This window comes from Rhyacophila brunnea, unplaced genomic scaffold (genome assembly GCF_057557595.1).
Source record: "Rhyacophila brunnea isolate RB1 unplaced genomic scaffold, BYU_Rbru_1.0 scaffold_12, whole genome shotgun sequence".
NCBI classification, from domain to species: domain Eukaryota; kingdom Metazoa; phylum Arthropoda; class Insecta; order Trichoptera; family Rhyacophilidae; genus Rhyacophila; species Rhyacophila brunnea.
In genome coordinates, this window is record NW_028232774.1 from 6,106,782 (window position 1) to 6,369,902 (window position 263,121).

The window sequence follows — 263,121 nt, forward strand, 5'->3', positions numbered from 1 at the left end:
CAATTCGGGCTGCAGAGTAAGTGTGACGTCGGGACAAACAGGATAAATTATAACACCGATTCTAGATTTAAAATCCTGCGCAGGACAACAATTTATTTAAGTTAAAACATGGGCAAACATCGATAATTTTACAATATAGGCTAAAACGAGGGTCTTACATTAACACAACACTAGCGTTACATTTGGGATCGATTTATTATTGTCATCCCGCACACGAACACTGGTTTGCTTTGATGGCAACTATATGGATTATTATTCACACGACAACGATAAGGGGTGTCGATTTTTCTAAGATATGATAACTTTTGATCGATTATTTTTAACGCGAGGATCCTAACTGAAACACGTGTTAAAGGTATCCGCCCCTCCGAGGACGGCGGGGGAATGTTTTTTGCCAGCTTCACTGCCAGATTGGAACTGACCCTGACTTTCAAAAAATATCGAAAAAAAATTAACGGCGAGGGGTACTCGATATCCCAGGGGTGCGGGCGGGTTGTTTGTCACAGCTTACTGTAAATTTTTGGGCGCGCATCGGCCGGAGAGGCTTTTCTTAGAAGTTATCGGTCGAGCCGGGACACTATCCCGCACGGCAGAAGAACCAAACTTTCGGTCGGGGTCCTCCTGACTTTGATTAAATTGCGGATTTGGAATTTGAAACTGTCGTGCTGGGTTATTTTCTTTTTTGTCTGGTAACACTATTCATACCAATATGATAATACGATGCATTATTACGGTCTAATTAATTGTGTGACTTAAACTGACGGAAGTTTAATTTTATTCATTTTAAAATTCTGCCATTTGGGGACAAAACTACCTAGTAAAAATATCAGCCGATATGTAAGTATGAATAGCACACTAACTGTGCTATCCAACGTCAATCCCTACAACAAACTATTCTCAATAGTTAACACGGTAAAACGTTTCCATTATTTTTATTTCTCCAAAATAACACGGATATCACTAAGAGCAATCCCATTAACGAAGCGGTTATCGACAATAAATGGTAACACGGCACTACGTCTTACTTAATTATAATTTGATGCATTTCCAGCACTGACCGACGATATTAAATTTGACAGCTAACGTTTAACGCGGTCATGAGTGGCTGTGTTAAAAAACGTCACATCTGACAGTTAACTTCCCGGGATAATTAACTGCCGGAATACGACAAATCACATTTAACACGTTTTTATTGATTTTGGAGTTATGTTATATGTTTGAATAGTCCGGTTGAAGTCTTTAATTTACATTTCCTACGTACTCACAACTTCATGAGCCAATAATAAATAAAGGCCAAAAAATATTGTTATAGTAACATACCATTTATTGCAGGAGCACAAATCGTCTCAGGCGACAGGATATTCACATAATCTATACTTGCAGTTTTTCTGCATTTTGACAGATGTTTTGTTCGCAACGTTAGTGCTTTTAGCCGTGGTACAACCAGACCTTTTGGAGTCTCATAGCCAAATCCAGCCACCTGCGGAAGAGAGACAGTATTACGATATACGGGAAAAAAACTTTCCATAAACAATATTTAATAATTTCCGTGTGATTCCATTGATTTCCAGTTAAGATATTATGCAGTTTGTGGTATTGAATACTAAATGGAATATAAACTTGATATATTTCAATTGAAAGCCCATGCGATCTCAAGATAGCGGCATTAATACGTAGATACCACAGGGCTCAAAATGGACTGGAGCGCCGTTCCGGTTCGTGGAATCCCCAAAATTATCGATCAGTCTCGTGGACATATTACTTTGACAGCGAGCTAGATTTTCCATTTAATGTAAAAATCTAAAAGTTTGTACACACTGGTAACCTCATTAAATTTCACGATAATTATCAAAATTTGTTTGACCAAAAGTTATTTTATTCGAAAGTTAATGAGGTTGCCAGCAGCTTGTTGCCAATGTGGGCACGGCATAACACACTTATTTTTATAAAATACACAAGCGATTAGATAACTATGTTAACATTTTCATAAAATATTAAGCGCTCCGGTTCGTAAAATATTCCATTTCGAGCGCTGAGGTACCACATTGTTACTCTTGACAAAATTGATTTGTTTTAGTATCATACAATAATGTGCTACAAAAATGACAATAGATTGAACCTATTGTAGTTGTGAGATAAATGACTGATAAACTATTTCAGTTTCTAAAATATGTCTACAATATTTTAGATCTTAATACTATGAAGTATTCAACTAAAAAAAAAGATTTTTTTTTGGAAATCATTGGAAGAATCCAAAAAATATTCATGAATCTAACTAGGAGTCGGTCCAAAAATATCTAGAATTTTTCAAATACTTACATTATTAATATGGTTTTGATGATTTTGATACCAACTACTAAGTGTAAATTACTATTTAAAAAAAAAGGTTTCCATTCTTTTAATTATTACAAATTTTATACATACCCTTGCTAGAGTTCCAACTATGGATTGGAAGAAATCATTTACTGAATCTTGAAGATTTAAACATATCGGCATTACATATTCAGAAAAGATTATTGGCGTTTCTAATATCTATATATTCTACTAGCTGACCCGGCAAACTTCGTACCGCCTCAGAATCAATAATCTTGTGTAAACTTATTAGCTGAATTAAATTAAGTTTTTTCTTAAGTTAAAATGAATACTCAAAATGAATAAGTTCAATAAATATGCAAAAATGTAATCAAAATGAAAAGTATTTTAATTACATTGAACTGTACACACTGTAGACCCACGCTGACCGCGTGGATTAAGCGCCGGTCTATAGTGTCGAGGGTCCCAGGTTTGAATCCTGGGTCTGGCAAGTTCACATATTGTTTTTCAATTTGTGCATGAGCCAGAGTATGGTCCTAATAGGTTGAGCAAGTGGCTGGCATCCATTTCTCGTAAAAATAAAATCTGTTAATACAAACCTCCACTCTGCGGAGGCCCATATGATCCTATTAGTATCGGACATAGTCAAAAGAAAAAAAAATGTAATTCACGTGGCAGCAAGGCATTTTCTTTATTGAAGTGAATCGTAATGATTCGCGTAGCATTGTTGCACTACTTTCTGTTAAACTATTTGCTGGATGGGTTGCACTTGGGTCGATTCCCTTCATTGAAGCACCTTGTGATATACGAATTTTTTTGTTTTGTTGTCAGGTACGAAAACGAATAAAGCAGATGGTTTGCCGACACATGACCATGCTACGTATAACCTTCAGTTGTAAATTGTGCGGTGGCAAACCAGGCAGATCCAATGAGTTTAAAAATTCAGTTGGATAGTTGGTTGATTCGTCTTCGTTTGTAACACAGTCGATAGATTTGAAGGAATGCAGTGGACCAACGATTTGATTTTGAATTGTGAAGTTTAAGTGATCCACATCTTTGTTCTTTGCCGCAAGACTGCTCGTTCACTCAACCAATTGTGATTTTTGTGGTTAACAATGATGTTCGGTAACACTTTTTTGATGAGTTCGTCCTTAGTTGAGACGAAATTGCAAAAATTCAGCGGAAACAAAATCAATCCGTTCGATTCATCGGCCGTTACCGATAGTCAGCAATTGCTTCGAGAAATTTTCGGCAGATGGATCGTTTAGCAATGCAACTCACATGTTTGTCGTCAGCTGAAGTTTCTTCACATAGCGCCACAGAGTCGATGATTTGAGGCAAGCATTTATTTCATCGGCAGCGGTCGATCTTGGAATGACTGGTAGTGTTTGGCGGAAATCGCCAGATAGTAGAATCATTACGCTTCCAAAACTTCTTGAGTCATTACGCAGATCTTTCATAGTTCGATTGAGTGCTTTCAATGCATGTTTGTGTGCCGTTGTGCATTCATCCCAGGTAATGATTTTACTTGCTAACAAAACTTTAGCCATTACTGAGTGTTTTGCAATGTTGCATGTCGGTTTTTCAGTCGTTTGCAGGTTTAAAGGCAATTTCAACTTTGAATGAGGCGTTCGGCATCCTTCTAGCAACGTGGCCACTATCCCAGAAGAAGCAACTGCTACAGCATTTTTGGATCTCACACGAACAGTAGCCAAAATCAATGACATGAGGAATGTCTTCCCAGTTCCACCGGGCGCGTCGAGGAAAAATAAGCCACCATTTCCATCATTAATTGCCTTCATTAATGTATCGTACACTTCTTTCTGTTGGGGGTTCAACAGTGGTACATTCGTTCGAACTGATTGGTTCAATGCATTTCGATCATATTCACGTTCACGTTCCAATTCTCGATTGAAAGCGTCGTTCATTCCACGATGTGGCGTTGGCATTCCTAACTTGACTAAAAAACTGCCACACATGAGGTAACACATGTATTTGATCTTTAAAAGCAAAGCCTGGTTATGTATCTCCTCATTCACCTTGAGATCGGGATTCCCTGAACTGACACGAATTCGATGTAAAATGTCTTCTGACATGTCATCCTTGTACTTGTTATACAGTTCAGGTGGATTCGATGGGAAGCATGTCGAAATAATGATAGCAAATAATGTGCGTATCTGATTTGGAGATGTAAAAACAATTGCTTCAGCGATTGTCATATCCCAGTGAGTATCGTTTTCAAGCAAATTGAGCTGTTGACATGAAGCACGAAATGTTGGGCACACTACACACATTGACAGTAAATTTCGACTATCATTCTTTCTTTTGTTTGTTTGTTTATTGTTTATTGTTTCCGTCATGTATCAGAGATGGCGTTGTATACGGATTAATTTTTTTTGTGATTTTCTTTTATTTTCGAATGCGCGGTTCATTGTTCAAAATGTCAAAATGTATGAGAAAATGAATTTTCTTCATAATTTATTTTTTCCGTGATTTATCCAATGTTTTAATAGTTATTCTGCTATTTGGGGCGGAGACAAATCCAACAAATCAAAGATTATAAAAATCGGTTTAGCCGTTCTTGAGTTATAAATGGTGTAACTAACCCGACTTTGTTTTATATATATATATATATATATGATTTTATGTAACTTTTAAAAAGATAAAAGCATACAATCTATGAAATTATGGTGTTTTAGCAGTCCAGGCTGTTTTGTGGAAAACCGTTTTTTTAGAATGTTCATTCTGGAATGGAGCTAACTCTTATTTTATTATACGTAAGAAAAATCTTTATTTTTGCAACTATTTTCTTTCAAAAAAACCTTCCAAGTTACTCAAGTATTATGGGAATTTCAAAGTTCTGAAAGTAATTCGATAAACTTTTAAATTATAAATTAATATTTAGCTGCCTGGCACTAATTTTTACATGCAAAATATATATATTTAATTATATTATATATAATAAAATGAAAACGTATAATGTAATTGAGAAAATAATATTTATTAATTGAATGTAGAAAAATACACAACAGTCAGAATTTCAATAATTAGGTATACATAATATTATCATGTTGTTGCTTTATGCAGATTGAAAATGGAATATTTTTAAAACGCGTTTATATGACAGCAGCTTGGTTGATTTATGCAAATCGAAAACGTCATATTCTGCGATTTGTAAAATCTTTAAAATGCATTTATATGAGATTTTTGTTTGATAGCAGCTTGGCTGATTTGTGCAGAACGTAAAACAAACCTGTGAGATTATGGAATTCACAATTACTATTTTTTTTTCAAAATTGTGGCCTGGGCGCACCCAGAATTTAATATTGGGGGGGGGGGGCAAAGGAGGAGAATGTAAATTAGTCCCATAGGCTCTTTTTCTTCTTCACAGCCTAATTTATCGTTTATCGGTCTTTTGTCTATTGCACTCGGTGTACCTAGACCATGGTCCCCACATCCTGAAACGGGCCTTCAGGCTAGGATATTTGGCGGCCCCCCTACCTACCGCTAAGATTAAAGGCAGTGTGAAACACTACATTAACGTTTTTCAAATTATGTTTTAGTTCAAATTAAGGGTACTTATACAGTGAATTATTGACGATTTTTAATACATCTACTTTAATAATAGAGCTGTCGAGTATCGACACGTAATAATCAAAAAATATATTGCACAATTATATAAGTAATTGAAAATGTTCATGGCCATGAAGTGTAACAGCGCCGCAGGCGACTTTTTCTACTATTAAAGCTACTTCATGATGTGTGTTTATCTCACTTATCTGGTCAACCCGACACGCCGGGCCCCCCACAACCCGGGCCCCCAGACTAGAGCCCTGTCAGCCCTCCCCAGCCATGACCAACACCACTCCTGAATTCAGTTGGACACCGAGAATTTTTTGACAGTTCATTAGGGATTGGGTTTCTAAAATTTTGTTTGTTTTTTTTCGTTTTTTATTTGTCTAAGCCCAAAGGTATAGTTTATTGGCTTTCAATTTCAATGTTTAAAATCATTCTGATAATTTTCATGTTTGGGGGATGCCAGGGCCCCTCGATCCAGGGCATATCGACTTGGACACTAAAGACGTACCTAGTGCGTAACGATTAGGTGGCCAATCGACATAATTAGCATACTATTTAAAAGTGGTAATTAAAAAGCAATTATCTAATCAGCAGTCAATGTGTTAAGTAATTAACATACCTACTTAATATATATTCATCGAAAATAAAATTGATACAATGTTTGTAAGTAGCTACATAAAAAAAAACATTACTTATAAAATATCTGCAAACTAAATAATGTCAAAATTAATTATAAAATTAATTTGGGATATACCTATTCAGATTCAAATAATTAGATCAGTCCTTATTTGGTTTCACTTAACCAGTTTCCAATATTTGTATCAGTAATCAGAAGTATTTACCTACCAAAAATAATCTCGACTGGCATATTTATACCTAGTCACAAATCAAAACTGGCGCAACATTGCTTTTTTGCGATGGTCCGAGACCACAGAAAAGAAAAAAAAATATTTCTGAGTTCCCTGTCCAGCCAATTCAGCCAGCATTGATGGCAGCTAGCATTGATATATTACTAGGTAGGTACCTGCACGACTGACAGATGCTTTCAAAATAAACCCTGCAGTGTGCCTGCCTACATTTATTATTATTACCTACGTTTTGTGAATGCCAAAAAAAATAAATTATCAACACATTCGACGTACTGTTTTGAGTCCCTATGGGTCTATTCTATTCAGATGTTAGGTATATTTTCTTATGATGAGAATAAATTATTATTGTCAATGTTTTGGGTATATTTAATTATTTTCAAATCACCAAACCGGCTGTCATCTTCGGATTGTTCTAATAATGTATTGATAATATTTATATTTTTACTTAGGTAACCTAATCATTATTTTCGAAAAATGTGTTGTAAAATAATAGTCTATGACGCCATTTTTATGGAGATCGTGTGTATGGTCTAATGATTCCATACCTAATTAATTATCTTCATTACTATGAGAATGTCAATAATTCACAGATTGTTATCACATATAAATATCATTACACAATATTATTATATGTATATATTTTTTTAATATTACTATAAAATCCAAATTCTAATCCAATCCAATCCATTCCAATTAAACTCACATAAGTAATTATTATAAGGTACTACCACGTCGATGGTCCACGTATATTTTTATAATAATCTGACAAAATATAAAAAAATCCGATTGAAATAAAATGCTAAAAATATATATACCATTGTTTAAATAATAACTGTAATTATATCACCTGTTTTTAGATTTTTTATTAATATATAATTACAGTGACATCTAGATAAGATGCCTCGAAGATTCATTCAAATTGGATTGTAATTGGAATTAGATTCTGATATAATTTTGACCTATATGCTTTGTAATTCGGGGAATAGATGGCTCTATAAAAACGAAACTTTTGATGACATCCCCCTTAAAACACTTAAAAAATATCATGAAAACAGACAACAATGCAATTCATAAGCTTCGTAAAGATCAGTGTGATATTTGTGTTGGTTTTGGCAAATCAAATGTTCCCAAGGATATCTACGATGCCCGCCAAGAGAAGAAAAAAACTGGGAGAATTGCCAAAAAAGCATTCATAGATAGTGTTAGTGATTAGTGACGTTAATAAATAGTAATGAGTTTAGTTCATGACTGGTAGACTACTTGACAAATATTTCAAAGAATTTTAGAATAGTTGTATTAATTTCGGATGGATGCAACTATCAGAATAGAAACAAAACCTTGACCTGTGCTCTAAATGACTTTGCAAAAGAAAATAATATAATGAGGAATTTAAAGGAATTTAAATTTTTAAAGGATTTAGAAAAAAGGACAAACCATGGTTATCCACCTATTAACTCACCTTCCGACTATATTGCAAGAATGCGAATGGCACATCAGAAAAATCCATATTGCATACAAAATTTAGATAATACTTTCTTCGAGAAAATATATGACATCTCATCAAATTTCTTCTCAATTAGACCAGGCAATAAAGCAGAGGATCCAGTAGTTGTTGACATTAGGCAGATAAAATATTTGCCTAATGGTAGCGTATATTTCACATTAGATTTCTCTGAAAATTGTGAAATATTACTGAGTCCTGCGAAAATCAAAATATGACGGCTTACAGTGAAAGTCTACATAAGTTCCAGCACCCAATCTCTGACGAAAAATTCAAGCACCTACAGGAAATGAAATCAGTTATTGAAAAAGACCATACTTCTTTTATGTTGCCTTACCCAACCAAGATAAAAGAAAATAATTACCTAATTATTTATTAATAGTTATGTTTTTTTTTTTGCTTAGATTGATTAAATTGATTTCAATTTAAAATTAACAGGTGAAATTCTTTTTTTAAATACGTACTTTAAATTTAAATACTTTTACTTTTGAAAATTTACATATAATCATAAAAATAACAACAAATTTAATAAAATATTTAACAGATTATTCAATAAATTACCCTTTTCTATGTAAATACCTCCAATGTGTTATTTTTAAGAACAAACAATATCTCCAATGTAACAACTTTAATTTTATTACCAAATATATACATTAAAACATCAATGACTATTGTTATTTAGATAAATGAAGCTAATCAGAGACTCACAAAAAAAATGGAAGTCTATCTTCATTTTTGTGCTTATAAAGTAGTTTTTTCATCCGCAGTGAATTGAATGCAGGCGTTCATTTTTTGTTTACGCGTGTCACTGAAAGTGAAATGCAAAATTCTTCCAAAATGGCGTCAAGTGAAATTACGCTGTAGGTTGGAATTCAAACAATTTGTGATTGTTTGCAATATGAATGCAGAAATTTCACAGAGAGAAAGAGGAATGGGAAATAAGTCGTTGGTGGATATAACCATAGACTATTATACATGGGTAATGTGACGTATATCGTGGGGAATATGATGATAGTACTCAGGGGTGCAGTGGGCATGCGTGGCGTGGGAAGGGCGTGGTGCGCAGCGCTTTTGGAATAATCCGCAGTGAACACAAAATGATCAAAAAATCACTTCCGATGATTCGTTGGTGAACGTTTACACTGGTCACTGGAGATGATCCTCCGCGATGATCGTCAAAAGTGAATCATGTAATCGGGGCTTTATGTTTGTTTTTTTCATGTCAAGTTATGAACTCGTGACTTATTTATGACATGCAATGCTCGCAATTAATTGCGAATTTATAAATTGTAATATTGCATAGTGCCCGCGATAGATGAGTGATGAATTAGTGTAAGATGATAATATATATCTAGCTTGCCGGCAATGCCGAGTTGAGTCTCGTTTAATTGAGTCTTTCCAGCGATTAGGAATGCAGAAACTGTATAATTATATAAAACTATCTATATAACATAAATAGAGATATGTACGACAATTTCAATATCAATTATTATATTTTTCCTAAAAGGTCATAGTCATATTTATCGCTGTTCTGTTTTGTCACTATTCTGTTTATCCATGGAACCGTAAATTCCGATATGGCATATATGTTAATTTTATTGGAAACCACAATATGTCATTTAATTTTGTTTTGTGCTTCGACTTAATTGGTATGATTAACTTACCTTTATCTTCAATATTTAAAAAAAAATCAACAAAAGGAGCCGGTTTTAAGTTTGTAATAATTAAAAACAATATTTTGTGGAAATTTAGGTAGGTACTAAGCAATTTATTTTATTTATGACAGAACTTTTCTATAATAATTTTATTAATATACCTACTTATTACTATTTACAAGGATTAAACTTTCAGGTTTCGTTTACACATCGTAATATCTATAATAATATAGTTATTGTATTTTATCTTAATCGTTCATCGCTTCGATCCAGTAACCGTAGCTTAAGAGGTCCGTCTGGTGTATACATTGGATGAATATGATAGTCCAATTCCTTGTAATGGTATTCTATTTTAAATGCCTGTACCATCTGAAAGAAAAAAGATCAACCCTTTATAATATAACATTAATGTGGCGTCAGGTGTTAGGTGGAATTTTATAAAAATGTCCTCACACTTGCTAATGATTATTAATTCAATTATTATTTTAATACCAAACATGCAGAAGATTAAAGAGTATTATTCTTCAGTACTAAAAATTATTTTTTTTTCTAATAGGTAATTCTTCTATTGACATGTTCAATACCTCAATTCAGACAATTAAACATTGCAGTAAATGATTGTTTCTTTTGTCTACTTACTCCACTTCCTTTCGTAATACGACATACTGCTTATATGTTTTTGTAATTTTTCTGGTACAAGTCGGTTATGGGGAAGCCAGGCGGGAACCGCGTTAATTCATAGGTCATAGCCGATTTTGGAAAAATTCATTAATTTAAGAATGAAAACCTAACCTTACCTAACCTAACCTAACCGAACCTAACAAATAATCCAGTATCGGCTATTTTCAAAATATGTTTGCAGCTGGCTTCCCCATAACCGACTGTACCATTTTTCTTTTTCTATTTTCTATTTTATATTAGATTCATATGAATGGATTTTTTTTGTTTTAAAGTTGTATAATAACATTTCTTTTTAAATATTATAATTATTACACATTCCCAACCTTCTTCGAGTCGTGACCACATTTTATAGAAACCAAGTGACCCGTGACCCCGATAAATAATAGGGTACCTATAGAAAACAGTATAATACAATCCAATTTAATTTTGACTTAAAAGTGTGAAAAATTGTACCTAATCGTAAAATTAAATAAGGTAAAACATGTAAGGTCAACGCAACGCATGGAATTCTTTTTTTTAATAATTATTATTAACCATGTTCTTGCTTTTTCGTACAAGGTGGTTGTTAGTAATTTTGAACAATCACAAACTTCTTTTCTTCACCGGGATCAAACCCAGAACTCGCATGTGGAAGGCCAGTGCCTTACGTACTGCACCATGAGAGCCGCTCAGTTTAATTCTTATGCCGAATACCCCGTTCACCCCTGCATGGAGTTACTGTTGATAGTAAGTATTATCGCGGCCATAAAAAGAAAATGTATGGGTAAATAATATGTATTATCCTGCAGTTGGTAAGATTGCACGCATGATCCAAAAAAGTTTGGAAGCTTCTGAATTGTCATGCGATAACAGGGATTTTTTCGATCTGCGCCTGCGCAGTAGAACGACAGTGGCAAACCTGCCGGCAAAAAAAACGAATTTTGAGGTTAACCGATTTTCATTACCTATCAAATAGTAGTAATAGTACCATAAAATGACAACGTCTCGTCTCACTCACTCGTGAAGAATGAGATTGGAGAGACAGTGGACTTTTACGTGTAAACAGTTATTGTCACGATAGTTTAAAATACACACTATTGCCCCCAGTAAATGCATGCACGTATACAAACGCTATTATTCTAGCAGTAAATTCATCCAGGCTTATGATATAAAGAGGTATTTTTACCTTGCAAATAACTGTTTGTATTTCAAGATCTGCAAAGCGTTTTCCTAAACACATTCTTTTTCCATAGCCAAAGGGTAAAGATGCAAACGCGTGATAGTGAGACGTCATTTTGTTGGACGATTCTGGATCTTTCAGCCAACGCTCGGGGCAGAATTTTGAACTGTTTGGGAAGTACTTATCCATGTTACTAATCACGTAATGTTGGAAGATCACTTGAGTCTGTAAAAAATATATTAAAATCATTACCGTTTGATATCCATAAACATGGGTTCATTTCTAATGATTGTACTTCATCCCACAGTCGAGAAAAGTACAGCTTCAAAAATGTGTTATTTAAGGACTTTTCTTTATATTTATGTCTTTATAATAAATTAAGGACACTTTTCGAAATACTCCAGATGGTACCTATCTATCAGTGGCGAAGGCTCCATAGTAGCAGATTATTTGAAGCCTACCTTCTAAGAAATATTCTTTCTTTTTTCTTTCAACCATGCCCGATCTTAATAGGACCATATGGGCCTCCACAGAGTGGAGGTTTGTATTAACAGATTTTATTTTTACGAGAAATGGGTGCCAGCCACTTACTCAACCTATTAGGTCCATACCCTGAATCATACTCAAATTGAAAAACAATGTCTACTTGCCAGACCCAGGATTCAAACCTGGGACCCTCGATACTATAGACCGGCGCTTAAGCCACGCGGCATATAGATATTAAGTATTTAAATTTAAATAAATAAAAAAAATGTTCGGGAACCAACATTGAATATATCGTCAGAATAATTAATTAATATTTAAAAAATATATAAATAAGAGCCATCTATCGTCATAATAATGCAGAATAAATAAATAATAAGTGAAAAAGCAGCGCCTCTAGCGACTATTGAAATATCGATTCACTCGAGATGAATTTGGCTAGTTTATTGTATGAACTGCGTCTCAAGGGCATCGGGCAGCCTGGTTTTTTTTCATACAAATCTATAAGCTTATAAGGCAAATCTTATCTCCGGATATATTTAGTGTCGAGGACTGTCACTTTGGCGCTTTATTCAAATAATAATTAATAATGCGATACCTAAATAAAAAAAAATTATGGGTTCAATCACGTCATATAAAGATAGAATAATTTTTTAAATAATTAATAATTTTATCTCGTGATTATTATTTATCAGTTAATTCAGTCATAGACTACATATACTATTTTTTGTTTAGTTCTTTGTCATATGGGGCTGTTGATACCGCTACCCATAATTACCGATAATTACCCATAATATATTTTTAGGCATATGTTACATAGAAAAATACATAATTAATAATCATTGCTCAATTCTATATCGTCAGTGAGCTATTGAAATTTAATCTATTTAGTGTGACATTGACATTAGTGTGTACCTATTCATCAGTAGTAATATCGCATATTTCCTGACAAGTGTGCTCTTTTTCTTTGATCCAAAAGTCACCTTTCGCCACTGTTATCTATATACTATGTGATGACCAAATCAAAAAAACAAGTCCAAAATAGAGTGAGTAAATCAGTATAAGTTTGCATCATAGCTATAAGTTGCTAAGTACCAAAATAAATTGATTTATTTTTTTAACGTGAACCGTTTTTTGGTAATAATAGAGACCAAGAACTAATTACCTGCAAGATATCGTTTACCTACATCGACATAATATGAATCAGGAGGTCCTACGTCACTCGGATCAGTGTGAACTTTATACAATATGACATATTATTGTATTCTACATTCCTGCAAATATTAACTCCCTATCTTGGACGGCGGTTATTTCCATACATTCGATAATTCAAGCTCGACTAGTTTTGAACATCAAATTTGTTAAACTACCAATGAAAAACGGTTTCATTCATGTTTATCCAAGGCGATTAACTATTGGCAATCTTGTGTGTCAATTAGATACAATTAAATAAAAAATAATCGATTTTTGGTATTCTAAATCAGCAACAAATTTTCGAACGGAATAATTTTATAGTTTGAATTTTTTTAAATGTATCTATACATACCCCTTTCGGTATTTGATATCCATGAACTACTGTATCCCTTGTGAGGCAGCGACCGTTCCCAATTACCGTAGGATATAACCTGAAATTATAAATTTATAACAACGTTTTATTTTTTATATGAAAATACTTAATAATATGGCAACAAATTGTTTTCTTTTCAGATTTTTTTTCCTATCTGGAAATTATTTTTATTTAATAGTAGGTAGATTCTTATAGATAATACAATTAATACAAATATATACACAATAATAACAATAAAAAGAGTAAAACATAATAAAAATGAGACCTAATGTATACATATACAGTCGAGCTCGGTTATTACAATCATGGATATTGCGAGATCTCAGATGTAACGAGGAAACATTCGTTGACATTTTAGTTTATGATTTTCTCCATACATTATTTATTCACTTTTATAACGAGCTCCTTATCGGATATAATAAAGTAAATAACATTGTCAAATTTTTTCTTAAAACTGTTAATGTGTCGATCATTTAAAAACATTTCGACCCTAAGCAATAAAATCCGACCGGACAGGATGCCGCCGGGTTCGGATTTCGTTTATGTCACTAGTTAAGTGTCTTAGTACCTAATTGGTGTTTTCGCCGACAAGATTGAAAAAGTATCCACGCATATGGTTGAAAAAAAATCCAAAGTTTGTGAAGTAAGTAGGTACTTACCAGCGTTCATTACAATAAACAACTTCTTTTGTAGTTTATGAATGAATGCCATGCTTGTTTCGGAGAAAAATTCTAAATGTGTATTTTTGTTTGAATTGAATTTGAACCGCTCATTTAAAAATACATATTCTCTGATATAACGAGTAACGCTTATAACGAGCACATTCAGTCAGTCCCATCTTCCTCGTAATAAATAACCAAGTTCGACTGTAGTAATTATGTAAATATATAGGTATTATAATATATAAAAAAAAAATTATAATTTGAGCAAGGTGTACAAAATTTAACCAAATTCATTGCTATTTGAAAGGAACATAAATATATATGTAGGTTTATTTAAAGTTATCAAATTTTATGTATATTTTATAAAAATAAATGTGTTAGATTTTTTGTTATATGACCTATCTAGCTAAGATGGTCAATTACTTTTTCCACCGGACAGAGCGATAAATTAACGATTTCATGAACCGAAACGGCGCTCTGGTCATTTTGAGCCCTGGTAAGAACCACACCCCATCCAAGAATGTAATACAAAAATATCTAAATTTAGGAACTTTATGGTGGCATCTATAATTATTTAGGAACATGCTTCATATAAAATAACAGAAAATCTCTGCCTATAAGGTTGACACCGAATCCTTACATCATTTTTACCACTGCCAAGGAAAATGTCTTGCGTACCTATAAATATTATTTCGACAATTAATAATAAATTAATGAAATTATCCAAATGACCATAGTGTCTTCTAAAACATTCCAATAAATCTTTTTTTAATTTTTTCATAAGTAGATACGGAAGTAGGTAAGTAATAAAACGTTGAAACTTGTCATTTTGAATATACATACACAATCATAACGTCCGCTTTTGTCTTGTAAATGACGAAAAAGATACCTACTCAACATTAACAGTTTGTTTGCTTTTACCTACCGAAGTGTTTCTTTGACGCATGCCTTCAAGTACTGCATACTGTCAAGATTCGATGCAGTCAAAGGAGTATCCGCTGTTGGTAAGACGCTCAAGATTTCCTGATAAAGCTTCTCCTGTTCCTCTTGATGTATTGACAGCTGGTACAAGATCGATGCAACAGCATTTGAAGTCTAAAACATACGACCATCTTATTATTTCACACCGGATATATGATTCATGTGTCCAATTATAATTATACTCACAAAACAGGATAATAAATAGAATATCGATAGGCTATATTCAATACGCCGCATCCTTGAAGCAGGGTTTTGAATGTGTGAGTGTCCTACGAAAATGAAGCACGCATTATGCACGTGTAATAGTGTGTGTAATACACCAACATTAAATGAGCGTAAATGCATAAACCGAGGGCAGTTTTTAGTATTCGACGAAAAACGTGTTCTTAACACGTGTGTAAGTTTAACCCGGATTCTTCCTTACTCGAGTCGGTTACCTGCTATCGCCTTACACGTTATGTATTTCAGTTCCTATTATTTCTGAGTTCCCTGATTATACTCGTACAACAAGAGGATAGTAAGTATCTAAAATTTTATTTATTCGAACACTCCACTATTCTCTCTTCCAGTAGCAACATTATGTTGAATCAAAAAACAAATAATATTATTGTACCGACACCTATCGAACAATATATAAATCAATATGATGTAATTTTGTATACTTATAGTTTGAATTTGACTCACCAGATGACAGTATAATATTAAATTAAAACAAAACTATTATTATTTTATACAGTAAAATTTACTTCATACCGTAGCATGATAATATTTCACTTACTTACCCTCAAAATTCGCAAGCCCTATTAAAAGTAACTAGAACTTATATATTATTACGTATATATATTTTGTTCAACTCCATATTATATAATAAAATAACACAAGCGGGATGCTTGGTTGCAGAGATGGTTTTTGCTTGTGATTTTATGGACTGTTAATAATTACTTATATATTAAAACACTTTATATATCGACGGCCCCAGGAAAAACCGGTGTAAGTCTAAAATCACAAATGTTCAGGAGAGCGAAAAAACTAAAATATTTACGCTATTAAATTCATCATATAAAATGAGTTAGTTTTTTCTTATCTTATTTAAGTAAATCAGATAAACCAATTTATGGTCTATATTCCTATCAAAATTTAATGTTGATTAATTAATAAACAGCTGAGATAATGTCAAAAAATCGTTTTTATTTGGAATAATATTACGCGCTTGGTGCTTTGACTTGATTCAACATGCTTTTGCGCGGACGAAATAGATTACAGACTCCGCGTAACAGACTCATACTCTGAGATGTAACCTTGTTTTACGTCACGTTTTTCTTTCTCTATACGATTTTATTTAGTACACCTATATTTATAATGCTCTTTTACGGAAGAACCATCATTGCGCAATGTTTAACTCGAAATAATACAGCGTGTCTATAAAGTTTTAACAAAGAGTATGAGGATATATTGACATATATATATTTTTATACGGAGTTTTTATAATTTAAAAGTATTTAAGTATGATTTTTTTATTTTTTTTGTAAATTATTATTGATATTTTTATAAATAATGAGAATATGTACATTACGAAACAATAAACATTCAGGAAAAATGTTAATAATGGAATAATAAAGAAGTTGTATAAGAAATTAGTACATAACATTGGTAACTATTAGATTTAAAAAATAGCTAAAAGAAATGTTTTTTTATTCTTTACAACACAATTTTCATTAAAACTGTTGAAAAAACATAATGTCAATCGTCATGTAAATCACTAAGCCAATTTTAATTTATTGATAGTAATTGACTTAATTATGAAAACTAGGGAAATAATTACTTATATACTTTATTAACTGCATAATTGTATTTCTGAGGGAATGAATTTTATTTAAATAAGTAATTACCATTTTAGAAAAAACATATGTACGGTTTAATACAATAATATAAATTACGAACCGCTTTGCTTATTTGAACATAAGAATGTAGGTAGTAAACAACTACTGAAATATATTCTTGAACATTTGGCACAGATATACCTATCTAAACATCATACTATTTGCAAAAATATAGATTTTCTAGTTTGAAAATTATAACTACGTATTAACAAAATAACTAATGTTATGTTTACCTAACAATTATTAATGAAAGAGAGGTTTATTACTTTCGTTCTCAGATGAGACCGCAGTCAACTGTGCATCATCAGAAATCTTTATATAAAAATATATACTTAATATAATTATTAGGCTTGTATTACAAGTCCATTCGATAATTATGATTATGTACCTATCTAAAATGATATTCATACAGTATCTGTATAAACAAGAGAAATTGCTTTGTCAGTACCTACCTTCTATTTTTTTAAGAGTATCCTTATTTGTGCATATAATTTTATAATACCTTTCTATAATTAAGATTATAAAATTTCATATAAATTATGACCATATTAATTATCGTTTGTATTTTTTAATCTCAATCGTTAATATGAATGTTATTGCCAATTATAATTAAATATAGATTGATTATATTATATTGTCAATATAAACTTCAGTAAGTATATTTCTTAATTGAGCTCTGTTACGTTAATTAATACGATGTTTTATGATTTTTATTATTTATTTAAAAGGTTGAAATAAATGTGTACTAATGCTCTCAAATTTAAATAATCAAATTTATTTTGTTGGTGTGGATTTGCATTTTTTTTATAAACTGAAAAAAAAAATAATTTGCATTCAAGTAGGTAGTATGTTCTTGAAATGTTATATTGTTATTTAATCGATTGCGTAGAGTTTTAATACGAATTTTCTCAAAGAAACACAGTTTACTATATCATTTGTCCATTCATAACTATTTATTTTGATAGTTTTACAAAATGTATAATTCAGACCGATTTAAATTGGATGAAATAATAATTAGGTAGTTACTATTTAAAGTGGTTTTTATAATTTATAAAAATCATAGTCAATAGGTGAATAGGAGGTAAGTATATGGATTTAAGTACATACTTACCATTACAGACTTTTCAAATCCAATTGATATTTTAATTAAAATCTACGAGATACCGTGTACGATATCACCATTTGACATGGTTTATTTGAGTTTTTCACAAACTATAGATACATAATATTTATGTACTTATCTATAGTGTTAAAAATCAAATAAGCTATGTCAAATTGTGATGAAAATATTATAGAAATGTTATTGTTTGTTAAAAGCAACACTGTATATTTATTTTGAACAAATTTAACTAACATCGAAAATTATGTCACCACTCACCAATGCTAAGATTATAATATATGTCTTTAATTAGTAGGTAATATTAAAAATTCCCAATCACCAGCGATGGGTTTGTTTTCAGAATACCTACACATCATTTTGTTTACTTTACTTCATCCTTTTTCCAAAATATATCTACTTAGATAAGCATAAAATGCTTTAACAATTATTGACCATTAAAATTTTATTGTTACTTTCAAATTGTATTGTAAACAATGTCACGTCAAAACACGTTTTCAAAAATCCCAGCCGCTTAATCCCTTTCGGCGAATGGCATGTAATAAAATAATATAATCCTTTGGGTAATTTCTATCTTTGAGGAATATTCAAAATCAGGGAACTCAGAAACTTTTCTGTGTTCAAAATACAAAATTATGCATTATTTACTTAATGTGTACCCTTTTATATTTTCAAAAATACTAAGAACTGACGCACGTGTTAATGATATTTAGACGAAGTTCATTACTATTATACTATTTCCAAAGCAAGCCATTCATAAATAATTCCATTTCAAAATGCAATGAAAAGGATTATTTAACTTGGTTGGATCATAAAAAATTAGTCAACAATTAGTAATGTTTTCAAACTGAACCATGATAATAGTGATTTTTTATTATCTTTGTGCAAGATTAATTTAACCAAAATAATATGTAATGTCATTTTCTACTAATGATAAAATAACATTTTGAAGTTAAAACATAATATTTTAGGTAGTTACCTTTTTAGGTCCAAAATATTTGATTTTATAGTGATAGTAATATTTAATTAAAATATGTATTTTTCTACTGGGTATTTATGTAAATTAAATGTATATATTAGAATATTACAAACTCATTTTAAGTTAAGTAGGTAACTGCAAAGTAATTAAATATAATTATATATAAATAACGTTTTATATATGATATTATTTTTCTATTAAATAATATAACATTTTCAAATTGAAACTTTACTTCATTGTTTTGTTGAGTATCTATATGGGAGAGTAATCAACCGAAAAGAGTAAGAGAGAGATTGAAGAGGTCTTTATCAGGCAGTGAATTAATTTAAATAAGCGAATCAAAATTAATATAATTACTTCAAATTTTAAGATAATATTAATAACTGAGAAGTTTTTTAAAGTAGCTATGCAAGTGAAAATTAATTCCGTTTCTTTTCGGTATTTGTTTTATATTAAATAATATAATAACTTAACTTTCTGACACAATAATATTGACTAACTTTTAAACTAATAATGCAAATACTCACTGCAAATACCAATATTTTTCGGAGATAAACCAATATGTTTTTTTAAATTATTGTGATACGTCAATATAAATCATGCTGTTTCTTTAGATCTCCGTAAAAGAATGTTATAACAAGTATAACAACCTTCTTATTTGTAAAATAAAGCGCAGTGCACTTTTGTTATCGAGGTATGACTATACTCCTCGGATATTTCTGTGAACACAAATTTGGTCGATGCGATATGTAGATATAGAGCACCATTGTCAAAAACCTAACTTCGTCAATTTTTATGCTAGAGACCTGATTTTTTTACAGGACATGCATAAAAAATTAAATATTATAAAAAGCTAATAAAACCGGAAACGCTATTTTCAGACTTACAATGGTTTTTCCTGGGGTCGTCGATATGTATATCATATTCTCAGTAATATCCCTAGGTAAAGTGCCAGCCTTAGACAAACTGAACATTCCGCACCTCCCGTTATCAGTGGCGCGTTTCTTTAACGCAAATGTCGCAATCGATTCGTCATAATATTTGAAAGGGGGCCTCTTTCAAATTAATAAATTGTTTAAATGCATGATTCATTTGGAAAATATAATTAATATTTTTAAGGGGGCCTCAAAATCAGTCAGTGCGTCGGGCCTCTAATAAGTTTTTCAATACAAGCTCATTGATGGGCTATATAGATATTTTTGAGTCTTTTCCATAGCAGTATGCTTTTATTATATTCATTCATTTCCCGGAGTAGTATTTGTGTCTCAATATATTATGCGTTTTCTAAGGCGTTGGGAATATCTCCTAACATTTAGTTGGCACTGATCTAAGCTGAATTTATTAACTCAAAAAAAAATATTCAGCAATTTATTTTGTCTTCAATTTGCCGCTCTTTGGATAACTGCCGCCCCTATACGGTGCATAGTCTACCTGCGCGCACGGGACGCCACTGCCTACGCCGAATATTCTAATTTTAAAATATTCAGTTCCATAAATTGGTAGAGTAGGTATTTTATATTCATATATTTTGAGTTTTTAGATAGGTATATGTAGTTCTTCTTCTTCTTCCTGGCGCTACAGCCCTGTGTGAGCTTTAACCACCTCTCACATCAGTTAGAAAAGCATCACTCTAAATGAAAGACGTTTACACTGAGGGCTTGCGCAGACAGAGAGCGGTCGGAGTTCTGCGTTCAACCGACCGTTGACCGCTAGCGTTCAGGGACAGCAGACAGGTGGCGGTCAACAATAAGCGATCCATTTGTGTACAAACGTTGTAGTGACACAGGCGCTGCATAATGCGAGACCGCTATATTCCGACTGTGAGTGGAAGTGAGAAAGCACCGCTGTTGCGTACTCACTCCCCCGTGTGGTTTCGCTCTATGTTGTTTGACTGCTCAAATTCCCATGACGGGACTGGACGGGAGGTACGGCGTTCTTTGTAATTCCGGGAATAGAACTCTAGAACGCTAGCGTTCCAATTGACCGGCGCGGTCTGACCGTCGGCCGTGTACCCATACAGTATGAAGTCCATACAGTACAAAGAACGCCGAACTCCGAACGCGGAACGCAGACCGCCTGACCGCTCTCTGTCTGCGCAAGCCCTGAAGAGTAGCGGTAGAAAAATGTCTACCTATTACTCTTATCTTATCTATTAATTTTAGTTTAAGAAAGATTACAATTAAAATATCTTACCGTATCAACTCCAACAAGAAACATATCTAGAGCCATGACCGCTGCAATTCGAGGGTCGCTGTTGGAAGCCAGGAGTCTTTGCAGGAGTGACAGTTCTTTATTATTGTTACCGTCAACTCCTCTGTCCATCGCTGCTTCTATATGCTTCATTGTTATTCTGAATACAAAATACAAAATCAATTAATAAACATAATGCGAATTACCTAATAATATATTTCCGTAGAATTTAAAATGATATATTTCATTTTTGCAGTTTATTTTTAGTAAGTAAGTATCTACCTAATAATATTATTTCGTCGGAAGGTTTTTTAGCTTAACCATGCGTTGATATCTTTTTTGGATTGCATTGAAAAGCATATTATTGGAGACACGTGTGGCTAGTTTTTCACGATGTAAATAATTATTAATGTATTTTAATACAAAAGACACTTAATACAGAAGTTGGTTTAAGTCATAAAGATGTGAGCTTTACTGTTACTTTTATCACGTATGTATCTAACGCATATAAATTTAAAATATATTTAAACGTATCGACATTCTTTTCATTTATTACATCCTTACTACCCCCACCAAACTCAAATATGTGTTATTTAATTTTAAATGTTTTGGATTCCTTATTTTTCTATTCGTTTTTATGCATGCCAACTTGCCTCTTGCCAAGTGATGCCCATATCGTAAAAATAGCAATAATTGTAGCATCGCTGCACGTGCGGTTCGAACTCTCGGATAACATTCGAAACACATGTCCCAACCACGCGAAGCCCTTCATCGTGGGCACTACTTTGAGTGTTTGTTACTTGGTCGTACCAGTATAACACTAATCATGGTCCCCCTACCTATCGCTGAAGATAAAGGCAGTGTGACGCTCTACAGTAGCGTTTACCAAATGGTGTACGCGGTAAAATTAATGTGTATATTTAGTGATTTTTTGTATATTTTAATACGTCCATTTGAATTATAGGGTTGTCGAATATTGATACACAATTAGAAATCAGATCATAGAAACACATAATTTTAAATAAAAATATTATTGAAAGAAAATCGCACGTTTTTTTACTATTCAAGCAAATTTGTGTTCTCACTTATCTGGTCGACTCGCCTCGCCGGGCCTCCAGGCTAGAGCCCTATCAGCCCCCCTTGTGGGGGCCATGCTCCTAATATTTGCCGGATACGACGATTCTCAAATCTCAAAGTTCGTGACCTTTGTTACCTACTTGATAAGTCCTCATGTCTCACATAATACGCATGCCAGACATTATTATATATGTACTGCAGGGTTAATTTATTCAATTATATCAGTGTTTTGTTCCAACCTTTTCATGGTGTCGAGAGCAGATATATATTTTCTCCAAGTAGGTGTGCTTATTAATCTCCAGAACGGTATCTTGAGTTCCAACTCTCCTACGTTCAAGAAGAAAGTGTTAATCGCGTCTATCAACTCTTGACTTTCCTGCGGAGCTTCGGGATCCAGACACCCGAGACGCGTGTCCAAAGCGACACTCGCGATTGCTGGCAAATCAAACACCAAAAATGAGACATTAATTGTACACTTCGAACATGACAGAGTGAGTATTGATTTATCTACTGTCACCAAAACACGAGAACAGTGCGCCGCCACTGTACAATTTCAGTGTTTCCCTAAACATGTTTCAAGTAGGTACCTCTATACGTAATAATAGTAGGTATGTCATGTATTAATTCATACAACTCTTTTAATTCCTTTAGGGTGATGCTTCTACCTACCAGAGGCACCTAGTGGAAAAATACGAAGCTTGCAATTTGAGACATTTTTTTGATACAATTTCAACTGCATAATATAAATATTTTATTTATATTTATAAAAATAATTGATTTGATATAAATAAAAAGGATTTCAAGTTATACACATTTATATTTTTTCTAAAAATCGATGTTTTTTAAAATAGATATAAAAAATATTAAAACTATGAATTAGTCAAAAATCGCTTAGGTGATGCTTAGAAAACTTAATAAACTAAATTTTAATAATAAATATGACCATAAAATATATGTATTAATAGGGTGCGGTCCGATACAACAAATTCACATTTTATTACATTTTTTACAATTGTACGTTTGTCTTTGACTTAAAATAAAAAATATTTTTATTTTTAATGTTTTCAGATACATATTTATTCATTCATACAGTTGAAATTGTAAATTATCAAAAAAATGTCTCAAATTGCAAGCTTCGTATTTTTCCGCTAGGTGCCTCTTTAAAAAAGGCTCAGTGAAGACTTCGCCTTAATTAATAAATATGTATCTGAAAACTTAAAAAAATATTTCTTGTTTTAAGTCAAAGATAAACTTACAATAATTGTAAAAAAATGTTATAAAATGTGAATTTGTCACAGGACCGCAACTTCTTATTACATTATATTTTATAGTCATATTTATTATTAAAATTTAGTTTATTAAGTTTTCAATTTTTCCTCGTAAAGATTTTTGACTAATTCATAGTATTAATGTATCTAATCGAGCTTAAATATTGGCACCATACCTAAATAAGATTTCATATAAATGAAAAAAGCATTTCAAGTTATACACATTCATATTTTTATAAAAATTGATGTTTTTTAAAATAAATATAAAAATATCAATTAGTCAAAAATCTCCAAAAGTATTTAGTAACCAACAGTACTTTATTTACCAATAATAGTACAGTTCGGTTATGAGGAATATAGCGGAAAACACATTTTGAAAATAGCCGATATACTGGATTATTTGTTAGTTTGGGTTAGTTTAGGTTAGGTTAGGTTAACCTAACAAATAATCCAGTATATCAGCTATTTTCAAAATGTGTTTACCGCTGTATTCCTCATAACCGAACTGTACCCCAATAATTATTATTTTAGGTACATTTTTATTAAAAATAATTCACTTAAAGCACAAATTAAAAAAAAATTAACTTAAAATTTATTCCAGCTACACAGCCTACAACCACAATTTAATGAGAGGAGAATGATTGCATATTTTTAAATAATAAATCAATATCCGGTAGAATGTTTGAAATGATAATTCGCAGGGTTTGCTCCAAATTCACCATTGAAAGAGACAACCTGTGTTTATTTTGTATTACCAGTAATATGAAAATGTTGTTTCGCATAAATATGTTGTCTCAATATAAATTGTGCATAATATTATTTTGTTTAACTAAAAAATCTAAATTATTTATAAATATTAGTAGATTATTTATCCATATCGGATAAAGTACCTATTGTGATCCCACGAAAATTCGACCTCGAGATTTTGACTGATTTGTATCAGGTATCGTCCAGTGATCACATTTTTATGACTTTTTTTTCAAATACTGAAATATTTCGTGGCTACCTGGCAGGAGCTCCACGCCCCCCTCGGAGGCCGCGCCTGCCAGTTTGAGAAGTAGTGCTCTACATTACCAAACGCGCCACTGGAACATATTATGAGCATTCCCAATGAAAAGGTATGTTCATACTCTTTTCATTTAATAATACAATTCCATCTAACCATTTTAAATTATAATGAAAACATTCGCATACTTACGTACATAGATTTTAACTTACATTCTAACGACCATTTGTGTAGCTCATTGAGGAAATCGGGAGGCATTTCTTGATTTGCATCTTTGATACTACGTGCTCTGTAATTAAATGACAACATTATAATATCTTTTAGTTCAATTTATTGATAGAATTCGTACAAAATGGTAAGTAAATTATTTCAAATACCAGTGTAATTTCGTGGAAACAATTTTTTCCAAGTGATTTTTTTAAATGAAAATTCAAATTCAATTTAAGACTGCTTAAGTCAGACTGCCATACATATTATTATGCTCGTAAATACATATTGTATAATATACATCGTATAAAAACTGGCAAGTATTTTTGTATTCTTTCGTAGATGGAAAACATGTAGAACTGTACTGGATAAAAAGCAAATATGGCCATAAACAGGGATCCAATTATATCCTTTTACAATAGGTATCTAGACAGTATATTATTCCTAATTAGTTGTGTGTAAAAGTAAAAATTAAATATGTATGCTAATTTTAAAAACGTGTTAAAACACCAATATTAGTAATATTTAAATGTTTCGTATGAAATCTTTCTAATGAAAAGTAGACATCAATAATGCGGCTCTGTATTTGTTAGAACAGTATATTTTTTCACTTCTAAAATCTGGCATCAAATTTTAGCATTTGGCTTATTGGGGACGAGAATTCTATTTATTATATCCGTGACCCAGTATTGAACGGTAAAAGTCAAAAAAATTGCGATACTGGTATCAACATACTCGTAAAAATTAAGTCTCGTCGGTTTTGTAGAGAAACAATTCGAAAAAAATAATTTAGATACGATAGTCAAAAAAACCCATATAAAATTTTACAAACTTTCAAATTAAGCCAGTTTTGTACAGATCCATGTTGACCATACGTTTCAATTTAGAATAGATAAATTCTGACAAATGTATCCTTTTAAAACTTGTCAAATCTTGTGTAAAAATTAAATATTAAATTAAATTAAATAAAATATTAAAAATACTAAAACATGATTATCTGAAAACTACGTTTTTTTAGTTGTTACTGTTTAATACTGGGTCATCGATATGTTCTGTGGCCATTAACCATTTCTTTTATTCAACGTCGGGTGTCGTATTTTTTACAAAAAGAGATTTTTTCCAGTAGCTATATATCTGAGATGGTTTCAAGAAAAAATTGAAATACCGGTATTTAAAAACCGGTATTTTATCAATACCAAAATACCGGTTTTAAAAATACAAAATACCGAAATTTTTGATATTAAGAATGCAGACTCGTTTGCGTTTTTTGGAAATGTTACGCATTGCCTAGTATACTTTATGTGCTGCTAAAACGCAAATATACTGACTGAATCCAGCAGAAGTGAAATAATAATAAAACAAAATTCCAAAAAATATTTAAAAAATGAAATAGAAAACATCTGTTGACAAGTGTTTTCAATTATTCTATAATTATTTATCACTCGAAAAGCGTTGAATTTATGAAAACTTTTCCTGGGTTTATTTGAATTTGATTAACTCACCTTTTTTAAGTTAACGTTATCAATATATTCAAATTATTTGTAAAAATCACCAATTCTACAATACTATGATCAATGCGTATTTTTAAAGGTCAACATAAATGTAGATAGGTTTTATGCTATAAAATAATGTTTAAAAGAGATTTAAATAGATATATCTTCTGTTTTTTTTATGTTTTATCGAATAATAAATACCGAAAAACCGGTATTGATATTTACATTCAATATTTCAATCCCTAGTTTCAAGTTATATGTGTTAAATATGGCCATGTTTGCAATTTTTTAAGTGTTATATTGCATACATATTCCTTCGATAAAGAAATATAGGTTTACGGCCTAATATGTCTAATTGTTACGGTAATATTTATACATTTTTTTATCCTGGCATTCAGGCGCACACACAAAGGTCTGGGGGTTCTGTTCCGCACCCCACCCCAGGGACGAAAAAAAACGAATTATTTAGGTGAATCAAATATTACTTCTGCTTTTCCGTCACTCGAATCGTGACCCAGATGATTTGGCTGTGGAATAGCCTTCTTAATGGCTTGATCCTTTTTATCTTGCTCATTATTCCACGATACGCAGTGGAACGCATGAATTAGTGAAACAATCTAAGGCAGCGATTTCCAAACTGGATGGCGCGCCTCCCTGGGGAGGCGCGGATTGTTGCAAAGGGAGGCGCGAAAAGTTTAACACAATAATGTAGCCACAGTATACGTATATAGCCACGGCAGCTAGTTATAAACTACATAAAAAACAGTCCTATAAAAGTTAGGTTGTTTGCAAACCTGTATGAAGATATGGAGACTAATTTTATATACCTCATTTCTATACTATTGTGCACGGCCCCCACAAGAGGGGGACTGACAGAGCTCTAGCCTGGGGGCCCGGCGTTGCGGATCGATCAGTTAAGTGAGATAAACACACACCACAATTTCGTTCTATTAGTAAAAAACTGCGCTGTTTCAGTAACAGCATATTAACTTTTATAATATATGTGTATGTGTGATACAATTTGATGTGATTGTGAGGTGTGTGTGATTGATGATAAGTCACATGTAGAATTTTATTTTATAAATACATATTTGTAGTGTACCTACCTATTTCCTGACTAATAAAAATGGCTAGGTATATGCAGTGGCGCACCCAGGGGGGGGGCCAAGGGGCCTTGGCCCCCCCAAAAACATTGAAATTGAAAACCAGTAGATTAGACAAATAAAAACACGGCAAAAATGATTTGAAATTCTCCAGCAACCTCTAGAAAAATTTCTTAGATTTTAATTTCTAATACAAAAATTTCGAAACACTAATGTCGGGTTTTTTTAGAAACCTAATCTCTAATGGAAATGTCAAAAAATTCTCGGTGTCCACCCGAATTCCGGAGTGGTGTACACCGAGTGCAATAGACAAAAGTCCGATAAACGAGAAATTAGTCTGTGTTCTGTTGGGTAGGTTTGTGTACCTATAAGTTAAATGCAATAATATTTTTTTTTTGTATTTTCAATTAATATTTTGGAATTTCACTATTAAAAAACCCAAAATCGACGATAAAAATTCGGCGAAAAGTACGACTACACCCACCACCATGGGCTGACAGGGCTACAGCCTGGGGGCCCGGGCTTAAGAGTGCCCGGCGTGGCGGCTCGTCTAATTGTGAGATAAACACACACCAGAAATTTGTTATATTATAAATAAAATCGCATGTGGCGCTATACTACTTCATCAAAATTAACATAAAAATATGAAGTATGATGAAAATATGATATACGTAACTACATGGTAATAATTCACGTGTATCATTTTATATTACAATTATTTTTAGTGTTTCTAGAAAAATAAAAATGGTTATTTATCCAATATCGAAGGGTCGAATGCTACTTGGCTACCACAAGAGGGGGTCGCGACCAGTGGTTCATAGTATGATAACGATCGATAATATGATATGAGGTCCGACAAATCAAGAATTCAAGGGAATTATTTAACAATATAGATAAATCCACGGAATACCATTTGGGAACACTACTGTAGAACATCACATTCCCCTTAACCCTGGTGATAGGTAAGGGGGCCCGCCAAACATTCATGATGTGGGGGCCATGCCCACCACAGTCGGTGGTGGTGTAAATTAAAAAAAAAACATTTTTATCGGTGGAATTCAGCATAAATATTGTGGCTCTAGACCAGTGGTTCTTAACCGGTGCACCGCTGGCTTGTTGCAAGTGCACCGCGAAAATAATGATAAAAGCAGAAAAATCCGCGAAATAGCGAAAACCGAAAAAGTCCTTCGTGAAATTATGAAAGCCGATGAAAGATCTAATGTGATTTCGATGTTGCCGAATCGATCGCACGCGTCTACCGTTGGGCTCAATGAAAATTATCAGAATGATTTTAACCATTGAAATTGAAAGCCAATATACCTTTGGGCTTAAGACAAATAAAAACACTGGCAAAAAATAATTTGTAATTCTCCAGCACCCTTTTTAGAACAATTTCTTAGATTTTAATTTCTAACACAAAAATTTCGAAACAATTAAGTTTTTTTAGAAACCCACTCCCTAATGGAACTATCAAAAAATTTTCGGTGTCCACCCGAATTCCGGAGTGGTGTAGGTCATGGCTGGGAGCGCTGACAGGGCTCTAGTCTGGGGGTCCGGCATGTCGGGTTGACGAGATAAGTGAGATAAACACACATCATAAATTAGCTTTAATAGTAAAAAAAAGTCGCCTGCGGCGCTATTATACTTCATAGCCATGAACATTTTCAATTGCTTATATAATTGTGCAATATATTTTTTGATTATTATTCCATTATTAAAGCTCCATTATTAAAGTGGATGTATTGAAAATCGCCAATAATTCACTGTATAAGTACCTTTAATTTGAACTAAAACACAATTTGAAAAACGTTAATGCAGTGTTTCACACTGCCTTTAATCTTAGGGGTAGGTAGGGGGCCCGCCAAATATCTTAGCCTGAGGGCCCGTTTCAGGATGTGGGGACCATGGTGTAGATACACCGAGTGCAATAGAAAACGAAATTAGGCTGTGAAGAAGAAAAAGAGCCTATGGGACTAAATTACATTCTCCTCCTTGGGTCCCCCCCAATATTAAATCCTGGGTGCGCCACTGGGTATATGGAAACAAAAACCTTTGTTCAATTTTGGTTGAACTGAAGAATAATATAATACGTTGTCAATAAAAACAATGCAAGTAAGTACTACTACCATTCGTAAGATCATATTTATGGGAAAGGGAATTTTCTGCATTAGATGCAATGAAATTATTGTGTCGAGCCCTTTTGTTTAGTAGAAAAAAAGCACTTTGTGTAAAAATGTATTTAATGAAATTAAGGGGGGGGAGTCGCCAAGATTAGTTTGTTTTAAAAGGGAGGCGTAGTAACGTAAAGTTTGGAAACCACTGATCTAAGGCATCCATTGTTTGCTTTAACATTCTAAAGCGACATGTCTAAAAGACAAGACAGTGTGGACTATACAAACATTATGTATACTAATAATTATGACGGTTAGGCTACAGGCACTCGATAAGCACTTGTAGAAACCAGTAGCGAAGGGTGGAGGTAGGCTGTTAAAATCCGATATAAATAGTGCATACTATACTTTGTCAATTATACGTTACACATATTTGTTTTCATTTAACTCCGGCGACAATTTACAGCTGGTGTTGGTTAGTTTTTAAAATTCATTTAAGCCCTGCGAAATAAAACCAAGCCATAATAGATAATAGTCAAAAATACTCGTCTATCTATAAAATATCTATAATCTTATGACATTAAATCATACATAATTTTGGATATTTTATCCGTAGAATAGTATTTTTATATCTTGTGGCTTGTGGCTTGGTATAAGAAAAGCTTAATGAATTTCAAAAAACTGACCAACAACATATTGTGTAATATAATATGTACTTATTCTTAATTCAACGAAAACAAGTAAGTATGAATGAAAATGTGTGCGCAATTTTGTCGGATCGCCCAAAGTATACCAAATATATTATAGTTTGGTTTAGGAAGCGTTTAATTGTTTGTTTTTTTTTTTAATTAACCAACTCCATCCGTAAATTGTAGTCTTATTTCAATAAAAACAAATACATATGAATAACAAAGTTTAATGTGCACTATTTATGGCGGATCTTAACAGCCTACCTCCACCCTTCGCTACTGGTATATTATGGTATGAGGAATGCACCAGGAAAAGTGCGGGGGACAAGAGCGACAAGAAACTATAAGTAGTAAGCGGGGTAAATTCTGAATTCAATGGTATTTTTAGTAGATTTTTTTTTAATTAGACCCCCCCCCCCCCAACCACTTTTCTATGTGCGCGCCTGCTGGCGTTAATATATATATAAATTAATGAAACCTTTCAAGTGTTAAATTAACATTTTCTTACCTATTTACCAAAGCAATCGACGCTGTCTCTATAGGACCAACATATAATTTCGCCGTCCTGGGTTGTAACATTGCCTGTTGGACCTTACATCGAAAGGAGTTCCAATTTTCCCCGTGTCTAAAAATTCAAATGTATAAATTAATTTAACTAATCATCGAAAATTGATGCAATCATGATAACAATATTATAACTATGAACCCTGATGATGGTGTTGGCGTAATTGATAATATAGACTTCGACTTCTATATCGAGACGTACACGTCACTGTGGTCGTTTTTGGAACTAAAACCGTTGCAATACCGCCAGCATGTAAAAAGCGAGTGACGTAATAGTGTCATCGCATACAGCGCCACGACGTAGATGTCAATTTATAGAAAACGAACAGTAGCAACCGTCTTATCGGAAGTGAGATGGTATAAGGAACAGGCAGGGTAGGTTTGTTTGACTCCAATAATAAGAAGATTGATGCGTGAATGAAATGAACCCTGGTTTTATTATCTCCTTCCAAATAAATATTAATTTAATTATTACAGGTAAGTTTACAGATTATAATTTAGCAGAATTAAAGCACGTGTGTGCGTTATGAGAAATTGCTAAGTCGATCGGGCGAAGTGAACGATAACCTTACGGTTAAGTCTTTGATAACTGACTGACATATTGATGTCATGTAATTGAGTGTTTTATACAGATTCGATACAATAGAAAATGCTGTTGTCACTATTTGCATATTGTGATATCTTGCTTACTAGGTTTATTTTGCAATGCATGGCTTGTTTGTAAATTGTCAATTAAGCAGTTTTAATAATTAGCAAGATTGATTTTCATGTAAACAATTTTGTGCATATCATGTGTTTTGTAAATTATAAATAATTATTTAAAATAATTATTTTGCTAAATTAGCTTTCTGTTAAAAATTGATTGATTCACATAAATCGCTTGTTCTACTATTTCAACATTGTTATGTTGCAAGGTACATTGTAATTATAAATTAATTTCCTGCCGAGTCATGTGGATGGTAGGGTATTGACCCCTACAGGACCCCCTTTCCAGTAATCCGAGTGGAGGATTGCGATACAGGAAGATGTTGAAGTTGGTGTTGACTGGCTGCTGGTGATGGATTGATGTGAAGATCTGGTCGTGTGTTGTCTTTATTCGGTACAGCACTCGCGTTTCGTGGATCAGACTGTACTGACGATGTAGAGTAGTATTTTGGCTGTGAGTGCGTTTTTTCATATTACTTGGCACATTGCTATTGCTTGTATGTTGAATTGTGCTTACAATCATAATGTCGAAAATAATATTTGTCATTTGAGATGCTTGATGTAGGTCAGGTTTGACTGTTGTGAAACATGATGCTTGCAGTGTTTTAATTCGGTTGTTTCGTAACTGTATTTCTTTGCAGGTGTCGAATTGCTTCGTTTTCATGTTTTGAAATTGTAACTCATCAGGCTAGCTTAGATTTTCCTTGATATTTGTGATACCGATGTATGTACTTTTATTGAGATTTGTAAAAGTGATTGACATAACGTAGGTAGTATGAAAATAGCATTAAGTTATAATGCAGAAGCTGGGGTTGTGACTTGAATTATTTGATAGAGTGTCCAATGTAGTTAGACTTGTAAGTTCAACCAAGGTTTTTTGTTTGCTGGCGATCAGAAAACATTAAGTACGAGGGAATATGTCATTCGGCTGCTCGTAAGATGAATTCTTCTGGCGTTTTCGACTTGCAATGTGTGCAGAAGTGTGGAAATGGTAACTTAGCTTGTGAGTGGGTCCACAGGGCTTAAGAGAGATATAAGCTGTCGAGGGCATTTCGCGTGTGCCTTCGGACGAGCTTAGAAGCTGCCCTGTTAGTACATATAGTCTGTATGTACGTAACAGGGTACAGTGGGTAGTTCAAAAGTGCGTTATTGAAACTACGAAGGGATGTGAAAAATAGTTGGCTGAGTTTTGAGTAGTCTAAAGTTGGAGTATCAAAGGTTGCCTAAGACAATTACACATAGTCAGGAATCTATCTAGTGTTAAGAATAGATCCATCGAGTAAGAATGTCTTAGTGACAGAAGTCAAGGGTTGCTGCTTCTAAGTTCAGATCACGTCGGGGTCACCACTATCGGAAGTGAGATGGTATAAGGAACAGGCAGGGTAGGTTTGTTTGACTCCAATAATAAGAAGATTGATGCGTGAATGAAATGAACCCTGGTTTTATTATCTCCTTCCAAATAAATATTAATTTAATTATTACAGGTAAGTTTACAGATTATAATTTAGCAGAATTAAAGCACGTGTGTGCGTTATGAGAAATTGCTAAGTCGATCGGGCGAAGTGAACGATAACCTTACGGTTAAGTCTTTGATAACTGACTGACATATTGATGTCATGTAATTGAGTGTTTTATACAGATTCGATACAATAGAAAATGCTGTTGTCACTATTTGCATATTGTGATATCTTGCTTACTAGGTTTATTTTGCAATGCATGGCTTGTTTGTAAATTGTCAATTAAGCAGTTTTAATAATTAGCAAGATTGATTTTCATGTAAACAATTTTGTGCATATCATGTGTTTTGTAAATTATAAATAATTATTTAAAATAATTATTTTGCTAAATTAGCTTTCTGTTAAAAATTGATTGATTCACATAAATCGCTTGTTCTACTATTTCAACATTGTTATGTTGCAAGGTACATTGTAATTATAAATTAATTTCCTGCCGAGTCATGTGGATGGTAGGGTATTGACCCCTACAGTCTTTAAAAATATGGATCACTCTGGCATCTGCCAGAAATAATACTTTTTTTTCAATGGATGTTTGACCCATAGCAAAAACCCAGTTGGCTGGGAGAAAGGCTACATACCTTTCCCCGTGTTGACGTATAATATACTCTGTGTAACTGTAAATTATATCATTTATATAATATATCACATATTATTATGTATAGTAAATCAATAGAATCCCGTGGGGGTAGGCAAGTCATGCGTTGCTTAGAGGCGGCAAATAAAGTAACGACTACGATCATTACATTTTTTGGAAGCACACCACGATCTTACTTGTCAGAACCTCAGAATTCCACGTATCTAAAACCACCGCTGTTTGCGAATGGGTTTCGTCAAAATTCTATGATCCTGAGTATATTGTGTATTATTTTCAATATTTTTGTTGCATTTTCTATGGCCGCGCGGCTTAAGCGTCGGTATATAGCGTCGTGGGTCTCAGGTTCGAATCCTGGGTCTGGAAAAAGTACACATATTGTTTTTTAATTTGTGTACGAGTCAGAGTATGGACCTAATAGGTTGAGCAAGTAGCTGACATCCATTTCTCGTAAAAAAAAAACAAATTCTGTTAATACAAACATCCACTCTGTGGAGGCCCATATGATCATATTAGGATCGGACATGGTCGAAGAAGAAGATTTAGTTTAAGATGATACTTAAACAGGTAGGCGGCTCTCTTGGTGCAGTGCGTGAGGCGCTGGCCTTCCATCCGGGAGCACTGGGTTTGATTTCCTGTGAGGACACAATATTTATGTGATTTTCTCAAAGCCTGGATGTTTGTGATTGTTCAATTTTACTAACAACCACCTTGTACGAAAAAGCAGGGACATCATCATCATCATCAGGGGCGCAACAACTCGGTGTGGGTCCTGGCCTCCTCCAACAGCTCCCTCCACCTGTCCTTATCCAGTGTGGCCGCATTCCAATTTGGTACCCCTAGAATACGGCAGTTACTGGCAGCTCCATCCAACCAGCGAATATCTGGCCTCCCTTTTCTTCTACGTCCTATTGGATTGCTGGATATCACTCTCTTTGCTGGTTCATTGTCATTCATACGGTGCACATGACCTAGCCATCGCAGTCTCCCAATCTTAATTGATTGAAATACGCTGCAATCTTCGTACAGCCCGTAGAGCTCAGCATTATATCTTCTCCTCCAATTGGTGTCATCCCTGATCGGTCCATATATACGGCGGAGAATTTTTCTTTCATAGATGTTCAGGGCTCGTTCATTTTGCAGAGTTAATGTCCAGGTTTCCGATGCGTAAGTGAGCACTGGCCTTGTAAAGAATGCTTTTAGTTCGGCGAAATAGTATGCGGGACTTAAAATGTCTTAACAGGCCAAAGTAGCATTTATTCGCAGACATGATTCTCTTGTTGATTTCTTCTGTAATATCATTATGCCGAGTTACAAGAGATCCAAGGTATATGAAACTGTCGACCGTATCAAACTTGTATGCACCAATATCTAACTTTGGTGCGACTTCTCGTGGTGTGACATAGACAGGCATGTTTTTAGTTTTTTCCTCATTTATTTGTAAACCCATTCTTTCGGCAGAGGCTTCTAGTGCTGTGAATGCCTTTTTCAGTGCCAATTCTGATATGGCAATGATGTCAAAGCAGGGACATAGTTATTAATAATTAAAAAAAAAAAAAAAAAAGCTTAGGTGAGTATGCACCATGAAAGGGGGCGGCATTTTAATTCTGCCTAATATTTTGCCTAGGGACGTCGCTGGAGTGAATGAATTGGATTACTTACACAGCAATCACACCAGCATTTTCTCCGAAGAAATCTTTTCTCAAAACATGCTTGTAATAGTTCAAAGATGGCATAGATGGTCTGAAATGGAATAAAAATACAAATAGGTCATAAATACAATTGAATTATTTCTATCGATTATATATTTTTAAATGCATGTATGCATTCTACAAAAGAAAATTAATTAACATCTAAAATTTAAAATACATAAGATTACCGATTGGCTTATTAGGCGATAGGTAGTTCAATTGTCAAACCACTTTCGAGATTAGAAAGATAAACTATGTGGTTGCGCCAAATTGCGGTGGCCGTAATCTTCACCTCCCCCTCCCTCAAATCCCAGTATTATTGTCACAAGTCCAGACAATTAATAATTATGGGTCATAATATACCGGAACTGCAATGAACAGTGAGTCAGCTCAAGGATACGATCGAGTGCATGTTGCCGCGCTGCGTTAACTATCGAGTGATTCAAAACATTCTGTTAGACCTTCATTGCACTAAGTCTGTTACGACCTGAGTGAACGTCGCATCCTCATCATCATTCATCCACCCTCACATATCATCCAGAAAGCTTTGTACCAAGTGCCGCGCACCGGGTAACCTAAAACAAACAATACCGTGCGAGTTACAGTGCAACCAGACCACGGAGCCATCATAAAGTCAGTGTCTGGCATTTTGTAAAATCACCCCTAACCCTAGATCCGGACTCCACATCAATCTTCAAAAATATACAGTCCACTGCGAAAAGCGCCACCACTATGTTTCAAGGCTTCAGTACATTACTCACATAACATGTACTGATGATTTACATAAATAGGTACTATCATACCAACGTAGAATGAAAAAACACATAAAATGGTTTTCAATATAATCGTTTTCGATATTAAAAAAATGTAGTTTTATCCGAGTACAGCAGGTGTGTTATTAATGTATAAATCATCTTTTCGATATACCTGTGTGGCAGCAAGTCCTCTCCTCGGAAAACTTTCTCAATATCATCCGGATCAAACACGAACAGCATGTCAGGTCTTCCAATTAAGCCTCCGATCTTCACACAAGGTCCATATGTCGATAAAAGTTCTTTACACAATTTGTCCACGTGTTGAATCTCGTAGCCTCCTAAAATAATAATTTTAAAAAACTTTTAAGAAAATAAATTAATCATAGGCTCATAGTATTTATAAAGAGTTTGACTATTGCTCGGCAAAATAAAGTGTGCTTTTGCGCACAGTAGAACATCAATTTTATTATTATTAACTTAGCTATGGAACGTTATACCACCATGTTACTTCTCAGTACGGCTACCAAATTTAAACACAACATAGTTCACCATATTTTCTATTAAATTAACTAAAAATAATTACCACTAACTTAATATTTAACACAAAAACAATTAATTTCGGCAACACGTATCGCAGTTTTTAAATGAATGTAGTCATTTTGCGACGTTTACAAAAAACATTTAATTCAGCCATAGAAATTCTGGTTACATTGTAAATTGTAGGTAAAACATTTCACCGTGGCACAAACATTTCGTCGTGAGCTTTCTTATCGGAAAGAGATGACCGTATACTATACCTACGGTCTCAAATTTTATTAGTTTCAATATGAACATTAATTCAATTCTCACAGCTGTGGGTCTATTCTATACCTATCGACCGCTAAAGTGATAAAGTGATAAATATTATCAAACTTAGGGTAGGTTTGTATCAAAATATTAGCACTTATTATAACACCTATCTTACTGCTGTTAAAATAAAGCACTTATTGCAACAATAAAAACCAACTTCGTGTAATTGTTACAATAAGTGCTAATATTTTGATACAAACCTACCATAACTTTGATACTATTTATCGCTTTAGCGTTCGATAAGTATAGAATAGACCCACTGATTTTGGCAAAATTCATGAATTCAAGAATGAAAACCTAACATAACCTAACCTAACAAATAATCCAGTACCTACCTATACCGGCTATTGTCAAAATTTGTTTGCTGCTGGCTTCCTGTAAAGTGTAAGCCGACAAGAACCGTGTTTTATTTAGACATGAATTTTATGTCAGTACTATACGACCCAAAGAGGTTGGACGGTCTTTAATATAAGTAGCTCTTTACAGAGTAACTCTTTAAACTCAGTCAAAGCTCACTTAAAGCGTGGCAACCTCAGTCTTGGGTATCTGCTCCCGGGACATTACCAGGTGAAAAGACTGTACAGATGCCTCACATCGCTAACATAATGTGACTCGTGATACGCTCGACTAAGCCCGAGTGTGGTGCGGGGCGGGTTGGTTGGAGGGTCATTCATATTTATTTTTTTGTCTTTAATATACGGCCATATGTTTCCGATACAACATTTCACGGTGAAATGTGATACGGCGAACTGCATCTGTACAAGTTTTCGGACACAAGTATTCAAATTTTGGAGAATTGACTCTGGAAAACTCACTTTGGAAAAAATCAGTTTCATTCTGTACATTTTTGTACACTTTATTTTCGTATTTCACGAGGACGGGTTCGTGGCTTTTTGACGTCCCTACCATCAACTAGTAACGATGTTTCAACAAGTGAATTACCAATGCCTAAATCAAGTAAATAACGATTTATTTTTTAAATGGCGTGGTTGAATTTCACTGTGCCTATTTTACACACACAACATTTTTTGTATAGGTACATATTCATTGTTAGTTCTATTCTACTCAGCGATGTTCCGTGGGGGTAGGTAAATATAGCGTCGCTTGGAGGCGGCAGTTACTCGAAGGGCGGCAAATCGAGGAGAATCATTAGGTATATTATATAGAAATAGGAACCTAAACTTAGTACCTAAGAGCGAAAATATCTTTTCATTAAAAATTCAGCTCACTGGTTGGAAACAAAATGTATTAATTAACATAAAAGGTTTAACAGTATTTTTTGTCGGGTTCGCGATGTCTAGTTTACTTCCGTTGTCCTTGAACGTGACGTCCTTGATGATCAGCAATGACACATGCAGATTTGCGAATTATAGGTATGCACATAGGTACATATCTAATAATTATTTTTTGTCAGTCACTCGCGAGTTTTTAAAGTTGTCAGGTGTATTTTTAAATGTATCTGAAACCGTGGACTCGCAATATTGTTATTGAAGTAGAGATGGCATTTAAATCGGATTTAGTGGTATATAATTAATTTGTTAGTAATGTATCCATACAACACATTTCTTAAATATTGGAGTCATGAAAGGATGATAAAAAATACTGTAAGGTGCATTGGGGTAATTCCGAATATGGGTATATTCCGAAAGTTCAAAAATTCTACCAATCGAAGCGATATTTTCCTATTGGCAACATTTAGTCTAGAAGCCATGTTCATTGTGATCGCCTCGTAAGTCGTCGCTAGTCGCTAGTGTCAACAATGCGTGCATACCATCAAGTTTTTTCGGAGAAGTGTTTTTCGCGCCATTTTTGCTGATTCGTAATTACCCCAACTTACATATCTCGGAATTATTTGAATAAGTGATTGCTTTTACGATAGATTATTATAAAAAAAATGGTGCGGCATTTTGGCGCTGTCTAGGGGTGAAATTTTGTCTAGGGACGTCACTAATTCTACCTGCTATATTACACTAGTATTACCAATATTATATGTATCACGGTAACGGATATGACACAAAAGAAGAGATGGGCATATCAAGGTGTAACACTTAGTTCAATTACCGCATAGCAAGTTTGAATAAATTGCCGCCAATGTCAGTTTGCGGCCAAACGAGTGTTACGATGTCAATCAGTATAGGTACACACAATGTATTTTATGTGTATGTAGACCACACTCTCACTTTTGTTACGTTTTACGATGTTTAGTATTCAAGAGAGGACCGTGAAAAGTGAACCGGTTCAATAAAAAATTACGTTTAATATTATTACACAACGATATCTTTAGATAGACTCGGCATTTATTTTGTAGTAATCCGTGGCCTGTTTACAAATATTAATATGACCTAAAACAAATTGACTATTAATATTACAAGGATGGCCAGAGAATTCAATTGGCACAAGATTGAAAAAAAAATATTCTTTATATTATTTTCATGTGGTTTCTCACGATATGGGGTCATGTGCATGTGAGATCAAGATAACCAGCGCTCGAAATGGAAAATTTTACGAACTGGAGCGCTCGTAATTTTTTTGATAATATCAACATATGTATGTAATTATGTTATGTGTTGTATAAAAATAAGTGTATCAGATTTTTTTGTTATATATTATACCTGCCAAACTCAGGCGATCAAATGGAATAACAGTCTTTAAACTTACGGCATGCAAGGTTAGTGGATTACAGTCGAACTTGGTTATTACGATCACGGAAATAGCGAGGTCTCGGATGTAATGAGGAAACGTTCGTTGACATTTTAGTTTATGATTTTCTCCATACATTTATTCACTTTTATTTTGAGCTACTTCTCGGGTATACCGAGCAAACTGTTAATTTGTCGATCGTTTAAAAACAACATTTTCGACTCTAAGCAATAAAATCCGACCGGGCAGTTAACTAGGCCGATGCCGCCGGGATCGGATTGCGTTTATGACACTAGTTAAGTGTCTAAGTACCTATTTGGTGCTTTCACCGACAACATTGAAAAAGTATCCACGTATACGGTTGAAATTGTATGTAAAAAACCAAGTTTTGTGAAGTCAGTAGTAACCCACCAGCGCCGGCGGCTCAATACTTCATTACAATTAACAACTTTTTTTGTAGTTTATGAATGCCATACCTTGTTTCGTGGATTTTTACGATGGTTTTCAAGTTTCGTATACAATTAAAATATATATATGAAGTAATATAATTTCATTACTTTTCAATAATTCACGAAATGGAAAGCAATAATCTCGGACGGGCGATAATCTCGAGGATTTCACGAACAGGAACTGCGCTCCTGTGCATTTCGGTCCATTTCGAGCGCTGAAGGTAACGTAGTACAATTGGTGTATCTAGATCACTTTAGAATGTGTTGTTGCAACAGTGAAACAGATTAACTATATGTAAATTATATGCACAGATGCATTTTCTTTCCATGCACATGTAATAAGCAGGGCTGACTTTGCTCAGTGCCTCCACCCACTCGTTCTTGTTTCTTATCCAATCTATTAAACCTTACAGTAATGCGGTTAGTTTATGATGTAGAATTCTTCTGTTTCTTGGACGAAGTACATCATTAAAAAGTGCACAAGACAATCTAAAGAGACTTGTGATATTGGGTAATATTTATTGACTTAAACATCGGCCTATATCGTCGTAAGTTCCGGGTTCGAATCCTGGGTCTGAAAAATACACATATTATTATTCTATTTGTGTATGAGTCAAAGTATGGACCTAATAGGTTGAGCAAGCGGCTGACATCCATTTCTCGTAAAAACAAAATCTGTTAATACAAACTTCCACTCTGTGGAGGCCCATATGATCCTATTAGGATCGGATATGGTCGAAGAAATAATGACCAAGTGATGGATCTGACTAAAAACACCCAGTTTTGTTAGAGCTGTGAAGGTAAAAATTTTTCATCGCAGAATAGATGACTGCATTTCAGAATGACCACTATGCCCAACCATGTGGATCCGACTACAAAGAGGATGAATAAAATTAACATAAGTTTACTGTTTCTCCGGCAAACCACTCCGCAATAAATTTATGATATATATCTTTTAATTAACTATTTCTTTTATTCAACGAATAATTCACAAGATTTAAGAATGTACCATTCTAATTGTTGAACATACATAATCCTGAAAACACTCATCAGAAAATAATATAGCAAATAGAAAAAATCTTTTTCGAAAAAAGTAAGACACCCGGCAGGATCGAACCTGCGTCTCTTTGGTATCGCGCCCTGTGCATTACCACTATGCTACGACTGGCATGCTTAATTGCGACAACCTTTAACTATTGCCCTTTTTAATACCTGCTCATAAGCGCTCTCCAAATTGAGTTACGATAGGCGATCGGTTTTTGAATTCTAAATTAAAATATTTATTACTTTTATTACTAACCGACGTCATGGATCACTCCAATATTTTCTGTTGTAACTTACTTGAACTTACTAATAATTTTAATTAAGTATTTCTTTTATTCAACGAATAATTCACGAGATTTAAGAATGTACCATTCTAATTATTGAACATACATAATTCTGAAAATACCCTGCGATTCCTTCTTAAAAGATTTTTTCTATTAGCTATATTTTCTCATGAATGTTTTCAGAATTATGTATGTTCAACAATATCTTTTAGATATGATTGTAGTTTATGGAGTAGATATAAAAGCAGCTGTATTGTCCATTCAGCGGAAAATTGCAAAGAAATAAAATATTAATCGAATGGACTCGATGGAGTCAAGAATAAGCATTTTGATAATAATATTTTTGACGTGACCTTCTAAAGTATTTTTTTGCGGCCTGATTAATTGTACTTCTGATAACGAATAACTTTTTATATATTTTTTTTAAATATTGACAATAGCTTAAAATTTGTTTAGCAATAGTACGCGATCCATTTTCAATAGATATTGATAGTGTACCGACAGAGCTACAACTTGAGATTATTGATCTGCAGTGTGACACTGATTTAAGAGAATTGCATCGTCGTGAAGAAATCTCCAAATTTTACAATTCCCTTAATTCAGACAAATTCGACCAACGTAAAGATTATGCAAGAAAAATGTTCGTTATTTTTGGATCAACCTATATAATATGTGAACAAAGATTTTCGATCATGAACCACAATAAAAATTCTTTACGATCAAATATCTTCGATGTTCATTTACAAGCGGGTTTGAGAATATCAACTACAAAATAACACCTGATTTAAAAAAAAATGTTTAAAAATGTACAACAGTTTCATTCTGCTCGTCAGTTTTTTGTAATGTTTATTTTTCGTGATAATAAATAGTGTATATGTAAAAATGGTATTTCACTTGCGGCCCGCCGCTCATTTTGAATTCTTGAATTTGGCCCTTCAATTTGCCCCCCCCCCCCCCTGTTCTAAAGATACAAATATAATTGTATACATACAGTCGTGATAATTAATCTATTGCTAGAAACTTTTGCGGTTATTCGTTATTATACTTTTTTATTGGGTTGTGACCGGGTATGTTTCCTTCTTGTTCTTTCGAGAAATGGAAGTTCTCGAGAAAAGCCCGAAATATTGAGGAAAAGAGCAGAAGAAAAATACACGATGACAGCCCAAAAACCAAATAAAGAGATCGCGACAATAATGGTATCTTTTTTTAATGCTTTAAAATACAAGCTAAAGGGGGGTATAGTACGTAGGTATTAGTTACAAATAGTCACGGAACTAGGGATCGCAATACCGGTATTTTAAAACCGGTATTTAATTATTCATCGATACCGAAACACCGGTATTTTACTACATATCGTACATTAAATTTAACGAATAAGATTAATCCTGCCAAAACGCAAATATATTGACTGAAACCAACAAAAGTTAAACAATAATAAAACAAAATCCCTCAAATATACTTATAGAATTGTCGCGATGAAGTAAAATATTTCGAAAAAGAAAACAATCGTGGCAAATATTTCCAATTATTCTATAACTATTGATCCAACATTGATAGTACATCCAACAAACGATGAATTTGAGAGAAATTTTTGTTTACCTGAACTTTTTCTGTTTTTGTAAAAATTAGCAGTTCTAAAATATTATGATCTATACATATTTATAAAGGTCAACATAATAAATGTCAGTAGGTTCTTTGGGTTGCTATAAAATAGTGTTTTCAATAGATTTTAATTGCTATATGTTTTGATAGATACTTCCTTTTTACTATAATATGTTTTGACGAATACCGGCATTCAATAAGAAATACCGGTATTGATATATTTATTTGGTATTGCAATCCCTAGACGGAACGAATTGAACAATTAAATATAATATTATACTAATTAGTAATTATCATTAAAAGTAAATTAATCAATACGTTATCTTAATACAATAACAAAACTAAAATAATTTATTAAAATTAATTTAAACATTCAAACATCAAAACATTTATTTTTATCTATAAAATTTAGTTTAATAAGACTTTAACACTATTTATAACAAAGATTTTTTTAATTAACTATTATTTTATTCAACGAATAATTCACAAGATTTAAGAATGTTGGTTCTATTCCAGCCGGGTGACTTACTTTTTTCAAAAAGATTTTTTCTATTGGTTATAATATATTATCTCAGAAGTGTTTTTCAAAATTATGTATGTTCAAAGATTTTTTTGTTAATCACAATATTTTTATTTAATAATATCGATATTTTACTTTAAATCATTTATATTATATATATCGATATCAGCTTTGATATATTGTCATCGCTCTTTTTTGTAATTTTTATTTTTAAGTGCTAATTTATTATTATTCATAGCAATTCCAATTAAAAATCGCTTCTCTAATAGAAAGCAAATTATAATCATTCCTTTATAAAGCATTTTTTCTCTAGTTATGTTGTGCCAAATGTAAATATTTTTCCTATGAATTGCATTCCGCGAAAATCTGACACAAGCTGTCTCTAATATAATAAATATATATTATGTATATATATATACCCACGATAGCCGCGCGGCGCGTCGTGGGTCCCAGGTTTGAATCTTGGGTCTGGAAAGTACACATATTGCTTTTCAATTTGTCTATGAGTCAGTGTATTGACCTAATAGGTTGAGCAAGTGGCTGACATCCATTTCTCGTAAAAACAAAACCTCCACGCTGGGAGGCCCATAATGATCTTATTAGGATCGGACAGTCGAAAAAAAATTAAGTATAACACCATGCTTATAAATACGATCAACTAAGAGTTGAATAGTCGAATCTGACTAATCTATTACGATTTCGATGTGTAGATTACTTCACAAACAAATCAACTATGAATGAAGTTATGTTATTTATTAGATGCGACCAGCTGTTTCAAGCCTACTCAATCGTATTTATCGGCCTAGTATTTTAGTGTTTATTATTTGTATAGGCACTCAACCTCAACCGCTAAAAATCATTACCATGGTTTTCCATTTCAATAATGACGGTCATTTAGTCTTTTCTTCAACAAAACAACTTGTTTAATTTCCGAAAACACGCTTTCTAAACAACAACTGATTTGCAAAAATATTTTTTATACTTGCGATTCGATGACAAAAAGAAAAAGGAAATTTTTGCTACACTAGGGCATCAGAATAATTTTACTCAGGTATCCGCAACTTAAATTTAACATATTATTGCTTTTTCTTATTATTAATCGTGACCTCAAGCAAAAAACCCATGACACTCTTTTTTTAGTATTCAATTCAATTCATTTATTCAATTCATTTATTTTACATATTGTGGACATTACAAATTATAAGTTTAAGAAGTTCACAACATGACATTTAGAAACAACGAAATATTATTAAAACAATATTAGGTACATAACAAAAGAGATAGATCAGTATTAAGTTATTCTACAGTATAAATGTGTAAATACAAAAAAAATATATAGGTACAAGGAAGTACACCGGGTGAGTTAAGCAGACCCTATTTTAAGAATTTATAAAATTTTACCTATACTCATTCTCACGTAGATGGAATATATCAACATCCGAAGCGATTTGGTTGAACAGAGCCATTTCCCTACCAATTGGCATCACCAATGGCAGGTTAGTTCTGCTCCTCGGGAGAACAAACAACTGATGCTCCCGATTTATAAGATAGTTATCAGGGACATACAAGTCAATACTACCAAGAATGGCAGAGTTCTCATTCACACCACGTATAAGTCGAAAAAAATACGTGGCCAAATATTGATACCTTCTAGCACTTAAACTACAGTAATATGTAAGCATACCTAAGAGAAAGTCAGTTGGACAAAGCCATATTACATATAGCGTATGTTCACCTGCCCATCTATTCTATACACAACTGACTGCTATCGGTCGCTATCGATCGCTATCGGCGGCTATAGAGGGTGGTTTTTCATATTTCTATATTGAGGTATTAAAATTATCGTGGTGCAGTGCATAAGGCGCTGGTCTTCCATCCCGGAGTTCTGGGTTCGATACCCGGTGGGGTCAAAATATATTTACATAATCTAATATATAAATTCTCCAAGCCTGGGAGTTTTACCACTATTATTGGGCTTCACGGCCTGTTTTGGTGTTTAATAAAAGAAACAAATAATAATAAATAAATTACAATAAGTGCTATGTATTGACAGCACTTCTTTTGGCTGTGCGAACTTTTAGAGCAAGATTAGAGAGTTTTGACTGTTTAGACGGCGAACTTATTGTAACAATTATAATACCTCAATACAAAAATATGATAAACTACACTCGATAGCGGCTGAAAGCAGTCTAGTATAGAGAATAGATACGCTGGAGTGAGATTTTCCTTACCCTCTCTGACCACGCCCGGTCTTCATCCGGCGTGTCACGGGACCCTACGTTTGATGTAAAACATCTTTTTTTATTATGTCTGGGAATATCTCAAAAGTAGTTATGCAAGACTGAGGATGGCATCCTAGTGGCAAAATTAAAAATCGTAGTACGTAACAAAAGCTAACACAAAACTACCGAACAACTTAAGTGAAGTGATCTTCCCGTTGGTAGTAAGTAAAATCGACGAGAATCATGTGCCAGTGACATTTCCAGATACATTCCTCGTAGCCAGACACTCCGTACTCGAGTGAGTATAACTATAATTTCGGGTCCGAACCACCCCCCCCCATAAACTGAAAAAAATACGAATTATTTACTTAAATGGAATATTACCTCTTTTTCGTCTTCGTCGACTGAGAATCGTGACCCAGATGAGCGGCAATCATAAATTACTATTAAATACTTATAACTATTTTACTAATTTTATTTATTACTAATATTTATTACTAATAAAACTAAATTATTTATTACTAATAAACTACCTGAGCCACTCAATATTGTTTTCAATATTCTGATGCAGCATGACATCATGGACGACACAAATGGACATACTAACGATTCTAATAATTATTACCGTTAAGCTACGTGTATTCGATAATCATTTGTGGGTGTGACATTTCGTAATAACCATTAGTTACATCTGCAGACCAAGTGTTTATTGTTTGAATTTAAGTGCGGAATGTCTGAGTATTTGTAATGTAGCTGAAAAGTGCGGTATTCCGCGGTTGAAGCCGCGTTGACACGATCCAAGTACGATCCTAGTTGACTTGGACCGAGTGCCATCCAAGCGCACTCGTATGAGACAGCTTCATACAAATTACTCCTATCCAAGGTACTCGAACCGCGTCCTACTCATCCAAGCCAGCTTGGATAGGAGTAATTGGTATGAAGATCTCTCGTACGAGTGCGCTCGGTCCAAGTCAATTTGGATCGTGTCAACGCGGCCTTAAGCGACTAGAAAATAAGGGTAAATATTGAAGTCAGTGGCACTTGTTAATTTTTTAATCCCGCCCCGTCCAGCTGCTTTAAAATTTATTTAAAAAATATATTGATATTTTTTCAAGCTAGACCCCCCCCCCTTATAACAATTTTTCTGTGTCTGTGCCTGAACCAACGACAAATAGGTACCTGTCAAATAACAAAATTGTGCTGGTTATTACCTATATACGGTAGAAATCTCCAGCTATTTCCGAGTAGCGGTGAGGGCGTGGGTCCTGGAACATGACTGTATGGAATGGCCCTGCTCCACTCGACATCGTAGACTGTGGCCCTTTCTCCAATGATGTCCGCAGACTCAGCGATGTTTCTCTTGCACACATGCCACACGGCATTAATACCAGTTTTTACTCTTAAATTCATGACACTTTTAACCAACGCCATAGTTTTAATGACAGAAAATTATCTATAGGAATTAGTCAAGCATATTAATAATTTTACAAATTTAAATATGCTTAGAAAAAACAAACTTCATTATCTTCCAGTTAAAATCAATTTTGTTACCATTTCTTTGTTATGTTTATAGCAGTAGCGAAGGGTGAAGGTGGGCTGTTAAGATCCGCCATAAATAGTGCACATTAAACTTTGTTAGTCATACGTATTTGTTTTTATTGAACTAAAACTACAATTTACAGATGGTGCTCGTTAGTTTTTAAAAATCAATTAAACCCTGCCTAAACAAAACCATAATAGTTTTGGTATATTATGGGCGATATGACAAAATCGTGCACACTTTTTCATTCATACTTATTTGTGTTCTATTACACAATATAGGTATTGTTGGTTCATTTTTTTAAATTCATTAAGGCAGGGCTAACCCAAACTATAATAGATAAGAATATTATTTTATCTATAAAATATTCAAAGTTATGTATGATTTCATTGCATGATTTTAGATATTTTATATATAGACGAGTATTTTTGACCATTACCAATTATTTGGCTTGGTTTCGTAGGGTTTAATTGAATTTTAAAAACTAACCAACACCATCTGTAAATTGTAGTCATTTCAATGAAAACAAATACGTGTGACTAAAGTTTAGTGTGCACTATTTATTGCGGATCTTAACAGCATACCTCCCCTCCACCCTTCGCCACTGGTTTATAGTATCTAAAATAAAAAATCGACTGGTGTAACTCATTTATTTGTAATCTCAAATTGTTCAAAATTTCATTAAAGACATTCTAATACGTAACATCAAGTATTATTTGCCATGAAACACAAGGTTGTTTTATAATGTCATGGTAATAGTTATTATTTATTTTTAAAATCGCTGTAATGAGCTATTGAGTGTTTTTAGAAAGTAAGTTAATATGTATTTACGTGCAATTGTACATGTATGTAAGGCAACTCTTGAATAAAACCAGATTTCACGACTCGACACAAGTTAAACTACTCACAAACAGAATGTCTAATTACATGTTGGTTTATAGGTTATGAAAATGCTATTCTGTATTACAATTATTAAAAGTTTGATGTTATAAAAAAAATCGGTGTCTGTACTTATGTACGCGCGTTAGAAGTTATACTTCTTTGGCGTAAGAAAACAAAAACAAAACTTGTGATAAACTAAATTCTTTGACTAGCTCTTAATTATCTTGTTAAATTATACACTCAAGAAAAAGGACCGCATATTGGAACGCCGTTGGTTTATTTCTTTACACTTTAACTTATATTACTAAATTATATAATTTTATTATTTCTCGTTGTTTTTATTTTTGAAGTACCAACTTCTGACGTTTAATCGTTTGTTTACGTAAGTAATTGCAAATGGCCGACAATAATAAATTCACTGCCTAGGCAACGGAACAATTCTAAACTATAATATTATACTGTATAATCGTCACGATTGCAGTATCATACTGTGGCGTAAAGGTAGTGCGTTCGGCTGATAACCGAACAACCGGTGGCTCGAATCCAATCGAGTGCGTTTTTTTTCGTGAGAAAAAATAAATTATGTGTTACATGTTACACGCCAAAAATACACTCTGATCTGATTTCCCAAACGCACCAAAAGAAGTATAACTTCAAAATATATGTTATTGTACAACTGCCAATTAATTAATTTACTGACTTCTTGCACATACATGTGACAGACCTCATGTGAATATGAGAGGGACAGGTATCGGTGATCCAGTGTCTTTATATGTATTATATTAATAAGTTAACAAAATAATAAAAATCTAATAGCGCCTGTACACGTGCATGGAATTACTGCCGGAAATAGTGCTTATTTTAAACTATCGTGACAATAACTGTTTACACATAAAAGTGCTGACTGTCTCTCCAATATCATTCTCCAAGAGTAAGCAAGACGCGATGTTGTCATTTTATATTACTATTTTGACAGGACGTATTGAAAATCGGTTAAACTTTAAATGTTTTCTACTAGATCTTTTACCGGCATTTTTGCCATCATCGTTGTACTGCGCAGGCGCAGATCTTACTTGCGCTTAAAAAATCAGAACAATTCAGAAACTTCCAAACTTGTTTGATTCATGCACGCAATCTTGCCAATAAATGGTTTCCCATAAATTTTCTTATTGTGCACAGTAAATCTATGCACGTGTAAACGGGGTATAACTACAATATACATTACATAGTAGTTGTCAATGATAATGAGCATATGTAAATATTGAATGCAATCTAACTTGCCCGTTTTTCCAATGGGAAATTCATTTAGCTCCAATTTTATAATTGTATTATTATATTAAACAAAATACTTCTCATTTTTATAAGTCAGATGAATCATAAAAAGGTCCGCGTTCGTCACTTTAAGATAAATAAAGGTGTGAATTTTTGATTGCTTCAAAAGATACTACACATTCCGATCTGGCATTTGAAGATTTCTCCTCATGAATAGTATTAATTTTTGATAATGACAGTGTTTACTATGACGAAACCAATATCCACATGAGTTTCGTGTTTTTCAGAAGTATTTTAAATTCTCACATTCACGATAGGTACCAATTTGATACGACTAATAATTGAAGTTATGAATAATAATTTGGATATGTGCAGCGGCGATTTTCTTTAACGCAATCGATTTGTCAGAACATTTAAAAAGGAGTCACGAAGCAATTCAAAACAATCATACAATTATTAAATTCATCAAAATCTTAAATGTTATTTTAATCACGTGTCAGTCAGTACGTCGGGTCTCTTCGTCACTAAACGCACCCGACGTGACATTGGTGAAAAAACGGTAGACACCAGAACTTTGGATGCACTTTGAATTAAGTTTCTAGAAAATTAGTGATCGTCAGCGATGTTTCAGGTTGAAAAACAGCGAAAAATGTAACTACAACATAGAAACGGAAATCAAATTTAAAAGGGTGTTGGAAACCGACATTTACACTTCACTGCAATAATATAAGGAACAGAATAGAATAAACCAATCAATAATTTAAAACATCTAAAAGTAGTCAGATAGTATAATATATATTTTTGTTATTTAATACTGAATATTCTAGATTAAATTTAGGAGTCTTAAATTCTTTATTATCGAAAATATAATGTAATTTTATAAAGGTACGGAAACTTACATATTAGAAAAAATCCTCGTAAAAAACTGAATTGGACTTGAACTCACATTTTTACCTGTTCGGGTAAGCGCTCTTATCCGTTGGGCTATCGATCCGTCTGGGTATCCTCTAATAACTGCTTACGACTGATCGCTAGCTCAAATGATAAGTGCACTCACTCTGACAGTTAAAGACGTGAGCTAACTTTTTTCTAATATGCATGTTTATGAGATAATTAGTCTTTATTCTAATGAATAACACACAACATTTAAGAATTTAAGATTCGTCATTAGATATAAGTACAAAAATTTTCGTAACTCAAAAAAATCGGTGTATGTACTTATATACGCGCGTTAGAAGTTATACTTCTTTGGCGTAACAAGCCAAAACAAAACTTGTGATAACCTAGATTCTTCGACTAGCTTTTAATTATCTTGTTAAATTCCACACTCAAGAAAAGGGGCCGCTTATTGGAGCACCGTTGATTTATTTCTATACACTTTAACTTGTATTACTAAATTATATAATTTTATTATTTCTCGTTGTTTTTATTTTTAAAGTAACAACTGTCACTATGACGTTTAATTGTTTGTTTACGTAAGGAATTGCAAATGGCCGACAATAATAAACTCGTTGCCTAGGCAACGGAACAATTCTACTATCAAACTTTCGTTTGTATACAGCTGGCTGATTCGCAGCCAACTTCATAATGTCGCGCACTTTCGTAACGGTGTGCGCGCGCAGCTCTCAATTTCACTCTCTACCAAACGCCCCAAAAGAAGTAGGTAGGTATAACTTCAAAAAATGTATATTTGACAAGATTTCTTTTTTTTTACACAATATATTATTACAATATCGATATCACATTCCGTGCCCGATTGCATTAAAGGAAAATGCATCGCGGTTTTCGGTTATTATTTTATTTTTTTCAATGTTTAAGATGCGTATTTTTTTTTTAGAATCATTATATTATTATCGTGTGTAACTAATCTTTAATCCGGTTTGATATTTACATAATACTGTTGTAAGCCCGGCGTTTACAGCGTATTTTTTTCGTTGCAAACTCGTCCGATTGACGCTGACCGAATACTGGGGCAGGTTACTCATTATATGGCGTGAGAGATTCAACAAGAAGTTGCTCATACGGCAAGAATCTCATGTGGAGGGAGAGGAGACAGTATAAACGATTAAAGTAAGAGGCGGATTAGAAAGGAGCTCACTACAGATTATAATGTTAAGCCAGAGAGGCTAAAACATGTAATATCACAAAAAAATATTAACAATCCGTTTATTTAGATATCATGTAATCAGTGAGTAGTTATTTAATGTTATTATGCGCGATTACAAAAACCATTTTTGTAACCCAGCAATGATGATTATTCAAAATTAAATATTTGAGGCGCCCAGTGTCAAAGTGGGCCAAAGGTAGAATGATGCTTTTTACAGGAAGGGCGAAAAACTGTAGTTATACTTTTGACAATGTATATTTAATTATTATATTTTTCTTAATGTACTATAACCTTTCCTGAATACTTTTAAATAGTTAATTTAAGTGTTACTTTATTAACAAAGCTCAATTTGACATCTAAAATATGCTCTAATAAGATAATATGATCTTTTGGCCGAGTTTTAAACTAATTATGCAGATGGTCGTATTTTTTTCCGAAACTTATTGGAGTATTAATATTTTTTTAATAAAAACTTGAATGAAACACGATAAAAAATAAATTTCATTTTCAATTATTGAAACATGACAGGTCTTGCAGAGGAAAGATGTATTATGACGGCCATATTCGATTTTGCATATTTTTAGGGCTGTGATTGGCTCGTCAATCCTTTGGCCGTTTTTGATATTTATGCACATTTTAAAAGTCGATTTAGCATAGGTTCTGGCCGTTTTTCATGCTTGAAAATTATAAGAGTGGTAGATATTGATATAAAGAATTTTTTAGCATTAAAATGTAAAAAACGCCGAAAAGTGCCTTTGGCCCACTTTGATACTGGGCGCCTCATTTATTCCCGTTACCTTTACAATATTATGTGTCTCTTACCCGTAGCCGCTTTACGAAGACGTTTCACATGAGAGTTTTTTACGAGAAATGGACGTTAGCCACTTGCTCAAACTCTGAGTCTGAACATGCATGTAATTTTTTTAGGCTTGGTATTTAAGCCCGAGACCTACCCCATGACGTAGGTGTGTTGTAATAAAACATTAGTAAGTAAATGAATATGTACGTATATACGTGGTGTATTTTTATTTTTATCTCTAAACGATTCAATTTATATACTTTTGAAGCTCAGCGTATGGTTACTCTGAATTTTTATAAGATGCCATGACGGGCTACCAAAAAGCAGCACCATCAAAATGCAAGCACTGAAAAGGCTGCATTTAAGTATCTATAACAGTGAGTTTCACTCCATTAATTATGGTAAAAATCATGTTAATATGTGATTTATATTGTTCTTCGAGTGTATTAAGTAAATCTATCACCCATGATAGTCTACTAAGTGTAGTGTCCGTCTCAGTGATATCCCGTGGGGGTAGGCAGATTGAGCATCGCTTGGGGGCGGTAGTTTCTCAAAGGGCGGCAAATCGAGGTGAATCATTAGGTATACATATATAGAAATAGATTCAATTTCAATTTCAATTTCTTTATTTTACATATTGTGGACATTACAAATTATAAGTTTAAGACGTTCACAACATGACATTTAGAAACAAAGAAATATTATTAAAACAGTTTTATGTACATAACAAAAGAGATAGATCAGTATTAAGTTATTCTACAGTATAAATGTGTAAATACAAAAAATATTAAGTATATAGGTACATGGAAGTACACCGGATGAGTTAAGCAGACCCTAGTTTAAGAATTTAAAAAACAACGTCCACCTAAATTCACCCTCACGTAAGTGGAATATATCAATATCCGAAGCGATTTCATTAAACATGGTTATTGCCCTCCCAATTGGCATTACTAATGGCAGGTTAGTTCTGCACCGTGTGAGAACAAACAACGGATGCCCTCGATTCCTAAGGTAATTATCAGAGACACACAAGCCAACAGCACCAAGAATGGCAGAGATAAGTACATAAACTTAGTATAGCGGAAATATCTTTCCATTAAAAAAAATCTGCTCACTGGTTGGAAACAAAATGTATTAATTAACATACTTAAAAGGTTTGACAGGGCTGTAATTTTTTAATGTTGGTATCGCGATGTCTAGTTTACTTCCGCTGTCCTTGGACGTCACGTCCTTGATAACCAGCAATGACACGTGCAGATCTGCGAATTATATTTTGAATTATAAGTAGGTACATATCCAAATCTTTTTGCCAGTCACTCACGAGTTTTGAAAGTTGTCAAGTGTATTTTTAAATATATGTATTTGAAACCTTGGACTCACAATATATTAAATTAGATTTAGTGGTATATATTTTGTTAGTACCTAATTCATCCATTCAACACATTTCTTAGATATTGGAGTGATGAAAGGATGAAACAAAATACTGTATAAAAAATGGGGCGGCATTTTGGCGATGCATAGGGGCGGAATTTTGTCTAGGGACGTCACTGGTCCGTCTACAAAACCATTTGAATATTGAGTATTATTTTCACTTTACAAAGTGTTTGATTTTTTATAATAACATGGCTTGAACCATGGAGTCAAAAAATTAAGTAGGTACCTACATGGTAGTATGTTGATTAGTTACAAAAGTAACATCATTAATTAATACCCATCTAAGCATTCGTATTGCATTCTGTTCAATGCGTTGACAAATATAAATATTTGTATGCATATTATTTAATCTAACTTTGGACCAAAATATGGAAATAAGACGTCGAATTGAACAGATGGTAAATGCGTTCAATTATAAGTAACTTGTGCAACCGTGATTTAAACCTGGACACGGATAACTAAACGCTGTCTCTTCTATTCTCTCGTATAGTCATAGACTCTCAGTCAAGTAGTCAAATGTCAAAGAATCCTTAGGATATCATGTGAAACAAAGAATTCGGAATAACACAATGGGTAGATACTCCAAAAACTGTGTTTTAAGAAATCCCAGAAATCTTATTCACAATGAGTAAATGAAAAACTCTTTGACGCCATATCATGCGAAATTACAAATATGCACTGTTTCAATAAATTGTTCATCCAGGAGACGATAGAGGTCAAGAGTAGTTGAGAAAGAAGACGCATTTGTTAGCTGCTGCGCCAGTGGTTCGACTTAAGCACAGAATAAAATTTAGAGCAGAAATGAATACAAAGGAAATAAACAAAATCGCACTTATAGAAAAAAAAGATGAAGATTAAATTAATTATGTGTATACGTTCATATTTTTATCGCTTTATTACAGTGATATTTATTTCACCATCATCAGGCCGGAGTCAATCCATGCTAGATGAAGACATTCCCTAGTTCTTTTCATTTTTTACGGTTCATAGGTGTTAGCTGTCACGTACATCTGCCGACTGCATTTTTCCAGCAGTTGTCCACTGACCGGGCGACATGTCCGGCCTATTGCCATTTCATCAGCTTAACTACCTCTATAACACACGTAGGTAGTCACTCTTGCCTGTTTCCTTAACCAACGGCCACTATTGTGGTCTTTCCTAGTTATTCCGAATATGCACCTCTTCATGCCACAATGCGAAGCTTGTAATTTTTTGATTTCTCTTACACCAATAGTTCATGCTTCAGATTATGTGAATTCAGGTTGTGTGTCTATAATATATAAATATATATGCTAGAAAAACAATTCAAGGTCATCCGATATAATATAGAACATTGAACCTGATTTTAGAGGGCATATCAAACTTTCTCAATATTTATCATATCAAAACTCCCTAACATGTACTGCACATTTGTTGATATCTAATTATATACCTACGTATAAAGAAAATCTAAATAAAACCACCGTTTAGTTAAAGTTTTTTTTTCTACTCATACTTATAATATTTGTTACTTACTTACTACATAATTGTGTTTACTAATTAAATAGTTGCTTGTCTACATAATATTTACTTATCGTAATTCAAAACCAGAAGACCTACCTTATAGTTTTGCTATCATCAGACTGTTTAAATCCACTGCTGGATGAAGACGTCCGCTAACTCTCTTCGATTTTCTCGGTTCCATATTTTTGGCTGGCACGTATTTCGGTTTATATGTAAATTGTACCTGTTACATTTCACCGTAGCACAATTAATTCAATGTGAGCTAACTAACCGGGAAGAGGTGACCGTATAGCATTGAGATCAAACCTATAGATATATTCCAATTTTATTAGATTCAATAAGAACAATAATTTGATATTGATTGTTATGGTGTCCTAATGAATTTGAATTTCCATGCGCCTGTCAATTACCTACGTGGTCGCAGCCATGATTTATTCTGGATTGGAACCGTTTCCTCGTGTCAAGCGTATCAGGCACCATTAGCGAGGGGTGCAAGATTATTAAATGCGTTCCCTAAAGACATAGACATTTTCAATGATGTACTTTGCATTTTGTTTTTGAAACTGTATTTTTCTGTATTAAATTGTACTTAAGTATGTTTTGATTATTTTTTTTGTTATTATCATTGTTATTATCTATATATTTTTTCAATATTCTCTTCTTCTCTCTTGTGAGGATAATGTTTGACTTATAATATAAATCTCATGTTGTGTACGTCTTGAATTTAGATTTGTTATGTCCACAATGTTTTGTATTCTTAAATAAATAAATCTGATAATGACGCCGTCATTATTATAACATATCTAATCAATACGACTTGATAAATACGAGCACCTTCCAGAATTGTATGTAAATTGTATGATATATTTTATTCCGACGGTTTTTATTATGCACTTTTAATAAGTGTTTTATTTTAACAATAATATACGGTCATCTATTTTCGATACGACACATCACGGTGAACTGTGATACGGCCAACTGCATAGTATAAATTTCCGGTCACGAATATTTCGTCAATCGTAGAATGGTGTCAAATTCTTCTGGTGGTGCAGGCGACTCATTTAGGTGTTGGTAGTGCTACTATCAAATGACACTAATAGCGCCTGTAAACATGCATGGATTTATTTGCACCAATAGTGTGTATTTTAAACTATCGGGTAATAACTGTTTACCAACACGTAAAAGTGCTGACTGTCTCGCCAATCTCATTCCTCAAGAGCAAGCGAGACGCAATGTTGTCATTTTATGGTACTATTTGACAGTCATGAAAATTGGTTAACCTCAAAATGAGTCTCTGCGCGGTGTGGTTAATTTGTACCGCCAGGCTCGCTACTATCGTTTTACTGCGCAGGTGTAGATATTGCATGGTCCAATTATCCCGTGAAAATTCAGAATCTTCTAAACTTTTATGATTCATGCATACAATATTGCAACTTGCACGATAATACGTGTTTACACGTGCATCTTTTTGTTATGGCCGCGATAATACGTAGGTACTATCAGCTGTAAAATACATGCACGTGTAAACGGAGTTGCAACACCGTTGCAAGGTGATTTTGTCGTGACCTCAATGCCAGAAGAAGTTGTCCTTCAAAAACCTTTTCGTTACCTTTCGGTCGTCGCATAGGCATGTAATAATCATTAACATATTAATGTTTCTTTTATTATTATAATAAGTTAACACTGGAAATCCCTCTTCGATATTAGTTGTTCAGTATGCTGCATAATCAATTTCCAGTCCGCCACTGAATACTAAGAGAAAGTTTTAAAAAAAATATATTATACTCTCTGCTCACCTACAAACACATCGGCATTAAAAATTTCATAAGTCAAGATTACATTCTTAGTGCCGTCACTACTTGGCTAAGATTGAGTAAGTTTTATTGTCTCATCAAATTTTACATCTGCAGTTGGAAGTAAATAAGCTCTTCTACGCTTTTGACACAAAATCAAGTGCCTGTAATCAGTGCCGGGTTTAGGGACGTGGAGGCCCGATGCACTGACTGATTTTGAGGTCCCCACGATACAAATAAAATCAAAACGTACTACTTAACTATATCAATGTATCTATTTTTTTTATTTTACTGTCAATTATTCATGGTGGAAATGTATTGTATTGCGTTAAATAAAACACAATATTTTGTAGTTACTACACTTTCTGGACAATAATACAGATATGTATACTTACTAACCATTTTTTTAATACAAAAATATTAATTATTGAAATATGAATAATAATTAAATAAACTTCTAAGAAATGCACTGTTCAAAATTAATGAAATAGGCACATTTTTTAGATGTTTATTAAATTATTATTATTATTTATCTTTTCAATAAATATTTTTGTCTTTTTTTAATTATTTAGTATTTGTGCCTCGAAAACGGACGAAATCAGTACAGAATGATATTAAAATGGTGGAATTAGTACTAAATATTGTGTTTTATTTTAATTGATTAATGTATGTCTGTAATCACAGCATGTAGTAAAAAATAAATATTATTGAAGATGAAATGTAATAATATCTTTGTACGAATATCTTTTTTAGGTGGTTTTGTTAGTTGCACTGATTCTGTTATTATTTATGGAACTATCTGTAGGCACTTTTTTAATATTGTGGTATAATTTTATAATCGTGTGACTAATTCGAACTGTCTCAAGACCGTCTTTTAGATCTTCTGACGAATCGATTGCGTTATATGCGTCAAAAAAAAAAACGGCGCAGGCTATAACCAAAGAATAATCTGAATCATCGCTCATACGTCATAACAAGTAGAAAGTCGATACATTCACAACGACTGGTCCTACCTTTTCCGCCCCTCCCGTTGTTGTCTTGGATGACCTGTCATTGCCTATCATTGTTCTATAGAGTGCTCATACTGACGCGTCGTGTTCACACAGGGAATGGTTTGATTTTGATAGATGAGTTACATGATAAATAATACACTAGCATTAACACACCTTATACAACTAATGTAATGCACAGATCAATGCTACATATTTTTTGGAAATCGATATTACCACCGGTTTTTGTGTGAAGGACTAATCTGACTTTGACAGCTGATGAATAACAGGAATGTATATTATTTATAAATAACACTGATAGTTATATTTGATTGGAGATTTTTTTTTATAATTCAATTTGAAACGAGAAAGGGCCAATCAATATGTCAAGCAATCTGGGATCTGATTTTGACAGCTGAACAGTGGACCACTCATTGCTTGTGCAAAAAGATATGCTCAGGCTTTATTAATCTAAAGATGGCACTGGTCATAATCATTGTAATTCAACGATGAATCACAATAACTATCCTAGTTAAATACTAAAAACCTATTAAGTAGCTAATATTTATATAAAATAAACTTTTATGTTAAGTATTTATTATTATAAATCTACATCGGTGTTACTTTAGTTCTAGTAGATGCTTTTACTGCCCTAAAACCATCTGCGTGGCCGTAAAACATGGGTTTGAAGACCAATGAAATAAAAACCAAGTATGTGTGTATATTCCCGTTCTAATCATCCAAGCACTTAATTTCCTGGGCCCCAGATCTCCAAGTGCTTTGTGTACCTCGGTTCTCTGGTAACCAACAAAAAGTCACCAATGAAGAAATAAAAGGTAGAGTCATAACACTCATAACAGTCATAACACAGCAAACGGGCGCTACTTTGCTCTACAAAATAAACTAAAGTCTAGTATCCTCTTTCGTCTTACAAAAACTGATGTAGGTACAAGATGTTGAACCGACCAAAACTGACCTACGTGTCAGGGTGTTGGACCCTCGCCAAGGCTGATGAGCTTGTTTTTGAAAATAAATATTAAAAAAAAAAAAACCTTAAATAATGAATGACAGGAATCTTTTCTAAACATTAGAGACAACTTAATAAACTAAATTTTAATAATAAAGATGGTCATCGAACAATATAAATAAATCAATTCAATGAATAGGCATACTAAGCCGACGATATTGATGTCGCCCGATCCCCAGAAGCCCTCAAACGGGCATTTATTACGGTAAAGTCAGCTGCTGAAAACACGTGACTCCGGATAAACGATAGTAAAACCAAACAGATATACCTGCGTGCCAGTTCTCCACAATGTAACAGATGATAATAACACATATATCTTTGGCGGCGATGCTTTTGAAACTGTGGATTCATTTGTTTATCTAGGGTCCCTTGTCACAAGCGACGAAATAAATCGCCGGGTCACCCTCCCAAACAGGTGCTAAGTATTTTGGTCTCCAAAGTCTTCTAAAGAACTCTCTCTCAAGGAAAACCATAACAACCTTATATAAAACTCTCCTGCGCCCAGTATTAACGTATGGATCATAATGCTGGACACTCAGCAAACAGGATGAGAGAAATATGGATACCCTTTGAGAGTTTTGAGAAGAATCTTTGTGGTTGCTCAAGAAAGTGGCATTGTACACGGCACACTTTATAGCAGCGAAAACATCACGTGGCATATAAAAATGCAGAGACTGCCCTGAATCGGTCAGGTGCATAAAATTCCGTAGGATATACCAGCAAGGCCAGCTATGTACGCAATACCCGAAGGTAATAGAAGATCTGGACGGCCGAAATTGAAATGGCTGGACTGCGCCACAGGAGATTTAAGAATGCTCGGTCAAAGTAACTGGAGAGTGTCGGCGCTGGATCGTCCAGGATGGAGGAAGTTTTTGAAGGGAGCCAAGACCCGCCAATGGTTGTAGTGTCATAAATAAATGAATAAATAGAACAATATGTAATAATAAGATGGTTTCCTAGAATTAAAAGGATTTCAAGTTATACACATTTATATTTTTATAAAAATCGATAGTTTTTAAAATAAATATAAAAAATATTAATACTGTGAATTAGTCAAAAATCTGTACGAGAAAAAATATAAAACTTAATAAACTAAATTTTAATAATAAATATGACCATAAAATATAATGTAATAATAAGAATTATGTGGTCCTGTGTCAAATTCACATTTTATAAAAAAAAAATAGAATCGTTTAAGTTTATTTTTGACTTAAAAAAAATATTTTTCTTTTTAATGTTTTCAGATATATTTTATTTATTAATTAATACAGTTGACATTGTAAATTATCAAAAAAATGTCTCAAATTGCAAGCTTCGTATTTTTCCGCTAGGTGCCTATTTAAAAAGGCCTCAGTAAAGGTTTCACCTTAAATAAAAATATTTTTCGTTTTAATGATGTAAACTATCAAAAAAATGTCTCAAATTGCAAGCTTCGTATTTTTCCGCTAGGTGCCTCTTTAAAAAGGGTTCAGTAAAGGCTTCACCTTAAATAAAAATATTTTTCGTTTTAATGTTGTAAACTATCAAAAAAATGTCTCAAATTGCAAGCTTCGTATTTTTCCGCTAGGTGCCTATTTAAAAAGGCCTCAGTAAAGGTTTCACCTTAAATAAAAATATTTTTCGTTTTAATGATGTAAACTATCAAAAAAATGTCTCAAATTGCAAGCATCGTATTTTTCCGCTAGGTGCCTCTTTAAAAAGGGTTCAGTAAAGGCTTCACCTTAAATAAAAATATTTTTCGTTTTAATGTTGTAAACTATCAAAAAAATGTCTGAAATTGCAAGCTTCGTATTTTTCCGCTAGGTGCCTCTTTAAAAAGGGTTCAGTAAAGGCTTCACCTTAAATAAAAATATTTTTCGTTTTAATGTTGTAAACTATCAAAAAAATGTCTCAAATTGCAAGCTTCGTATTTTTCCGTTAGGTGCCTCTTTAAAAAGGGTTCAGTAAAGGCTTCACCTTAAACAAAAATATTTTTCGTTTTAATGTTGTAAACTATCAAAAAATGTCTCAAATTGCAAGCATCGTATTTTTCCGCTAGGTGCCTCTTTAAAAAGGGTTCAGTAAAGGCTTCACCTTAAATAAAAATATTTTTCGTTTTAATGTTGAAACTATCAAAAAAATGTCTCAAATTGCAAGCATCGTATTTTTCCGCTAGGTGCCTCTTTAAAAAGGGTCAGTAAAGGCTTCACCTTAAATAAAAATATTTTTCGTTTTAATGTTGTAAACTATCAAAAAAATGTCTCAAATTGCAAGCTTCGTATTTTTCCGCTAGGTGCCCAATTAAAAAGGCCTCAGTAAAGGTTTCACTTTAAATAAAAATATTTTTCGTTTTAATATTGTAAACTATCAAAAAATGTCTCAAATTGCAAGCTTCGTATTTTTCCGCTAGGTGCCTATTTAAAAAGGCCTCAGTAAAGGTTTCACCTTAAATAAAAATATTTTTCGTTTTAATGTTGTAAACTATCAAAAAAATGTCTCAAATTGCAAGCTTCGTATTTTTCCGCTAGGTGCCTATTTAAAAAGGCCTCAGTAAAGGTTTCATCTTAAATAAAAATATTTTTCGTTTTAATGTTGTAAACTATCAAAAAAATGTCTCAAATTGCAAGCTTCGTATTTTTCCGCTAGGTGCCTATTTAAAAGGGTCACAGTAAAGGTTTCACCTTAAATAAAAATATTTTTCGTTTTAATGATGTAAACTATCAAAAAAATGTCTCAAATTGCAAGCATCGTATTTTTCCGCTAGGTGCCTCTTTAAAAAGGGTTCAGTAAAGGCGTCACCTTAAATAAAAATATTTTTCGTTTTAATGTTGTAAACTATCAAAAAAATGTCTGAAATTGCAAGCTTCGTATTTTTCCGCTAGGTGCCTCTTTAAAAATGGTTCAGTAAAGGCTTCACCTTAAATAAAAATATTTTTCGTTTTAATGTTGTAAACTATCAAAAAAATGTCTCAAATTGCAAGCTTCGTATTTTTCCGTTAGGTGCCTCTTTAAAAAGGGTTCAGTAAAGGCTTCACCTTAAACAAAAATATTTTTCGTTTTAATGTTGTAAACTATCAAAAAAATGTCTCAAATTGCAAGCATCGTATTTTTCCGCTAGGTGCCTCTTTAAAAAGGGTTCAGTAAAGGCTTCACCTTAAATAAAAATATTTTTCGTTTTAATGTTGAAACTATCAAAAAAATGTCTCAAATTGCAAGCATCGTATTTTTCCGCTAGGTGCCTCTTTAAAAATGGTTCAGTAAAGGCTTCACCTTAAATAAAAATATTTTTCGTTTTAATGTTGTAAACTATCAAAAAAATGTCTCAAATTGCAAGCTTCGTATTTTTCCGCTAGGTGCCCAATTAAAAAGGCCTCAGTAAAGGTTTCACTTTAAATAAAAATATTTTTCGTTTTAATGTTGTAAACTATCAAAAAATGTCTCAAATTGCAAGCTTCGTATTTTTCCGCTAGGTGCCTATTTAAAAAGGCCTCAGTAAAGGTTTCACCTTAAATAAAAATATTTTTCGTTTTAATGTTGTAAACTATCAAAAAAATGTCTCAAATTGCAAGCTTCGTATTTTTCCGCCAGGTGCCTATTTAAAAGGGCCTCAGTAAAGGTTTCACCTTAAATAAAAATATTTTTCGTTTTAATGTTGTAAACTATCAAAAAAATGTCTCAAATTGCAAGCTTCGTATTTTTCCGCTAGGTGCCTATTTAAAAATGCCTCAGTAAAGGCTTCACCTTAAATAAAAATATTTTTCGTTTTAATGTTGTAAACTATCAAAAAATGTCTCAAATTGCTTTCTTGCAAACAATAATTTTGATGAGCCACATGTTAAAAGCTTTGGAAGAAGACATGGATGACACACAATTTTGGCTTCAGAAGTGGTTTGAGCACTTGCGAAGCAATTTTCAGCTTGAATGTTCTAGTGCAAAGATGCCTAGATGTTATTGTTGATGTTTATATGTGTTTCGTCGATTACGAGCAAGCATTCGATACTGTTAGGCATCCTAAACTTCTCGAACTCTTACAGGAGAACGGCATCAATGCAAGAGACATTCAACTGATAGCTAACTTATATTGGAATCAAACAGCGAATATTAAGATCGAAAACAAAATCAGTGGAGAGGTAAAAATTCGTCGCGGTGTAAGACAGGGGTGTATATTGTCACCTCTGCTATTTAAGATGTACTCAGAAGCTATTTTCAAGAAAGCCTTACAAGGTGAATCGGTGGGTATTATGGTTAATGGCAAACATAATATTAGCAATATACGATATGCCGATGATACTGTGCTGATTGCTGATAGTTTAAAAAGTTTACATCAACTGGTTGAAAAGGTTAATAAGGTCAGTAATTCTTATGTTTTAAAAATAAACCTCAAGAAAACCAAACTATTACTAGTATCAAAAATAGCGACACCAGACACCAACACAATATTTTAATGTTGTCATTAACAGCGAACCAATCGAACGTGTGACCCATTATAAATATTTAGGTACATGGGTCAATGAGAAATGGGACCAGTTTCAGGAAATAAAAACTAGAATTGAGATCGCAAGGAGCGCCTTTCTCAAAAGCAGACGCTTCCTTAGCAATCGAGATCTTAACCTTAGGTCCTAACCTAAAAAGGTCTGAGACTGCGTATGGTACGTTGTTATGTCCTCTCAATTCTTTTCTATGGTATGGAAGTATGGACGCTAAACCAAGAGATGTCACGGAGACTTGAAGCTTTCGAGATGTGGCTGTATAGACGCATCCTCAAAATTCCTTGGGCTGACCGGGTGACAAATGTTGAAGTTCTCAATCGAATGGGGAAGAACCGAGAAGCTCTACATCAACAAAACCAGGAAACTACAGTACCTCGGCTATATTATGAGAGGACAAAAATACAGCATTCCCCAACGTGTCATTCAAGTAAAGATCAATGGAAAGCGTAGCAGAGGACGGCGCCGCATTTCGTGGCTTAAGAACCTCCGTGATTGGTACGAGTGCAGCTCCACTGAACTGTTCCTGGTAGCAGACGACAAAGATAAGATCGCCTTGATGGTGGCCGACCTCCGCTAGAGGATGGCACAATAAGAAGAAGAAGATTATTTCTTTGTTTTTTGTTCATCCTCAACATCACCTCGACATTTTTGTAATTGTGTCTTTCCAGCTGATGCTGCATGCGTCTACACCAGTCTACACCCACATTTTTTCAAGATCTTCAAGGTTTCTGAGCGTTACTTTTGTGAGTGTCCACGCCCCCACTCCATAATATTATAAAAAAACGCTACATAGACAAATAATACAATTATGAGAAAATATTATGAAATAATACATTTTTAATATAATTTTTTCGTAAAATATTTTTTTGATCTTATCTATAGAGACTTTTTGGTACAACTGAAAATAACTGATATGGCAACTCCGGTACGTTATCAAGTGTCACTACTCACTGTCACTTTCAAAGTAAATGTTATTAACCCTAAATAATTCGGGATCCACACAAAAGATATTTTTTTAATTACATCCAATTAGAAACATATCTCATAATGCCCAATTGGAAAACCACTTGCAAGTGGATTGTAGTGATCTCCTTGATGTTTTTCGCAGTTCCCGTAAAAGTTCCGAAACCGGCCCAACCAGGGGAAGAAGTAAACAGGAAACTTTTCGAAAATTATGTGAAAAAGTTCAACAAAACATATTTAAGCGAATCGGAAGAGTACAATAAAAGATATGGTGCTTTCAAGGTATGTGACATTACAAAATCTGATAATATTGTCACAACTAATCTATGGTGAATGGTCACTATGTTTATTACCCAAATTCTATTTGACATAATATTTTTTCGTTGCACAATTTGAATACCTAGATAAAACATTGGTTATAGTAACGCAGATGATCGCATGACCATGTATCATTTTGGTAATTGTGCCGCAGATGCCCGCATGAGCTTTTATATATTTTTTTAACGAAAACAGTTTATTCCATATAGACAATTATTAAAAATATCTTTTTCTGTCGGCGCATAGGTTTTTCGATCCAATAATTGTTAATTTTAAATTTGAAATTTTCATACATTCTGATGCATCATTATCACAAACTAAGATTGGGGTTGGGGTAGGTTACGTTAGGTTTGGTTTGGTTTGGTCTAAAAAGAAAGTTATAAAACCTCATGCGGGCATCTGCGGCATATTTACCATCATTTTTTTGGTGGATACAGTTTGTCCCATGTAGACAATTATAATAAATACCTTTTTCTGTCGGCGCATAGCCTTTTCGATCCAATAATTGTTGATTTAAAGTTTGATGTTTTGATACATTTCGATAATTACATCATTATCACACAGGTTAGATTAGGTTTGGTTGTGTTTTAGTCTAAAAAAAGGTTATAAAAGGTCATGCGGTCAACTACATCACCATTACCATAACATTTACTAACGTAAGTAATTATCAAACATATTATTATAATGTGGATAAATATAATGTGCTCACTAAGTTCTTAAGACTAGGTATCAAGAAGCATCTGCTCATAAATAAATAGGTATTGTTTAAAACAGTTTAAAAGTTGTACACAAACGTTTCAAATGTTTTATATGAATTCCCATGTTTTGTTGTATTCCGGATGGAAAACATCTGCAAATGCATCAACAAACTTTTTAATCGGAAATAGTGATGTGTGGTCTTGTAGAATGTTGTTTTGATTAAAGTACACAATTATACACGATGTGGACTGTCCAAATTACATTTTATTTGATAGCAATGTTAGCAGGTCTGAAAATGTATTTAGTTTCAACAGAGAAGTCCCTAAGCAAAGTGCCTCACCCTAGAGCAGACTTAGCATGCAAAACCCCTCTCATTCTTAGTCTGAAATTGTCTAAAAATTTGTAAGGTACCTACCTCTACCTATTTATTTTCGGCTATCTTAAACAGACAAGTGCAACAAAAACTTTAAAAAAAATTATATTGGTACAAATCATATTATCTACTGATGATTAGAACATTCCACGAAACCTACTATCAAACATCAATGTATTTAGGTACAAATGTGTATGTATAACTGACCGTTTGTTATTGCCATCGCAATAAATGCGATTAGCTCAAACATTTTTAATAACGAAGCCTTTTTTTAATTTCCAGACAACTTTATCTCAGATTGAGACATTAAACTCGGCCAGATTACACAGCCAGGCAGCTAGATATGGCCTGACACGCTACTCTGATCTAACTAAAGAAGAATTCCTCTTGAAACATCTTGATAAAGCGAAGAGACTCACCTTCAAAAGGCAGCAACATAACAAGCGAATATGGCTCCAGAATACTCCAAATGTACAGCTAATGGGTGGGAGTGTGAGCGGCTTAAACCAGTGGCAAGTTGTGCCGCTTGATCAAATGAAAAGACTCGCTATAGCTGATGGACTGCCCTTAAAAGTGGATTGGTAATTCAATATTATACCTCAGTTGAGGAAGTCGATGAGTACTTTGAAATTAACACTTTGTTTTATTAATTTAAATAAAACGCCATGTTATCGTACTAATTCCACTTTTATTAAAATATAACTGGATTAGTTTCGTCCGCCTCAGAGGGACACCTTCAACCAGTATATAAATTGAAAATATGGCAATTGAAAAATACATCACAGATATTAAATATAAGACCTAACATTGTTCTTATGAACATTTATTTCAATGGCAATGTATGCATCTTAATGTCTTTTTACAGGAGAGAGCGGGGTGTCATCAGTTCTGTGAAAGACCAAGGACTTTGTGGAGCTTGCTGGGCATACACCACGATTGAAACTGCTGAGGCCATGGCTGCTATCAAGACCAACCATATTATCGATTACAGCGTACAGGTATCGAATCTTAACAATTAACACTTGCCTTTTCTATATTTTAACGCCACATCAATTTTATTTTCCTTCATCGCGACCTCGTGACTAACTATCGTGATCCAGATTATTAATTGTGTATTATTTATTTGAATGAAATATAGTTTAAATAACAATTAATAATCATTCTTTCACCAATAGCAAATGATTGACTGCGCGAAGGGCGGCAATTTCGGATGCTTGGGCGGAGATATCTGCACGCTTCTCCAGTGGCTCGTCAGAAACAATGTCACCATTGAAACGGAGAAAGACTACCCCACCGTCGGCAGAACTAGTGTCTGCAAAATGAAAAATGTCACAAATGGCATCCGAATCAACAATTTTAATTGCCTTAGGTAAGAGTTTTCTTTTAATATTAGTCGTATCCTCCCAAGGTTACATGCTCTGTTTTGAATTATCTCTGTATTAGGCACAATCCAAAAAAGACAGTCACCTAAGACCGAAAGCTATACCTACAATTATGGTGTCGATAAGCATTACTAAACTAAAGTCGACTTGATATTTACACTTACTTAGACCACATATTATGAAATTTTTTTAAATCACATTCCTTTAATTATTGTTCATACAGTGAAATGTGTCTATTCACATACTTAGTAATTCATGTTAAAATTAAATAAAGTTTCAATTACCAAACGTGCATAAATTCAGATAGTTAAGATTACAGTAAGTCCTTGACTTACATGATTAATTCGTAAGCCAAAAAATCGCATAAGTAGAAGAAAACTTAAAATCATGCGATTTTTTAAATAATATGTGTGAGTTTCAAATACAAACTTGTCAAGTGTTGTTTGCCTTGTAGCCCTTTTCTTGTTTTTCAGATTTAGTTTGTTAGTAATTTCGACTAGTTCGCTAATAACACCGTCAACTTTTTCAGTTTGCATACTATAGTCGATCAATTGGGGGGATGAGCTTATTCCATATGTTAATCATCATAGATATTGAAATTTCAATCCAGGCGTCACAAATGTTTTTAACAGCTTTATAAATGTTATACTCTTTACAGAATTGGTTACGATTTGCCATTCTGTCCATCAATTGCTCTAACTAGAGTCCGTATTCTTTATGCTGTCGTGCGGTTTTCCCCCCGCTTCAGAATCTTAACACTGCATTCCCTCTCGATCCCTCGCATTGAAAACTTGCAACATTCAAACGCGATGACCATGGCCCCCACATCCTGAAGCGGGCCCCAAGGCTAGGATCTTTTTCGGGCCCCCCTACATATCGCAAAGGTTAAAGGCAATGTGACGCTCTATAGTACCGTTTTCCAAATGTCGTTCACGGTAAATTAACGGTGTTTAGTGTATTTTTAATACACACATCCACTTGAAATATGGAATTATCAAGTAATGACACAATTAAAAATTACATCACACAAACACATATTCTAAAATATAACCATTATGAAAGGAAAATACCGCAGGTGACTTTTTTTACTATTAGAGCAAATTTGTTGTGTGTGTGTTTATCTCACTTATTTGGTCGACTCGCCATGCCGGGCCCCTAGGCTAGAGCCCTGTCAGCCCCCCGTTGTGGGGGCCATGGCGATGACACAATGCTTTCTGTCCGCGAGCGACGTGACGTGCATGCCAGCACAAAGAATACGGACTCTACCTGCCTTTAATGTGTTCCATAGGTGTCATAGGTTCCATAAATGTATGAATCCATTCCATAGGTTCCATAGGTTCCATAAATGTATGAATCGCAGAGAAACAAAATGCAGCCAATTAAAAGAAATACATATTTTTTTAATCGCTAAAGTATGAATTCATGTAAGTCGAGGACTTACTGTATTCAGTACGGTCAAATTATCACTAACTTAACTCACAGACCATCTGACCCGATGGAGAAATATTATTTCGAATCTATTTGTAGTGTCATGAGCGAAATAGAAACATTTCTGTTATAGCCCAATTAGTTCTATAACATTCCCTCAATGTTTTGATCGCCCATTAAACGCTGGGAGGTTTTAGAATGGCAGCACCCGGCGGGCCGCGAATATCTGTGTGAAAATAAAACTTTAGAAACATATCTTTTTTGCTATAATCATAAAGACTTATTTATTTATATGTTTCGGTTAAGTATTTCACTATGATTCCAAGAGATGGCAGTGTGTGTACAAGATATTAAATTATTTAAAACATTCGACCGTAGCGTAGTACATTGTGCATGAACATTCATTTTCTATAGCCGGCCTTGCGTGCACAGAATTGTAGACCGCGTAAATGCGCTTGTCTCTAGTGATAACCGATTCTGTGGCCAGAGTATATGGAATTACCATATCATTTTGACTAATAACAATACTAATACTAAATTGATATATGTATTTTTTCAGTCTGAAAGGAACTGAGCAGGATATAATTAGATGGATTGCACTCGATGGTCCTGTAGCAGTCGCTGTAAACGCTCTCTCCTGGCAAAACTATCTGGGCGGAGTCATTCAGCATCACTGCCCCGGCGACTTGGCGAGCCTCAACCATGCTGTACAGATAGTCGGCTATGATCTAACAGCCGAAATTCCGTATTACATTGCTAAAAACTCTTGGGGGACCACTTTCGGATTGAAGGGCTATCTCCACATGGCGATCGGTGAAAACATCTGCGGTGTGGCAAATGAAGTCGCCATTTTAAATGTCGTCTGATGTTTGGGAAGTTTGTGTGTTATTTATTTTATTTTGGAGTCAAGTCTGTTCTATCAAATATTGTGCCAATTGAATTAGATTCATGCTTTCGTGACTTTTTGAGTATTGCAATACTCAAATGTTCCAAGGGACCTTTTAGGGAAAAAATTCTGAATTATGTCCGCAATATAAAATTGTTTGTTATATGTAATAAGTGCTTTTATTGGGTAACACAGGATAATTGAGATTCTAAGTATTGAACAATTACAAGTGCACCGGTGACCAAGTAAATAGACTGCAAGGTTAAATATAGGATTGCAAATTTTATATAATAATTTTCAACATTCTGTAAATGAGGTCTTGTTCTCAAATGATCCAATGTAATAGAATAGTAATAAGAAAATAAAATTTCTTCATCTATGTAAGTCAAAGAATACGTCTTGTAACAACATTTTATACAGTGTCTATAGCAGTAGCGTAGGGTGGAGGTAGGCTGTTAAGATGCGCCATAAATAATGCACTTTAAACTTTGTTAGTCATACGTATTTGTTTTTATTGAACTAATACTACAATTTACAGATGGTGTTGGTTAGTTTTTTAAAATCAATTAACCCCTACCTCAACCAAACCATAATAGTTTTGGTATCCTTTGGGCGATACGACAAAATTGTGCACACTTTTTCATTCATAATTTGTTGTTTTCGTTGGATTATGAATACATATTACACACATTGTTTGTTCATTTTTTTTAATTCACTGAGCCTTGCCTAAACCAAACTATAATAGATAAAATATATTATTCTATCTATAAAATATCCAAAGTTATGTATGATTTAATTGCATAATTTTATATATTTTATAGGTAGACGAGTATTTTTTGACTATTATCGATTATGGTTTGGTTTCGCGGGGCTTAATTGAATTTTAAAAAGTATCCTGCACCATCTGTAAATTGAAGTCTTAAAACAAATACGTGTAACTAACAAAGTTTAATGTGCACTGTTTATGGCAGATCTTAACAGCCTACCTCCACTCTTCGCCGCTGGTTTATAGAATATAATCCAATATTAAGAATAAAATGCTTATAACATTTAATACAACGCAGTTACATGTTTGAATTCTATCTCACGCTTAAATGTAGCATGATCTGAAAACTGCTCCTGACTCCTTTATTAATTAGATCTATCACTTGTACTCGTTTAATACTCAGTACTTCAATTATTCCTTTTTATTTATGAGATTAAGACTAGTTCTTACAATCTATCCTCACAAACTGTGCTCAGTGATAATGAAATTATTTTTTAATATGTAATTAGATGGCTAACCTTTCAAATTCTTTTTTCTTTTGTTTTACCGTGTCCGACCCTAATAGGACCAAATGGGCTTAACAGATTTTTGTTTTTACGAGAAATGGATGTTGTCCACTTGCTCAACCTATTAGGTCAATACTCTGAGTCCAAACAGAAATTGAAAAACAACATGTTAATTTTTCACCAGGCCTGGGATTCAAAGCCGCGCTCGGCACATTGTGCATAATCGAGGTCTTACTGTTTATATAATATTTTAATACTTTTTTAATAAGTTGTCAATAATTGTATTACTAGACGATGAGTATAGTAAATTAGACAGCATTACAACATGATTTGACGTGTATTTTTTTTATTAGCATGACAATATACGTATTGCTATATTGTTTTTATTATTTAACTTGCAATATAAATCCGTGCTATCATCACACTGTTCCATAAACACACTCCTGCCAACTAACATAGTGAAATATTTAACTATCAATATTATTTTAAGATTTTACGTCACATTTTGATTGTGAATTTATTTTAAGTAATTTAAATAATTTTAAATGACCTGTTTGCCTATATACTTTTTGATAAATCCAAACACAAGAATTTAAATATATGCATGTAGTATATGTAGGCCTTCCGCTCACGAGAATACTCATAAAAGATGAGACTGAAACTAAAATTCTAGCCAGTATCTAGCTAATGTATTTCAATGACGGCTCGCTCACAGCAAGACTGGAATCTCTCAATTTCAAAACGTTCGCTACTAAACTGAAGAGACACGACACGCTAGTCTCCCAGTCTCTCATAAATCAGTGGTGCCAATATCAGTAGATTCGATGAAAAATCATATTTGCTTACCAAAATTGGTAGCAGTGAACTGAACTGAACAAGCAATAACAAGTTAAAGATGAGCGAACCGATTTTTAATTTAAAATTTGTGGCAGAAGTTGAGAAATACTCCTGCGTGTATAACTACAGGATGCCAGAATATTCCGTAAAGATTTTACGAGAAAAGCTTTTAGGAAAGACAATGGGTTTGACAGTTTGAGGTTATGAGATTATTATGCGGGTTTCAGTAGCGCCGTATGCGAAGCATCAGTCATTGGCCAGTTTATAAGTTCCATCAGCAACCAGTTCGTCGGATTTTAGTTTTTCCATGAGCGAAAAGCCTGTCATTTATCAGGGTAATTTTTGCATAATTATTGTACCATATAGGTATCAAGTGTATATAAATATTATAAACTACTATAATCATGTACCTATGTATTTGTTTGCCATCATTTGCCATAAGAAATTAATCATCCTTCATAATAAAAACTCATAAAAAAAGACAATTCCAGCCAGATTTTTAAATAGGCAATCTTAACATCAATTTTTTTGTTTTTTATTCTTATTTTTTATACTTTTTTACAGTAAAGAGACTGCTCGTAGGACTGAGAAAAACTCTTATTCGTAAATAAAAGAATATCAATACACACTTAGACAGTGATGAATGTTTTATAATACGTCATATTATACCTATTATTAATAATGTGCGGAAATTTGTTCTACAATCCGGTGTGGATTCTTAGCCGCTGTACTGTACGGTTTCAGAACAGATTTTTTACAAGAAATAGATGTTAGCCACAATCGGTTTATGTAAATCGTTTGTATGATTTTGGCGCATTTTAAACTTATAGATCTTACATATTTCGGAAATACCTCAGAAACATACCTATTGGAAAAAATCTCGAACCCACATCCATCGGATTCCAGCTTGCTTATTGAAAAAAAAAAATTTATTGAAATTATTAGCAAGTGTACATCGTTAACCAACAATTTGACGTCGCTGTTGACCAAGTGATTATCGACAATTTATTATTTTGCACCTTAGTTATAGAAAAAAAATGTTTTTTTTGTTTATAAGTATTTCTAACCAAAAAAAATTTCCATGATATTTGGAAAGACAATTTTAACTGAAATATTAAAATTAAGCATTTAATAAAAAAAGTTGTAGCAGTTTTAGTAAACTCTTGTTAAATTTACTACAAAATTAAATTTGGCTATCAGTCCATCTTTCTTGTTTTTTTTACTCAAATGGGTTAAGATCTTGTCCCCATGGCGCGAGTCCCACCGCTCGAGAACCAAAAATGTTTTCCGTCCAGAAACGGCGTTGTTTGCGCGTTTGAACCAGCTAGATGACTTAATTTATTTTTTAATCACAAACGCGGACGTTGAAAAAAGCACGACAACCCAATTGTGTTAGTTGGTTTCTATGAGATTTTGTATTTCGCGATTACTAGCAATACGTAATCTCGGCACTTTACAAGCTAGGTGATGTAATTTATTTTGGAGTAGTAATAAAAAGTGTCGCGTTCGAGCGCCAGGCGGTCGTAATTCATTTTGGAATGGCTGTAAACGCGCGATCGTCCAGAATCTCGTGGTCGCGGGCGATTGTCACGCGGCTGTCGTCACGGCGCAAGCGCCTGTGGGCGGCTCAATGAGATCACATGTACCTGGAAAACGCGCATCTTATTATTCGCACACCAAAACGTGCCATGTGGGCAGGCTCTAAGACTAAAATTAGGGAGATTCTGTCACTGGTTAGAAATCAATGTAATACCTATTATTGGTACTGAGTTGATGGCAATACTAACGAAATTAAAGAAATGCTTCAGTTTCATTACTAGTAAATTTCATCATAATTAGGCAGGATGCAGTTTAATAAATTTGTAAAGTACATTCCCCGGAATCTGATGGTTGCATCTTGAAATCCCGCCCGGCACCATATTTTTTTTCTAATAGGTACATAATAACATATTATGTTTCTGTACTGTTTCCGAATTATGTACATTCTTAAATCTTGTGAAGTATTCATTGAATATAAAAAATTGTTTATTATATTATGTTATGTATTCTTATATTATATTGTGTGAAATTACACTTTTTTGTTAGATTTCGACCACAATATGTGTGGGTCATTGGTTGTTGTTATTGGAAGCCTCAATTGAGACACTTTCTTGAATGTATTCATAGCGATACAATATTACTTGTTTTGTGATAAAAAGGATATAAGTAATATTTTAAGAGTAAGAACAAAAAAAAAAACCTATATTATGCTCAATGGATATTCAGTCATAAATAAAAAGAACTATTTGGTACTTAGAAATCAATTATTGTTTTGTAGGGCGAGTTATAATTATATTTGATAAATATATATTATATGTGTGGATAGTAATATTAGTTATACATAATATTGTTTTTTTTACTGTAGAATTAAATTATGAATTTTGTGCACTGTTTAGGTACTCCATAGCAGTAGCGAATGGTGGAAGTAGGCTGTTAAGATCCACCATAAATTGTGCACATTAAACTTTGTTAGTCGTACGTATTTGTTTTTATTGAACTAAGACTAAAATTTACAGATGGTGTTGGTTAGTTTTTAAAAATTAATTGAGCCCTGCCTAAGCCTTTTTTCATTCATACTTATTTGTTTTCGTTATTTTTTAGGTTAAGTCCTACCTAAACGAAATCTATCTATAAAATATCCAAAATTATCTATGATTCAATGGCCTAATTTTAGATATTTTTTTTCGCAAGGTTTAAACTAACCAACACCATCTGTAAATTGTAGTCTTGTTTCAATGAAAACAAATACGTATGACTGACAAAGTTTAATGTGCACTATTTATGGCGCATCTTAACACCCTACCTCCACCATTCGCCACTGCTTCATAGAATATTAGGGAGCGTATTACGCAGTGGGATATAGGGGCGTGTTTAACAAAGTGAAGTGTTGACAGGTTGTTGGCTACCTAATCAATCTTTTCTCATAAATATTCTAACTTCAAAGGTTACCGCAAATTATTGATTGTATTTACAACAAGCATATTATTTTTATTTCATATATATACAGTCGAACTCGGTTATTACGATCACGGACATAGCGAGATCTCGGATGTAAAGAGGAAACGGTCGTTGACATTTTAGTTTATTATTTCCTCCATACATTTATTCATTTTTATAACGCGCTACTTCTCGGGTATACCGAGCAAAACTGTTAATGTGTCAATCGTTTAAAAACTACATTTTCGACCCTAGAGCAATAAAATCCGACCGGGCAGTTCACTAGACCGATGCCGCCAGGATCAGATTACGTTTATGACACTATTTAAGTGTCTAAATACCTAATTGGTGTTTTCGCCAGTGATGCCAACCGTACTATAATTTTGATTTCGCGGAAAATGTTAAATACTATAATTTTACGCCAAATATACCAAAATACTATAATTTTAAAGGATTCAAGACGAAAAATGTTCCTGTACTATGTATTTTTCAGAAATACTATAATTTTTACTACACTATAATAAGTACTATAATCAGCATAGAAAAATATGGCAACACTGGTTTTCGCCGACAACATTGAAAAAGTATCCACGCATAATATGGTTGAAATTGCATGAAAAAAATCCAAGCTTTGTGAAGTCAGTAGGTACCTACCAGCGCCGGAGGCTCATACAATAAACAACTTATTTTGTAGTTTATGAATGCCATGTTTCTTTCGGGGATTTTTTACGAGGGTTTTCAGATTTTTTATGTTCTATACTTAAATAGAACGTGGTGCGAAAAATGTTATATAACAATATAATGAGTAATGCTTATAACGAGCAAATTCAGTCGGTCCCATCTTCCTCGTAATAACCAAGTTCGACTGTATATGAATAAATTCCAGCAACAATTGATATGAAGGCAAACATCAACATGTCAAAATGTCTCACCCGCAGCTGTAAACGGAGCTTAATGCATTCTTCTGCGGCAATCGTCAAATCAGAACAGCTCAAACTATAGCAAATTGAAAAAAACTCAACAAAAAGACTCATTGTGACATTTTTCGATCAAGTCAGTGGGAATCGGCAACTCTACTCGTGTAATTTAGCCATTAGAAAGAGGGGCAAATTCTCTCTTCTTCACTGTACTGCATACGCTCCCTAGCCATAAACAATCATCATTATTATGTAATGTTGACAGTATAAATTTATATTTTTATTGAATAATACAAAATTATAAATAAACAAATTTCCAGGATCAGTTTCTATGTAATACTAAAATAGTGATACATATAATAATAATATAAAGATAATGATGCTATTCATATTAATCAACCAGTTAATATTTTCAAGAATATTATTCTCCAATACTTATGTAAGAACAAAAAAATTAAACTCTTATAAGTAATAATATCCTATTGTGTGATCAAATAATATATTCTATTTTAAGACTATTACAATGATGATTTTATCGATTTTATTAAAGAATGAACATGTGTATTGCATTTGGAGTTTTATTTCTATTAAGTATTCTTTCGACCACGCAAGCCACGCACACGATGGGGTGATAATGTTACAAAAGATGCCAACCAGATACTAAAAATCAGGAACTGGAAAAGACGTGCGGAGGACCGTTCCGGCTGGAGGACAGCGGTGGAGGAGGCCAGGGCTCGACTTGAGCTGTAGCGCCATCGAAGAAGAAGATTCTTTCGACCATGTCCGATCCTAATAGGATCATATGGGCCTCCCCACAGAGTAAAGGTTTGTATTGACAGATTTTGTTTTTACGAGAAATGGATGTCAGCCACTTGCTCAACCTATTAGGTCCATACCCTGACTCACGCACAAATTGAAAAACAATGTGTGTACGTGCCAGACCCAGGATTCGAACTTGAGACCCACGGCGTGATAGTCCAACGCTTAAGCCTCGTGGGTGGGATGGTTTTATATCATGTCCGCTTTAGATGGACATGATATGGCCCTACAATGTGAACTATACGCAGGGACGCGGGAAGGGTGGCTGCCGCACGGGTGCCAGCTCAAAATTGTCGTCCAATATAACATTCTCAATTATAATTCAAAGCGACATGGAACGATCGATATGTTCCTATCGATCATAAATTTATAAAATAATCTTTAATTATACTGAAGAAAGTTGTTCCACAGGCGACTTTTTTTACTATCCATGAAACAAGCTCGTGAGATAAATTGTTTTTTCTTGAAATATTGTACCTTTATTACTCAGTTCATTTTCTGGTGGTTGGTTCTTCCCATTGATTCCGCCACCCGCGTGGCGTGGACCTGACTATGTATCACAAAACTAATGGTATTGCCTCCTGAATGCTGAAAATTGAACTACTTCAGGTTAAACATAGATTTAAAAAATAATTGGCATGAATCATAGATGGATCGCTAACTTAGAGGCGAAAATACTCACCCGGAAAGTGAAGGACATGAGTTTTAGTCCTATTCTGTCCAACTTTTTTTCTAATATTATGAATGTTTCTGAGGTTTTTCAAAATTGTGTTTTTTCTATAATAAAGAACCTAACGTTCTTTAACCTTACGTATATTTATTATTGATTTTTAAGACAGCTAGAAAAATCTATCAGATGCCAATGACTTCCATATACTACCACTTATAGCTTCAACCATGGACCTCCGGATTTTTCCGAGCACATTCTGCATACCCAGGTACTTCGCATTTTGAGTCTAGTGATGAATACCTGGCATGCAGCTATCGCCTGTCACATCCACAAATGGTTATCTTAATTATTAGAATCATTACTATCCATTTGTCATCTTGTCTTTCAGTCATGCCGCATCACCATATTAAAACAAATGTTAGGATGCCCCAGATGGTTGCGCCGATTCATGAATGCCAAGAGTCTTCCACTGACATACGCCTTGCGTGTCCTAGAGTGCCATGAGAGTTGGGGCCAACTCGTTGAGAAGGCTGTTCAGGTCTTTGCTTACCCTAATGGGGTACATAGCCTACCATGTTGGTGACTCCTCTGATATTCTAAAATCTTCTATAACATAAAATAGGTACTTACCTGTCTAAAAATCTATGTGTAAATCATCAATGATAACTTCCTATTTTACCACGTTTTTATTAGCTCGTATTCTTGTTTGTCCAATATAAATCTTGCAATCGATTTTTACTAACTTCCTGACTAGCTAGACATTTGAAATTTTTAGAATATATCAGAACACGATGACAATGCATACTTTTAGCCATCTTTAAGCAGAATTGAATTCATTTTCAGTTAATTCTGTTTTGTATGGAAAGCTATTTCGGAAAAAAACCGTAAAAAGTAAAACACTATTATTGGTTGCTAAGGGGGTCCTAGCAACTAAATTATTAATATATACGTGCGTTACTATGTAAATCAATATGAAATGTCAAAATGACATTTCAGTATTCTATATTTATTCAGTATTTCTATCAAGTACAAAAAAAAAGTATTTATTAATACATAGAATTGTCAAGTTTATAATATGATTCAACAGAAAATTTAAAAACGTCGTATATAAAAAGTTCTTTTATTACTATTTATTGTAACTTAGTCACATAATCTCAAAATCAAAAACCTGGGTACTTCATTATAAAATTAACACAAAAATAATGCAGGCTTGTCGTAATGTCATTACTCAAAAACAATATAATATTATTTTTTGCGTTGCGTCTCTTATTAAAATTATAAGAGAATAATTTTAATGCTTCAGAATGGCCCAAGTAAAGCGAGTATACATGTCACATGGTGGTCACCATTGTGACGGGGCAACATACATGTTGTGTGGCCAAGACCGGCAAATCTTTTCTGTCTATCGACACAGTATCAGTGTTTCAACACGGATCAAAGAGTGTCAACATCCACCTTGCTCGGACCATTATGAAGGGGAACATTATAAGAATATTATCTAAATATTAGTTTGATATAAAATATATCGAATTTGTTTCTGTATTTTCTGGCATGTTAAAAAACCATCCTTCCACTTCTAATATTGACTAAATTAAATATGCCGTGTTGTTTCTAGAGGTTTTTGTTTTATTCTATGACAAATATTCATTATTTATACACTTAGCTCACTGTGTGATGACGCCTTAATATACTTGTACATACCAAGTGAATAAAAATAATTATGTAAGTATTTTTCTTTTGTAAATCTTGTACAATAAAATATATACAATCGGAATGTTAAACAAATCGTCGTCGATTCTACAATACCTGCAGCCATTTTTAGCGTGTCCGGAAACTTGTACATATGCAGTTCTCCGTATCACACATCGCCGTGAAATGTTGTATCGGAAATATATGGCCGTATATTAAAGACGGTCCAACCTCTTTGGGTCGTATAGTACCTACTTGAAAAATTCATGTCTAACAGACTTACAGGAAGCCAGCAGCAAACAAATTTTGAAAATAGTCGATATACTGGATTATTTGTTAGGTTAGGTTAGGTTTTCATTGTTGAATTTATGAATTTTGCCATACTCAGCTATGAAAATTGAATTAACGTTCAGATTGAATCTAATAAAATTGGAGACCGTATGGTATACGGTCATCTCTTTCCGATAAGAAAGCTCAACGCAAACTGTGCTACGGTGAAATGTTTTATGTACAATTTACATGTATCCATTTTTTAGCGGTACTTTCTTCTTCAACTGTTTATAACACCTTGCTTCGTACATGTTTGAATTATAACGCAAAATATTGTAAGAAAACAAAATACAGAATCTGTCAGTAACAATCAATATTAAAAGTGCTTATAAAGATTACAAATCATGATTAACTGTTTATTTTAATTCTTTCTATTGAAAATCAGCTCAGTTATTAATGTTACATTTTTCTTTCTAACCAGTCTCTCTACTCATTTTCTGAGCGACAAATCTTTTACATCTGACAGTGCAAGATGGTACTGTTTAACTTTTGCTGGTTGTGTCAAAGGAATTCTAAGCATTCGTCGCTAACACCACATATCAAAGACATTCCCTTGCTTTCTCTTGCATTTGCAAACAAATATGGAGAACATAAAGGTTGTATTAATGTATTTCACAGATGTTCATCATGATTTGATTACTTTACAGAATTATGTGTCTCCTGAACAATACGGTTTTATACACATGCAAATATTGTAGAATCAAAGACAATGTAAAAGTAAATTTTATTCACTTGCCACAATATTATAATAATTGATAATCATTCATTTGTATCATACTTCTCTGATGCGATGGTAAATCATAGATTCTTTACATAGATTTTTCTAACGAACTTTCCAATTCTTCGCTGGTTCCGTTCCGTTTGTTATTATTACTATTTTGGGAGGAGTGTCCATTCTCGGTACTTCTGATTCCCCACGACAGGTTAAGGCAACTTCTCATACTGGCGTCCAGTGGAGGGATCAACTGACGCGGGATCAAGAACGTCGACAGGTTGAATAGATCTATGAACACCTTGTAGCGATCCCTGAAAACAAAAACAAAAAGCATCAAAACGATTAAAAAGATTGACTTACTTATGGATGCAACATGTAAATAATAAAACGGCCATCTTTAACTAACGCTTTAACGCTTGAGCTCGGCGACAGCAACAGGTGACACTACTGCATGGAGATGTAATGTCGCACTCAAATAACTGTCATAATGTGACACGCGATACTATATTATAATGGCTAACATTCAAGGACATTCTGGTCTGCTCATATAAATGCATCGCTCGGAATGGAGCAGAACGCCCTGGAGCGCCGTTCCGGTTCGTGAATTCCTCGAGAATACCGTTCCGTCTCGTAGAATCCTCGAATATACCGTTCCTTCTCGTGGAATCCTAGAAGATAGCAAGATGTCTCGTACAATTCTCGAGCCTCATATATTTCATATGGCGTTCCAGTTCAAAATATTTTGAATAAATAATAAAATAATTATCTTTCTATTCCCTTATTATTGTTCCTACATAATATGTCGATACAAAAAATGGGTGCCACAATTAGCCAAGTTAAAATTTTGTTCTTAGAAATGCATCGAGCTAGGTATATTTTTTCCCAACAATGCATTTCTAGATAACCCATGTGTCTAATAATAAAAAATCAAAGTTTTTATTGAAGAAAGCACCTTAGATTTATTGCTCTCTTCCATTTTCTTTATAAGACAATATGAGATAATAGTATATTATTATAACAATTTTTTTTTGCGTGCAGACAAAATCACAAAATACATCATTTTTATTTATGGTACCTGGTATTATGGGAATAGATTATAGAAGGACGTAAGGTAGATGGTTTGTGAAATACAAAAGTATCATGATGCAATCAATCCACTTAATTATATACAATTGAAAATGTATTAGGCACTCATAAAACCATTGCAGGTAAGTGTATATTGGTATATTATATTATTATAATCAATTAATGAAAAGAGTTTTTTATTATTATTTAAAAATTATCATGGTAATGGCAATGCCTTCTAAAATTTTTACGTTTTTAATACTAAGCTTAAAATAATATTGATACTTATTGCATATTTAAAAAAAATGTATTAGGCTCTCATAGACCACTGCAGGTAGATTGTTTATGAAAAATGGCAATGCCTACTAGAATTTTCACCTATTTATTACTAAGCTTAATATAATATTGATATTGCATATTTTAAAAAAATGTATTAGGCTCTCATAAGACCCTGCAGGTAGATTGTTTATGAAAAAATGGCAATGCCTTCTACAATTTTCACTTATTTATTACTAAGCTTAAAATAATATTGATTTGCATATTTGTTTTTAAATGTATTAGGCTCTCATAAGACCCTGCGGGTAGATTGTTTATAAAAAATGGCAATGCCCTCTAGAATTTTCACCTATTTATTACTAAGCTTAAAATAATGTTCATATTGCATATTTTGAAAAAAATGTATCAGGCTCTCATAGACCCCTGCAGGTGGATTGTTCATGAAAAAATGGCAATGCCTTCTACAATTTTCACCTATTTATTACTACGATTAAAATAATATTGATATTCCATATTTGAAAAAAATGTATTAGGCTCACACAATGACATTATTAATGGACGACGCACTCAGTACAGTAGCTAGCAAGTAAATTCGCGCATTCGCATGCATAGGTAGACGTCACGCAATTTCCATTATGCGATATCACGCATCAGAAATTTATAGCAATATGACCTTTATTGTAATGGCGTTAGAGCAGTGTTCCTAATGTCAATGTTCATTTGAGCGAACCCGTTCGAACCGAACCATTCGGCAGACCCAACAAAAAGCATCAGGAATTTATAGCAATATCACCTTTATTGTAATGGCGTTAGAACAGATTATGCCATTCGGCAGACCCGACAATAACGTGAGTGTAATTTTCTTTTCCAGATGATTCGTCCATATTAATGTCATTGGGCTCACATAATATAAAGCTCATAGATAAGGTAGATTGTTCTTCTTTTCAAATATTCATTACATTCTTATCGATGCACTGGAATAGGCACTCATAAGCTTATGTAGGTATATTGCTATATAATCGATTAAAGAAAATTGTTTTTGACTATTTTTTAATAGTACCTACATGGTAATGGCAATTTCTTTTAGAATTTTCACATTCTTACTAAGTTTAAATAATGAATAATGATATTTTCATACTAGGCGAATGTATTAGGTTCTCATAAAATCCCTATAGAGTGTAGGTAGTAGATGGCTATACCTGCGACATCAAACTTATATTATTATATATTTTGATGTCGCAAATAACTGATTCGGGCGAATGTGGTGATGAAAATGTTTTGTAAAGTACATTTTGTAAAACTGAGATATTTTTTGTATTACAGTTATTATATCGAATATTGCACATATTTTTTGAAAAAATATTGAGCGTTCCGGTAAGTAAAATTTTCTATTTCGAGCACTGTATAAATGTCATTCTTTTGACAACATATAATATATACATATTGTAAATAAACACTACCTACATTTCAATAAGGGTTGTTAGGTAAACCAAATCTGCATTATTTGTCTTATTCTACCGACCAATCAGCGAGTGTCCGTATATTATATATTGTATGGTACAATATAATATATATTTAAATATGTGGTTGAAAAGTGATTTCTACCTACATTGAAACATGGCCCCCACAAGGGGGTGGCTCTAGTCTGGGGGCCCGGCGTGGCAGGTCGACCAGTTAAGTGAGATGAACACACCATAAATTTGCTCAAATAGTAAAAAAAATTCACTTGCGGTGCTATTTCACGAATGGTATTTTACCTATTTTATAATTACTTTTAGTGTGTTTCCTGACTAATAAAAATGACTATTATAATATCACAAAAGAGAGTCGTGATCAGTACTTCATAATATGATGCTGTGTGCCGACAATTCAAGCAAATTCATTTAAAAATACGCGGAATACCCTTTATTTTACAAGGAACCCTGGAGTTCTGCCAGAAGGAAAGGAAGTTCTGGAGAATACCGTTTGGGAAACACTACTGTAGAACATTACACTGCCCTTTACCTCAGCGATAGGTTGGGGGGGGGTGTTGGGCCAAACACCGTGGCATGGGGGCCCGCTTCAGGATGTGGGGGACATGCATTGAAATATGAGTGATTATTGCTATTTTGCGTTAATGAATTTGACCTGTCATAGACGGTTCTAGTATAATATTTCAATAGTTCTGAATGAGTCCAGTGCTTTTTATTTATTCTGTTTACCAACACATTTATCGACTATCTACAATCATTATTTTACATCAGAATTTCTACTTTTCTATATACATTAAGAATGACAAAGAATTGATATTAGATATTATAAAGAAATTTGTGCAAATCACCCCATTACCAGAATTCTTTTGTCATTTCACTTTCCTTTCTCGTAAATATATTTTCAACCAATGAAAAACTTCATGAAGAATATTATGTAAATGTTATGTAATATTACCCTAGAGTAGAGCGTAGATACTGGTAGCCTGATGATCCACCCGTTCCCAGCTGTTGAGACCCAATCATTCTTTGCACCATTATAACATGATTGTCTGGAAGGAGAAATTGGGAGATACTTGATGAATATACATAAGAATGGTACTGAGATAGCAAACTACAATTAGGATGATCAGTGTCATGATTTTGAAACAAATAGTGAATGTGGAGAAATTACCATATATTATTACAGTCGAACTTGGTTATTACGAGGAAGATGGGACCGATTGAATTTGCTCGTTATAAGCATTACTATCAGAGAATATGTATTTTTAAATGAGCGGTCACATAACACAAGTCACAATTCAAATAAAAATACACATTTAGAATTTTTCCCCGAAACAAGGATGGCATTCATAAACTACAAAAGAAGTTGTTTATTGTAATGAACGCTGGTAGGTACCTATTGACTTCAGCTTATATTTTTTACATGAAATTTCAACCATATGCGTGGATACTTTTTCAATGATGTCGGCGAAAACGCCAATTAGGTACCCAGACACTTGACTAGTGTCATAAACGTAATCCGATCCCGGCGGCATCGGTCTACGGTCGGATTTTATTGCTTAGGGTCGAAAATGTTTTTACACGATCGACAAATTAACAGTTTTAACAAAAATTTTGACGATATTTTTGCTCGGAATATCCGATAAGTAGCTCGTTATAAAAATGAATAAATGTATGGAGAAAATCATAAACCAAAATGTCAACGATTTTTTTCTCATTACATCCGAGATCTCGCTATGTACGTGATCGTAATACCCGAGTTCGACTGTACATTCATTTTAAATTCATAGCCTGCCCAGTTTTGAGAAGGCAGTAGGAAGTAGTGGGCAATATGCCGGGATCGACTAAAACGTTCTAAAAACCAAGGCCTGAAGAAAAACGAACCATAAGTGCGAATGAGAAAGCATTCGGCACGCTTATATCTCCGCACTATACGTTAGAGTAAGATAGAATTTCTACGGCTGACTTAAATATTTTTTGTGAACGTCGCCGGTAAATATGGATTTTACTGATTACATTTATTTAAAAAATGCGAGCACGTGTTGCTGAAATTTATTGTTTTTGTATTGTACTAAATATATTGAAGCTCTATAACTCTACAATTATAATCGACGAATTCCACTTACATCGCCACTTTGTTATGAGGGAGTCAATATCCATGAGTAGCATCAGCATTTGATGCGGCTGAGAGAACCGAGGCTCGTCTCTGTAAAACGTTATCATGATGGCCCCCTGAAGTGCTCGATGGGTAAATCTGAATAACAAGAAGACATAATTTGTATATTAATAATATTGATGTTTACTACCACCAGCTATTAAATATTTTTTTTAAATCCCAGTAACCAGTCAATTACCTTCGTTCTCCTCGTGATACAAGAGCATCATGAGCATCTGATTCGAAGATGGATTTGTAGACTTCTTTCCTTTTTTCAATGTCCATAAGACGATAACTGGCCTTTTCTTCGCTTTCGTTCTGCAAGTGAACATCAAAATATAAAATTCATCAAATAAACCACTATCTCTAAAAGTAGATCGACGACACCAATTTTATTACATTTCAGTCTAGTAACCGTCCACGAGGAATCTATAACTGAAGGTTTCAAATCGATTACATTGTAGTTACTCCAAACACCATGTTTGGAGTACCGGACCTCCCCCAATTTGTAATGGAATGTTAGGAGTTTTTAGTCTCGGGAAGGTATCGAAAAAAACCTGACGATGGAAAAACTTTGCAGATTTTAACTTTTTGGTATTATATGGTACTGTCCGACAAGAAGATCTAGGCAATAACCGGAAGTCGCTAGTGCGGTTAAAAGTAGGAGGAGCTTGTTAGTTCACTGTTTTAACACGTGGACAACTCGTCGCTAATGCGCGAAGGCGCTTCAAACGACGTGCGGTTAAAAATGGGAGGACCTTGTTAGTTCACAGTTTTAACATGTAACCAAGAAGATCTTGTTGGACAGTAGGTAAAAGATTATAATAAGGTCAATGTAAATTGTATAGGTTTCTCAAAAGTTTAGCAACTGACTTCAATGCGTGTTCTCCATTCGCCCATTTGTGGTCCACTTATCCCCCTTTTACCTTACCCCAATTTCTTGAATGCAACAATAGGAAATGAGCATTGACAACCCGTGGGAGTAGGCAGATTGAGCGTCGCTTGGGGGCGGCAGTTATTCGAAGGGTGGCAAATCGAGAAGAATCATTAGGTAAATGTAGAAAATAGGTAACTACAGTTAGTAATAACGGAAATATCTTTCCATTAAAAAATCTGCCCACTCCTTGGAAAAAATGTATTAATTAAGATAAACGGTTTAACGTAACTGTATTTTTTTTTGTCTCACACTCGTGAGTTTTGGAAGTTGTCAGGTGTATTTTGAAATGTATCTGAAACCATGGACTCGAAATATTGTCTATTGAAGCAGAGATGGCATTTAAATAAAATTAGATTTAGTGGTATATATCTTGTTAGTAATGTATCCATACAATACATTTCTTAGACATTGGAGTCATGAAAGGATAATACAAAAATACTGTATAAAATGGGACGGCATTTTGGCCCTGCCTAGGGGTGGCATTTTGTCGAGGGACGTCACTGGAAATGAGCGAATGGCTAACAATCAAGTCTCATAAAAGGATTCGCACACATTTGGTAATTTGGACAAAGTCAGATAGTGGTTGAAGATGAAAGCGAAGAGATGTGACGATTCGAGAGTGATACGTAATTCCCAGTGAATTCATAAATATTGGGAACGGGTGTGGAGAAGAAAGCAACCGATCTCGAGTGTGGAAGAATACGCGATAAACTTAAACACGTGTCAAGAATACGTCATATGTCGAATACTGACAACTGCTCTCGGTTTATGTACTGACGCTCATTTAACATTGGTGTATTGAAGGTTGCAACACAAACTATTGCACGTCCATAATGAATGCGTGGTTCCCCCACCGGGGGGCAATTTGAATGTTTTGGGGGGCAAAAAGGTTATCTTGAAAATCATTTGAAGACGAAGCATAGCACAAGAATCGCACTAATTTTCTTCGAAGGTGTACATGTAACGTAATATATCTACATATTTACTTACGAAAGTTAAATTAAAAATAGTATTGCCCATGTGCATTTTTTATTTGAAGCAATTCATTTTTTTCAGAATTAATTAGTAACTATAAAATTTTGATATGGGGGGGGCATGGAGATTTTTGAAGAGTTGAAGTGGGGCTTGGCAGAAATAAGGTTGGGAAACACTGCATTAGCACAGCCCTGCGTCAAAATGTACTATATTGGGATATAGCCTATCGGAATTCTATTAACTATTAGTCTGTTCTGTGATAATTTCTTATCCGAATGTGATGAATGCAGAGATGGGCAACTAGTTTCAAAAGGTTAACAAAATGAAAAAATAATAATAAATTAAGGCAAAATAAACAAGCTTGTAAAGTTTGTACCTCTGCGGCTTTATGCTGTTCATGGATCATCTCGCTGACAGCGTTCCGGAACTTCCCCCAGAAGTCGAATCCCTCGTGCTCCAGACCAGGAGTGCGCTCCAGCCACCTCTGCAGTAGGTCAACCAACGCAGGCTCTTTCTCAGACCGCTCAATCGCCTCCATGGCGGCAGGATCTCCCCCGAACACAGTTGAGTAACGCTGGTTGTACTTCACGCGATGCTCGTTTTTCACCCCCAACTAATAAACATTACAAAACCATCAACAAAAAAAAAATTATGAAGATGGTAGAGTATCCTCCACGTAACTTTGCAATTGTACACAGTGACAAGATTTGTATTTAATACGCATATACGTGTATTAGTAAGCCAGGCGCCTGATTTCATCAAATAATTCAAAAAGTCTATTCCAAATTGCAAGGTTACGTGGAGGTAGGAATTGCAATACCGGTATTTCAAAACCGGTATTCAATTTTTTATCGATACCGAAATACCGGTTTCAAAAATTCAAAATACCGGTATTTTCGGTATGAAGAAAGCATACACGTTTGTGTTTTTTGAAAATGAATTTATTGTGGTTTTTTTCTACTTACTATATTGTATATTGTATACTATGTTGATATATTCCACCTACGTGAGAATGAGTTTAGGTGGATGTTGTTTTATAAATTCTTAAAATAGGGTCTGCTTAACTCATCCGGTGTACTTCCTTGTACCTATCTAATTTATCTACTGATATATCTCTTTTTTTTATATAATACTGTTATATTTATATATCTTTGTTTCTAAATGTCATGTTGTGAACGTCTTAAACTTATAATTTGTAATGTCCACAATATGTCAAAAAAAAAATAAATTGAAATTAAAATTTACTGGAAAGATTAATGCTGCAAAAACGCAAATATATTGACAGGAACCAACAAAAATTACATACCTAATAATAAAAAATCTCGCAAATATTTATAGAATTGTCGCGATGAATTAACATATTTCGAAAAAGAAAACATTCGTTTCAAATAATTCCAATTATTCTATAACTATTGATCCAATGTTGATAGAACATCCAAAAAATGTTGAATTTGAGAGAGATTTTCCTGTACCTGGACCACATTACTGTACTTTATACATATTTATAAAGGTCAACATAATAAATGCGTGTATGTTCCTTAGCTTGCTATAAAATAGTATTTTAAATACATTTTAATAGCTATATTTATTGATAGGTACTTTCTTTTTTATACTACAATATGTTTTGACGAATACCGGTATTCAATAAGAAAAACCGAAATACCGGTATTGATATATTCATTCGGTATTGCAATCCCTACGTGTAGGGTAGTGTATTAGAGAATCTGTAATCGATTAATTCAATTTTATCTACATTTTATTTTTTCCTACTTTATTCTCCATGAGCCGGAATTGAACGCTTTGGAATCCTGACGCAGGGCAGAGATACTCTCGGAAATCCATGAAGTCCAGAGGAGTCATCGTCTCCAGAATCATCACCTGGTCCACCAAAAGCTGAAAGATAAACAAAATAAAAATTTATCAAGAACGATTTTTTTCCCGTCATCATATTCACTCACGTTTTCACTACTAATCCAACAATTTAAGAAAAGACTTTAGGTTGCCTTACTACACCCGTCAATTAGTAATGTAAAGCCGTGTACACACAGGGACAGACGTTGTAGTGTGCGCACAGCCTTAACAGGCTATTTACGGTGAGTAAATGAGTAGCCATAGTCAAGTAGAAAGCGTGAAATACTAATAATATAATCATAGCCCCCGCATCCTGAAGCGGGCCCCCTTACCTATCCCTAAGGATAAAAGCTGTGTGATGCTCTACAGTAGCGTTTTCCAAATGGTGTACGCGGTAAAATTAATGTGTATATATAGTATTTTTTGTATATTTTAATACACCCATTCGAATTATGGAGTTGTCGAGTATTGATACACAATTAAAAATTGTATCGTACAACCATGTAATTAAAAATAATATTATTGAAGGAAAATAGCGCCTTGTTACTAGTGAACCAAATTTGTGATGTTTGTTTATTTCACTTATCTGGTCGACACGCCTCGCCGGGCCCCTTCTGAGCCCGGACCCCCAGACTAGGGCCCTGTCAGCCCTGAACCCTGACCCCAGGGCCGTGAATGTAATAGTGGAATAATTCAGATATTATTTTCTAATTTTAAGATTATTCGACTTTTTATTGAACATACATAATAATTCTGAAAACAATTCTGAGAAAATATTATATAACCAATAGAAAAAAAAATGTAAAAAATACGACACCCAGCAGGAATCGAACTTGCGTCTCTCGGGTTTCGCGCCCATGCACATAAAATCAACAAAAAGAATGTTACATTCTTAAATCTTGTGAATTATTCGTTGAATAAAAAACAGTTAATTTAAGTATTAATTAGCAAGTGCAAGCAAACAAAACATCTTGAAGTGATCCGTGACGTCGGTTAGTGATTAAAGTAATACTACCTACTTTGATTAAAAATACAATAGCCGATCGCCAATAGTAACTCAATTTGGAAAGCGCTTCAGAGAGTATTGTAAAAGCCATTAGTTAAAACTTGTCGCAATTAGATAGGATACATATAGCATTGCGCACAATGTGCATGTGTGCAAAACCCGAGAGACGCAGGATCGAATCATCCTGGGTGTCGTATTTTTTTCAAAAAAAGATTTTTTCTACTGGTTGTATATTGTCTCAGAAGTGTTTTCAGAATAAAATTATGCATGTTCAATAAAAATAATGTTACATTATTAAATCTTGTGAATTAGTTAGTTGGACTTTTGTTAAAATTAATTAAAAAATATATTATACATATTTATGTTGTTGTCCAACACGTTACTATTGTTCCCAGAATGGACGATTTTACACCTCTGGAGTGTAGTATTTTTATGGTTTATATTTACTAATGATTACACATTACACTTATCGAGTGTATTATTCTTGATAAGGTAGGGGGTTTTTTACAAACACTTCAACTATTCATAATTTAATTTGTTTATTATATTTGGTGACTTAATATTATGTAGGTGATAAAGTTTTTACCTACTTTATTGTATTGATTTGTTATGTAAGTTAGATTTAATAGTATTCATTTTCAGTGTGTTACCTTTTGGTGAGTGTGCCTGAAGATGCCGAAAGGCGAAATCCGGGTCACAAAAAACGACTCAAAAGGAACAGTAGAAAACTTAAATCCATTAGAATTTTAATTCAAATTCCATCAAGTACCTATATACCAGTAGCGAAGGGTGGAGGTAGGTTGTTAAGATCCGCCATAAATAGTGCACATTAAACTTTGTTAGTCATACGTATTTGTTTTTATTTAACTAAGACTACAATTATTTACATATGGTGTAGTTTTTAAAAATCAATTATACCCTGCCTAACCAAACCATAATAGTTTTGGTATACTTTGAGCGATACCACAAAATTGTTCACACTTTTTCATTCAAACGAATACAACATATTGTATTGTTACACATCTTGTTGGTTCATTTTTTTTAATTCATTAAGCCTTGCCTAATCCAAACTATATAATAGATAGGTACAAAATATTATTCTATTTATAAAATATCCAAAGTTATGTATGATTCAATTGCATAATTTCAGATATTTGATAGATATACGAGTATTTTTTGACTATTATCTATTACGGCATGGTTTTGCAGGGTTTAATTGAATATTAAAATGTAACCAACACCATCTGTGAATTGTAGTCTTATTTCAATGAAAACAAATACGTATGACTGACCAAGTTTAGTGTGCACTATTTATGTTGGATCTTAACAACCTACCTCCACCCTTCGCCACTGCTATATACCTATATTAGTTAGTCCTACAGCTTCGTCACAACGAAAAAAATCGATAGGATAATGAACCTTGTCTACTTTACTAATAAGACGTATAGTAAGTGAATTCCGCTTACACTGCTAAAATTACTTTACAAGGCTGTAGGTAGAAGAACTTGGAGAATGTAATTTTTAATCCGTTTCATTCAAAACAATTGAAGCGAATTGTCATTACATTACCTACGGACGCCCAAAACGTCGCCTACGAAAGTATGGCCTCCCTAACAGCATTGACGTAGAGAATTATTTAATAACTAAGTGTAATTGTTTAACTAAGTAGTAATGGTACTGCGTATGATACGTTATTAAGTTCTCTCAATTCTTTTCTATGGTATGAAAGTATGGACGCTAAACCAAGAGATGTCACGGAGACTTGAAGCTTTCGAGATGTGGATGTATAGACGCATCCTCAAAATTTCTTGGACTGACCGGGTGACGAAAATGTTGAAGTTCTCAATCGAATGGAATCAAAATGACCGAGAAGTTCTGCGTAGTATCAAAACCAGAAAGTTAGGTTAGTTTTTAAAAATCAATTAAGCCCAGCCTAAACCAAACCATAATAGTTTTAGTATACTTTGGACGATCCGACAAAATTGTGCATACTTTTTCATTCATACTTATTTGTTCATCTAATTCAACTAGAGTAACATACATAGTATGGCACATGTTGTTTGTTAATTTGTTTGAATTCATTAACCCCTCCCTAAACCAAATCATAAAAGATTAAACATATTATTCTATCTATAAAATATCCAAAATTATATGTAATCTAATGGCATAATTTTTTATATTTTATAGATAGACGAGTATTTTTTGACCATTTTATCCATTATGGCTTTGTTACGCAGGGTTTAATTAAATTTAAAAAAAACTAACCAACACCATCTGTAAATTGTAGTATTATTTTAATGAAAATAAATACGTATGAATGACAAAGTTTAGTGTGCACTATTTATGGTGGATCTTAACAGCCTAACTCCACCCTCCGCCACTTGTACTTACCTACTTACACAATATAATAATAGGTATATTCAATTTTAAATTGTAATACATGCCTCTTTATAAGTCGTCATGTTAGTCACTATTATTTTGAATCAGTTTACTTTATAAGTCTATATTATTACACAGGTCCCTACGCCACTGTTGTAAAAGTCTGACTACGTAATACGGGAAATATTTGGATATTTTAAAAAGGCTCGTAAATTCCAACTGTAAAAATAAGTCGTGTAGTTTTTTGGTAACTAACACGAGGAATACTAATTTTAAGTTTTAAGTCTCTATAAAATACTTTCTTTCTTTTCTTTCGACCATGTCCAATCCTAATATGATCATATGGACCTCCACAAAGTAGAGGTTTGTATTGACAGATTTTTGTTTTACGAGAAATGGATGTCAGCCACTTGCTCAACCTATTAGGTCCATACCCTGACTCACACGCTAATTGAAAAACAATATGTGTACTTGCCAGACCCAGGATTCGAACCTGAGACCCACGGCGTGGTAGTCCAACGCTTAAGCCGAGCGGCCACCGTGGGTGTATAAAATACTACAACAATTTAATTTGATTGATAGAACAATGAGAATAATTATTGTCATCATGGCCCCCACATCCTGAAGCGGGCCCCAGGCTAGGATCTTTGGCGCCCCCCCCTACCTATCACGAAGGTTAAAGGCAGTCTGACGCTCTATAGTGGCGTTTTCTAAATGGTGTTCGAGGTCAATAAAAATTCAGTGTATTTTTAGCGATTTTTAACACATCTAATTATGGAGTTGTCAAATATCAACACACAATAACCAAAAATTGCAAAACCATAATTATATTTTAAAATGGTAATAACTCCGAAGTAAAATAGCGCCGTAGGCGATTTTTTTTACTATTAGGGCATATTTAAGATGTGTGTTTATCTCTATTATGTGGTCGATCCGCCACTCCGGGCCCCTAGGCTAGAGCCCTGTCAGCCCCATGATTGGCATTGTTTAATTTCAATAAGTCAATGTATCTAACTTAGATACACATAATATAGGGATGGCGAACCTATGACACGTCTAGTTTGTGTGAAAAATAGATCAGTTTAAATTTTAAAAATAGGTGATTAATATTATTGTAGAATATACTTTTAAAATAACGGAACGCGTTACCCGATTCGTTTTATTATAAAAAAAAATAACAAATCACTATTTTGACCGTCTTTGCGAACACTTCGACACAGCTAACAACTATTTCCATCGATGAATTATTATTTCAAATTAAAAGTAAAATATCGCTTTGGTAATAAGAACTTAAGGGGAATCCTCTATGCCAACGGGAATGGGACGACTGGCCTCCGGACAATTGGACGTCGCACTGTCGTAGACACGTATACAGAACGTAGACGAGTTATTTTAATCAGTTTCTATCTACTACTTAGTAGTTTGAATTCATTTTACTCTTAACATAATGTATTCTTTATCGCGGATTGAGAATTACCATGCCTAAGGCTTTATATGTAATAAAAAACTCTTTTTTCTTTAGAACTTAAACATATGCACGATTAAATCATTGTTTACGTCTGCACATTTACATTCTCAACAACTCTATTAAATCATAATATAATCATTTAAATATAAATAATAATATTGAATATTTTATATAAGTACCTAACGTCTATTTATATTCGAATTCCGTGGCGTCCAGTTGTCCGGTGCCAAGTCGTCCTAGACCCATGCCAACAGAGAACCTAGCGTAAAATACGAAGCTTGCAATTTGGGATTTTTTTTTTGATAATTTACAATTTTAACCGTATTAATCAATAAATATGTACCTATCTGAAAACATTAAAAACAAAATATTTTTTTATGATTGATAAACTTACAATTGTAAAAAAAATGTGAATTTGTTACATATTTATGTCATAAGACTTATAAGTTACGTTATTATTAAAAACCTACATTTTTTATGGTCATATTTATTATTAAAATTTTGTTTATTAAGTTTTCTATTTTTTCTCATGTAGATTTTTGACTAATCGTTTTAATATTTTTTATATTTATTTTAAAAAACATCGATTTTTATAAAAATATAAATGTGTATAACTTGAAATCCTTTTTATTACCGCTATCTAGGGTAGGAAAGTATCCAAGTATTAGCATTTATTGTAACAATTACAATAAATTAGTTGTAATTGTTAAAATAGGTGCTATATGTTAACAGCACCTCTCTTGGCTGTGATAAAATTTAGAGCCAGATAGACAGTTTTGACAGTTCAGACGGCTAACTTATTGTAATTGTTACAATAAGTGTTAATATTTCGATACTCTCCTACCCTAGTTAGCTGTTGTAGCAGTTGAAAACAGTCTTGTGTATAGAATAGGTTTTTAAGTAAGTTTAGGTGCTTCTTTTGGAGCTAGACTGTTTTATATCGAAAGCGTTTTGAAAATTACCTATTATTGAGCCTATTATGTATCATCGTAAACTTTGTCTGATCAATACTATCGACCGAGGGTACTTGATGGAGTTAATTGATTTATGTTTTGTACTATTATTATTTATTAATACAATAAAAAAAAGATTAAAAGTCAATACACGAAGAAAGGGTAAAAACCTTATTACCTAGATACCTACTAAGTAAAGGATGAAGTATAAAAACATAATATTTTGAATAATTTGATGATTTGATTTCATGATAAATTGTTTGCAACCAGAGAGATTCACTTGAATGCTTAAAGTTTATTTGGACTATGTCTGCATTTGCGTATAGCTAACCAAGATCCGCATAAAAGTCATTTAAAATAATTTCTACACTATGAAAATATCATCAAATTTAAAAACGCTTTTGATATAATACGAGTATAACAGAATTCTCTTCCAAATCAAGCAATAGTGGAAAAATTAAATTGAGGTAAAATGGTAAAAAAGAAATACTTAATAATATGTAGGTAATGTTTACATATCAATTTCTTGCCTTGATTTTGCATTACTACAGCGAATGTTATTTCTGTCTGCAACACTGATAATTAACAGTAAAGTTACCTACGTTATGCTTCAAATACACTCTACGACGATCGGTCATATATATGTCGAAAAACTCGTTTCTTATGTTGGCGTCCTGTGTCGCAGGGTGTTACAGAGTGTAAATACGATGTCATAGCTGTCATACAATATGTATGTATAAATGTCGGAATGGCATAGATTTGATCATAGACACTAAAACGCTCTTAGCATATATGTGCCCGATCGTTATATAGTCTATTTGAACCTTAAGTTTTGGTTACTTTCTCAGTTTATTGTTTAATCTAACATAGACTAAACTGGCGTCGAACTGTCGGCAATTAACGGAAAACACGGAAAACAGCCAACGCAAGGCCTCAAAATTGGATTAATTTTACTACCTACTGAAGTATTCTTTTTACAAGTCGGAAAATACTTATCGTTTTTCTTTAATTTTGCTTTATTAGATTGCAATATATTTAAACACCATCAGTATGCTTAAAATCATTGTATGTATAATATAGAGCAATGGTAAACTTCTCTGAACGTCCCTTTTTAGAACATATTATACCAGCCCTGCCAAAAATTTAAGTCAAAATTTAGCCATTAAAACAATATAATATGTTTTAATTTAAAAAATCAGATATTAATTATTTTAATAACACTAGTCACATAGTCACTACTTCAAAACACAATAATGACACAGATCTGTGCAAATTATACAACCTCAAACTCAAGCGCGAAATAGTGAAGATATGACGGTTACATGTAAATTGAACGTTTTACATTTCACCGTACACAGTTCGCCGTGAGCATTTTTTATCGGAAAGAGATGACCGTATATTATACGATCATCTCTATAGCACCGAGATAAAAAAAAATCGCGTTGTTCTGTATTTAAATTTTAATTACATTCCTATGTTATACTGTCTTTCCCACAGAACAGATAATAAATATAATACCGATAGGCTATATTCAATACGCCGCATCTTGATGCAGGGTTTTGAATATGTGTGTGTCCTACGAAAATGAAGCACGCGTTATGCAAGTGCAATAGTGTGTGTAATACACCAACATTAAATGAGCGTAAATGCATAAACCGAGAGCAGTTTTCAGTATTCGACGTAAAACGTATTCTTGACACGTGTGTAAGTTTAACCCGGATTCTTCCTTACTCGAGTCGGTTACCTGCTATCACCTTACCCGTTATGTATTTCAATTCCCATTATTTCTAAGTTCCCTGGTGGTTCCCCTGTATGTCGGTAGTTTTTATTGAATTCAAGAATGAAAACCTAACCTAACAAATAACCCAGTATATCGGCTATTTTCAAAATTTGTTTGCCGCTGGCTTCCTGTAAACCGACAAGAACCGTTAGACTTGAATTTTATCTCAATACTAGAGGTGAGTTGGAAATACTGTCACAAGTTTGTGTACTTAAGTTTCGGATGAAACTACCCATACTAAGTATTTGTTGCCCAATAAACTTGTTTCAAGAAACTTGAAACGTATTAGATGTTCGAATTCGAACGCATTCGATAATATCTGCGCCGTGACTCGCTATTCGGTTATGCTGGTTGACTTTCAACGCTATTGATATTAAATGCGCACGAGCGAGATATCATGATACACGTATGTCTAGCCGTGATATTATACTCAACTGTCATTGTTCTCCCTTTCTCCTCTGTTGTAAAGTTGGTATAGTGAAGGACAGAAATGGTCACGTGTTCGTTTTATAGGATACTTTTGAGTTCGCCTTAGGGTTTTAGTTTTAAGAGTTTTTGGTTTCAGTTGAGTATGAAACTTTATCGAGTCCAGGAGTTCGACGCATGGTATGAGATCTCGCCGTCCGCTAGCTAGTTCGTAGTCTTGCTACGTATGAAATCATCGCCTCGGCGTCGCGACTCGCGTATGTTTAGTATGCGACGGGTTTTAGTTTTAGTTTCAGTTGAGTTGACGTCAGTCGCAAGCCGGAATAACGGAGTTCTGATAATGCTAACCGACTACGCGTTTATCTGGTTTTGTCACGTCGAGTTTCTCGATTTTTAGTGTTATAATTGGAACTTATAAACATAAACTGAATTCAAATTGTATGCGTGATTGTATAAATGGATAATAATTATATTAAACTTAATAAACAATTATTGTAAAAATGGCTACTAAAAGGTTAAGTTTCGTGTGGAATCGTTCCAAAGAAATAGTTACAAATTATGCCATCTGTAATGTTTGTAAAATAAAAAATTCATACAAGTCAATGTCAAATTTGAAGAAACTTTTACAGCGCAAGCACCCAACTATTCATATTGAATTTGCCAGGCAAAATATAGCTCCACCTGTAAATGAAAATGCTTTACAGATAAATGAAACCAGTGCTTTTAATGCTTCAGTATTTTCTACTGAAACAGGAGTGACTAGTGCCATAGTTCCAGCTGTACCTGTCTCGAAAATGGGACTTTTCGAAAAGCGGATGTATTTTTAACGATTCTATTATGGCCGATATTTCAAATACTAGTAAGTATTTTGGAACAAGTTTCGATACTAAGTATTTTTTAATACTGGTAGTAAGTATACTTAGTCTTCAAAATCGACCAGTTCTCCCACCTCTACTCAATACCTACTATAAAAGGTTGAACGGTCTTATTCGATCATATTATATTTCCGATACAACATTTCACGGTGAAGTGTATACGCACAAATTTCCAGACACGAGATATGACACTATCGATACCGACAACACAACGAATTGGCAAAATAACAATTTTATTATATTGTAACACTTATAACCAAATATGTAACCATTATTGTAACAATCATAACTAAATTATTGTAATTGTTACAATAAGTGTTAATAATTCGATACTTTCCTACTATAGTGACGTCCCGTGGGGGTAGGCAAGTTGAGCGTCTCTTGGGGGCGGCAGTTACCAGAAGGGCGGCAAATCGAGGCGAATCATTAGGTATATATGTAAAAATGGCTACATAAACTTAGTAATGACAGACATATCTTTCCATTAAAAAAATCAGCTCACTGGTTGGAAACAAAATGCATTAATTGCGGTGTTAGCACTAAATGACTTAACATAAAAGGTTTAAAAGGACTGTAATTTTTTTATCGGCTTCGCGATGTCTTGTTTAGTTCCGTTTACCTTAGACGTCACATCCTTGGTGACCAGAAATGACACGTGCAGATTTCCGAACATATTTGTTATTATACGTAGGTATAATTTAATTAATTTAATAAATTTAAAATTTATCCAAATATTTTTGCCAGTCACTTCTGAGTTTTGGAAGTTATCAGGTGTACTTTTAAATATATCTGAAACTGTGGACTTGCAATATTGTCTATTGAAGCAGAGATGGCATTTCAATTAAATTTGGATGACATAGTTACTGACTTTGGAACAAAAAAGGCCAGGAGAATTTTATTTTTATTTTAATGATTGAGTGTTAATATTAGATTATTAATAATTATTAATAGTATATTTATGTTTGTCTAGGGACCTCACTGCCGTAGTGGACCGAAAGCAGCAAGGCCCGAACAAAAACGATGCATAAGTGCGAGTGAAGAAGTATTCGGCACCCTTATAATCTCTGCGACACGCGCTAGAGTAAGATAAAAGGTTTACAGATGTGTGAGATGATTTGCTGTGGTGTCGCCGCCAAATCTTAGTTTGTTGCATAGCTAAGCGTCGATAACCTGCGAGCGCATGTTGCTAAAATTGATATTTTTTGTGTTAAACATAAAGTCAGTGGTAAATATTTTTAGTTAATTAAGTAGAAAAGATGTTCTGTGTGTTGTATTAAAATGTGGTAACCGTACTGATAAGCAAGAAGATGGTATTATGTTTCATAGGTAAGTTGATACATGTTCGTGATAATTTATTTGTATATTATTATATATTTAAATATCAGTGACCTAGTGTTTCTTTAAAATAACTTAAATTATGGATATCTTTACCTAATGGTTGCATTTTGACCGCTTAAAAATACTATATTATGACATAAAAAAAATAGAAAATTATATTTTAATTCTGAACGTCTAGTGCGAGCATTTTGGGCGAGCACTAGCGAAATGGTCTATGGTCTCGAACATTTGTGTACGAATGCGTTCGCTCGCCCACAAACCAAACGCAAGGCACGCAGATTCATTTAGCAATGCAATGGGTGGCGTCTAGATGTATAAAGCAGGCTTGTGTATAGAATACACCCGCAGGTATGATGAATAATAATAATTATCGATATGTTTTAAATATTATTTAACGAAACTTATTTTGATTATTGAATCCGAATGTAAAAAAATTGAGACGACGGAAAACCATTTTTTTAAATAAATAATCACAAATTTTGCTATCGTTCTATTTTTTGACTTCGCAACTGAACACGGTCATAATTTTATAATAACAGATAAGTAACACTTTCTCAGCAATATTCGATTAAAGTGGTTACTATGTAGTCATATTAATTTCTTATTTTTCACTTATATTGATATCAGACACGATGTTACTGTAACTCCAATGAGCTCCGTAACCTTTTTGATGAGAGTATCGCTTTTTGCCTTAGCAATAATTTTAATTTGTAATATCGTGGGGCTACTGCCAAAAGTTGGTAAGTTAGTCTCGAAATCATTTTATGGAGTAATTATTGCAATTTGAAGTTTTACATGCCATTTAAATTAATCAAGCATAATGCTAATTATTTCTTTGTGCTTTATGTGCATGTTCTATATCTATATTATATCAGATGACCTAGATTTTTTTTCTAGCATACATATTTATATTTTTATTGACATACTAGTACTTTTTAATAGTTTAAATTATATTATAGATTCTTCAAGATGTTACACAAGATTTAACAATGAAACATTCATCAATCTTCCATACATAACTCGAAACAAGTTCAGAAACAAACCTAATTGATAAAAAAGTTAGAACATGACATGGGAATCAACCCTAGATTTATCGCATGCCAGCTGAGTCAGCTTGAGAAGATCCAAGATTTTTCGAATGGGTATTTTACTGAGGCTGTTCCAAGTTAAATATTTTCAATGAAGACTGTTACATTCTTAAATCACGTGTATTATTTAGGAATATCAACTGTTAAGCTGTGGACCCAATAAGTTGAGCAAACGATCATATATTTCTTGTAAAAAATATCTGTTATGAGACCTCTTCATGAGGCAGCCGAGATCCACATCGGATTGTAGGGCCAGTAAAAAATATATTTTTAACTGTACGCCTATACAAATATGATATAAAATATACATACATTCTCTGAATCCCCTCGATAAAATTATATATTTATAGAGACATAATCCGTTGTTAACTCTAAATACCTAAATTATTGACTTACCAACTTTTGACTGCATTATTCTGAAACCTTTTATGTCTCTATTATTCAGCGCTCGAAATATAAAAAAAATACGAACCGGAGCGCTCGATAATTTTACGAAAATATTTATCAACTTTTCGGTGTATTTTTTAAAAATAAATGTGTTCGATTTTTTATATGGTTTATCGAGCTCAAATGGTCAAATTATTGTTTCCATGAGACGGTTCGGTTTTCCGGTGCGTTCCGGTCCACTTCGAGCACTGCATTTATTCCTAAGCTTGCCCCATTCAATTGAGACTTTATGAGAATGCTTTCAATATTTATTTGTATATAACTGTATTGCAGTAGTCGTAAATCTGACAAAATCCTGCAATCGGTCAAAATATATACCCCAAAACCCTTATTTGACGAGTCCCTAAGAAAAAAAGCGGAGTAGAGTATAGCCACGCTTCATAACTTTTCACTCCGGCTCTAGGGTGTAAGTAAATGATAAAATAAACTTCTTTACATATAAATTATCTATTTATTTAATTATAACAACTACATATAATATATCATTAATTTTATATAATTTTATATAATTTTATATAATTTTATATAATTTTATATAATTTTATATAATTTTATATAATTTTATATAATTTTATATAATTTTATACGTGGTAATCAATCAAAGAGACGTATCGGTGTAGTAAAAAGTGCAAAAAAAGTCCATAGTTATTTATAAAACATACTGTCAATCCCGAACTGTAGAGCTCCTAAAAACAAGTGAGTATTATGCAATACATAATTCGTCTCTGTGGGTCTATTCTATACTTATCGAACACTAAATTGATAAATAGTATCAAACTTAGGGTAGGTTTGTATCAAAATATTAGCACTTATTGTAACAATTACACGAAGCCGGTTTTTATTGTTGCAATAAGTGCGATATTTTAACAGCAGCAAGATAGGTGCTGTTAAAATATAGCACATATTGCAACAATAAAAACCGGCTTCGTGTAATTGTTACAATAAGTGCTAATATTTTGATACAAACCTACCCTAAGTTTGATAATATTTTTCACTTTATCACTTTAGCGGTCGATAAGCATAGAATAGACCCACTGAATGCCTTAGGCTGTCTGTATCTTGTATACGAAAAAAACTAGTAGCGAAAACCTGTATAATAAAATAAAATTGATTTTGTAAAATAAAGTTCCGTTACAATGACCAGTTGGGAAATCGGAAGCCCATACTAAAAATATTTTTCAGCACTGCGTATATTGAAATAAATTATTCTTCATTGAATATATTCGTTTGAAAAGAGTATCAAGTTCTTCAAAGAGCTTTTGTAGATGCAAAACTAGATAATAACTTTAAAGTGGCCTATAATAAATGAACCGATGGGTATCGGGGGTTGAGGTGTATATAGGTTGATGGGTATTGAGGGTTCAATCCCTGATCTCGAGAACCGGAACGGAACCCATTAATAATGTAGGTACATTCCGAGGTAATATTTCACATATAAATTTTGTACGGCCATACGCTCCATCTGTTATTAATATTATCTTGAAGAAATATTCATAGTACCTACCTACAAGTGAATAATATATAATATAACAATAAAACTGGAACCGAGGATCCTATTTTTGATTTGATGGAACCGAATCCCGAAATCGAACCCCATTCGATTTTCCTATGGGAACCGAACCCGGAACCGAAAAATATGGGGGTTCTAACAGCTCTTATTTATAATACGCGTCGACTGTGATAATGTGTATCTTATTATGTAATATTATTATGTAACTATCTATATCAAATGACTTAACTGGATATATCTGGCTCTGTATGTGTTGGCTGGGTGACGAAGCATGCGGTCTGGCGAAAAAGCTGAACCGGGTTCGATTTCAAACGCTCCGCATTCCAAGTGTATCTCCATCCGCTGATGTGGAAATATTCTAAACGTTTCGATCACTGTACTAAACAGCTTTGTGAGCCCTTTTGTCTTAAGGCGACAAACAACTTTTTGAAAGCGGCCTACACTCTAACCCAGTGTTTCTCAACCTTGCAACACGAGCGTACCTGCACCGGTTTAAACATAACATATGACAGTAAGTGCCCAAGCGACCAGGATGTCCTACATCTACTCTTCGATTTTCCAATATCCAAATTTCAGAAAGCAACGGTACAACCTGAACTTTTTATTAAAGATGGCAGACATGGACACCTGACACCTTCCGGCGACCGTGGAAAACGAGATTTTTAATTTCTGCATTGATGTAATAAAATGAATCAAAATAATAAACAGTGAACGGTGTAAATAACAATTATGCATGCCTTTCAGATCCAGTGATTACGGTCATATAAGATAAGACAAGTACATTAAAACCTTAGCTCGGCAGCATTATCTACACAGAAGTTCAGTTATATGTAACCTTTATTTTTTCATGGAAAAAACTACTCAAAATGATATTATAAATCGCAGTTCTCATTTCCCAATGAATACGACAAAATATTATTAACAGAATTAACGTGTTAATTTGCATTTGAAAAGTAATTAGCAAAAACACAATTTTGTGCGGCTCGTAAGCTCAATACCAGATGCGGGAAGATGAATTTTTTTCAACTAGACATTTTTCTCAGCCGGCACAAATTTTCTTTAACTTAACATCAAGTAGAGTAGTTTGCGTGCCAAAATCCTTAAAGAAACCTTGATAGTAAATGCGAGAATTCGAGGTATTCATAAAGGTATCTAGAAAAATAACCGTTTTGAGACTATCGTTTTTACCGATGAATTGTGGTCAAAACCTTGTACATCATTTATTACTATGGAAAAAAATCGGTGTGTACTTATGTACGCGCGTTAGACGTTATACTTCTTTGGTGTAACAAAACAAAATCAGCCATTACCTGAGTCTATTAATATTACAGTACAGTGGACTAGGTTGATGAAAGCGTACGCGATTAATCTGTGTCTCATATAGCACATGATAATTGTAATTTAATTATTGTGTTCGACCAAAACTCATCTTTGCAATACAGTGGTTATAATCGATTCAGAAGTGCCCATGGTGAATTAATAAAAAATCAAATTTTAATTTTATTTTTTGAATTATTTACCAACTCAACATTCACAAAATTTATTTATTTATTGATATATAATTATAATCATAAATAATACTTACATAAATATAGCCTCAAATCTTGATACACAATCTTTACAATGAAAAATAAATATACACTCCAATATAAATAAAGTTTTATGAATATAAATTAACAGTGTAGAATTTTAGTCTCCAGAAATTTGTTTATAAACATATTATATATTTATTATAATACAGTATTAGTTATGTTTACAACACGTGCTGTTTACTTGGTTGTATTGAACGACTAATTAAATGACACCGTGGGCATGCGCATGTACCCCTGAGACCTAAATGAATATAATCATAATAATAAATTATGTGTTGCATCGGCGCGCGCAACTTCGTCACATCCCAAAAATACACTCTAATCTGTTTTCCCAAACGCGCCAAAAGAAGCATAACTTCAAAAAGACGGCCACTTATAAATTGATTTAAATAATGTTTTTAATTATTCATGTAGGTATATTATGGTTGTTCAATACATCATTCGATGCCCAAGGAGATTGTGGCATTCATAACTCAGAGCTGCCCAAAATCGATATACTGAAGTACAGTGTTGTTGCAGGGGAGGTCTCAATAAATTGTTGTCAATTGTTTTACGATGCCTTTAGCAATAAAATAACGCAACGGACTAAAATTAGTACAAACAGTAGAGCGCTCGGCTTTCACATGCATTTTCCATTTCCCAATTTTCGAATCAGCTGTGACGGTATTTCGTTGCACATCATCTGGATTCATGCTACCGGGAAAATGTATGTAGGTACCGCGCGTCAAAAAATTCCACTTCACAAAATATTGTGTCTTGACTTCATGCGCTGTAGAAGTAAAACTTAATAATTAACATTATTAAATTGGAAATTAACCATTTGAAACTAATGTACTATTACTCTAGTAACTAAAGTACTAATGTGTTTTATTAAAACTAGGAAATCGTCTTGTTCTCATACCGAAGTTAGATTTGTATAAGTGTTCAACCAGTGTGTACTTCCCGTAATCAGATATGCGTGTGAAACGTGGACCCTAAATAAAAGAGAGATCCAGAAACTTAGATTAGTACAACGTGCTATCGAAAGGTACATGCTGAGCATAACGCGAAATGAGAAAAAGAGAAATGAGTGGATAAGGGAACAGACAAGGGTTTGGGATGTAATAGAGTTTGCTAAAAACCTCAAATGGAAATGGGCTAGACACATAGCTCGAAGAAGGGACAATCGTTGGACAAATTTAGTCATCCAGTTTTATCGAAGATGTACAAAACGGCCGCAAGGTAGACCTAGAGGCCACTGGATCGATGAAATGATAAAGTTCTGCGGAAGTACGTGGAAACGGAACGCACAGGACCGATAGAAGTGGAATCATCTTGGAAAGGCCTTCATCCAGCAGTAGATAGATTCAGGCTGATGATGATGAAATCTTAAGTAAATTTAGTGTTAATAAGCCATTTAAATGTGTTGTTTCCCCTTACACAAGCATTATCACGAAAAGTGATACATTCTGCTAACTCTGGTTGTGCTTTCTGTGTTTTGTGTTATAATCAATAATTCATAGGTCCTACAGGAAACTTTTCACTAGTTTCGAATGTTCTATATTTGAAATTAATCTTCATGTTTTTCAGTTTCGTTACATAAGAACCGAACAACTCCTTGCATATCAAGCTACCTTGATACTAGTGCTCGAAATAGAACATCTTACGAACCGGAGCGCTGAATAATCATTCAAAAATATCAAATTATGTTAAATATTTTTCGGATATTATAAGGGCGATATGCCTAATAATCAGGGTTTCATTTATACTTGAAGGGGCTCTGCGCTAATACACATTACGCCCCCCCCCCCCCCGCAATATAACATTAAAATGTAGCTTTTTTTAAATGGTTACCTACTCATTTTTGCAAAATCACTTATTTTTCGTTAATTTTCTAAGAATTGGGCTCTTATCTTCAAAATTCTAGAAGCTCATACATTTGTGTATTCCTTCGCTGCAAGGTTCTGGACCTGTAGCCCCTTTAGCCCTTTTTGTAAACACATCTGAAGTCCGAACAGCCTATATTATATTATAGATCTTGTAGGACTAATCATTAATAAATAATATACACGTTTTGTCAGTGCCGCAGGCGATTTTTTTCCCACGAATCAGTGTTTACAACTTTAAAAACTATATATCTACATGCAATATTATCTCAATAACATGAAACGAAACGCAATTTTCAAAGAATCCACGAGCCGGAACGATATCTTTTAGAATTTCACGAACAGGAACGGCGCTCCGGTGCGTTCCAGTCTATTTCTAGCCCTGCTTCATACTTTATGACATGTGTAATGTCGAATTAATATTGGTCTTATATTGTATACTACCGCGGCTGAAGAAACTTTACATACAACAACAATAAATTAGTGGGATATTGTTAATAAATAATAATAAAAAACATAAAAGGTTGAGAAACACGATGACAGCTTACGGAAAAGCCTTGTCCTCGAGAGGTGTCCAATGTCCACCAAGAGTCGGGGAGCGAGACTATCGATGGGAAGCCAATGACATTCACCGGGTAATATGATCCTGGACAGTACGACTCAACCTTTTTTATTTACTATTATTTTATTAGTTATTACGATAATTTTCGTAATCGTAATTACGTTCGAAAACACTTATCTGAAAATATCAGACCAATTCATAAATGAAATAAGAACTTTTAATTGACTTAACTTAACTATTTATTTTATTCAACGAATAATTCACAGGATTTTAAGAATGTACTATTCTAATTATTGAACATACATAATTTTGAAAACACTCATGAAGTCATGAGAAAATATAGCCAATAGAAAAAATCTTTTTTTGAAAAATGTAAGACACCCGACAGGAATCTAACCTGCGTCTCTTGGGTATCGCGCCCTGTGCATTACCACTATGCCACGACTGCCATGCTTGATTGCGACAAATTTCGTATTATCTTCTTATTTCCCGGAAGTATGCTCTTTTTCTCCGATCTCCACAGCCTACCTCTTTCCAAAATTCAGCCTTCGCCACTGGTATCCATAAACCAAGTAAATAAACATACTGGTTGCTTGATAATCCTCCTTATGGGAGCAATTGTACTGTGGCGTAGGACTTTTCTATTGAGTAATATCGTATAGATACTAAGTATAATGTAGTTTCATATATACTATATTCATAATAGTGCTACCAAAAATAATTAGATACATACGTCATAATTCGGACTAACCTTATAAATATAGATAGGTGCCAGTGCCGTGTTGTGCATAGATGCTGTGGATGTGGCGCATGTCTAAACTATTACAAGTTATTTATTTTACAGTGTAAACCTAGTAAATAAACTTAATAACATACTGGTTGGCTGAAAATGCTCCTTATGGGAGCAAATGTAATGTGGAGTGGGACTTTGCTATTGAGTAATATCTTGTCGATTGTTCCTCTTTATTATAAGACAGAATCGTTAACGTATAATTTACACAATACAATTTTGAGAAGCATGCCTGATCTCAAAAGACACCGTACGCCATTGGTAGGTACATATTAAAAACAATTCCATTTTTTTGGTTTTTCTGCAAGTTTTTTTCTAATGTGTGTATTTCTGAGGTTGTTCCAGAGAATATTGCATTCCTAAATTAAGTGTATTATTAACTTGGCCCCCACATCCTGAAGCGGGCCCCCAGGCTAGGATGTTTGGCGAGCCCCCCTACCAATCACTAAGGGTAAAGGCAGTGTGACACGCTGCAGTAGCGTTTTCCAAATGGTATACGCGGTAAAAGTGTATTTTTAGTGATTTTTTGTATTTTTAATATGTACCTACATCCATAGTATTAGAGCAAATTTGTGATCTGTGTTTATCTCACTTATCTGGTCGACTCATCACGCTGGGCCCTGTCTGAGCCCGGGCCCCTAGGCTAGAGCCCTGTCAGCCCCCCCTTGTGGGGGCCATGATTATTAATATAATAAAAATAATTTAATTAAAAAAAAAAAATAGGTAGGTACTAGTAAATACGGAGAGTTATTTTAATAATTTTCTGGGAAACGTTGTCGATGACTCTAATCCGCGTGTTGTAGCATTGTATAAATGTAAGACAATTGTCAGCGAAGGACTATTGTTTGTAATCCTCCTCCTGTTTCCAGTGGATTAAAAACTAATCCTCTAAGTCTGAAACTTTCCACACTAGGCGTTGGCTAACATTAAATAAGCAATATAATACCTTCGATAAGTACTACAAGATCTAACTTAGCGCTTACTTAGACTGGTAAAAATAATATCAGTAGTTATCTAGATATTTATAGTACAAGGATTGCCCACCGTGGAACGACTATAAACACGCTATGCTTCTGATTAGAAGGTAACGGGTTAAAGACTGTTTTGTGGGAGTAATAGATACCTACGTGTTCTTTTTACCACGTTTTTCTTAGCTCGTATTCTTGTTTGTCCGGTGGTATTTTATCCAGTACAAATCTTGCAATCGATTTTTAACTAACTTCCCGACTAGTTAGACATTTGAAAATTTTAGAATATATCAGAACACGATGCCAATGCATTCTTTTAATACTTTTAATACCATCTTTAAGTATAATTGAATTCATTTTCAGTTAATTCTGTTTTGTATGAAAAGTTATTTCGGAAGAAATCCGTAAAAAGTAAAATACTATTATTGGTTGCTAAGGGGATGGTCCTAGCAACTAAATTATTATTATATACGTGCGTTACTATGGAAATCAATATGAAATGTCAAAATTACATTTCAGTATTCTATAATATTTATTCAGTACCTATTTCTATCAAGTACAAAAAAAAGTATTTATTAATACATAGAATTGTCAAGTTTATATGATTCAACAGAAAATTTAAAAACGTGGTATATTTCTTTTTCTCTTGTAATTATTTCAATTTCAATCAGTGTTTTCAACCGTACTATAATTATATAGTATATGTACTATAATTTTCGTCTGCGTACTATGTACGATATAAAACAGGTATCTATATTACGCCCAAAATACTATAATTTTGAATATCGGAAAAATACGCAAAAAATACTAAAATTTCCATTTTTCTGTACATACTATAAATTGGTGCAAAGTACTATAATTTCGCAATATAAGAAAATTTGTAGAACCTGAAAAATTTTCGTGTTTAACATTAAAAAAAAAACCCTTGACTTTGGTCTAAAATTATTTTTTTTGAATTCGTCGGTAGGTAGGCGTTTTTGGTCGGAAGAGGTACCTAAATAAAAAGGGGTTTTTGGTGAGAAGCAAAAAAACCTAGATATTTTCAACTCTCGTGGTACAGTGTGTAAGGCGCTGGCCTTCCATCTGGGAGCTCCGGGTTCGATTCACGGTGAGGTTAAAATATATTTAGGTAAGTACATAATCTAAAAATGTGAATTCCTCAAGCCTGGGTGTTCTGCCATTATAATTGGGCTTCACGGCCTGTTGTGGTGTTTACCAAAGAAACAAATAAATAAATAAATTCGTTGCCTAGGCAACGGAACAATTCTACTATCAAACTTGCGTTTGCATACAGCTGACTGATTCGCAGCTATTTTCATACTGTCATAACGGTATGCGCGCATAACTCTCGCCTCAAAAGAAGTATAAATTCAAAAATAAAAAAAAACATAATAATATGACAACGCGTACTACAATTTTTGCCGAAACACTATAATTTCTAGGACCGCTTACTTTAATATTTCAATGAATAGGTAGAATGTTTAATCGGATCTGCATTATCCATCACAGAGATTGCCGATTCTGGCAAAAAGTATTTTAATACAATATTTTATTCAAATCATCTAAAGATTCTAAAGTTTCATTGACCCACGATGGCAGGTAGTACCCAATGCGGAAACATGAATTTGAATTCCGCATGTGGCAAGATCTCATGTTTGAATCTACAGTACAGATCTAATAGGTTGAGTGAATTATTTTAATTTAGTTATTTTCAAAAAAAACGTAATAATATGTGGCAGAGTTCCACAATATAAATGTATTTACAGGTATTTACATGTATACAGCCCATTGGCTTTCAAACTTTTTCGTTTCAACGCGCTCTTAGCGAATTAAAAAAAACTTTTGAATCAGATTCGAGAGCTTTTTAAAGTTTCGAGAGCACTAAATCCAAAGTATTTCTATCACAATCAAATGAAAGCTATATTTTTTTTCGCCGCGTCAATATTTTTCTGAGAATTAATTTTCAAAATTTCGCATTAACGCTTTCGCTGCTGAATAGATAATGAGATTTTAATTGCCCCCTTTAAAATGCACGTTAATTACATCAATCGGCCGCCTGGTCATTACGCGCCGTGTGCGTCTTCCGCGTCCAAAGTATTAAAAAATAAATAATTTTGTGATATTATTGTGTTAAATTAAGATGTTTAATTTTTTTCGAACAGCCTATGCCTGTCGTCTTAATAGATAACACCAGAAGTCATAATACCATCAATAATTCCAATTGAGTTGGTGTTCTTCAAGCTGACATTCACGTCAGGTCGCTCGCGGACGGAAAGCATTGCGTCATCGCGTTCGACTGTTGCAAGTTTGCAATGGGATGGAACGAGAGGGAATACAGTGAAGAGGCGGGGAAACCGCACGCCAGCATGAAGATTATGGACTCTACATATATTTAATAATGATTTGGTACATACCTTTAGGATAAGTACTATTCTGTTTAAGCGTTTCAGGATCTCCATGGTGTGACCTTCATCGAGAATCGAAACATCGAATAGATCTCGGATTGAGTCGAGTTCGAAGATTATTTGTTTGAACCATAATTCATAAGCTGCAAGTAAAAAAAAAACACTATTTATTTTCAAAACACTTAGTAAAACCTTTAGTAACAATGTTATGCCTTCGATATCCTTAATAAAATAATACCTTTCTAAAAATCTCTCATATCAAGAATTGATTGTATAAATTTATAATACCTTGGCACACTCATTATTTTCTCTTGGGGAAAGATTATCATTCTTACTTACAACAAAAAGCTTAAAAAAATATGATAATGAACAAGTAAATAAGACACCGAATTATGAATAATCGACATATTGAAGCTAGAAGTGAAACCGGTAAATATTGGTTTGACTTATGTGCTTAGGCCAAAACCGAAAGTAGCTACATATTACTGAAATATCTATTTATATGCGAAATATGAAGTTACCGGTCAATATGTTTAGTTAATTTAGTAGAAAAGATGGTTAACTGTGTCGTGTTTAAATATAATATAAAGTTTGATAGGTTAGTTAATAATAATAAAATTGAGGTTTTACTGTGTGCCATACACAAATAAAACAAATTCATATATCTGGACAATACCCTCTATCTTTCGTATTATTGCTCTGAACTGTAGGTAGTAGGTTTAATTTTTATGTTGCGCTCCGGCTTGAAGATAAGCCGCGTAGCGCCAACCCAATAAACCTCTGAGGGTCTATTCTATACACAAGGCGACTATCGACCGCTAAAGTGATAAAGTGATAGTATTTATTGCATGAGCTATTGTAATTGTTACAATAAGTTAGCCGTCTAAACAGTCAAAACTGTCTATCTCGCTATAAATTTTATCACAGCCAAGAGAGGTGCTGTTAAAACATAACACTTATTGCATCAATTACAACCAATTTATTGTAATTGTTACAATACGTGCTAATACTTTGATATAAACCTACCCTAAGTATAATAATACTTATCACTTTATCACTTTAGCGGTCGATAAGTATTGAATAGACCCACTGCTATAGATATACCATCATAAATCGTCAGGTGTTCGAATTTAGAACTAAACTCATCACAATATAAAAAGTATTGAATGATGATATGTCAAATTTTAGCATGTGGCGCCTTCAACTCATACTGGTGTATCTATAACATAGATATGACCGTTAGTTTAATCTGTGCATCTCATGACAGAATATTAATAATGTACAGAGAAAATATAAAAATGTTATTATTATTCAAAAAATATACCTTGGTGAGTAACAATAAATAGATGTTCGTCGTGAACTGGTCTTGAAGATCTGGCTGAGAGCATCCGCTGTGCTGTGAGGACTTTATCCAGCATGAGGTATTCCCCATATAGCATCCCCTTCTGCTCGTCTCCGGCTGCCCCGCCATCAGCAGGTCCAGGCCCATCCCTAGAACGGAGTAACAGAAACATGTTTTAAGAATAACAAACTATTCACCATGTGTAAAAAATACAAATTACTAAAAGAATCATTCCAGACATAATATCTGCTAAATTATCAACATTATAATATAATATATATGTATATATATGTATTATATATATTAACTATTTCTTTTATTCAACGAATAATTCACAAGATTTTAAGAGTGTACCATTCTAATAATTATTGAACATACATAATTCTGAAAACACTCATGAGAAAATATAACCAATGGAAAAATCTTTTTGGGAAAAGGTAAGACACCCGGCAGGAATCGAACCTGCGTCTCTTGGGTATATGAATGTACAATATATCCCAATTTTTATTCAAAATATTATTATTATATTGTTATTATGATCCTGCCTATTTATACTTTCAATTAGCAGTGGTTACTCTTCGATCAAAATCCTCCTATTGCTTGACATTTTAGTGCTTTATAGGGAATTTTAACATCTTGTTCTTATTTCGAAATATGTAAATTAATAGGCCATCCATGGACTAAAACCGTATGCGGTATAGAACCGTGTCCCATATTAAGCTTATCTTTTCTGTTCGTGGAAATATAGTTTCACAAACTATATTATAAGAATCTGATCGTATCCGTTTATACCATATACCTACTTACACTTACAAATTTAATGAAAATATATTTTCATGAACAAAAATCACAAGTTTAGTATGATGGCACACGGATCTAAACCGCATACGGTTTCTGTCCATGGATGGCCTATATAAGTATGAAAAAAGTTTTTATATATAATATGTCGTCATTGTCGAATAAACCATAATAATTATTGTTGTGAAATAAATCTTGTAAGGAAAATATCAACATTGATAACCGACATTGATAATATTAGTAATATGTCAACATTTTCAATGGCGCTGTGTTTTTTTCACAATAAATAATAAATTGATATGTTTTGTGCAAATCAAACAGACTGTCCACGCGTCATATTTGGTCATGCGAGGAAAATATTATTTATTAATAACGATTTTATTTTAATTAATTACTTTTTACGCGTTCATGCATACTCGTACCTAGTTCGCAGCAATAAATAAAATAATTACAAGATAAAAATAACTTTTTATATTCAAAGTTTTTAAATTTTCTGTTGAACCATATAAATTTGACTTGACTAGCTTAAACGATTAATAATTTAGTTGCTAGGACCCCAGACAACTAGCAACCAATAATGGTGTCGAAATAACTTTTCATACAAAACAAAATTAACTGAAAATGAATTCAATTCTACTTAAAGACGGCTAAAAGTATTTAAAATGCATTGGCATCCGCGTGTTCTGATATATTCTAAGAGTTCCAAATATCTAGCTAGTCGGGAAGTTAGTTAAACATCGATTGCAAGATTTGTACCGGACAAAGAACCACCGGACAAATAAGAATACGAGCTAAGAAAAACGTTGTAATAATTAGTACCTACAAGATTATTTTTTTCACTATATTATAGGCATCAAATTTAATGTCGCAATACCTACGTAAAGCAAAAAGTGAGTTTTCTCTTCAAATTCAAATAAGTATATTCATTTTATATAATATTCAAAGAAGAATATCGATGTTGATCTGACAATAGTATATATCTGCAGTTTTGGTGTAATTTGTACAAAATTTGGTGACGGATCGAATGGAAATATTATTGTTCTACGAAAAAAATCCTACATGCGCTCATGTTTTACGCGGAAAATAGTGTCTATCCGCATCGACTCATTTATGAGGTGTAAGAAGTGTCTAGAAACTAAAAAGAAATACTATCTGCATGATTTATTTTATTATATGACATTATAATTTCCATAAATCTTCTTTAAAATACTGTTTTAGTACTAATATTAAATCATTCCACTTGAAAAATAAAAATAATAGTGATACCGACAAAAACACTTTTCTGTACCCCTGAAAAATTGACTATATATGTCAGATAGATACTATATATCACCGTCGATATTCAGAACAAATTCAAAGCGTTCACAACATGACATTAAAAATATAAGTTTTATTTAAATAAAATACATGGTAATTAATATGAGTAAAAATATACATGAAAGCACACCGAGTGAACTAAATAGACCGTATTTTAAAAACTTATCAAACAACGTCCACCTATACCACTCTCACGTAAGTGAAATATATCAATATCCGAAGCGATTTGATCAGTGACAGATCCTAGACAAAATTCCGCCGCATTTTTTTTTATACAGTAGGTACTTTTTATCATCCTTTCATGAATTCAATATCTAAGAAATGTATTATATTAATAACAAGGTATACACCACTAAATCTAATTTAAATCCCATCTCTAGTTCAGTAGACAATATTAAGAGTCTACTGTTTAAGATAGGTACATTTAAAAATACACCTGACAACTTCTAAAACTCGCGAGTAAACGCGGCAAACATATTTGGATAAATTTTAAACTAGGTAAGTATGTACCAACCTATAATTAAAATATAATTTGCATTTACCAAGAACCTGACGTCATAGTAAACTAGACATAGTCATAGATCATAGTAAACTAGACAAGTAAACTAGACATCGCGAATCCGACAATCCGAAAAATAAAGTCATGTTAAAACTTTTATAGTAATTAATTAATACATTTTGTTTCCAACCAGTGAGCCGATTTTTTTAATGGAAAGATATTTCCGTTATTACAAAGTTTAGGTATGTAGCTATTTCTATATACCTAATGATTTATCTCGATTTTCCGCCCTTTGGGTAACTACTGCCCCCAAGCGACGCTCAATCTGCCTACACCCACGGGACGTCACTGGATTTGATAGAACACAATTATTGCCCTCGAAATTGGTAATACTAATGGCAGATTAGTTCTACACTTGGGAGAACAAACAACAAGCGTGCGCCTTCTTATCTCTGCTTCACATGCGCGTTTTCCACTAATGGTCGATCCCAGATATACAAACTCGTCCACTGTTTTTAGGTTTTGGAGTATACTTGCTGCTGGTAGAAGATTAGCCTGATCGACAAGCATTTCATTAATTATAAATTATTCTAAGTGGCCCATAATAATCGTGGGTTAATTTTTAGCAAAACAAAAGTGTGCAAATAAAAATCGTTGAATAACAAATAATATTATTATAAATTATAACATAACATCAACTGACATTAAGTTCAAAACACTATAGATAACACACTGATTGTATTTGGCGCCTTAACCATTGCCAAAATATTTTCTCAATCCCGATGTCACTCTCGTAAGATAGTGATCATAATAATAATTTATCAATACAACAAAAATAATGACAGTTATAGTCTATTCACCGTAAAAAGTCAGGTAGATAAATTGGACATGCGCGTATATTCTTAACAGATATCACTTTAACACATTTCCGTTATTTTCATTGGTCCAAATTAACACTGAAGGCATTCGATACACACATCAGTTATCGGCGGTCATCTCCAATTCGTAATACGGCGAAAAATTAGGTTGGTAGACATGTCGGCCAAATTCGGGTATGTTCGTGCTGGCCGTTACGGCCGAACACAAGAATCTTGTATTGACACATCAGACATATCAACATAACCTACAATTTTATTAGTCATGCCATTGCGATCACAGCACAAAATGTAATTGCAGTAAAACAAATAGTAACTTACTTCTAGCTGCTACTAGCCACTCGATATTTGACAGCTCGCGGGGAACTATAAATAAGACGACGGCCGTGACGTAATCAGATCTCATAACAGTCGGATCTTGCATCTCAATTCTCAGTATGTAAAATTGACGTACTCTGTCTTGCTCTACAAGTTAACACAATCAAGAGAGGCGCTGTTAAAAAATAGTCCTTTTTGACAGTGGACAGTGACTGGGACTTAATACTTCAATACTTTGGTATCGTTTGGTATGGTTATTTTTTATGTTCTAAGCTTAGTTCACAATATGTTTTATATTCAAAAACTGTCGACGCATTCTCTTCGGTCTGGGCTACGTATCATTCGTTTCATAAACATCATGGTTTTATTGTTTTATATAGGTACTATCAAGAGTTTGCTTCTTCGACCCAGTAGGTATTGTAAACCCCGGCAGTCACTTGCATACGTGTAAGTAGGTCCACGCATCTGATCCGAAAACTCCTAGTATGAGAAACCAGTGTCTCGCGCATTCGACTACGGAAAGCATGGCCCCCATATCCTGAAGCGGGCCCCAAGGCTAGGATCTATGTCGGGCCCCCTACCTATTGCCAAGGTTAAAGGCAGTGTGACGATCTAGCATTTTCCAAATGACGTTCACGGTCAAATTAAGGGTATTTAGTGTATTTTTAATTATATACTTACCTCCACTTGAATTATGGAGTTATCAAGTGATGACACAATTAAAAATTACATCGCACAATCACATATATTAAAATATGACTTTTTTTACTTTTAGAGCAAATTTTTGATGTGTGTTTATCTCACTTATTTAGTCGAATCGCCACGCCGGGCCCCCCAGGCTAGAGCCCTGCCAGCCCCTCCCCTTGTGGGGGCCGTGACGGAAAGCATTGAATCAATCAACGATACGATTATAATGATGATTTGAAATTGGAATAGTAATTATTATGACAAGTTAAAAAAAATATTAATGTTGTCAGCTTGATTAAAGTCAATAAAAATATCCTATCAAATATGGTTCTGATGAGTAAAATTTTGATTGACCGATCAAATAAACTAAAAAAATGTACCCAATCAGCTTCTAAAGAAGAAAATATTGTCCTTTTGAAGTTTAGAAAAGCTACCGATAAACCTAACTACTTACATATATCAATTTAATGAGAATAAATAATTCTCGAATCTCGAGAATCTAAATAAGTCCATAAATCACAATCTCTACTTAACAAAGTTCTATGGAAAAGTTTTGATTCTTTTCGATAACAATAATAATAATTATAATAGACAATGCAATATAGTGGAAATATTACAGTTTTCTTGAAAGGATTGCGATTTTTTATAGAAACAATCAAATTTACAACCGACACCTTTAATCAAAGACAATAAAAATAGTGAAATTTGAATTAATAAAACATAACGCCACGGGTTGTCTATTTAATATTCAAATCTTCGTAATATTATCAATTTTCAACTTCAATTAATTGACTTATGTACCTATTACACGAATCGTTGATAGGCGATAAAGATATAAGTATGAATAAATTTGATTTTGAATGGTGAATATTAATTAATTCAACTTCGAATGATGTTGGATGTGATATCTGATCACACGCCCATCTCAATTATACGGTATTTTTTTTAATAATTGTATTTCTAAATCTGATCTAGCTAGACATAGATAAGAATATATTATATGAGAGTAAATTCTGTTATAATACAATGTGAAATATATTCGACCGTGTTTAGGAAAAAAGGGCGTAACCCACACAGAACAAATTTTACATGAGAGGCAAAAAACGTTTTTTAAATGATTTTGGTTTAATATTAATAAAAAAATAGACACAGGCATTGGGTGCATGATGATTGATGATTTGGTGTAATATCTTTTCGATCTACTAATAATTAAAGAAGTTATTACAGAAAATCATTAAAATGGCGGGTAAATGCTTTTTTCCTTAAAATAAAACTTAATTAAAGCTCAATTAAAACCTGAATTTAGATAATAAATCGGCATTTGCAGCTTACTTCCCTTTTACAGAACGTGAATTTAGTTGTATACATTGTTAATATCTAATAAAAGCACTTTTCGAAAAATAAAGGGGTTACGCCCTTTTTCCTAAACACAGTCGATTCAAATCATTAGTATCAGTAATACAATGTTTTTCTACATGTCACTACAAGGACAAATATCGACTTTTAATAGAAAAATAAATCTAAATGTTCAAATAAAGACAAAATTATTAATGGTCTCCGTGTAGTTTACCGTGTCCGGGAACTTATACGTATGCAGTTTGCGCTATCACACTTCACCGTGAAAATTTGTATCGGAAATATATGCCCGCAATATAAATTAAAGACAGTCCAACCTCTTTTGGTCGTATAGTACTGACATCAAAATAAAACACGGTTCTTGTCAGTGTATACTTTACAGAAAGCCAGCAGCAAACAAATTTTGAAAATAGAATACATACTGGATTATTTGTTAGGTTAGGTTATGTTTTCATTCTTGAATTTTGCCAAAATCGCTATGAAAATTGAATTAATATTAATATTGAATCTATGCTCGCAATATAAATTAAAGACAGTCCAACCTCTTTGGGTCGTATAGTACTGACATAAAATCATGTCTAATTAAAACATGGTTCTTGTCGGTTTACACTTTACACTTTTACAGGAAGCCAGCAGCAAAGAAATTTTGAAAATAGCCGATATACTGGATTATTTGTTAGGTTAGGTTAGGTTTTCATTCTTTAATTCATGAATTTTGCCAAAATCAGCTATGAAAATTGAATTAATGTTCATATTAAATCTAATAAAATTGCAGACCGTATAGTTTACGCCATACGGTCATCTCTTTACGATAAGAAGCTCACGGCGAACTATGCCACGGTGAAATGTTTTACGTATAATTTACATGTAACCATTTTTAGCGGTTTTGGTTAGATCATTTTCTTCTTCACCTGTTTATAACACCTTGCTTCGTACATGTTTGAATTATAACGCAAAATATTGTAAGAAAACAAAAAACAGAATCTGTCAGTAACGATCAACATTGTGTACGTGTTTAATATCATGTCAATTACAAAATGTTTCAGTACAATTTGTATTTTTGATAACCTCTCCAATTATAATTAATTATACAACGATATAATATATGATTTTAATATCCTTGCACTGCGTCGCATCGATAAGTTGTGATAAAATAATTTAACTACCTACCTATATACTCGTAAGTATCTATATAAGTATATTTTGTATTGTTTTTAATTGTTTTATATACCTATTATTTAGCATCTGTAATTGACTATCAACCAATTGAACGCGTGATCCAATATAAGTACATATTTAGTTAGATGGGTCAACGAGAAATGGTATATCAAGAAATAAAAACAAGAATTTATTGAGATAGCAATGTAGAGTATAGATACGTTATATAACTTTGCATTTTTTTGCACTTTTTACTACATAACACTGATACGCCTCTTTGCCTGATTACCTCGAATAAAATTAGATAAAATGATATTCACTTGTATTAATATATCTAGAAATAAATATATAATATACGTAATAAAATATTTTTAGAATATACTACATCATTAAATTTACATCCTAGAGTCGGAGTGCAAAGTTATGAAGCATAATATACTCTACGAAACATAATAGTGTCGTTTTCAAAACTATATTTTACAATAGGGTCTAGGGCAATGATACTCAACCTTTTTTTTCTTCGGGCCAAATACATATATTTGTAAAGTAACGCGGGCCGCATCACTAATGGTGTGACGAAAAAAATAATGAAACCCCCCCTTTTTTACAAAACATTTTTGAGATTTTAAAAATTATAAACAAAAGTAATGTGTATCCAAGCGTTTATTTCAAAATTAAAAATCATGCTCCTGATAATAAATGTGTTTCGGGCAGCACATAAAACCTTAAAGGGCCGCATGTGGCCCGCGGGCCGCAGGTTGAGTATCGCTGGTCTAGGGGTTGAGTATTGTCTATGACCGCTGTTCGTTCCTCTAAATTAGAGGAACGGGAAGAAGGAGGATTCGGCGATGGGCACATATACATGTTTCGTAGACATCAACTACATAAGAGGAATTTTGTAAATTTCCGTCTAGCTAAATATTATTAGCTATGTTTTGGATATATGTACTCAAAACAAGGAAATCTGACGGCAGCCTACCTCCACTCTTCGCCACGTCTGACGGATACGTATTCTCAAAACTCAAAATTTCTTGAACTGACAAGTCGGCTAAAATTGTTATTTTTAAATATATGATTATAATAGTTTCCCGCAACAACTCCCTGAGGGAGCAAATATGGTGTGGTGTGAGATACTCCATCTCTTAATGAATAATAAAATTGGTAGATATAGAGAAAATTTCAAATTTGGTTTTAATATTAGATACAATAAAGTGGAATACTTAATACAATATAGGTATCTGTTAAAAAATAATTTGTAAATTAGATAAAAACGTTTAGCTGGCCCACTCCACATGCATTTTTGTTAGATGACAATCCTGAGATGTATACAAACGTTACTATTAAGACCTCGTAAGTCCAACATTATGGAAAAATGAAGTTTGTTCGACAAAATTTATTAAACAAAAATAATTACAAGATAAAAAGAACTTTTTATATACCACGTTTTTAAATTTTCTGTTGAATCATATAAATTTGACAATTCTATGTATTAATAATTTAGGACAAATAAGTCAATTGTCAACAAATCATTTTTTTTGCTATTTTGCAACAAACAAATATAGAATACTGAAATTTTGATTTCCATAGTAACGCACGTATATATTAATAATTTAGTTGCTAGGATCACCTCCTTAGCAACCAATAATAGTGGATTGGATTACGGATTTCTTCCGAAATAACTTGTCATACAAAATAGAATTAACTGAAAATGAATTCAATTCTACTTAAAGATGGCTAAAAGTATTAAAATAATGCATTGGCATCGTGTTCTGATATATTCTAAAAGTTTCAAATATCTAGCAAGTCGGGAAGTTAGTTAAAAATCGATTGCAAGATTTGTACTGGATAAACAACCACCGGACAAACAAGAATACGAGCTAAGAAAAACGTGGTAAAATATTTTAAATCATACCAAAACCTCGGTTCTCTAGGCGAGTATGCTGTCCATCTATCGACAAATTTTAAAAACTCGTAGGTCTCTTGGTTTCAAACATGGAATTGAAACCTCGTATTTCACAATGAGTGTTTGCAGATTCATCGATTAGAAAGGTGTTTAAAATATTATTTTATTACGTTTTTTGGCCTCAACATTCTTGCCCAAACAGACTTACGAGGTTTTAATAGTAAGGTGACGATATCATTTATTTTAGATATTATCAAACTACCCTAATAGTTACGCAAAATGACGTAACTATTTACCTTTATTGGTTTAAAAATATATTATTTCTATAGCAAGTAATTACTGTAAGTGATACCTTCGTAGTATGCGATTTACTGCCGGTTCGTTGGGCCCAATAGCGCCACGGACGACTGACTGGAAACCCGATACGGCAGGGTTCTATTCTCGATACCTTATTTTTTACGAGTATCCACCAACAATATCATTCTTGAAGAATTTATAATTCTTCAACTAATGTGCTTTATTTCTTTGTCATATTCTCAGAATTTATTAAGATCAAAACCTAGTTGTCAGTGCCGCATTTAGACTTGAAGGGGCTTTGGGTTAATACGTATTGGGGTAGGTACCCAAAAATCGAACTTATTCCGGCAATTTCAATTCCAATATGCGAATTTTGTCAGTCTAATGACAGAATAATTACAAGATGAAAAGAACTTTTTATATACATCGTTTTTAAATTTTCTGTTGAATCATATAAACTTGACTTGACTAGCTTAAACGATCAAAAAAAATGTACTTGATAGAAATAATACTGAAATGTCATTTTGACGCACGTATATATTAATAATTTAGTTTCTAGGACCCCAGACCCCTAGCAACCAATAATGGTGTCGAAATAACTTTTCATACAAAACAGAATTAACTGAAAATGAATTCAATTATACTTAAAAATGGCTAAAAGTATTGAAAAAATGCATTGGCATCGTTCTGATATATTCGAAAAGTTTCAAATGTCTAGCTAGTCGGGAAGTTAGTTAAAAATCGATTGCAAGATTTGTACCGGACAAAAAACTACCGGAAAAATAAGAATTCGAGCTAAGAAAAACGTTGTAAAAATGCATATTGTTATATTATAGATGCTCCCGCTAAACTATTATAATATTCAGTAGTTTTACAATATGATAGTATATGTTATCAAGTTATAAAAATAACACTGAAATGCAACACGAGCTTCCCTTGTCCTTGTTATTTGATACATTCCAACTTTTGTATAACTTTCTCTGCCTCAAAATTGTTCAGTTTATTTTTCTGACTTCGGGGCCTCTACCAATTGGAACCCTGGACTATAGCCCTACAGCCCTATAGTAAATCCGGCCCTGCTAGTTGTGTTATCGTCTTGTGTCACAATATAACTCGCAAGGAAGGTGGACAAACTCTTGTTAATGGCCCCACCAAACCACACCCGGTTTAATCGGGCGTATCACGGAACCCTAAGTTTGGTGTGAAGCATCATTTTTATTTTTATGACTGGGAATGTCTCAGGAGCAGTTACCCAAGACTAAGGTTGCCATGCACTCAAATGTGCTTTGACTAAATTTACATGACTTTAGTGAAATATCATGAAGCTAAGGTACCCATGGGAGAGACGAGCACGTAGAGGCAATATAACAATTATAGTAAGTAACAAATTAAAGCTAATAGAAAACTGCCGAACATTCTAAGTGAAAGGATCTTCACGTTGGCAGTATGATGCCGCAAATTTTCTAAATGCAATAAAATTGGCCTTTGTGGCGACCAGGTCGGACGGGCCGATGGGCCCAACGGCTGGTTGAACCGACTTGAGCAGCTCTTCCCTTTCTGTACACATTTTAGGACATTCCCAGAGGATGTGGTTTGCATCCTGTATTTCTCCGCCACATGGACATGTTGAACGGGTAACATGAAGCCTGCCAACTAAGCCACCATGTCCAGTTAAGAATTGACTGGTGTAATGATCTGGAGTCAAAGCGGTTATCTCCATTCACCATTTTTTGATATTTGGAAAAAACATCGACATCGACGGTTAGATAAAACGAAGAAGAGTTCCCCCCAGATAAACTGACCAAATCAAAAATGGTACTGACGCAATGATCTGGAGTCAAAGCGGTTATCTCCATTCACCATTTTTTGATATTTGGAAAAAACATCGACATCGACGGTTAGATAAAACGAAGAAGAGTTCCCCCCAGATAAACTGACCAAATCAAAAATGGCACTGACGCAAGGTAAGGTTTGAGGTGAATGCCGAGCCATGGAGAAAGCTGACTGCGGTCGGCAATATCATCTGGGTGACGACCCTAACACATGACTCATGAGGCCCCGGCAAAGAAATAATAATTGTTAGTGAATTTTGTATTTATTTTTCATTATACATGGAAGACTGAAATTAACCGTGAGATAAAAGGTGTGAGCAAAAATTATATCTTACTTGGGTAACTACATCAAGATAAATATTTGAGAAGTATTGATAGATACTTTCGGCAAGTATATCAAATTATATTTGACACGTTCACAGTGAATATCGTACTGGAGCATGCATAATCTTTAAAACCACAACCGTGTTAAAAAACTGCTGTAATTTTATTTAATGTTTATTACCACGACAGGATTTACCACAAGGCTAAATGGGAAATAGCTCAGGACCCCTAAAATGATTGGGGTTCAAGACCTCTGCAACCATTCGCGAGCCTAATACTACAAGGTTCTAAGTGTTCGTCCTTGAAAAAACAAACCCAACAATGAAGTAGTATTCTAAACTGCCTCATTATTACTTTTGTTTCTCCAAGGACAAACACTTAGAACCTTGTAGTTCTCCACTCGCGCATTCGAATCGGTGTGAGATTTTTTCTCAATATACCTACGGGAGATGGCATTTTGCAGAGAGAGCTCGCTATCTGAATGGGAATGGCTAGAGCAACATTCAGCTCAATGCGAAGTGTCTGGGACTCACGATTGTACTCGGTCAAAACGAAATGCTGCCTATTCGATGCTTGCATTCTAACGGTGCTGCTTTACGGTAGCGAATCATGGCACCTTACGAAGGCTCAGAGCAACCGTATACTGAGCTTCGAAAACAGATGTTTGCGGTGGGGTGGTATGACTTTAGGAGCAATCAAGCAGCCTCTCATCACGCTAAGAGTGAAGAGGCGACGTTGGATCTGGCTCGGTCACGTGCTGCGGATGCCAGAAGAGAATTTCAACCTGGCTTGCCTGTTCTTCAATCCAACCGGATTCCGGCATCCTGGAAGGCCGCTAAATACAATCTATAAAGTGTATACGGCGGAGCTACGGGATGATGGTTTGACCTGGAACGATGCAAGAAGACTGGCGAACGACAGGGGTTCATGGGGGGGGGGGGGGGGCTCGTGGTGTCTATATACTCTAAATAACAGGCGGATATAGCCGAAGAAGAAGAAGAAGAAGGAGATACCTGCAACCAATTGTCAACGCGGTTTCCATATTCTCCCTTATTATTGTTCGTTTTAAATGGTATGTAAATAGGTACTACGAGTACCTAATACATTTTATTATTTTGTGGTTACACGCAAAAAAAATGTAATATAGGTAGGTATACCTATACAAATTTTAATCGCAGCAAATGAAATATTTGTCAACTTTATGACATCTACTCTTAAAACATGTATTTTTCGTTTTTCTTTCATAATTTTCCACCCACATGCAACCTGCCTACCCACATTGGACGTCACTGAAGCTACCCTTATTTCTCTCAGATCTTGAATCAATGTAAACTTCTCTACTTAATCTGTATGAAAATAGTTTTGATACCAATTACCAGGGCTTTTTTTCCATTTAACGCGGTGGAACGGCGTTCCGGCACCTTCTTTCACGGTTTTATTTCAAAATCAATTAAACGAAAAAATATTTGCGCTTAAGTAATTACAATAATAATTCGTTAAAATGATAAAATAAGGTACAGGTGGAAGCCATTTTGAATGTTGGCGTTTTAGTGTTAGTGAAGTAACCGTATAGTTTAAATAGCAATGGATCTAGCATTGATGTGCGACGCTCTCCAAGAATTGTCGGAACTTAGTTTGGACCTACAAAATAGCAATGTGAACCTTTACATTGCAAATCGAAAAATAAATGAACTCGTTCAAGTTTTTGAAGAAAGAAAACAGAATTTTGGACCCTATTATAAATGTGCTGCAGCTGCTATAAGCAATCTGCATTTTCGTGGAGTTTTACTTCACGAAAAAGTTTCTAAAAATGATCCTCCTATTGATCCGAAAATATTTTATTCCACGTTGAAAACGTCAATTGAAAAAAGGCTGCTAGATAATAAAGATGTTGAGTTTGCACTTTGGGCTCGCGTACTTGACCAAAAATATTGGCCTGAAGACATTGATAATCGGTTGACATTTGGAGAGATGGAAATTAGAAACATTTCGATCAGGCTACAACTAGATGAACGAGAAATGATTCGTGGATTTCGCGAATACATTCTCGAAAAGACATATTCTGAAAAACTCTTGCGTTTGGTATATGCTCTGAATTCTATTCCCATTTCTTCAAGTGAATGTGAACGGGGGTTTTCGCAAATGAATCTTATTATTACCCCAACAAGAGCTTCGTTAAACACTAAAACAGTTTCGGCACTCTTGTTCATCAAACTCGTGGGACCACCCTTGACACTTTTCGATCCTTCAAAATATGTTGATAGGTGGTTACTTAAAGGAAGACATTCGGCCTTAGACTCTAACACTAAGAAAAGGAATCGAGATGATGTATCAGACGAGAATTGGAAAAAACTTTGGAAATCACTCTAAACTTTTATTCAAGTTCATAAATAAATACATTACATATGTATTTACAATTATATTTTAAATTTAGTCTTATTTAGTCTTATTTGTACAATATATTTCAAATATAATGTATGTATTTTATTGTTTCTGTAGCTTTGTGTCAAAACAAAGCTACAGAAACAATAAAAATTATCGTAAAAATCAACCTTTTTTTGTTCGCTTCGTGGCATAGCTCCTTTAAATTTCATTTAAGTGACATTTGAATATAATTTTATTTAGTAAAAAGCTTGACATGAAGTGAGTTCCGGCACCTTTTTTTTTTTAAAAAAGCCCTGCCAATTACTAAGTTGAAAAGGGTTATGTCTAAAAAATCTAAAAAAAAACAAATTTGTTTCATGAGAGTAAGCGTTAAAGGTCAAAAACTGGTACAAAAATGGGATACAATCATAGAGGTATTAAATAAAAAGAGGGGTTAAAGAATCGGCTTTCTCATACAACTGAATAAAGCAGGCCAACAATTGCCGGCAACTTCAGAAATAGCGACGCGATAAAAAAAATGCAGGGCATCACGGACGATTTACTTTGGTCACTATAACGTACCCATATAATATATATATAATGTTAAGGTGGAAATTTTGCCGCAAATTGATTACCAGCCTGCCTCACGCCTGCTTCATCATACTTTCATATAACCTGCCGCCCCTAGGATACAATGGTTTTTCTTTTTGCTTAGATTGAACTTACGAAAGGCTTCACTGTCAAACATAGCTGTGATACTGCTCTAACTTTTTGACTTTTATGATCAGTATAGTCTGACAAATCATCATGAATATATTCACACATGAACAAAGCTACCAAATTATCCAAATTTACTTTGAGATCAGTCGTCAATTCGCGCAACTTATAACGCATTTTATCGCGAAATTGCATTTAACGATGAGGCTTAGTTTTGGCTTAATGGCTTTATCGAGTTTGTAACCTAAATTGCTGCATACGGAGTGAGACCAATCAAGAAGAGACCCTACAGACTCCATTATATAGTGACGTCCCGTGGGGGTAGGCAGATTGAGAGCGTCGCTTGGGGGCGGCAGTTACCCAAAGGGCGGCAAATCGAGGAGAATCACTAGGTATATATAGAAATAGATACCTAAACTTAGTAATAACGGAAATATCTTTCCATTAAAAAATTCAGCCCACTGGTTGGAAACAAAATGTATTCATTAGGTACGAATAAGGATTTTTTGTCGGGTTCGCGATGTCTAGTTTACTTCCGTTGTCCTTGGACGTCACGTTCTTGGTGAATAGCAATGACACGTGCACACCTAATTCAAAATTTATCCAAATATGTTTGCCAGTCACTCGCGAGTTTTGGAAGTTGTCAAGTGTATTTTTAAATGTACCCATCTGAAACCGTAGACTCGCAATATTGTCTATTGCAGCAGAGATGGCATTTAAATTAGATTTATATTGTTAGGAATGTATCCATACAACACATATTTCTTAGATATTGGAGACATGAAATGATGATATTATAAAGTACTGTATAAAAAAATGTAGCGGCATTTTGGCACTGCCTAGGGGCGGCATTTTGTCTAAGGACGTCACTGCATTATATCCACAAAAATCCACCGTTTGGTGCGGCTTACACGCTAGTGGCATCATCTGACCTTATTTCTTCAAATGAGGCCAGAATGCATGACAGTGATCCAGACGAGATGTGGGTTCAAATTAAAAAATGATTAAAAGTATATTTTTGTTTTATTTTTTACAATTTCAAGTTCAATCCGGCTTTAAAAAAAAACACTTTTTTTCATCAGTGTATTGTACGAAGATAATTTTATATTATAAACAAAATTCAAACAGCATCTGGGCATCTATTCTATTCTATTCTATACACAAAACTGCTTTCGGCCGCGACGGCAGCTATCTAGGGTAGGTTTGTATCGAAGTATTAGCACTTATTGTAACAATTACAATAAGTTAGCCGTCTAAACAGTCAAAACTGTCTATCTCGCTCTAAAATTTACACGGCCAAAAGAGATTCTGTTAAAACATATATTGTAACAATTACAACTAACTTATTGTAATTGTTACAACAATACTTCGATACAAACCTACCCTGCTGTAGCAGCCGAAAGCAGTATCGAGTATACTTTTAAAAGAACACGTATGTATTTTAATAAATTGATATGACTGACTTTCTTTGTAGTGTTTGCAGTCGCCCTCTTAAATCAATCCACAGTATGCATCGATATAAATGGTAAAAATAATACTGTTAAATTACAATTAGATAATTTATATTGTAAAAAGTCTTTGAAACTTACAATAAGAAACTCCTAAATGTCTTTCCTAAATCCTAAATCCTTGATGTTATGTTATGTTCCTCTAAGAATATATTATGTATGTTTTTATTATTATGCAATACAAAATGTATCCTCAAATTTTACGTATATCGAATACACATTAATCGTTGTATAAACTTGATTTTTTACTATGGCAGCTGAAGCCTATTTTTAAAAAATACCAGGTTTTATATAAGTGATCATCTCGGCGTGTGAATTAATTAGCATCAACATTCCATTGACTGGAAATAGTCACAGTGTAATATAATGCAACCGCATTTTTAGATCGTGTATTAGTATTTCCTATCAAAATGGTAAAAATGCCTATCGAATTAGTTATATCTGGCCACCGCGTAAAAGACACTATCGAGGGGTCAACATAGTTTCATATATTCTTAAAAACTACTCTCAACTTTTGACAAATGTGATTTTCTTACAAAATCTACCAGTATGGTACCGGTACGATGCGATCCGGTCTATTCTTGTTGGTGTTGGTTTGTGTGTCTCTGATAAAGTATCTTAGGAATCGAGGGCATTCGTTGTTCTCCCAAGGTGCAGAACTAACCTGCCATTAGTAATGCCAATTGGGAGGGCAATAACTATGTTTAATCAAATCGTTTCGGATATTGATATATTCCACTTACGTGAGAATGAATTCAGGTGGACGTTATTTTATAAGTTATAGGGTCTATCAACCTAGTTCACTATGTGTGCTTACGTGTACTTTTATTTTTTCTTATTCTATTACTTATTTATTTTTTGTCATGTCGTGAACGCTTTGAATTTATAATTTGTTATGTTCATTATATATAAAATATATAGATTTGAATTTGAATTAAATAAATTAATTGAATAAATCATTAAAATAATAATAATAATTCAATGGCTAAAATAATAATTATGAAATGCCCCGGAGTATTGCTGATATAAATAAAATTGTGTATCGATTCCCATCTTCACTGTTAAAATTGTATAGAAACACTGATAAAACCAATTGTACCTATACCTACTTATATATTATTAGTATTATGCCAAATGCGAAATAAATGAAAAATAAATATTTACAAGATAAAAAGAACTTTTTATATAAGTACCACGTTTTAAATTTTCTGTTGAATCATATTATAAACTTGACAATTCTATGTTTTAATAATTTAGGACAAATACGACAATTGTCAACAAATCGGTTTTTTGCTATTTTGCAACAAACAAACAAATATAGAATACTGAAATGTCATTTTGATTTGGGATTACGGATTTCTTCCAAAATAACTTTTTATACAAAACAGGATTAACTAAAAATGAATTCAATTCTACTTAAAGATGGCTGAAAGTATTAAAAGAATGCATTGGCATCGTGTTCTGATATATTCTAAAAGTTTCAAATGTGTAGCTAGTCGGGAAGTTAGTTAAAAATCGATTGCAAGATTTGTACTGGAAAAACAACCACCGGAAAAACAAGAATACGAGCTAAGAAAAACGTGATAATAATAAAATAGAAAAGGGCAAAAATTATATGTTAATTATTGATCATAAGAGGGCAAATTTAAAACTATGTATTTACTGACGTTTGAAATAAAGTGGTGAGATTAAATTTTAAAATAAAGAGATATAAATTCAATCGTCCGTATACTAATGCAATTTAAAACAGGATTGTTTTTTTACATTCATCGTTATTCGACTATTCGTGGGTCAATAAAATAGAAATAATAAGAGTAGAATTACATAACTTGGTGGCGAGAGAATAATTGTACTTTTCCCCGGAAATAGACAATAATGCTATAATATTATATTTTGTAGATAAACCACTAGAATCTGTTCGATATAAGTAATAAAGTAATATAATAATAAAAAAAATATGTTTTAAATTAAGAAAGGATTTTCCCTATTTTCTCAATATTTTTCACGGCCGTTCTTTTAGATAATATACTGCAGTGGGACAGTAATTAATGTAATTTTCTAAAAAAAAGCTGCATTATATTAATCGAATCATTTTTTATACTAATTACATATATCGTATTAACAATATGTTATAATACATAATAATATGTAGGTATTACTATAATATAAATGATTTACAAAAAAAAAACATAACGCATGTCAGTGGACTATTACGTGTTCAAACGTTTTCTAAAAGGGGTCTAGGACGATTTGGCGCCGGGACAACTGGACGCCACGCAGTTCGAAATTAAATAGACGTTAGGTACTTTTTAAAAAAAATATTTAATAACATTATTTATATTTAAATTATTATATTATGATTTAATAGTTTGTGAGAATTTAAAATATGCATACGTAAATAATGATTTAATCGTGCATATGTTTAAGTTCCAACGAAAGGCATGGTAATTCTCAATCTGCAATGAAAAAACATGATGTTAAGAGTAAAATGAATTAAAACTACTAAGTAATAGATAGAAACTGATTAAAATTCCTCATCTACGTTCTGTATACGTGTCTACGAGAGTGCGGCGTCCAATTGTCCTGGCGCCCAGTTGTCCCATTCCCTCTAAAACAGTGTAGATATCTACGTTCTTAGCAGTCAATGAAAAAATCAACTTGACAGGTTTTTATGACCTACCAAGTGAATAATGGTTGGCAGATCGGAAGCCAAATTCGATTCCGTATGTAATGTCTTCAATAGGGGAAGAGCAGTTGAAATTTAGTATTTAGGACATTTAGGTACTTTTTGGTAAGAACAGCCGCCAAACTATACCTACACATTGAATTAAGATTGTCTGGAATTACGTATAATTTATTCGAACAGCCTGCCGACGCACACTTTGAATACCAGAGCTTTTTTTGTAATAGGTACTAATTTTCATCAAATAAAAAGAGAATTGATGATGTCTATGATTGATTTTGAATTTCTTCTTAAAAATATGATTGCCATGTATAATAAATTGTAAAATACCACAGTATTTGCAATTGCCTTACTCCCGGGGAACGGGGCAAATGCGACGATCGATATAAATTTTTAAATTTCATTCCAAAACCACTCAAAATAAATCCATAAAACGTTTACCACACACAAAGTTAAAACATTTTTTTATATTAAATAAGACATTATTATAAATATATCTAAGTCAATGAGGTTGTACTGTGCGGTTTTTCACATGCACAGATTACCATTAAATATATTATTTTTATAATAATCTACTTTGAAATACTTATTGATTTGAATACACTTACCTTGCAAACGGGCAGGACATTTCACGAGTTTTATTGTCCAATTATTATAAGTTATGTAATATCACTATACTCCAATCCAACCAGTTTTTTTTATATTTCTAGCAAAATATGTATTGAAAATAATTAATCAGTTATATTTTCTGGAATGTTAATTTACCATAAAATTTAAATCACGATTTTTCTAAATTATTATTTTAATAAACCAAGATATATATTTAACTATTTCCTTTGATTTATTTTATTTTTATTATTAGATTCATAAAACTTTTTTTAAAATATATATTCTTATTCAAACTGTTTTAAAGACAAGCGACCGCCAAGTAGACGTAATCACCACTGGAAGTTCATGAATGTAGTTCAAGATCTAAGCCATGAAATTGATTTTCAAACATAACAATAATTAAGGCACATTCACACACGCGTGCTTAATATTAAATTAGTTTACTGTAATCTTCTTTATATCTACTAATTTTATTAATATGAAAAAAATAGGTACCGAAAAAATATTATTAAAATAAACGTAAAACACTACTGAGGACAATCCTCACATAATATCGATAAGAATTGATGTATTTATTTATTTTATTTTATTTATTTATTTTCATAAAAGACACGTTGAGCACATAACAAATAATCAATTAGAGAAAAAACAAGATAGAGAAAAAAACATAGCAAAAATTAATTTTATAGGAAAGAACTAAATTTTAAAAAAAATACAAATTAAGCAATAAAATAGAATTTTAATAACAGAATACATAATGCATCGTTAAAAATGTCTACATCTCTAGGGAGTGCATTGACCAGCCGCACATCCCTCGCTATTGGTGCCCGGTGAGCCTGACATAAACAGCTTTCAATCAAAATAAGTCATGGCTGCGACCACGCATGTAATTGACGGGTGCATAAAAATTCAAATTTTCTAGAATGTCGGGATTAACAACTAGTCTGAAATAGGTCTTCTAATTATTATCGAATGAAATATCATGGCAACGATATTTAGAGCCAAGAATGTAGATATAGTGTGGTACATAGGAATTTAGAGGACCCAACATAATCTAAATTCTAAACCATCAAAATTTCCCGACTGCAAGCCGGTCATGTGACATGTTCAACCACAGAACAGATTAAAAAATAGAAAAATAAAAGCCATCGCCGTGGACCAAGGTTTTAAAGCAGGGTTCTTTGTGACGGTCAGACCATAAAATCTAAGTATGACGGAGAGAAGAGACTGCCTTCAATATTGAATGCACGTTACACTTACGTTTATATTATTATCATATATACGTAACTATTGAAATAAACATATTCTTTTTCCACACTCGAGATCCGTAGCCCGTTAGTATACCACACCCAGTAGCCCGTTCCCATTGGGGCGGTAGAGGGCGGGGTTAATAAAATTTAGCAGGCGCAACTACTGTCCGACAAGAAGATCTAGGCGATAGCCGGAAGTCGCTGTAGTCGAAGTGCGATTAACTAAATATGAGGGGATTGTTAGTTTACAGTTTTAACACGTGGACAACTCGTCGATAACCGGAAGTCGTTGCAGTCGAAGTGCGTTTAAAAACAGGAGGGGCTTATTAGTTCACAGTTTTAACACGTTGACAAGAAGATCTTCTTCGACTTTAGCCTTCTTAGACTTCGACCAGATTTAGCCCGCCTACTGCTTTATAGTATAGCTTATCCTCGCTTCAATCGCGGACATTATTATGGTTATCGAATACTGGTGACCTAATAATCATAATTATTAGGGTCGTTAGTGTCCATTTGTGTCCGCGTTAGATTATTAAAGCAAACACTGGATGTCCTGGATGGTTGCACCGATTCATGAGTGCCATGGGTCTTCTAGTGAGTACTATCCGACAACAAGATCTCGTCGATAACCGGAAGTCGCTGTAGTCGGATATGGAAGACTTCCCAGTGACGTACCTGTCATGGCGGCAACGCGTGTTTAAATAAGGTATCGGCTCTCTTTTTAGATGAGACTCCTTTTCTTCTTCGGAATAAACCAAAAGTTTACTAATAATAATTTTAATATCACTCCTGATCGTGTTATATACATTTTTTATTATAAAAATCATCAGATTACGTAAATTGATAAATCCGTACACCACGGAAGCGTAAAATGTAACGATACATTTAGGGGTGTTCCTCATTTGAAACGTAAGTGCAATTAAACTGCAAAGGAAAGGCTTGTTAGTTCACTGTTTTAACACGTGGACAAGAAGTTCTTGTTCAACGGCCACAGACCTTGCGTGTCATAGAATGTCGAAAGGAGTGGGATCAACCCGTTGAGAAGACTTTTGGACAACTAAATCATCTGGGTCACGATCCGCAATCGCGAGGTCCTGAGAAAGTATCTATAGTCTAAGTTATTTTTCTTTTCCTGGGGGTCCGACCCGAAAACACCCTTATTGCGTACGCGCCTGCACCAACACGTAGGTAGTGATATTGATATTGTGAATAGTGCTTTAGTCAATAATATTATTTTGTATTTTAATGCCTACGTAAACGTTGAAATATTTACATCATATTTTTTTTATTAACATATCAAACTTCTTTTTACGCAATTCATATTTAAACATATCGATATACAGTAAATTTAATGACACATGTGTAGTCAGTTAACTGTACCATATCAAAACTAGTTATTATTGACCAGTGGTGTAGCTAAGAAAAGTGCCGCCCTCAAGCGTGATGCAGCGCACCCCATCATTTTTGTTTTAAATATATTTTATCCAAATATGTTGCATAACTATATAATATACCTATATAATAATAATATGGAGTCTATCAAAAACGCTAAAGCGGATTTTAGTTTGTCATAAACGCGTATTGCTCAATGACATTAATATGGACGAATCATCTGGAAAAAAAATGACACTCACTTTATTGTCGGGTCTGCCGAATGGCATAATCTGTTCTAACGCCATTACAATAGAGGTGATATTGCTATAAATTCCTGATGCTTTTTGTTGGGTCTGCCGAATGGTTCGGTTCGAACGGGTTCGCTCAAATGAACATTGACATTAGAAACACGGCTGTAACGCCATTACAATAAAGGTCATATTGCTATAAATTCTCGATGCGTGATATCGTATACTGGAAATTGCGTAATGTCTACCTATACATGCGAATGCCCGAATTTACTTGCTAGCTACTGTATTGAGTGCGTCGTCCATTAATAATGTCATGGGTATTGCTATAGAAATCGACATGAAATTATTGTCTTCTGACATTTCATCCGAGACTGCCAGGCAACTACTGGGTGCCACACAGGTGAATGAAATGAAAAATCCAGCACAGGAGCCACAGATCTTCGCAAAATTTGGTCTAAAAAAAATTCGTCATCCGTCGCCTGTAACGTTCCCAAACTTTATAGCCTGACATCCGCCGCCAAAGAAATTCTCAACCTTACTTTGTTTTGTTTTTTGATACATTAAAAATATGAATTTTATTATTATCTCTATGAATCTCTCTGTGACATTCAAAAGAACACATATTTTCGGTATCCAGTTTTCATAAATTATTAGTAATTGTATTAAATTGCATGCTTCATATTCATAGTCTTGCAATATGAATATGCCCATGGTAGGCTGAGGACAATTATAGCGGAACTACATTCTGCAAGATCCCGCAGTGTGAGGTGGCATGGGGACCTTTTTTTTTTTTTAAATAAATAAGCTTGTCGAATCATACATTGCGAATAACTCGAACGAAGCATTCTATTGTTTAACGTAATGCGAATGTTACATAACCGTATGTTAAAATCACAGAACAGATTAATAAATACAATTCAGATAGGCTATACCCCAATACACTACATTTTGAAGCAGGATTTTGAATCTGTATTCTACGAAAATGAAACTAACATTATAGACGTGCAATAGTGTCTGTAGCTACCTTCAAATACACCAATATTGAATAAGCGTCAGTGCATAAACCGAGAGCAGCTGTCAGAACTAAAAAAAACAACTTTATAATAACGTATTCTTGACACGTGCTTAAGTTTATCCCATATTATTCCATACTCGAGAACGATTGCCTGTTACACCACACCCATTAGGTAGTACTCATTCTGTGTTCCCTAGTTAAAATATATCACGAGACAACATGCACACCCCTCACTTCAAAGTTAAAAGAGTACCAATGGCGTGCGGTCCACAGATGCTATGGATGTGGAGTTACCCAAAAATACTCGATGACAATATAAAATGCAATATTTTGTATTTACTATGCATTAATTTGATGGTAGGTACCTTATTATTATTATATATTTTATTTAACCGTATTTTTAACAGCACTTAGTATTATGTAGTAGTATGGTATTTATTTGAAAAATTACATAGCTTTGGGAGGTGGACACTGTTTTTTTTGCGGTGGAAGCAGAATTTGGAGGTCCTGGTCCTGGAGGAGCCCCCCTTATTATAGAAACTAGTGACTTGACTATCAAGTGATGGAAAAATTAAGAAGAATGGAAAAAATTCGTTGACAGTCCAAAAACAAGAAACCGGAAAGTCTTCGAGATTATTCGGTATAAAAAAATGTCATTTTCTTAAATTATTTTAATATGATTAGATAAGTACCTACTTATTCATGTTCCGAACTCACAAATATCAGTATAATATTATTTAAAAAAATATGTACCTTTTCAATAAAATAAAATGGATTATTAATCAAAGCGATTGTACTACAGACCTACAAACTTATCTGTAGAATGGCCAAAAATGGAACTACGAACTATCATAGGACGCCATTTTGAAAATTTCATTCGAATGTCAGATTTTGTCCAGTTACGAGTAGTAGTTTTACGGGTAGTTTTCGACACTGGGACCACATCCCATTCTTCAGATAAGTTTGTAGGTATGTACCTCCTTGTTATTAATATTATAATTACCTAAAATATTAACTAAATAAAGTAACTAAGTGTTGCCAACCATACTATAATTATATAAAAATACTATAATTTTGAATCCGGAAAAATGATAAATAGGTAGGTAGGTAGGTACTATAATTTTACGCCAAATATCCCAAAAATATTATAATTTGGAAGATTCAAGGCGAAAAATGTTCCTGTATTATATCTTTTTCAGAAATACTACCTATATTGCTATTTGGTACTTGTTTAGCATCAAAAAAGATTTTATTACTGAACCTAACTAGGAATACTCGAAAATAATTAATATTTTTTTAAGTTTTCATAAAAGTTTTTTTTCATATGGCAACCCAAAGATATTAAAGACTGTGGCAACCCTTTTTATAAATTTGAATCTTTATGTCAAAAAAATACATCTCGTCTATCTGCTGCTTTTATCAAATTTTAGTTTGTTATTATTGGTTATTAGTTGGCAAGTTGATTACATATATATACGAATAATAGCATAAAACTCTATATATGCCATAAATTTATTGTAAGCTAAATAAGTATCATACAATAAGATATCAAATAGGTATCGGAAATTGTATCGTGTGTGAAAGTGTTTCAATATTGATTAAAATGCCGGCAAAGCACTCGGAAATTGTCAAACTTATGGCTGGAAAACTTGGCTACAAGCATGAAACGCCGACCTTGAGGTAATATTGTGTTATAAACCTAGTTTTGTATTATTATTTTATAACAGGAGATCTATAATCGTCGTGAATATGACGTGACCTTTGTTACACATAATTCGAATTGTTTTGATTGCCATTGTTAGTGCCGCAGAGGTGGACACAGGCTTTTGTATTTTTTTTTTTTACGAAAATAGTTTATTCCATGTAGACAATTATAATAAATATCTTTTTCTGCCGGCGTATCGGCTTTTCGATCCAATAATCGTTAATTGAAAATTTGAAATTTTCATTCATTTTGATACACCATTATCACAAACTAATATTATATGAGGTAATATTAGGTTGGGGTAGGTTAGGTTTGGTTTGGTTTGGTCTAAAAAGAAAGTTGTCAAATCTCATGTCCATCTCTGCTCAGTTCACTATATGTATAGGTATGTTCGGTGTACTGTATACAGTAGTAGGAAAAATCGACAATATTAATAAAGCAATTGTTGCCAATTCTTTGAATTGACTTGATTCTTGGTCAACGTGGTATTATTAACCTTTTAGCTGCCATAAAAAAGGCGTTGGTAGTACCTAAAAGGCCAAATATAATTTGCGAAAAAAAAAAAAACAAAAAACTTTGACATCTCTAAAATCTCAGTTGTTACACTTTGGCTTCCCCTTAACAAAATTCAAAGTAAATTAATGGTAAAATGTTTTAGGAACATTCTGATAGATATCAGTATGACGTGTCCTATTTTGAAAATATTTGACCGAATTATTAGTACTACCGAGATATCTCGTATCTGGTGTGGCGAACTTGGACCATTTGACGAGATATCTCGTATCTGGCAGTGATCGGGTTTAAAATGGTTTTTAAGTACTTGGTCATGACTCATTTCCAATAACGCGTATTTAACGTTAGCCCAGTTAATTAAATTAAATACTGAAAATGATGTTGGTCGCCGCAGCAAAATCCTCTGGTGGCCGCACATGAGAACCACTGCTCTAGATCCATCGGTCCTAACAACGTGACCAGAAAATCTGAGTCTTCGCACCCTCAAGATATTGGGTTTAAATAAAGGTCTATACATTATAAATATTTCTAGCAAAGCATGTGAATACGAGAGGCTCTTGAAGCTGAAAATGATGGGCAAAGCCTCAGCGAGCGATTCTGCCATTGCAGTCATCTGTCTCGACTTAGCGGCGTCTATGTTTGGACTTCCATTCGATTCGGTATGAATAATTCTCTATTTCCATTCCAATATCAACAGTACTATACTATACTCTCACTGAAGCAGCACATAGATTGATTTTAAATGCGGTAACTTTTATCATGTCATTGGCACGGTTGTAAGACGGTTGTAAGACGGTTGTCTCTTATTCAGCAAGTAGTCTTAAATTCTCTGACAAACTATTCAGTAGTATTTCATGTATAAAGCCACTCCATCTGTTTATTATACTTGATCTTAATATTGAATATATTATCTTTAAAAGTTTGTTGATCGTTTAAATTAATTGAATGTAAAAGTTGATGTGTCTCCCACCTAATATAACCCCTCCTATACACCTGGTCATAATCGGACATATTATCACAACATACAAATAGGTGTATCTCTCAGGACCACGACTGAGGTTACCACCCACTCAAGTGTGCTTTGATGAGTTTGAGATTGAGAGATGATGATGAGTTTATTGTCCAGCGGTTGTCTTTTTGGTGGTATATCTCCTCTCCATTTCCATGTTCAATTAAGTATTTCATTTTTTTGTCCTTATGCGCTATGCCCAGCATGCTCCTCTCTGTACCATGTATTACCCATGTTATGTAAATGAGTTAAGTTTAATTTCAAAATAATGTGTTATTAACAGGATTTGGCTTTGAAACTGGCTGCCGTGAAGAAGACAACGTACAAAAATATCAAACATACAACTGAAAAGCTGCTGAATATTGAAGATGTGGTTACTATCAACAGTATGTGCGTCCTGCTCGGCTGTACATCAGCCGCCACCATGGCGGACAGCATATTGGCACATTTCAAAGATTCCGACGTTATGGTAATTAAATCTGCAATATTATTTCGTAATTCAAGCATACATAATTGATGATATTATTACATAATATGTGGATGTGTTTTGGTCGAAAATAGTTGTCAATATCGACAACTCAAAAATTGTAGAATTAACAAAACCATCTTAATGTTCTTCTAATTTTCAAGTTTCAAATCAATTTATCTTTTTTTTTTCTTTGGCAATACAACCCAATATGGATCTTGACTACCTCATCCCAAAGATATTTCTTAAGAGCATACATAAGTGAAACAGCAAATAATTTTCAACAATAGGTGGGGTGAAATTTCGCATCGTCGCCAATCGGCGAGCAGCATTCGAGGTGGGAGCACGTCGATTTTTTTGTGATGGCGTCGTAAGAATATATTCTTATATTGTGTAAAGATGACTAAAAAACGTTATGCCTGTACTCAAAAAAGCAACATGTGAATGAATATATTATTATTAGTAATATAACAATAAACAACCCTAAATGGACGCATGTTGAATTTTTATGACAAAGTATGTTCCGTTTGAACGTGTCATTAGCACAATCCACGCGTTGCATAGTTAAGATCTTTTTAGACCATGCCTCAGCTTAGGTATAGCCTTAACGGACTTTTACCCATTCGCTCAATATATTAGGTCCATACTGTGGTTCAAAATCATTTTAATTTGGCAGCTGCAGTATTCGAACCTGCGATCTGCGACTTTGGAAGATCACATTCTGCCACTCGTCCAACATGAGCGTTATTAATTTATAATTATTTATCGATTTCTTTGATAAATCGAGTATTTACTGCTGGCAGTACGTATTACCATGACCAGTGGCGGCCGGTGGTTACCAAAATTTCTTTCATAGGGGGTGCACTAAAAACTTTCTTACCTTATTTAAAAAGAAGATCAATTCGGCGTTGTTTCTGCTTAGCGAACACCTCAATCACTTTCTCATTAAAGTCTGGAACTGATTGTAAAAGTTTTTTCTCGATGCTTAACACAGATAGACAATTAAGTCTGTCCTGGTTCATGGTATTTCTTAAAAACGATTAAATTCTTTTAAGGGTTGAAAAACACCTTTCACTTTCCACAGATGTCATCGGAATTGTACAAATGATTTTTCAAAGTTTAGTACATTGGGAAAATGATGTCATTAAATTATTATTATAAAACAATTGTAAAATAGCTATAGCACCATCTGAGTTTTTAAAATCGTCCCTATTGTAAATAACTGATAATTCGTGCTTAAGTTTAAATTTATCCAAAAAGTCATATGATTCCAGGGTCATTTTAAAATCATTCTCAGGAAAATTAACCCTGTATCCTTCAAAATGTTCATAATAAAAAAGTTTCGCCGTTAGCAAATGTTTATTATATTCAAGCCTATCTTTAATTTGGACTAATATTAAATCGCACACATCTTTACACATTTCTATATTGTTAAATTTTATTCTTTTACTGGGAGGCTCTGATAAACTTTCAAGGGAACTTTTAACATTATTAACAGACACTTCAAAATCACAAATAAAACGTTTTATCAATACAGACTCTAAGTTTCGAGATTGCAATTGTTTAAATAAAATGTCACAATGAGGCATTAACCGCCGAAAAAATGATAGCCAAAACATGAAATGTTCATCTGTGAGATACCGCAGAAGCATATCTGCTTGATTTATTGTATTGCTATCATTTTCACTGTTTAATATTGCTTCCATACACTCCTTAAGAGGTTCGTAATATATGTAAACGGTGTCAACAGTTTTAATGTTAAAATTCCACCTCGTTTGTGGGGCTGATGGAATTTTTTTCTTCACGATCTCAGATAGAAATTTTACTCGTTTCGGGGAACGTGAAAAAAATTTGGGAAATGCTTGTAGATTGGCAAAAAAATTCTGCACTGGCTTGTGTTTTGTTACACTTTTTTGAATTATTAAATTTAGTTGATGTGCATAACAGTGTACATAGTGTGCATAAGGAAATCTTTCGCTTATTTTGGATTGCACACCGTTGATTTTCCCGCTCATTACAGATGCACATCGTAGCACTGCGCTATTAATTTATTTGGAGAAATATTTAAATAAGTCAATTCTTCTAAAATTGCTGCTGACAAATCTTCAGCACAGTGTGATTTTGGTGTTAAATATTTCCAAAAGCGCTCATAAACATTTCCTTTCCATTCATAACGAATTATTAATACCATTTGCATTACCGTTGACACATCTGTAGTCTCATCAGCTTGTATTGACAAAAATTCAGATTCAGAAATTTGATTCTTCACCTCATCCTGATAGACTTCAAAAATTGAATCTAAAATATAATTTTGTATTGTTTTTGACGTTCCCTTAAAAACAGTAGATTCTTTCAAATGAGTCTGCATTACAGTGTCAATCTCAGCAACAAAATCAATCAGTCCACGGAATACACCTCGATTTAACGATTCTTCAGTTTCATCGTGACCGCGTAGAGCTAATTCAAATGCACCACAAAATTTTACACAGTCAATTAACTTTGATAAAATATACCGATTGTTTTCAACATTTTTATTAAATTGTTTAGTTTCAGCACGATACGCGAAATCCAATTGTTGTCTTATATCAACCGAACCCAGAATCGATAAATTTATTATTTTATTTAGATGTTTCTGTGAGAAATCATGTTTTTTAACCTTCTCACCAAAGTGTGTTAAATCATCGACACCTTTCTCTGTCCAGTTATAATCTCCTCCAAAAATTAGACAAGGAAAATAAAAAAATGGATTCAATCTCTCACAACCACATAACCATAAAGCCTTGTCATACATTTCCTTTCGAAAAGAACGTGTAAAGACTTTTTGTTTTAATCCACATATTTTTTTAATATTTAATTCAGGCTTCGGTGGACCAGCCTTTTTTATTTTGATTCTTTCTTCGAAGGAACTCTTGTTATGTTTAATATAGTCTACATTTATCGACATCATTTTAAAACACACACACTTCAATGATTAAACAATCATATAATATTATTCATAATTTCTTTTTACGAAGAAAATTATCGAAATAAAGTGATAGACAGAACGTGACTTCACATCGCGGCAGCAGAAACTAAACTGCAATAATTTTTCAAGACAATATAAAAAAAATAGTTTGTTTTGAATACATATTTTTCGATACAGGATATTGAATTATCGATGACAAGGTGTCAGACCCTTCGTCTACAAAATAAAATAAAGTCTAAAAAATTGCGTCGGCAATAAAACTTAACATGAGTCAGGTATTGTTAAACATATGACTCATGTCATAATAATTCTAAAACTCACTTGCTAAAAGAACATGATAACTCAGATATTATTTTTTTATAAATTATATTCAAATATTTGCAAATATAGAACGATTTAAGGATTGTAACCATAATTTTTATGTTGATAGTCAATTTTTATTCAATATCAGCCTATTTCCAATGAATTTATATGAGATTTAAATAAAAACAATCTTTTTTTTATCAATCCTGCTAAATCTCAGTTACTACACTTTTCCGCGTATTCCTACTGTTTTTTTTTTCTGTGTCGAATTTCATGAACTGGTTGGCGTCCCAGAAAGCAATAAAATCTTGGGTTTTTATGACATGTTTATGAGTTTCACGTATCGGGTTGATCTGTTATTACCCAATGTAATATGAATGGCAAACTAAGATTGATATTAGTGCGTTACCACGAGCGCTCGATTATGGTGACTGTTCACTGAGTACATGCTTTTGGTATAAATTTACATTTACAAATTTACAATATACGGATTAAATTGCGATAAACGAGTGATGACTTATAAATAGCATTGTTGCACATTGAGTGATGTTTAGGAAAAAGCAGTGCAGCGCACATGCATGGTGTTAGAGGAGCCACCGCTGACCATGACCATAACAATAAAATGCAAAAGTAAACACTTATCATCATACAAGTTGCAAGACTGCATGCATGGAACAAAAAAATTCAGCAGCTTCTGAATTTTCACGCGGTCGTCGCAACTTGCACAATATCTGCGGGTGCGCATTAGAATGATAGCGGTAAACATGCCAGAAAAAATACGAACTGCACCGCGCACCACAGAAAACTTTCATGCAACAACTAACGCGTCTCAGTGACATTTGAAAAATGAAATTGACGTGACAATTAGCATTTTTGTGTGTAAAAAGATATTATCGTGATAGTTTAATTGGACGTATTTCTGCAAACAAGATCCAACCCACAGAATGACCAAAATTGAGTTGCATATACCAACGCGTAGAGAAAATTGTACTCCATATTCTGCAAAAAAGATCCAAGGTGTATGACATTTCTGTAAAACGATATCTTGATAAAATCTGGTTTGCAAAAAATAAATATTACTCAGGCAAGATCCAAAGCACTTGGATATTTGTTGCGACATAATAATGTGGATCCACGTTACCTGGATCTTTTTCGCGTATTAGTGAATAGGACTGTATGACTTTAATTAATTTTGCAATATAGATCCAAATAGCTTGGATCTTTTTCGAATATTAGTGTATAGGACTTTTCGGCTTTAATTAATTTTGCTATATAGATCCAAATAGCTTGGATCTTTTTTGCAAGTTTAATATCTTCCTTACGTTAGCTTTTTTTAATTTTGTAAAAAACATCCAAATAGTATGGATGTAATATTAACCTTTTCCACTCGAATTTTTTTTATAGGTACATACCACCCACTCGAGACTTTTTCCCGCACAAAGCATAATTTCAATATAAAACATTTAATTGGTGAAAAAAATGTAAAAAAAATTTTTTTTTTTTATTCTGTAAAATAAATTTATAATGAATATACTGTACTTATTTTTAGTTTATTTATAATTCTTCATTGTGTGGTATTTCACAAAGCAATCTCCAATATGTAATCCTGGCTTATCACAGAATCGTAATGAAATAGCGGTATGTAGAGAACTGGCTATAAAATGTAAATCGTCCATTATGACTGTAAATATGATACAAATGAATTGCCTTCAAATACACTTGTAATATAAGCGGCTGTCTCGTAAATTTCCTAAATTAGTTTCGGGCTCATAACAACTCATTCCCATTGCGGTACACATTATCAAAAGATTTCTCAAAAAATAATAAATCGATACGTAATAATTTTCATTTGACTCATTAGAGTATTTCACATTATATAGGTTCCGAATCGGCATAATATACTAGTAAGTATTGTCATCAAAAACAGTATTCAAATATAAAACTGTAAACTATACGGACGCCCCTGCGCAAGCGAGAACCAATAAAAAATATAAACACACTTCAAAATCATGCGTGACAAACACTTAACTCTAGTCTGGGAACGTTCAATAAATAAAATTTATGTGACAAAAAACATTGCTTGCAAGCGACGACCTACGAATAAAAAAAGAGAAGATTCCGATAAAAATACTATGTTGAAATTAGGCACGCAGTATTCTTTTGCCGACTTCTTTCTCAGATAAATGTAATAACCTATTATTATTCATTCTAACTTGATTGAAATCGCATTATAAAAATTTATGAAAATATTACAAAAAATGACTTTAGAGGCGGTGCCGCCGCTACGGCGGCACTCGAGTAATACGGCAAACTTCTAATGCCGCCGATATGGCGGCACTCGAGTGTTAAGGGTTAAATTGACTTGGTATTCAATTAGTATCTTAAATATTATAAGTGAAACGGTCAAGTTGTTTAGAATTAATACTGGATAATATCAATAGTTAGCAATTCGGATGTGGGATTATTTTATGAGTCTACTGAAAGGATAGTGAATCTTTATACTATGGATATTAATGTTGAGTCGTCGCCAGATAATTTGGATGCCCGGAAAAATACTTATACAAGTTAAAATAATGCAGTAAATGGTTTAAACGTTACAAAAGAGGGTGAGTTGAACCTTAATATTACGGAAATTAACTCAAATGTTGATATTGAACATGCAGTTGAGGTGCTGCCAGATAATTTGGATGCGGGTCAAATTCTTACAATAGGCGGTAGGCCACGAAAGGGTCGAAAAAGGAAGTTTGAATTCTCTCGAGAAGAAAGATAAATACAAAAACATGCCGCATGTTATCTCTAGAAATAACATAATAAATCCCAAATGCTTAATTGATTTTAACTGCAACTGTGGACTTCAGTGTAATCACGTAGTTTCTGTACGGAAAAGAGAGAATGAATTCCATAAATATTATGAATTGGAATCATTATTGCCCAATCGATGTATATTGCTGCATGTGTGAAAGAAGGGCCGATTAAATGGAGCTACACATCCACGATACTACCGTATCTCGCCAATACTACTTGTCTGGCATAAGAGTGTGTAGAAATATGTTTGTTAAGACCTTACAAACAACTCCAAAGAAGATTGACACTTCATTAAAAAGGATAAGGTCCGAAGATTCTATAACTGACAAGAGAGGCAAACATGCAGGTTGGAATAAAATAACTTACGAAGATGAACTTTTTGTTGTAGAGCACATTTAAAAAATTCCGACATATGTGTCACACTATCGGCGTGAAAATTGTAATGCATGATTTCTGATACCTGAAATGAAACTCCAACGAATCAATGATTTATACATAGAGGAAGTGGAAAAGTCCACCTTGAATAAAGTTTCATTCTCTAAATTTAATAACATATTTGTTACTAAGTTTAATCTGCGGGTCAAGCCTCTTATGAAAGATACCTGCAATAAGTGTGATGTCTTTGCAATACAGGAGAAAAGTGTTATAACAGAGGCTTCTTGTAATGTTCTGGTTGAAGAGCGTATAAAACATCACAACTCTTGGAAGTGCTTGCAAGATAAAATGAGAAATGACTTGATGAATGCCAAAAATGATCCTGATACTGAAACTATTACGTTCGATTTAGAAAAAAACTTTACCTCTACCTCGTATACCAACAAACATTGTTTTCTACAAAAGACAGCTATAGGTATATAATCTTGGCATACATATCGGGTCATTAGTAATATGCAAAACAATTTTAAATGTGCCAAGAACCTTATCTTCTGCAAGAAAACATGTTATAATCATAGATGTATTTGTTTTTCATTTTTATTATTGCCTCTATCCTCCTTGATATAAAGATCCAACCCACAATAAGTGTATTTTGTTAAAAAGATCCAGGGCTAAATTTGTGAATATCTATAAATTCCTTTTTTATCATATCGTTGAGTAATGTAATTAAATAACCCATATATGTTTTCATCAGATGGGATACTTTTGAAAAATTAAATACTCGCGCATACTTTTTAAATCAATATTCAATTCAATTTCACAAATATTGAATTATCTCAGAATGCTACTAGTGAGGGTTGGATCTTGTTTGCAGAAATACGTCCAATTTACACGCGATTGCTGGTAGTAAATCCGTGTACGTGTACAGGCCCTTTTGATTATTATAATGAAAATCTGTTTCAGGATTCGGATTTGTCGCATCCGCAGTTTGTGTGTATGGCAGTTTACCAGGCTTGCAGGTAATATTTTTGTAATTATTTAAGTGATAATATCTTAAAAGTTTTATTGTGTGAAATTTTGGCTGTCTTGATAATTATTCGTGCACCTAACGCACTTACTAAACTATATTTTCATGTCCCTACTTAACCAGACTATCTCAATTATCATAGATACATATTATATATATTATTATAATAGTTGTTTTTTTTAGACGTGTAGAACTTTAAAATGAAATAAAACATAAAAATAAAATCTTGGTAATGGACATGTTATTGGCTTTATTTAAAAGATAATTTTATGCCATTAGTGTTTAAATATGATTTCGGGCATATGGGCGCCGCGCCGTGGCTGTCTCGAAAAAAACGCAATCTGGAAGTCCAATTTTCGACCAGCTGGGGCCGTATATCGGCAATAACGCCGCGAATGTTGGTTTCCAAGTCGTGTATCGTCTCTGGTTTATTGGCGTAGACTAACGACTTCACATATCCCCACAGAAAAAAATCTAAAGGTGTTAAATCACATGATCTTGGAGGCCAATTCACAGGTCCATAACACGAAATTATGCGTTCATTAAATGTTTTCTTCAATAAATTGATTCTGGCGCACTGCACGCCGTGCGGCATGTTACGCCATTTTGTTGAAACCACAGCTATTCCACATTAATGCCATTCAATTGGGGAACGAAAAAGTTAGTAATCATGGATCTATAGCGCTCTCCATTGACTAACGTTCTGGCCAGCATCATTTTTGAAGAAATATGGACCAATAATTCCACCAGTCCATAAGCACACCAAACAGTGACTTTTTTGGATATAACAGCGTCTTAATAATGGCTTGTGGATTTTCTTCACTCCAAATGCGGCAATTTTGCTTATTGACTTAGCCATTCAACCAAAAAAGACAAAAATGATGGACGATTATGTCGACCGTACAATGGACGTAGTGCACGGTATGTTTCCCGAACTGAACCACGATTTTCGAAATAGATTTGCACAATTTGCAACTGTTGTTCTGTCGTAAGTCTATTCATGGTAAAATGGCAAACCATATTGACCACAAACCAGCTGTCAGCTGTCAAATTGGCTGTCGCTGAAAAAAGTGTTGTATATTTTTAAATTTAAAAAACAAACCTTTAAAAAAAAACACCCGTTACATACTAAAATCATAAAACGCCAAGTTTTCCATGAAAAATGATGATACTCGATGATAATGGTTGAAATGTACGTATTTTCACTTCTAAGCGGAGCATCTGAGCCTAAACAAAGTGGATATTATATTAACAATCTTTTTAGTGAGGAATGATTATTAGTCCACATTGAATAAATAACCATTTCTTTTTGCCAGCTGCGGGATCGAATCCACCACCCATAGCTTCAGAGATGTACGCTCTGTCAATTAGGCTACCGTAGGCTGCCAAATAAGGCAGTAAATAATGATCCCGGTAATTCATGTCCTCATGAACAATCAAGCTGGTTTCGAAATTTATTTGTTATCGAAATTTATCCACTACGTAACAGTGTAAGAGTACCGATTATCGTATCAGAATTGACTTTAACAAACAAGAATTGCAAACTCTACGTTACGTAAACAAAACCTGAATACATAGTAGTTTTAACTGAAAATTTAAAAAAGATGAAAAACCTTTATATTATTCAAATTCCAATTTTAATTATTTTTACATAGGTATCGTGAACATTACAAATTATTAATTCAAGACGTTCACAACATGACATTTAGAAACAAATAAATATTATTTAAAGAACATTATATATTATAAAAGTTATTAAACGGTAGAAAAGATACAAAAAAATATATATATATAAATTAGATACAAGGAAGTACACCGAGTGAGCTAAACAGACCCTATTTTAAGAATTTATAAAACAGTGCCCACCTATACTCATCATCACGCAGGTGGAATATGTCAATATCCGAAGTGATTTGGTTGAACAGAGTTATTGCCCTCCCAATTGACATTACCAATGGCAGGTTAGTTCTGCACTTTGGGAGAACAAACAACTGATGCTCCCGATTTCTAAGATAGTTATCAGGGGGTCACAGGTCAATACTACCAAGAATGGCAGAGTTTCGTTAAAAGTGATAAATTCTGCACAGCTCCATCATTTACCATCGTTTTGATTGCACAGCACATTGATAAACGTGTGACACCTATGCACCCTCCCGCAAAATATACTCATGTCCGAATTGTCTCATAAATGTACACCCAAACTGCTACTTCCTTGCAATTTGTGGTGGTATCTAGCTGTCATAATGGGCAGGGTGGATTTAAGATAATATTGTTATACTTACCTACTTCATCATCATCATCAGGAGTGCGACATCCCAGATGTGTCCTTTCTTCAAGAGCGCATACTTAACGGTGTGCATATTTTTTTTTTAGGTTGGAAAAAATAAAAATATCAAAAAACAAATTTATAACTAACAGTCATTTGAAAGCGTCGCAATGGAATGAACTTGAAACTGAATGGACGAAAATGGTACAATCGATTAAAACAGAATTGACCAGCGATCGACAGACAAGTAAAAGCAGCAAATCGAAAAATATTGCTCAGCAGATTGACAGTCGAGGTAAGACCTTTCATCCGCCATCCGTACTCGATTCATTCATTTCTAATTGTACCATAATTTTAATTTTTTTATTTATTTATAATCAAAGACGTTGTAGAAAATCTTTATCCTATATAATATATGAAAGTGTAGCTGAAAACATACTAGTACATTTTGCATTGTAGATGCATTTGTCTTCATAATATTATTATCATCCACATCTATCAAAATTTTATTTTAGATTTACTCAACTGTTAATAAATGTGAAAATATTGCCAAGATAAGCCTGTATTGGAATTTGGTATATAATACTAAATACATTAACCATTTTGAATACAAAACATGTTGGACTTACACAGTATAGTTTATCGTCGATGCACATCAAATATGGTCTATGTGACTCTGAGTACATTCTGAGAAAATCGATAAAACTGTTTAAAAAAAAAACGGAATGGAAAATAACACTTATATTTATGGACAAATTAGGGAAAAAATATTTATTCAATGTGAGAATACATTTTATTGCAAATATTTACTATTTTGAACAATAAAATGGCACTTTACTGCATTTTATGCACATGGTTCATATTCTATGCACAGTTTTCGTCACATGAACAATTTTTAATACTAGCTATCAAAATATATCATTCAAAATTATTCAAATTTGATAACTAGGCACTAGTCTAGTGTCTAGTTAACAGAATTAAAATATGAGATTCTATTATCACAAAATTTATGTGAATGTTATGGACATACTATGACAATGGAACTGTGTAGTGATATGCAGAGGATATAACTTTTTTATTACAAAATTATTTGGTACTGTTCGGTTAAAGCGGATACAGCGGAAAACGCATTTTGAAAATAGCCGATAATCTGGATTATTTGTTAGGTTAACCTAACCTAAGCTAAACTAACAAATAATCCAGTTTATCGGCTATTTTCAAAATGCGTTTTCAGCTGTATCCGCTTTAATCGAACAGTACCAATTATTTATTAATTTTCTGTTTTGGCAAACATTTATTTGATTTCGGCTGATAATGTTTTTTCCATCTTCCCATGAGGTTTAACACTTATCATTGGGTCATCACAACACCCAGACTTGCAGCACCAGCACCCATATTTACACAGAAAAAACATCCATAAACATGTTGGCGGTGTAGCGGGAATCAAACATTTACATTTTCCCTCTTTCTTTAAGAATAAATTGTTATTCTTAAACAATATTGAAAGCATGATTATTAATCATTCTCTATTGAAAAAATAAACACAACTTTATTTTAATGTTATTTTTATTTCAAATCGTACATACATCAAACAAAATAATAACTATAAATAAGACCAACAAAACGAAGTGTTTTTATACAACATTGACATTATTAATTGGAACATAATTCACAACACAAAAAAACTAAATTAACGTTTTTGCTCCAATTCCTACATGGACATTAGGGAATCATAAAAAGGGTGATGAACTTTGTCTATCACAAGTTTTAATTCTTGCAAATGCCTGAATTTGGAGTCAGACAAGGCTAGGGGTCTATTATACAGCGGCAATGGTGTAACATAGCCAGTCTTGCGGCGTTGAAGCAACTCTAGCCATATTTCAGAGCCCTTAAATCTGTAACAACAGGATCCCCTACTTTCTTTCCTGGTCTCAAAGAAGTTAAATTCGTATTTAAAGTTTCGTAAAAAAAAAAAAATCAAAATGAACATTTTAATATTATACAACTGTTTGGGTCGAGCCATTTGCATGCGTGATACATAATCACATGGAGAATATATTGGGGGCTTGAAGTAATGCTCCAGCACAGAATGGACATTATCGGCTTCCATCATAGTATGGGCCTTCTTCAAAAATATCTGTTCTACAGTGACTGATGTCACGAGTGAGTAGTCACTTAAAGCTCTTGCCAGTATTCGATTCCGATTTTGGTAATTACAACCATCGGAAATTAGGATGCTCTTATTATAGTTACGTGGCCTGGTCCCTAAATAGTTGATAGTACAACTTGTGAACTCGTTGGAGGTCACACCTCCATCTGCTTCGTGCCACACGTAGAGAGTCACGTCCGCATTATTAAGGACATATAAGATGAAATTATGTAATTGTAGTTTCTGTTTGTAGTAAACAGTAGATGCCAGCAATTTAGGGCATAACATCACACTCTGCAAGTACATTGTTAAAACTAATGTAGTCTCGCTGGCAGATTCTTTGGCAGTGTTTTTGGCCTTTTTAGCTTGCTCCTTTCGTGTTATGTGTTGGTGGTAAATTTCTTTCCCAAGAGTTTCACATTTAAATCCTACACAAATATCACATTGATCTTTGCGTGAATGGTGAATAGAAACTTTTTTAGCCTTTAAAACGTTGCTGAAAAAGTTTCTGTTCACAGTTAGCACATTGTTCTCTGTTCACCACATATTGAAGACTGATGGCATGTGTTGAGTTGATAAAAAAGACGATTCGACATATCGTCGTTTAGTTTGACACCGATAATAATGACTTGGAACAACTGGCAGAAGATTTAACCACTTTTTTACATTCTCCACAGCTTCAGTTTGCTTGGCCACTCATTTATTTGTATTGTTGGGGGGAACATTTTCGCCGTCATTAATAATAATGTGTAACTACATCTTGTGTTAGTGCTTTGTGTGATGCTCAAAGTATTTATGAACATTTTGCGGCACACTTTATGTTTATCCCCGTCCTTAGTAAAAAGATATATATATATAGTGCTCTTGATTCTTCTTCGTGATAGCTGTACTTTCACTGCGACGCTTTCTTACAGCACGTGTTGCTACAAAGCCCAGGAAATATGCTTTTTTCTCCACCCAAGTTTTCAACATCCAAAAATTGTGAAATGTGTGCAGGCGATCCTCTTCTGTTATTTTCTGACAACTTAAAGAAATTTTATATGCCACCTTGGGTAATTTGTGTGAACATCTTATTCCCATAGACTTTGCTTGCTTTGATTGGCTTTGTTGATATTTTCCGCAATGTTTTTTATAGCCGACATACCCTTTCCCCAAGACTCTCCGTTTCTGATTTTTTTAAATTTTCTGAACTACTGAAATATCAGAATCCATTGGTAAAGAAATATCCATATCACTTTGCGGGATCCACTCACCAGTTGATTCGCACAGCATATTTACATGAAAATACATCAAATTTATTTAATAAAACGTAATAACTTACCGCTAATTTATAAACCAAATGATCACAGATAGTAAAACAGTGATATTAGGTGTGGTTTATATAGTTTTTCACTCCAAAAACAACTAGGGCACGTACAAGTGAAATCATGATGTAAAATACGGACCATGTGACCATAAACCCGGTACTAGCCACGCAATGACATATTAAATGGACGACTCACTTCATACCCGGCGCGCACGAGAAATTGTGCATGAAAGTCATTCACAGATGTATAGGTAGATGTCACGTGACCATTGACGTATCCGTTTCCATTATGCGATACAAGTTTCGAGAATTTATAGTAATATAAATTCTCGTGACTCATTGCGTTAGAAACAGATTCTCGGTTACTTACGACTTCTCGGAGATTAGACGCAAGTGAGCCCAGCGAATCACAGGCGACTGACTGTCCAATGGTTCCTGTCATTCAATTGCATTGAATAAACATTCATCAATATCTTAAAATGGCATTTTATAATTAATAAATAATACTAACACATGCAAAGTGATATCTCATCTTTCTTGGAGTGTTTAGTAGATTTTTTTACAATTTTTAACTAGGCACATTGGCATTTTGTAACACAATAATAACGGTGGAGTCGAAACCTGACAGTCAGAAATTTTGTATGGGCAGACCCAGCGGTGTCGCCAGACCGCTTGCAAGCAGAATGTTCATTTGAGCGTAGGATACCGATATTAAAATATGAATTTCGCCATCCGGCAGACCCGACACAAAGTGAGTGTCATTTTATTTTCTAGATGCTTCGTCCATATTAATGTCATTGTAGCCACGTATTAAATATGGCGCATGTACAGTAAGATCACATGGTTCATATTTAAATGCAAAGTTTTGAATGTTGGCACATAGTTTGTTTTCTATCTCCTTTAATTTTTGTTATTATCACATGGTTCATATTTTACAAGGCAAAGAAAAAAGACTATATTTAACTCATTTTCGTAAAATCGTCACATAGACCATATTTGTTGTGCATCGACGTTATACAGCCAACCACCTTCCGTATAACTAGACAGTATGTGTTTTTTTAAAAACACCTCAGGGGTGAAATAAATATTCTCGACGTTTTTGCATTTTCTGTATTAAAATCCTAGAAAATACGACGATGTGTAACTGCCTATTAAAAGACAGATCATTTAAATTATTGTACAATACACTAGACCAAGGGTGACGAACCTTTTCCTGTCGGAAGGCCGCATTCATTTATTTTAAATCAAATAAGGCCGCATTTAAGAAACATACATAAAAATGCATGTACAGTCATCCCTCAATTTACACGGTAGACTTTAGACGTAGGGTTCCAAAGGATTTTTTAAGGAAAATAAATGTTTTTTTTATTTCTCTCGACCAAATCGAACGATGAGTGTACATTATTTTGTAAATGAAGGAAAACATTGAAATTTATTTACGGGTTTACCCTTTAAAATGTATACATAATATATTTACACGGATATAGTAAATATTTAAAATTAGTGGCTAACACCTGTCTCTGCGATAGCCAACGCACTTTAGAATGATACGGTAAATCCACATTGAACATCTCATCGTTCGACTACAGCATGTTACGAAACTGCTGATGCCGTGTTAGAACCGCCTAGAACGATAGTGGCGAACCTGCCGGTAAAAAAACGAATTTCACCGCGCAGACTCAATTTGAGGTTAACCGATTTCACGACCTGTCAAATAGTACCATAAAATGACAACATCATGTCTCGCTTACTCTTGAAGAATTATATTGACGAGGCAGTCAGCTTTTTTATGTGTAAACAGTTATTATCGTGATAGTTTAAAATACAATATTGATGCAAGTAAATACATGTACAGGCGTTATTAAGCTACGACGATATTATGTAAACACGTAATATTTATTTTTTCTAGTAAGTGAAATGACAGAGGGCAGTAGCCACAATAATGAGACAAACTTGAATCAGCAGATGGTGGAAGACTATGAGGTTTGGAAAGATCGAGTGCTGAAGCAAGCTTACAAGGAGATGGAAGCACTGAAGAGTAAAAATGCCGACGTCACGGATTCTATTAAAGTTATAAGTGCCATTGACAATATGCACGGTCCTCCAAGAATTAATAGACATCAAGGTGTCAGACTGATTTTTCATTAATTATGTTTTGTGTGCCAATAAAATTGACCAAATATAAATTAGTTTCGTAGTGTTCGATATTAGTTACTGTAATTAGTAAATAACGGTACAGGTGGCCCTCGACTTTCGTACGTAATTGGTTCCTGAAAATATGTACGAAAGTGGATCAATGCAAAAAAAAACATCAAAAGGTGTACTTTAAAATATTTATTCATCAATGGGTATAATAAAGTTAACGAGGCATATTAGCAATCGGGTATTTTCTTCATAAACTTGCAAAGAAATAGAAAAGTTGAATACCACCCTTTTTTTCTTATCTTGCTAAGGAGTTCTATAACATGCTGTGTCTTTGTCTCAATTGTTCTACTTACTTGAAATAAATTTATTTGCACTGGCAGCTTCTCCAGTGAATTTAATATTGTGTAGAGAATACCTCATTTTAAATTTGTCGTACCAGCCTTTACTTGCTTGAAACTCCATTTTAGAATCTTCTTTTAATCGTGTCTTCCAATCTCCATGCAAACTTAAAGCCTTAGCTTCGATAATTGAAAAATTCAGATGGACATCTTTTTGATGTTGATCATCAATCCATGATAACAAAGATCTTTCCATTTCATCCATCACTGTGCCGTGTCGTATGGAAAGAGTCTTTGAAGATATATTTCCATAATTTTGAACATATTCCTTAACAATTTTTATCTTGTTTTTCCAAATTGAACATATCGCACACCGGCTTATATCGTACAAATGGCCGATTGAAGCAAAAGATACGTCGCTTTCAAAACGCCCAATTATTTCCATCTTTGAAATTTATGAGTCCTTAATTTCTTTTTATCCGTATCAACACTGCAGTTTCTCTGTTTCTCACTCTTGTTCATAAATTTATAAGGGCGAAATAGAGGGCACATGTCCTAACGCAAGACTAAACTTATTTATGTATTTGGTAAGGTGACGGGGAGCAGAGAAGAGAGGAGAGGGGAGCGACGACTGCATGAAAACGTACAGTTTTTGCATTATCAACAAAAATCGTAATTTTAAAACATGTACGAAAGTCAAGGGCCGACTGTATTTTAAATTGTCATCAATGTAATTGTTGTGCTGAGAAATTTGGATAATAATTTAGATAGATAGAGACAAATTATTATAAATGAAAATCATTCCTATATCAAAAAACCCTTTTTTGCCATGTCTTAACAATTCTATTGATGTCACAGCAAAATTGATAATAATGCTTCAATTACATTATGATGCATGTCGCGTACTATCACGCTGTCACGGCGATAAATTTAGTCTGGTTTCGTCATTTTGCAGAATATTTTGAACGATCACTATCTCTGTAAATTCACTGATGGAGAGTGCCAACTATAATGTATTAGTATTTTGTGGTATGATAACTATGGCCCGGATTTGTATGCACCAAAAAACATGAAAGTATGCATGCACATATGCGTTTAAAATCATTAAAATATGCACTAAAAACTAAAAATATGCACTTAAAAATTGTCAGTTTTTTATGGAAAAAAATTCTAGATACCCTCTATACCCAATATTACTGATAAAAATCGAATAACAAATTAATAATTTTATAAATAATATACAATAACAAAAAAAACACAAATAATCAATAAAGTTACATACAATTTTATTTTCAAAAAAATTTTTTTTACAAGTACCTACCTACAATTGAATAAGAAATGCAGTATAAACTAAATACAATTTAATTTTATTTAATATAATATAATGCGACGATGTTGTCGGCTATCAGTTTGATTCCATAGAGACTATTGTCTATGGCATAGACAATGAACAAACTCGGGGATGCCATTAAAAAAAATATGCAAGTGCATCTAAACTACCTACCTACCTAGTTAAGTTATATTTCGATAATAATAATTTAAAGAAACTAAAAATATAAATGCAAAAGCCCTAAAATATGCATTTATTTATGAAATATCCACTAATCTCCGAAATATGCTCTAACGTCTCAAATATGCATTTATATGCACAATAAAATTTTATTTTTGGATTCTGTGTGTTTCAAAATGGATTTCTGTGCAACTCTCATAGCTGTGCATACACCCTAACAAAACATGCACCAGCATATAAATCCGGGCCCTAATGATAACATTTTAAACACATAATATATTTGACATCATAATATATTTGGCATCATAATATATTTGACGAAAAAGAAAAAATGATAAGAAATTAAGAAGAAGAAAGAATGAAAGTAGAAGATATTATGTATATCTGTTTTGTCTATAAAAGTGCTAGCTCACTATAGGTATATGCCCAAAAAAGTCATCTTATGAAATTGGATAATTATGTTATATTATGTAATAAGTATTTATTTATTATCTGACGCTAGAAACCATTCATGGTCTATAGTCTTCCAGACGTCTCTCATCGGTGCCTTGCAACATTAAACATCCTTTCTGCATCCTCGTGCACAACGTCCACTAGTCTAGTGCGGGCCGTAATGTGGGGTCAAATGCCTACTGGAGTTCCCTCATGGCCCATGTGGAAACCCCTGAATCACTTGTATCTTCATGCTATTATAGCATTTTGTTTGAGATTGACAAACTCAAGGAGTTTCACATTGGTGCAGATTCGCCACATTTGGATTTCTGCCCCTTAATCCTCCTCATACTGCAATCAAATCATTATGTACTAAGACGATTTTGACTCTTGACTTGATAAAATTCATCAACGAAAATAGTGGTCTATAAACATAATATCAACCTAAAGGTTATCATCACATTGCATGTGTGGTTTACTTGGTTCCATTCACTTATATACACATTCTACATTAATGGTACATTTTGATAAATAATTATTCAAATCACACTGTATAGTAAGTATAGTTTGCTCAGACACTTACAATGTAAGTCATTACAAGACACTCGAATACAATGAGAGAGTGCGTGTACTTTTTAGCGTGAGTGATGCGCATTAGGGAACCCCACTTTATATACTCGACAGATGTCCAGACCGCCCTTGCATTGAACACCTGGCCTGGTACCGATCACACCGACAAGTGGCTGTCGCGTACACGCAATGTCGTACTTAATTTTTATTAAAAAATTCTACTCAACGTAAATGAATTATGTATTGTGTCATGTTTTTATAGTCACAATTATTATAAGAGGGCTCGCACATCAGAACTCGCCGCATGCGTCTTACGACGAATTCGTCGATGTGACGTCATCGTAAACCAAGAAACAAACGTTATCAAATGGAGCTTCGCAGATTGGCCGATGCAACTGCAACTCTGCGACCCTGCGACATTCGTCTAGTTGCATTGGCCAAAGCCTGCATGTCGATGTCCGGCCAATATCGACTCCGCGCATGCACACAGCTGCAGAATCGGGCGAATCGGCCATTTCTCTCCAGACTGTCGCTGCGTTTGGTAGAGCTAGAGCTAGCAGCGCTAGGCAGATGTGCGAGGTTGTGATCGTGCAACATTCGCCGGCAGTCTCGAAGGTTTTAATTTATGGCCGTCAGGCACACAAGGCGAGTTGTGATGTGCGAGCCGGCTAATGATCAGTAATGTTACGTCATTGCATTATATAGATGTGTACTTGAATCTTGCTTGAAAATAATGCATTGTTTTTTAAAATATTCATTTGAATACATTGTTGTTTTCCCCTTTGTCCTTTCTCTTACGATTCCTTAAATGAAGGTTGAGCGAATGACTAGCAACCGACCCTCATAAAAAATCTTTTGAAATATCTTCATTCTATTGGGTCAACATCTTCATCTGGAACAAATATGAGGAAGAAGGATAATATAATGATTTAATTTACAATAAATGTACTCATATATAATTATACTATATTGTAATAAATTGTATTACTACTATTTATAACAAGAAAAAATAACCAAGTTTCTGTGCTACCTGTCAACATTCTTGTCAATGTATTTAATAACTTATTTTTTTAAATTAAATGTGCTATGGCTTGCTAATTATGACTTTTATTAATTTAAACTACATTATTTTGTATTCAAAATGAATAACACACAAGATTAACTTACTATTGAATACACAAAAATTTTCTTTACACATCAGAAACATAATAATATCATCTCTGTTCTGGCAGAATACACTAACTGGAGAATACTAGTTTTTAGTAATTTGACTTTGAAGTTGTTGAAAATGTTTGAAATGGTCTATCATGTGAGTTTATTAAGTAATCATAAAAAGGATGACTTTAAAATAAAGACTGTTTATTTATTAAGAAGGTTTTCAGACGGTAAAGTTTGAAATAAGGAACATTTTAGTATAACTAACTTAACATGTCATTTTTTCGAATTAGTGTCTTCTGCCAGAACAGTGACGATATGTACGTATTAGAAAAAAATTTGCAGTGAATTAAATAGGACTTGAATCCACAACCATCGCAATACGGGTGCTGTGCCTTACCATTTACGCTACCAATGTACTCTTCTGATCACAATAAAATTTCCTAACAATATGCAACCTAGACTGCGGCAAGTATAACGTGAAGCGTGGCCGTTTTGGGAACTACAATCCTCCCTAGAGCCCTTTCCCCTTCGTTCTCCTCGCCCTGCAATCATTTGTGCGTGCTCATGTAAAGTGTTTAAACGTATTAATAATGCAAAAAGTGTTGAAAAGCGATAGCAGGAGGATTATAAATCGTGTTATATAACATACTGCAAAGAAAAATAGATAACTAGATATATAAAATAGATAAATAAACAAAATGAGCTCACTGGGCCTATAAATAAAGTCGATGATGATAGAGTAGATGCAATTACAGGTATTCTTTGACATTTCAGTGTTACCATATAATTAAAAATATCCTGACAGATTGGAAAAATATTGTCGTCTAGTATTGTACTCTATATTCACATTCTCAACCAAAGTAGGGGGAAAAGTCTCTTAATACTGGCAATCTTTACAAAATATATCGCAGCACCACGACGGCACGGCGGCCATGACACTTCAAGTTATAATTTTCGCAGTCTAGGTGTTATTTCAAATTCCGTCCACATATGACATCACACGATTTTTGATCTTAAATTATCTATGGTACAATATAAAGCAGTAAAGACAAACGACTTTTGCGGATATAGCTTTGATAAACCCTCATATTTCGTGTCCTTCATACTAAAACCCTAAAAATAGTCAAAATCAAAAAATGGAAGACACCCAACTAAGAAGCTCCTCTTCAACAGATCATAAAGGAAAAGGTGGCGGAGGAGGCGGTGGTTGAACTGTGTAGAGATAAACAACATCTCTGAGGTTAAAACGGTGGACAGAGAAGAATGGCGACAGCCAAGCCCCGCATTGAGTTGTAGTGCCGAATCATTTGTACCGTAATCCTTACTTCAAACTAAGATATATTATTATGTTCGCATACAAACTATACAATGGTTTTTAAACTTTTATCACCACACAAATATACGTACTGTCCGACAACAGCTAATCGCCGAGAACGGGAAGTAGCTGTAGTTGCACGTAGAAGACTACTTCTCAGAGTCATGGCAGCAACGCATACTAGAGGCGTGTTTAAATATTGTATCAGTTCTCCTTTAGATGCGACTTCTTTTCTTCTTTGCAATAAACCAAAAGTTTACTAATATAGTTCTAACACCACTCCTGATTGTTTTAGACATATTTTTATTGTAAATAACTTAAAAATACGTAAATTAATAGATCCATACACCACGGGAGCGTAAAATGAAATAAGAAATTTGGGGGCATTTCTCATTTGACAACAGAAGTGCATATAGCTGAACTGGGGGGGATAGAGTTAGTTCACAGTTTTAACACGTAGACAAGAAGTTCTTGTTTGACAATCATTTTTTCAAAACTCAATGCACGTCCAAACCTGCAAATACTGTAAATTATCAAATTAAAAATAATTTGGACAGTCCACAATGTAAAAATTTACGCGCTTTAATAAGAACAACATAACGCGTCGCTACTTCCGATACCCCATTGTTTACATTACAGTTTCACTTATTCAATACAAAAAATATGGTAATTTTTATAAAAACTATATTTTAAGAAATAAAGTGTAGGTATAATAAAAATCTTTATGGATAGTGTTTAGAAAATGTTCCTTTGTTTACGTGTAGATAGGTCTATTTTAATTTGGACTAGGCTAATAAATAGTCAATGTGCATCCGACCGCATTGGTGCATCGAAATTTTAAACAAATTTAACAATAAGAATGTTGTATAAAAAATAATTATGGGGAAAATCATTACGATAGAAAACTGGCAACTCCACGATAGAAAAGTGCATCCACCAAGAAATCACACAGTGTTTGTTATCATACTATATTACATGGCCCGCACATCCTGAGCCCAGGCTAGGATCTTTGGCGGACCCCCCTACCTATCTCTAAGGATAAAAGCAGTGTGACGCTCTACATTAGCGTTTTCCAAATGGTGTACGTGGTAAAATTAATGTGTATATTTAGTGTTTTTTTGTATAATATTGATACATCCATTTGAATTGTGAACTTGTCAAGTATCAATATACAATGTAAAACTTTTTTTACTGTTAGAGTAAATTTGTGATAATATGTGTTTATCTCACTTATCTAGTTGACTCGCCACGCCGGGCCCCTAGGCTAGAGCCCTGTCAGCCCCCCCTCCCTCCTTAGGGCCATGCTATATTCTGTACAATAAAATATAGTAGGTACGTCAAAAACACACCATAATTTATCATTTCTGTATTATATTTTTGGTGGAAATACTATAATTTTTGTTTATATTAATTGTTTGGTCGTAACATTTGAGCTTAAAAACCGACAACCTCTTCGAGGGAATTCAATATATTTCCGCCAAGAATTTTATTTGTAATGTGTCGTCTTGGGAATGGGACAACTGGGCGCCGCACTGTCCAATAAATAGACCTTCGTTACGATTTTACAGATTTACAGAAAGTAGACGTGGAATTTTAATCAGTTTCTATCTACTACCTACTTAAGTAGTTTTAATTCGTTTTGCTCTTAACATAATGTTTTTTTATTACGGGTTGAGAATTATCTTGCTGAGGCTTTATATAAAAATAAAAGAACTCTCTTCTCGATGGCACTTAAACATAATTATGCACAATTAAATCATTATTTTCGTGTGCATATTTAATGCATATTTTTAATGTACCTATAATTCACGAACGTCCAGTTGTCTCAGTGCCAAATTGTCCTATAGGGAATAATTCAAACCTCCGTCAAAAAATACGATGCACGGCTTATTTTGGGGAGAGTTTTTATTATTATGGGCAACACTGATCAGTGATCACAATTCATCAGTCGCTCATTCACATGATATTATTTATAATATAAATTATCATGAGTCACTTGTAAATATGAAATTAATAAATTAAATAACTACAGCTCTTCGGCATCAATAGTTTTCAGTATCTCTTTAGCACTTGTAGTGTGAACATATTAAACTGTGATACAAAATTAATACGCGAGTTCGAAAGTCGTAGATACATATCTATATCTTTTCAGTTTATTGTTTTACTTTTAATACTTTCAGTTTAAGATTTTCAGTGGCAAATAATAAGTTGTAAGTTATATTTTTTTGGAATTATTGTTTTATATTCTACTGTCAATACATTAGCGTATTATTATAAGTGACAACTCAATGTTAAATCGTGTTTATTAAATACCTACAATAAATATACACATAGGTACATATTTATTAACGATGATAATAAGGAAAACATTTCAGTGAAATAAATCAAAATAATATGGCGCGTGCTTGTTTGATTATTGTCCGTACAAATTAAACAGATTTCTAATCGTTTAAAGTTTAAACTTAACATAACCATAGGCAATAAATTGAATTTATTTATTGTATTATTATTTGTTTACATTTCAATCTCACTCAATTCTAATTGGAAACTAGATACCAGTGGCGAAGGGTGGAGGGTATGCTGACATGTCAGTCAAACATTTATTTGTTTTTATTGAACTAAGACTAGATAAAATGTGTAGATAATGTTTTTTTCGTTTTTTTTAATTTAATTAAGCCCTGCCTAATCCGATCCATAGTACATAAAGGTCAAAAAATATTCGTTTATCTATAAAATATCTAAATTTATGCCATGATTAAACCGTACATAATAATATTACATAGGTATTTTATGGATAGATGAATATTTTTTATCGATTATGGTTTGATTTAGACAGGGTTTAATGAATTAAAAAAAACTAACTAACACTATCTATGTATTCTTAAAAAAATATATAAATATGACTGAAAACGCGTGAACTGGATCGCCCATAATCGCCCTTAACTATTACAATTCGATTTCGAAGGGCTTAATTAAATTTTAAAAACTCTTAAATCCTAACAGCCTACCTCCACCATTCGCCAGTGCTAGATACTTGTACAATTATTGATACTTGTACAACAGTACGGTATTACTAATGTAGTATTATTATTTTATATGAATATAAATTTTATTTTCACAATCTGAATGTAAAAAAATCAAACCATAAAAAATATAGTGACATAGGTACTTAAGTATCGTTGTATTTTAACACTCAGTGACGGTTTATTTCAAATTCAAACATTTCGCAATCTGTCAGCCCCTCAGACATCCACGTACATCAAACCGCTACCGAATATTATCGATATTTATTTTTTTAAATAAAAAAAATTGTAGATTACCTATTCAAATACAATTTAAGTAAATATATGATAATTGCAAACACTTGCACAAAAAAAACAATTCTACAAATTGATTACTTATATAATACGTATGTATTATTAATTATTTTAATAAACTTGATAGGTAGTTATCTACTTTTGTTCGTCGCTTATTAATATGCACTTATCGAAAACTTGATATACTCATAAAGTCATTATACTCATTATATTTAGTTTAAGACTAGGTCATTAATAATTAAGAGACTATAATTAGCATTCTCTTAGAACACAATACATACATAATGAAAAAGTGTAAGATGAAACTATGTAGAAACTCAATATATACCATATTATATTGTATAATACATAGTATTATGTATTATACATACTATTATTATTATTTATGTATAATATTTTAACCATCAAGTAGTACCTACTTTACCAGACTTCAGTGATGTACCTGGGAAAGTGCTGCCTCTAAAGTAGAACCTCACTTTAATAATTATTATTAACTTAAGAGGACGTTCTACAGAATTGGCCTTGAGAATTGAAAATATGATTTTTTAACATGTTGTCCATAATATCTGGTCTACTAGTTAATATAAAAAGGTCGTGTGAAAGTTGTTTGTGTCAATAAATTTGCTCTATGACTGATCAGACTCATATTTCACATTTATTTCATCAGGGCTGTCGAAGACATAAATCATAAATAATTATAATTTTAAATTTTTATTTATAATATGTATTATTTAAGTTTTGTGCATCTAATGCCGGGTCCACACTGGCAACAAGTTAAGTTGCTGGCAACCTCGTTAGATTTTACGATAATTATGATGATTATCGTAAAATTTCTTAAGCAATTATGGTAAGTATCGTAAAATTTAATGAGGTTGCCAGCAACTTGTTGCCAGTGTGGAAATGGCTTAATATCCACTGTGGTTCACGTAGTGGCATGGACCTGGGGTTAACTAATTCAGGCCAGTCCAAAGCATTAAGAATATGTGGAGGATTTATCAGGACAACACCCATTCACGTGCTCCAAGCGGAACTCAGCGTACCTCCACTGAATGTCAGGAGATGGGCACTGGCTACCAAGACATGGATGAAGTGGAAATCTATAATAGATAACCCCATATTGGCAAAGGTGAAACTCCTATACGAGCTTGTTGAAAGCAATACATATTATGAGAAAAGAAAGCTCCCTCTACTGGTAGGAATCCTAAAAGCCACAGAAAGTTGGGAGGTATTAAATACAAAATGCCTAGGTATGTATTCGCTGAGGAGGCCAGTTGGTACCTACGACCTCAGCTCTGTTATCCAACTAGAGGTCAAAGGAATAGACAAACCAAAACGGAGCATAGTATCCGATAAAGGAAGAGAGCGTGTCGAAAAAATGCTGACAGAGAGGTACGCAGGATGGAGCCACCTTTATACAGATGGATCCAAAGATCAGAATAGAGCAGGAGCAGCTCTTGTGATACCAGAAGTAGGTATAAACAAGAGCTGGAAGCTAAACCCAGCAATACCAATAATGACGACGGAACTCATCGCGATAAACGAAGCAATTAAATACACTTTAAGCGATGATTTCTCGGCGCAATCCGCTGTCATTTTAACAGACTCTAAAAGCGCTTTACAACATCTTGCCGCAGCAACTCGCTCACATAACAGTAAAACCATAGCATACCACATCCTTGACCAGATCGACGCCAAGAAAAATAGAGGAGGAGATCTATGCCTTCAATGGAGATTTTCACCATAGGGCATCATTAGAAAAGGGGAAATGGAGTAAGTCGATTCTACCAACACCACGAGAGGTGCCCTGGTTTGTAGAGTCTTCTTTGACGAGGAATGAGCTTAAGTTAATACTGAGGCTAAGAACAGGGCACACCATGGGCAAAAGATTTGATGTCCTCATGGGAAGAAGCGAATCGCAGCTCTGCGATGAATGTCATGTTTTAGAGGACATTGTACATATAGCACTGCAATGCCCCAAATATGAAGTTCACAGAGTACAGCTGCGAATTGCAGATATCTATGAGAATGTCGACGAATTGAAGGGTGTCCTGGCGGTGGGTAAGACGGAAGAGTTAGGCAAAATTGTAAAGTTATTTAACAGAATAGGAGTGAGGACCTGATCGACGGATCCCCTTCTAGAAGAGAAGAGGCGATATGACAGCGAGTCGCAGTCAAAGCCTCGGTAAAATCACAAAAAAAAAAAAAAAAAAAAAACTAATTCAGGAAGTCAACACCCATGATAGAATTTTTTCCAGTTTTGGTTGCATTATACCTATTCCAAAACTCTTCTTTAAAATTCGTTTCCGATTTTATAAATGGAAATTTCTCGGTGTACATAGTAAACAAACCTACGAATAAAAAAAGACAAGAAGGAACATACTGATTCATCGCAGTAAAATCTGGCAATCAAATTCGCCATTTTGAAAAGCGACGATTTTGCGTAAACAAATATCACGTGGTCTGTACGTGTGCGGCAAACTTCGAATGTGTTTGTAATTTTGTGTATTTTATGTTTGTGTATCACGCATTGTCGGCCATATTTGCCGGCCTTTCTGATTGCCGTGATTTGTACACATCTTCCTTCCTGTCTTTTTTTATTCGTAGAAACAAACAGTATTTTTTATTAGTTATATGAAGTTGGCATTGAATTTGTTATAAAATAATACACAATTAAAAGATTTTGAAATAGAAAAAAACACATTTCCAAGCTTTCAGCCGTGCTCACTCATGCATGTCATTCGTCATTTAGATAAGTATATACACATTTTGATGTTATCTTTGCAAAGTGCGAATGTAATGTTTTCAAATAATTGATATGGATTAATTATACCATCGTATTATTTTCTCGAAATCATAAACATACTATAATAGTATTTGAGTATCAACCTATGTTCAATTTGAATTGGGTTATAATACTAATATACCCGTATATATATCAATAGTATGTTTGCTACAAAATCCACCCAAGTTATCAGTACGTACTTGCACAGGTTTGATTAAAAACTATGATGAAATTAACATTTTAAAAATATTAATGCTTAATATTATTTTGACAGCCCTGTTTTCTGATCGGCTTCATCTCGCAGGTGTTCATAAAATAATAATAATGCTCCGCGCGGCAGACAATATCAGTAATAATAATAATGTTTCTTGAAATAAAATCTCCGATGATTAGTGATTTTTGCGAAAAGATCGATTTAAATTAACGTAGTTACGACGCCGAGGTCCTTTTCATACTGAATTATATTTGAATGTCGAGCTCTTCAGCGGCCCTTTAACTATGAAACGTTATACCTACCTGTTGCTTCTCAGTACGGCTACCAAATTTATACACAACCTAGTTAAACATATTATTTTCTACTAAATAACTAAAAATAATTACTTACCACTAACTGTATATTTAACACGAATACAATAAATGTCAGAAACACGTGCTCGCAGTTTGTAAATGAATGTAGTCATTCAAATCAATATTTACCGGCGACGTTTCCAAAAAATATTTAATTCTGCCGTATAAATTTTATCTTACTCTAACGCATATTGCGGAGATATAAGCGTGCCGAATGCTTTCTCATTCGCACTTAGGTATGGTTCGTTTTTGTTCAGGCCTTGATTCTTACATTTTATTATTATTTATTTTCGGCTGCCTTAAGTAAATACATCAAAAATCTTTTACCGTATACCTACTCTCGAACAGCGGTGGTTTTAGGTACGTGTAGGCCTGTGGCAATGACAGGTTTGGAGACACCCTTGTAAAAAATCTGTGCAGTAAACCGCCATGACAATATTTATCACAGTGGGAATTGCAATAAAATAATAGCGATGTTGTCATGATTATTATTTTATGCTATGATTATTTTCATAAACTAAGATGTCGATATGTGCTTTATAATAAAGCGATCGCATCGTCTGCTTCATGGAAAACTCCCACTGCTCTCAAAGGTTATAATAGTTGTATTCGTTCCTTCATTAGTCGCCCTTTATAATGTGCTGCCGCTGTGCAACGCATGACCTGCCCCCCACGGGACGTCTCTGGCTTCCTTGACTTACTAAAGATTTTTTGATTTATTTTTCGTGTTCGTCCATCCAAAATTCGGGGGTATGTGCTTATAGCCGTGGCGAAGGGTGGTGGTAGGCTGTTAAGATCCGCCATAAATAGTGCGCATTAAACTCCGTCAGTCATACGTATTTATTTTCATTGAAATAAGACTACAATTTACAGATGGTGTTGGTTAGTTTTTGAAATTCAATTAAACCCTGCCTATCTGATCAAGCCATAATAGGTAATGGTCAAAAAATACTCGTCTATCTATAAAATATCTAAAATTATTCAATTAAATCATACATAACTTTGAATGTTTTATGGATAGACTTATATTTTTTATCTATTATAGTTTGGTTGAGGCAGGGCTTAATGAATTAAAAAAAAAATGAACCAACAACATGTGTAATAATATACATTCTTAACCCAACGAAAACAAATAAGTACATATTAATGAAAAAGTGTGCACAATTTTGTCGTATCGCTCAAATTATACGAAAACTGTTATGGGTTGGTTTATGCAAGGTTTAATTGATTTTTTTAAAACTATCCAACACCATTAAATTTGTAAATTGTAGTCTTAGTTCAATTAAAACAAATAGGTATGTAAGACGACAAAGTTTAATGTGCACTATTTATGTTGAATCTTAACAGTCTACCTCCACCCTTCGCTACTGACTTATAGTAATGTATCTATAGTCTATGCTTATAGTACCTTTTCCCCTATAATAATACATCCGGCCCAGGGTATAATTACTTGATTTGATTCTATATATAAATACTAACATAGTTATTTAGGTACAATACAATACCATAAAGATATTCAGCATTGAATCATATTATTTAATATATTAATCGATTTTGTCATGTTGAGCAGGTAAACAAAGACAGAACGCCACGTGAAATCAATAATTATTATTATACATACCTAACAAGCAGGTAGTAAAATAATACCTTACGCTGTGCGACTGAAAACTGGTTTTGTGAACAAACAATACACATACATACTGCAATAAGAAAAGAAAAGTGCTGAAAGACCTTAACGCAAAACAAATAAATAGTAAAAATGGCAAAACTCCTGGCCCTGGCTGTGACAGTGTTGTGTGTGTTCGGCTTAACCGGTTTCGGTGAGTGCTTCACATCATCAAGGCATCGGAGTGCACAAAGATCGAGCATCGTCGACGACGCGGTTGTCTTTCCCGATGTGTTCCACGACATCCAGAGCGGAAGGCGTCACGACCATGCTCCCAGAGGGAATAGGCAAAAATACAACGTCACGACGAGATTTTCACCGATGATGCAGGTTAGTTTCACTTAATATGTATATTATAATACCCATGGCCCCCACATCCTGAACCGGGCCCCCAGGCCAGGATCTTTGAAAGGCCCCCCTACCTATCGCTAAGATTAAAGGCAGTATGGCGCTCTACAGTAACGTTTTCCAAATAATGCTGTTCGAGGTAAAATTAAGAGTAGGTATCTAGTATTTTTTTAGCGATTTTTAGTATTTTTTTAATACATCCACTTGAATTAATTGAATTATTATCGAGTTCCGACACACATCAAAAATTGCATTGCGTAACTCATCATCGTCATCATCATCAGGGGCGCTTCAACCCGGTGTGGGTCTTGGCCTCCTCCAACAGCTCCCTCCACCTGTCCCTATCCAGTGTAGCCACTTTCCAATTCGGTACCCCCAGAATACGGCAGTCACTGGCAGCTCCATCCAACCAGCGAATCTTTGGCCTGCCTCTTCTTCTACGCCCTATTAGATTGCTGGACATCACTCTCTTTGCCGGTTCATTGTCATTCATACTGTGCACATGCACCTAGCCATCGCAGTCTCCCAATCTTAATTGATTGAACTGCGCTGCAATCTTCGTACAGTCCGTAGAGCTCAGCATTATATCTTCTCCTCCAATTGGCGCCGTCCCTGATCGGTCCATACATACGGCGGAGAATTTTTCTTTCAAAAATGTTCAGGGCTCGTTCACTTCGCAGAGTTAATGTCCAGGTTTCCGATGCGTAGGTGAGCACTGGCTTTACAAGTGTCTTGTAAATAGTGCTTTTAGTTCGGCGAGATAGTATGCGGTGCATCGCATAACTACATGTTTTAAAACGATAATGAACATATGAAGTAAATAATTAATATTAGGGTTAATTTATGATGTGTGTTTATCTCACTTATCTGGCTGACCCACCACGCCGGGCCCCTCCTGAGCCCTGTCAGCCCCCTCTCTTGTTGGGGCCATTTTAATACCTATACAGGGCATCATTTTTACTAAAAATATACTAAATCCACGAGCGACAACTTTCTGCCATTTATAGAGCACATACATATAAAGGTCAAAACGTGCGGAGATGTGCGAAGTTTTAGAAGATGAACTTGTTGAAAACGTTTCTCAGTAGCTATATTAAATAGTAGAACTGAAAGTTACCTGTACATTCCTATAAGATAAGTAGTTAATAACAAATATTATGCAGTGATATTGACATACCTACACCCTAGAGCAGGGATGGCTAATAGGATTTGATCGGCTTGCCAAAATAAGCAGATTTTCTGTCCTAGTCTCCTCCAAGAACTTTCTCCTTACTTTACAACTTTTCTCGGTTCATAATATGCGCAGAAGAAACCAGCGAAAATATCAGTAAGCTAATTGATAACTAGATGCAGACAACTGTAACTTGATGTGCGGAGATTTTGAGAACCAATAGCTCGAAATATACTAGCAATATCCCCATCGCGACACTAGCGCCAAGGTCACGTCTCAAGTTATAGTTATTTGCAGAGCGTTGGAGCAGACCCTTTTTTTAGTTGCTCCGCTCCAGGGTCTGCTCCACTCCGGGTTAAAAGTTTTAATAGGTGTTATATGTACATAAATGCTAAATTTTAAAAAAAAATAAGAAGTTTTGAAATGAGGTTTATTATTCGTACTTTTCATTATTAATTATATCAAACAAAATTTCCGACAATTTCTTTTTCTGCCTCTTCTGTCATATTTCAAATAATCCCAGTGTTTCAAAGTGTCAAATATAATATTTTCATCGGATTATACCGATTATATGACGAAAATGTATTAATAAAAAAACATCCTGAGCAGTGGAGCACTATAAATTTTCGGTGCTCCGGCTCAGCTCCTGCTCCGAGTAAAACCCCATTGCTCCACTGCTCCGTGCTCCTGCTCAAGAGCTCCGCTCTAACCCTCTGGTTATTAATTGTATATAGTATAATATGTAGGTACATATTTTATAATATAATCAATGTCGAAAAAACAATAGATCGGACTAAATAGGTAAATTGTTAATAATAGTGACGCAATAATTAGCGTAATGAGACAAATTATTCACGTCATCTTTTTGGGTTAATAAGTAAGAAATTTTAACCCGCAAATTTCATTCACCAACATCACCGTAACCCGTATCAGCGTCACCGTAAGTGCGGTGAAAGGATATAATATCACGTCATTCAAAATCCCGATATTATTTCGAGACGCGCGAAAAATATTTTGACACTGCATTTCTACAAAATTTTGAATCACCGGCTTATTTTTTTATCTCTACTTCGCGGTTTGGCTTAGTTAATTTTAACACGAACTGTCGTCATGTTACTCAAATATAAAATTATTATTGCGTTTGTACTTACCTAGGTACCACAAAAAACACATTCGATATACAGTCGAACTCGGTTATCACAATCACGGATATAGCGAGATCTCGGATGTAATGAGGAAACATTCGTTGACTTTAATATGTTTGTATGATAATTATCATATTTATCGTAAAATTTAACGATGTTGTCGCGCGACATGTTACCAGTGTGGACCCGGCATAATATGATTTTCTCCATACATTTATTCACTATTATAACAAGCTACTTCTCGGGTACACCGAGCAAAACTGTTAATGTGTCGATCGTTTAAAAACAACATTTTCGACCCTAAGCAATAAAATCCGACCAGGCAGTTCACTAGACCGATGCCGCCGGGATCGGATTACGTTTATGACACTAGTTAAGTGCCTAAGTACCTAATTGGTGTTTTCGCCGACAACATTGAAAAATTATCCACGCATATGGTTGAAATTGCATGTAAAAATCCATGCTTTGTGAAGTCAGTACGTACCTATCAGCACCGGCGGCTCATACAATAAACAACTTCCTTTGTAATTTATGAATGCCATGCTTTTTCGGGGAGTTTTACGATGGTTTTCAGATTTTTTATGTTCTATGCTTAAATAGAACGTGGCGCGAAAAATGTTATATTTTATAACGGTATACCTAACGAGTAATGCTTATAACGAGCAAATTCAGTCGGTCCCATCTTCCTCGTAATAACCAAGTTCGACTGTATTTATAACGTTAGATAGGTATTATAATAGGTTACAATATGTAAATTGTACGTATAACATTTCACCGTAGTACGGTTCGCCGTGAGCTTTCTTATCGGATAGCATATCGAGATCAAATAATTACACGTTGTTCTGTATTTCTAATTTTATTAAATATATTGTATAGGTATTATGTTCTACCGTATTTCCCTTGTATTTCGGCAGTTTTTTATTACGTATTTTGTGAGTGCTTTAGGTACAAGTAGAGTTGGGTTTCGGGAATTCTCGAGATATTTTCGAGATTTTCCATCCCGAATCTCGAGAATTTTAATTTTTAACATTTCGGGACATCCCGGATCCCGTGAATTTTTTCTCGGGATTCGGAATTTCTTCATTATCAAATATTAATTGAAAAAACGATTTTGAACACGATATGGAAAAAGTGGACAGAAAACACAAAACGATTCAAAGACTGATCGGAGCATTAACACAATGAAGCTAACGTCGACTCAAAATGAGCGCAATTTTTGCAACATCATGCAATTTTGTGTCTCAAAAGCGTACGCGATTGTCAGTCGGTGTTTTTTAAAAGTCTATTTTAATAAGTAATGTTTTGAATTATTTTTGTTTCCCTACATCTATTTTGTTTGTCTTTTACATAAATAATAAAAAAACATATTTTTTTCGAATTTGTCAGTTTTTACACTGATTTTAGGATTTTTATAGTTTTTTTATTCAATTTCCCGATATCTCGAGAATTCTTTTCTGGATATCCCGAAGCAGATTTTCTAAAAAAAATAAGAGTTACCGTATTTGTGCTGATATGGAAATATTGAAGAAAAACAAATGTGAACTTAGTTCACAGCACAAGTGGTCTGCTTTGAAAAACCAGGAGAAGGGAGACATGATGATTTTTAACACATGTAATAGTATGTCTGACTCATAATGATGAGTTTAAAAAAATAGCGTTTGCTGTTCTTTCCTTTTTCGGTTCTACATATTCATGCTAACAAACTTTTTCAAGCATGAACCTTATCAAGAGTAAATTGAAAAGTTACCTTATTGATGAGAACCTGGAATCGTACCTAAAATTAAAAACAAAAACAAAAATCTGACTTACCCAAAATTTTCAAGGAGATGCAAGGCCATTGTTTACATTAAATGTTTGTCAGTCATTGTCATGATTTAATTTTATAGATACCTAACTTACAATTTAATTTTTATCAATAAATAAGATCATTTTAAGTATGAAATCTTAATACTTTAATTAAAGTTTATTAAGCTAATTAACAGTGTACCTCCCTATATAGTGTTTAAGGAATTTGGCTCTCAAAAGAAATTTCAATCGTTGTACTGTTGATATTTGGCTCTGTTGACTAATGACTATGAGTTTGCCGACCACTGACCTAACCTAACAAATAATCCAGTATTTACCGTATGTTATACGGACGAATTCTTAGATGACCGCCAGATAATAATAATACCTACTAATGAGATGTTTAATAATTTTTTGAACCTAAGCAGGGGAAGATTTACGATTAAAGGAGCCCTGGGCTAAAACGGTAATTTACAAACGTTAAATATTTTTATATTCTTCTTGCTTTCGTGCTGTATAGTGTTGCAAATCTTTCGGCCACGAATGTTCTGGGTAGTGGCGAAGGGTGAAGGTAGGCTGTTAAGCCGCCATAAATAGTGCACATTAAACTTTTTCAGTCATGTCATGCGTATTTGTTTTTATTAAACTAGGACTATAATTTACAGATGGTATATGTTAGTTTTTAAAAATCAATTAAGCCCTGTCTAAATCAAACCACAATAGTTTTGGTATATTTTGGATAATACTACAAAATTGTGCACACTTTTTCATTCATACATATTTGTTTTCGTTGGATTAATGATACGGGAATGGGATGATTTGGCGCCGCGAACTGGCCGCGGGCGATTGGCCACCGCTAATTGGACGCCGGCCCAATTGGCCGTCGGGAGGATTGGACACTGCACGGTTGAATTAAATGCGCAAAGGAATAGACGTACGTAACGATTTATAATCAAGATCAAGAATCGATCAAGAATACATATTACACATAATTAATTGTTGTTTCATTTTTTTTAAATTCATTAAGCCCTGTCTAACCAAACAAAAAATAATATTCCATCTATAAAACATTCAAAGTTATGTATGATTTAATTGCATAATTTTAGATATTTATAGATAGACTAGTATTTTTTGACTATTATCTATCATGGCTTAGTTTTCGTAGGGTTCAATTGAATTTAAAAAACTAACCAACACCATCTGTAAATTATTGTAGTATTATTTCAGTGAAAACAGCGTATGACAGACACAATTTAATGTGCACTATTTATGGCGGATCTTAACAGCCTAGCCTCTACCCTTCGCCACTGGCTCTAAGTGATTAATTTTCGTAGGCTACTTACCGTGGTTTTGATATACAAATTTGTCCATAGTAGGTATACATTTCTTCCGATGGCATAGGTATTTAAAAAAGTCTTAAGATTTCAATCGCATTATTATATATTATATCGATTTTCGCCAAGCTTTTGAACCTTATTTGCATCGGATCAGCAGTTTTATCTGCCTCAAGGTTTCTACACAAGTGTTTTAAAATTTATATTTTTGAGCTCCGGGGCAGAGACCAATTAGGGAACCCAGGTCTATAGCCCCTTTAGCCATATGATAAAATCTGGCTATGCAACCCTGTACCTAAATCAGCGATTTCCAAACTAGTGGGAGCGCCTCCCTGGGGAGGCGCGGACTGTTGCAAGGGGAGGCGCGTCGAGTTTAACACAATAATGTAGCCACAGGTTTGCAGTTTGCAAGTGGCAAGTGCATAGTTTATAAAACGGCAGCTAGTTATAAACTACATAAAAAACAGTCCTATAAGAGTTAGGTTGTTTGCAAACCTGTATGAAGATATGGAGACTAATTTTATTATACCTCATTTCTATACTATTGTACATGGCCCCCACGAGGGGGGCTGACAGGGCTCCAGCCTGGGGGGCCGGCGTTGCGGATCGACCAGTTAAGTGAGATAAACACACACCACAAATTCGTTCTATTAGTTAAAAAAAAGTGCATCGCTGTTTTGGTTACAGGATATTAACATTTCATAATAAATGTGTCTGTGTGATACAATTTGATGTGATTGTGTGGTGTATGTGATTGATAATAATTCACATGTAGAATTTTATTTTATAATAATTATTGGTAGTGTATTTCCTGACTAATAAAAATGGCTATATGGAAACCAAAACCCTTGTTCAATTTTGATTGAATCTAACTCAAGAATAATATAATACTTTGTCATGAAAAGCAATGCAAGTAGGTAGGTACTGCTACCATTCGTAACATCATATTTATGCGAAACGGAATTTTCTGCATTAGATGCAATGAAATCCATATATCGAGCCCGTTTAGTAGAAAAAAAGCACTTTGTGTAAAAATTTATTTAATGAAATAAAAGACGCCAAGATTAGATTGTTTTAAAAGGGAGGCGTAGTAACGTAAAGTTTGGAAACCACTGACCTAAGTAATAATTAATTTGTTAGAAGTAAGTAAATAATAGTTGATCAATATGCAATTATTTATTATATTATACAGGTGATTATTATCTTAGTATTAATAGGTACTTAACTAATATATAGGTAAGAATGTGCACTTCAACTAATGTTTAATAATTAGTATTACCGACTGTGTAACAGTGTAACTATAATAATGTGGAACCGAATTGAATCAATGAATAAATAATATTATTATCTATCATACTCTTGCATTTCTCGTGTCAAACGTTCCCACACACATTGATTCACACATTCATGAGTTCACGTCCAATTCATGAATTAAACTGACTTGAACGCGATCGACATTAGGAATGGTCATTAAAAATAATGAAATCACAACTGAATGTACATCTCCCACCCGGAGTCAGTCTCGGGTACTGTACATGGAAAGCCATAAACAGACTGAGAACCATAGTAGGGTGCACCCGAGACAACATGGTAAAATGGGGGTTCTCCAATGACCAAACCTGCGTGTGCGCTGAAATACAAAGCATGGAACACCTATTTTCAAGCAAGGCTTGCCCTGTAAGCCTAGGAAAATGGTGTTGCCTTCGCTAACTTCTGGAGCGACACATTGTAGCTATTGAAGATCCGACACGACGAAGAAGACCACTTGATTCGTATTGCTTACGGCTTGGCGCAGGAGTGAGAGAAAGAGAAGATGTGAATATTCATGCTTTAAACTGAGGCAAAGTTCTCTTTACCGTCACCCAATAGGTTATTTGCATAGTGGGAGAATAGTTTGACGATGAGTGCAATGCGTGCCCAAAGAAGACTTATAATTTTCAGGACGATTGGTAAATTGAGTATTTCTATGTGATGGTGAAAGCTGCTGCTTAATTTATAACAATTCAGTATAAGGTCTCAGTGGCAGCACTTTGCAGAGCGGGGCATGTGGCGTGCATGTTAAACAAGTGCCCACAATATGCACGCTCCGCGTTACAAAACGCTGCCACTTAGGCCTTACACTCAGTGTCCTCAGCCAAATACAATATGTAAGTTCAATGACATTGGGAGAGAGTGGTAGATCACAGCTAATGTTTGTTGGCGGTAGGTATTTGAAAAATAATTCGCATGAGTCATAGGATAAGAGCACTCATCCGGATAGTGACAGATGTAAATTCAAATCCCACTTCGTCCAACATTTTTCTAGAATTTTTTTAATATGTAGATATGATAATAAATAATATAGTTATTGATCCGTAGGTAGCTACTCTTTCCAAATAAATTATTTTGTTTATTGTCAATCCTTAATGAAATGTTATTAAAAATATTTTCTTATTTATTTTCCTGTCAGATGCCGCTGGATTTAGCGCGGAAACTGAGCGAGTCCAACGACTTCGATGATTTCTTGGAGCAAAATATTGAAAACTCCCGGCAAATCTACAATGACCTGTCTGCTATCAACGGAGCATCTATTGCTAGTATGTTGTATTAATTATTCATACTATTCCACATTATTATCATTCATTGAGGTTATGTTAGGTTAGGTTTAATTAGTTATAAACACTCCTTATATGCCTGCCGATGATGATGGATCCGCATAGAATGAAGGCGGTATGTGGCAAGAAACGTACAACTATGAACTATATGCATTGTACAGGGCAGTAGCGAAGGGTGGAGGTAGGCTGTTAATATCCGCCATAAATAGTGCACACTAAACTTTGTCAGTCATACATATTTGTTTTCATTGAAATAAGACTACAATTTACAGATGGTATTTGTTAGTTTTTAAAAATCAATTAAACCCTGCCTCAACCAAACCATAATAGTTTTGGTATATTTTGGGCGATACAACAAAATTGTGCACTCTTTTTCATTCATACTTATTTGTTTTCGTTGGATTAAGAATACATATTGCACATATTGTTGGTTCATTTTTTTTTTAAATCCATTGTGCCCTGCCTAAACCAAACTATAATTGATAAAAAAATATTATTATATCTATAAAATATTCAAAGTTATGTGTGATTTAATTGCATAATTTTAGATATTTTATAGAGAGACTAGTATTTTTTGACTATTATCTATTATAGCTTGGTTTCGCAGAGTTTAATTGAATTTTATAAACTAGCCAACAAACACCATCTGTAAATTGTTGTCTGAGTTTAATTAAAAAAAAATAGGTATGACTGACAAAGTAGGATCTTAATCCTTCGCCACTAGTACAAAGAGCCCTCCGTCGGCTCACATGTGGAGCGACTGCTCCGTGCTGGTAATGTCTCAAGTATGACACCCAACCATCCAATATGCTTATATTTAATAGAACACCTAAACTTCGATGGTGTAGAAAGAAACACAGTATCCCTAACGGTAGTGCAATAGAGATATCTTTTGTGGAGTCGTTTCCTGAAGGCGGCAATGGCCCACATATTCTCTCAAATAATTTGCATACTTTCACATTAGTTTCTTTTGTATTTGTAATATGTATTAATAGATAAAAGTTTTTAAAAATAACTTTGACAATAATCAGCTGTTTGACTTTCTCAAATGACAATAAATAAGGAATGTCACTTTCAAATATGTATTATTTGTTTATTTTGAAATACACATATAAATATTAAATAATATTTTGCGCGATTCTCCTTATTGCAGAGTCAGTTTATTTACATTTTATTTTAAGTATACCTATAGATTGCCTATAACAGGGGTGGCCAACCTATGGCATGCGTGCCACTAGTGGCACACGAGATGATTTTGTATGGCACGCGTTTGAAGAGAAAAATATACATATAATAATAATAAATTACCGATCACATTGTATAAAAAATAGCAGGCCAATACTCTTCAAGAATAAGCATTACGTTTAATTTAAATATGTAATTGCATAGGTCGGTCCTAATATGTCACATATAATATTATCGCAATAACTTCATCAGGCGGCGGGGAATGCCACACCACGAACATCTAATTTTAATCGATTTACAATGCTTGAGACCACTGTTATGTAGCGAGAGAATGCCTCATCTGATCAGAGTAATTATGTTGTCAATTTGTGTATAAATAACAAACTAATTAATACATTAACAAACAATTTCATTTCTACCCACAAAAAATGACTGCACCAAATAAGAAACAAAAACTTGGTGAAGCTAGCAGTAGTAATTCTGACAGATAGATTTAAAATTGGCGGACCGAAATGTATGACGTAATTTAAAAAAAGTGATAAAGTTATGTGTGCTTATATTCTGTGAGTGGTATCTAGAACATCATCATTTTTTTAATAGAATTTTTAAAAACTATTTTTTCTCATAACTGCTCGGCACGTCAGACAGTTGAAAAATAATATTTGGGAAATTTTGACACGCGTACGTAAAAAGATTTAAAAAAACCCTGGCCTGTAACAATATCACGTATTCTCTCTATATGACTGATAGTATTTAAAAACCCAGAAACGTGTTCTACTAAAATACAATTAATATGTTACTTTAATTTTCAGGCAGATTTGGATCAAACAACCCCAAGCCTCTTAGTGAGTACTTATATAATATTATTTTCTAAACCTAAGCGGAGGCTGTATCTACATCCATATCTGAGTAATCTATTCCTACAAATGCTAAAAAAGCTTCAAATTTTATCATGCTATTAATCCTAAAATAACAATATGCCATCAATAAAATGCAATGATGTTAAAGAAACCTTTTTTTTCAGCCAGACGGAGCCTTCTGTGGTTTCCTAATCGAGATAACATAAACAGTCCGCGAGTGGAGTGTTTGTCCTTGGCGAAACAAAAGTAACAATGAAGCAGCTTAGAATAGTACTTCATTGCTGGGTTTGTTTTCTCACGGACGAACACTTAGAACCTTGTAGTATTAGCCTCGCGAGTCAGTTAACCCGACATCTTTTATTTGCTACAATTTCATATAAGATAGTTTTCTTCAACATTTTTGATAGGATATCATTTTCAGAATAATTCACTAAAAGTTGACTGTAGAAGATGTATTTTAATTCCAAGATAATTTCTAGCATTTCTTTATTTACTTTACGGTTACTGCAATATTTAGGAATGGATAAAAAAACAATGTTGTAACTCATTGAATTGGATGTAAACTAAAATTAGTCAAAATTATAAATGTGACATGACAATCTGTATTATTATGTTATTTAGGGTGAAACCAATCAGTCAATACACTTTTAGGCCTACCACAGACGTTCATAAAACTACTCATGAGTCATGACCGGTACACATTGCAGACTTCATTTCTCGTACTAATTGTATAGGATGTTCGCTACGTCAAAATGCATACGACTCACTGAAATGTCAAGAAATACCCAGCTTGTCGTTCCGTTAGACCTCTGATTCATTGGGTACACCGACCGACAAGTGGCCACATCGGCGTAACGCCTCATTGAAGTGATTTCCGCAGAACCCTGGGATACATGGTTTCCGTAAAACTTAAAACCACTTTATGAACTGTATATGTGTCAGAAAGGTAGATAAGGGCTCCCCGAGATATTGCTAACTGATTCAAGGGCTCCGTCAACCAAAATAGATTAGGAATAGTGATAGGCAGTGGCCTTATCGTGTTATAATGTCATGGTAATTTTTAGCTTTCTTAAATGTCACAGTGAGTAGGTACCTAATTCTTTTTGAAACAAGCATGTAAATCTTTACATCCATGATAGCCGCGCGGCTTAAGCGTCAGCCTATAGCATCGTGGGTCCCATGTTCGAATCCTGGGTCTGGCAAAGTACACATATTGTTTTTCAATTTGTGTATGAGTCAAAGTATGCACCTAATAGGTTGAGCAAACGGCTGACATCCATTTCTCGTAAAAACATAATCTGTCAATACAAACCTCCACTCTGTGTAGGCCCATATGATCTTATTAGTATCCGACATTTCAATCTCTCCGCCCATACAGTTTTTCAGATAAAACAATGTCTTATTTAGAACATGTATTTAGATTGTTTCTCATTAGGTAGTTTACAAGGACAAAACTTGCCTGCGTTGATATACAGTCAAACTTGGTTATTACGAGGAAGATGGGACTGACTGAATTTGCTTATTATAAGCGTTACTCGTTATATCAGAGAATAGGTATTTTTAAATGAGCGGTAACATAACTCAAAAAGTCGCAATTCAAACAAAAATACACAATTAGAATTTGTCCCCGAAACAATCATGGCATTCATAAACTACAAAAGAAGTTGTTTATTGTAATGAACACTGGTAGGTACCTACGGACTTCACAAACCTTGGATTTTTCAACCATATGCATGGATACTTTTTTTTATTATTGTCGGCGAAACACCAATTAGGTAGGTACTTAGACACTTAACTAGTGTCATAAACGTAATCCGACTCTGGCGGCATCCTGTCCGATCGGATTTTATTGCTTAGGGTTGAAATGTTTTTAAATGATCGACACATTAACAGTATTTTAGCTCGGTATATCCGATAAGCTGCTCGTTATAACAGTGAATAAATGTATGGAGAAAATCATAAACCAAAATGTCAACGAATGTTTCCTCATTACATCCGAGATCTCGCTATGTACGAGATCGTAATTACCGAGTTCGACTGTATAACAAGAAATTGGGAAACTAATAAAATTAAACTCAATTCTACAATTCCTATTATTAGACTTATAATGTTATAATTCTTGAGGAAAAGTTAAAAAAAAGAATTAATGATTTAAATAAAACATAAAACATTTTCCTATTATTGCCTACCAGCTTTGTTATTACTTGTCAATAAATATAAATGTATAAATAATTAACAAATTCTTATCACTAAGCAGTAAACAGTGAAATATTTATTGCCTATTCATTTTGATAAACGAATGTACCTACTATTTGGTTGACCACCTACACCGCACGTCCTGTCACATTTCCTCTGTCTATTTCGCAGTTCTCCATCTAATACCTGGAAATGTCTTTACTTAGAATTTATGAGTAAATTACCAACATGGCCTACTTAAGCATGTGTCAGCTTGAATATTCAAAAATAATGATAAGTCACACATTCTAATAAATAAACGGATGCCGTAACAAACAGCTATGAAAGTCTCAAAGAAATATATAACTGGTAATAGGTACAATTAAAATTCGGCTGACATATTTATCCAAATCAATTTATCGTACACAGCGGCAACTGTCTCCCTATAGAGGGTGCAATCTAAAATATATATTTTACATACATAACTTGAAAACACCTCAGAAAAAATCATATTTGAAAAAAATATGATGCTCGACGGAATTTGAACCCGTATAACTATATGGCTAATAAATGTCAGTCCACTCTCAAACGTAATGCCAAGATCCCTTACAGATGATATTCGTGACAGAACTCTGCCATGCATCGAGTATTGGAAAAACAACACTTTTGAGGTTCTGGTAAACGATAAAAGATTGCATTTATCAATATTGAATTCTAGTTTGTTACGCCTGCCCCAATTTAATATATTATCTATATCAAGTTGGAGCTGACGACAATCGTCCAAGGTGACAACTTCCAAAAAGAGTTTCAAGTCATCAGCGAACAACAAAATTTATATAATTTTTATATTTATATAAGCATTTATAAGCATTTCATGTATGACCTACTAGTTTAAATTGTCATAATTTGATAGAAGGCTCGTAGTATAATTGTTTAATGCACTGTTGGCGCTATACCAGTGGTTATACGGGTTCAAATCCTGTCGAGCATCTTATTTTTTTCAATTTTTTAGTGGGTATATCTGAGGTGTTTTCAAGTTATGTATGTTCAATATATGGAATGTTACATTCTCAAAATCTTGAGAATTATTCGTTGAATAAAAGAAATGGTTTATTATATCAATACCCTAGTTATATAGGGAAGCAACTCAAAATTTCAAGGTTTTGAGTTAATAATGCCATTCGATGTAGAAAAATCTTATCTAATCCAATAAAAAAAACCGAAAATCGAATAACCCTTTCTGGGATTAATCATTAAGTAATTCAGTTATAAACGGAAATGTCTGAGTTGATTAGGTATTTATTAAACTGTAAAATTTCATTGTGCATTACTAAGTACGAGGGTGGGTCAATAATTCCTTAGAAAAAAGCATTAAAACAGTTTTTATTTTTGTATTTTTTTTTTATTTCTCAACATAATCTCCTTGGAGCTCAATACACTTGGTTAGACGTTTCTCAATTTTTTTTTAACCGTCAGAAAAATAAGTTTTCGGAAGGTCCTCAAAATAAGCATTTGTCCGATCGATGACTTCTTCATTTGAAAAAAAACGTTGTCCACTTAGCCATTTTTTTAAGTTTGGGAAAAGGAAAAAGTCACTGGGGACTAAATCTGGCGAATACGGTGGGTGGTCGACCAATTCGAACTTCAATTCTTCAATTTTAGCCATTGATCGTAAACATGTGTGAACACGGGCATTGTCCTGATGAAAGAGGATTTTTTTCCTGTTTAAATGAGGCCGTTTTTCTTCAATTTTGTTTTTTAGCTGGTCCAATAAAGATGCATAATAATCCCCTGTTATTGTTTTTCCTTTTTCCAAATAGTCAACGAAAATAATTTCACGTGCATCCCAAAATACAGTAGCCATAACCTTACCAGCTGATTTTACGGTTTTCGCCTTCTTTGGACATGGTTTGCCTTCGCAATCCACTGCTTTGACTGTTCTTTCGTCTCGGGAATATAGTGGTGTATCCATGTTTCATCTACAGTCAGAAAGCGACGAAAAAATTCATCCGGATTGCGTTGCATGAGCGACAACAGGGCTTTAGAGGCCACCACCCTATTGCGTTTATTGTCGACTGTGAGCAAACGCGGCACCCATCTTACAGAAATATTTTTCATGCCCAATTTGTCATGTAAAATAGAAATGACGCTACCTTTTGAGATCCCTGTAACCTCAATTATCTCACTCAACTTTAATCTTCGGTCACTTAACACCATATCGTGGATTTTATTGATCATTTCTGGTGTAGTCACCTCTACAGGACGTCCTGAGCGTGGTTCATCCTTTGTTGATGTACGACCACGTTTTAATTCATTTAACCAGTTATAAATAGTTGCAAGTGAAGGAGCAGATATGCCGTGAACTAAATCCAACTCATTTTTTATTTCCTTTGCTGTTAACCCTTTTATATTAAAATGTTTAATAACAGCTCTAAACTCAATTTTCTCCATTTTCCATTTTTCCATTTTCCACAAGCAATTTTTTTTTTTAAATGTACGAGAAACACACAACAACCCGACCAATCTGATTGAAACTTCGCAGCATACTGAATCGGTAGTGCCGCTGCATGAAAACAAACCGCTTACAGTACTAGTCGCGCCACCTATCGGCTTTTCTAAGGACTTATTGACCCACCCTCGTACATTAAATTTGAACTACTTAAATAAGAATAAACACATAATATCAAACTATAATAATATAATATCTAATAATTTATTTATCATTTAGTTCCGAAAGGTGCTCCATGTATGCCAGATATGACTGTCGTTCCACTAGATTATGAGGGAATCCAGGATCCCACGGCGTTCCACATGCCCACCTGTACCAGAGTCCCTCGCTGCGGAGGATGCTGCAACCACAACCTCATCTCTTGCCAACCGTCAATAACAAAGATGGTCACTTATCAAGTAAGAATGTTTCCATACACATTAACAGTTATTTATGTTCCTTCCATACGAGAATGAAGATATTTTAATTTTAAGTTTATCGTGTGAGAATCATACTACAGAAATCGGGGAACTTCGAATATTACTCAAAATCCATCTGTGAGGGGTGCAGACTTCAAATAAACAAAAACATACCAATCACCCTTAAAATGAGGAATAAACTTCTCTCAAAACCTAGACTTCAAAAATTTAAAAAAAAACACGTTTGTTATATGAACAAAGAAAATGAATTGAAGCATATTATCATATATATAAAGTGCAGTCGTTAACTCATTCACTGCGTCCAACGCAACCAGTTCGTTGCCCATCAGGTGGCCACTAGATATAATTAGCATGTTATGGCCGTTTGGCTTAAGTGTTGAACATTTCCACTTCAGATTTTGGACCTTCGTTGCCTGTTACATTTCTATATTTGCTACATTTTATCTTGTCCCCAGCCCCTGATCATGTATTGTAAAAAAATTATTTTTTTGACAACTGGAAATCAATGTGACAGTAATTATCAATCAGTTAATTCATTTATGAAAAGTTATGGTGTTAAATAACCAAATTAATGTCCTGATTATATAATATCTTCTTCTTGTTCTTCTTTATACGTGTATCAGTATGTAATTAAAAATCTATCGTATTACTTTTAGATTCTGCAATTGAAACAAAAACCGAACGGAGCTACCTACAAAGGATACTTGAATGTAACAGTTGAGGAGCACCTCAAATGCAAATGCCTCTGCATCGTGAAAAAAGAGGTGCGTAACTCATGAGAATTTAAAAAAAATCACATTAGCATACCATATTTTATTAAGTGTGCAATAATTTTTGACATACAGTACTCTCTCAGTAATTCGCCACCCCAAAAACCAGACAAGTGTCCAATTACTGAAAACGGCGGATACATACAAAATATGGTAAAAATTAAAACAGGTATTTCGTAAAAATAGTTTTTTTGAGAAATTTGTACTAGCAAATAACGGTTTTATTTATAATCAAAATCAAGTATTTACTAAATTATACATATTTATGAACTAAGTTTATTAACTAAATATTAAATAGTAAATCACTTGACACAACCAGTTGTTCAGCGAGGCAGATATTCTTGAATGGCTTAGGATTCCTGGCTTTCCCTATGACCAAAAGCTTCAGTTTGTGTGTCCCGGGCAGTTCACTAGACTGATGCCGCCGGGATCGGATTACGTTTATGACACTAGTTAAGTGCCTAAGTACCTAATTGTTGTTTTCGCCGACAACATTGAAAATGTATCCACGCATATGGTTGAAATTGCATGTAAAAAATCCAAGCTTTGTGAAATCAGTAGGTACCTACCAGCGTCGGCGGCTCAGCACTTCATTACAATAAACAACTTCTTTTGTAGTTTATGAATGCCATGTTTGTTTCGGGGATTTTTATGATGGTTTTCAGATTTTTTATGTTCTATGCTTAAATAGAATGTGGTGCGAATAATGTTATACAACGATATAAAGAGTAATGCTTCTAACGAGCAAATTCAGTCGGTCCCATCTTCCTCGTAATAACCAAGTTCGACTGTACATTATTATTAAGGAGAAGGAAAACAAGGACTCGGCTACAGCAATTTTAATAAGGTACATGACAGAAGGCTGCACCTTATATCTTTGAGAAGAACCATGTGAAAAATAAAAGGTCACTTATGAACTTGTATGTTTATTAAATCTTTAGCCTGCTAGGATGCTTACCGAAAAGCAAGACAATCCCCCCCTCCTTCTCTCTTAAAACATAACATAACAGATATTATTAAAGGAGGTAATTTTCATGTAAACGGCTCACCACCATCTTTTTTTTTATCAAAACAAGACTAGCGGCACATATGCAAATTCAAGAGAAACTTTTTTAACATTGGTGACCTACAAAAAATATTAATTTCAGAATCAAATTAAACATGTTTTGTCACTTTAAATCCCAAACATAAGGTGGACATAGGTTTACCGATCTATTGATAACAGTCTCGGTACCCTTTTAATTTTCAGCCGTGTACTTATTAGTATTTAATTTTTTGTGACGTTCATTGGTTCATTTTGAATCAATAGGATTAAAAAATGAAGACAAATTTTATCTATTGATAATGCTTAAAGTTATTTATTACTTTTTCAGGATTGCCCTATTCAAAAAAGATACGTTGAACAAGAATGCAGATGCGTTTGTCCTGATCCAGATTTGGAAAAGAAGTGCCATAATTCTGGACGATTTTGGGACTCTGATACGTGTTCTTGCCGGTGCGCCGATGTCCAAAACTGCACCACGGGAACTTTCTTCGATGAGAACACATGTTCCTGCAGACGATGAACAGCTTAATTGTAGTCATGAGAGCACCCTCTACACATTTTAGAACGAGATAACAGTGATAAAACTAACACATAGTGATTCAAAGACTCCGTAGACTGTAAGACGCAACAAATATGTTTTATACTGAAGCTAATAACGTAAACTTATTTCTTAGGTATCTAAACTGTACAATGAAAGTTAACAATTAACTTATTAACTTTACATTGTTTGTAGTTTAACATCACAGTCTATACTTTAATGGCATGTTCTTGAAAACATTTTAAACATTAAAAGTGAAAAGATTATTTTGGAGGCGAAAAAAATCTCAAGAATCGAAAAAAAATTGAGATATCACAAGTTCTATCGCTGCCAACATTATTGGATGTTACAATGATTGTGTTTTTAGTTTCACTGATTTTGTGATCTTAAAAATCCTGTTAATATAAATATTGATGTAAATATTATATTATATAATTCAATGAATTGAATTATTTTCCTCATGACATTATTGTGTTGCTGAAATGATTCAACTTATTCATAAAAAAATTCTCTCTACTGATTAATAATCTGAACCATTATTAGTATTGATAGAACATAGTATAATAAGTGATAGGTATTGTATATAACTGCATACCCAATATATTTTAATAATTACCAATAAATTATATATTTATTTACTGTCGACTTTTATTGTTAACACTATGTATATTGTACTTGGCCCCCACATCCTGAAGCGGGACCCAGGCCAGGATCTTTGGCGGGGCCCCCTATCTATTGCTAGGATTAAAGATATCTAATGTAACGGTTTACAGTAGCGTTTTCCAAATGGTGTTCCATGTATTCAGTGTCTTTTTAACGATTTTTTGTATTTTTAATAAATCCACGTGAAGTTGTCGAGTATCGACACACATTAATCAATAATTGCATTGCAAAACCATGTGTTTTAAAATGTTAAAATTTCCCAAATAGCGCCGCAGGCAACTTTTTTACTGTTAGAGCAAATTTATGAAGAGTGTTTATCTCACTTATCTGGTCGATCTGCCACGCTGGACCCCCAGGCTAGAGCCCTGTCAGTCCCCTACTTGTGGGAGCCATGACATTGTATATCAATACAATTATTATTGTTTAACTAGGTTTTAAGTTTCAATAGGATTTAATTTAGGTACCATCAAAATCCATAAAACAATACCCATTGATTAAACTCATTCACCCAAGTGAAATACATAATATTATGAATATCTGAAACTATTTGGTTGAATACCTATTGCCCTCCCAGTTCTGCATCACAAATGCAGAGCGGGGCGCGCTCATGGCCAAAGTGCGTTAAACAGCACATTCTCGCCATACATCAGACACCGCATCCTGCGTAACACCTCTTCACTTATAATATTATTTATTGGTTAAGAAGCGTTCTTATTATTTTTTTTCCTTTGTCGGCTCTTATTCGCCGCTCACCATTCATAGATGAATAATACAATATTTTATTATCTATCTGAATTACGAGGGTGGGTCAATAAGTCCTTAGAAAAGCCGACAGGTGGCGCGACTAGTACTGTAAGCGGTTTGTTTTCATGCAGCGGCACTACCGATTCAGTATGCTGCGAAGTTTCAATCAGATTGGTCGGGTTGTTGTGTGTTTCTCGTACATTTAAAAAAAAAATTTGCTTGTGGAAAATGGAAAAATGGAAAATGGAGAAAATTGAGTTTAGAGCTGTTATTAAACATTTTAATATAAAAGGGTTAACAGCAAAGGAAATAAAAAATGAGTTGGATTTAGTTCACGGCATATCTGCTCCTTCACTTGCAACTATTTATAACTGGTTAAATGAATTTAAACGTGGTCGTACATCAACAAAGGATGAACCACGCTCAGGACGTCCTGTAGAGGTGACTACACCAGAAATGATCAATAAAATCCACGATATGGTGTTAAGTGACCGAAGATTAAAGTTGAGTGAGATAATTGAGGTTACAGGGATCTCAAAAAGTAGCGTCATTTCTATTTTACATGACAAATTGGGCATGAAAAAAATTTCTGCAAGATGGGTGCCGCGTTTGCTCACAGTCGACAATAAACGCAATAGGGTGGTGGCCTCTAAAGCCCTGTTGTCGCTCATGCAACGCAATCCGGATGAATTTTTTCGTCGCTTTGTGACTGTAGATGAAACATGGATACACCACTATACTCCCGAGACGAAAGAACAGTCAAAGCAGTGGATTGCGAAAGGCGAACCATGTCCAAAGAAGGCGAAAACCGTAAAATCAGCTGGTAAGGTTATGGCTACTGTATTTTGGGATGCACGTGGAATTATTTTCGTTGACTATTTGGAAAAAGGAAAAACAATAACAGGGGATTATTATGCATCTTTATTGGACCAGCTAAAAAACAAAATTGAAGAAAAACGGCCTCATTTAAACAGGAAAAAAATCCTCTTTCATCAGGACAATGCCCGTGTTCACACATGTTTACGATCAATGGCTAAAATTGAAGAATTGAAGTTCGAATTGGTCGACCACCCACCGTATTCGCCAGATTTAGCCCCCAGTGACTTTTTCCTTTTCCCAAACTTAAAAAAATGGCTAAGTGGACAACGTTTTTTTTCAAATGAAGAAGTCATCGATCGGACAAATGCTTATTTTGAGGACCTTCCGAAAACTTATTTTTCTGACGGTTAAAAAAAAATTGAGAAACGTCTAACCAAGTGTATTGAGCTCCAAGGAGATTATGTTGAGAAATAAAAAAAAAATACAAAAATAAAAACTGTTTTAATGCTTTTTTCTAAGGAATTATTGACCCACCCTCGTATTTCTTTGGCTGCACATAGTTATAATTATTATTGTTTTAATATTATTAATAATTTTCAAAGACTATGAAGATATTATAAGCGCGCGCTTGTTGATGACACTCCCACAGGCGGTTAAATTAGAGACCCCTGCGAGCCCCTTTCGCCTCGTAACATTCTATGTGAACATCTGAAACCATAGTCTATAAATGAATCTACATAATAAAAATATATGAAGAGTTTGAGCTGCACCTCAAATTTTATTACATATCGACTAGAGCAGTGGTCGGCAAACTCATTAGCCAACAGAGCCAAATATCAACAGTACAACGATTAAGATTTCTTTTGAGAGCCAAATTTCTTAAACTTAAACTGTATAGGTAGGTACACTGTTTAACTTTATAAACTTAAATTAAAGTTTTAAGTCTTAAACTACAGGTACACTGAATAAAACTTGATATCATACTTAATAATGATCTTATTTATTGATGAAAAGTAAATTGTAAGTAAGGTATCCATAAAATTAAATCACGACAATGACTGACTAACAGTTAATGTGAATAATGGCCATGCATCTCCTTGAAAAGTCAAGTCTGTATATTGTTGTTTTTAATTTTAGGCACGATTCCAGGTTCTCATCAAGAAGACGACTTCTCAATTTACTCTTGATAAGGTTCATGCTTGAAAAGGATTGCTCGCATGAATATGTAGAACCGAAAAGGGAAAGAACAGCGAACGCTATTTTTTCAACCGATCATATGAGTCAGGAATACTATTCCAGGTGTTAAAAATCATCATGTCTTCCTTCTCCAGATCTTTCAAATATCAGAATTATTTTCTTGGTGATGTTTCAGCAGGCTTAGAGAGTAAATCGAAGATTCTCTTTCGAAATCTTGATCAAAGAGGGATAATTTGTTTTCGAAAGAAATAACTTCTTCTAACATCGAAAAAATTCTGTTTCCTTTTCCCTGCAGTTTACGATTAAGCTGATTTTGATGAGACGTAACGTCTACCATAAAATATTTTTTTTGGATCAACTGATGGTCCGTTATTTCTGGATAGTGAACACCCTTATCAAGGAGAAATGCTTTAATTTCTGTTAATAAGGAACTGTTTGTGGTCATTTGTGGCAGAGCCGCATTCAATGGGCCAAAGAGCCACATGTGGCTTGCGAGCCGCGGTTTGCCGACCACTGGACTAGAGCAACATGTTGCTCATTCACTTCGACACACTAAATATCAGTTGACAGAGGGCCTAAAGCACTAATTGAAAATCTAGATTTATAAAAGAAAAATTAAAAAAGATATTTTAATCCTTTCCACGCGGACGGCACACCCGTTTGTGCACTCGTTATGTGGCCATTCGTTATAATTAGCATGTTATTTAAATGTGGTAATTAAATAGTCATTAAATGCTTCGCAAATCAAAAATCATGTAAATTCATTACAAATTGACTGATAATAAATAAAAAATAGTAGGTATACAGTTTAACTATTATGCACATAATCTTTAATGTCATTGTATATTAATTTGCATATTATAATAAGTAATACATTCAATAAAATGTTTTAAAAAAAATTCAGCTACTGCAATGTTCTTTCATAATGTAATTTTATGTATTAACATTATGTCACATTGTCTAGGCTGATGGCGGTTTATTTTATATATAATTTAAGAAGCATGCGGAATTGTAACTGTGTATTAACTAAAAACAATCGAGCCTTTGTTTTGTAATATGGCTAAAATAATGAACGACGTATTTGAACTGCAGGCCGCCTGGCTAGAGGTATATGGTTATCTCATGTCAAGCATTTCAAAGGTGAATGAACAGACATGAAAAGAAGAATAGCAATGGAAAAAATGCTATGTTAAGTCTACAACAAATTTGGAGGACCAAATACAATGGGGGGTACCAAAGCGAATAAAAACAATCCAGTATCATCTCTTGTCTTTCCAAATTCCAGATGAATTGACAAAATTAAGGATGTAACGGGTTTTCCACTGACAAAGGTTTTGCGTGTCGCCAAAAGGGATGGACTCACACCGTGGAGAAGACTGCTTGCGACCAAATCTTTCGGGTCACGATCATCCGCCATGAGGACCCGATAAAGAAAAGAATAATTAATATTACATTCCTAAATTATTTGTGATTTGAGTATGTCTCCGCCTCCCCCCACACTCATGTAGATCTCTATCCCAACCACCACTTCCGGTCTTTCGTAATACACACCGATATGACGTCACAGCCTCAATATAGAAGTCTTACTGTATAGAATCTAGATTCTCAACCATTTTAATAAGCCACGACCCAGATTTGTTAAGACTTCGCGACCCAGGAAAAAATTAGAAAATAACATTGACATAAGAATTATACAAATTTTACATTTTAATAATATGGAAAACAGTATGTATGTATTTATATTGTTACCAACATTAAATCTTATCAATGTGAACTATACATAATACATAAGCTCTAGCAGATAGTGTTGAAAAAAAATTTCAAAAAAGGTATTTTTAATTCTCTCTATAATCCGATGTTGATCTTGGTCACCTCACGAAGGAACTTCGTAACAATTTTTTGTTTTATAAGAAACGAATGTTAGCCATTTGCTCAACCTATTACGTCCATGTTGTAGGTCCAAACACACATTGAAAAAACATAATGTGATTTTGTCAGACCCAGTATTTGAACTCAAACTATACAGACCAGGCGCGTGCAGAACATAGAAAAAATGTAATTTCGACAAAAAATCAACCGGACCCGAAACCCGACACCCCCTCGTGCCTGATACAGATTTTATAAACCGATACATTACTGCTCAGCCATCATGTGTTGCCAGATAGTGATATTGAAATACAGCACCTATGTAGAGAGTCGTTCCAATAATGCTGAACACCGGTAGCTTTCAAAGTGGAGTCGGTGGAAAGGTTTTTTATATTACATTTGTGTATTTTGTAATGTATTGTATATTACTATCATAATAAATTTGTTGTCAAAAATTTTCACGACTCAATCAATGTGTCAATTGACCCAATTTTGGTTCACAACCTATGGGTTAAGAACCCCAGCGGGTCTATTCTATGCTTATCGACCGCTAAAGTGATAAAGTGAAAAATATTATCAAACTTAGGGTAGGTTTGTATCAAAATATTAGCACGTATTGTAACAATTACACGAAGCCGGTTTTTATTGTTGCAATAAGTGCTATATTTTAACAGCACCTATCTTGCTGCTGTTAAAATATCGCACTTATTGCAACAATAAAAACCGGCTACGTGTAATTGTTACAATAAGTGCTAATATTTTGATACAAACCTACCCTAAGTTTGATACTATTTATCAATTTAGTGTTCGATAAGTATAGAATAGACCCACTGGTATAGACAAGTCATAAACTTGTGGTTAGACATTCACTGTGAAATCACTATCGAAAATAAATCATGAAAAGCTGATGTCAACTATTATGACGTCTTCCTTTTTCCTGATAATTTTATTTTTTATAACTAAACTTTAAACTTAATTATGTCATTGATAATAATTCTTTTATTTTTTGGAATATTGTTTAGTATAAAATGATATAGGTAGGTATTTTAAATAATTTTGAATTTATTTTAAATTATTGAAAACATAAATTTTGGAAAGGATAGCTATAGGTACCTAATGATCATTCAAATATTTCATAAAATATTTTACGAAAACATAAAAAAATGGTTTCCTAATAAATTATTGTGAATGAAAATTTATTATTACGCAAACCCTCCTCTAAGTCAATCTATTTTTATTCCAACAGATTTCAATCTTTTTAATTTTATCAACTTGATATCAACTTTGATAGCGAATGAATTAAAATAATCATGGTCTTAATAATTAACTTTTTTGAATAGGTTAATAATAGACAATATGACGTAATGCCAATGGACAAAAGCAATTTTTAAATCTATTTTTAGACTGAACACTAAACAGCTGACGTTGTGACGGCTAAAGCAACGGTCCCGCCAATTTTTAAGGGCAATGACATGTAAAATCACCCATCTAAGTCACGATAACTTCCTTCGGCCCAACCCTATGATTATTAAAGATATCCGGAGGTTTTAATAAATTATTTTTTTTGCGTTTGAACTTCTAATATTGCTTAAATGTTTGTTTATTTGAATTTTCATTCGCAACTCAATAAATATAAAAGTTATGTTTCGTTCTGTGACAAAACGTTCGTACGTCATTCAGCTGTTTTTCAACTCTGCGGGGGTAATTTTCGTAATAAGTAAGTAACCGTATTATCTGTAATTATTTTAGCAAATCTTCCATAATAACCGTCAATTTTTCGATTACTGTTGGTATTATTAATTTTTATTTTACCCATTTGCTGCCCTAACACGTAGATGGGTTTACTGGACTAGTTAGTGGGGTCATCCAATTGTACCCAAAACCTCGTTTGAACTGGTGTACAGTCCTCTATTTTGACCAAGTAATCAACTTCAGCAAAAATACTTATCAGTGCAAAACAGAAAAGATGTAGTCAGGAGAAGCCTTCATTCAGCAGTGGATTGATGCCTACCTACTTAAATGGAGCTGGTCTGGTACTGTACCTGGAAATACTTTTTCTTCCTGGCGCTAAATTGGCTTTTTGCTTCCACCAGCATCCAAATCTGTCCAAAGCCGCTTCCCCCCAGTTTTGAACCCCCAAGCTCTTTAACGACTATCCCTCCATCTTGTATAAGATTGACCAAATTATAGGTACCTACTTCAAGTGTTTGTGATGTTTGATGTCCTCATTACCTGGCTCAAATGATTCAGTAGGTACTAGATAAATGGCTTAACAGGGACTGAAAGGTGCCTCGCAATCAAATAAAGAAAAAACAACTTATAAAAATATATAAATATGTTAAAGACATCAAAGATATTCTTTTTCTAGGTCCTAATGGCTGAAGATTGTGACCACCCTGAAATGGAGCTATCTTCTGTGCTACCAAAACTCTCCACCCCTCACCCAGTAAGCTGCTTCGCTCGATTGCTCCAGCGCGCTGCCACTTGTCCTTTGCTTAGCCTCCCCTGGAGGCTACCCAAACCCACAAGTCTCCAGGTTCTCCGGTCTTCGATGAAAAATGTCTGAACTGCAGAATATTGTATCTCCGATATATAGTCGACAACTGTTCCTTGGGTCAGATAGGTAACAATTTTTTTCTTGTAATACATCCTCCAAACACACCTTTTAGGGAAAAAAATTAGAAAAATACTTACACCGAATGGAATTTGTACCCACAAATCACAATTTAGGAGCTGTGCTTTACCGTTTAAGTTACTAATCATCGTTGCACCTTCAAAATCGGCTGTGTGTATTTTTCAAAACTTTACAGGAGATGCTAAAAACAATGCGAATTACAATACCTGTCGCCTACAACATCCATATATTTTTTCCTTGGTATAGAAGGAATTATTATAAATTTTTTGGTGCAAAAAACCTATTTTGTGAAATTTATACATAGCCGACTTTGAAGGCACAACAACGTAATGCACTCCCTAATTACGGCAAAAAAAGTTATACATTTTCATGTTAACAGTTAACATGTCCGATCCTAATAGGATCATATGGGCGTCCACAGAGTGGAGGTTTGTATTAACAGATTTTTTTTACAAGCAATGGATATCAGCCACTTACTCAACCTATTAGGTCCATACTCTGACTCACACAAATTGAAAAACAATGTGTACTTGCCAGACCCAAGATTCGGACCTGGGGCCCGCAACGCCATAGGCCAACGCTTAAGCCGCGCGGGTATCGTGGGTGTTTTTCCAATAATATTAGCCACTATCTGTTGTAATAAAGAGAGATTCAAAGTCTGCGACACCATCCACTCTGCAGTACTTAAACTTCGCTCCGACGGCATACCTCACAATGAAGAACTTTAATTTGGCCACCAGGTATATCGGTGATTTAATATTACTTGAATTCTATTTGAGAGAAAGGTGTTTACAAAATTTTATTATCATGACCATGAAATAATTTTCAACCATAATTACCATAAACCAAATTGGAAATATTTCAATATGAATCAGTATTTTCAGAATATTAATGCTCATTATAATACTGGCCACCGCAAATGAGTCAGAAGATGTACAAGGGCTTAAAGAACATCATGATGATCAGTAAAATATCACACCTGAACTCATAAAATCATCGGTTCATTATCCAGCTGGGCCTCAAAGGATATTCTAATATTCGGCATGCTGAATTTATTTCTCTAGAAGTCAAACCTAATAAAATATTTTTATTCTTCCAGCTATAACCTCAAGATGTACTCAGAAAGTCAGCATCAGTAGAGCTCAACAAACTTCCACCGACACGTGTGACAAAGCTCTGTGAATATCACAAAAAGTAAGTCTCGCATTATTAAAATTTCTTGTAAATAAACTACAAAACAAAACAGATTACCTACCATCAACAATCCTTAGATGACCTATTTTAAATTCTGTTAAATTTCTATATTTGGTTACTAAAACAACAAAGCACTCTCTAAAGCCTCGATGACATTGAGCTACTTTACAAGCTGCTTGTTGGCGAATTGAAGTAAATAGTATAATATACCATTATTCATCTACATATACTATTTTATTCGCGGAATCATTCGGTTGGCATCATACTGTGACGTTGAACCGAAATCTAGGTAGCACTTTCAACATGGAAAACAGACATTTTGAAATCGGTTTGAGGCACAATGCGCAGGGCTACGCATGCACTATGATGCGTTCATCTATCGAAACACCAGCACAAAACTTTCCACTCGCTCAGAAGCCAACAGGCTAGCGAGTTGAAATTGTCATTTTTGGTATTATTTTGACAGGACGTATTGAGTAGTTCGTTTTTTTACCGGGAGGTCGCTACTATCGCTCTACTGCGCAGACGCAGTAGACCCACACACCAGCGTGTAGCGTGTATAGTTGACCGGCTTTCAACTTTTCTCGGTGGATTGTTTACAATCTGCTTGTTAGCTTGTTCGATGATGACACTGGGCGATTTTACAAGCAGATTGTAAATTCGCCAACAAGCAGCTTGTAAAGTAGCTCAATGTCATTGAGGCTTAATGCAAAAGGGTGAGCAGAGGCTTAGGAATGACGACAAAGACTGTGAGATTTTTAGTTGGTCAAATGGCCATTATATATGAATTTCAGTGGGGTTTTTATTTTTTTAGACTCATCACAGAAAGGATTTTATATCGTTTATATTATTTTCATTCTTCTTCCTTCTGTGCCATATTCATGATCGGACTTTGGCCATATTTTCTTCATTGTCTTCAATGGGGATGGATAGGTAAATAACACACTAAACTGAGACATTTAATTGTATATTATTAATATTACACTTTTGACAACACTAATCGACACCAAGTGTATTTGATATTTTTTTAAACAAATATTTGAATAAAATGAAACATTTATAGGAAAAATAACAATAATATATTCTACTTACATACAATTGTTACGAACGACATACAATTATTACGAACGACATACAATTATTACGAACGACATAAAATTAGCTTTTAATTTGATCACAAGTATATAATACGCAATCACCGGATATAGGAAATCTTAACATACTTAATGTTATTTTATACAAGAGACCACCTCTCATCACTTACAATCTAATTAATCTATGTACACACACTATTTTGACTCTCCTGCCACTTGCTGTTTATGTGCATATATGGTTTGAACAGACAGAGAGCGGTCAGGCGTTCCGCATTCAGCCTTCTTCGTAGTGTGTGGACCGGCGCGGTCTGACTGCCTGCTGTGTGCACAGTTTTGATGAATTCCATACACTACAAAGAGCGCAGAACGCCTGACCGCTCTCTGTCTGTTCAAGCCCTTACAGACTTTGTAATCATTAAAAAGGGTTCCTAAAACAAGTGAGTGTTATGGATATTTGAAAATTAGGTTATTGTAATATTGTCAACCGGTAAAACTGAATAAGACGATATTATCAGAATTAATATTTGATTTACAATGTGGCAAGAGGATCAGAAGACAGTGATGTGCAGTGCCGCAATCGCTTGCTGTCAAGTTAAGACACGATTAAAAAAAAAATTAAAAACACTTAATAGGTTCAATTACACAAAACAGCGATTGAGGTAATACTACATTTTTACAAAACCTACGATAATATTAACTATCATCATTAAAAAGCAATTATTGGCACGACACATGGATGAGAAAAATACCTATGTACAAAACAAATATGAATGTATCTCACAAAATGAAATAACATTTTTAATTTTAATTCGCAAACAAGGTAAGTACCACGTATTACATACTCAACTATATTGAACTGAATACCTTTATGGGTCCTTGTAAAAATATCAATTAGAAATTTAGTAATGTACACATTTAGCATACATTTTCTCATTAAAACTAAATGCGAAAAGTGTCAAAAAAAAAAAATCGGTACTCTGATGGCAGACGGTTATAACTGCTGTTTTTTCATTTTTTTAGTTTTCTCTCAAGGATATGTTCCAAATTGTACATTCTTTGATTTGGCAAAATATTACAGCTGCAAGTTTATTGGTCACAAAGTAACGTTAAAAGATGTCTGCATCTGACCAAATGTGAAAAAAGTTGATAAGGCAAAAAGATATATCTACTTAAAATGCAAAATAAATATAACTTCAATTTTCTTAGAAGAAATGATTTGAGGTTTGTGTTGGGATGCTAATTCCGCTTATTTTAATAGAAAATACTTCAAAATATCTTATAAACTAACTCTTGTCAGACTGATTTCAAAACTTGTTTTTGCTCTCCTGTAAAATTTTGTAAACAGCAGTTACAGCAGTTATAGCAGTTTGCCATCACAGTACCGAAATGTCAAAACCAATTTTGAATTCTTGAATAAATGGATTTTGTTCATTAAAACATCCAATTCATTAAATCTTTCAATAAAAGCAAACTTGTAATCGGTATAGGTAATATACCTCTCATGTAAATTAAAATACTTGCATTTTTTTGAGTTGACTTTGACTTGTTCCGACACCTGTTGAAGGAACATAAAATGTAAAACCATTTAAATTCTTAGATTAAAACTTATGACAATACATGAGCTGCATCTTTCCACATTACAAAGTCGAAATAATGAAAACATTAATTTAAATAGTAATTATATTTTATTCACCTCGCAAATTTAATTCAATAATTAGAATCAGATCAATTAAATTGTACCTGTTCTAAATATAGTGCTAATAATACTTGGTCTATAAAAGAAATAATAGTACTCCACTATAATAATAAAAGTAATTTTCTTGCCGACTTTCATCAATACAAATAAAGAAAACTTAAACTTCTTCGAGAAGCAATACGGGAAAAACATTTTTTTTATGTACATATTCACATATCAGCCAAACTTATTGAGAATTTGGCACAACCTACGGAGAGTGCGACTCTCTTAAAAAAAATTGTCAAAAAAAAAAATCAGATCGATTCTACTTTGTCAGAATACAATAGTATAATAAAGATTCAGTTTGGAATTGCATCGTGTATAAATACCATCTTTCTATTTTGCATAAAACGTGTCATCCGAATGTTATCCCCAATAATTCATGAAGTAGCTGAATCTGTGTAAATTTAACTTTAAATGGCAAAATGCAATTATATGCAACAGGTAATGTGTTATTATTTATAACTCCCCCGACTTTAATAATGGTTCTACACTATTCGACCCGTCAAGGGAAGGAGGTTAATTATAGACACACAGTATACTGGTAAGCATATCGTCGTTGCGCCTTCAAAATTGGCTATGTGTATTTTTCAAAACTTAACAGGAGAGGCTAAAAACAATGCGAATTACAATGCCTGTCGCCTATGTCCAAATATATTTTAAAGCAATTCCAAAATACCTTTTATCATAATCACTATATTTTTTCCTTGGTATAGAAGTAATTATTATAAAATTTTTGTGAAATTTATGCACATAGCCGATTTTGAAGGCAACGATGATATTATAATATTTACGTCAGATTACATAGAGGCCTAAAACTAGCTATCATGAAATGATTAGATAAGAGATGAATCGTGAAATCTATTCGAAATATAATATTCAATAATAATTATTCATATTAAGATTCGTCGATTCACGTATTGGGCAGAACAGTTAACACATATTATATATACCTATATGCAGGATACCAAAGATTTTATAAAATATATCTGCCACATATTATGTATATATCTCTCGTTAACCGAACAATGTGTGTGTGCTGAAAATGGAAAATATTTGTAATATTATTTCTGCATAATATTCTGTTTTCACATTTTTTTTATTATCTATGCTGCTAATTTGTTCTCAAATAATCTCATTTTATACCACATGTCAATAATATTATGTAGTATGATCCTGTCTTGCAATGCTTCCTACATATTTTAAAGGTTCATCGATCAAAATGGCACCCTCAAAAACATTAACTCTTGAAACTATACATTAATATTATAGATATAATTATAAACAGATTAATAATATTATCTTCGAATTGAGATCAATGAAGAGTATTTGTGAATGATACAAGTATATTGTATAACATTATGTATCAACATTTATTATTGTGTATAATATGTTTGTGTAATATTTACACTTTTTCTGAACCGGTATTATGAATGAACAAAACAAACTTCCGGAATGTTAACCATCTTAATGCGTATATGATGCATATGTGCAAGGGTGGATCGGTGGCCTGAGAATGGCCGAAAATTGAATTATGTATACATACATTATTATACAGCTTTGTATATAAACAAAAATATTCTTTTAGAAGTCTTCCAATGCATCTGAATAAATTTTCTGTTGTCGAATATTATTTTATGTGCGAAAGGAAAAGGACAATAAGTCTTAAACTTGGAAAAATGAGTGAAATATCCAAAATTAACTATAATGTATATTATATTATGTACAAATAATAAAAAGAATTGCAAATAAGTTGAATACAAATAAAAAGAATAAATTGAATGGACGCCTCTAAATTAGCATAGAAATGTAAACATATGACGCACGCACACAAAGTTGTCCAAAACCCAATCCTCTTTTGGCAAGTACTGATTTTAGACATAACTCCCTTTTCCTTCCGCACACAGATTAACCAGCTCGGTGGACAATAAAAATGTAATACACACAAGATTTTGCACTCGGGACTCATCGGCCTACTGGGATTTCTCCCATTGTCCCGCTTGGCGAATCCACTCCTTTGTCTACAAACATTGTTTATAAATTATACGACTGACCTTTCAAATCAAAACTAGAAAACTGGTTAAACTATAAAACAAATCTTCACATTGACAGTTCAAATGTGCAGCTCACCAAGTATATTTTTTTACCTCGCGAAGGCGCATCGCCACCTGCCAATCGCGCGCGCAAAACCAATTTAAGATTATTTCTGCCTTAAATTTTGCTATTGGGCATCCGCCCTAACAAAGTGAGGATGTAGGCTCATAGAAGTATAGTAGAAAATTCATTTCAAGCACAAATTTTGATTCATCTTTGTTTTTTAAATCAACATAATAATATACACAATATTGCCATATTATGGCATTTGGATACAGAATCTGTAAATTGTTCTTGGTTTTTTTTCTGGAATGTCACTTAGTGGGTTTTATCATTATAGATTGGATCAAGTATAGAATAAACAGAAATTTGTTCATCGCCATTAAGTGAAAATAGTTGTGGGAGCTCCTCAACACTGATTATGATCATTTAGAGTGGATCAAACTGGAATTCAAATACAGTTTTAATTATACGAAAACAATACAGTACACTCTCAGTAATCCGCCGCTCGATTATACAACAACTACTATAATCCGCCGTTATCTTTATTAGTTGAAAGCACAAAATCAACCTCTATAATTCGCCGGTATTCGATTGTCAAACTCAGTAGTCCGCCGCGTACAACTATACAACGCAGATGAGACGGGTTTGTTTTGGAAACTTCTCCTTAAAACATACGTTTATCACGAAAAAAGTAATGTACCAGGGAGTTAAGTGCCCAAGGACCGCATCACAATTATGCCGTACTCCAATGCAACCAGGATATACAAAATGAAGCTCTTGGTCATAGGGAAAGCCAGGAATCCTAAACCATTCAAGAATATCTGCCTCACTGAACAACTGGTTGTGTCAAGTGATTTGCTGTTTAATATTTAGTTAATAAACTTAGTTTATAAATATGTATAATTTAGTAAATACTTGATTTTGATTATAAATAAAACCGTAATTTGCTAGTACAAATTTCTCAAAAAAACTATTTTTACGAAAAACCTGTTTTAATTTTTACCATATTTTGTATGTATCCGCCGTTTTCAGTAATTGGACACTTGTCTGGTTTTTGGGGTGGCGGATTACTGAGAGAGTACTGTATTATCGCATTTTATTCCTACGTTTATCTAATTGTGCGCTATTAGTTTATAGTTCTACTATAAACAATATCTTTATATTATCTAAAGTAAAATATAAACGGTTCAAAAAAAATCTCAGTTTGTGATATGTCATGGATCTGTCATTCTTTATCAAAGGGCTCTAATGTAAAAAAAAAAATATAGATCCTAAAAGCCCACCTGTAAATTTTTATAATGTACTTAACTTTCACATAAAATTTGTATTTTAACATATTACATTTCTATTCTAATTGTCTGGAAATTCTGTGTAAAATGAAAACTATTTACTCCACCTCATCTAAATATTAGAACTAAAAGTATTTATGGCTAAAAAGTGGAAATGTCGGAATAAACTATTTTATAAAAGTAACGAAGGAAAATTTTATCACTATAATCCATAATCTATGTTAAATATCTGTCACGATTCTGATTATAAATGATTATTAATGAATGGAGATTCGAAGTGCATTATATGTGACGACATTCGAAATTGTAGGATTGTCTCTTCAAAAAACTACATATATATTTTATTGAATAAGTATAAAATTTGTTACATATTTACAAATTAAAGGAACGTGTGAAACTTACGAGATTAAAAATGCTACAAATACATAGGTAGATAATTCATACAAATGGTAATGTCTTGCGATATTGTAATGAAAAAAATCTTGTTACTATTCATTGTATAGGAATGTTGTTTTAAAACAGTGAATAGTGTTTTACTTGTCACGTCTGAAGTCATTAATTTTCATCTTTGACAACTGCATACATACTTATGAAGTGTTGCAGTAACCATATTTTGATTCTGTATAATCAATATAATTTCATCCGTCAGATGCCTTATGGGTAATATACGTAAACCGTCACAAAATTACAGTACGCCTTCCGCTTTTCTACTGACCGCATCGAATTCGGCCAACAAATTTCTGCGGCACTTATTATTGTCACTGTAAACTATCGTCCATATGATGTATTCCCCGGCGTAGGCGGGGTCTTCGGTGTATGCCATCTCCAGCTTACATTGCCTGTCCCATTTGAGCAGATTGGCGCCGCGCTTATTTCTCGGCCTGCTGAACTCAACCACGCACTTGGCTTCCGCGTAATTACGTGGCAACTGCGACTGGAAACCGGGACACTTCGGGTTCCTCGAATCGGAACCGCTGGTCGACGGGAGACAGTCTCCCCGGCCTGCCACAATTGTCATGCCTTCCATTTTCTTACACTCGCTGTTGATCGGCTTTTCGTCCACGTCCATTTTGGAGCCGGCTTGAAAGAGACTTTTAGTATTTCTTCTTTTCAGGTCGTAGCTTTCTTCGGGACTGGATGATGCGGCCCTGGTTCGCTTTCTGGTGGAGACGGTGATCGCGGCAGGGAGGTCACCTTGCAATGGAGTCGCTAAAACATCTAATTTATCAACTCCGCCAAGGATGCCGCTGCTGGAATGAAACGTTTCATTACTGTGAGTAAATGTTTTACTACTACATACATGAAAAACATATTATTTATATAATGCGCATATTATTAATTAATTAAGTAAATACCAATATCAAGTATTATCACTGTAAATGGCATAACAAACTAAATTGAATTTCAGACTGAACTACCTATTCAGTTTTTAAATAATTATTAAAGAAATATAAGTATTATTACGGAGTCATTAAGTTCACTTAGGATCGTTCCGAAGATCTGTTTATAGCTCAAATAAGCTGTTAACATAACTAACTCAAATGTAGACATGATTTTAAAATCATTATAATGAAGTTCTACCATATAAACCGCAATTCAATTAATAAATACTAAGTATTTTCTTATTTACAATTTTACATTGATGCAGGAAAGCAAAGAAGGTACACGAATCTATGAAGGAGTGTCCCAATGTAAAAATACATTATGTATAATAAAAACACTTCCGATAGATTTACAAAACAAATGAAAATAAATGAGAAATTATTTTGAAAAACCTCAGAAACTTTACCCATTAGATAAAATCCTGGAAGTTTGAGTCCCACTCGGTCCAAATTCTTTTCTAGGATGTTTTCTAATCAGTATTTTTCCATTTATAATAAGGTTTTTCAAAATTATGCATTTTCTATAATAAAGAATCTAACATTCGTAAACATTGTAAACATATTAAATAAAAAATAAAAAAACTAAAATAGTTTTTAATTAAATTAATTATTTTTTAGCATTCATTATTCTAATTAAATATTTGTTCCAGTAAGTATGTTTCTGAGATATTCCAAGTTATATATCTATAAAAATAGTTCCACAAATAAATTGGAAGCTAAAAAACTAATCTACTTAAGTATTCAATTGACATACTGATTGTTTTAAAAAAAGGGAAACTCACGTGTCTTCTTCTTTCTCTCCTCTCACAGTAAACGGTCCGCAAGGCTCGACAGACATGTATCGGTGGTTGGTACAGTGCATCACGTATTTGAGGAAATCGCTAATCTTCTTCTTGGTCTTAACGGTCCTCCCGAACCACTGCAACACTGCATCGTCGGCGATATACAAGCAGAGGCCGCTCCTGTCCGTGTCGATCAGTTTCCGAAACCAGCTGGCGAAATCAGAAGCCTGTCTCTTGGGCGACACATTGTTATTCAAAGCATTCATGCTGCGTTTGGCTTTCCGCGGGGGCGATGACGCACTGGCGGTCGGTTGGGAGAAAGGCTGGAATCTTTTGTTGGTCGGAGGCGAGTGGAAAGCCATTTTATTGATTTTGTCTGTAAATTTAAACATTCGTTTGTTAAAAATTAACGAAATCGTTGCTAAAACACTGCTAGTTGGATTTTAAATTGTAATCGATTTAAGTTTTATATTATTCCATATGAATCATTTTTAGTGACCTCGGTTTGAAAGACAATGATTAAGTACATATTTCGAAATTAAAATATCTTATGTTAATTTAGTATATACATAAGTACATAGTAAGGTAGGAAACTATATTCTGTGTCAGTTGTATATTTACCATATTATGTAGTGCCAGAAAATGTTAAAAAGCAAAACCCAGGTCGCTAAAAGCTGTTGAAATGGAATAGTGCAAAAGTTGAATCAATTTTATTTTGTTAGTTGTCTATATTTTATTTTATCTATGACATAACGTTAACATCAAGACATAATCCTGATTACGGTGTTTCAACTAAAATTACTATCGACTAAAAATTCAATTATTCCATGGAATTTAATATATTACTTGACTTGTTTATTATAAGATGCCTAAAAAAGTTGAAGACTGTGAAAACAAATGAAGGGTACATGGGAAGAAAGAGGGATGTCACTTTTATTAAAATGTTCAGGAGATGAAATTTATGATTGCAGCACTCATATAAAACTTTTCTGCGGGATTTAAGGGAGGATGTCGTTGGCATCCCAATTTTCACTACCATTATGAAGTACCTACATGCAAAAGAATATTAATCTTAATTAGAATGTGATAATGATAATCTCTTGAAGTAAACATTGGTTACACTTTGTATCACTTCGACAGCCAACCTTTTTAGCCTGTGTCTAAATTTTAAACTGAAATATCGTATGACTCGAAGCTCTTTCGCTCTATAGTTTTGCGAGATTCTAAAGTACATAAAATTTGCCATTAGGTGACAATCAAATCTCCATTTCGAGTTGAGTTTGCATCTCAACATTCATAGGTAATATAGGATGGCCATTTTTCTAATTTCTTATGCTCTCTCCTAATTGGCTGATTTAAACAATGGTGGATTTGAATGACGTCACTATGTATGGACTGTCAGTGGTGACTGAATGTAAACCTAATTTATAAATTCATTTTTCATGGTTTCATTAAATTTCATCTGTTAAGTTGTACACATACACAAGAATATGGAGAATATTATTTGTACATTCATGTCATTTTCGAATTTTTGTGGACAGTGGCGTTTTTGCTTTTATATAACTCATATATTATTATGACATATTATGTAAGTACTTAGATTGTAGATATAATTATTTTCGAACATGTTTAGTATTTTTAGCTACATATCAATAAAAGAGAAAACATTGTCATCTATCTGTAATCAGTAAATTGTTATTGTATAATAATATATAACAAATTACTATCCTGCCTCTTTATAAGTAAAGATAAAATTATTAATACATCTATCATAATATGTTATAGGATACAACTTTATTTAATTTCGCATAGACTATAGTTGATTTTTGACAATATTTAAGATTTTATTTTATTTTACAAAGGGCAATCAGGATTGTTCGTTGGTTGGTCCCTCAGTATGAGGCGGTGTGCAGCAAATGGGGTTTGAAACCGCTATTGTGCAGCAAATTTTACAGTAGTCAAAAGTAACAGTGACCTTTGTACAATGTGCATTTCCAAAATTTTAAATATTGCTTACAACACATTATCAAATTAATTTTGTTATAATATATAATATGTATTTTGAAAACTGTTCTGAAATGTATTAAATATTATTGACAATAAAGTTCTAAAACAAATGGGAAATAAACCCCCGACCACAGTGGTCCCAGACACTTCATTGATTATCCAAACAGATTTTTATGCCCTTAGTGTGGATCTTTATAGTGTAAAATATTGATTACTTTTTTGCATTAACCGATCAAGGGAATAAGTATAAATTGTCATGGAAACGTAAACCTGAAAATGCTGAATACAGTCATGATGACTTTCAAAGACTTAGGCATGGGTTGCGTTTCAATACAATCTTGTTTGAGCATACACACATGGGACATTATTGCTCGTCTTCTGCAGTTTTGAGTGAATCTGATAGTTACCGCAGAATATTAATTTATATACCAAGATTTTCAGAAGTCAGATTTTGTTTATGATTTTAACGTTCAGGCCATAAAATGCTTTAAATACTTACAAAGTGTCCAAAATGTCCTCAAATCTTACCGCTTTTGAGTGCGCGTTTCAGTTATATAACAAACTTTAATACTTATCCATTTAAAATAACATTCTTTAACATAGGTTTAAGTTTATCCTGTGTCTCTAACACACCCAGAAGGTAACGGACTGTGCATTATTTCTATGTTCCCTGACTGCACCGTATGGTCTTGGGAATGGATCTCAACCACAGTGAAAGTAGGGTACTCATAATATGCTTTAACTGATATGATGCCTTATCATTAAAACAATCTTTTTGACATGAAGATAATCATGCATTTAGCCAATTCATTCAGTAAGTTTTCCTTTCACTGTAATTGTAATATTTTCAAATTTAAGCAACTCTCGCTGTTCAATACATACAAAACGATATAACATGTACGTAAGTATATAATCACCAATGGCGAAGAGTGAAGATTTGACATAGATAGAGCATACTACACTTTGTTATATTAATTTGTTTTCATTGAACTAACAGTACAAATTGCAGATGTGATGGTTAGTTTTTAAAAGTCAATTAATCACTCGTTAACTGCTGACCAATGACCACATTTAATAATAATGTTAATTGCTATGCGCTAGGTGCAGTTTGCGCATTGAACAACTTAAACCCTGTCTAGACCAATACATAATGGTAGATGTAGGTTGTGGAGATCTGACAAAAATAATACACTTTTTCAGTCATAGTTATTTGTTTTCATCGAACTAATACAAATTGCAGATGGTTTTTAAATTTCGATTAAACCCTGCCTTACCAAACAATAATAGATTAAATATACTCTTTTATCTATAAAATATTTTAAGTTGCGTATGGTTTATGGCAAAATTTTAGATACAAGAATATTTCCTATCTAATATCTATTATGGTTTGCTTAGGCAGGGTTTAGTTGAATTTTAAAAACTAATTAATACCATCTGCAATTTGTATTCTTAATTCAATGAAAATAAATAAGTATGTCTGTCAAAGTTTAGTGTGCACTATTTACACTAATTAAGTATAATATATGAACATATTAACACTGAATACCTAGTTGAAATCTGAAAAATGAGTTAAATGCAATATATGTATCAATTAAACCAATGATACTCAACCTTTTTTTTCTTCGGGCCAAATACATATATTTGTAAAGTAACGCGGGCCGCATCACCACTGGTGTGACAAAAAAAAATCATGAAACCCCCCCCTTTTTTACAAAACTTTTGAGATTTTAAAAATAAATATAAGCAAAAGTAATGTGTATACAAGCGTTTATTTCAAAATTAAAAATCATGTTCCTGATAATAAATGTGTTTCGGGCCGCACATAAAAGCTTAAAGGGCCGCAGGTTGAGTATCGCTGAATTAAACCATAAAAGCAGCGCTCAAAATGGAAATTTTTACAAACTGGCGCGCTCGATAATTTTTTTTAGATTAACATACCTATTTATATTTTATAAAAAATGTGTCAGATTTTCTGTTATACACACATACCTAGCTCAGATGGTCAAATGGAATATCAAACTTTAAATATGTGGCATGCAAAAGATGTCAGCACCGGAGTACGTCCATTTCAACCCCTGCATAAAGCGAATGAGTCGAATGGATGCTGCTAACATGGTAAATTTTGCACTCAGAAAATGATATTGTGATTCTATACTTAATTTTCGTTCACACTAGAAATTTCGCGTGAAGTTGATTAGCTTTACTATCCAAACAAAATCACTTCACTACAGATTGGAGAAGTGAGTGTGACAGTTGAAGAGATACGTCACACCAAACAATTATTTTCACTCGGCAAATTGCTGCATCTCGCACTTAATAAAACATTTTTACTAAAGCAACAAACTCGAAGCATTGACAATATATTATGTAAGTGGCCATTTCGCTGATCCATCGTCTCGCTAAACTAATATTAGGTAGACGATTGTCCAACATTGATCACTGAATTGCACTTGGATAGTTTTGTATCTGCCCATCATTGCTAGGTTTGATGTTAAGCCGCGTATCCTATACGTTCGCGAACCTTTAACCGCTCTAAAGATGACGTACTTTGCGAACACAAGTACTCCGCAGTGTTTATCTGAATGTTAAGCGTACATGTCATCTGAATTAGTGGCAAGTGCTGCTTTCATATTCATCCATTATTTTGATAGAAGATTATAAAAGGCCTCCTCGTTTTTGGTGAGCCGATTTCTACAAAAACTGGGATAATGATGTTCTACTATTGGACCTAAAATCTCAAGAATTATGTTGGTATTACACAATATGTGAAAATGTAAAATTTTGAACTGCTCAGTTTGGTAGCACCACCAATCCAAAGAAAAGATACTATATTCCAAAAGGTTATATCGGCTGAGGATTGTTAGCCATCAGTGATATTTGTTCCTGAAGTTTGTAAGGCTATTATCTATACATTGAAAGACAATATCGAGGGTATACTGACAGAACGCATTAAGTCATTAAAACAAGTTCTGAGATAATCGCATTAAGAGCTAAAATTTTTTTTCAAAGCTTTCTCCCGCGTAGAATGTTTTATGATTTATATTTTTTTTTCTACATTATAAAGAATAACCTTTTTGGCATACAAAACAAAAGATTTGATGTTGATAAGTTGTATGGATATTTTTTTAAAAATGTAATTGTAATGTGACCGCTGACATAATGCATTCTGTCAGTAACTATTCGCTAACTTCGACGTATTATTAGATAAATGATAACAATATAATGATTAGATTGGTATAATATAAATTAATATAATACTTTGAATGAAAATAATATCATTTATGTTAAACATTGTTTATTTAAAATTAGAAAAATATAGAAAAAATACAATGAAAATAATAATAAATCACAATAATTTTTAAACAGATTTTTTTGAAATTAAATTATTCACCGTAAATTACAATAACATTTCTCTGAAGGGTATGCAGATTAGATAGTATGTCACATATTACGACTAGTCTTAATTCTGATTGACATTATTTGCATTTCCTTGCACTTTACACCCATACATGAAAACAATTAGATTAGTATCAGTATTAATATTTTTAAAAAAAATGTCGATTATTATTCATCGTTTTCGGCATTGGAATCATTTATATCGGGCTCCGGAAGTAAGTCTGGATGGCTGTTATTCTCGGCAGATAACTGTTGAGACCACCAATGAAAAATGTCCGGTATTACACTTTTTTCACACAAATCCTTTTTTTGGCACAACTTATTTTTAATGGATTTTTATATTATAATTGTGGAATGTTTTCGATTTCTACAAAACAAATTTGGTTGATACGCGAAGCATTTCTAATTTTTAAAACGTTTATTGTTTCGTACACATCACTAAAATTATATTTATATTGAACGGTAAATGGTTTTTCCTTTTCATATTTAAGACATTTCATTTTTAGCCAATTTACGCCAAGTTTTTATTACCTAACTGATTCGATAAAAATTTGAGGTCATAAAAGTCAGTATATTTTAGCTCGCTTGCTTCGTATGGTTTCTTTTTCGAAATGAAAGAGACATTCAAACATCATTTAACCAGTCATTGGCACAATAAATCGACGCAAACTTTTGCCTGTTTTCTATGGCACTATGCATAGAATCGCATTCCATAGATTCAAGAAAAGAGCAGAAACTTGCAAATTTCTATTATGGCCTCCGCATGTATCGGAGAAGAAAGATATTTCAGTTACACTCGATGGAAGCTGCTTGAGATACCACATGAGACAACTTCCTATTTCGCAACTCCCTCGCTTTCCATTTATTTCGGTCCAAGCCAAACAAAATCCTTTATTCGGCATTGGACCTTCGTGAATAGTTAAGTTAAACATATTTAATTTTCTTTTATAATAGAGCAGTGAAACCTCTGTGGATGGTATATGTAACACACTCTGAAGATCGTATGTTACAGTCATGAATAAGGAATCATTATTGGACATATCCTTATCTTTTTCTATTTCAGAATGACATTCATTTTTCCTATTCAAATGACTCTGAAAATCCTCTTCCATTATGATGTTGTCTTCGGGGCAACTTACTTTGTATTTATTACAAAATGTGCACTGGTCCTTTTTTGGTTTGAAAAATGAACACTCTACGATAGGTTATCTGTGTCACTGGTGATACGCCTTTTTCTGTGCAATAGTCTTTACACAGGCTATACATTTTTCAAATTGTTAATTTACTGTCTAAATATTACCTTATATATATATATATATATATATATGTCCTTTCTCGTGTAGTGACTCTCCATAAACGGGAAGGATTCTATGTGAGACTTTATATGGATTAAATTCTCATTGCTTGTTTTGTGAATAGGGGGATGTTTACCTCTACGATCGTGTATCGTAAACTGTACTCCCACGTCTTCTTGTCCTTTAAATGCGTGAATTACTGATCTATTTAAAATGTGTAAAGTACTCTAAAAAAAATTTTCACTGACGTTTTGTCCACTCTTGAAAAAGAAATAACTCTTTAGTTTTGTCTGGATTTCCTTTTTTCATTCCTTGGTTTTCTATCAACGGGAATTTTAATCTCAACATTTTTTAGAATGTAATCTTTTTTGCGATCATAAGAACAACTCCAACACATCTTTAATATATTATGTTTTGCTCTTTGAGACGAAGCCATTCTAATAAATTCTTCAAATGGTTCAATGTATTGTTTCACTTATCACTAAAGACAGATGAATTAAAATTGCAAAGGTATGGCCTATGCCCTATGGTGACATCTATTGACAAAATTTGTACTGACAGAATGCATTATGTCATACTTAATGTATATGCCATGTTACAAGTCCTGTATTTTGTACACACAGAACGCATTGTAGGTCATATAATGCTTTCTGTCAGTATAAAAAAATAACAATATGACTTAATGCAGTTTCTATTTTCTTACCAGTATATCCTATGACTAAGTGCGTTTTACCAGAACGTAGAGCGTAAAATTCTAAGAATTTTGGCATTTAAAACAGAAAAACAGCAAAAACTCACTTAATGCGTTCTGCAAGTATACCCTCGATATACAGGTATGTATTAGCGTCATGAGGATTCCGCAATACCGTATTGTTTCAATATAGAGTCCGTATTCTTTAAGCTGCCGCTCACGGACAGAAAACATTGTGTCATCGCGTTTGACTATTGCATGTTTTTAATGGGAGGGAATGCAGTGTTAAAATGCTGAAGCGGGGGAAAACCGCACGCCAGCATTAAGAGTACTGACTCTAGTTCGATTAGAGCTATACATTAGGAATTGTTGGTCTGGTAAATAAACATGCCGTCCACAAACGCAATTCCGCTCGCCTTTGTACACACACGGGAACGTATTCCATTAGAAACAATCGCGGAGCACTACTGGTTCGCAAACATAACGGATATGCAGCTTTAGGTTATTTCACTCTTCATAAGTATTTAAAATAATAAACAATTAGCTAATAATATGTTAAACCATTATAATGTATTTGCCTCTTGGATAGAAATTCCCTACTCAGGTTTTGACATAGGTACTTTATCACTGCCAAAAATAAAACTACATTGTCGAATTTGCTCGTATATTATAAAACTGTACCAATCTTATAAAAGTATAACCATCAAACGGCCGACCATAGTCGCACTCACCAAAAAAATTTGATGCTTATTGCAGAATTTTAGCAACTTCTGAGGGTTTTCCTTTTGTCATGGCGATAGATATTTTCAGATTCGCGATCATTTTGCGACTTTCATTCACATAAGCTGCGAGCGACGTGTTGGTTTGTAGCAGTTGTCCGTGCAAATCCATCAAACTTGCGCTACTCTCACTGATTCCATCTATAAAGAAACACAATTTGTTATTAGAAATTTAGGAGGGTTCAAATACATTTTTTGCATCTCTATGACTACATATTGATGACTACAAAACAAAAACATACGCAAATGTTGGCAGGTGTCATAAGCCAATTTTTCTCTTGTAACTATTGGCCGCTTGGATGAAAACACGCTCATTGTACAAAAAATATAAACTAAAAACACTGTGATTTGACCAAACAAATTTCTGACGTTTTGATACAAAATTGCGAACAGGAGTCGACAAGAGACTTGTGATTTGTTTCCCGACAATAGATAGCGTCCCCTCGTGGCGTCTATGGTCACGGACAATTCACATTTCTGTTATGGCAACATTTTTCATAATAAATATTGTAGAAGGCATAGATAGAATAATGGAACAAAAAATAATGAGTGGGTGTTTTAGATTGTAACAAGGTATAAATCTCAAGCGGGGAGAAAAATATGGGGCAAACTTAAACACGTGTTAAAGATTATGCTGTTGTTAACAGTTACGTCTTTCTCAAAATATATATTCACATTTGTCATGTAAACGAAACGCGCATTCAATATTGATAATATTTGAAAACATTCGCGCGCGCCTTGTGTTTATGGCCCAACTGTCATAAACTGATAAACCAAATCCGGCTTCAAATCCTTGGTCCATTGGCGACTGACTTTCCCATCTATAGTGGAACTTTCCGTCAAAGTTCGTTTTTTGTAGTGGTCAGAATTTCTATAAATTTGGTATTTTTTCAACTTGTAAAATACGAAAATCGTTTACAACAAAAAATTATAAGCGGGTTAATATGCCAAAGTTACTATTGTGGTGAACGGATTAAGTAGGTAGACATTTTTTTTTTATTTTACGAATAATAATTATTGTATGTAACATTCTTTATTGAGAATACGTCATAATTTGGAAATAAAATTAACACAATTTGTGAGCTCTCAAAACTATTAATTACTTTATCGTAATTACATAAGACGCACATGGCTTAATTGGTAAAACACATTGCTGTGGATGCGGTGGATGCTGGTTTGAGTCCCGCTGGACGTCGAATTTTATCAAACTATCTTTTCCGGTAGGTACTTATACATAATATGCTTGAGGTGATTTCAAATTATGTATGGATAATTAATAAAGTATCAAAATATGTTTGAAATCCAACGATCTCGTCGATATTTTTTTACCGCGAACTCAATCTGATACATTCACAAAAAAAACTTATAATTTCAAACCCTTCTAGTTTATGTTTCAATAGATTTTTCAGCCTACCGACTCCATTTACAATCTTTATTTTTTGTCAGCATAAAGTAGGTAGGTACCTATGTATAAATCAGCCAACATATAAATTAACAAAGATTCAGGGTAGTAACTAACGAAATCGTATCCACGTAAAATAATAGGTTATTAAATTTAAAAAAAATCTTCGTTTCATGCGTTTTTAAGTGGCCTAACATCAACTGCTTATATTTTCAAATAGAAAATTTCTCTTTGAAAATATAAGCAGATGGTTAGGCCACTTAAAAACGCATGAAATGAAGAAAAACTTTTTATTTAATAACCTATTATTTTACGTCTACAATTTTGCGACTATAACCACATACAAAATATAATGATTCATGTTCTATGTATGATATGCCCACAGAATAGATTAAAAGATAAAAATGCGAAAGCCAGTCGCCATATTAGACCTTGGAGGTGTTTTGATTTATAACGTAATGAGTGGTTAAACGCAAGAAAAACAAAGGTCGCTGAATGTTCTCAAATATTATCAATGGGCATATTATAATGATTGCACTTATTGAAAATAACATAATATTTTTTATTAGTAGGTATATGTTTAAGTTTATTCCACATTTCTCCGCACTCGAATCGTATCTATTTACCTAGGGGCGGCAGGTTATATGAAAGTATGGTGAGGCGGGCTGGTAATCAAGTTGCGGAAAAATTTCCACGTTAACATTATATTATAATATGAGTACATTATAATGACCAAAGTAAATCCTCCGTGATGCCCTGAATTTTATTTATAGCGTCGCTCTTTCTCGTAAGTTGTCGGCTATTAATTGTTGGCCTGCTTCATTCAGTTGTATGAGAAGCAAATAATTTGCCACTCTATCTATTTAATACCTCTATGCTATTTACAATCACACCCGTTATTTATATTCCCTGGCCTGTATGAACCTCGTTTACCCCATACCGTGCATAAAGTCGTAATAAAATGTCTGTGAAAACTGTTTGTAGTTCAATGGTGATAATAAATTAGGCACCTACCTATATTAATAAATTTATCTGATTAAATTATTTCAATAAGTTGGCTAATAATACTCTTTTAATAATAATATTAAAATTATGTTCAATATAAAATATTATTTAATTCTATGCCTTGTACGTTGTTAGTAACTGTACAGGGAGTGGTAGCAACAAGACCCAATCTTCTGCGCGCACTACATTCATATCCAGCGACCATTGGTCTGTGAGTCGCCGACCAATCATTGAAAATTCTATAAAGAAAAATATCCAATGTAAGTCCATTCTTTCTATTACAAAAACAATACAAATTATCGAAAATATTAACATCTGCTAAATGTTACACCATGAAATTAATGGATATACTTAAAACCCTAAAATGTCCTTTCATTCCCTGTGAAAGAGTAGAAGCCATTTTGTATATTGTTCGTGTTTCGCATACGTCAAATCAAATTCTGGCCTTGTGTCAGATTATCATTATTTGAAATTGGCAATTATCGCGCTTCGGCAATCGGAATGCCTTTTTGAATGTGGGCTGTCAATGATGAGTAGGTGTACAATGATTGTTTTTTAAATACATCCTACCCGATAGCTACATATTTTAGCAGAATATTATCAAAATATAATAAAAGATAAAGGTAGACTTGTTTTATTTTTTATATAATTAGACAGGAGAACTTACGAAAACCCCTTATCACAGTCAACTTTCAGGGGCAAAAAATATAGCTGATCACGACATTAAATGGTATTTAAATTGTATGTTTCATTTACCCAACATTACTGGTAATACCTATAACTTTATATTTGCGCTACCTACCTATTCTTGTAATTTAAAAACCAGAATTCATCTTTGCTAGGTAATTTGTTCTTATCTGAATTCTACACAAAGGAAAACCCATAATTGTAGGTATTGTTACATGAAAGAAGTACAATTTCCAAAATAACGATTTTTTACTTTATTATTTCATAGTATTATTGCTTGAATTTTATAGGTTAATGACGGGACATAATAAGCTATGTCTCCATTATTCACTTCATCTTCCAATCCACTTCAACTTTTTAATTTTGGTTTTAACACATGAGTAGTTTGGCGCATGCTTTAGGTTGAAAGCGTGGTACGTGTCCCGCCAACTGTCCACACCTGTACGTCAAATAGTTTTCAATTTTTCACGGGAAACAGTGTTGTCATATTTTTATAATAGTGATTTTAATACAAAGATGAAAAAACTACAGTACGCAGAACATTGAATGTTTTGAATCCTTCAAAGTTATAGTATTTTTGACTTATGGGGCGTAAAATTATAGTATAATATACCATTATTCATCTACATATACTATTTTATTCGCAGAATCATTCGGTTGGCATCATACTGTGACCTTGAACCGAAATCTAGGTAGCACTTTCATCATGGAAAACAGACATTTTGAAATTGGTTTGAGGCACAATGCGCAGGGCTACGCATGCACTATGATGCGTTCATCTATCGAATGAAAAAATATCTGAATGTAGACAGGGTTATATTACCTCATCATTGCCTAAAGCGTCTATGATATTGAGCTACTTTACAAGCTGCTAGTCGGCGAATTTAAAAGCGGGCGAGTCAGCTAGTGCGATTATGATGATGACACAAAACTTGCCACTCGCTCAGATGCCGACAAGCTAGCGAGTTGAAACCGTCATTTTTGGTACTATTTGACAGAACGTATTAAGTAGTTCGTTTTTTTACCGGCAGGCTCGCCACTATCGCACTACTGCGCAGACGCAGATCGCCCACACGCCACGCGAGTAGCGAGTAAAGAAGCCCGGCTTTCAACTTTTCTCGGTAGATTGTTTACAATTGGCTTGTTGGCTAGTTTGATGATGACACTGGGCGAGTTTACAAGCAGATTGTAAATTCGCTGGCTTGTAGCTTGTAAAGTAACTCAATGTCATCGACGCAATAGACATATTATATTATAAATGCATGAATCACGCAATAAAGCACATCTATCATTTTTCCCCACTAAAAGACAGTGTGATACGTGTTACACATCATCACAAGACATCTAGTGCATCCTGTTCTTATTTGGCACTACGGCCCGGGGTGAATCTTGGCTGCTTCAAACCGGCTCTTCTCATGATTATGTATATATTATAGTGATTATAGTGACAACTTTTGATGTTATCCTCGCCTATTGGGCCAAAGATCTTTCACTAGATTATACACCAGATAGAAAATTGCCCTTCTGGTGTGACTACGAGTATCGATGTAATAGAAATAATGAAATTCTCTCTTTCAGAAGCTGTAATAAGTTAATCAGGGTGAACGATGGAACACACAGTGATGGGGCAGACGGGAGAGGGTCAGCAGGTGGTGATCAACGGGCAGCAGCTGCAAGTGCTGCAGATGAACCAGCCCACTCACATGATCCAGGGATCTAACGGACAACAGATCATGGTACATGCAGTGCCTTCCGGTGCACAGACCATACAGGTCGGGGAAACACCGCATACTCCCTAACATATTGATAATAAATAAACTTTCTTAAATAAAATCACTGCCAGATCCTACTTGGTTATCAAAGTTGGACAAACGCCACCTCACGTTAAATTCATGTTTTAATTGATTATGGTAGTGCAAGTAATCAATCAAGTAACTCTTTTCAAAAACTCCACCAAAATATTAAAAATGGTCATCTTCATGTGAATTTTTGGGTATATAGTTTGCATATCAGTGGCGAAAGGTGGAGGTAGGCTGTTGATTCGACATACATAATGCATAATTAACTTTATTGAGATTATGAAATTGCATTATAATAAACAACTTCTTTTGTAGCTTATAAATACCATGCTTGTTTCGGGGAAAAATTCTAATTGTGTATTTTTGTTTAAATTGTGACTTTTTGTGTTATGTGACCGCTCATTTAAAAATACCTATTCTCTGATATAACAAATAACGCTTATAACGAGCAAATTCAGTCGGTCCCATCTTCCTCATAATAACCAAGTTCGACTGTATTATAAAATTAATGATTGTTGACAAATTTATGTTTTACGCTGCTTGCTGTTAGGTGGGAGGACAAGCAATCCAGGTAGTTGTATGTTTGTCAGATTTTATTTACTTTATAATAAAAAAATGTCCAATATACTCAGTAATTTTTCATTTCTTGCATCTTTAAAACCTTGTTTTCAATCTCATAAATGTCCATATTTTACAAAAAACATTTAATAATTTTTGTTAGTAAATGAAATCGATTTTTTAACAAATCTTGTAAATACAGTACTCTCTCGATAATCCGCCACCCCAAAAACCAGACAAGTGTCCAATTAGTGAAAGCAGCGAATTATAGTGGATGTGGATACATATTACAAAACATGGTAATAATAATTGAAGTGGGTATTTTGTAAAAATAGTTTTTTTTTGAGAAATGTGTACCAACAAATTACAGTTATATTTATAATCAAAATCAAGTAGGTATTTACTAAATTATACATATTTATCAACTAAGTTTTTTAACTGAATATTACACAGTCACTTGACACAACCAGTTGTTCAGTGAGGCAGATATTCTTGAATAACTTGGGATTTCTGGCTTTCCCTATGACCAAAAGCTTCATTTTGTGTGTCTCGGTTGCATTGGAGGACGCTATAATTGTGATGCGGTCCGTGGGTACTTTACTCCCTGGTACATATCGAATACCGGCGAATTATAGAGCTTGATTTTGTGCTTTCAACAAGTAAAAATAACGGCGGATTATAGTAGTTGTCGGATAATTGAGCGGCGGATTACTGAAAGTACTGTAAATGAAATTGATTTTTTAACAATTCTTGCAAATAAGTGCCTACCTAACATTGTTTATTCAGAAAAACAGTGATTGGCCAAGGTGTTACAATAATTGTCACTCATGTATTTCGATTTTGTTTTGTAAAAAGAGTCCTTCAGTTTCAATATATCACTTCAAGCTCTCCCAGTCGAGTGGCACGTGACTAAACAACGCGGTGAACCTATACTTCTTAAAGCAAATTACAAATATAACGCTACATATTTCGTTGGAAATACATTTTATTGTGCGTTTTATTAAATAAAAACAACAATACAATGCAGTTCCACCATGAATTGACAGTTAACAAAATAAAAGGAAAAAAAAAAGGAAATACATTTCCCTATTTCAACAATCCTGTTTATTTTTCAGATGACTTCACCCAACGGCCAATCTCTGCAGCAAATACAAGTCGTGCCAGTTTCCAGTTTACAAGGTGTCGGACGTAATTAATTACTTGCAAAGATATTTTGTATTTAGTGACTTAAACTATCACCTTCCAGAATCAGAGAATAGGGCAAGCATAATAGCGCCTGGATTTACTTGCACCAATAGTGTGTATTTTAGACTATCGCGATGATAACTGTTTACACGTAAAAGTTCTGACTGTCTTTCCAATCTCATTCTTTAAGCATAAGCGAGACGCTATGTTGTCATCGTATGGTGCTATTTGACAGATTCGGACAAGTTGGTAGGTAATCGACAGACGTCAAAATATTCTGTGCGGTGTAGTCATAGACTATAGATACATCTAGACGCCACCCGTTGCATTGCTAAATGAAGCTACGTGCCGTAAGTTTGGTTTGTGGGCGAGCGAACGCATTCGCCTACAAATGTTCGAGACCATAGACCATTTCGCTAGTGCTCGCCCAAAGTGCTCGCACTAAACGCTCAGAATTAAAATATAATTTTCTATTTTTTTACGTTATATAGTATTTTTAAGCGGTCAAAATGCAACCATTAGGTAAAGATATCCATAATTTAAGTTATTTTAAAGAAACACTAGGTCACTGATATTAAAATAAATAATAATATACAAATAAATTGTCACGAACATGTATCAACTTACCTATGAAACGTAATACCATCTTCTTGCTTATCAGTACGGCTACCATTTTTAATACAACACGCAGAACCACCTTTCCTACTTAATTAACTAAAAATATATACCACTGACTTTATGTTTAACACAAAAAATAGCAAATTTAGCAACACGAACTCGCAGATTATCGATGCTACGTGAAACGATTTGCCAGCGATACTTTTGGAAACTGACTCAAAAATATGTAGACCTTTTATTTTACTCTAGCGCGTGTCGCAGAGATTATAAGGGTGCCGAATACTTTCTCACTCACACTCATGCATCGTTTTTGTTCAGGCCTTGGGTGTAGTTCGTATTTCTTCCGGCAGGTTCGCCACTCTACTGCGCTTGCGCACCCACCATGCAAGTACCAATTATTGCGTAAAAATTCAGAAGCTTCCGAAATTTTTTTTTACCATGCATGCAACTTGCACGATAATACATGTTTATAAGTGCATTTTCTTGTTATGGCAGCAATAACACATACTGTCGGCAGTAAATCGTCCATTCACGTGTAAACGGGGTATAAGGTCGCGCTTTTTATCAGTAGGAAAGAATAATTTGTAATGTATGTGTGATATAATAGATATAATATTACTGGAATCACACCATACAAGTAGTAAAATACTTAATCATTTCAGGGTCAGGCGGAGGGGGTACTCAGGTGGCGGTGGTCGGTCAACAAGCGCAACTGATTCACGGGGCCGACGGACAGACCTATCTCTATCAGCCCGTGCAAGTGGAGGGCGCCACTACACTACTGCATCATCCGACAGGTTAGTAATTGTTCGACTTTACATACTATAAACCAGTGATCTCCAAACTTTATGTTACTACGCCCCTCTTTAAAAAAAAAATATTTTGGCGCCTCCCCCCCCGCCCTTTATTTAAAAGAATAATACACACCCATTTTATATTTAAAAAAATGTATCAATACAAAAAATAAGTTTAAAAATAGTTAACAGAATAATACCAACATTCTATTACATGGTATGTATATAATATTATATATTTAGATTAATTGGTTTTTAATATGATGGATGTGTTTGTTTATTAGCGCAACGATTATAATATCTCGGTGTCATTGTGGAGAGTACTACTCATAGCTCTTTATCTTCTACTAAACGGGCTCGATATTTGGATTTCATTGCATTGTTTCTCGTGAATTGAAGGTGTTTCACCCAATAAATTAATTTTCATTTTGCAGTAATCAACATGAACGGGTCTCTTGTGCAGCTGGCGGGATCCCAAACGACTACAATTCCTCACCAGACGCATCAGCCTATGCTTAGTAACGGAAATATTGTCATGGTGAGTTATGAACAAATATTACCGGCCCCCGTGGTGCAGTGCGTAAGGCGCTGGCCTTTCATCCGGGAGCTCCGGGTTTGATCCCGGTGAAGATACAATATATTTATATTTTCTCAAAGACTGGGTGTTTGTGATTGTTTTGTTATATTCATTCTCATTTTTGGGACAATTATAACATCACAGACATTCATACTATGGTTTCCAGTCTCGGGTCACTCTTGATCTGTTGATTTCAAATTCCTTGGATTTGGGAATAGCTTTCATATAATTTTTATTTGTAATATGTATTTTATTTTAAGAAATATACAATGAAGAATCTCTCGAAGAATGAAGCGATGAAAATTGTTATTTAACTGCTTGAACATCATTGTCTGATTTTCTATAACGCAACTGGAGACATCCTGATCTTTAAAATTATTAGCGATTATCAGCACTTGAAAGAAATCACCATTAATTTTGTCATTGTAATAATTTGCCTGTTATGATTTATTTGATTTTAGATGGTAGGGGGTAACGTAGGCACGACTGGAACCGCTTCACCCACAGTCGGCAGTATTGTGGGTACGGGGGCTGGAGGCACCACTGTGGCGGGAACTTGCGAACCGCAGGATGAAGAACCTTTGCTCTATGTCAACGCCCGCCAGTACAGACGCATCCTCAGAAGGCGGCAGGCCAGAGCCAGGCTGGTCGATTTAGGAAGGATTCCTAAAGAAAGACCGGTGAGTCATGGAACTATTTATTCACTAATTCCGCTCCTGACACTGAGTAGATGGTAAGTATGTATTTAACTACTTCCACATGCAGACGACAGGTTTAATTACTAGGATCCTATGTTATTTTTTTTAATTAGTGTTAATATTGATATACAGTACTCAGTAATCCGCCACCCCAAAAACCAGACAAGTGTCCAATTAGTGAAAGTGGCGGATTATAGTGCATACATACAAATTATGGTAAAAATTAAAACAGGTATTTCATAAAAATTTTCTTATAATAATTAGTCTTATAAATTTGTACTAGCAAATTACGGTTTTATTTATAATCAAAATCAAGTATTTACTAAATTATACATATTTATAAACTAAGTTTATCAACTAAATATTAAACAGTAAATCACTTGACACAACCAGTTGTTCAGTGAGGCAGATATTCTTGAATGGCTTAGGATTCCTGTCTTTCCCTATCACCAAAAGCTTCAGTTTGTGTGTCCCGGTTGCATTGGATCACGGCATAATTGTGATGCGCGGTCCTTGGACACTTTCCTCCCTGGTACATTACTTTCTTTGCCATGAATGTACGTTTTACGAAGGAGAAGTTTCCAAAACAAACCCGTCTCATCTGCGTTATATACTTGTACGCGGCGGACTACTGAATTTAACAAACGAATACCGGCGAATTATAGGGCTTGATTTTGTGCTTTCAACTAGTAAAAATAACGGCGGATTATAGTAGTTGTCGGATAATCGAGCGGCGGATTACTGAGAGTGTACTGTATATTTTTACATAATATGTTATATTATTTTTAATACTACAACAGGACATGACGCCCAATGACAGTATGCGAGCCTAATACTACAAGGTTCTAAGTGTTCGTCCTTGAAAAAACAAACCCAACAATGAAGTAGTATTCTAAGCTGCCTCGTTGTTACTTTTGTTTCTCCAAGGACAAACACTTGGAACCTTGTAGTTCTCCACTCGCGAGTAGTGTAATGAAATATTAGTATGGTTACTAATAGAAGTGAAACAATCACACACACCCAGACTTGGAGAAAATATATAAATATATCATGTTCTCACCGGGAATTGAGTTCGTAGCCTCCGAATGAAAGACCAGCGCTTTACGCACTAGACGATGAGGATTGACAGTAAATGCAAGCGCAATTTTTTCAGACCGTAAAACCAACAGACATGCATCCAAAGCAAACAATTTTACAGCGCAGTCATGTAAAATCTCATTTCAAGCCGTTAATGCAGATCGAGTCAATGATTTCCGCTCTTACGACACTAAACCTCTCCCCGGGAACGATGTCACACAAGGCAGACACAACAAGTTAGAGTGATAATAGTATATAGTAGATAATAGGCTCTACATAGGCCTATGGGTAATGACAGGGTGTACACATCTCTCCCATATTAGGTCAGTTTACCGACATTTAGGGTTCAAAGGGTTAAACATTCATATTTTCAAATTGCATTACTGTTATGGGTTTCACATTTTATAAAAACATTTTGATTGTAATATTATTCCAGAAATACCTTCATGAATCTCGGCACCGACACGCAATGAACAGGGTACGCGGAGAAGGAGGCAGATTCCATTCAAATCCTGATGATAATCCCAATAAATCCCAGTAAGTATAGATTAAGAATGGAATATATTTAGCCTCGTAATACATAGTTTCTTTTCAATGTGCTACCGACTTAATTCCCATTCCATTTTGTATGCGTTATTATAATCTGTTTTTAATTTCAGAGCCAAAAATGAAGAAGACCCGGATAACAATCTAGCCGGGGTGAGAGCAAATCATTTTTTTTAACATTATCATTAGACATAGTTTGCCTAGTCACGGCGGTTCATCAGTGAATAGAACATAACGAAAGTTATTTATTAACTGAAAGATTTTTAACAATGACTTAACTAGCTCTGTTTGGCTATATAGATTAATCGAACAATAAACATTGATAATTTGATGTCAATAAAAATGCAGGACGATGTGCGTGGGCCCGAATCCCGTGAGACACAGGTTCAATCTTGTTAGGTGTCATATTTTTTTCAAAAAAACATTTTTTCTATTTATATCTTCTCAAAAGTGTTTTCAAAATTATGTATGTTAAATAAATTAGTGTTAAAATAGGTTACTTACACAATTTTTTGCTATCAAGCAGAACATATTGACCTCCATAGAATGGAAGTTTTGATAATATTAACAAACGTATATTAAAACCCAAATAAAAATTCTTGGTTTTATTTACCAAAATAATATTGTCAGATTCTTCAAATATTTATTTTAGTTAATCAGACTCATAAATAATATGTAAAATTTTGCATCCATATCAATATGTAATGTTATCTATGCAAAATAAAGAAATATACGGTTACTGCTTTCATTTTATAGATTAGAGCCACAAACCCTCATCAATTTTTCTAATTTCGTTTGGTACACCTGTTGTAAAACCTGAATGATCACTGGTGGCGCTTTTCGCAGTGGACTGTATAATTTGAAGGATGATGTGGAGTCCGGATCTAGGGGTGGGACGATCTAACAGAATGCCGGACCACTAGTGTGGTATTGTTTGTTTTGGGTCACCCGGTGCGCGGCTTCTTAGTACACTAGTACACAGTTTTATGGATGATATGTGAGGGTGGATGAATAATGATGAGTTGTATGATTGATAAGGATGCGACGTTCACTCAAGCCGTAACAGACTTAGTGCAACGACGGTCTAACAGAATGTTTTGAATCACTCGATAGTTAACGCAGCGAGGCAATACGCACTAGATCGTATCCTTGAGTTGACTGAATGTCCTTCGCAATTACCATCGATTAGTGACCCGTAACTGTCGGTCACTTGGTCTTGTGGCAATAACACTGGATTCAGGTTTTTTTCAGGGAAACAAGGATGGAGTGCGAATATAAATGGTCCAACCAATCACATTGATGAATTATCTGAAATTCCCGACAATTATTGTGTATTTGAATTCTTCCAGTGCACCTTCCAAGAAGTGAGCGCAGCAGACTTTCCCAAATTAATGCAGCTGGCCCCGATGGGCGGAGTGCAGTGACCAGATGACGCCGCTTCATCTCCCATTGTTCACAAAAAGAAGCGGAGCCGTGCCAAGAAATAGACTATCAATTTCACAAGAATAACTGAATTATTGTTGTGATTGTGCAGCTCATTTCACTATAGAATACTGTAGCTTACCTTTTATAAGCCTCGTAATGCCTTTACTACGCACAATTATGTGCTGTTTGGACATACAGTCAAACTTGGTTATTACAAGGAAGATGGGACCGACTGAATTTGCTCGTTATAAGCATTAGTCATAATATCGTTATATAACATTTTTCGCCTATTTAAGCATAGAACATAAAAAATCTGAAAACCATCGTAAAAATCCCCGAAACAAGCATGGCATTCATAAACTAAAAAAGAAGTTGTTTGTTGTCGCCGGCGATGGTAGGTAACTACTGGCTTCACAAAGCTTGGATTTTTTACATGCAATTTCAACCATATGCGTGGATACTTTTTCAATGTTGTCGGCGAAAACACCAATTAGATACTTAGACACTTAACTAGTGTCATAAACGTAATCCGATCCCGGCGGCATCGGTCTAGTTAACTGCCCGGTCGCATTTTATTGCTTAGGGTGGAAAAAAAATGTTGATTTTAAACGATCGACACATTAACAGTTTTGCTCGGTATACCCGAGAAGTAGCTCGTTACAAAAGTGAATAAATGTATGGAGAAAATCATAAACTAAAATGTCAACCAATGTTTCCTCATTACGAAGAGATCTCGCTATTTCCGTGATTGTAATAACCATGTTTGACTGTATTTAATGTTTACTGTCTTACAATTACCATTCAATCTGTATTACCGTATCCGAAAATGCATTACACAAGGGCAAACCCCCGAATGTTCTACATGCTAATATCAAAAGTCCCTAAAGTTGGGATCAAATTGAGGTGCATGTCGCTTACTGTCACGCTATCGCGGCGACAAATTTAGTCTATGGTTTCGTCATTTTGCAGAATATTTTGAACGATCACTGTCTCTGTAAATTCACTGATGAAGAGTGCCAACTGTAATAATGTATTAGTAATTTGAATTATTATTAATTATTCATGCTAATTCCAATTAATTTTAACAGTTTCTACGTGTGCGTACGTTAAAATTACTTGCGACATGACATCCATAGATAATATTTTGAACAGAACCCACCCAACCTGCATACCATAGATAATAGACAACACTCTTATAGAAAATACATAGTGCCAACTGCTAAAAACATTTAGGCATGTAGAAGATGATAAAAACGTTCATTGAGTCATGCAGGTGTCGACGCAGTGCAGTTCAACGTGAGGTGACCTCATTGTTGTTCTGGTGATTTCGGCAGATTTTGCTAACTGACAATGTTCGTTTAAAAGTTCAAAATGTGCTACAGGATGGGAGCATCAGTCTGATAACATTTTAAACACCAAGAAAAATGACATTACACACTGTTTTCCTGTAGCGGCAGCATACTGTGACGTCACGTGATAGTCCGCGACATGCACCATAATATATTTTGACTGACTGTCTACACAATTTTCAATTATTGTCCACCCAAATGTTTTTCGATAGAGTCAAAAGTATTCTTGATATGAAAATTATTAGTCTAATTCTATTTTTGTACTACAATAAATATTAACTTTTCATTACATAATGAAAGCAGCTATTTAATTATTGTAGAAATATCTACATATTGTATTAACTTAGTTAGAAACACATGCTTCCTAGTTCCGCAAGAATCCGTTTCGAATTAAAACTAGATAAACATATCTTAGAAAACCTTGAAAGAGTTGCTTTTTTTCCCTCTACATATTATTTTTCAGTTATTTTCACATAAATAACATTTTGAATGTTTCATGATGTTCATGCAACTCCTATTTTGTACTTATACCCCGTTTACACGTGCATGAATTTACTTTTGTGTGTTGACAGTAAGTATTATTGCGGCTATAACAAGAAAATGTATGGGTAAACATGTATTATCCTGCAATTGGCAAGATTGCATGCATGAATCAGAAAAGCTTGGAAACTTCTGAATTTTCATGCGACATGATTTTTTCGATCCACGCCTGCGCAGTAGAACGGTAGTGGCGAACCTGCCGGCAAAAAAACGAACTACAAACGAATTTTCACTACCTGTCAAATAGTACCATAAAATGACAACATCGCGTCTCGCTTACTCGTAAAGAATGAATTGAAGAAACAGTCAGCACTTTTACGTGAAAACAGTTAATGTGACGATAGTTTAAAATATGCACTATTGCTGCCAATAAATCCATGCACGTGTACACTGCCGTACTAAGCACAGAGGCCGTAACTGACGTATTTAGGTATTTTCATGTTTTTAGATATTTGGATTCTGCAGAGTTTTTGTATAAGATCAGTGAATAAATCCAAGCCGTAACTGCTATAGTTACGGAGAAATCAAGGGTTTTAATAGCCGTATCTACGGAGTTTGAGAAATAAACTCGATAAATACTAAGCGATTTGGTTGTAACTCTCATTTACTAAGGCATATTAGCCGTATCTGACATATATATGGCTAATATCAATACATAATAATAATGATAATAATAAAATCAATCAAATTTTCAAGGTATGTAAACAAATCTTAAACCAAAATTAACTATTATAGGCAAATAAAATAAATAAAAAGTTCCCCAGTATTAGCAGGAAAAGTAAAATAATATGAAAGCTCAGATCTCCCACTTGCCTAAAATGCAGATACGGCCTCTGTGCTTAGTACGGCAGTACAGGCGCTATTATATCAAAATGAATTGCGCGTATTTTTCCAATGGTCTTGAAATATTTCGGAAAATTGGAAATCAGTGATACTGTGTAGATTTTCTCTAATTTTCAACGATTTGACTCTATCCAGATATCGTTAAACATAATTAATTATTTCCCTATACTATTTCATAAACTTTTGACTTTAATATAAGTTCTCTGAAAGACAGGTGCGCGATTTTTATTATGCACGAGTTTGTAGTAAGTCATTGCATAATGAATGAAGTCAAAACATTTATCTTGTAAGAGTCTGGATAAGTAATAGATGTGTATGCAATTTTTATTTATAAGATTAGCCAAAGATTGTCTTATCGATTGGCTTATCAGCCATTATTTTATAAATCTAACACTGTTATCCTATTTCAACTACACCAAATATTAACCAATCCTCCAGCTCCACATGTTATAATATTATTTATTTGAAGAGGTTTCTTGAATTTATTGTAAAGATACTAAATTTCTGCAAAAATAATCCATACAATATAATATCACATGTTTTGTATATAAAATCTTTTTCTTCTTTTCCATTCAGTTTCACCTATGTATAACCTACATAGAAAACAAATGTTTTTTTTTTAGTCTTATTTTCAAGCAAAATTATTACACAAAATACCTATTTTGATAATTTGTTTATTATTATTGTACCAAAAACTTTCCTTAATTAACTTTGTAGCTTCTACCAATATCATACTTTCGCTAGAGGTGATTGAGATCTTAAATCAGAAAAGGCCAATTTCAAATCTGAAGAAATAGATTTTCCGATATTTTGAGTTTTGTCATTTCTTGAGAAATCAAGGAGATTCTCGAGAAATGGTCAGTAAGCTGCCAACCGCAACCAGAATTTAATAAAAACTGAATGGAATTTCTCAAGAAAATATGATTTCTCAGTAAAAAAAAAGGCTTCTTTGATTCTGAATGGTATCAAGAATTGTCGAGTAAACAAATAATATTCTTGATCTTGACAATTCTCGAACCGCGAGAAATCACAAGCTCTACTTTAATCAAAATTGATTCTGCACTGTCAGGAATTTTAAAGTAGTTATCACAGCGCAGTGCAAATTTGTATATTTTTGTATAATATATCATTAAGACTTATTGTATATAATTATTTAATTTGTAGGTAATATTACTTTATATAAATTTTAAAAAATTGTCTTGTTTTATTTGTATTCCTGACCTAAAAGTTTAGTAGTTTTTTTTATATAGCACAAAAGTATCAACAAAAACTATGACTTCTCTCGACGGATCATAAATATATGATGCATCCAAATTCAAAATCTGTCATCATTCACACATTTGGTTCAAATCTAACTGGTGGCGCTTTTAGCAGTCTACTGTAATCTGAGGGTGATGGTGGATTACGGATCTAGGGGGGCGTTTACACAGGATGCTAGACACCGACCTTTATGTTGAGGGGGCTGGCGCGCGCTGGGGCCAGTTCGGTGTTGACGCATTGGTAAACGGATGATATAGACTTCCCTCAAACCGTAACAGATTTAGCGCAACAAAGGTCAAACATATATGATTTGAGTCACTCGGTAGTTAACGCGGTGCGACAACACGCACCCGCTCGTTGTCTTGAACTAACTCTCACGCGACGGTTGTCTTGAAGTAACTGACTTAACTTTCATTACGGTTAATCACGAGCCGTGACTAGTGGTCTTGAGACATTAGTAAATAAGGATTCGAGGGAGGTGGGAAAAAAGGAATGAGGGCCACTACAATCGGCCTAATCACTAACAAATGATACGTACATTTCCTATATGCAATTTCACACAATATGTGGTCTAGAACCTGCCAAAATCATTAAAAAAAATTGCAATCGAGATGGAAAAAAAAGAATTATTAACGTTTGAGCAAACCAAGCGGGCCAGTGAGGGAGGGCGTAGGTAACAAAAGCTGTCTGATGCTACTGATATAGCTTGTTCCTTCAACACCCCCCCACCCTGTTTTTATGCGGAAGCATTCCCAGTACCCAGACACTCCACACTTTGAGTTTAATAGTGAACTCCTAGCCTACAACTTTACCCATGGGTGCTCATCTATGAGTTACTGCAACCTGTCGCATCTACAAGTGGTTATCAAATACGTGGGGTGTAACAGTCATAATAATTAGTGGCGTTAATGTCTGCTTGTGTTGTCCGCGCTCTCTTGTCTTTTAAACATGATGATGGGTGCACGAACTCAGGAGTGCCACAAGACTTCCACTGACACAGGCCTTGCGTGTCGTATATTGCCAGGTGTCAAACCGTCGAGACAGCTATTCGACAACCAAATCATCCATGCCACAATCCTCAGTCATCAAGTCCCGATGTAAAAATAACATTGTAATCCAGGGGTGCCAACCTTTTGCATACCATGCGCACATTTTTTCACAGACGAGTTCAGATGCGCCATACAACTCAAGCACCTTTTCTACCTTCTTACGTTCACGGTTGGGGTTGGAAAATAGGGAATGGGGTAGGATCTGCTTCGCTTAGGAGAGGAAAAGGAAATAACTCAAATCACGCAATTAATTTATGCCAGTTCAAAAAACACGTTTATTGGAGCACCAATCTACAATAGTCAGAAATGATCTCTTGGACGAGAGGGTGATCGCTGCCGTGGACCCCACTGATGGTGCTATAGCTGCCGGAGTCACGTTTGGTGAAGATAATTCTGGACCACAGTTATTGGATGTAATGAGAGGTAGCTCTGAGCGGGATGGAGCACTGAGAGCTTTTGAGCGTGTCATGTTATATTTCATTGTGACATGTCTACATCTTTTTTAACGCAACTTTTAATAAATACCGTTAATTAATTAACAAATAATAATAATAATTACACATCCTTGTTGATAATGAGTGTCGACCCTGCTTAAACAATAACCGTTATAAAAAATCAACCAAAAAGAAATCTTCCCACTTGTTTTGGATGATGCAATAACCTTTACATGGAGGGGGTCAGGACCAAACCACTATTTCCGCACACGAAACATGGGACTCCATAATTAGTATTGAAACATGACGGGTGTCTCCCGGTTAACTTCAAATAACAGTTCTACGCCATTTTGATGAATCCCTTTCGGACCAGGGACAAGTTAGCAAACCAGAGTTTCCAGCCAAGCTGAGAGTATGCAGAATTCAACCTAAATTAAAGTTAAGTACAATTTAAAACCAATTAGTCTCTATTACACGACCAACTGAATATATCTCATCGTTGCATTATTTTTTTTATTTTTCTGTACCATTTCAAAATTTAAATATTGTACCTAATTGTGTTATATAATTAAATACCACTTTTTTTAACAAATCTGTGCAGTGTTTTTATTTCATTGTTCATTTCTATTAGTAAAATATATACTTTCTAAAAGGCGCCCAAATATTATATTTTCATATTACAATCGAGGTTACAATGGACATTTTATTAAAGTTAACTACGAGATAAGGCATTCTTTGCGGAAGGCTCAAGTTCACCGAAAGCCGAGTCTATACGCTTTGAGATTAAAAAGTACTATTTATTTCATGTTCTATCGATAAACTAGCTGGCATTTCATTTTTTACAATTAATTGTAATTTTAACTCATCATTATTTTATTATATCCATTGCTTATCTGTTAAATATAACAAGCGTTTGGATTTTGCTAGTCTTTCAATGTTTGGTGTTAAATTTGTTACTGAGAGCAGCAGAGAATTCTTCATATTGGAATCAGTTATTCGCGACTTTGTTTTGCTTTTAATCAATTTCATGGATGAAAATGCTTGTTCACATCTGTATGTCGATCCAAAGCGACATATAACTTTTTGCAAATTTTCTTAGCTCTGTGAAATGTTCGCAGGGTTATTTTATTATATGCCTTTATGGATATCTCGCATTTACTATCGAGTTTCTTAAGAACTTTGGCACGCAAACTACTCTACTTGATGCTAGTCAAATGAAAATTGTGCCGGCTGAGAGAATATGCCTTATTGAAAACTATTCTTCTACCCGCATCGGGTATTGCTAATTTGAATTCAGCCAGGGCCTATGAAAATTCTTTGTGGCGCAAGGCCGTGATGATTCTGATAGGACTGCGATTTGTAGTCGAGTTTTTTCCCGTGGTAAAAGAAATGTCGCATAGGACTGATATTCTGATTATCCTATATTATATGATTGCAGTCACATTACATGTCACCATTTATTATTTGTTTTCTTTTTATTACATCAATACAGAAATTAAAAAGTGCATCTCTCCCGGCCTCGTTTGCCATAGTCTCCGGAAGGTCTCGAATGTCCGCATCTGCCATCTGTAATAAAAAGTTCAGGTTGTGCCGCTCGTTGCTAAAGATTTGACAATCTAGGAGTAAATGTAGGACGTCCTGGTCACTTCCGTCGTCGCATGGACACTTACCATCAGATTTTATTTTAAACCGGTGCAGGTATGCTCGCATGACTCCGTAACCTGTAAGAATCTGAGTCATCTCAAAACACAGCCCCTTATGCACCCTGACGTCGCGTGCTGCTGAAATCGAAGGTAATAACTTTCGGGTCAACTCCCCTGTCGATGAGTTTAAGTATCGTGAGTTCCATTCGTTTTTCACCATATCTAAAATTGTAATTTTTGCGTAGCTCAGAGAAAATTTGTCATAAGCTATCGCGGTCTTGGGTTCAGAGGCACCATGCCGAGCCGATTTGTCGGCTCTTTCGTTTCCTTCTATCCCGGTGTGTCCCCTTATCCACTTGAAGTGCACCTCGGGGTGGCGCCGTCTCAGTATTGCGGACTCGCTGTGAATAGAAAAGACAATCGGATTAGTAGACAGGGGATCTCCAATTGCTTGGATTGAGCTTTTGGAGTCCGAATAAATACAAATACTATGGTTTTCCGTGAGCTTTCGTTGGATTGGATCTGAGCCTGCCCACTCCAGAGCGCATTGGATGGTATAGTGTTCGGCCTGCATTACCGTACAATAGCTGGCAAGGCGGTACTTATGAGCCGCTATCTCACCGCCATTAATGTATGCCACAAACCCTGCACCAGTACCGCCATCAATTTTGCTCCCATCCGTGAAAATCGGCATGTTATTGCATTCGTTGCTTTCCAACGTTGCAGGATAAGGAACCACTTCAGAAAATAGTCCAGCCGGATGTGGCAGCCTTCTATAGTCCACCGGTTTTTCGTAAAGCCTATCGTCAGGCAGAAAACCTGCGAGGCCCTCTTCGCCCTGCTTAGCTTTGTAAGTGAGAGCGATTTGTTTTAAACGTAAATCTAGAGGCATAAGTCCTGCTAGAGCTTGCGTTGAATTTAGCGAAGCCGTGCGGTCATCGATTACTACCCCTAAAAGTTTAAAATCCCTAGAAAAAGATAGAGGTTGCCCATTCATCACCAGCGAAGGCGGAGAGATGCGCCTCCTAGTAAAGAATAAGGCCTTCGTTTTCTCCACGGAGAAAGACAGTTTGACCTTCCTTCCCCAGACCTCGACGCTCTCCAACACGCTGTTAGTCATGGTTTCTAGAGAACCAAGTTCTTTGGATTCCACAATCAGCAATACATCGTCAGCAAAGGCCTGTGCGTGTACACCTTCAGGAAATGGCATAGAGAGAAGATCGTCGAGAACTATGTTCCACAGGACAGGGCTGCAAGACGAACCTTGTATGCATCCCTTTGATGTCTCTTTGGTAGCAGATGCTCCAGCATATTCGACGAAGACTTCTCGGTCGAATAGATAGTTTTTGATGAGCCTGAAAATGTTAGCGGGACAATTTTTAGATTTCAACTGTTGAAGAAGATATGGCCACCATGCGTTGTCAAACGCGCTTTTGATATCAAGAGATACCGCCACTACGAGCTGACCATAGCGGTTAGCCCCCCTGATTCTATCAATTGCTGCATGAAGCGCGTCTTCAGTACTCTTTTGAGGGGTGAAACCGTACTGGTACCTATTCGCTGAGCAGGTGTTTAGTCTGAAGTTTCCAGGAAACTTGATTAATAAATAATTTTTCGAGTACTTTGCCGAACACGGGAAGCAATCCGATGGGCCGATATGACGAGACGTTAGCGTAGTAGTCCTTTCCCGGTTTGGGAATGACCATCACTCTAGCTACCTTCCAGATTTTTGGAAAATGACCAATTCGCAAACAAGCATTATAAAGAGCGACAGCTATGCTAGGAACAGTTAAGAATGAATTGAGACAGATATCCGCCGTGAAGCTGTCGTGTCCCGTAGCTTTAGCTGGATTGAACAGCCTCATTGTTCTTTCGACCTCCTCGAGAGTGAAGTTCTCGTCGTCATCTTCCTTTGAAGGAATCGAGGCGGCATTTCGGATCAATGTCTGTTCCTCCGTTTCGTTTGCAATATTGTCGTCTGGAAAAAAATATCCAAGAAGAGCCTCTGCAGATTCGAGAGCCGAAGAGGTCATGCGACCGTTGATTGTCAGAGTTTCAGGCGGTTTTAACGCCTTACTTTTGAGCATTCTCTGAAGACTGGACCATACTTCCCTGAGCCGAGCAATGGCTCTTCCAGCTTTCTAATTTCGCTTCCGCAATCGCAGTTTCATACTTATTCTTTGCGGTTTCAAAAATCTGTCGAGTGAACGGCCGTCAAACCACGCCTGAATTGCGAAATTTTGTCCTTGCTACTCTAAAAGCAGTCTTCAGTGTATCCAGTTTTGGACTTCACCATGGATTACTTTTTCTTTGGAATCCTTCGCCCGAAGAGCGCACCATAGTGCTCTCGCATGCCGACTCGTTCGCCAATGACCATTCTTTGACAATGTCTTCGAGCTCATGTGCGTCTGTGACGCTATCCAACCTATCTACAGTGATACCGCGATCCTGAATCTGGGAAATAAGTGCAAGCCCAAAATCTATCCAGTTAGCCTTGGACGTCTTAAACAAACCTGGTCGCTGTTGATTAACATTTGAACTTTTGTTTGCAGCGTAGCTATCTGCGGCCTGTAATGAAAAAACAATCGCATTGTGGTCGGATCCCAACGCTGCATCACGACATACTCTCCAATTTTCAACTCTGGTGAGCAGAGGGTTGGAACACGCAGTAATATTAATATAGCTTTTCAGCTTACGAGTTCCTCTGATCGTTTCAAACGTTGGGACAGAACCCTCGTTTAATACGTTTAGGTCGTGCTGTGCTAAAAAATCTGACTTCCACCATCTGATGATACAAGGAGAACTCCACCTCCAGAATGTAATTGGATTTGCCCTGGATGCGACCTTTTGTTTTGAACACAACCCTGAAGGAATCGTTCGCGGACGTTCTGATGAAAGCATTTTGATAACGTAGTGCAGTTATCAATTGTTCCCCGTCAAAATTTTCCTCAATACCCTTTAGGATAACCCTCGGCCTTTTCAGTGAGCTGACCGATGCGGTGAGAACCTCCGAGCCGCTGACAGCGTCTACCAGTCTCCGGGAGTCGTCCTCGCTCATGACTTTGATGATGCACTTGTTGTGAGTCGCCCTCGCCAATGACACGACAGTGATCCCTAGACCGGAGACGTCCACCGTTTCTCTGATACATTTGTAATGGACACCAGAAATTAATTACCTATTGTCAGAACCATTTTGATCTGGAAAAAGGCTGTATGACTTGAACTGAGAGCACTCAGGTGTTAAAAATATGAAGATGGATTCAGTTATGGCGCCTACTTCAAAAGAATAAGTACGTAGATGCGCCACTTGTAATCATCCAATCCGCCACGGTTTGGCCACCACTGTTATAATCTAACATGCAAATAACGGCGGCTCTCGTGGTGCAGTTGGTAAGGCGCTCGCCTTCCACTCGAGAGTTCCTGGGTTCGATTCCCGGTCATGACAAAAACATTTATGTGTTTTTCTCAAAGCCTGGGTATTTGTGATTGTTCAAAATTACTAACAAACCACCTTGTACGAAAAAGCAAGGACATGGTTATTAATAATTCTAAAAAAAAAAAAAAAACATGCAAATAACCTTGGGCTCAAATGAATCAATAAAATTTATTTACTTCTTACACCCATTACTTCTCACTTCCTTACGCAACTCTGATGGACTGTCAATGAACCTGCAAAAGTTCAGGAGCTATGACGCCAATATTTCAGTGATGTCCTGAATCGCTCACCTCTTGCATCCCTTAGACATTCCATCGGAGATCACCGCCTTCGAAATTATTGCTGCATCGGGATTCTGCGGAGACCATCCGACAACTGCTGAAATTGAAGAGGCACTCAGGAGACTGACGCTTTTTTAATAATATGCGGCTGAACACAGAAATTATTCTGAATCCAGAGAGAAATAAATCCTCATTTCAATCCAGTTAAGTAGTTAGGTAAGTATTTTCTGCACAACCCTACTACTAAATAAATCTTTCTTTCGTGCACGATACTATCGAAATGTTATGATTGTTATGAACACGCGAAAAGAAATCATAATGCACATCCAATTATAAAGAAATCGGAAGTCACTAAGTGGCCATAAGAATAAACAACTCTGAACTTTACTCATCGGGCTTATATTATTATTTATCACCTGCTCTCAAAAAATGTACTCCACACTCAGTGACGGCCCGTGAGATAAATAAAACAATATTTTATGTTTATAGTTTTTTGTAAATGCCAACCTATATTTTTTCTGCCATCTTTTGTTTATTATCGTTGCTGATAGTCATTTAGGGGCATCAGATGAAAGGACGAATACGATCATTACAAGTTTTTAAAGCAGGTTTTTCAGGAAGCGGACGATGCTTTCACTTCGTTAGAAAGTACCGACATCTTAGTTTTTTTAATGTATGTTTTGTAGTTCATACAATATGAGACTAAATAGGACGGCATTCTAACCTATGTCTGAGGGCGGCACTTTGCCTAGGGACAACATTGAGTATGTATGTAGGTATGAGGCAGTGGCGCACCCAGGATTTAATATTGGGGAGGGCCCAAGGAGGAGAATGTAAATTAGTCCCATAGGCTCTTTTTCTTCTTCACATCCTAATTTCTCGTTTATCGGTATTTTGTCTATTGCACTCGGTGTACCTATACCATGGTCCCTCAGGCTAGGATATTTGGCGACCCCCTACCTACCGCTAAGATTAAAGGCAGTGTGAAACACTACATTAACGTTTTTCAAATTGTGTTTTAGTTCAAATTAAGGGTACTTATACAGTGAATTATTGGCGATCAATACATCTACTTTAATAATGGAGCTGTTGAGTATCGACACATAATAATCAAAAAATATATTGCACAATTATATAAGTAATTGAAAATGTTCGCAGGCGACTTTTTTATTATTAAAGCTAATTTATGATGTGTGTTTATCTCATTTATTTGGTCAACCCGACACGCCGAGCCCCCCACAGTCCAGGCCCCCAAGGCTAGATCCCTGTCAGCCCTCCCGAGCCATAACCTACACCACTCCGGAATTCGGGTGGACACTGAGAATTTTTTGACAGTTCCATTAGGGATTGGGTTTCTAAATAAACCTGACATTAGTATTTCGAAATTGTTGTGTTAGAAATTAACATCTAAGAATTTTTTCTAAAAAGGGTGCTGGAGAATTATTACTAATCATTTTTTATGCCGTGTTTTTATTTGTCTAAGCCCAAAGGTTATAGTTTATTGGCTTTCAATTTCAATGTTTAAAATCATTCTGATAATTTTCATTTTTGGGGGGTGCCAGGGCCCTTTGGCTCCCCCCCTGGGTGCGCCACTGGTATGAGATATTGTAGTAGGTATTATGTATGTAGGTATTAGGCATGTAGGTATTAGGTAGTAACGGAATTACGAAATATGTACTAGTTAATTTTATGCACAGTTTTATCCAAGGTATAGATTTGTTAATAATGTTCCACCGTTGCTACCTATCTTAAAATCCCTTACATCGGGATGAGTAAGAGTGAACGATACCTCGAAAATACAGTTTTTTTTGGAATGGGACAACTGGGCGCCAGGACAATTAGACGCCGCACTGTCGAATGAAATAAATAGACGTCCGTTATGATTTTATACATAAAGTAGACAAGGAATTTTAATCGGTTTCTTCTACTTAATAGTGTTAATTCATTTTTCTCTTAATAAAAGTTTTTTTTTATTGCGGATTGAGAATTATCATGCCTGAGGTTTATATAAAAATAAAATAACTCTCCTCTCGTTGGAACTTAAATATATACACAATTAAGTACAACCTACATCATTATTTACGTGTGCATATTTAAATTCTCACAAAGTATTAATATAAATAATAATATTAAATATATATTTTTAATTACCTATAATAATTCACGAACGTCTAATTATTTTCGAATTTCATTCGATTGCTTGGCGCCCAGTTGTCCCTACGCCGAATCGTTATAGAGCCGGTTTTTTTAATCAATCAATTCACCCGAAAAGTAAAAGATATGGAGAGAGGTTTCTGAGGCATTTCAAAATTATATGTAAGTACTTGTATGAAGTGTAGATAAAATGTTTAATTTAATCTAAAAATAATGTATTGTTCACGAGCAGGCTTTGAAAAAACCGTCATATTCTCCAGAGCATGACGGAGTGTTGGAAAGAGTCAATAAGGGAACCATAATGCACGTTTACATCCCGGTTGGTTACAACAAAATTATATCGCGGTCATGCTGCGTGGGCAGGTGTCATTCTATGATGTCTTTCAAATATCCAAAGTAGTGGGTACCGAGTTACTCCGTTTTGGTGTCAAATCAGTTTCAGTATCAGAACTGTCTTCAATCAGACAATACTTTTGTAGTAAAAAGTGAGGTGCAAAAAATACTGAAAACAGGCAGACTAACTTACTGGTTGAGCTTTTTAAGTGGACTGTAATTATTTTGTGGAAGATGGGGAGGTCGGAGCTAGGGTCGGGGGCGATGGAACAGAATGCCAGACACTGACCTTTATGATGATGTTTGATGGCTCCGTGGTCTGGTTTCAACTGTTACTCGGGTGGTATCGTTGTTTTGGGCCACCCGGTTTGTCCACTCCCGCACTTTGTGACACAGTTTTATGGATTATATGTTAGGGTGTATGAATGATGATGATAGTTTATGAATGAGTCTGTATCTATTGAGTCAATCACTTAGGGTCTAGGACGATTTGGCACCGCGAACTGGCCTCCGCCGATTGGCCTCCGGTAATTGGCCGCCGGTACAATCGGACGCCGGCCCAATTGGACGCCGACCCAATTCGACGCCGACCCAACTGGCCTCCGGGAGATTGGACGCCGCACAGTTGAATTAAATGCGCAAAGGAATAGACGTACGTTACGATTTGTTGGAGTAAATAAGCAAGTCAGTTTAATATGCTTCTATCTTCTCAGTAGTCGTACCTTATACATTTCGCGCTTGACACATTTTTAATATAGATTGAGAAAAATTATTATGCCTTATGATGTTTATTAAAAGAAAATAATTCTTCCCTCGCTAAAACTTAAAGATGTGCATAATCAATTAATTTATTGTCTATACATGGGTACTTATTTATATTTACAACAAATATTAAAAATAATGTTAGATGTTAGAATGAAAATTACATTATATTTCAGCGTTTTATCGACTTAATATTATAATAAAGCTTAAACATGTATATTATTATGCATAAATGCGTATTTTAAGATAGTATGAAATTACAAACAAAATATTAAGTAAGTTATCTGCTAAGTATAAATGTTTTAGTAGTTTGATTGATAAACTACTTAGGTACTGGGTGCCGGACGAAACCTCGAAGGCCGAAATCCCGAAAGCCTAAATCCCGAAAGCCGAAATCCCGAATATCGAAATCCCGAACGCTGAAATCCCGAATGGCCGGAATCCCGAAGGCCGAAATCCCGAAAAATAAAAAAAATACAAACATCAATAATTGCGCAATTTTTGCAAGAGACACAAAAACCCATTTTTTGTGGAAATATAAAAAAAATGTAAAATACAAACATCAATAATTGCGCAATCGTGAATTGCGCAACTTTTGTAAGATGCACAAAATCCATTCGTTCTACAAAATGGTCTCTCCTGAAAAAAATTGCGCAATCAGAAAAACCCATTTTTCGGAAAAATGGGATTTGTCTCTCTTACAAAAATTGCGCTCACGATTGCGCAATTATTGATGTTTGTATTTTACATTTTTTATATTTCCACAAAAAATGGGTTTTTGTCTCTCTTGCAAAAATTGCGCAATTATTGATGTTTGTATTTTTTCATTTTTCGGGATTTCGGCCATTCGGGATTTCAGCATTCGGGATTTTGGCCTTTGGGATTTCGTCCGGCACCCAGTACCTAAGTAGTTTATCAATCAAACTACTGAAACATTTATACTTAGCAGATAACTTACTTAATATTTTGTTTGTAATTTCATACTATCTTAAAATACGCATTTATGCATAATAATATACATATTTAAGCTTTATTATAATATTAAGTCGATAAAACGCTGAAATATAATGTAATTTTCATTCTAACATCTAACATTATTTTAAATATTTGTTGTAAATATAAATAAGTACCCATGGATAGACAATAAATTAATTGATTATGCACATCTTTAAGTTTTAGCGAGGGAAGAATTATTTTCTTTTAATAAACATCATCAGGCATAATAATTTTTCTCAATCTATATTAAAAATGTGTCAAGCACGAAATGTATAAGGTACACCTACTGAGAAGATAGAAGCATATTAAACTGACTTGCTTATTTACTCCAACAAATCGTAACGTACGTCTATTCCTTTGCGCATTTAATTCAACTGTGCGGCGTCCAATCTCCCGGAGGCCAGTTGGGTCGGCGTCGAATTGGGTCGGCGTCCAATTGGGCCGGCGTCCGATTGTACCGGCGGCCAATTACCGGAGGCCAATCGGCGGAGGCCAGTTTGCGGTGCCAAATCGTCCCATTCCCAATCACTTAAGCGACGGAAAGCTATTAGAAGCCCGCACGCGTCCGCTGTCGAGATGCAATTGAATGTCTCTTTGCAAAACGGTCTCTCATGACGCATAATTGCGTATACATTGTCTGGTGACAATAACACTGGCGATTAGGAGGTGGGTGATGAGATAGGGAATGGAATGGGAATATAAATGGCCCAACCACTTACTATATTCGTTTACTTTTCATTTTGGCCATCTTTTCCTTGTCTGTCGCTCCTCTGACCAGGGATAGACTGTTGATCTCAAACCGGTATCTGATATTCTTCTGGGAGAACCTCCCTTGCCAACAATCTTCAAGTCATAAGATGTATCAAAATACCAACTTTCTTGTGTTGTCTTCCTTGATTATTTCTTTGACTTTTTCATAACCGATATTTCGACGTTCGTAACTTTATCCTTCCAGTTGATACGGAGCATAATTACGTCTACAAATACCTATACACCTACATTGAGAAAGTTTAAGAGCGTACTTCAGTGAAACGGAAAATAATATTCAACAGTAGGTGCGACTAAATTTCTCACTAGTCGCCAATCGGAGACCGACCGTCGAGGTGTCCGCACGTCGATTTGTTTTGTCATGGCGTCGGATGAAAATAGTCTTAAATCGTGTAAAGATGACTAAAAAACTTTACGTATGTACTTTAAAAAGAAAACATGTCAATGAATATACTATTATTATTAGTAATATAACAATAAACATAACATTAAATGGACGCATGTTGGATTTTTATGACAAATTATATTTCGTTCGGCAAGCGTCATTTGCACAATCCTCGCATCGCCTAACCACGATCTTTTTAGACCATGCCTCGAGTGAAGTATAGCCTTAAAGTTTCTGAACGTTGTTTCCTTAGTACTTATCCACGCCTCCACTCCAAAAAAAAAAGGTTAAGAATAATTTTGTCATTCGCGTTTTGATTACCAGATTTAGGTCATAGCTATACATAGAGTATCTATATCAGTCGTGTAAAAACGACCCGCGCATAATATATTCCATACATAATACTGAATCGACGGCTATTTAAGGTAGTTTATCATATGTATGTATTGGGTATCATATGTACGGGTAAATCAACTTAATAGAGAAAAAAACAACAATAATTAAAAAAAAATATACAGCTTAACCAATTCGCTGCAAACATGTTAATTAATATTTAATTACCACATTTAAATAACATACTAATTATATATAGTGGCCACCTGATGGGCAACGCACTAGTTGCGTTGGACGCAGTGATTAAACAATAAAATACAATTTTAAAAACAAAATACATAACGTATCGCTACAAATGTCTACATCTCTAGGGAGTGCATTGACCAGCCGCACAGCCCTCGCTGTTGGTTCCTGGTGAGCCTGACACGAAGAAACAGCTTTCACACAAAATAGGACATGGCTGCGACCACGCATGTAATTGACGAGTGCACATAAATTCAAATTTTCCAGAATATCAGGATTGGAAACTATACCACGTGAGAGTAGGGAAAAATGCTTTAAGAGCAGAAGTGGCCTACGTGGCCTACGTGGCCTAGTGGAAACGCGAACATTCCAAAGTGATTTCGCCGTGGCCGCAATGCCCGAAGAATCTGTCATCCCTCTACTTCTCCAATAAACGATGATTAAATTTTTTGAGATTATTGAAGTTATACTTCTTTTGGGGCGTTTGGGAGAGAGTGAAATTGAGAGCTGCGCGCGCACTCCGTTACGAAAGTGCGCGACAGTATGAAATTAGCTGCGAATCAGTCAGCTGTATACAAATGCAAGTTTTATAGTAGAATTGTTCCGTTGCCTAGGCAACAAATTTATTATTGACGGCCATTTGCAATTAAAATTAAAAACAACGAGAAATAATTATATAATTTAGTAATATAAGTTAAAGTGTATAGAAATAAACCAACGGCGCTCCAATAAGCGGCCCTTTTTTTTGAGTGTGTAGTTTAACAAGATAATTAAGAGCTAGTCGAAGAATGTAGGTTATCACAAGTTATGTTTTTGTTTTGTTACACCAAAGAAGTATAACTTCTAATGCGCGTACATAAGTACACACACCGATATTTTTTTAAATATTAAATATTCTGATAAAGCCATGTTCCTAAATTTGAATGCAAATTAGAAAATTCATATTGAATACTTCAGCTGTTCATTTTTTGTGATACATTCATATTCCATTTCCATTGTATTCTCCAAATAGGACGCCCTCATGGCCGGGGTAAAAGCAAATAATATTATTTTTGCCAACAATCATACCGGCGAAATATGTACGTATAACATAATGAGAATAACCGTTTCACCTGCATTTTTCAACTGCTTGTTGTACATACCGTAGATACACACAAAATCATAACAATCAGCCTCTCATTCATCACCTTGGCGAAAATCGTACCAACGGTTTGACTAGGCCCGCATACGAACTACCAACTCTTTCAAATCTACCCTACATTTTTTTTTCATCTGGGTGATTTATATTCATAACATAATGCGAGAATTTCTCCAATAACATGTAATGCAGACAGAGTAACAATATGTATATTATTATGTGTGCCATACTACACCAGTGTTATACAAACTGTTTAATTACATACTAACGCGGCACACTAGAGTTTAGATCAGTGTGTCAAACTTTTTAACGTGACGGCGCACCTTGGAAGTGGAATTTGTTTCGTGGCACATTATATACATACCAGTAACATTAATATTAAATTAATAAATTATTTCTTTTATTCAACGAATAAGAGACACGATTTGAGAATGTAACATTCTATATATTGAACATACGTAAATTTGAAAACATCTCATGATATACACACTAGAAAAAAATACGACACCCGACGGGAGTTGAACCTGTATCCGCTGGATTCGCGCGAGTGTGCTTTTCCAATTAAGCTACTACCATCCTACTTAATTATGGCGATATTAAATAGTAGTTGGTACAATATGAAATGCTTATCAAATTGCGTTATTATGTTGGCTATCGGTTATAGTATTTATATTAAATTAAGGTCGGTATCAGTTAAAATCGTTGTAAAAACAATGTTATTAATAATTATGGGTTATTTTTTTCCGACTAGTTTACTTTCTTGCCCTATCATCGCATCTATTCTATACACAAGACTGCTATCGGCAGCTATCGACGGTAGTTTTTTCATATTTTTGTATCGAAGTATTAGCACGTATTGTAACAATTACAAAAAGTTATTTGTAATTGTTACAATAAGTGCAATGTTTTAACAGCACCTCTGGGTGTACTAAATTTTAGAGCGAGATAAACAGGTTTGACTGTTTAGACGACTAACTTATTGTAATAATTATAATACTTATATGAAACAACCATATGAAAAACTAAACTCGATAGCTGCCGATAGCAGTCTTCTGCATATAATAGATGCGCTGGTATATTTTTGTGAAAGAAAGTTTGCATCACTGACCGTAGATATTACACTTTGTAACTGATAATGAATGAATATTTTATGATACTATCGATTTTACAGGCGATGAAAAGTAAAATAATTATGGAAGTATATGAAAACTAAAAGTGTGCATGACTTGTCGAAGACTTCTCAACATCGAGAAGAATTAATAAGACTAAAGAGTTTGGGTTGTAGCGCTATCAGAAGAGGATGACCAGCATTCTGTAGTACCTTTGCAGATGCTAGATATTGATAATTATTATTAATAAAAAGAAACAAATGGTCAGTGGACTTTAATTTATGAATTATCTACTCTAAGCTCCAACGACCTTTGTAAATTCAATTAACAAAACATCCGTTCGACGCCTAATATTATTAGCTTTAAAACACACCTGTCCAGCAAACTTTCAGCTGTATCAGTAATATGATTTTAATTAGGAGCAGAGCGTATCATTTCAAGGGCCATACAGCGCACGCTTCACGGATAGTGTACTGTCACACCCCAACGATTCAATTGATTTTATATTGGACAATCAAAATAATAATTACGCAACGTTTGTAACCGATTTACAGACATCTGTCAAAATAATCACAGGATGCATAATAATGCACTAGTATATTATACACAGGGTATTTAGAACATTTCAGTACAATATAAGGCATTGTTCAATTTGAAACAAAAAACAAATCCATAATATAATTATTTGAAATTGATTTATAACAAGCCATTAAAATGCACATGGATATAATTTGGCTGACTTTATTAACATTCACGACGGCGAATTGAAAGAAATTTGTAAATATCCACCGGAAGCGAAAACGCTCTTGAATCAATATGTGAATATAATCAATGGCTTCTAGATTTATGTTTTCTGATAGATATAACAATGAAATTAAATGAATTAAATCAGAAGCTACGAGGTGAAAATAAGCTTATTATAGAATGTTATAAAGATATAAAATTCTTCGTAATAAAACTCAAGCTTTATGAAAATCAATTACGGTCAAATAATTCAATTAATTTCCCATTATTAAATGACTTAGTGACCGTAAAGAATCAAATCAAATTCAGAAATGTCCACTGAAAAACTAAGACCTGGCTCTATAAAACCGTCATACGCACAGTCGTTGCATAAGGGTGCGAGTCATGGACGCTAAATATGAAAGCAGCTTAAATGGTTGACTACTTTGAGAGAAAGATCCTGGAGATTTCACCCATGAATGATGGTGGGGAGTGGAGAATTAGGTACAACACGGAACTATTCCGCTTATACCAAGATTCAAAACTCTCCACCTTCATAAAACTCCAGAGGCTAAACTGGGCAGGCCACAGTGACGTCCCGTGGGGGTAGGCAGATTGAGTGTCGCTTGGGGGCGGCAGTTACTCAAAGGGCGGCAAATCGATGAGAATCATTAGTTATATATCGAAATAGCTACCTAAACTTAGTAATAACAGAAATATCTTTCATTAAAAAAATCAGCTCACTGGTTGGAAACAAAATCTTTTAATTAGGTAGGTAGTATACAAGTTTAAGCAGGCGGGTTCGCGATGTCTAGTTTACTCCCGTTGTTATTGGATGACACGTTCTTGGTGAACAGCAATGACACGTGGAGATTTGTGAATTATAGGTAGGTAGGTATATAGGTACTGTCATTTCCCTCCATTTTCGAAAGTGAAAACAAGCTGTCACTTTGCTTCGTTGTATGGATTTTTCGTCTGGATTCAGGACTCGGAGGTGAACAAATAACACACCGGAATTGTGTTGGAAACGGCAAGGTATATTTACGTTAATATATTCAAAAGGTTACGTTTTTATACAAATTCTTTTCAATTTATGGTTTTGTCGGATAGCGAGGTTAACACTGCTTACTGCGTTGCTGTCAAAAATGCTTCTCCCGCTAAAACAAACGGTCGCTTACGAACCGTACAAATGCGGCGTTGCCATTCGTATTTTTTTTTAACGGCATTCAGACAATGTTGCCGGTCAGATATTTAACATTATTTAATTATTTTCGCAATCAACCCTTACTATTTGTTGATTTGATATCGATTTGGGCCTCTCCAGATTCACAGAGAGATCCCCAAATGGGGGGCATTTGGGAATGTAACAGTACCTACTTACTTAATTTAAAATGTATCTAAATATGTTTGCCAGTCACTTGCGAGTTTTGGAAGTTGTCAGGTGTATTTTTAAATGTACCTATCTGAAACCGTAGATAACCGCAATATTGTCTATTGAAGCAGAGATGGCATTTAAATTAGATTTAATGGTATTATACCACATATAATATTATATCTTGTTAGTAATGTATCCATACAACATATTTCTTAGATATTGTAGTCTTGAAAGATGAAAAAAAATACTATACTTATAAAAAATGTGGCTCCATTTTGGCACTGCCTAGGGGCGGCATTTTGTCTAGGGACGTCACTGGCAGGCCATGTCCAGCGCATGCCTGAGTCACGGATACCGAAGATGATCATCGAAGGAAACCCAGGGGGGAAAAGGCCAGTGGGAAAGCCACGCACACGATGGGGTGACAAAATTAAAAAAGATGCCAACCAGCTGCTAAAAATTATGAACTGGAAAAGACGTGCGGAGGACCGTTCCGGCTGGAGGACGGCGGTGGAGGAGGCCAGAGCTCGACTTGAGCTGTAGCGCCATCGAAGAAGAAGAAGTGACCGTAAAGATTTTTTTAAATATTCTAATGAAATCGAAAAATTAATTAAACAATTCGATACCAAATTCGCATTTATGCAAAAGTATTAGGAAATGTTGAGGTGAAATCAGCGCCTCCAAATTTACAAACATGGACCTGCAATGAAGCATAGAATTAAAGTGCATGTTCGAAGGGAATACGAAATAATATCAGAAATATCCAAAATTAAAACGACTATATGATACGACGATATGTAATCCCAAATGCTGCTGAAATGCACATTACCAGCAGCATTTGGGATTACATATCGCTGCGAATCGTTCTTTTCGAAATTAAATGTAGTCAAAACGAAGTGTGGCAGCAGGTTGCTTGATGAAAACACGACCAATCAACTGCGATGCGCGTCGGCTAAATTACCACTCGATATGGAAAAGATACAATATACAAAAACAAGCGTCACATTAATTATAAGGTAATAAGTTCTTTGTTTTTTAGCATGGATACATGCTTTTGCGTTGACCTCCCGGGCGGATTCGTTACGAAAAATCGCACAGGGGCAACGAAAAATAATATCACAAAAGTAGCGCAGCCACTAGAAACTCCAGCCATGCCTTTTTTATTATATGTATGACCCACCGAAGTTCGGTAATATTTTTTTGGCTCACCAAACGTTTGGGTTGGGCACCCCTGAATTAAACGATCTATATCTTTCGTTAATATTCGTTGACTTCATTAATAATTATTTTACAATCGAGATTTTATATGCATAGCGAACAAAGTTATGTATCTTTATTATTTTGTAACATATATGTAAATTGAGGCTCCTGAGCTGTCTTGAGAAGCCATGGCAGCTCCCCCTCCTGACCTCCCCACACACCTATGATAATGCCTATATTATGTAATTTGCAGGTGCCTGATAACAATAACACATTAATTGTCAATGAGCCTAATGGCACCTAATATTCGAATACCCAGTTTAAATCAAATTAGAATCTAAATGATATACCTACCAACCACAATAAAAAACCGATCTTCGACCACACGCCTAACTCTATAAGTAGTGGTTATTACTTTTTACACACTAAACTAATTCAATCGACTAATTTATTTTGCATTGAAAGTTTGAAAATTAATTTTCTAGGCCACTCCGAAATAGAGAAATAGATACATTTGATTATCTACGAGCAAAATAATAGGTAATAATAAATCGAAGATATTATTTTCAATTATTTCTGATTTGCACACCGCAATAATAATAAATGGCCACTACATATTATAGGTACATGTAGGTGCTTAAATATATTTTTTTCAAATTGTTCCTAAAGCGCGAACCAAATTGAGGTGCATGTCGCGGACTATCACTTGACGTCACAGTAAGCTGCCGCCGCTATGGGAATAAAGAGTGTAATGTCGTTTTTCTTGGTGTTTAAAATGTTATCAGACTAATGCTCCCATCCCGTAGCACATTTTGAACCTGTAAACGAACATTGTCAGTTAGCAAAATCTGCCTAAATCACCAGAACAACAATGAGGTCACCTCACGTTGAACTGCACTGCATCGACACCTGCATGACTCAATGAACGTTTGTATCATTTTCTACATGCCTACACTTTTCGAATGTCATGTCAAAATCAGGTTTTTTTGTTTTTAGCGGTTGGCACTATGTATTTTCGATAAGAATGTTGTCTATTATCTATGGTCTGCAGGTTGGGTTCTGTTCAAAATATTATCTATGGATGTCAATGCCGCAAGCATTTTAACTTACGCACACGTAGAAACTGTTAAAATTAATTGAAATTAGGATGGATAATTAAAAATAATCCAAATTATTAAGGGCTTGCGCAGACAGAGAGCGGTCGGAGTTCTGCGTTCAACCGACCGTTGACCGCTAACGTTCAGGGACAGCAGACAGGTGGCGGTCAACAATAAGCGTTCCATTTGTATACAAACGTCGTTGTGACACAGGCGCTGCATAATGCGAGACCGCTATATTCCGACTGCGAGTGGAAGTGAGAAAGCACCGCTGTTGCGTACTCACTCCCCCGTGTGGTTTCGCTCTATGTTGTGTGACTGCTCAAATTCCTATGACGGGACTGGACGGGAGGTACGGCGTTCTTTGTAATTCTGGGCATAGAACTCTAGAACTCTAGCGTTCCAATTGACCGGCGCGGTCTGACCGCCGGCTGTGTACCCATACAGTATGAAGTCCATACAGTACAAAGAACGCCGAACTCCGAACGCGGAACGCAGACCGCCTGACCGCGCTCTGTCTGCGCAAGCCCTAATACATTATAGTTGACACTCTTCATCAGTGTCATTATTCAGTGAATTTACAGAGATGGCGATCCTTCAAAATATTTTACAAAATGACGAAACCATAGACTAAATTTGTCGCCACGACAGCGTGACAGTAGGCGACATGCACCTCAATTTGATCACAACTTTATAAGTACATGTAGGTGCTTATTTTTTTGAAATGGTTAGTAATCCATGGTATTCTATTTTCATCTATAATCTATAATCTATATATAAACTGTTTGTGCTCAACAAACATAATGATACAGGGACCGATCGACATACGTATATTATAAGCTCGCTATCGTTCTATTTGGCGGCGCTTTTCCAAGAAGCAGATAAAATAGTTGCTTTTGTCATAAACTACAAAAATCATAAAAAATATACGTATTTTTAACAATTTGATTGTAAAGAGATAAGTTAAAATGTATTTTACACCTTTTGAGTGTAGTATTTTTACATCGTTTTTATTGGCTTATATTCTTGTTTGTCCGGTGGTTGTTTGTCCAGTACAAATCTTGCAATCGATTTTTAACTAACTTACCGACCAGCTAGACATTTGAAACTTTTAGAATATATCAGAACACGATGCCAATGATTTTTTTAATTTATAACTTTTAGCCATCTTTAAGCAGAATTGAATTCATTTTCAGTTAATTCTGTTTTGTATGGAAAGTTGTTTCAGAAAAATCCGTAAAAAGTAAAACACTATTGTAACTTGCAACTAAATTATTAATATATACGTGCGTTAGGTACTATGGAAATCAAAATGAAATGTCAAAATGACATTTCAGTATTCTATATTTGTTTGTTTGTTTTTTATCTACTTCATATCAAGTACAAGATTGAGCATATTGAGCATAATAATTCAACAGAAAATTTAAAAACGTTGTATATAAAAAGTTCTTTTTATCTTGTAATTATTATTGTTTATAATTACTGATGATCTATTATTAGGTTTTGACGATTTATTATACACGTATCGAGTGTATTATTATTTATTATTGATGAGATAGGGGTTTTTTTTACAAACAATTCAACTACCTATTCATAATTTGTTTGTTATATTTTTTTATTGTGACCCATGACTTGATATATAGATAATGGAGATTTTACCTTATTTATTGAATATATTTGTTATATAGGTTAGAGTTCATAGTTTTCGTGTTGTCAGTGTTTATTTGCCATTTGGTAAGGGTACAGTGTACACGGTGCCTGAAGATACCGAAAGGCGAAACCCGGGTGGCAAAAAACGACTCATATGGAATAGTACAAAACCATCCATTAGAATTTATAATGTAAACATATCGTGACAACATAACCATTGTTGTATTTTTGTATGGCGTTTATCGCACAGGCAACATTTTCGAAAAGGTTGCGTCCAAAACTATCAGCGTCTTGAGCCTTCGTGTAACTAAAACTGTCACTGTTTCTATTCAGCGAGTAAAAACCAATGCGAATGACCTACCATAAAAACAGCCAACATGCAGTCATTTGGCGCCCAATTTATAATTTCTGGTATCCGACATAAAATTTGATTCTAGCCGGGGTGCCAGTGGAAGATTGTCGCTCCCCCCCAATAATAAATATTGAATTATAGCCATAGCAAGTAGCGATTTATAAGAACTAAATCGATCTCATTTTTTAAAAGTAGCTTACGAGACAACCTGTCATACAAATATATGTAATAAGAATATACTTAGGTAATGTTTGTAAATTTCGCTTTTAACTCTTCGATTTGCTGCCCTGTGGTAAACACCGCCCTTTGGCAGTAGGCAACACACATACATGTATTCCATAATATATCTCATCGTAGGATTCACTTTGTGTAATTGAATACAAATATATTTTTACCAAAATCATTCAAAATGTATTTTTGCCGCCCCAGAATTCTGCCGCCCGGGTGTTTCGCACGCCCAACATCCCCACTTGGCACATCCCTGGTTCTACATACATCCCTGTGGTTAACTCACGATAGAGTGGGTAGGCTCGTGATTAAAAATCGCGCATTTCCCTAGTGTGTCTACCACCCCCGTTACTGGTTTAACTACTCATGAATGACAAACTAAACAATGTATTATAATGTGAACCCTCAATAATAATATAATTATGGCACGGGTTTGAGTCTCGGTCAAATTTCAATATTCAGTATGTCACAAACAATACTTTAGAATTATTGTAAATTACTATTTATTATTTTGATTGCCTTGTACCTATTCGTGTTTTCCTTTTACAAAATATACAGGTCCGCAATCATTATGAATAATACATTACAACTAACATCACATCTACATAACTTATGATTAATAGGTATAATATGGCAGTAGTGCTTTCTACTTGTGTCACTCACCAAATGACCGAAGCTTTTAGTGATGTGCTAATATTTCACAATATTCTACGATCCTAACCATTGAGTACTGAAGAGTATATTCATTCTATTACTACCTAACTTTGATATCATTAATGCTATCAGCCAGTGCCGAATGGTGACTTTTGGAACCAGCTAAGCTATAGATATCTGAGGAAAAGAGCACACTTGTCAGGTATACTTACGGGGAATAAGAAAATAATACGATATTACTATTAATGAATAGGTACCTACACACTAATTCAATGAAACCTCAAAAACTCACTGACGACATAAAATTGAGTGATGAGTTTAAATTACGTATTTTTCAAAACATTTATACATGTCAAAAATCATTTAATAACATTTCTTATGCGATTAAACGCCATAGATATTATTTTTTTAAATTATCTAATTATTAATTATTTCGTCCAAAGTGCAGCCATAACAACAATATTATGTGCGAAAACTTTAGGCCTGCGATATGAGCCTACCATATTTCATACAATTCGATAGACTGACTGAGGTTACGTGACGCAAAGTCCATACGAAAAAATATCACAATTCCTACATTTATTTACGTCAATATGGCTTGCTATGGTATATTTTTAAAACCTTTGCAGATTGTTTTGTTAACTGTATAATATATTCCAACATATTATACGACATCTGTCGTTGTAAATTAAATTATTTTTATCTAATATATAAAAATTAATATTTGTGTGTTTGTTTGTTCGTATTTAATGCGCAGCCATACCGTTCATCCGATTGCGATAAAACTTTGTAAACTTATTGCTTGCACTTGCGGGAAGAGTATAGGCTATACTAATATATAAAAATGAATGTCTGTCTGTCTGTCTGTCTGTGTGTCTGTCCCGTATGCGTTCCTATACCATTCATACGATTGCAATGAAATTTTGGTAAGTGGTTGTATGCATGCATACCCATAAAGGTTTCTGAATTAGAAAAATCATCATCTTCTTCTTCTTCTTCATTCTATCTTCTTTTATTCGTATGGTCCCTATACCATTCATCCGATTGCGATGAAACCTTCATCAGTTGTTGTGGTAATACCCGCAATGGTTTTTGAATTAGTACAACCATCTTCTTCTTCTTCTTCTATTCTATATTCTTCTATTCGTATGCGTTCCTATTCCATTCATCCGATTGCAATAAAATTTTCGTCAGTAATTGTGCCAACACCCGCAAAGGTTTCTGAATTAGTACAACTATCTTCTTCTTCTTCTTCTTCTTCATTCTATCTTCTTTTATTCGTATGGTCAATATACCATTCATCCGATTGCAATGAAACCTTCATCAGTTGTTGTGGTAACACCCGCAATGGTTTTTTAATTAGTACAACCATCTTCTTCTTCTTCTTCTTCTTCTTCTATTCTATATTCTTCTATTCGTATGCGTTCCTATTCCATTCATCCGATTGCAATAAAATTTTCGTTAGTAATTGTGCCTACACCCGCGAAGGTTTCTGAATTAGTACAACCATCTTCTTCTTCTTCTTCATTCTATCTTCTTTTATTCGTATGGTCCCTATACCATTTATCCGATTGCGATGAAACCTTCGTCAGTTGTTGTGGTAACACCCGCAATGGTTTTTGAATTAGTACAACTATCTTCTTCTTCTTCTTCTTCTATTCTATATTCTTCTATTCGTATGCGTTTCTATTCCATTCATCCGATTGCAACAAATTTTTCGTCAGTAATTGTGCCAACACCCGCGAAGGTTTCTGAATTGGTACAACCATCTTCTTCTTCTATTCTATCTTCTATTCGTATGCGTTCCTATACCATTCATCCGATTGCAATGAAATTTTGATCAACTGTTGTGCTCACGCCGCAAAGGTCTCTGAATTGTTACAACTATTTTCTTTTTCTTCTATTCTATCTTCTTCTATTTGTATGCGTTCTTATACCATTCATCCGATTGCGATGAAATTTTGACCAGTTGTTGTGAGCACGCCCGCGAAGAGTTCTGAATTAGTACAACCATCTTCTTCTTCTTCTATTCGTATGCGTTCCTATACCATTCATCCGATTGCAATGAAACTTTGGTGAGTTGTTGTGCCCTTGCCCGCAAAGGTTTCTGAATTACTATAATCATCTTTTTCTTCTTCTATTTGTATGCGTTCTTATGCCATTCATCCGATTGTGATGAAATTTTGACCAGTTGTTGTGCGCAAGCCCGCGAAGGTTTTTGAATTAGTACAACCATCTTCTTCTTCTTCTATTCGTATGCGTTCCTATACCATTAATCCGATTGCAATGAAACTTTGGTGAGTTGTCATGCGCATGCCCACGAAGGTTTCTGAATTAGAAAATCATCTTCTTCTACTATTCGTATGCGTTCCTATACCATTCATCCGATTGCGATGAAACTTTTGTCAGTTGTGTGCGGTTTCTAAATTATTATTATATAACATACAAAGTTTGTTGTTTGTTTGTTCCATCCAATTTTGATTTTTTTTTTACTACATATTTATAACATTAATAACGTTTTCATATTTTGGATTCGATTTTAATTTAGTGTTCTTATGTTTGACCTTTACTCCTATTATAATTATTTTCATATTGCCATATTGTATTACACAGATATTTTAATATTAAAGAAATAATTACCTCTTATTATTTTTCAAATATCTAAGATAAATATAACCACGAAGCGACCCCGTGCGAAGCCGGGTACTTCAGCTAGTAGAATATAAAATAATCAAGTGATTATATAAATATGTCATGCATTTAAAAAATATTTTTTTTAAGAAGGTAGGCTTTAAATAATCGCATAGTATGGAGTCTTCGCCACTGCTATAAGCACTCATTAGAAGTACACACAGCTTATTAATTAGGTGCGATAGAGAAAAATCGTCTTATGTGAGGCTTAAATTCGTCTCGAAATGTCTTAAAGTTAAAGTATCCGGGCATCATTATAATATGCGAGGAGTTCGATTCTGGAGTAAACAAATCTTAAAAAATTAAAGACGGTTTTGAAAAACAAGTTTTTTTTTAATATTTGTTATTTGTCAAAACATTGTTTTTACAACCGTTCTAATGGAGGTCTATCGCGTAAACGCCAGTTTAATTGATAAATTTTAAATACATTTTCGCGAGTCTCGTGGTTGTGGGACGAGGCCGCTGTGTTGGGGATGACCAGGAGGTGTAGATGGAGAATCATCAGGAGGAGAGATGAGAAGTCGAGATTTGGTGCTGATTGCTCCGATGGATGCAGGAGCGAGTTTTGTTTTTTTGTCGCGTAAACAGTTGGTTGGTACAAGAGCGTTATGTTACAATTATACTTATGATATTGTCCTGTCCCGAGGTCCGAACTCGTGGGACAGGAACGACTTACACGAAGCTTACTGAACAGGCGGAGATTATGATTGATACTAATAGGTATTTAGACTGAGCAACTAATCAACTATGACCTGCTAATTATATGCATGAATATTCGGTAAATTGCGAATCATTGTTGATGAAGTTTGCTATTGAGAAATTTGCTGGCCTCTTGCATTACTGCACTTCGATGTTACGCGTGTAGAATATGCTGACTGTAGATGCGACTATTGTGCGATAGTTTAATTGATTTGCTAATTATTGCTACCTATCGCTAAGGTTATCAACACCCACGGTGGCCGCGCGGCTTAAGCGTTGGACTACCACGCCGTGGGTCCCAGGTTCGAATCCTGGGTCTGGCAAGTACACATAATGTTTTTCAATTTGTGTCTGTCAGGGTATGTACCTAATAGGTTGAGCAAGTGGCTGACATCCATTTCTCGTAAAAAACAAAATCTGTTAATACAAACCTCTACTCTGTGGAGGCCCATATGATCCTATTAGGATCGGACATGGTCGAAAGAAGAAAAAAAAAGATCGCTAAGGTTAAGAGCCGTGTAATGTTCTACAATAGTGATCTCCAAATGGTATTCTGCGGAACTGCAGGGTTCTGTGTTAAAATAAATCAACTTAAATAATTGTCGGCACGGTATCATATTATGAAGCAATGATCGCGATCCCCTTTTGTGATAGCCAAGTAACATGCGGCCTTTCGCCGTATTGGATTAATAGTCGTTTTTATTAGCCAGGAAATACGACACAAAATAATTTGTGTAACCACTCGTGAAATAGCTCCGCAGGCGAGTTTTTTACTATTAGCGCGAATTTGTAGTGTGTGTTTATCTCGCTTAAATGATCGACCCGCCAGGCTAGAGCCCTATCAGCCCCCCCCCCCCCCTTGTGGGGGCCATGCCCGAGTTCATTGACCACTACAACATCATCAATAATCGATGCATTTGATAATACCACAATTGCTCATATTTATTATGTACCCAAATCTTTCGTAAGTGTTAGAACAGGGTTATCTGTTCTGTGTGTTATAAGAATACGATTTCCCATTCATTAATAACTCAGAATAAATGAGTCCTGAATAATTACATATTATTATATCTAAGATCTAAGTACCCACTATTCACTAATATAAAATTCAATGGATGTTTACAAAAAATTGATAATGAAAAGAAATTCCGTATTTACTAATACGCTCCTTTTCCACAGGTGCAGTCATGTAATAGAATAATGACATAAAACGGGGTTTCAATACAAAATTAATTTAATGACAGTATTGGTTCCCCGCAAGTGAATACTGATTTTTTAATATAATTAACTTCGATCTATTGTTTGGATCGATGTAACCACTTATACAGCCGCATGTGTTGCCATATTGAAATACCAATAGTTCTGAAACTTTTAAAAGCGCATTAAGTATAGCATTTATTTTACTGATCGTTGATATATTTAATAAATATCCTTCATTCAAAGAAATGCATTTCAAGTTTCGCATAATTAAATTGTGCGATAGTCTCTATATTATCATACAATCCTATAATAAGTTTTGTGGGTCAGAAGAACTTCTTTTAAATAAAAAATCCAATAAAAACAGCATCACTCAATTTCTATGAATTTATCCATATTAATGGAGAATCGTAATGTAATTTTAAATATAAAATAATTACAAGATACAAAGAACTTTTTACATACAACGTTTTTAAATTTTCTGTTGAATCATATGAACTTGACAATTATATGTATTAATAAAAACTTTTTATTGTACTTGATAGAAATACTGAATAAATAGAGAATACTGAAATGTCATTTTGACATTTCATATTGATTTCCATAGTAACGCACGTATATATTAATAATTTAGTTGCTAGGACCCCCTTAGCAACCAACAATAATAACTTTCCATACAACACAGAATTAACGGAATATGAATTCAATTATGCTTAAAAATGGCTAAAAGTATTAAAAGAATGCATTGTCGTCGTGTTCTGATATATTATAAAAGTTTCAAATGTCTAGCTGGTCGGGAAGTTAGTTAAAAATCTTCAATCGTCCAATACAAATCTTGGACAAACAAGAAAAAAAATTATACTGGACACACAAGAAAAAATCTGTACCGGACAAACAAGAATACGACCTAATGGTAAAAACGTGGTAAAATAATACTAACTGAAGCATTAATTTAAATTCCACTTTCGTCAAAATAAAATAAACAGTACATATTATATTGCAATTCAACATAGGAGAATGAATTCACTGAATTTATTTTACAATTTGGGTGCATCGGTATCCGTTTCTCCTGACACGCTTTTACCAAAAGTTAATTCCGCGTAAAGTATGGAAATAAAAAATAGACAGATATGCACAATGAAGAAATAGACTGACTCGATTTAATAGTGTTGATATATAGCCGTCTAATAGAATAATATAACAATATAATTAAATAATATAATTAATAATATAAGAATAAAGAAGTACGTGTCGATATCTGGCGCTCGCCGCGCGACGCTGCTAGATACCAACTATTGTTTGTAAGAGGGAGACAGATTCTACTTCCCACTCTTACGCCGCACCTGTGTGAGTGGCGTGGTAGTATTTAGTTCTCATCGGTTATTTGTTACACGCGCATATAAAATGTGATCTTTCTGTATAATAATATTCATGCAGTTTAATATAAATAAAGTTAGTCGTATATTAAAACTACGTTGCTTATTTACGATCCTCAAGACAATCCATAATTCCCAACAAATAGTTTTTTATTCAAGGATATACCGTGGTATTCTGAGAAAAAGCACTAAGTCAAAATTTTGCTGTTTTGACTTAATGATGAGGTAATCTTATTAAGAGTACGCTCTATAGTCTACAAAAACACACACAGTCATATCTATAAAACTGGCGAAGATAATTTATGTTATAAGTCAAAAAGACATACATCTATTCAGAGAAAAGGCACTAAAGGGACTTGGTGCATTTGCTTCTCTCATCTCAGGCTATATTCACAAAATTCTGCGTGCTAAACTGCACTAAGCCATACTCAAAGCAATATCGTAGAAAGGAATTTGACTTTTATATATATAAAAAAAGTTAAGACCGTCCAAACTTTCAAACTCGATTATCTCAAAACTAGTATTTTTGACTTAATGCTTATTCGCAGTATACCCACGACAATGGTTAGACAAACTCAATCGTTCCATTTCCATGTCCATGCATTTAGACACTCAAGTCAGAATCATACTCGACTTAAGCTGGCTCTCACATCTAAACTCGCCCGTCTGCTGCACAGCCATAAATCAAACCATCTAGGAACGTCGTTTCGATGTTGCATATGAATTCCGCACATCTACCTTATCCGCTAGCGACCGTCGCGCGTAATCTGGCGCGGCGACTAGCAAGCCGTTATAGTAATGACCAATTTGTAGGTGTGCGTATGCGTTCTGGCATCTTCGACTTCGCCCAAGACACATGAGATTTGTTGATAGAAGCGCTAGATGTTTTTTCAAACTAAAAAATCGCATTCGACCAATCTGCGGAGCTCCGTTTGGCAACGTGTGTTTTGTGAATGACGAGACGTCACGTCGATGTATTCGACACGTTGCAGACGGACGAGTTTTGATATGCTAGCCAGCTAACTCGCACGATCAACAATTAGTATGGTTTCGTTAGAGATAAGGGAAGATCAGTCCACATTATTTTATCGCCTGAAGAATGAATCAATCATTGTAATCGTACTTCAGCTCATTGAATTGAGCATACTTTGATCACAGCTGCCATACTGTTTTTATAACATAGTTTTTTCTTGCAGTACCTACCTATTACAAATGTTTAAATTAAGGTTTTCGTGAACTGCTTTTTTTTAAATCATACGTTAAAGTATTTTTTTCATTTACTTTTAAAAAAATGATGTTTGTCTTTACGCTACAATGTTGAAGAAGCACTGTATAATGATTTTATAGACACACTTCATTCGTTATTATTTTTTTTTATCCAGTAGGTACAGAATATTCTGTTTGTCCGTTTCCGACGTATTTCTTAATTTTGGCGACGCTTGAAATTAAGTAAGTACTGTAATTATTGCGATTAGAATGGAAATACGTATCTACCTAACTAGTACCTAGTGATTCTGGGTCCCCTAGAAAAAACCAGGGCCCCTCTGATAATAAAAAAAATAGTTTTTACGCAGCTTTACTACTACATACTTTAAATACTTCGTATCACGCAATTACAATCTCCATAAGTAGCGCAATGCTGGTGATCTGACGACTGGATACGACAGAAACATGAAAGGGCAATTTGTCGGCAACCTCCGATAGAAGATGGCACCAAAAGAAGATAATAAAAAATACACGCTTGTATACAGGGACGATCACGACGATCAGCGATGAGGACAGATCAATTCTGCTTAAAGATGGTATTAATAAAAGTATTAAAAGAATGCATTGGGATCGTATTCTGATATATTGTAAAAGTTTCAAATGTCTAGCTAGTCGAGAAGTTAGTTAAAAATCGACTGCAAGATTTGTACTGGACAAACAACCACCAGACAAATAAGCATACGAGCTAATAAAAACGTTGTAAAATTGATTTTGGTTTGAGTTTGGCACCCGGGCGGCAACAGCCATTGGCCACTACGTAAATGTAAATTCATTTTCAACACCCATTATGGTTTTTGTGGTATATTTGTATTGAGATTCAATAATATTATTTACCTTAAATAATACTATATTGAAATTAGTTTAGTTTTGTATAATAATTAATAAGGTAAGCACATTTTTTTGTAAAGAGGTCCAGAATTTTCAATATCGCAACATGTTGTCACTAAGGCGCGAAATATATTATGATGCATGTCGCGGACTATCACGTGACGTCACAATAAGCAGCCGCTACGAGAAAAAAGTGTCTAATGTCGTTTTTCTTGATGTTTATAATGTTATCAGACTGATGGTCCCATCCCGTAGCACATTTTGAACCTTTAAACGAACATTGTCAGTTGGCAAAATCTGCCGAAATCACCAAAACAACAATGAGGTCACCTCACTTTGAACCGCACTGCATCGACGTTTTGAACGTTTTTATCATTTTCTAGATGTCTACACTTTTTCTAATCATGTCAAAATCACGTTTTTTTGTTGTTTTTAGTGGTTGGCACTATGTATTTTCTATAAGAATATTGTCCATTATCTATGGTCTGCAGGTTGAATTCTGTTTAATATAATATTATCTATGTATATAATATTGCAAGTAATTTGAACGTACGCACACGTAGAAACTGTTAAAATTAACTGAAATTAGCATGAATAATTAGTAATAATTCAAAATACTAATACATTAGAGTTGGCACTCTCTATACCTAATTGAATTTAGAGAGGTGGTGATCGTTCAAAATATTCTGCAAAATGACGAAACCATACACTAAATTTGTCGCCGTGACACCGTGACAGAGATGTGACATGCATCTCCATTTGATTACAACTTAAGTGATCGTTTTTTTTTTATTAATAACGACAGCCACAAAAACGTCACAAAGTCACAAAAGAAGTCCCCGTAAAATAATTTAGATGCAACATGCAACGACAAGTAGCACCAGAACGATGAGGTAATCAAATTGAATTTAATTTCTGACTTCAAATAACAAAAAAAATCTGAAATAACTGTCTGACTCATTTCGCGAAATAAATGAAAGTTGTCGACGATGCGACTGATTAATACTTAAGCCAGTGGTTCCCAAAGTTGACTGGGCTCCGACCCATCTAACAAAAATTTCCAATCTTGGGACCCACCTCTTAGCTGTCTTAGAGAACAGAGGGCACACATATTGGTAATGCTCAGATTCCCTAGTGGCGAGTCGTGGAACTACTTATTGCTGTCTTATTTTGTTCTAATTGAAATAAAAAAAATATTTTTTATAAGTGTTACCAATATTAATGAAAGACTGTTGAAATATAAACACAACTTAAATAAAAAATAAATATTACTTAAATACCTACACCTGCAAGGTTTTTTTACAAAGTTATTTCAATGGGAAGGATGCATTTGTTTCTTATTTTTCATCATTACAGTTTTAGCATCAACTTCAACTTTAGTTACTTTTAATCGCAGTGAGTTTGATATATCCAATTTATTTCGGTATTTAGTTTTAATGTTAACCATAGCCGAAAATCAGACCTCACATAGATGAGGTAGTAAAGATGAGAAGGACTTTCATGGCTTCATCGAATAAGCAACTGAGAGCCAGAATATCGTTAAAAATATTTTCGGTACTTTCAATTTTTAGGAATTATAAATAGCTGAATGGAATATCAAATTTATCACTTCCTATTTTTTTAAATTCATGTATACAGTGGCGAGGGCCCACTCAATATTCGCTCGCGACCCACTGGTGGGTCGCGACCCATAGTTTGGGAAACCATGACTTAACCTATCCTATAATATCATAATATCTTCATATTGTTCTAATCGAAATAAGTTTACAAAATCGTTTTTAATTAGATAGGTAGACAGTCCGGTAGGTACATACTCCAAAATTAACTAAAATTACCTGCCAGTTACCATATTGACAAAAAACTGTCAACAAAGATTTAATCGCCTTTTTATGTAAATTGAATAATAACCTGTTGTGTTTGTTGATATTTGGATTATCAACGTGTTTTTTTTTATTGTAATCGCTGTTGTAGCAGATCGAATTTTGCTAAAAGAGCCGGAAGCCATGAAACGTAGCCCATCGTCCATGTTATTAATGTTGTTGGGTTTCCTGCGTAACCCTTATTTCACACTGTATGGAAAAATCAAACTGTAAAAATCCGAATCGGCAACAAATTCACGCTCTTTTCACACTATACGGTTTATGCACGGTTTTTTCCGCCACAAGCTCAGTTTGTGGTTGAGTGTCGTGTTGTGTCGTACAATTTAAAACTGTCAAATGTGAAAGCGTGCATTAGGTCACGTACACTACTGAGTCATTGGTGGCCATCCGGGCACCGTGAATACAGTGGAAATGGACGGCTGCTATACGGCGCCGTGTAATGTGAAAAGGGCCATCCTTTTCTTCAAGCCACTAAAAGAATGTCGCCGTTCGATTTTTTGCCGTACGGTCAAAACCGTATAATGTAAAAAGAGCGTAATGGCTATCCTTCACAATTTACATGTCAAACTTTATCCTTGGAAATCTGCTTCTACAATGAGCCCGAAACCTTGACCAAGGAAGTAGGTAATGACAATAAAAACACACATCTTGTTATTTGCGCTTCAGCAATCTAGACACCAAGCCGAGAACGGATAACGAGGATCCCCTGTACTGATGAAGAATCAAGATACTTAGTAATCATCAGTTGTGTATTTATCATTCTATTTTCCTTACAACCGGTTAACAATACCAGAGTAAAATACTCCTTATCAGACTGGCAAACCTCTCCGTGGATCAAGCGACCACCAACCACTTAAAACACTACTGACCATACAGTTATTTGTATTATCATTTATGCTCATCAGCGGAAAATATACCTGTTAGGATATGACGGAATGCATGTTAGAGAAACAACCTTTTTATGAGAAATGGTAAGCCTTTCTATTACGTCATCGCTCAATCATGCACGCAACCCATATCTTCACAGGCGGATTTGGTAAGAACTACCTGAATTTCTTTTATTTTTTTAACTGTCAATTCATGGTGGAACTGCATTGTATTGTTGTTTTTATTGTTGTATTTATAACCGGTCCTAATATATTAATTAAAGTGGAATAAGTACTATAAAAAAAATGCGTTTTATTCATGTATCTATAGTCTATGGTTTTATTAAATAAAAACAACAACTACCAGAATGTTCCCAAGAACCAAATCCGTCTCACGTAATACTAGTTAGGAATCTTCAGCTGTTTTTATGCATGAAATATGCCTCAGAAGTATCAGAAGAAAAATACGACTGCCCATAGAGAGAGGAGTGCAAAATAGCCAAATGAAAGATTCAAAAATATACTTACATGTTATTATATCTAACAAAAAGCTGATATACAATTGTCGAGAAAACTGTGTGAAAAGATTTTCAATGTCGCAATATGACTTTGCATTTTTTTTAAATGCAATAAAAATGGTCTTTGTGGCGATCAGGTCGGACGGCCCGATATATCCAAGAAATGGTTTAATTAACTTGAAAAATTCTTCCCTTCCTGTACATATTTTAGGACATTCCCAGAGGATTTGGTTGACATACTGTAATTCCAAACCACGTGGCTATGTATACCTAAGATCAATCAATTCATGACTAGTCATGGTGGCTCGCTGGTAATCTCCGTGATCTTAACCTTAATGGTACGTTTACATTTGACACTAATATCGTCATATTTATGTATGACACCATATTCACTTAAGTGTAAACAGTAAGTATATTTGTATCTGCCACTTATTTTGCGTGTGTCGACTCTCACCTACCACTTATTCAATCTACTTATATACGCAAATGTAAACACCGCGTTTTCGACAAGTTCGAACTTGGAGCGATATATCACCGAAGTTGGACCACCGTCTACTTTTATGTCAAGTACCTGACACAATATTCGTAGTTTGACAGGTACCTAGTGAATTGCATATGTATATTTCTAAAACAACGGACAATCAATAATCATAGGTACACCATGAATGTATGCCCAATGTTTACGTTAATAAATGTACTGTAGCGATCTGTCAAAAATCATAGACAATGAGAAATAAATCGGATGTGCCGTGTTCTATGGATTTTGTTCGAAAATAAAATATCGCTTGTTCTCGGCACATACGATTAATTCTGATGCACTCTGTGAAGAAAAAATGCGCTTCAAATGGTATTACCTAATTCATTTTGGCCCACACCTGCACTCGTATTAGGTACGATAATATTATATTGAATATGCAATGACGATCAAGTGCTAGATATCGCAATGTTACTGTTAATCGTTCTTCTACGCATTTCTGAATTGTGTGTCTTGTTTTTTGGCAAAAGGTCCAATCTTGCAAACTAAAGTTCACAAATTGAGTTGGATCTTCGATTTTAAACTCTGACATTAAACGGAAGGCACCTAGTTCTTCTCGTCGCTGAATCCATTCCCGCACCCATCTAGACCATTTTTTCCTCCTTTTTGTTTCCAAAAGACTTAAAATAATAACACTCGCTGCTTTCTTTTTTAACATTCCCATATTGACAACTGAAATAACGTTTTTGAGAAGTATACAAAATAAGTGTCCGAATAAATTACAATATCATATGTAAACACCGCATATATTTATTCCAATGTTGCCATTGAATAAAGTGTCGAGACTTTATTTCAACGAGAAGTATACCAGAATTTTATGTCAGATCCATGCAGGTGTAAACAGTAAATGAAATTTTATGTCCGACACATAAAATAAGTATAACGGTATAAGTGTCAGATGTAAACGTACCATAAGGCCATGCATTAGTTGAGGCACGGTCTAAAAAGATCGTTGCTAGGCGATGCGCGGACTGCGGGTCGCGGGTGCAAATGACACCTGCCAAACGAAATATTATTTTTCATATAAATCCAACATACGTTCATTTTATGTTCTGTTTATTGTTCTATTAGTAATAATAATAATATATTCATTGACATGTTTTCTTTTAATTTGAATGATTTAAATGGGTAACGTTTTTAGTCATCTTTACACGATTTTAGAATTAATTGACCCGTCGCCATCACGCAGCAAAGTGACGTGCTTCTGGCTCGAGATTCTCTCAGTGAATGGCAGCGACAGTGTTGCCAAGTCAAAATTTTTAATTTCAGTAGAATGTGTAAAAAAAATTAATTTTGCCGCGGGCCGCAGGTTCCCAATTTTTCATAGTCGGCTTGTTTTTTTTAGGAAAAATATTTCGCCGCGGGCCGCAGGTTCCCTATTTTTCATGGTCGGCTCGTTTTTTTAGGAGAAAAATTTTGAAGTTCCCAAGTTTTCAAAGATGGCTAATTTTTTTCCCGGCTGGTGGGAATTTTGTGAAATGGAGAAATATCAGTAGATTTCAGAAAATATCAGTAGATTCAGTATATTGCCAAAAATATCAGTAGATCTACTGAAATTTCAGTAGACATGGCAA

The 263,121-nt window shown here is 34.3% G+C and overlaps 7 protein-coding genes and 1 pseudogene across 17 annotated transcripts; 5 read left to right on the forward strand and 3 right to left on the reverse strand.

Moving 5' to 3' along the window:
- Positions 1-10,002: 10,002 nt before the first annotated feature.
- Positions 10,003-51,667, reverse strand: LOC147077706 (putative cytochrome P450 49a1). The gene is made up of 12 exons (XM_085940126.1): positions 51,590-51,667; positions 47,216-47,457; positions 36,567-36,732; positions 35,611-35,691; positions 31,079-31,195; positions 25,180-25,256; positions 22,933-23,128; positions 21,620-21,776; positions 15,395-15,564; positions 13,787-13,865; positions 11,764-11,982; positions 10,003-10,286 (listed from the first exon to the last, which is right to left on the reverse strand). The coding sequence occupies exons 2-12, from the start codon at positions 47,433-47,435 to the stop codon at positions 10,161-10,163; spliced, it is 1,608 nt and encodes a 535-aa protein (XP_085796252.1). The 5' UTR covers positions 47,436-47,457; positions 51,590-51,667; the 3' UTR covers positions 10,003-10,160.
- A 13,065-nt stretch (positions 51,668-64,732) lies between these two features.
- Positions 64,733-193,793, forward strand: LOC147077707 (cathepsin O-like). 3 transcript variants are annotated; one of them, XR_015072225.1, is made up of 7 exons: positions 64,733-65,064; positions 66,455-66,753; positions 67,038-67,170; positions 67,348-67,541; positions 69,542-70,287; positions 70,850-71,246; positions 193,714-193,793. XR_015072225.1 is itself a non-coding variant. In XM_085960688.1 (5 exons), the coding sequence occupies exons 1-5, from the start codon at positions 64,867-64,869 to the stop codon at positions 69,846-69,848; spliced, it is 1,131 nt and encodes a 376-aa protein (XP_085816814.1). In that variant the 5' UTR covers positions 64,733-64,866; the 3' UTR covers positions 69,849-70,563. The 3 variants fall into 3 exon arrangements, 1 of the variants encoding a protein (XP_085816814.1); XR_015072226.1 differs by lacking the exon at positions 193,714-193,793 and having other exon boundaries at positions 64,738-65,064; positions 69,542-70,289; positions 70,850-71,468; XM_085960688.1 differs by lacking the exons at positions 70,850-71,246; positions 193,714-193,793 and having other exon boundaries at positions 69,542-70,563.
- v (Tryptophan 2,3-dioxygenase vermilion) lies at positions 80,091-131,202 on the reverse strand. The gene is made up of 9 exons (XM_085960649.1): positions 130,863-131,202; positions 111,601-111,767; positions 110,286-110,419; positions 88,744-88,866; positions 87,350-87,586; positions 85,261-85,379; positions 85,033-85,160; positions 83,862-83,955; positions 80,091-80,404 (listed from the first exon to the last, which is right to left on the reverse strand). Exons 1-9 carry the CDS (start codon positions 130,880-130,882, stop codon positions 80,188-80,190), a joined length of 1,239 nt encoding a protein of 412 aa, XP_085816775.1. The 5' UTR covers positions 130,883-131,202; the 3' UTR covers positions 80,091-80,187.
- Positions 136,135-155,000, forward strand: Orc6 (Origin recognition complex subunit 6). Its single transcript, XM_085960650.1, has 6 exons — positions 136,135-136,433; positions 137,504-137,630; positions 138,264-138,449; positions 145,858-145,913; positions 148,295-148,482; positions 153,552-155,000. Exons 1-6 carry the CDS (start codon positions 136,357-136,359, stop codon positions 153,788-153,790), a joined length of 873 nt encoding a protein of 290 aa, XP_085816776.1. The 5' UTR covers positions 136,135-136,356; the 3' UTR covers positions 153,791-155,000.
- On the forward strand, positions 143,973-145,663 carry LOC147077710 (uncharacterized; annotated as a pseudogene).
- Positions 161,064-185,708, forward strand: LOC147077711 (vascular endothelial growth factor A-A-like). The gene is made up of 7 exons (XM_085960689.1): positions 161,064-161,320; positions 167,347-167,772; positions 175,675-175,801; positions 177,817-177,849; positions 182,768-182,946; positions 183,624-183,731; positions 185,111-185,708. The coding sequence occupies exons 2-7, from the start codon at positions 167,536-167,538 to the stop codon at positions 185,300-185,302; spliced, it is 876 nt and encodes a 291-aa protein (XP_085816815.1). The 5' UTR covers positions 161,064-161,320; positions 167,347-167,535; the 3' UTR covers positions 185,303-185,708.
- A 5,874-nt stretch (positions 193,794-199,667) lies between the features above and the next one.
- On the reverse strand, positions 199,668-211,456 carry LOC147077712 (uncharacterized). 2 transcript variants are annotated; one of them, XM_085960651.1, is made up of 4 exons: positions 211,228-211,456; positions 210,938-211,126; positions 202,818-203,193; positions 199,668-201,903 (listed from the first exon to the last, which is right to left on the reverse strand). In XM_085960651.1, exons 3-4 carry the CDS (start codon positions 203,177-203,179, stop codon positions 201,339-201,341), a joined length of 927 nt encoding a protein of 308 aa, XP_085816777.1. In that variant the 5' UTR covers positions 203,180-203,193; positions 210,938-211,126; positions 211,228-211,456; the 3' UTR covers positions 199,668-201,338. The 2 variants fall into 2 exon arrangements, with proteins under 2 accessions (XP_085816777.1, XP_085816778.1); XM_085960652.1 differs by having other exon boundaries at positions 200,968-201,900; positions 211,228-211,445.
- Positions 211,457-213,571: 2,115 nt separating this feature from the next.
- Nf-YA (nuclear factor Y-box A) lies at positions 213,572-224,582 on the forward strand. Of its 8 annotated transcripts, none has more exons than XM_085960693.1 (9): positions 213,572-213,925; positions 215,658-215,851; positions 217,552-217,615; positions 218,902-219,036; positions 219,468-219,571; positions 220,072-220,290; positions 221,822-221,922; positions 222,045-222,084; positions 223,281-224,582. In XM_085960693.1, the coding sequence occupies exons 2-9, from the start codon at positions 215,687-215,689 to the stop codon at positions 223,353-223,355; spliced, it is 903 nt and encodes a 300-aa protein (XP_085816819.1). In that variant the 5' UTR covers positions 213,572-213,925; positions 215,658-215,686; the 3' UTR covers positions 223,356-224,582. The 8 variants fall into 8 exon arrangements, with proteins under 8 accessions (XP_085816819.1, XP_085816816.1, XP_085816821.1 ...); XM_085960690.1 differs by having other exon boundaries at positions 213,572-213,652; XM_085960695.1 differs by having other exon boundaries at positions 213,572-213,652; positions 215,658-215,815.
- Positions 224,583-263,121: the final 38,539 nt, after the last annotated feature.

What these genes read in the sequence shown, in the direction of transcription:
- LOC147077706 (XM_085940126.1), bottom strand. Translation starts at nt 47,435, where the DNA reads ATGGCGTTGGTTAAAAGTGTCATGAATTTAAGAGTAAAAACTGGTATT. An exon ending in TTCTTGTTGGAGTTGATACG is followed by an intron (nt 15,565 to 21,619) that starts GTAAGATATTTT and finishes CGTATGTTTTAG; the next exon opens with ACTTCAAATGCTGTTGCATC. An exon ending in TACAAACAGTTATTTGCAAG is followed by an intron (nt 10,287 to 11,763) that starts GTAAAAATACCT and finishes TTTTTCTTTCAG; the next exon opens with ATGGTACAGGCATTTAAAAT.
- LOC147077707 (XM_085960688.1), top strand. Translation starts at nt 64,867, where the DNA reads ATGCCCAATTGGAAAACCACTTGCAAGTGGATTGTAGTGATCTCCTTG. An exon ending in CTGCCCTTAAAAGTGGATTG is followed by an intron (nt 66,754 to 67,037) that starts GTAATTCAATAT and finishes GTCTTTTTACAG; the next exon opens with GAGAGAGCGGGGTGTCATCA. An exon ending in TTATCGATTACAGCGTACAG is followed by an intron (nt 67,171 to 67,347) that starts GTATCGAATCTT and finishes TTTCACCAATAG; the next exon opens with CAAATGATTGACTGCGCGAA.
- v (XM_085960649.1), bottom strand. Translation starts at nt 130,882, where the DNA reads ATGTCCTGCCCGTTTGCAAG. An exon ending in GTATCACGAGGAGAACGAAG is followed by an intron (nt 85,161 to 85,260) that starts GTAATTGACTGG and finishes CTTGTTATTCAG; the next exon opens with ATTTACCCATCGAGCACTTC. An exon ending in CCTCATAACAAAGTGGCGAT is followed by an intron (nt 83,956 to 85,032) that starts GTAAGTGGAATT and finishes TTCTCCTTCCAG; the next exon opens with ACAATCATGTTATAATGGTG.
- Orc6 (XM_085960650.1), top strand. Translation starts at nt 136,357, where the DNA reads ATGCCGGCAAAGCACTCGGAAATTGTCAAACTTATGGCTGGAAAACTT. An exon ending in TTGGACTTCCATTCGATTCG is followed by an intron (nt 137,631 to 138,263) that starts GTATGAATAATT and finishes TGTTATTAACAG; the next exon opens with GATTTGGCTTTGAAACTGGC. An exon ending in TCAGCAGATTGACAGTCGAG is followed by an intron (nt 148,483 to 153,551) that starts GTAAGACCTTTC and finishes TATTTTTTCTAG; the next exon opens with TAAGTGAAATGACAGAGGGC.
- LOC147077711 (XM_085960689.1), top strand. Translation starts at nt 167,536, where the DNA reads ATGGCAAAACTCCTGGCCCTGGCTGTGACAGTGTTGTGTGTGTTCGGC. An exon ending in GATTTTCACCGATGATGCAG is followed by an intron (nt 167,773 to 175,674) that starts GTTAGTTTCACT and finishes TTTTCCTGTCAG; the next exon opens with ATGCCGCTGGATTTAGCGCG. An exon ending in CAAAGATGGTCACTTATCAA is followed by an intron (nt 182,947 to 183,623) that starts GTAAGAATGTTT and finishes TATTACTTTTAG; the next exon opens with ATTCTGCAATTGAAACAAAA.
- LOC147077712 (XM_085960651.1), bottom strand. Translation starts at nt 203,179, where the DNA reads ATGGCTTTCCACTCGCCTCCGACCAACAAAAGATTCCAGCCTTTCTCC. An exon ending in GGAGAGAAAGAAGAAGACAC is followed by an intron (nt 201,904 to 202,817) that starts GTGAGTTTCCCT and finishes GTTTCATTCCAG; the next exon opens with CAGCGGCATCCTTGGCGGAG.
- Nf-YA (XM_085960693.1), top strand. Translation starts at nt 215,687, where the DNA reads ATGGAACACACAGTGATGGGGCAGACGGGAGAGGGTCAGCAGGTGGTG. An exon ending in GTAACGGAAATATTGTCATG is followed by an intron (nt 219,572 to 220,071) that starts GTGAGTTATGAA and finishes ATTTGATTTTAG; the next exon opens with ATGGTAGGGGGTAACGTAGG. An exon ending in GGATTCCTAAAGAAAGACCG is followed by an intron (nt 220,291 to 221,821) that starts GTGAGTCATGGA and finishes ATATTATTCCAG; the next exon opens with AAATACCTTCATGAATCTCG.